General features: G+C 43.1%; 1 protein-coding gene across 1 annotated transcript; it reads left to right on the top strand.

The window, feature by feature from the left end:
* The first annotated feature begins 101,919 nt into the window (after nucleotides 1-101,919).
* On the top strand, nucleotides 101,920-259,959 carry Sh3rf3 (SH3 domain containing ring finger 3). Its single transcript, XM_090336260.1, has 11 exons — nucleotides 101,920-101,970; nucleotides 104,844-104,924; nucleotides 145,655-145,930; nucleotides 165,318-165,413; nucleotides 187,578-187,937; nucleotides 204,402-204,502; nucleotides 216,520-216,690; nucleotides 218,249-218,502; nucleotides 227,678-227,994; nucleotides 254,060-254,394; nucleotides 259,527-259,959. Exons 1-11 carry the CDS (start codon nucleotides 101,920-101,922, stop codon nucleotides 259,693-259,695), a joined length of 2,211 nt encoding a protein of 736 aa, XP_090192386.1. The 3' UTR covers nucleotides 259,696-259,959.
* The last annotated feature ends 28,399 nt before the right edge of the window (nucleotides 259,960-288,358 follow it).

Raw genomic sequence — 288,358 nt, 5'->3', positions numbered from 1 at the left:
AGGGAACAATGGTAGATAAGAGTGGAAAGGCCCTTGTGCCATCTGCGGGACAGGAGAGAGAAAGGACAATAGGGATGCTACTTGAAAGGATGAGATACGGAGTATGTGCTTGCAAAAGAGAATGGAAAGGTCCTTTCTGGAAACCATAAGAAAAGGAGGCCAAGGGATGGAGAAGGAGGTGTGTACGGCACAGCAGGGTAAGCTGAACTCCTGAGGGTGCCAGGCTCCCTGAGTTTCATTGTGTACTTGCTATATACTCGGTCACGTACTGTGGTGACAGTAGGTGCAAGAAAGTAGAGTCAGTTCTAAGTCAATGAATTTAGAGACCAGTTGAACTGTGGAGTTGTATGTCTCCAGTCATTTTCAGCAGCCTGAGAGTGGGGTCAGGGATGAAGAGACTGCCCCTTCCCAGAGTCTAGCCTGGGCTTGGCATGATCTACTACGTTAATGGTTCAAGGGACAGGCATTTCCCACATTATTACATGAAGAAATTTGAATCAGGGAAGTAAGGCCACTTACACACTCCACATAGCCAGGCAACGTGGTAGGGCCGCAGTGGTTCCCATTGCACATCCGGACTGTAAAGGAAAGTTCTTCTCCATACCTTCATCCCTTGGATCACGAGTCATTTAATGAGCTAAGTCCCCAGGCTGGGGCTGAGAATTCCTCTTCTCTGTGGCTATAAGCAGAACGATCCTTTTTCCCCTAATTTTTAGATTATTACAAAGTTAATATTTTGAGGGGTTACCATTATATGTAACGTAAAGTGTACATTTCCCTCCCTCATTTTTGCTCAGTTTTTCCCTCCCATGAAGAATGATTCTTTAGGATTATTCAGACTGGTGTTCTTGAAACTTGCATTATTTACTTTTCAATAGAAGAGTCTCCTGCTTCCCAAAAGGTATCTGCAAGTACTGTTCTGTCTCCTAGACCCAAACTTTTTCCTTCCCCTTTCTCCAATCTCTGCAGTCATTTTGGGGGGGAGGACACAATTTGAAAGACATTGGACTTATTTACCCAGGTTTTCACCTTGTCAATGAGGAAACTGACAGGAAGAAGTCAAAATTGGTTCATTCTGGACTTGGGGTCCTTTAAATCTTCCCAACAGACACTGTCCTGTGTGCTAGACATAGGCTGTAGTCTCTTTGATTCTCCCCTACAGTGGTATCCTGCTACTTCACTTCATCCCGCACTGCTGTTTAAAGGAATCATAGCTTCCTGGAAAATGATTTGAGATGCTTTATACAAAAGGCAAAAAAAAGAACTTTTTTTCTCGTATCATGCATTTTGAAAATAGAGTATTTATAGCATAAGCTACTCATTGGAGACATTAATTTTGTAATTATTAAAAGGAAATGCACTTTCATTACGAGGAATTTGATTTTCCTTAGTATGGTATACATGAGTATTGGGATAGAGTGGAATAAGCCATTTATGCAAAGATTGGGTAATTTTTGTGCCAGTATTCTCCTCAAGTTTTTTTTTTTCAGTTGTGGGGCTTGGACGTGGGCCTGAGCGCTGTTCTTGAGCTTTTCAGGTCAAGGATACCACCCTACCCCTGGACCTGGGTATTGTCCCTGAGCTCTTCAACTTAAGGCTACTGCCCTACTCCATGAGCCACAGCTCCACTTCCAGTTTTTTTTTTTAGGTTTTTTTTTATTGTAATTAGTAAAAGGGTTACATGATATTTGCCAGATAGAAGGTGCATTAATTCACATACATTGATACCCTTTCACATGTCTTGGTACCCATTTCCCTCCCCCCCCACACCCCCTGCACTTCCAGTTTTTTAGTGGCTAATTGGAGATTAGAGTCTCACGTTCTTTAGTGTCCAGGCTGGCTTTGAACCTCGATCCTCATATCTCAGCCTCCTAAGCAGCTAGGATTCCAGGCGTGAGCTACCTCACACGGCCTCAAGTTGTGTTTTTATGCGGAAACAGTATGGAATTATGTATGAGATGAGATGAGTAAGAAGTCGTAAATAAGTATACAAAAGATAATGAAAATACATATTGCCACCACAGAGCAAGACTTTATATGTTGAACTGTTTCTCAAGGACTTATAATTTGAGATCCAGAAACTTATTTCAGTCCCCATGACTCAAGGCTGCCACATGTGGTCATAGAAGTTGACAGGCAGGTTCAGACCTTGAATGTTAGATGCTTTTATTTCACTGAACACTTATCGAGCACCAGCTTATGTGCCTTAAGGATCTATGAATTTATGGACTTTTTCATTTTTGACACTTTTCTGATGGGATGCCTAAATGCTACAGTACTAACAGTAGTTAAATGAAGGGCAATTTATTTTTTAAAATAATATTTTATTTTATTGTAAAAGTGATCTATGAGGGACTACAAATACATAAGTAAAATCGTGAGTACATTTCTTGATGAACAGTGTAAGTTCTCCCTCATTTTTTCCCAGTTGCTCTCCCCCAGTTTCCTAATACCCCCCGACACAAGTTGTGAAGTTCATTTCCAACACAGTGCCTTGTGAGTATTGCTGTTGCATTGGTTCGCCCTTTGTCTTCTGTCTCATCATTTTGTTATTCCCCTTCTATTCCCCAAATCAGATAAACTTGCAAGACTCTGGGGTACCAAAGTCAAAAATCAGTGATAACAGATTAACCAAAGGATAAAAAGAAAGAAAAAAAGAAAGAAAAAATAAATAACTTTACACAGTACGTTCAAAAAGAGGAGAAACCTCTTGTTTTCATATCTTAAAGTTTATTTTGATTAGCATCTTTTTCCATATATTTTTATTGTAATTAATAGAGGGGGTACATTATATTCACCAGATAGAAGGTGCATTATTTCACAAACATTGATACCTTTTTCATGTCATGGTCCCCATGTCTCCCCCCACTCACTCATCTTGATTTCCCCCCTTCCCTATCATATTTCAAATAACCAATTAGGCATATATAAAATATATCAGAAACAAGGAGAAATATTATAACAATATAAGATAACCAAGGGACAGCAAAAGAGATGAGAGATAACATAGTATATTAAGAACAACAATCACCCATTATATTGCTTTTATTTCTATATCCTGGAGGTCCTTTCATTTAGTGTCATCCTATATGGCCTTTTGTATGAAGGTTTTGTTCTATTGTAAATCTCTGCTAGGAGAGCCCAAGGTTTCTACTGATTATGAAAAATGAGGGAAACCATTGAGCCTATGTTCCTTTGAGTCTGGCTTACTTCACTTAATATGATTTTTTCTAAGTTTTTCCATTTCCTTACAAATGGGGCAATGTCGTTCTTTCTGACAGCAGCATAGAATTCCATTGTGTATAAATACCACATCTTGTTGATCCTCTCATCAACTGAGGGACATCTGGGTTGATACCATATCTTTGTTATGGTAAATAGTTGATTAGCATCTTTTTACATGATCATATGTACATAGCTATTAGCTATTGGGATTCTCTGCTAGGAAAATCCTAGAAATGTACCAATTATTACAAATGAGGGAAATCATAGAGCCTGTGTTTCTTTGGATCTGGCTTACTTCACTTAATACGATTTTTTTCAAGCCTTTCCATTTCCTTACAAATGGGGTGTTTCCGATCTTTCTGATGGAAACATAGAATGTATATATACCACATTTTCTTGATCTTTTCATCTATTGAGGGGTATCTGGATTGGTTACATATCTTAACTATGGGTGTGCTGGTAGTTTTAATGTGGCTTTGTTTGTGATCATTTGGGTTGATGCCTAGGAGAGGGATTGCTGGATCATAGGGGAGCTTTATGTTTAGTATTTTGAGGACCTTTCATATTGCTTTCCATAGTGGTTAAAACAGTTTACATTCCCATCAACAGTGTAGTAGCATTCCATGAAGGGCAGTTTCTAAAGAGGAGGGCACTACAATCAATGAGAATCCTGTAGCTAGAAACTACAGTTTGATTACAGTGTAGATATATTGATCCATGTCAATGTACAAAAGGAATTACTTAGCATGACTTTATGGTAAGTAAATAGAGCTTATGGGTTAAAATTTCAGTTAAGAGTTTTTTAACTCTAAATAAATGTATTTGGGAAATGCTAGTTATATATTAGGAGAATTGGAACTGGGGCAAATAATTTGTTCTCTCTAAAGATCAGGTCAGGGTGCAAAAATTAACCATTTTCTTTATCTCTCCAATCTTTGCTTTTATCTTTTTAATTGTTCTGTTGATCTAGAACTCATACACCATGCAATCACCCATTTATGGTGTACAATTCAGTATTTGTTAGTATTTTCATCTTATGCAAGTGTCTATCACTCACCAATAGAAAAACATTTCATCACCCTCAAAAGAAACTTGGTACCCTACCATCCCAGTTCTAGGAATATCTGTGAGTTTTTCTACTATGAACTTTCACATGAATAGGATCCTTGAGTGGGTGCTCTCTCTGGCTGACTTCTTTGACTCACTAATATTTTCAAAGTTTATCCACATTACCATATATGTCATCCATTCCTTTTTAAGGCCGAATAATGTTTCATTGTATGAATGCATGCAATAGATGAAGTTTTGTTCATCTGTGATCAGATGATGAGCATGTAGTCTTCTAACCATTTTTTTCATATATTTGCATTGTAATTAATAGAAGGGTTACATTATATTCACCAGATGGAAGGTGCATTACTTCACAAACATTGACACCCTTTCTCATGTCTTGGTCCCCTTTTTCCTCCCCCCACCGCACCCCTCATCTTGTTTCCCCCCTTCTCTATCATATTTCAAATAACCAAATAAACATATATACAATATATCAGATAACAAGGTAAAATACTGTAACAATATGAGATAACCAAGGGATAGCCAAAGAGATGACAGATAACATAGTATATTAAGGACAACAATCACTCATTATATGGTTTTTGTTTCTATATCCTAGTGGTCCTTTCATTTAGTGTCATCCTATATGGCCTTATGTATCTAGGTTTTGCTCTATTGCAAATCTCTGCTAGGAGATCCCAAGGTTTCTACTGATTATGACAAATGAGGGAAACCATTGAGCCTACGTTCCTTTGAGTCTGGCTTACTTCACTTAATATGATTTTTTCTAAGTCTTTCCATTTCCTTACAAATGGGGCGATTTCATTCTTTCTGACAGCAGCATAGAATTCCATTGTGTACAAATACCACATCTTGTTGATCCACTCATCAACTGAGGGGCATTTGGGTTGGTTCCATATCTTTGCTATGGTAAATAGTCTGTCCTTGTTTCTAGACAATTGGGTAAATGCCTAGTAGTGGAATTGCTGGGTCATAGGGGAGCTCTATGTTTAGCCTTTTGAGGCACTGCCACACTGCTTTCCATAGTGGTTGAACGAGTTTGCACTCCCACCAACAGTGTAGTAGTGATCCCTCCTGGTCACATCCCCTCCAGCACCTGTTGTTAGTAGATTTCTTAATGATGGCCATTCTAAGTGGAGTGAGGTGGAATCTTAGAGTTGTTTTGATTTGCATTTCTTTTATGACCAGAGATGTTGAGCATTTCTTCATGTGTCTGTAGGCCATTTTTGTTTCTTCTTCAGAGAAGACTCTCTTTAAGTCTTTGGCCCATTTTTTAATGGGATGGTTGTTTCTTTGGAGATTAGTTTTGGAGTGATTCAATTTTTTGAGCTGTTGATATATTTTAGATATGAGGCCTTTGTCCATTGTATGGTTAGTGAAGATCTTCTCCCATTCTGCACTCTTTATAGTTAGTTTGCTAGCTATGTCCTTTGCCATACAGAAGCTCTGCAGTTTAATGTAGTCCCACTTATCCAGACTTTCTCTAGTTTGTTGTGTTTCTTGGTCCTTATTAAGAAAGTTTCGACTTGTGCCGAGGGGACCTACTGTATCTCCTATGCCTTCTTGTAAAGTTTTCAGTATATTGGCTTTTACTTCAAGGTCTTTGATCCATTTGGAGTTAATTCTAGTGCAGGGTGACAAAGAAGGATTCAATTTTAGTTTTCTGCAGGTGCTTAACCAGTTCTGCCAGCACCACTGTTGAAGAGGCTTTCTTTTTTTATTTATTATTTTTTAATATATTTTTTATTGTAATTAATAAAAGGGTTACATGATATTTGCCAGGTAGAAGATGCATTAATTCACATACATTGATACCCGTTCACACGTCTTGGTACCCATTAACCTCCCCCTAACCTCCCCCCCACCCCCCCACCCCCGTCTTGGTTTTTCCCCCATATTAGGTTATTTTTTTTTTTGCCAGTCTTGCGCTTGAGCTCAGGGCCTGAGCACTGTCCTTGGACTTTCTCAAGGCTAGAACTCTACCACTTGAGCCTCAGCACCACTTCTGGTTTTTTCTATATATGTGGTACCAAGGAATCGAACCCTGGTCTTCGTGCATGCTAGGCCAAACTCCCGGCCCGAGGCTGTCTTTCTTTTAACCCTTATATTTACTTTATTCCTCTACTTATTTTACGTTGGTATATATAAAATTATACATAGTAAGGGGTTTCATCATGACAGTTTCATATGTGTATATATATAATGCACTTTGATCATATGTACTGTTAGTCTTTCTTGTCCCTACTGTCTCTGTCCACTTTCTTATTATTTCCCCTTTTACATTCATGACCTTGAGTGCTTGATTGCTTTACTCTTAGCTTCCACAAACGGGAGAAAACATGGTACACTGGTCTTTGTGGAGCTGTCTTGTTTCAGGTAACATGATAAGCTCTAGCTCCATCCACTTCCCAGGAGACATAATTTTATTCTTTGTAATGGCTTAACAAAACTCCATTATGAATATATGCCCCATTTAAAAAAGCCATTCATCCATTGATACACACACCTAGGCTGATCACATACTTTCGTTATTGTGATTAGTGACTTGGTAAAAATGAGTACAACAGCATCTCTGTAGTAAGCTGACTTTGAGTCTTTGGGTACATACCCAAAAGTGGATCATATAGGATTTTTATTTTAGTTTTGTGAGGAACCTCCATTGGGATTTTCATAGTTTGAGTAATTACATGCCTATCAGCAATGTATAGAGTTCCTATTACTATTCAGTCCTCACGCACATTTGTTATTATTCGCTTTTTTGATGACAAATTATGACCGTGGTGAGTGGGCCTTTCCTACTAATGCTGCCTAACCCTGGAGTAGAGGCTTCCTCTGCTTACCTCTGTTTTCAGAGTTCCTCAGATTACCTGCCTTGTCTCTTGCCAGTGGACAGCGATGTTTGCTGTAGCCCAAACTATCTATTACAGCCCTCCGTGCTGTAGCCCAAACTATCTTCTGTGAAGTTGCTATGTGGGTCTTTTTGGACTTCCTCTCACCTGAATGATTGATGGCCCAAACTTTTGGTGTTGCCAAGTGGTATGAGAACCCAGCCAAGCAGACAAGGCTGACCCTAATTTCCTCGATTATGGATTTTGAAGGCTCACACATTTTTAGTAGGTGGAAAAAGATGAGAAAGGAAAATGATTTTAAAGAGAGAGCCTCATATTTAATTCTGTGATTGTAAAGAAGAACATTTTACAAATATGTCTGTCTGCCTTAGGCAGATTTTAAAAAGTAATGAAGGCTCAGTGCAGGGGCTTACCTCTGCAATCCTAGTTACTCAGTAGGCTGAGATTTGAGGATTGAGGATTTCTTGCCAGTCTGGGCATGAAAATCTGTGAGATTCTTTCCTGTAATTAATTACCAAAAAACCAGAAGTGGTGGTGAGACTCAAGTGGTAGAGTACCACCCTTTAGTGAAAAAGCTAAGGAGAGTATTGGATCCTGAGTTCAAGGCCTGTTGTGTGTGCTCTCTCTCCCCCCCCCTCTCTCACACACACACATACACACACACACACACACACATGCGTGCGTGCACAACACAGAAACAAAGAAAAATGGAGTTCATTGGAGCTGAGGCAGGTGAATAACAGATGTCATCTTCTGCTCATATCCTTGTCTGTAGGAACAGGTATGTTACAAGAAGGTCTGACAGCTGAGGTGGCATGCCAGGAGGCAGGAGGGAATGACAGGTGCCAGCTAGGGAAAGTGGAGGCTGAAGAGCTGCTGAGAGCTCTGGCTCTGTGGACACCAGTGTTTGATCCTTATTCCTGAATGTCTGGTCATTGGGAAACCCCATCCTTTCTTGGCCTAGCCACTGAAATAGCTGGTAAGTTCATTTTGGAAAGCTGGATTCTTGAGACCTGTTTAATTAGGTTCCTATTTGCACTTAACTCTGGTATATACAGTGGATTTCCCTCTGTGGAGCTGCTTTCACAGTGTTTTCTGGAAAGATGCCTCTTTCCCGGTAGGCAGCTTCTCTGACAGTGTGCCAGATAATTCAACAATTGTATCTTATTTTTCTGAGCACTATCTATTTTGGTGTTTTTGATAATCATTTATCCTGGACTTCTGATAAAATGTTTTAAAATAGCCTTTGGACTTCCTGTGGGCAATTGGCCTTCTAAAATTACCCTTCTTCTTTTAAATAACCTGCTGTTTGTCATCACCTGATTCTGGCTCAGAGAGAGTGTCAGTGCTTGGAGAGTTCCCTAAGTTCCCTCCCTCCTCCTGGCATTAAGTTGCTGTGTTACTGAGCACCTCTTCCTGGAGTGGAAGAAAACAATACTGGATAGACCTTAGGCTCCTCCTCGGGACTAGGAACTCCATAGATAATTAGCATTAATTAGCATTTTCAGATCCACTGGAAACACCTGTCTTTCTATAAGGGCAGGCCACAGAGGGAGGGTCCTGGCAGTGTTCCTCATGGGAGGGGACAGAGCTGGGTTAGCTCTTAAGAGCAGCAGATCTCACTCAGGCCACACAGCCCTGAACTATGGAGTACCTGTGTACCTTCTAGACCTTGTTGGATGGTTTGGGATGCAGCTTGTTACAAAGACTACAGCAGGACACTGCTGAGACAGATGATGTGACAGACCTAACTGTGTGCAGTTCCTGTGTACTCTGGGGCTCCTGCTGCTTACTGTGTCACTCTGATTCCATCTGTGCATCCTCACCTAGTGGCCTCCTGGCTTTTAATTCTTAGTTGCCTGTTTGGCTCAGATTCAACTTCTTTTCCTCACTGTCACTGAGGACCCTGCCATGCTGCCTTGTACCACAGTATAATGCTTGTGGTTCTGTTGCCCATTGGGGAGAGGGACGTGGGCAATTCCGTAGTCTGTTCAGAGCTTGTTCAGGGTCAGCTGCTGAATTAGCACATGTACTGCGAAGGTCCTGGGCTTGTTTGTCTGTCTGTGTAGATGGCAGAGTGGTAGCCTTAGGGCTCCAGGTCCTGCTGTACTGTGATTGCAGGCTTCCTTGGATGATACTGGGGGTCGTGAATGAATTCTGATCAAGGGTGTACTTCTTCTGGGAGGCTTACTCATAGGGCCTCCCTTGACATGCAGCAGTGGGCCCACTCAAAGGTCCTCTGGACACCCTGAGCATAGGTCTGGGAAGAGCAAAGCCATCTGCTGAGGCTCCCTGCACTGGGAACTGGGTATATGCTTCGTATTGGGTCACCTGGCCTTCACTGCAGCCCTACTTTACTCTTTATGCAGATTATCTGCACTAGGCATACAGAAATGGATGAACTGGCATGGGTTCACACACTAATATTTTGGGGGTGGTTTGCTAAGTTTGGGACTTAACAAAGCTAGGCGAACACTCTACCACTAAGGCACATCACCAGCTTCAAAACAACAAGATCACCAATAGCAGTAGGGGTGAAGTTTCAGCTTGTACCACAGTGGAGAAGACGGTAGAAACTGGTTCTTAATAGAATCAGTAGAAGTGGTCTGCAGGGGAGGCGTGGGCCCTTTGGCCTGAAGGAATGTTCCTGGCCTAACTGTAGATAGGGTTACTGTTGTATGGCAAGGAGAGTCCCAAAGGGCAGGATGAATCCAGAGTGGATTTCAGTCTTGCCTCTGTTCATGGGCAAGTTCTTTGTCCTCTGGATGGTGGCTTAATCTCAGATGCTTGTCTTCTTCAGTAAATAGTCCTCCAGCGAAAGTGAATGAGATCTCGTTGTACAGATGGCTCAGAGCCCTGTGCCGCGCACAGAGATGATCCTTGTAGGTTAAAGGGCCAGTGCCTGAGTGAGAGGCCTCGTGAAGGAATGCAGCTCCTCGGATCCCCAGCAGCCCAGTTCTGGGGTTTAGAGCTCTGCATTTACTGTCTTGAACTTCTTAATAATATTTTTTGGAGCAGGGCACCAGTAGCTGGTACCTATATTCCTAGCTGCTCAGGAGATCTGAGGACCACTGTTGGAAGTTAGCCTGGGCAGAAAAGTCTGTGAGACTTTTTTTTTGCCAGTCCTGGGCTGGAGCTCAGGGCCTGAGCACTGTCCTGGCATATTCTCAAGGCTAGAGCTCTACCACTTGAGCCTCAACATCACTTCCAGCTTCTTTTTCTATGTATGTGGTACCAAGGAATTGAACCCAGGTCCTTGTGCATGCGAGGCAAGCACTCTACAACTAGGCTAAACTCTTGGCCCCAAGACTGAGACTCTTATCCTCAATTAACCACTGAACAATTAAAAGTGGAGTGTGGTTCAAATGATAGACCATCAGCTTTGAGCAGAAATATCCGAGTGTGTGAGACTCTTGAGTTCAAGGCCCAGTACTGGCACGCGCACACACACACACACACACACACACACACACACACACACACACACACACCACAAAAGCCTTATTTTTGAGATTTGTGAGCTTTGTGAGCTTTGTTGGGGCCGGAAGAGACAAGTGTCTATGTCCCGAATGGTAATGAAGAACAGTCCTTGCACTTGTACCAGGGCTCTGTACTGCCCTGCATCAGGAGATAAGCAAACGAAAATTCCCCAGCAGGTCTAGGGAGAGAAAGGACAAACGCTCTTTTCCAGTTTTTGCACGAAGACCCCACACTTGGAGTTTTTACCTGTCCCGTGGGTGAAGTGCTTGGCCCTCCAGCACATCGTTTGTTTTGTGGGCCTTCATGGGGTCTGGGAGGTTGGAACAGAAAGAGTTTTATTTATTTGATAATAAGCAAATGCTCTCCTGTGTTGGGGGTTTGAACTCAGGTGCTGGCTGGAATTCTACCAGTTGAACTACAGCTCCATTTCTGGCTTTTTGATGGTTAACCAGAGATAATCTCTGGGTGATAAGTCTGGGTTGGCTTTGAACTGTGATTCTCAGGTCTCGCTTTTTAAGGTCAAGCCTTACAGACTTGAGCTCCTAATGCCCAGTTTTGCTGTGAAAATTTTAGTGGAGCTGGGCCTGAAATGAGTTGGGGAGGGATTTCCAGTGTGACTACTGCCTGGTTCCCTGTCATCCTGCTTAAGGCTGTAACCCCTGGGAGTGTCTGGGCCTTGAGCCCTGTGGGATCCTCAGGGTGTTTGGGAGTGAGGTCTAAGGTTGACATTTGTAATCTCTGGGGCTCCTGTCCAGTGCACTTCAAGGCACTGCCTGATGTCAGAGGCAGCCACATCAGGGACCTTCTGGGATTCTAAATGATATCAGTCATAAATAGATATAAGTGGAGCTGTGAGCTAAACACCGTGAGACTACCAATCCACGTGGCTGCAAGCTTTGTGACTCCAAAGAACAGAGCATCCACAGTATCAGACAGGATTTGCTTAAACATTCATGAAACAGCTCACCTAAAACGAAGACTTAGTGAGGCAGAGGAATGTGTGACGAGGATATGGGCCAGCTGTGGTGAGTTGCCTACTAAATGCTTTCCTACGGCGTGGGGGAGGATCTAGCTAGGATGCTCTAACAAGGTACCACAAAGTGAGTAGCTTAAAAAACATACTCCTATGACATCTTAACTCATCATAACTTTGGAGGCAGTTGGCAGAATCTGTTCCTACTGATGTTATCTAGGGGAATGGATTCATTTTCTCTATCCCTTAGAGAATTAAAAGGCAGGTAAGTTATTTAAGATAATCAGAATAAGTTTATTTGAAAGTGGAAGGAAAACTGAAAGGAAAGTAGCATGTTTCTCTACAAGCCTTAAAAAGATGTCCAATGGAGTCGTCTCAGAGGGTGGTTTTTATGGTATGGGACACCATCCATATCTCCTCCCCTGAACTTTACACTGAATACCTGATGGCTTAAGCATGTGCCATTGGCTCTTTTCATTGATTGAGTGGGCACAAAGGGCCTTATGGGAAGAGGAAGCATTTGAGAACCCACAGCATTATGGGGAAGAGGACACATTTGTGTAGGAGTCCGAAGCACTATGGGAATAGGAAATAACATAAGTAACACATGTTATTTGCCTTGTATTATGTCCATTGCTTGATATCCCTTCCCTTTCTCTCTCTCATCAGCTAGGTGGCTTCCCTCCTGCTGGGCCCTAATAGGATGGAGAAAGAATTATTTTTTTGCCAGTCCTGGGCTTGTGCTCAGGGCCTGAGCACTGTCCTTGGACTTTCTCAAGGCCAGCACTTTACCACTTGAGCCTCAGCACCACTTCCAGCTTTTTTATATGTATGTGGTTCTGAGGAAATGAATCCGGGTCTTCGTACATGCTAGGCAAGCACTCTACCACTAGGCCAAACTGCCGGCCCTTGAGAAAGAATTTTTGTGGTTCTTTTTTGAAGGCAGTGATGCCAATCACAAGTTTATACACTGCTGATCTAATCTCCCAAAGGTCTTCTCTCCCTCCTACTGTTACCATGTTGGAGATCCTAGATTCAGAATAGAAACTTGGAGAGGGCCTACTTGACCTTATACGTAGCCCTGTGGCACTTTTGTTAAAGCTTGGGGACAGTTTTGATGATGATTCTGTAATGTCTGCCGAAAGGAAACTCCATGCAGTTCAGGAGAAGAGGGTTTATTGCGTGAGGAAAGAGCAGACCCCTGCCACCCAAGATGGAGTTGGTCGAGCAAGAAGAGCTTAGGGTGGGAAGTGAGATTATACAGGGGGAGGGGTATAGACAAAGTGGAAGTGGATGTGATCTCAGAGCATGGGGAAATATCTCGGTGGGGACCTCCCACTGCCCCCAGGCATGCCAGTTGCCAGGGTTACAGGGGCTGGGTGGGGATTTCCAGGGTACAGGGGGAGAGAGCCAGGGGAAGAAGTCATTGCTTCCAGTCGGACCTAAGAGACTCTTAGGAGTGCGATGCTTCTGGCATTTGTAGTAGAAATGAGTGATCCTGCTAAATACTCTACAGTATGCAGGTCAGCCCCCACAGAACTACATCACCAGTACTGAAGCTGGGAAAATGATACTTTTTACCTGTATGCACTCTTGTGATGACTGTCAGGATGGATGGTTGCCACTTTATGAGAGAACAGAATAAAGACAAAACCTGCAGAGTACCTTATCAGCAGAGGCACCATTGGAAGGGGGGCCATAGTCCATGAGTGGAGCTAGGGTTTGCAGAAAGGCTCTCATAGAGTCCCGAGACTTGATGGCCTTCCCAGCCATCTCCTTGTCTCCTCATATAACTTTGCCTTGTGTGTCTCATCTCTGGTTCATTCCTTCTTTCTCTCTGTGGCTCCTGTCTCAGGGTGTGGCTCTGAACTCCAGTTCTCATATGTTCCCTATATCCTGTTTGGACCGGAGCTCTGAGCCTCAGGCCTGGTGAATGTATGATCTCTGGGCTCCTGGACTCCTGGAAATGTTGACAGCTTCCCATAGGGAGCATGTTGCAGAGCTTGCTATTCCATCCATCTGTTCTTTCCTCCCCACTCTTGATCCCATGGATCAACTCCATATCTAGGTCCTTCAGGGAAGACAGAGCTCAAAATGAAAGCACAAGGGCTTATCATGTTTAAAGAACAGTCCTTTCTCATGTGGTCTGCTGATCAGCCCAGAAATTTTCTGTTTGCCATTTTATGCCACTGTCTCCTGGGTCCAGGGCACTCCTGAGGAAGGGAAACACGTTGTACAGCATGGATATAATCACAGCTTAGTATAGAGAACAACATGCCTGGCTCCAGTCCTTCCACGCTGGTGCCCAGGCTGCTTTGGGGACAGATGGTGGCCACAGCTGCAACATAGCTTCAGGACTCATGGGATTAGATTTGATAGTAGCTGAGGATCTGTCAGTGCTGGGAGATGTGTGAAATCATATGTTAGTGGAGGTTTTGAGCCCTGAACACCACTCAATTCTTTCCATTTGCTCACTTCAGCTTAGGTTTGTATCAGATGGGGCACCAACTTACCCATCTCCTCACCCATCACCCTCTTTATGGCTGCAAAGATGCATGTCTTATAATGAGGCCTAATCTTGTCCCTCTACACTTACAGATGCACTGTGAAACATGGAAATGAAATTCTGTAGGGTTACCTTTTCACCATGGTATCACAGGTGAACTCAGGCCTTCCTTGGCTGTGTTTTGTGCATCTGGACTTTGGGCCTCTGCCCATCTTGGGAACAGCCCTCTTCCTTGGAGACATCTCTATTACCTTGAATTTTTTTTATTACTGGAGTCTCTTTTCCCCAGTCAAAAATATTTTTGTCCACATTATTATTATTATTATTATTATTATTATTATTTATTAGTGATTGTACTAAGGCTTGAACAGGGCCTTGTGCTTTTGTTTGGTTTGTTTGCTTTGGCTGGTACTTTACCATTTGAGCCATTCCTCTAATCCCAACATTTTGCTGGTTAATTGGAGATGGAGTGAGTAAGGCAAACCCTCTGCTAAGGCTGGCTTTGAACTTTGATCTTGAAAGTGTTAGCTTCCTGAATAGCCAGGATCATAGTGGTCCAGGATGTAGAAGGGTGTGTAGACAGAAAGGGAACCTGTTAGATAGAAGGGAGAGCAAGTAGTGGGCATAATACAAAGAAAGTAACATGTGTCACCTCATGTTATGGAATGAATGTTGGGCCGTTCACAGCATGGCTTCCATACAGCACAAGTGTGATTCCTCCTACTCCTTTCTCTCAGTTCCACCAACCAAGCATTGCATCGGCTGCCTGCCCTTTGCGTGGAGACTCTCAGTGATGAAAGATGTAAATACTGGTGTGAAACAAATCTGGAAACAGTATACAAATGCTGCTGAGCACATCTTTAAATGGGAACATGATGTGCTCCTAAGAGATTCTTGCCCTGAGTTAAGCCAGCCAGTGCCTGCCAAGTCTGCTGGCACATTTGAAATTACCACCAGGATACATGTATCAAAGAAAACAATTGGTTGGAAACCAAATGCTTTAGTGCAAATAACTTGATAATAGCTCCAGAGGGGACAGGGGACACAAGTAATGGATGCCGGCCACATTTGGACAGGCCTTGGGGTGTGGTTGGGTCTTGTTATTTGGTGACCGTGTACAGCATGCGTGCCTCCTGAGAGGAAAGCGTGGGCATCCAGTAGGACACAGGTTGAGTGTCATGCCACTCCTCTACCTCAGCAGATCTATGGACAGAAGAACACGTCCTTGACTTCTTCCCTAGTTCCCAGGTTCTTTTTGTGAACCATGAGGTTCAGTCCCCTGCCAGCTGTCCAGCATCTGCTCAGACTTCCCATTTAGAGCTAAGGAAGATCCTGAATTTCTTTGAAAGGAGAAATGGGTGATAAAATTGTCCGATTGCTTCAGCAGCTCGAGGGGTCTTGTGTTCTGTTTGAGACTTCCTGATAAGAAGACATCATTGGCTGTGTGTAATTGCATTTTTAGTTGTGTGTATCGTTTTTCTCTGACCCTGAGGCTATCCCTTTTCCTCCTATGTTGGGAGAATGGTGAGTATGGCCATTTACTCTCTCTGCCCTTTCCTAGTAGCTAGAGTTGATTATTCTTAGAAAACAGATGGTTTCTGCTTCAGAGCATGGCAGATACAGCATGTGGCGTGGCCCTGTGATCCTGGTTCAGAGAAACAACCATCACCTATCTTCTTGGGGGAGCACTTCTGACACTGAGCCTCAGTTTCCTCTACCTCTAGGGATGCTGATAGCCATTTCCACTCCCAGCAGAGCTCTGGGACTCCTGAGTATACTCTACTCTGCTCTTGCTTCTGGGGAAAGGTCATTGGTCTATGGGTTGCAGAAGCTCCATCCAGCCCAGGGCCCTGTACTAGCCTGTCCTGTACCCTCCTGTTTTAACTGCTAACTCTGTCCCTCGGCAACCATTGTCAACCTGAGGGAAGGATGCTGATGACAAGAGAGAACAGTACAGGGTCAGGACACCTCTTCAGAGATTGAAGGACAGTGTCTAGAAGAAGCTGACTACAGAGGCCACTAGTGGCTCTTTGGGTGGATGCCAAACTTAGTAGTGCAAGTACAGAAATGCTTTCTAGGAGGCCCTGGAAAGGATGTTCTGCGTCCCAGAGAGTGAATGCAAACAGGCAGTCATTGGATCCCTTAAATTCTTTCTGTCTTCAGAAGTCTCTTGGCTCTGGTCACCATGTGTTTGAAGCCCTGAAGAACTATTTCCATGCTGTCTGTCCTGCCTTATAGCATGGCATTTCTTGCAGCCTTTTGACACAATGATCTAATGGTGCTTTATTTTCTGTGTCCCCATATTGTTTCTATTCTTGCAGCTGTAATTCCCCTCAGCTCACTCCAAAAAGACTAGCATCACCCTGCATGGAACTGTCCTCAGCCCTTTTCTCCCATGCTCGTTTGGAGTCCCTGGAGTGTTTTCTTCCTCATGGGATACCTCACTACCCTTTACCATGTCTTATCACTTTTGTGGCCTGTAAGTCTCTGGAAAGATGGTCCTCAGGCCCGTCCTCCCCAGAAAAGGAGCCCACAGTGCTGCAGTGTGTGAGTTTTAAGCGCTTTAGGATGGTATAAAACAATATTCAACATTTGTCTTTACAAAGAACCTGAATTTTTACCTCCTACTAGCTGTTGTTACGAATGCTCAAATACTCTGAAAAGACCAGAACTACAAAAGAAGGAGCTGGGTGCTGGTGGCTTATGTCTGTAACCATAGCTACAAGATTCAGCTACTCGGGAGGCTGTGATCTGAGGATCACAATTGCGATTTGATACCATTCTAGGTGGGTAAATCTGTGAGATTTTTATCTCCAACTAACCACAAAAAAAAGCTGGTAGAGAGTTAGTCTGGAGTGAAAAGCTAAAGGACAGTGCTCAGTCCCCGAGTTCAAGTTACAGAATATATGTGTATGTGCATATATACACACATATATGTATGTATATGTACAGATATATAAATAGGTATATACATATGCATATGTAAAGCTATATGCATATACATGTGTGTACAGGTACATACTCATATATTGGATTCTTTATATATAAAGATCTAGCAACACATGTGTTTTCTTTGATTCTACCATTATTTTCCTCATATTTGCCTTTTCTTCTTTCTGTCTTTCTCTGTCTGTCTTGGGTGAACCAAGAAGCTAATATTGCAGATATTATATTGCTTAATCTCTGGACAATTCAGCCTATGTATCAGAAGAACAAAGAGGCAATTGGTTATAGACTGTTATCCCCAGCAAAGAAGACAACAATTTCCTAATCAGATCTGTGATATTGATGATATCAAATGCTAGTCAGCTTTCAGTTTTCTTATTTCCCACCTAAAAAACCTTTGTGGTCTTGTTAAAACTAAGTTTACTCATTGTTATTTACTATGCCTTTCATTCTAGACATGGTTTTCTCAACAGCAGTAATGTCATTCAAATGTGTACGTAAAGGTACTGATGGTGACTGACTTTTGATGCTTTAACTTAGGAATTTCTACTCAGATTGTGCCAAAGTGACAAGAATTCAATGTGTGTGTGTGTGTGTGTGTGTGTGTGTGTGTGTGTGTGTGTGTGTGTACATGCATACATATGCACACTTGATGGTTCTAGGGCTTGAAGTCAGGGCCTGAGCTCTGTCCTATAGTTTTTTCCACTCAAGATTAATGTTCTAGCAGTTGAGCTACAGCTCCATCTCTCTCTTTTGATGGTTAATTAGAGATATGAATCTCACAGATTTTCCTGCCAAGGCTAGCTTGGAACTATGATTCTCAGACTTCAGTCTCCTGAAGAGCTGTGAGCCACCAGCATCCTGGCTCTTTCATTATAAAGTGGAAGTGGTGGGGAAGAGGGGGGAGAGTCGGGAAGTGTAATTATATCCCAGTTAAGCAAGTTTGAAGCCTGACTTTAGAGCATTGTCATAAGTGATTATTGGTGCTTGTGTACTACATAAACTTGGAGTTGGGCAGGTGTTTCAGATATGTTAGAGCTGGCTGGCCATCAGAGTTTGTGGAGCTGGGCAGGTGCACAGATTTTCATCAAGAAAAACTGCACTCCTACCATTACCTCCAATATGTGGCTTTTTCTAAGTGCTTACCTACAGTGGTCAGAGGGTTTGTATCGATAAAGCACTATGTGCATATGTGTGTGAGAGCTAGCATTAAGCATGAACTTCAAGTTGAAATTTTCTTCTCTCCACTTCCCACTTTTCCATGGAAACCAGCTGTAAGGTTATGAATTATTTGTTGTCATGAAAGAAAATACCAGGTGTGTGTTTCTCTCAGATGTTTGTCCTCAAATTTATCACAGTTACTTTCAAGGGCGAAGAGTTTGGCTAGTGGTATACTGCTTGCCTAGCATGCAGGAAGACCCAGGTTCAATTCCTTGGTACCACATACATAGAAAAAAAAAAGCCAGAAGTGGTGCTGAGGCTCAAGTGCTAGAGCTCTAGCCTTGAGAAAGCCCAAGGACAGTGCTCAGGCCCTGAGTTCAAGCCCAGGTCTGGCAAAAATAAAATAAAATAAAAAAGTCTGAGTTAGTGAGCCACTTGGTGATGGACTTATTCTCTGAGATGGCCCTTTGGGTCTCCATAGGGGCTCTTTGGGTGTTTTATGAACTGTACGTGTATGAGTGGGAAGCTCATGTCTCCCTCCCTCCCTGGAGAGTTTGCTTGGCTGGAATGTTGTTCCCCACACTTGACAGGATATTTTTAACTATACTTAAGAACAACAGGAGTTGTGGTTATAGGGACAAGGAGTTTGCTTAATTTTGTGCATTTTCTGCCCCTACTCCAGCTATCCAAGCTAATAAGATTGCTTCTCAGTGCATCTTCCGCCAATTGTGGACCTTGTGCTTGCATCTAGGGTAGTAACTGTTTTATAACTGATAAAATGGAGTCTGGCACACCTACATGAAGCTGAGCTCTGCATCTGCAGGAGGCCAGGGTGACAAATGAGCCCTCAGGTGCCCGAGGTGGAACTTGTCCTGGCTCATTTGGAAGAAGGGACTGAGAGCCATGTGTAGTGTGGGAGGGGCAGCTGCCACTGAAGGAAGCTTCAGAGCTAATAACCTGGGTGCTGATGAGGCGGGATGGAAGCCTGGGTGTTGTGTTTTGTAATTATGCTGTCATCATGGGTAAACAGAAGTTTGTTTTTTTTTTGTGAACTACAATGATTATTTCTGGGTAATTTTTGGTATCTGCTAAATCATTAGAATAAAGCTGTGTCTGATTAAAGATTTTGTGTCTCATTTATGCCAATTTAAAGATGTTTCCTATGTTCTCTTTGTCTCCGGGGAAGGGAAGCAGGTTGCCATGGAGATGGCATAAGGAAAAGTGACAGGCAAGAAAGCTTAGCAGTTTCGATTTTGGAAATATTTGTGATGTAGGTAATTATGTATGTAATAATGTTAGGCAGCAGAGCCATCTGCTTTTGACTTAGTGTAACATGGAATTTTACTGTAAAATAGTGTTTCCATGAGGAATATAATCTTGGTTCTTTTGTTGTTAGGAAGTGAAATTGTGCATGTATGATGTTGCATGCCACACAGAGAATTTGGACATATATTTTGACTTGAAAACAAAACACCTATATAGGAAGATTTCCTTGAGACTTAATTGAATATTTAATGTAAATATTTAAAACCATCTATACTCTGGGTAGTAGCTGTTTTTGATCGTTTAAATGGCACCATGTTCTCTCCTTTTTTAAAAAAAATTAAAGTATGTCATATTGTTTTGGGACCAAATTCAGCAAACTGACACCTAGCTTCTCCTCTCACGTTAATTTTGCTCTAAATTGTAATTCTTTCTTCTAATTTTATGCAGGTGAGAACCTTTCCTCCCTCCATTTTAGAATTCTGATGAGATATTTTAAAAGAGAAACTTTAGCATAGGATTTATTAGACTCGACAGTTCAGCACGTATTCATGAGATGCCTGACCAAGGAACTGTGCAGACCCACATGCCCCTTTCTCCATGGAGCTTGCCGTCCATTTCAGGCTCTGTTGACATAAATGACTCCTCTAAGAGAGCTGAAATTTTACTCTGTCTCTGTCTCTGTCTCTGTCTCTGTTTCTCTGTCTCTGTCTCTCTCTCTCTCTCTCTCTCTCTCTCTCTCTCTCTCTCTCTCTCTCTCTCTCTCTCTCTCTCTCTCTCTCACACACACACACACACACACACAGAGAGCCCTCATATATGCTAAATAAGCACCCTACCACTCTAAGAAAGCACTCTCTAAGCTAGCCTTGATTTCATATCTTACTGTGGTAGATAGAAAATGGTTGCTAATTTCTGGATGCTCCTGCTATCTAGAGGCTTCTGCTCTTGGACCTGGACTCTGTGACTGCTTTGACCAATAGGACACAGCAGAAGTGACTTTGTCACTTTCTGGGCCTGAGTGTCTGTGGTCCCTGGCTCCTGGAACCCAGCCATCATGTGGGGATGCACATGTAAGACAGGTACCCTGTGGAAAGGCCAAGTGGAGGGAAGCCAGGCTTCCAGGTGCCTGCCTCAGCTAAGCTCCACGCCAGTGAATTTCTGGACGTTGAACCTCCAGCCCTAGTCTAATCATTAGTTCAGCTGTTTTCACTTGGAACAGAGGTGAGCTTCCCTCCAAGCTCTCCTCAAGTTGCATATTTGTACAGTTGGAAATTGTTGCTCAGTGGAAGAGAACTTGTGTGCACAAGGCCCTGAGTTTGATCCTGGGTACTAGGGAAAAAATGTTGCATACTGGTCGGCTGCCCGATAATTGACTCTGAGCCAGTTTGTTATATATTATAATGTAGATAAGCAGCATACTCTGCCTTTTTGTTTTTCAGAATTCAATTCTTCCGTGTTGCTCTGAGATATGCCAGTACTGAGTATCCTTATCAGAGAAAGGGAGGTTGAAGATGTCTGCCCAGGAGAGCCATGTATTAAGTGGATGTCTCAAGGATAAGATGCATCCCCAGAAGACAAACACTGAGTTGTTCTCTCTTATGACCCATTGAAGAAGACTCTTAATGATGCACAATGTGGATAATGCCAGAAAGATTCTGAGATCTGAGCCGCAGACAGAGAGGTGTTTTTAAGAGCAAGGAGTGATTTGGAGATGGAGAAGAATCTGCGCTCCATGGAGGCCCTTGGCAAGTGGCACCCAGGACAGCTAGGGTAGCCCCTAGCTTTCAAGGAACCCATCAAATATTGACTGGCTTTTCCTACATGCTGCAAGTCACAAGAGGTCTTTAGTGGGCATAGTCAGCTATCAGTATGCTTGTTTAGGAATCTGTATTTCTTTCTTCAGCAGTCTTCATGGCCTTCTCAGATCTCATACCTCCATGAGACCGTATCAGAGCCCTGTGTGGTAGCGGCCTGAGCACCCTAGCTGTGGGGCAGGGGTGTGGGCTCATGGACCAGTGCATCCCCACCCTCTTTTTTTTGCCATGTGAAGACTGAGGTCATTGGACCAGAGGTTTCTTCTTGTTCTGTGTGGGTGATTTTGGTGTCTGTGGCCAACTCTGATCAGGCTTTATTAGTATATTAGCAGATGTCTAACTATTGGTTTTCTAGAAAAAAAACTCAAAAATGCTTTGGCTGAGAGCATTTGCCACTTTCTAGAGTGTAAATGCCAAGCCTGGCATGGGTGGCTCATCCCAGTCAATCCTAGCTGCTCAGGAGGGTGAGATCTGTGGGTCGAAAGTTGACGCCAGCCTGAGTTAGAAAGCTCAAGCCTGTGAGATTCTTATCTCCAATTAACCACCAGAAAATTGGAAATGGCGCTGTAGCTCAAAGTGGTAGAGAGCTAGCCTGGAATGAAAAAGCTAAGAGATAGCACCCAGGCCCTGAGTTCAAACTCTGGTAGCAGTACAAGGAAAAAGAAGGTCACCAGTGTGACTGGTCTAATGATGTTCCAAGTGTAGAGATATTGTCTTTCCAAGCTCCTTATTTAGTCTCAGTCTGTTGAGTGTAGAGAGAGACCTGTGCTGTTTGGAAGCTTGTGTGGCTGCATAGTGTGGTAAGAACTGGGGTCTGTGTTTTAGGGAAACAGACTGGGCTGGTATTATTCCCGCTGATGGGTCATCTGAGGCTTTACAGAGTTCAGAGAAAAATATCTGCAGCAGGTGTGACTCCTATTTCTACACAACGAAGTGTCTGGTCTGGGTAGAGTCTGAGGACTTCCAGCAGGAGACTCAGAAGGAAGTTGGGTTTTTCTCTTACCTGCAGTTCAGGTGGAATAAGGCTTTCAATCAGCTACTGCTCCTCAAGAAATTGTATTGTTTTAACAAGAAATTGTATTGTTATAATGGTATTGTTTGAACTTAGAGATTTAGACTTTTGAAATAGATGCTGTATCATTGAGCTCCAAACCCAGCCCCTTTTACTGTAGTTGTTTCTTCAATAGACTCTCAAATTTTCCATCTCCACTTTCTCTTGCAGCCTCTACAAGCCTAGACTGTGGTCCTTTTACCCACAATTTCACCACATAGCTTGGATTACTGGTCTGAGCCACTATAATCAGCTTATTGGTTGAGATGAGGTCTAGTTAACTTCATGCCAGGTTGGTCTTGAATCTTAATCCTTTTGGTCTCTGTTCCCTGAGTAGCCAGGATTACAGAAGTGAGACAATTTTATGTAAGAAACTTTTATTTTAAAGTTGAGGAAGATTAACACAACAACTGAGCTTTTTTCCATATATTTTTATTGTATTTAATAGAAGGGTTACATTATATGCACCAGATAGAAGGTGCATTACTTCACAAACATTGATACCCTTTCTCATATATTGGTCCTCATTTCTCTCTCCCCACCCCCACCCCTCGTCTTATTTTCCCTCCCTTCCCTATCCTATTTCAAATAACCAGATATACAATATACCAGATAACAAGGTGAAATACTGTAACAATATGAGATACCCAAGAGACAGCAACGGAGATGAAAGACAACATAGTAGATTAAGGACAACAATCATTCGTTATATGGCTTTTGTTTCAATATCCTGGAGGTCCTTTCAATTAGCTTCATACTATATGGCCTTATGTATAAAGGTTTAGCTCTATTGCAGATCTCTGCTAGTAGAGCCCAAGGTTTCTACTGATTATGACAAATGAGGGAAACCATTCAGCCTATGTTCCTTTGAGTCTGGCTTACTTCACTTAATATGATTTTTTCTAAGTCTTTCCATTTCCTTATAAATAGGGGGATATTGTTCTTTTTGACAGCAGCATAGAATTCCATTGTGTACAAATACCACATCTTGTTGATCCACTCATCAACTGAGGGGCATCTGTGTTGGTTCCATATCTTTGCTATGGTGAATAATGCTGCAATGAACATTGTTGTGCTAGTGGATTTAGTATGTCCTTGTTTCTGGACGGTTGGGTAAATACCAAGTAGTGGAATTGCTGGGTCATAGGGGAGCTCTATGTTCAGTCTTTTGAGGCACTGCCACACTGCTTTCCATAGTGGTTGAACGAGTTTGCACTCCCACCAACAGTGTAGTAGTGATCCCTCCTGGTCACATCCCCTCCAGTATCTGTTATTAGTAGATTTCTTGATGATGGCCATTCTAAGTAGAGTGAGGTGGAATCTTAGAGTTGTTTCGATTTTCATTTCTTTTATGGCCAGAGATGTCGAGCATTTCTTCATGTGTCCATAGGCCATTCTATTTCTTCTTCAGAGAAGACTTTCTTTAACTCTTTGGCCTATCTTTTAATGGTATGGTTGTTTCTTTGGAGATTAGTTTTGGAGTGATTCAATTTTTTGAGCTGAACAACTGAGCTTTGTACTTGTTAGAATAACTGCTCTCCTTTCATCTCAGGACTTTTCCCTGGGGGTAGAAGTAGATTGAGAGGCAGCCAGGTCAATGGGTTTTGTCCATGCCAGGGTGATTTCTAACAGCTCTTGAATCCATTTGGTTAGCTCTGGCCTTCTGAAAAGATCACATCTCCTTTGTGCAAATACTCTCTGGGGCCTCTGAGGGAAAACATAGCTTGCACAATTAAAGGCTCACCATTAAAGGGGAAATGAGCGTACAACTGATTGGAGGCTGCTCATTGGCTGGAGAGGAGTTGTGAGGAGGCAGCAGGCCAAGGTTACATATCTGGGCTTTGTTTACCATCTGTATTTCATCACAGGTAAGGCTAAGTAGGGAGGTGTTATAAGCCTCCCAGAACCACCTCCTCCCTATAGGGGTTGTATACTAAGAGGAAATGTAAGAGGCAACATAAAAAACCTGGATCGTAAATTAACTAAAAGTGCCCCAACTCTGTATCTGTGCCCTTTGATCTGAGGTAGTCTTTGTCATTGCTCCCTTTGTGATGATCTGTGTGTAGAAGAAAATAGTCAATGATAACTACCTTGGGTGGAAAGCAAGCTTCCTTTCAAACAAGAATGTCTCCTTATTATCTTAAAGAAGACAGCCAAAAACCGAAGAGACCACCTTGTTCCTGTTCTACTCCAGTAATAAAGTGATAATCATTTTCCAGGACTGCTCTTGGGACAAAGATTGAGGTACTTAGTGGTCAACCAGCCTGTATCTGTGTCTTGGGATTGTTTTTATATGCCTTTCTCATTCTTGCCCTCAGTTCTCTCTACTTAAGCTAAAGCTTATGTCTGCACCCCTGAAGATGGCTGACGATGTACTGAAGTGCTATCCTTCTATGGCCTACCATATAATCACAGTCTCTTTCCCCTGTCCTTTACCATGTTTCTTAGCATTTGGGAGTAAGTGACTGAACAGAGCTTGGGACTCTTGGACTTTGAACCTGGATTCTAAAAACCTAGTTTCAGAAATAGCAAGGATTCAAATAAAAGAAATGCAGGGGGCAGCAACTGGTGTAGAAAACCAGCCTGAACAGTTAGTTATCAAGTGTGGCTATCAAGGGAGTGGGGGGGGGCATTTAGGCATAACAGTTCCAAGCTCAGGACTGGTGGAGCCATTGCTTGGCACGTACAATTTTCTACATACCCCTCCCCCCTTCCCCCTTCTCTGCTACCTATTCCTAGAACCCTGAGTGGGAACTTCATGGAATTTAGAACAGTTTTCTGAGCAGCTGCCTTGGTGCAGCTGGGCCAGCTTCCCAGAATAACAGGAGCTTGGAGGGATACTGGGCCGAGTGAGATTGGTGACTATCTGGTTGATATAGCTAGCTCGAGGCTGGCAGAATCACATGCCTGTTTGGGGGGTGGATTTTTTTTTCTGCTTTCTGCTGCCAATTTTTGGTGCCTGATCTGGAACTTTCTTCCTCTTGTTTACTGTCAGCACTCTCCTGTATGCAGTGAGACTGTCCAACAAGATGCAAATATCAGAGATATAGAGATATGGGTGGAGAATGATGTTGGCTTACTGGAAAAAAAGTGGCATTCGATGAAATTTTAATATGTACTGTCGCCTGCAGGGCAAAGAGGCTGTTTTGGATAGTGTTAGGTGATTCCAACAGCATTTTATTTAAAATCCGGACAAGGAAAAATAATACAGCAGACCCTCCACATCCATAGGTGTATATTTTAAGAAGAAATATTTGAGGAAAACCAGGTGTGCTGAGGCTGCATAGAGTTCAGTACTCTTCTGTGGATGCTTGATCCATGGTTTCCATAACACTGCCCAAATCATGCCAAAGAAATCTCAGATTTTCACTTCAGTTGAATACTTTCAGCTTTTTGGATAGCATTTGTCTTTTAGGAGACATTTTTTTTTTCACAAAATTAAGGGCAAGGAGCAGTCAGTTTTTTTTTTAAATGCCAGTACTGGGGCTTGAAACTCCAAGCCTCATTGCTTTCTTTTTACTCAAGACTGATGCTCTACCACTTGAACAACACTGCCACTTGTGACTTTTTACTGGTTAACTAATTAAAAGTTTTATGGACTTTTCTTCCTGGGCTGACTTTGAACTGTGATAAATCTAGCCTCTTGAATAACTAGGATTATAGATATGAGACAGTGATACTCAGCTGAGTTTTTAGAATTACTTTTTACAGGGTTTAGTAAAAAAAATTGTAATAATACAGAACTAGGCCAATGTAAATGACCTTTTCTAGGCAAGAATAATCTTCATAGTTGCGCCTACATAGGTTTCTCTATACCAGAACCTACCACTTTCTACATATTTAAGTGACAAATGAGCCACCAGAATAAAAAACAGAACTCAAGATTGGAATGAAATGGCCTAAACCCTAGAGGAACATCACAGAGATAGGTATTCTTAGATTCTTCGAAGGGAAGAGGCGAGTCATTTATTATCAAATTGACTGGCAAATCAGTTAACAGCTCCTTTTTAGCACTTTTCGACACATGTCATCTGCTATGGTCATCCACATCTCCAGACCATGAAGTTGGAGCCGACATCTATGTGTAATGTGTGATGTGCCTCTTAAGTGCCTCCTCATGGTTCTGGGCTACTAGTGCCGTCCATGAAGCTAGAAGAATATTCGTATTTGGAAGAGAACCCTGCCTGGCATTCAGCTGGCCAGGCAGCTGGTATGATGGCTAGGCTTGAGTGACAATTCGGCTGACAAATATGACTTTTCCTTCTGAGTGCTTGTTACAATTCCAGGTATATGCTCAGAGGACTGAAAGGGCTGTATGATACCTCTTTGTTCCTTCCCTGCTTTCTTCCCTCCCTTTTGCCTTTCTTCCCTTTTTTTTGGTTTGTTCCGTGTTTTGAGATAGGAGTTGCACAGTGTAGCAGAGGCTGGCCTAGAACTCACCAAGTGCTGAAATGACACCACACTAAGTAGATTCCTTTCTTGATGGGAAGAAATGCATCATCAGATCAGGTCCCAGGGCTCCATGTAGGAGCTCATGTCTCGTGAAGAGGTCAGTACTCTACTAATAAATCCCACAGGGAGAGATTCTGATACCTGCATCCTTTGGCAGGCGAGCCATAAGGACCCCCTCGACTTGAGATGCCTTGTAGTGGAGCTACATCACCAAATGTCCCTTTAAAGCCATCCCAAGGATATTCTGGGGGCTTCTTCCTGTGCCCTAAACGATCAAAAGGCCCTAAAATTTCTTATATTGAATTTCTTGTATTTCTTTGTTTGTTTCTTTGTTTGTTTGTTTGTTTCTTTCTTTCTTTCCTTTTTTTTTTGTCGGCTCTGGGGTCTTGGACTCTGGGCCTGAGCACTGTCCCTGAGCTCTTCAGCTCAAAGCTAGTGCTCTCCCACTTGAACCACAGTGCCACTTCCAGTTTTCTGGTGGTTAATTGGAGATAAGTCTTTTGTGCCCAGGCTGGCTTTGAACAGCCATCCTCAGATCTCAGCCTCCTGAGTAGCTGGGATTATAAGCATTAGCTACTGGCACCAGGCTGAACCAAACAGCTTTAACAAGAGGCTCTACTGGCTCAATAGATTTTTAAATACCTTGGTCTGGTACCCAGATGGTGGAAAGCAGCTTTTACAGCCCTATATGGCATCCCAACTTGTCTTTCTTTTCTTGCCTATTTTAAAGAGGGAGAGACACAATTTGTCTTTGCACAGTCTTAGCTCCAGGTCTTCTCAGCTACAACAGTGGATTCTTGGCAGGCTGGTGTCTTCATTCTGGCCCAGCCCTTGTCATCTCATCAAAGCAGAGTTCTCTATGACCCATGTCTGTTAAAAGACTGCCTCGGGCAGAGGGTAGATGTGCTGGGGATTGTACCCCCACCTCTATCCCTTATCCCTTTCCTATGGACTTGCATCCTCTGACCTGTTCTGAGTTTCTCACTCTCTGGTTCAAGTCAGCTGAACTTTGTATCATTTTGCCAGATAAACTGAGTTGAGGTCTACCTTCTTCGACTTCTTCATCTTTGAGCTATTTGGTATCTAATGCTAAAGCTGATTTTTCTTATTTTTTGTGGAATTAGCATTTGAATTTAGGGCCTTGTGTTTGCTAAGCAGGTATCTCACCATTTGCACCATGCCCCAGATCTTTTTGCTTTAGTTATTTCTCGGATAAGCTTTATTTTTTTCCCCCAGGACTGGCCTTGGACTGTGATCTGCTTACTTATGCCTCCCCATAGATGTGAGACAGGTGCACATGACCATGCTAAGCTTTTGGTCCAGATGGGCTCTCTTGAACTTTTTGCCTGGGCTGGGTCTCAAACGGAGATCCTCCTGATCCCTGCCTCTGAGTTACAGGTATAAGCCATGTACTTGGCCTTAAAGTTTTCTTATGAGATGAACAAAAACAAAGGAAATTTCTATGAAAATGGAGACCAGGAGGGATAGGACAGGCCCCAAACTGTTTTCCTCCACTTCTAGCATTTAATGAATGCAGTGAAGGCCAGATGATGCCAGAGAGACCCCTGGCACGGTTCCAGGGGCCTTTCTGGAAGTGCCAATGTTCCCTTGGGATGGGGAACCCTGCATTCACCCTCAGGAATGTCTCTGTGTAGGCCTAGCTTGCAGCGAGTTGGTTTGGTGCTGGAGGCCTTCTGGTACCTTCAGCCAGGAGAGGTGGAGTCCTTTCCTTAGGACTTTAGCTTTACCTGGTTGCCTCCCTCCTCTGGATGCCTAAGCTTCCTGAATTTGCTTGGATGAAACCAGATGCTTCAAAGACATCCACAAGGGTCAGATAGGACTTTGGAAGCTGAATTGTGATCAGAACTGGGGCTTGAATTCAGGGTATTCTAGCCCTTAGCCTTTTCAGTCAAGACTGACACTCTACTAGAGTCACACCTCTATTTCTAGCTTTTCTGTGGTTAATTAAAGGTAAGAGTGTCATGGATTTTTCTACCTAGGCTGGTTTTGAACCTGATCCTCAAATCCCAGCTTCCACAGTAGCTAGGATAATAGGCATGAACCACTAGTACTTAGTTCCGTTCTGCCTCAAGAAAAACGTGCTTCAGCTCTCTGATGCATATGACAAAACCTAGTTTGAATCAGAGGTTAATCCTAGGGCAAAGCACATAAAGGACATTATTAGAAATTTCCTTGACTCTCTAAACTGTGTGTGTGTGTGTGTGTGTATGCCTTTAAAATATGGATTTCTTCTATTTCACCAGAAGTTGTTCTTTTGATTTTAAAATATGGACTTCTAAGTTGCATGGTGAACTGTTCTAGAATCAGTCTTCTAGTGAAAATGTTATGCCTCACAAAAATAAGCTTCAATTTCCACTTCCTTTTTGCTTTTCCAACCTTGTGATGCAGCTGATCAGAAACATAAGAACAGATGAAAGGGTCTGCGTGCCGACGCCTCCTGACCACAAAACCCAACAAGAAGACCTTTTCATCTCTCCACCAGAATGCGACCTCATCACCTCCCCTCATAGCCTAAAAAGCACCACAGAGCTGCAGTGTGGCTCCAGGGGCAGTCCCATGGCCACTGACCAGCTGGGTAGGGTGTGTGCTCATCTTTTCATGTGGCTCCATGTAAAAGTGAAAAATAACTTCTTACAAGGGCTCTGATGACTTTAACTATTCATTCAATGCTCCTCTGCCTGGCTAAAAATAAATTTGAAAGCTAGGCTCCAGTCTTATGACTATAATCCTAGCTACTCCAGAGGATAAGAACTGTGGATCTCAGTTCAAAGCCAGCCTGGACAGAAAAATCTGTGAGACTCTTCTCTCCAATCAGCCAACAAAGAGCTGCAAATAGATGCGTGGTTCATGTGGTAGAGCACCAGCTTTGAGAGGAAAAAGCTAAGGGGGAGGGTATCAGGGCCTAAGTTCAAACCCCAGTGCAGGAGCGCCCTCAAAAATAAATGAAAGTGAAAATAAATTTGAGGTGATTAGTTACAAAAAGAAATAAAACACTCCCTCTCCCACAACAGAAAGCCTCCCATAATCAAGGCAATCAACGGAGAAGGAGATTAGGTCAAAGGGAAACATAAAGCTAACTGGGCTAAACTGAGGCCAAGAGGCCCTAGGTTGGGACAGAACCCATTTAAAGTCAAAGAATAAGGGGATTGAGGAGGGAGTTCCAAGAACATGGGTGTCTGCCATTTCCAGGGAAAGGAAGTCATGAATGAGCATCTGTAGCAAGAGATGTTCTGCATTGGTGCCCTCAAAGTGGGATCCCCAGTAATGCCAAAGGACAGGGATCAGTACTGAGGAAGGCTGAAGGCTGAGCTTAGTACTGGATCTCTTGGTCCTATGACACATGCAGGTAATGTCTTCCGTCTTAAATTTGACATATTTGGGGTTCAGATAGCTAAAACAGCCTGACCACGAGACACAGCTTGAAACAAGAAGTAGAGATTTGACCCCAGAACTGCCCTTAGTCCTGAAGCTGTATCCTCAGAGCCATAGAATTCATTTTTATGACTGTGAGGACCTTCTTTATGCTGTATACATTTGTGTACATACATGTGTTTACATGTGCAGGTATATGGGTATGTGCTTAAAGATGTTTCTGCATTTAAAAGCTGTACAAATATTTGTTCATATGGGTGTTTATATATACACATAAGAGTATATATGTATGCTTATATGTATGTAGTTGTATTGTTATAAGGTGAGAAAACAAGAAAAATCACATTCTGAGAGGTCAAATTTTGGAGTCTTTAGTGGTCTGCAGGCGGCCAATGTGGAGACGCATGGCATGGCTTAATGACGCCTGAGCTGTTCTGGGCTAAATAGGGTCAGATCAGGGTCCAGGGTCACAGGAAACTCCGTCACGGGCACTGGACTGATAGGTTTAGTAACCTATCAGCTAAGTGCCTGCCCCCTGCCTCCAGGGATTTAAGCATGCCCATCTCCTGGAAAGTGGGGGCTTCACCTTCCCCCACTATGTGGACAAGATGCTAGACCCTGCCTCCCACCATGTGGTCAATATGGCACTTGCTAGACCCAGTTGCCCTATTTCAGTATGCTTGTGTCAGTACACATGTCCCCATGTGCACACATGTATGGATATGTACACTTGTGTACATGAGTCTATGCATATGTATTCCCATGTAAAGGCTATGTGACTTGTGGGGTTCCAGAATGATATGGAGCAGCTCAACATGTTCATCTTCTGTGCAAGGGTGAGGGCCTGGGCTGGTCTTCACAACTCCTGTGGAACAGAAGTGGGCTAGGGCCCTGTCCTTGTTACCAATGCCTAGGCTTGGGCAGTGTGTCTTCTTCATCCTACTCTTCTTCAGACTCTGCCCTTTCTGGAAGTGGACCCTTTCTGATTGGGTAGAGTTGTTTTTTTTCTTTTTGCCAGTCCTGGGCTTGAGCTCAGGGCCTGAGCACTGTCCTTGGACTTTCTCAAGGCTAGAGCTCTACCACTGGAGCCCCAGCACCACTTCTGGCTTTTTTCTATATATGTGGTACCGAGGAATCGAACCCGGGTCTTGGTGCATGCTAGGCAAGCACTCTACCACTAGGCCAAACTCCCAGCCCAGGTAGATGTTTTATCTGGGGCTCAGGTCTTCTGTTAACTCAGTTTGATTTGGATGGTTTCCAGCTTGCCCTCATGTAGCATTCCATTTCATTGGCTCTCTCCACACATGGCCTCTAATGGAGGACAGAGGGGCTGCCACCTAGAGAAACCAGGGGTTTTCTCTTGGGAGTTTCCATGGGCTTATCTAGTAGAGTAATTATTGAATTCATGGTCAGCCCACTTTTGGGGGGGGGTCATGGGACTTGAACTCTGGGCTAGAGTTCAAGCCTGGGTGCTGTCCCTGAGCTCTTCAGCTCAAGGCTACCACCCTACACCAAGCCTGAGTGCTGTCCATGAACTACTGCCCTACTCTTGAACCACAGCCCTGTTTCCTAGAGATTAATTGGAGATAAGAGTCTCACCGCTTTGTAGTTCCCGGTCTGGCTTTGAACCTGGATCCTCAAGTGTCAGCTTCCTAAGTAGCTAGGATTATAGGCGTGAGCCACCACTCCCAGCTTAATAGTGAACATTCAAGTGTACACAAAAATAGAGAGGATAACCACTCTGTCCTTCTGGCCTGGTCCTAGGAAAGGTAGCAAGAGAAATTAGTCAAGAAAAAGAAATAAAACTGGATATGCACATGTGAAAGAATTAAGTAAGGTTCTTCCCTGGTGTTATTAACTCAAAATAGATAAAAGATTTAAGTATAAGATCTAAACTTACAAAACTTTTAGAAGAAAACATAGGTAAAAATCTTTATGGCCTTTCACTCTAAACCTAACTGCACAGCTATTTACCATAGCTAAGATGTGGAAGCAACCTAGATGCCTCTCAGTAAATGAATGGAACAAGAAAATGTGGTTTATATATGCAGTGAAATTCTGTGCTTCCATCAGAAAGAATGTCATTGCTCCATTTGTAAGGAAATGAAAAGATTTGGAAAAAATTATATTAAGCAAAGCAAGTCAGACCCAAAGAAACATAGTCTGCATGATTTCCCTCATTTGTAATAACTACTAGAATATGTTCAGGATATTTGCAGCAGAGGATCACAGTAGCTCAATAGCTATGTGTATATCACCATACAATATGATATTTATTGAAATGAACTCCAAGAAATGGAAAGAAGAGTTTTTTTTTTAGTGTACTGTTTCAGTTTTTTCTTTTTTCTTTTTGTTTCCTTTGATTGATTCCCTGTTGTCACTTTTAAAAATTTCTGTATGCTTTGTCTTGTATATAAGTTCATCAGATTCAGGGAAGGGAAGGGGAATCACAGAAACAGTGAGACGAAGTAGGAACCAATGCAACACTACGTTTGAAAAAAACTTTACAGCTTGAGGAGGGGAGTCGGCAGGGGCTTGGGGTGGGAAGAAAGGGGAAGAAAATGAAGATAGAGTAGTTCTGTTCAAAAAGAAATGTACTCATGGGGCCAGGAGTGTGGTATAGTGGTAGAGTGCTTGCCTAGCATGCACGAAGCCTTGGGTTTGATTCCTTGGTACCACATACACAGAAAAAGCCGGAAATGGTGCTGTGGCTCAAGTGGTAGAGCGTGAGCCTTGAGAAAGCTCAAGGACAGTGCTCAGCCCTGAGAAGCCACAGGACTGGCAAAAAAAAGAATAGCATAAAAAGAAATGTACTCATCTTTACTGTAGCCCCTCTGTTCATTACCTTTACAATAAAAATTTTTAAAAAAAATTTATGGCCTTAAATTAGGCAATGAATCTTTTTAGTATAACTGCAAACCCATGACAATAAAATATTGTTAAAAAACTCTTTAGTTGAATCTCATCAAAATAGTAAGCTTTCTATATCAAAGAACATTATCAAGACAATGAAAAGACAACTAACTATACAATAGGAGAAATCATGTTTGATAAAGGATTAATATCCAGAGTATAAAGATATTACAAGATAATAAGAAAAACCAAGCAACTTACCTCAACAATAGCTAAAGGGTTTTGAGTGGACATTTTTCCAAGGAAGATATACAAATGGGCTTTTAAGCACATCGAACAGTGCTCCACACTATTAGTCAGTTGAGAAGTATAAATCAAAACCACAATGCTATGGCTGTGTTCAAACAGTGAAAAATAAGATTTACTAAGAGCACGAAGAAATGAATTCTTAGTGCATAGTTGGGACTACAGAATGGACCAGCTGCTGTGGAAAGCTGTTTGGTAGTTCCTTAAAGCTTTGATCATGGATTTATTATATGATTGAACAACTCCACTCCTATGCATGCTTATACACTAGAACTGGCAACTGAGACTCAAACAGCTACTTCTACATTTGCGTAGCAGCATTTTTCACAATAGCCAAAGGATAGAAGCGACTCAAGTATCTATGGGTGGATGAATACATTTGAAAAAGTGTGCTACGTACCTATAATGAAATACTTTTCACTTTTAAAAAGGAATAAAGGTCAGGCATGGTGGCATACGTTTGTAATTCCAGCTATCTGGGAGGTGGAGATAGGAAGATCTCTTAGACGATCTTAGATAAAAAAGAAGTAAGGGAGATTCTAACTCCATGATAGGTTGGGTATAATGGCTCATACCTGTAACCCCAGCTATTTTGAAGGTGGAGGTAGGAGAATAGTTGTCCAAAGCCAGCCTGTACAAAAGCAGCAATCCCAGACAAGTTGTGACCAAAGGGTCTGATTTACTAAAACAAAATGTGGCTGTTGCTGCTAAGAACTACGCGTGCTTTGCTCTTTTATCTGCCGTCTTACCCACTGTCCTGGCACTCTAGAATGAGTGGCTAGCTGTCAGTAGGATCCCAGAGTCTATGAAGTCTAGTTTATGTTCCATCATGAGTGAATACCCTTATAGAATTGTTTCTCAGAGGTTCTGAAAAACATCTGGAAAGCATGGAACAGCAGAACATACTTCAGAGTTCTGTAGGCACCCCCTTGTGAGGGGATAGGACCCAGCCATGTCAGCAGCTGGATATAAGCTGTCAAAGTCTTTGTGGTCAAGCACCTGGAGTGGAAGTAAATATGAAGGAAGATCCATGCTCAGCTATGGGCTTTTTATAGGCTGGTGAAGTGTCAGGGGACAACCACTTTAGTTCCTTAGGTGCTCTGCTCTACTTTCCACACTCTTCTTCCTGTCCATTGTGACAATGCCTTGTTGGAGAATTGATGTTGTACAGGCAGAGCCCTGCAGCATGTGTTCCAAGCTCTTCAGTGCTCCCTGATCCTGGCACATGTAGGAGGTGCAGTCAAATGTGTCAGTTTGACTTAAAAGTGAATAGGATGGGGGCTGGGAGTTTGGCCTAGTGGTAGAGTGACCTGGGTTCGATTCCTTGGTACCACATACATAGAATAAAGCTGGAAGGGGTGCTCAGGCTCAAGTGATAGAGCTCTAGCCTTGAGAAAGTCCAAGGACAGGGCTCAGACCCTGAGCTCAAGCCCAGAACTGGCCCCCCAAGCAATGAATAGGATGTCAGATTTGGAACAAGCCACAAGGGCCACTTGGCGTAGGCCTTCCATTTTACAGAAGAAACTCTGGCCCAGCCTTTCCATTCTACCTCTGCTTGATAGATCTCATCAAACACTTATGTGCTGGACAGTTTACACTTGCCTGATACAGCTAATTTGAAAATTCCACAATTTGATCTTAGCAACCTGCAATAAGACTTTTTGGATATTGTCGTTAGTGGCACTAAAGTATAGATCAGAACTGGGAAACTATGAACTTTTCACATGTGCTTGTGGAGTTTTGATGGTTGCTGGGTTCAGTCTCGAAGAACTAAATCTGTGTTTTCTTCTAATGTGAAAGGGACCTACGAGCACCTGTTGGAATTCGGGGTGCATCGGCAGTTCCTGGGGTGGTCTGTGTCTGCTCTGTCTAGTACAGCAGCCATGAATGCATAAGGGTGCATGGGACTTAGGAACTAGGTTTTCAAAATTTTTTTAAAAGTTTGATCCAAGTAGGACTGATATTTACCTGGCCCCATGTACTTAGTGGCTACTATAATGGACTAATGGACAGTTAGAAAAATGTAGCATAACCTGGTCTCCCTCGCTCCGCCCCCCATCTTTATTTCCCAGTCCTGGAGCTTGAACTCAGAGACTGGGCACTATTCTAAGCTTCTTTTGCTCAAAGCTAGCCACAGCATCACTTCTGACCCTTTCTGTGTATGTGATTCTGAAGAATGGAACCCAGGGCTTCGTGCACACTAGGCAAACATTCTACTGCTAAGCCATATTCCCAGCCCTCTTTTTTGTTTGTTTGTTTATTTAATTTGAAAGGTGTTGTGTAGTTTTGAAGAAAAACCTGGAGGAAGGAAGTAGCTGAGGTATGATTTTCACACCTAGTATAGAGTTGGTCCTTTCCCATTACCTGCTGTCAGCTAGCTGATCTGGGGACATCTGCAGTTATTTAACTTCTCTGACCTGTTTTTCCATATGTGGAATGAGGCTGTATGTGTTCCTCTGGATAGAGTTCTGTCTTGTTCCAGTCTTAACAACTAGGAGTATGACATGTTTCTTCCTCCTCCTCCTCTTCTACCTCTTCTTCCTCCTTCTCCTCTTCCTCTTCCTCTTCCATCCTCCCACCCCCGCGCGTGTGTGGGGGGTGTGTATGTGTATGTGTGTGTGTGCATGTGTGCACGCTTGGGATAGAACCCAGAGCGTCATACATGCTAGACAAGTACCCTACTCTCAGCTCTCTCTAGCTCTTCCAGTTCTTGTTTAAGTCACCTATAAACAAAGTGTAGGAAACATTTGTGGGCTGGACTGAGCTTTCGAATGGTTGACAAGATCTACAAAAGATTTCATTGTGAGTGTTTGTGCTCAGTTCTATCCCATCACAGGGGAAGGGAATGCACTCTTTTTTTTCTGAGCTCTTTTTATAGTGTTTTCCCCGGTTTCTGTTCATCAGAGGAAATAGTCTGTACCTTCATCCTTTCCCCAGCTGTGACCTTGGGATCCAGAGTCTTATATTTCATTACTGTATTCCTTCTTAAGACCCAATAGTTGAAGCAGAGGTCTACCCTGTCCCTGGTTCAAACACATTTTCTCACTAGAGAGGGCTCACTTGATTAAAATTATTATTATTTTACTGTCAGTACTGGGGTTTGAACTCAGAGTCCCATGCTTGCTAAGCAGATACTCTAACAGTACTCTCAGCTAGAATAAAATTCTTCTAAATTGAGGATATACTTCATTTTATTTTAGTTAGTAATTTACTTCATTCATTCGAGAAGCTTCCTAGTTCTTCCTGTGTAAGTCACTTAAAGATACAGGTCAGAGTGCAGAGTGGGACCAGGAAGGCCTGGGGATCACTAAATGTCCCCCCGCCCCCGCCCCAAAAGTCAGCTGGTAATGGTTTCCCAGATGGGTTTCTTCAAGTCTCTCTCTGGTCATAGGCAGCTGCGCAGCTCAAGTTACCTTCACGCCTTGATTCAGAAAATGAAAAGATGATGACTTTCTTTCCTGTAATTATTGCAAACAGGGACAGAAGCAGGTCTGTGAACTTGTCCTGAACTTGACTTTAAATTTATTTCTATAGCTCATTTCAGGTTTGCTTTTACACAACCTGGCTCTAATGTCTTGATATTGGTGCCAGCCACAGTAAAGCACCACAATATAATTTTAATATTGGAACTGTATTTTGTCATGAAAACAGGCCTCAGCCCAAACTTTTTTTTCCTGCATAACTATAACCTCATCATTTTTGAATCAGGATCATTCACTTTTTATCCTTAGGAGGAGATGTGGAAGGTGGCTATTCATAAAGAGCTGCTGTGATCTGTGTCCCAGCTTCAGAAACCCAACTCCAAGCTCTGTTTGTTGCCATCTGCGGGAGGGCTTAGAGGAGTCCCTTTTGAATTTTTTATTATCATGGCTCATGTAAGAGCATGAACTGTGCAAACAGATTATTCAGCTCCTTGTAAATGTAACCCTGCCAGCTGTCTTGGCATTCAGGTCACGTTTCTTGGTGAAAGTTGGGCATTCAATGGAATCTGTGACCCACAGACGATCCTTATCTCATGGGTAGGATGCTTAGAAGAGGAGGGTCTACTTGCAGGTTTTACACTATGTGGCCCCTACTGTCTTCTTAAAACCGAATTACTTACCATATTTTTTTGTGTGTGCTGTCCTGGGGCTTGAACTCAAGGTTCTGTCCCTGAGATTTTTTTTTTTCCTCAAGGCTAGTGCTGCACTTCTGGCTTTCTAGGGTAGTTAATTGGAAATGAGATTCTCATGGATTTTCCTGCCCAGGCTAGCTTCATACTGAAATTCTCTGATCTTAGCCTCCTGAGTAGCCAGGATTTACCGGCCTGAGCCACTGGCTACTGGTTTAGGGCTGAATTACTTCCTAAGTTTAACATCCAAACTATAGTAGTAGCTTCTTTGCAAATGTCTTAAAGGCTTTCTTCTCCACTCTTTCCCCAGGGGCCTGGTTCATCACTACTTTTTTGAGTGTTTCTCAGTCAGCTGTCTTGGTTTCTTAGTAGGTGATAGGTCTGTTCCACAGCTGCCCAGTTTTCAACCCTTAATCTTGGCAAGATTCACCATGTGGAAGACCTGTGTTGACTCTGGGGGTTAGGCAGGTACCCATGGCACATTTTATGCCATTAAGGAGGCTTGGCCTAGTAAGAGCCTTCTGGTTATAGAAATGAACCAGAATTTCTACGTTGTAAGAAACAGAATATCTTAAGTCAAATCAATCAGCCAAGGTAAATGTAGAAGGAAAAGGATGGAGTGTCTTAGGGACCCGTAGGTTTTGACATTGCTGATGCCTTTTAAGCCATGTTTGGGGCTCAGATGGTGCCATATGGACTTGATTTATTTCTAGCATTGGCCCCATCCAGTGACCTGGACACTTGATGGCCATTTTCATTGTATATGGCGGGTGTCTTGGTCCTATCTCTGAAATCCTTTCTCAGATCTTTTCTGGATCTTTTCTACACAACTTAGTGATTTCCTCTGCTTGCTTGTATGAGCTGATTACTATGACAACAATTTTCCGCATCATTTTAGGCCATCTTTTTCCTCTTGAAATTGAGAGGATTCCAGGCCTCAGGGACAGAAGAGGTGCTTAAGAGGAAATTAGAAGCTGCTGCCAAAAGAATTTGCATGACACACACCTATGCCAGAACTCACTATATTAAGAGACTTTCAGAGTCTTTAGTCAAGTGAAGACAGATGTGCTTGGAGTTCTCTGGAGAAATTAGGAACATCCCATGTTGGTAGGTTTGGGGCGGGGGGTGGGGAGCTGTCTCTGTGTCTTTCTAGTGCCCTGGCCCTCACCCATGATTACCTGAGAAATCTGTCACTCTAAGGTTCATCTGTGCATGGAAGTGTTTCCTGGATATACTGGCTATGCCTTTCGCTCTGTGAGTGTGCCTTCCATACTGGGCACATGGTTCATTTATCTACATGTCACAATACTGTGGCACAAATCATCCCTGTGGGGTCCAACAGTTCCTTCCTGCAATTCCTTTCACCATTGGCCCTTGAGTGGCTCTTTGATCCCCATATGCCTGCAGTCTTACTAGCAGAAGGTTTTTGTGGAGATGGTATGATTTTTATTTTGTTCTTTAGTGCAGAAAATAGAATTTATGTTTTCTCTGGGTGTGAGAGTGAGTGTGGGAGTGAATCTGGTGATCTTTGTAAGAAAGTGATACTCAGAAATAGTGGGCATATCAAATGCTATGCTTTGCTCTTTCCTGATGACACACAGAAAGTCTCTACGGACTAAATTTTCTTGCCACAGATTATGTACTTGCTGTGTTTGGCAAACATCACAACATTTGCTTATAATACTGTCAGAAATTCAATCAGCAGCCTTCATAGTCCCCAAGAATGTGTTTAGTGGCAGGTGTTACACGGCTACAGTCTATCCCTCAAGGGCTTTTATTGTCTCATTAATGAGCAGGTGCAATAAAATGTGTTGTAGATACATTTTTCTTAGTCAAGATGTTCGGGGATATGTGCTCTGTCTTCACAAGTCACCTGGGTGGGAGGAGCAGACGGTTTCCTCGCTATTCACAGTCCACCTGGAATATGTCACGACTGAGACAGATGTGTGGGGATTCCCCCCACATAGCAATTCTCCAATTCCCTGAGGAGCAGCTAAGCAACCTATCATTCAATTCACTTCTGACACTGTCTACCGGAGTGAGTACAGACTCCACAGGTTACAGGGCCTCGGTCTCATAAGACTATTCTATTCCAGACGTGAGTCTCGGGGTACTCACAGCTTCTCTCCAGTGTGGCTATGGATCCGAAGTTCCCATGACCTTCCCCCACTTTGGATTATTTGCTAGAATGCTCAGAAAACTCAAAGAAGTGTGTGCAGACCATCACCAGCTGCTCTATTAATAATAAACGATGTGATAAGTGAAGCAGGAACAGCCAGATGGGGAAGCACGGGGCGGAATTGGAAATGTCTTATCCCTATGGAGTTGGGCTGCACCACCCTCATGGCATATATGTGTGTCTTGCTATGGAGTTCCCTGAGCTCATCTTGTGGTCGCTTCCTCAAAGGGGCTTAATCCCCTCTCCCTTTCCCAGTTGATTGGCTGTAAGTTCCAGACTTCGATTCATCGCTGGTGATTCTCGGGGCTCACTTTTCTAGGATCCCACCAGGAAGCACCTCATTAAAACGAAGAATGCTCCTGTCATCCAAAACTTCCAAGAGATAGGGAGTTCTGTGTCATAAACTAGGAGTCCAAGAGCCAATATTAGAACAGAAGATGAATGCAGCACTTGGTTGCTCAGGAAATCACAGGAGTTTAGTATGCTCTGCATACTGGGGATAGAGATCAAATAGATTTTTTTTTATTAAGTCATACTCCCTGCTACTCTTGGGGAAGGAGAGTGGGTCATACCAAAGTTTGGACTCAAGGACTGTGTCTTGTATTTGCTACATAGGCATTCTACCACTTGAACCACAAGTTTAGCCCTTTTTGCTGTTGATTATTTTTTATGGGTCATGGAGCTTGAACTCAGCTTGGGCACTGTCCCTGAGTTTTTCAACTCAAGGCTACCATCCTACCCTTGAGCCAAGCCCTGCTTCCCATTTTCTAGAGGTTAATCGGAGAAGAGTCTCAGGTCCTTTTGTGCCTGGGCTGGCTTTGAACCTTGATCCTCAGATCTCAGCCTTCTGAGTAACTAGGATTACAGGCATGAGCTACTGCATCCAGCTTAGATTATTATTATTTTTTAATCTTGAGTCTTACTGTTTGCTCAACTAGTTTAGAACTATAATCCCTCTTCCTATGCCTTTCATATAGCTGAGATTACAGACATGAGTCAACTTGTCTGTCTTTTGTTGAAATAAGGCCTCATTGACTTTTACCCAGGCTGGTCTCTAATTGGAATCTTCCCAGACTCAGTCTCCCACATGGCTGGAATTATTGGGATTATAGGTATAAACTTCTTTTTTTTAAAGTTTCATGTGACATAGGAGCTTTATTAATACAGGCTTAAAAGGGAAAACTATGTTCTGCTAAGTTTGATGAAGAAGTAGATAGATGTGGAGAGAAATGACTGGAGAAAAAGGAGTATGATCTAAAGATAATAAACAGGAGAGTTAGCAAGGCCTACTTGTAAACTTCTATGTTTAGCTAGTCATTTCCCTTAGTAATAAACTTTTTGTTTTAGAGTAGATGGCAAAATACTGTACAGAGTTCCCACTGTCTCATTCTCCTTTCATCTTTCATTAACACTTTACATTAGTATAATGCCTTTTGAATGAAATGCCCATAGAGTATGAATGCCCATACTCTATTCAAATATTTTTACTTTGCCCTTAAAGTCCTTTTTTGTTTTTCTTTTTTGCTGTTCAGGACCCATCTAGTAGACTACTACATGTAGGCATGTCTCTGTAAGCTTCTCTGAGCTGTGACTTCACAGACTGGCCTGGGAGACACACAGAGTGACCCAGAGTGTCAGAGCTAGATAAAGATCTGTTAGCTATGGATTCTGGATTGGTTGGTTTGCCCTTGTGAGCTAGTTTTTGGCTATCTCTAGGAACTGGAAGCCCTTGTACAAAGCTCAGGAGTTAAAGCACCAGAATACAGAAGACAGGAGGTTACATCATCTAAGTACCTCATGCGACTGTCCTTATACAATACAGATTCTTTGTCTTAGGTATTCATCCGTGTTGTGTCAGGTATGAGAATGCCCATGTATATATTTTATTAATACACTTCATGTATTTATTTTTAGAGAAGACAAACATCCAGTTCATTTTTAAATCTCTTGGGAACTTCTGCCAACAGGACCCCTTTTTGGGGTGGCAGAGGCAGAAGGGAAAGGAAAAAAGGTCATACTCATTTGTGGTAAGTTGGGTGACCATTGCAGACAAAAGGGCACTCTGCTATGTGGAATTAATGCTCACAGTTCCTGCATGTCAGCATTCAGATTGGCAGCAGAATTGGATTCTGGGATGTAATTATGGTTCCTTGTCCTTGACCAGCAAGAGGCCTTGGGTGGCCCAGCCTGCCTGGGGTCCCTGACCCTACTCTCGCTCTGAGATTCTGGGCAGGACTGCTTTTGTAGTAGTGTCCACAGCTCAGGAGCAGTTACTCATCCAGGACAGTTTCCTGCTCTAATTACTGCTCTGTCTTCCACAGCTGAGAGGAATCGGTAGGCGGGTGTGGGAGAGGCAAGCTAATGCGATGACATTTTGACAAGTGTGTTACAATAAAAAAATAATTCCCACAGGAAAAGGTTAATGCAGTTATCACTGCGTTAGCACTGGCAACTTTAGAATTTTTTTTTGACTGGCTGGGCCAGGATACTTGCCTTCTCCTCCTCCTCCTCCTCCTCCTCGTCTTCCTCCTCCTCCTCCTCCTCTTCTTCTTCTGTTTTTTTTTTTTAATAGACCAAGTTGTACCTATGTTCTAATGGATTTTTCCCCCTAGAATATCTGTGAAGACTGAATGTCATTATTGGTTCATAGATTCCCCCCACCTCGGTTTCTGTTGTCTGTCTCTATTCTATTATAGGTTTCTTCCTCTCACTTACTAGTTAAGTGGGCTGCTTCCCCGTGCTCTCTGCTGACATGTGGCTGAGGACTACATACTAATTTTAACATTAGTCTAAGTAAAAATATAATTAGTATTTTTAGTTTGCTTCCAAATTAAATCTTATGGCACTTTCTAAAGGCAACTACAGAACATTTGGCATTTATTTGTTATGTTAGATCTCCTATTCCTTGTTCCTTCTTACTCAGTTTTGGTGATGTAGATTTTGCTCTAATTAGGTTTAGTGTATGCTGTTTGCGAAACAGCATGATTGATATGGTTTACATAGTATGTCTTCCCTCTTGAAATGTTTCTACCTAATAGTTTTTGGTATATTTCCTGTATATATGCATATATACACACACATGAAATATACTAAAAACTATTAGGTTTTTGTATGCATAAATATACATACATACACACAGCAGATTTTACAACACACATTCATTTTTTGTTGCTGAATCATATTCCATTGCATGCAGAAGCAATGTTTCATGTATATATATGCAATATATACATACACAAGAAATATACCAAAAACTATTAGGTTTTTGTATGTGTATATATGCAGATTATAGGTATATATATGCATAAATATACATACATACACACAGCAGATTTTACAACATACATTCATTTTTTTGCTGCATCATATCCCATTGCATGAAGAAGCAATGTTTTCTTATCCATTCATTATATTTGGGGCACTTGTTTTTCATTTTTTGGCTGCGATGAATAATGCTGCTGTAAGTGTTCATGCATACCTTTTTGTGTTTGCATTTGTCTTGGGTTTATATGTAGGAGCTGAACTCCTGGATTGTGTGGGCACTGAGGGTGACATTTGACACCTATTAGAACCCTAGTTTGCCTGTCTCTATTTATTGTACTTGTTCCTAGAATGCTTGTGAGGACTGACTGAGGGAGATGAGAGGCAATAGGGTCATACATAATGTCCAACAAATGTGAGCCTTTGCTGTTGTATATAAAGCAAGATCATCTACTTATCTACTTTTTGGAATGGGAGGGTTAACAGTTTCTCAAAAGCACACTTCTGGCTGAGCACGGGGGGAAATATAAGAGCTGTCTGAATTTTCTTGTTGATGCCTAAAAGGTCACTTAGCTATAGTTGAGCCTTCAGCTTTCTACCTGGAAACTCAGTTGAATATTGAGGTGTAATGCTCTCTGAAAGCCACATTTTAACTCTATTTTTGTTCCTATAGAGTTATATATGTCAGAATGCCACATAGGTGAATTATGCAGTAAGGGTAGTCTTTGAGTCTATGTACTCTCACTTTATATGGCACATTTATGACTTATAGATGTATTATGTCTATCAATGAGTTGTTTTTTGTTTTGTTTTGTTTTTTCTAATGGCAATTCTAGGGCTTGAACTCAGTGCTTTGCACTCTCATTTGGCTTTTTCACTCAAGGCTGGCACTCTTATCACTTGAGCTAAAATTCTAATCCCAGCTTTTTGCAAGTTAATTGGAGATAAGAGTGTCACAGATTTTTCTGCCTGGCTTGTTCTGAACTGGGACCCTCATATCTCAGTCTCCTGAGTAACTAGGATTGCAGGTGGAAGCCACTGGTCAGGCTTAGCTTTTCCTTTTGTATTGATGGGCAATAAATAGTCTATTGTATGAATGTATTATAGTTTGTATCCCTCTAATACCGAAAGATATTTTGAAGTTTTTCAAGTTTTTTGGCAATTACAATGTTCATAGTCTTTGTAAACATCTACATAAAGGCTTTTGTATGACTATAAGTTTCCATCTCACTTGGATAAATTTGGAAGCATGAGACAGTTGGATAATATGATGAGTATAAGTTTAACTTAGGAAAGAAACTATGTTGTTCTGCAAAATATCAACATTATACCGTGAAATTCATAAATGTTAACTAACAATCAATGACTGGAATCTGAATTGTAGCTTTTATACCAAACCATCCTTATAATATGATTTGGGGACATGAATGGCAAAATAAAGAATCAAAAGAAATTTCCAAAACAGAACATTTAAATTCCTGTATGTGCATTTTGCAGCTCAGTTGTGTTTAAATTGTTATGTGATTTGCTGAGTGTTTGCATTCCCTTAATTTTGTGAAAATGTGTCCCCTCCAAAACAGTGGCGTCTAAAAACAAGGTAAAGTTATTTCCTCAAAGCCAACAAGGGACAGTAATATATTCAATTGAAGTGATAAAGTAAACATTTTAGATTTGTTGAAAGATACTATCATACCTCTATCAGTTGTTGAGCCATGTTGTGGGAAAAATGAAGCACACTTCATGGTTCAGTACTGAATTTTATACTTCCTGAGTATTGTAGTTTTCTTCAGTGGAGGCTTCTTTAGAATGATATGTCAAGGATCTACTGTAATTAGCTGCTAAGAATATGCTCATCTTTGACTAGAGTTGATTCTCAAGCTGCTATTAGATATAGCATGAAGTGCATGTCTTAGATTTTTGCAAGAAAACTTCTGTCTAAACCACAGGAAACTAATTCTTTGCTATAGATTCTTAGTGTTTAAAAATGGTACTTCAGGAGAGAAGAAATAGCATTTTTCTTAATTCTTTTAGACACATGGGCTTCCCCTGAGGAACCAATTCTGGAAGGCCTTGAGTTAGAATGAACCAGTTCTGTTTATGATGAAACCTTTCTGAATTTGTTAGGACCTGAGAGTGATGCAGTAAAGAACCGTCTCATTGACTGCTGTTTGAAAAAGTAAAGATTGCATTTTCATTTATTCATTATATTTCTCTTTGAAGGAAGGAGCTCTGCTTTGCAGGGGTACAGGCTGATTATGGGGAAGGAGATAATGGAAAATAGGAATTTTTTTAAGTCTTCTGCCTAAGTGCAGCCATTGCCAAGCCTACTTAAGTTGATGTGAAAGAATAATTTCTGTGAGCCATTCACATCCTGGAAGGAGAAGAGATGGAAAATGAAATTGTGTGTGTGTGTGTGTGTGTGTGTGTGTGTGTGTGTGTGTGCGTGTGTGTGTGTGTGTGTGTGTGTGTGTGTGTGTGTGTGCTTGGTACTTGGACTTGAACTCAGAGCCCCTTGCTCAGATTTTTCACTCAAGGGCAATGTGCTATCTCTTGAGCCATGCCACCAGTTATGGCTTCTTTCAGATCAACTGGAAATGAGTCTTGTGGGTATTTCTGTTTGGGCTGGCTTTGAACCATAATTACCAAACACTAGCTTCATGAGTAGGTGTGAGCCATCAGTGCTTAGATGGAATATTCTTTTTTTCTGTTGGTTGTGAGACTTCGATTCTGGACCTGGGCACTATCCCTGAGCTCTTCCACTCAAGTCTAGCTCTCTACCACTTTGAGCCACAGAGCCACTTCTGAATGGATGGAATATTTTTGAAAAGCTGTAGGCTCTCCCTTTCTTTCTGACGTTGTCTTTGTGTATCTCTAAATATCTATCTGTCTCTCATTCAGGTGTTGGATGAGTGGCGCCATTCATGGGTTTTCTGTTCCTACACTTTTTCAGATTCTAGGACATGAGTAGTCTCATTCAACAAATATCCTTTGTGTCAGTTCCTCTCACTTCACAGAGGACATTCGTGAGTGATGTAAGAAGGGTTAGCATGTAAAGCAGGCAAACTAAGTGGTTCTGGGAGAAGAAAATTGGCAAAGAATTCTCACTATGAGGTTTACTTCTCCCTAATAATCATCATCCTATTGTCTTCTATAGCTTCTAAAAAGTTCAATATGAGAGTCCCTAACTTTTTCTAAATCCTTGTCACTCAAGTAGAGTGACCTCATGGTGCACAAATAAAGATACTTTTAAGAGCAAAAGCACTATTACCATTTATCCTAGAAAGCCACACTTTGGAAGCAGCACACAGGACCATATTGACATGAGAAAGATGAGAAAAGGAGGAAGCAGGCACTGTCAGAGGGACTGGTAAGAAGTTGGATGTGAGAGATGCCATCATCACAATGAGCCTCAAAGACTTGGTTTTACTTTTGCTATTCTGTGATATCAGAAGAGAGATGGAGGGCTGCTCTTGTCAATCCCTATAAACTTTATGATATACTTCCCTCTGTTAGGACTCTCCTAGACATATACCAGTTATTACAAATGAAGGAAACCATGGAGCCTATGTTTCTTTGAGACTGGCTTACTTTACTTCATATGATTTTTCCAAGCCTTTCCATTTCCTTATGAATGGGGTGATGACATTCTTTCTGATGGAAGCATAGAATTCCATTGTGCATATATTCTTGACCCGTTCCTCTACGAGGGACGTCTGGATTAGTTCCATATCTTAGCTATGGCAAATAATGCTCTACAATGAACACAGTTGTGCTGGTAGATTTAGTATGGCCTTGTTTGTGGTTATTTGGGTGAATGCCCAGGAGTGGGATTGCTGGATCATGGGGAAGCTCTATGTTTAGTCTTTTGAGGAACCTTCATACTGCTTTCCAGAATTGTTGAACCAGTTTCCATCCCCACCAACAGTGTAGTTAAGGTCTCTCTTGGCCATATCCCTGTCAGCATCAGTTATTACTTGTTTTCTTGATAATGGCCATTCTATCTGAAGGGAGGTGGAATCTCAATGTTGTTTTCATTTTCATTTCTTTTATGGCCAGAGGATCACAATAGCTCAATAGCTATGTACAAATGACCCTATAAAATGATGTTAATTGAAACGAAATCCAAGACATGAAAACAAGAGGATTTTTTTTAAATGAAGGTATTCCTTTTTTTCTTTTTTCTTCTTTGGATTACGGTATCACTGTTTTTCCATTTTGGTACTCTGTGTCTATATACCTGAGTATACATATATACCCTGTATACATATATACAGAGGGGAAGGGGAATAACAAAAGAGTGAGACAAAGAACAGAGGGTGAACCAATGCAACAACAATACACATACCACTGTGTTGGAAATGAACTTTACAACTTGGGAGGAGGCTAGTTGAGGGGGAGGGAAAGTAACAGAAAGTGAGGGAGGGGTAATACTGTTCGACAAGAGATATACTCATTACCTTACTTACGGTACTGTAACCCCTCTGTAGATTACCTTTACAATAAAACACATTTTTAAAAGATGCACTATCTTCATTTCTATAGGAAATATGAACCTCGGTGATGACATTTATAACTCTCTCTCTAGTCTTACTTCATTTTCATGCTTGCCTTGTAGCTGGTAGCTCTCCCCACTTCCCTGCCAAATGAAGCCAATAACATTCATAAAACTCCTCACCCAGAAACCTAAATCACACAGAGGAGTGTTCCTGTGTCTAATGCCCACTGTAGGAGGATATGGTGTAGGCTTCTTGTTGACTTCCTATAATAGTCATTAACCTTCTCAGACTTCAATCCTTTCCAAGGTGAACACTTAGTTTCTGGGGGATATTTTTAGAGCTCCCTCTGAGAAGAGCTCTAGAGAATAAAACCATGTCTCATGCTATTGATGTAAACTCACCATTTCCACAATCTCTTCCTCAGAGTGCACAATGCCCAGGTTACTGTGAATCTTCCAGCAGAGAGGTTCTTCTTGGATGAGTACAATTTAGGGAATAAATGCTGTGTTTTGTTATGATATTTCTTTGCTGTTGTTGGTTAAAGATGATAATGAATGGAGGTTCTGTTTTCCTTAGATATGGGAACAAGTGTCTTTCTGCACTTCTCCCAAGAAAGGAACCCTGTTACACTGTTGGTGAGACTATAAGCCTATGAAACCACTGTTTTGAGATCCCTCAAAAACCGAACATGGAAATATTCTGTGATCCAGCGATTACCATTCTTAAGTGTTAAGCCACAAGATTACAAGTCAGGATACAGTAAAGATACTTGGACATTTGTGTTCATTATTGCACTATTCACTAAAACCAAGTTATGAAAATAGGCCAGATGCCCTCAGTGGATGAGTGAGTCAAAAATGTGATATATATATATATAGTGGAATTTTATTCATCCATCAGGAAGAATGATATTATGTCATCTGCAAGGAAGTGGATGAACCTGGAAAAAATTATGTTAAGTGAAGTAAATCAGGCTCAGAGAATCAAAGGACAGGTTTTCTCTCCCATGTGGAAGTTAGATCTAGATGATAAATATGTCTATTAAGGCATATATACACAGACTATTAAATAAAGTATGGTATATGCACGGAGAACTCCAATGGTATAACCCCTTTGAACAACTAACTTACAATTTAACAAAATAAATACAGGAATCTGGAACATGTGTTGGAGGAATGAAAGGGAAGGAAGAGAGGGGAGACAAATGGAGAGAGGCAGGGTGAATGAATGTATAATACTCAACATACGTATGTGAAAATGGAGCCAGGTACATTGGGGGTATGAGTGGGGTTGGGAGAGGTGAGGAGAATGAGAAAAAGGGTGACCTTAATCAAGATGCACTGTACTGATTTCACTTACTCTTCCTACCCATGAGGCTGCTTCCTTATATATAAACAGTTGTCATAATTGACATGGGTCTGACATGGGTTAGACTCAGAAGGTAAAGGGACTCTTCCCTCAGGTCAAAACTGTAGTTATTGTGACCCATCGTGAAACTGTTGTGACCTATGTCTCCAGTTCACGTAACAAACATGCAGAACATAGCTGAGAACTCAGAGAAGTCAGTTCCAGATAAACATGAATGTCCCACAGAATAAATATTAAAAACCCACAGAAAGATAGAGGCAATACCTGGGTCGAGTTAAGGAGCCAAACATAAGCCGAGCACTGGTGGCTCATGCCTATAATCACAGATACTCAGGAGGCTGAGATCTGAGGATCCTGGTTCAAAGCTAGCTTAGACACAAAAGTCTGTAAGAATGTTATCTCCATGTCTTTGCTATGATAAATAGTGCTGCAATGAACATTGTTGTGCTAATGGATTTAGTCTGTCCTTGTTTCTAGACAATTGGGTAATTGCCAAGTAGTGGAATTGCTGGGTCATAGGGGAGCTCTATGTTTATTCTTTTGAGGAACTGCCACACTGCTTTCCATAGTGGTTGAACGAGTTTGCACTCCCACCAACAGTGTAGTAGTGATCCCTCCTGGCCACATCCCCTCCAGCCTCTGTTGTTATTAGTTTTCTTGATCCTGGCCATTCTAACTGGAGTGAGGTGGAATCTTAGAGTTGTTTTGATTTGCATTTCTTTTATGACCAGAGATGTTGAGCATTTCTTCATGTGTCTATAGGCCATCCTTATTTCTTCAGAGAAGACTCTCTTTAAGTCTTTGGCCCATCTTTTATCAGTTGATGAGTGGATCAACAAGATGTGGTATTTGTCCACAATGGAATTCTATGCTGCTGTCAGAAAGAACGACATTGACCCATTTGTAAGGAAATGGAAAGACTTAGAAAAAAATCATATTAAGTGAAGTAAGCCAGACTCAAAGGAACATAGGCTCAATGCTTTCCCTCATTTGTCATAATCAGTAGAAACCTTGAGCTCTACTAGCAGAGATCTATAATAGAACAAAACCTAGATACATAAGGCCATATAGAATGACACTAAATGAAAGGACCTCTAGGATATAGAAACAAAAGCCATATAATGAATGATTGTCCTTAATGCACTGTTATCTCTCATCTCTTTTGCTGTCCTTGCTTATCTCGTATTGTTACAGTATTTCACCTTGTTATCTGATATATTGTATATATGCATATCTGGTTATTTGAAGTCAGATAGGGAAGGGAGAAAAACAAGATGAGGGGCGGGGGTGGGGAGAGGGAAATGGGGACCAAGACATGAGAAAGGGCATCAATGTATGTGAATTAATGCACCTTCTATCTGGTGAATATAATGTAACCCTTCTACTAATTACAATAAAAATTAAATGAAAAAGAGGAAAAAAAAGAATGTTATCTCCAATTAACCACCAGGAGGAAAAAAAGTGGCGCTATGGCTCCAATTGTAGAGCATTTGCCTTGAGCATTAATGTTAGAGCTCAGGGACAGTAGTGGTCCGGCCCAGAGTTCAAGCCCCACTACTAACAAAAAAAAAAAAAAGAAGCCAAATGTAGAAGGAGGAAGGGAAGGAATCTCAGATGAAATCAGTGTTCCTAGCTTGGAAAATTTTCAGTGTTAAAACTAGTTTTTTTTCATATATTTTTATTGTAATTAAAAGAAGGGTTACATTATATTCGCCAGCCAGAAGGTGCACTAATTTACATACATTGATACCCTTTCTCATGTCTTGGTGGACCTCTAGGATATAGAAACAAAAGCCATATAATGAGTGATTGTTGTCCTTAATGTACTATGTTATCTCTCATCTCTTTTGCTGTCCCTTGGTTATCTCATAAAACTAGTTTTAAAATAGACAAAACAATTAAGCAAACGACAAAACATGTGTAAGCGAGAGACATTAACAGGACATGTTTTGAATCTTTTTAATGTTTGTGGTTTGCTAAAACAGCTTTTTAAAACTATTAAATACCTGAGCATGATACAAAAGCATAGAACACAAAAAGAATTAATGTTGGATTAATGAACTGATGTTGCTGTGTGTGTCTGTGAGCGTATGTGTCTATGTGCCACTACTAGGGCTTGAACGCGGGGCCTATGATTTACTACTTGAACTATACCTCTACTTCATGGATTTTGTTGTTAGTGGTGGTAGTTTTATTTTTTTTCTGCTTAGCTGGAGATAAGGGTCTCGTGGATTTTTCTGACATTATACCATGACTCTCAGATCTTAGCCTCATGAGTGGCTAGGATTCCAGGCATGAGCTACTTAAGTGTAGCAAGACTTTCAATCCTAAAACCCTGAAGCATGGAACAGTGTTTTATCTTAGTAATCAGAAAGGTACACATTTGAAAAATAAAATTCTTGAGTGAAATTTTCATTTTAGAATTGTAAAATTGTGAAAAATGGAGAATAACTCAAATATTAATGATTTGGTAGTTGCTAAATTAATTGTTATGTACACAAAGTGTTGAATATTGTGCATCTGAAACAACTTTTTTTTGCCAGTCCTGAGGCTTGAACTCACTCTCCTTGGGCTTTCTCAATGCTAGAGCTCTACCACTTGAGCCACAGCACCACTTTTGGCTTTTTTTATGTGTGTGACACCAAGGAATAGAACGTGGGCCTTCGTGTATGCTAGGCAAGCACTCTACCACTAGGCCAAACTTCCAGTCCCTGAAATTATGCTTTTTTTTTTTTACCTCCACAATACTGAGGATTGAATCCAGGGTCATACCCTTGATAGGAAAGCATTCTGCCTCTGGAGTCAGGCCTCTAGCCCTTTTGTTTGGTTTTGTTTTGGGGATATGTCCTTACTAATTTTGTCCAGATTGACTGGCTTTGACCTTGAAGTCATTCTTCTTCTGCCTTGTAGATGGGTGGTTATAATAGGTGCACATCATCACTCTTGGTGTGGAAGTGGTTTTTATGGTGTCTGTTTCCATAGAAAGGTTTGGCTATTAAAAAGAAGCAAAGTATCATGTGCATTTCAAGTAAGCTTTTATTCCCACACTTTACTATTTACTTCATTGTTTTATATTGTTTTGATAAAGATGAAAATAGATTTGATCTTGAATACTGTCCTTGAAACGTGCTTCCCAAACTTCTGAGAATTCTTGGGTAAACTGAAATTTTTTTCATATATTTTTATTGTAATTAATAGAAGGGTTACATGATATTTGCGAGAGAGATGGTGCATTAATTCCCATACATTGATACCCTTTCGCATGTCTTGGTCACCATTTCCCTCCCCCCAACCCTCACCCCTCATCTTGTTTTCCCCCGTTCCCTATCCAATTTCAAATAACCAAATACAAATATATCCGATATATCAGGTAACAAAGTGAGATACTGTAACAATATGAGATAACCAAGGGACAGCAAAAGAGATGAGAGATAACATAGTACATTAAGGACAACAATCATTCATTATATGGCTTTTGTTTCTATATCCTAGAGGTCCTTTCATTTAGTGTCCTACTATATGGCCTTTTGTATCAAGGTTTTGCTCTATTGCAAATCTCTGCTAGGAGAGCCCAAGGTTTCTACTGATTATGACAAATGAGGGAAACCATTGAGCCTGAGTTCCTTTGAGTCTGGCTTACTTCACTTAATATGATTTTTTCTAAGTCTTTCCATTTCCTAACAAATGGGGAGATGTTGTTCTTTCTGACAGCAGCATAGAATTCCATTGTGGACAAATACCATATCTTGTTGATCCACTCATCAACTGAGGGACATCCAGGTTGATTCCATATCTTTGCTATGGTGAATAATGCTGCAATGAACATTGTTGTGCTAGTGGATTTAGTATGCCCTTGTTTCTGGTTGGTTGGGTAAATGCCAAGTAGTGGAATTGCTGGGTCATAGGGGAGTTCTATTGTTCCCTCAGTTAGGAATGAGAGCTTGGCTGCGTACAGTATTCTTGGCTGGTACTTATTTGACTTCAGGGCATGGTATATATCGTTCCATTCTGTTCTTTCTTGCATGGTCTCTGCTGAGAAATCTGGGGTTATTCTGATTGGTTTGCCTTTATAGGTGATTGTTCTCTTCTCCCTGACTGCTTTTAGGATCCTATCTTTGGCCTCTATTGATCCAGTTTGGAGTATAATGTGGCAGTGGGATGTCCTTTTCTGGTCAGACTTGTTTGGGGTTCTAAAAGCTTCTTGTATCTGGATGGGCCTGCCCTTCTGGATATTTGGGAAGTTCTCTGAGATGATTCCCTGAAGTATATTTCCAATACCATTGACCTCTTTCTCTAGACCCTCCTCAATACCAATTAGCCTTAAATTAGGCTTCATATTTGTATCTTGGACCTCCTGTAGTGTTTTCTTGTATTTCCTAGATTTGAATTAACTCATTTTCTGTCCTTTTTCTATAACAACTAAATTATCTTCAACCCCGGAAATTCTCTCTTCTGCATTGTCTAACCTGCTATCAAAGGTATCTACTTTATTCTTCATCTCCCTTGCTTCTAATTGCTCATTTTTCATGCCTTGCATCTCTTGTTTTAGATCATGCATGGATTTTTTTAGGTCCTTGATTTCCATTTGAGTGGTTAGCTCAGCAGCTTTATTCTCTTTGGACATTTTTTGGAGTTTGGTCACCTTTTTGTTTGTGTATTCTATGAATTCATCCATTTTTCTTTGAAAAACTATTATGGCCTCTTTTATGGCTTCCCCTTTTTCACCTATCACCTTGTTTATGGTTTCCTCTTGTTTAGCTGTGGCTTCCTCCCTTATCTCTTTCTTTATGTTTTCACATTTTTCATTAATGATGTTTATCAATTGCATTTGTATAGCACTTGGAAAGCTCTCCTCTAGATTTGCCACTGACTGCTCCATTGCCTGTTTATGTTGGGTGGGAGATGCTATTCCTTGATTTGACATTTTTCTTGAGTTTCTTGTTCTGTCCATTTGAGGATGGGAGCAAGATTAATACTAAACAAGATTATAATTTTTCAGATATAACCAACCTACACCTTTTTAGTTGGCTGACAATAGATATTAGCTCCTGTAGATTGGTAATAACACTCTTTCTTTTTGTATACTTACATACAAATCTAATATAATCACAGATGACCGATTTATGACCAAAACAATAAGCCCCTCAATCCAATCTCTATTGTATTTAAGTCCCTCTGGACCTAGAGTATAATTGAACACCTATATACACAGCATTGCTCAACAACATCAAATGTAGATCCATGATTATAAGAGTTGAAGGATGAACAGAGGACCAGAGATAGAAAAATAATATGAAAGACGACAAGGGATGTAGAAAAAGAATAATACAGGTGTGTAAGAATATTATAGTAATGAAGAAAGGGTATCGTGTAAGGATAACTGACCTAAGGTGATAGACAGGTAGAGTATTTGTGTAGAAAGTTTACATGAACTTCGATAAAACTTATCAAAATGAGAAGAGTAATAAGAAGAGTATATAGAGAAAAGAGAGAGGTTGATATAGGAGATTTCAATGATACCAATTTAAGAAGGAAAAAAAAAGAAAAAAGAAACAAAACAGCAACAAAATAAAGGAAAACAGAACACCCACCCACCCACCCCCCACACAAAACAAAAACAAAAACAAAAACAAAAAAACATAAACAAAAACAAAAAAACCCAAAGAACAAAGTTCGGGGGAGATTCCTCACTGTTCTGAGTTCTTGCCCAAGAGATACTAGGGTTGAGAACCCGGAGTTTAAAAAGCAGGTGACTATCAATATGGATATCGTTTTTGTTCAAACCGTGCCCAGACCTGTCACTGTGTTTCTAGGAACGACCACAGTGACAGCAGGATTGCTTTCTCTGTTCTGATTCAGAAGAGCCGTTGTCTTCCGGCTGCTCTGCGGCGGAGCTCCACACTCTGTTTTTGCGCTGGTATTCTTCCTTTTTTTCCTTATTTTTCTCTCTGCCTGAGCTCTCTGTGGTCCTACAGCTTACTTAGGATCAATTTCTGTTAGGGGACAGTCTCCTGCACTGCCAGTACATGCATCTTGGCAGGAGCTCAGTACGTCTCACCCTGAACCGCCGCCATCTTCCGCCGAACCTTAAACTGAAATTATTATGGGTTCCTCGGTCCACTGGCTAGGAATTAGTTTACGTTATGGCCATGAAAGATTCTGTCTGCAATTGCCATGTTTCTTTTTCAAGGTAGCCCTCACACATATACTGATGCCTGGAGGATAGGGTGATATACACAAGGATTTAGTGGTAGTTACCTCCAGGACCTGAATGTCTCAGGAGATCTGTGTCCATACATGTGGTGGCTGCTTGAAGGTAGGAAAAAAGTAGAAAACAAAGGAGCTCTCTTGGCATGTGGCTAAGCTGTGGATGAGTCCACCCTCAAGCTTGGGGAGCCCAGTGGTGCAGTGGGGAGTCTGTATAAACTCTAGATAGAACAGTCCCACCCCCTAGAGACTGAAGAATGCTCTGCTTCATGGGAAGCACATCAATAGATTGTGTGGCATCATTATATTGCATATTAGAAAATACAGGGGGAAGCCAGGCTGTGGTGACTCATACCTATAATCCTAGCTACTCAGGAGACTAAATCTGAGGATCCAGGTTCAAAGCCGGCCTCACAGGAAAGACCGTGAGAATCTTATCTCCAATTAACTACCTAAAGCCCCAAGAAGAGTTGTAGCTTATGTGGTAGGTTTCAAGCCTGGAGCAGTGATATCTAAGGAACAGTGACCAAGCCTTTAGTTCAATCCCTAGTACTGCACATACACAAATAAAGAAAGAAACACAAATAAATAAGCATTTTATATATAAATATATTACATACATAGATATATAAATGTATGTATCGTAAATACACATATGTATGGATTTACATATATACATATACATATACACATTCATATATGTATAGACATGCGTATATATATATATATGCTCTCTCTAGAGAAAGTACATTTCCTCTTCTCATTACTGCCACAAAGCTTCAGAGTTTCTTAAACCCCAGGTGTGATTAAAGAGAAAAGAGAGAGCCTGCAGACACCTCACTCCACAGCATGCTGGGAAGGCTCTCGTCCTGTAGCTAGCCTTCTCTTCAGGTGGTCGTTCATCCCCAGTGGCTGTTCAGCTACTCATCAGGGCAGCTCCTGATCAAAGGCTACAGCCCAGCCCTGCAATAGCTCCTCTGCTCTGTCCCAGGAGAGTCAGGAGTGCAGCCCTGTACTAGTGGTGGACAAGAGTCAGTGGATGAAGAGCAAGGCAGAGGGGAGACAGGGAGAGGATTTTTGATTCTATTGTTTTTTATTGTAGAGGGTACAAAGCCAGGATAATGATAATCATAGTCAAAATAAATAACTTCCCCGGGCTTCAATAAGGGTTTGATGTAATATGACTCTGCATGTGTACCCCTATGGAGGGGATTGGGAGGGTGACAGGGAGAGAGGGCAAGAAAGTAGAGAAGGAAGAGGAGAGAGTCGGAGAAAGAGGACACTTCTGAGCATCCCAAGACTCAAGAGTTCTACAAGTGCTGTCAGGTTGGCATCTACAGTCTTTTTGTTCTGTATCCCGTGGGTACTGGCATGGTGCTGGGGTGGTAAATGTAACTGAGCAGAATCATATGTGATGAAATACAACAGCAGCTTGGGTTTCCCAAGTGCCCTAGGTATGCTCAGGGCTCCTGGAAGAGAGGCTGTTGTGTGTTTCTGGTGGCCTAAGTGGATATTTTTGCTCTAAGGTTCAATGGATTGTTTCCAAAATAGTCGTTTCTTTTTCCTTACTCAAAAAGGAGGATACACTTTGCAAGTTTAACTCAGCCTTTTCTTCTCCCATCAAGTAAATATTTTTCAGATCAAACGAATGATGCTGTTTTGAAGAAGTTTGTTTGGCTTTGAAATCTGATGGGGGAATTTGGTTAGTGTGCAAACAACATTTTTTTTTTGCCAACACAAGACTTGTAAGGGGGCCAGGTTTGACCTTTCAGGAAGATAGAGAAGATACAGAGGCAAAGGAAGGTGCTGGTTGCCATTTTTAGTTGGGCACAGTCTTTAAGAGAATTGAGTGCTCTGAGGTCCCGTGCAGTGGATTAAACAGAGCCACGTGTGAGGAGAAGCGGGTAGCCCTGTGTATGTCTCACATCTGCAGATTCCCATGACCACTTGCCTTTCCATACTAGTGATATGCATGCACCTAAGTCACTGTGTCATAGCGTCTTCCAAAATTGCAGGATTTGGATAAAGTGTCCTGCAGGAGAAGAGACACTCAATTAATGGAAGCTGTGCTAATGTGCAGGCTCCAGAAATACTTTCTGGAGCGTCTACCAGGCTGTTCTGGAAGGGACTACTAATAAGAATGAACATTTCATTTGTTCTGCAGAGGCCACTCAGCCCAGGCCAACTCTCATTGTTAGTTGTATTCTGAGTTCTGGGGGTTGGTGCTGCATATGATGAATCACACTGATGTTGTAGCCTTTGTCATTTCTTTGGTGAGTCATGGGCTGCCCAGATAACACCTTTGGGCCTCAGTTCCCTGTACACAAAATCATGCTGTACTAGAGGTTTCAGCTATGGAAATACTCCTTGATCGGGCCCAACAGTGCCTTGACTTAAAGCTAATGGTTTGTTCACTCACTGTAGAGGTTTCCTGGTTTCCAATCTATAGCATCTGTAGTCTTCTTCAGAACCAGTGTGATCATTTCATACAAATCCTAGAGGTCATTGGATCTGAAAGCTTTCATCCTCCTTTCTTCCCTATGTCCTTTGGAGACCATTCCTAATTATTTCTGTTCTCTCAAAATGCTAGAATTGTTAACTTCTCTTGCAAATTTGTGTCCGCTTTCTTGGGCTACTCTCCTTACTAGAGACATGGTCCCCTTCCCTACTTCTATGCCGACTCTTCTTTCTCCCCCTCCTTGTTATAATTCACATCTAAACAAACCACTTCCTTTTCTAGAACTTTAGAGAGTATCAGAAGAAGAATTCCTTAAGGTAAATATTTAAAATAAGCGACCTATAATAAACACTAAAAAGAGAGCTCTTATTGTCTAACAAACAGATCAAAGATATTTAACATGATGTCAGTGATGAAGTTAATACCTTATCAATCATAACAAGAGGATGAGACAAGCAAGTACTTCTGCTAGTTGAAAAGTGAGTTCATCCTAAGAATATTTGTAAAATAATGTATTGATAAAGAAATTAGCCATACTGCTAAACCACTGCAAATGATGGAAGGGTATTAGGGCAATTGGGCATGAAATCAGGGTTATTCATGTGGGAGATTCCTCAATTCCCCAGCTTTCAATGCTGTGTGTGTGTGTGTATATATATATTTTAGAGATACCTTCTTTGTATCATTTCAAATTTCCCATGATGAGCTTCTATACATGTTGTTGTTGTTGGTAGAAAATCAGATTTAAATATCTCCATTTCTTTCTCTCTCTTTCTTTCTCTCTCTCTCTTCCTTTCTTGCCTGCCTGCCTGCCTGCCTGCCTGCCTTCCCTCCTTCCTTCCTTCCTTCCTTCCTTCCTTCCTTCCTTCCTTCCTTCCTTCCTTCCTTCCTTCCTTCCTTTCTTTCTTTCTTTCTTTCTTTCTTTCTTTCTTTCTTTCTTTCTTTCTTTCTTTCGTGGTTCATGTGGCTTGAACTCTGGGCCTGGGTGCTGTCCCTGAGCTCTTTGGCTCAATGCTACTACCATACCCCTGGAGCCATAGCCCCACTTCTATTTTCTAATGATTAATTGGAGGTAAGGGTCTCAAGGCTTTGTAGTGCTGGGGCTGGCTTTGAACTTCGATCTCAGCCTCTGGAGTAGCTAGGATTACAGGTATTGAGCCACAGTACCCAGCTTAAACATCACCATTTCTTTGTATTCCTTGACACCTTGATTCTCAAAGCCCTCAGGTTTGCCTCATTCACTGCATTCCATCAGATGTGCTAGTAAAGGCCTGTGGGCCCTTGTTACTGCATCCTGCTTGCCCCTCACCAGATTCTCTATGTGGCTTTTACCAACATTCTCCCCAGCCCCTGACGTTCTTTCCTGTTTGGCTTTGGAATTCCTCAGTTTTGTTTTTCTCTGTGTATATGTTTCTCATTTCTTTCAGAATCTTTTCATTCTTCATGGACCCGAAGCCCTTTATGCCCAGGAACTGACTTCATAGCTCATTTTTCTGCCTGATCCTTTGAGCAGTCTGCCTCAGACTACAGGAATTTTTCTGGCAGCACTGACCCTTTTTTCTGTGTGCCGGTATTGGGGTTTGAGCTCAAGGCCTCATGTTCTCCCTTGGCTTTTTCCACTCAAGGATGATACTATGCTACTGGAACAACAGCTCTACTTCTAGATTTCTTTTTTTACGAGACAAAAATCTCATAGTTTTGTTTGTTTATGGCTTTGTTTTGCCTGGGCTGGCTTTGAACCATGATCTATAAATCTCAGCCTCCTAAGTAGCTAGAATTATAGGGGTGAGCCACTGGCACTTAGCTGGCACTGAATTTCATATAAAAATATGGCATAAACAGCTCATCACATGGGAGCCTTTCTTTTGTCTCCCTTCCCTTTTCTCTGAAGGAGCCATTTCTTCTTGAATCTGTGCTTCTGTCTCATCTCACATGTCTCCTTCTCCCAGAGTTTTCAACTGTGACAGGAGTCAGTAGGGAGTCCTGACAGCCTCGAGGACTCTGTCTCCTCCACTGACTCTAATGCCATTGCTCTGAAGACTAGGCACAAGACCTCCAAAGGTTCCTGATGTGTCTGCTGGCAGCAGTGCTGAAGACTACTCTTCATATGAGCTGTCATGTTTTATAGATGGTCACTTATGTGGTATATGTCTAGAACTTGACTCTCGGAGGAAAAGATTGTGACTAGGCCATACAGATCCTGGCACTAATGGCTGCTAGAGGACCAGAAGTGAAAGGTATAGGCCATGGATGAAGCCTTGTGTTTTTGCATTGATCACCGTGCCCTGATGCCCTGATTGAAGGAAGAGACTTCCTGTCTTAACTTCTACCCCTTCCACATTTGGGTTGTGCTTAACTTAAGAGATTCAAGCATAGTCGGCTTCAGTGGCCTGCTTAGACAGCTGGGACACCTCTAAGAACATTCAGGCCACTGGAGGTCAGTCAGACCTGTAGAAAGGTATCCAGTCAGCTGAGGGAATTATGGCCTTTTTTTTTACTTTCTGTCATTTCTGTTTACCGCTTTGGAATAAATCTCAGAAGATCTTACAGAGAAGCACTAGGAAATCAGAAATTGTGGCCAAAGGGAATTTTGTCTCTCAGAGAGGCTGAGTGAGACTTTGAAAACTCACATATTTGTAATTCTGGGTACTTGAGACTATTGTAGGCATGATGTCCAGAGTACTGTGGTGTGTGAGGAGGAGGAGATTGCCTGTCCCCACTGCTGTAGGGTGGTAGGCTATTTGATCTCTCAAAGCTAGTGAGATGACACTGAATCACAGACAGTCAAGTTATCTTCATTTACAAGGGCCTCAAGAGTTCTGACAAACATTTTATTGGGGATCTTAGGATGGCATTGTCTGTCTAGTTTAGGACACAGAATGAGAAGTCAACAGACCACCCTCAGAAGATGTCCCCAGTAAATGACAGATCTCTGATCAGTGATGATCCTGAGAGTATATCATATTGTGTGCACCCTGGCTCCAAACCTGTCAAGTATATGTTGCACCTCAGGGCTATCTTTATTCTGGCTCCTATTCATCCACTTACCAGCTACTTATGCTAGCCTGTCAAGTGCCTGTCATTTTCCTTGCATCAAATATGTGATGGAGAATGAGAAAGAAAATGTCTATGTTTTCAAAGAATTTACATTCTAATTGGGGAGACCATCAATTTAATATTTATTGAAGAGAATCAGCCAGGGGAAAAGGGCAGACAGAGAAAGAGTACTCTAGGACAATACAGTGGAAAATGGCATAGTAACTATTTTTACATTGGTGGCTAAATGACAAGGGTAGCTTTTCATAGCTGTGGTGAGTACCTGGAATTAATTAATTAAAAGGAAGGAAGGTATATCTTGGCTCATAGTTCTACCCAAGGTTTCTACCCATGGCTGTTTCGCGTTCTTTGTTGCTTGACTCAGTGGTGAAACAATATGTCATACTGGGAATATGTGCAGTAGCAGCAGGGAAGTAGAGAGAGGAGACACTGGTATCCCAATGTCCCCTTTAAAGACATGCTCCTAATGACCTAACTTCCTCCCACTAGGCTCTACTATTTGAAGGTCCCATTGCCTTCCAGTAGTGCTCAAAGACACAGGCACTTGAGGGACTTTTCAGATCTAAACTACACCAGCAAGGTCATTTAAAAAGGTATAGTGTTTTGGGTGAGATCTGAAGATATGGATGGTGAAAAACAGCCAGTCAGCGAAGTTCAGGAGTTGCATAGTTACTAAGATAGTTGCTGAAGATAGGAAAGCACCAGTGTTCTCAAGGAATGACATGGAAGCCCAGATTTTTCTACAACCTAGGGAAGGTGCTGGGGCTCTGCTTTCAGAGCCCTGTGGCATCACTAGAGGACTTTGATCAGGAAATGTATGCTCTGGTTTGTTTTAGAAAGCTCCTGCTAGCTATGTACATGGAAAAAACAACACCAGAGGTGATGGATGGTAGTATTCTTAGCAAGAAACAATGATGACAGAGTGGCCTAAAATAGCAGAGATGGAACTTAGTAGACAAATTGAAGGCTTGCTAGGTTAACAGGTCGTATTGTCATACAGAGGATAAACTGAGGACAGAGCCTAGAGCTATGACATTAGCAGCTGGATAGATACTAACATTATTTACCAAAGTTTGAAAAATGGGTGAATATTCAAAGGGAATATAAAAGGTTCTAATTGGAGCCTGTGAAGGTTAAGACATTAGAGATGCCCAACAGTCAAGTGGCTGTACAAGCTAGAGACACTGTAGGTTGTTGAAGTCAATGCAGTTATAAAAGATGAGCACATGTTCTTGTTTTTCCAGGACAGTCCTTGAATATATCCATCATCCAGACAATTATTAAAACATCCCTTTCCATTTTTATTTTATTTAATTTTTCCCATACTTAGGGCCTTGTGTTTGCTAGATTGGTGCACTACACATTTGAGCCACATCTTGGCCCTCCTTTTTCTATGCTTAACAATGTACTGATTTGAACTATCTTCAGCTTATACAGAGATGGCACTTGAAGCTATAAGGCTAGAGGAGACGCTAGAGAGAGGTCATGAACACATTCTGCAACAACAACTGTCAACATACAAGTACAGGGAGGGAAACAGTCACTGTAGTAAGGGAAGGCCAGGACGTGATCTAGTCGTGGACACCAAGAGAGGAATACACCTAGACAGGAAAACTGGCAATGAGGTTAAGTGAGATGATGACACATTGGTGACTGTGGCTTATGCCCAGAAGACGGGGGAGGAAGGAGGAAGCCATAGACAGAGTAGAAGAGGGCATGTAAGATGACCTTGTTACACCCTCCCATTCCTCTGCCTTTCAGACTGAAATCTTACTTATCTTCAAGGAGCTAGTGTAAATGCTATCTCTATGGAAACATAGTTTAGTTTCCCACAGTGACCTGGTTAGAGTTTACTGCCCTTCTCTTTTCCCACAGTATAGTGTTGATAACTTTTCATGTGATATTTATTGTATACATATTTATTCTTCACTGGACTCAAACCACTTAAAGCAGGGACAGTTTCTTTCCCATCCTTTTCATACTTCTTAGTCCTAGACTGTCAAAAACCTTTGGACTTATCAGAGACAGGAGAGACATTAATGGAGGGATTAGTGAGTGAAGGAGTGACTGGATGAGTGAATGAATGGCAACTTAACAGATAAGCACATGAATGAACCAATGAGTGAATGAAAATAAAAGAATGAGTGAGTCAAAGGTAATTGAATAAATGATTAAGTGACTGAATGAGTGAGTGAATAGGTGAATGAATGAAAGAACAAGTGAATATCTGACTCAGTGAGTAACTGAATGAATGGAGAAGGAAGTGAATGAGTGAATGGATGAGTAAGTGGCCATGAATGAGTGCATAAATAAGTGGATGAACATGTGAATACATGAGGGAATAAACAAGCTAGCATGAATGAATGACAGTGAGTGAAGGAGTACATGGTTGAGCAGGTCAGAACATTTGTAGAATCGGTTCCAGCAGTCTAGGCTGTGTTCACAAGGAAGAGTTCCTGCTGTTTCTGTTGATTGTTAAACACTTCAGTGGGAAATTATGGGGAGGATATTTTTTCTTCTGTCCTCTTCGCCTGAAATTGTGATAAAAATTGTTTTCCATGAACTGTAGGTTTTCATTGAGCTATTTTTCTGGGTTTTTTTTTTCTTGGACTGTTGGAAGAATGCATACTGTTTATGTTCTGCAAGACAATCGATCCTAATCAGAGCTACACAAAAAATGTAAAGGGAGCATAAAACATTTAAGAAGCACACATTTAAGAAGCAAGACACGATAGGAAAAGCTTTCTCAGGAAAATGTGCACATTTTACATTTAGCAGCAATTTAGCAAAGTGACGCATATGGCTAATTTGTGGCGATATATAAACCTCTGGTACTAATAGAAAAATAAACACACAATTAAGTCTTTTGGCAAAACCACCAGCACTGGTGAATGCATTGGAAATACCCTAAAATAAATGTCAAATATGAGACTGAAATTTAATTTATAGGGTGGTAAGATATGTGGAACTAGGTTTTGAAGATGAGAGCCATTTGCCCTAATAGTTTTTATAGGAATAAATGGATTGAAGTAATATGTGAGCATGCCAGTTGGGAAGAAAGCTTCTTCCCAGAATTGCTGTTAGGTAACAGACAGGAAATTAGAATGGTATCATCACAGCCTCTAGAAACAGGAGTCTCTTGGGCCTAAAAGCAGCCTGAGGCCCAGAGAAGACCCCACTAGCCTTAAGGGGAAACTGTAGAACAACATCTCTTTGCCAAAGCCAGGGATTGTTCCTTACACCTCTTCCACCATCACAAGGGGTCCTATTTTGTGTGATGTGGACACAGAAGCAGTCATGGTCTGCTGGCCTTGTTTGCCCTTCGGTTCCAGTCCTGGAGCAGGTGTGTGTGGAGTTGGATTGGATCCTGTAGTCCTGTGACATTAGCCCTTTTAGCCTTTGGTGCTGATGCCTGCCGTCTGCACAGGGCCCATGCTGCCTCTAGCTCTGGATGTTCAGATCATAGCAGTAGGAGGAAGGGACCGTCTTTCTGGAAGCTCCTCTACCTGCTCTGTGCTCACAGCTGTGCTCGTGAAGTGGGCATAGGAACCCTGTCTTTTTTAGGTCATCCTGTTGGCTCTTTGTGATTTTCACAAAAGAGAGACAAAGCTACCCACTGACATGGTCTGTCCACTGGCAACCTAGGGTTGTGGTCATTTCTTTTGCATCTGCTTCCACTGTCCCTGGGCTTCTCCCTCAGCGCTAGGATGCTTCCTTGTGGTGGTTTCCGTTTGGATACTCAGACACATGCGCATTAGTTCTTCCGATGTGACTTTTGAAATGTTGATCTGTAATCACAAGTAAATTATTATAATAATAGTTGTTACTGTTTTGTGATTGTTATCATTAAGTAGTTGTGCGAAGGAGTTATAATTCCACAATTCAGGTTATGAGTCCAGTGCCTCTTGGTCAGTGTCACCCCTTTCTTTGTTCTTCTCCACTTCCCCCTCCCATTCCTACCCTCATGTTACACAGATCAAGTTTCACATAAATTTATTTTTGTTTTCTTGGACTAATTCCCCTCCTAAACTATAAGAATGTGGGCTCTGAGAAAACAAATTTAAGACTCTATAAAGTGGCCTCAAGATTTTTGCATGTGTACAGATACTTACGTCTTAAACTGAGACCAGATTCATAAGATCTCACTCCAAAGTTCGCCGCCATGAGTATATGAAACAAGACAGAAAACTCCTTGTAAATCTTTTTTTTGTTTTGCTGTAACCGTTTGATCTTCAGATTTTTCTGGCTGAAAGTTGCCTCAAAGAACTGTAGAGTCTTTTATGGAGTTTGTAAAGCCCCTAAGGTTGAGGTCTCTTAGGCTAGGGATCCAGACTACTTAATTCAACCTTTCGCATTATTAACTGGACTCAGGAAACCTTTGAGGGAAGAAAATTATGTCACTCTAATGAAAGTTGCTAAGCCACTTCATTCACAAAACACATAGTATGCCAAAGTGGAAAAGGGCTGGATGTCTGAAACCACAATACCTGTGTTCAAATTTCAGTTTCACCTCTAGGACAGTGATTCTATCCTACAAATTACTGAACTTCCTTGGGCTTCTGTTTATCTTCTTACAACGCATAAAGTTGGGGCTGGGCATATGGCTTAGAGATAGAGTGTTTGTCTAGAGTGCATGAAGCCCTGGGTTCGATTCCTTGGTACCACATACACAGAAAACGCTGTGGTTCAAACAGTAGAGCACTAGCCTTGAGAAAGCTCAAGAACAATGCCCAGGCCCTGAGTTCAATTCCCAGGACTGGTAAAGAGAGAAAGAAAGAAAGAAAAAGAAAGAAAGAAAGAGAAAGAGAGAAAGAGAGAAAGATAGAGGGGCCGGGAGTTTGGCCTAGTGGTTAAAGTGCTTGCCTAGCATGCATGAAGACCTGGGTTCGATTCCTCGGTACCACATACATAGCAAAAAGCCAGAAGTGGTGCTGTGGCTCAAGTGGTAGAGCCCTAGCCTTGAGAAAATCCAGGGATAGTGCTCAGGCCCTGAGCCCAAGCCCAGGACTAGAAAAAAAAAAAAAAGAAAGAGAACAGGATTAGGTTATATCCACACACAGATAGATTATGTTACTTCTTGCTAGTTTCTGATTGCCAATGAAGGAGAACATATTTTGTTTTTTTTCCCCCTCTCTCAGCATGCATTGCATAGCAAAACATTCAGAACTGAGAAGGCCTCCAATAAATTCTAGTTATTTAGCTCACCATGGTGTATATTCTTTTTTTTTCCAGTCCTACACTTAAGCTCAGGGCCTGAGCAATGTTTTTGGATTTTCTCCAGGCTAGAACTCTACCACTTGAGCCTCAGCACCACTTCCGGCTTTTTTCCATGTATGTGGTACCGAGGAATCGAACCAAGGTCTGCGTGCATGCTAGGAGGCACTCTAGCACTAAGCCAAAGTCCTGGCCACACCATTGTGTGTATTCTTTGGGTTGCTGGAATAGAAAGAATGGTTGGGGCCCTTCTCTACATGTTTTTCTGTCCTTTAGGGAATTTGACTTTCCTGTGGTAAACTGAAGGTTCTAAAAGAACCTTCTTTCTTGAGAATTCAAGAATAAGCAAACTCCAAATGTTCAAGCACTCTTGAAGCCTCTGATAGCATAATAATTGTTGACTCTTAGGCCAAAGCCAAGTCCAATGCTAGAGCCAATGTAAAATAAAACTTTCAGAGGCTGAATTCCAGGGTCCATGCATTAACGGGAGTCCATTACTTTGCAGATTACTCCAGTAACCCCTGTCTGTTTTGCTTTTGGATGTTGACTTTTTATGATGATAGAGATTCTTTAATTTTCTGAATATTAATTATTTCATGTTTATATGTGTTAATTTTGGATGGATAGAAGTTAAATGTAATAAAAATCAATTATATCAGTCTTTTCCCTTTCCACACTTTTCATTTTATATATTATTTAAAACCCCCTCCCTCTACTGAATTTATAAAGGTGACATGTGGTCCTGTTTATCCTCAGAGGCTAACATTTCTATTCCTTTTCATCTTCAGCTTCTGTTACCAGTTTCTGATGATTCTTCTTAACAAAGGCCTGTGCTCTAGATTGGCTTTTTTGGCTCAAGGTTAGTACTCTAGCTCTTGAGCCAGTGTTTGGTTAGGTCAGACAAAAAGTCAAGTCTGTTTTGAGGAGTAAATTCAAGTAAATTCAACTCTTAAAAAATTCTTACTTCAATTATTAATGTTTGGAAATATGTACCTTTTCTCTTTATGAAATATTTGCTTTAGATATTTTGTTATAGTAATGCAAAGCTACTAACAAAAGATTTAATCTCAAGAGTTTACAGGGTCTCGTAGTAGCAGACAATTAGATTTCAGGAGTATAAGAATAAATTTTTAAAATATAGAAACTGCCTCCTGAGGTTGTCTGAGTATCCAACCAGGGTGGTGTATCTTTGTACAAGGCTTTGCGGGCTTCATGGATTGGCCAGCTATCTAGTGTTTCTAATTAGAGGGGTTCCCTGAGATAGGGTCTCCCAGTGCTAAGCCTGGGAACTAGCCAGTCACCTATTTTTTTGGTTTTTGTTTTTTTTAATGATCTTTGAAAGAAAAAAATGCATTTGTTTTGGTGTTTGTTTTTTATTTGTTTGACCTTTAAATTTGATGGGGTTGTTTAATTGGTTTGTTTCGAGTGGATGGCAGGAAGGTTCACAGCCAAGAGGCTCCAGGATTGGCTGTGTTCTGGTGACTTCAGGAAGTCAGCATTGCAGGAGAGAACTTTACTTGTCCAATTGCAACATTTCCCAGAAATGTAACTTGTTTCCTCCCTAGCCATAGCAGTATTGCCCAAGCCTAAGTTTTGTGTTAGATTTCAGATGTTAGGTGGTATGTTCTGACTCATTAATTTGAAACTCTCTCAGCTTGAACTTGTGCTCTGGGCAGTGTTTAGAGTTTTGAGAAAAATTGGTTGTATCTGGGCCATTGGAAAAGAATTGGCTGCCTGGAAAACAAAACAAAGTATATGTGATTATTAAACCACTGAGCCCACTAAAGATCATGGCTTGCTTTTTGACTGAGAGATAAGGATTGCTGTCTGGATTGACACATACAGAGTTATAATATATAATTTAAGGAAATAATTACTTAAGGAATAGAAACCACAAATTACATGTGACCATTTTGTCTTAATTGCAGTTTTCTTGATTCCAAATCATCATACCTTTAAATCCTCTCCTGCAGCTCTTAGGATTGCCACATGTGGTTGTACAGTATTACCCACCGAAGAGCTCAGGAGATAGGCACCATTCATGTCACATTGACTCTGTATTTGTCGGGAAAAGGTACATTTTCTGGTTCTCCCAAGCCAGTATGACTGTTGCCCTAACTGTACCAGTAAAGATACTTAGAGGATCAGATAAAGTAAAACATTTCTTCTGCTGGTATTTTATAGCCTCAAAATTCCCACTCCAGAACAGCAGCTATTTGAACTGAAGGAGTGGATCTGCCTTTCTAAAGACTTTAATGCTCAGTAGCAGGGTAGCTTCAAGCTCGTGTCTCAATACCACTGCCATAATTTCTAACTGAGCAAAACAGCAGAAGTTACTTTCCTCTCTTTGCCTAGGTTTCTCTGTCACTATAATGAAAATTTGAGATAACCAGATTATAAAGAGTACAGGTTTATTTTGGGTCACTATTTAGGAGGTTTCAGTCCATGATTAGCTGGCCTTGTCTTTTTTGCTCCTATGGTAAGACATTACAATGTGGTGAGAGCAAAACTTCTCACTTCATGGCCAGAAACAACAACATGAGGAAGACAGGAGACCAGGCCCATATGATCCCCTTTGAGGAAAAGTAGTGTAAGGTGCTCCCACTAGCCTGCCTCTTGCATGATCCACCATATCCCAGTAGCACCATGCTAGGGACCAAATTTCCAGTGTGGAGAACACTTAGCATTCAAACTATAGCATTCCCATCTGTAAAATGAGTTGAGATAGTCTTACACTGGGTTGCTGAGAGAGTTCAATACATCCATGCGTAAGCACATAGAAATGCCTGACTTACTGCTTGCAAGAGTTGAGAGTTGTGTGCCTTTACTTCTGACACTGTGCTAGCACATTCCTAGCTCCCACAGGGAAGAGTTTGGAAAGTGATTAAAATCTGAGGGCACATGACCTTAAGAGGAGATACCGGGTAAATGCTTAGCTTCCTACATGCCCTCTGCTGTCTTACCAGTCCCCTGTGCTTGGTGTATCTGCCTCTTCCCTAGCATTGCCTCTCTTGTGGCAACAGTTTGCATCACTGGACCTGAGAGGCTAGTGTGGATACTCCATGAGGTTCCAGTGGAACAGGCAGCTGGGTACTTGAGATTAGCGGCACAGTTGGTACAGTGCCAGGTCCAGCTCCACAGGTGTCAGGAGCCCTATGGGCAGGATCAGAGCATTACCAGGTACTTTCTGTCCAACCTCTTAAGTTTAGGAAATACTCTAGGATCTTGAGTGCTGTGTTGGGTTGTGGCTCTGGTAAGCTCACTTCCTTTGAAGAGTAGGGATGTCTTTGAGACTGTACAGATCACAGACTGTGTGAAGCTAAAGGATGAGATGGGCCTGGTGTCAGGCATGTGCTACTTCTAGCTCTTGCTTTGTATTGTGGTAATTCTCCATTCTCAAATGGAGGTTACTAGGTGTGAGCCACAAAATGATTCATCTAGTTTGTTTCCCCTCTTTGGGTATATGTGTGGGGTAATACATTATACTAGAGCTCCAGCAGGCCCCACTTAGGTGCTTCTTACAGTGAATGCTAGTGACCATCTGAGAACTCATTTTTTTCATATATTTTTGTTGTAATTAATAGTAGAGTTACATTATATTTGTCAGATAGAAGGTACATTAATTCCTATACATTGATACCCTTTCTCATGTCTTGGTGCTCATTTCCCTCCCCTCACCCCCACCCCACATCTTGTTTTCCCCACCGCCCTATCCAATTTCAAATAACCAAATACAAATATATCCAATATATCAGATAACAAAGTAAGATAGTGTAACAATATGAGATAATCAAGGGATAGCAAAAGAGATGAGAGATAACATAGTACATTAAGGAAAACAATCACTCATTATATGGCTTTTGTTTCTGTATCCTAGAGGTCTTTTCATTTAGCGTCATCCTATATGGCCTTTTGTATCTAGGTTTTGCTCTATTGCAAATCTCTACTAGTAGAGCCCAAGGTTTCTACTGATTATGACAAATGAGGGTAACCACCTAGCCTATGTTCCTTTGAGTCTGGCTTACTTCACTTAATATGATTTTTTCTAAGTCTTTCCATTTCCTAACAAATGGGGCAATGTCATTCTTTCTGACAGCAGCATAGAATTCCATTGTGTACAAATACCATATCTTGTTGATCCACTCATCAACTGAGGGACATCTGGGTTGGTTCTATATCTTTGCTATGGTGAATAGTGCTGCAATGAACATTGTTGTGCTAGTGGATTTAGTATGTCTTTGTTTCTGGACAATTGGGTAAATGGCTAGTAGTGGAATTGCTGGGTCATAGGGGAGCTCTATGTTTAGTCTTTTGAGGAACAGCCATAGTGCTTTCCATAGTGGTTGAACGAGTTTGCACTCCCACCAACAGTGTAGTAGTGATCCCTCCTGGCCACATCCCCTCCAGCATCTGTTGTCATTTGTTTTCCTGATCCTGGCCATTCTAGCTGGAGTGAGGTGGAATCTTAGAGATGTTTTAATTTGCATTTCTTTTATGACCAGAGATGTTGAACATTTCTTCATGTGTCTATAGGCCATTTTTGTTTCTTCTTCAGAGAAGACTCTCTTTAAGTCTTTGGCCCATTTTTTAATGGGATGGTTGTTTCTTGGGAGATTAGTTTTGGGGTGATTTAATTTTTTGAGCTGTTGATATATTTTAGATATGAGGCCTTTATCTGTTGTGTGGTTGGTGAAGATCTTCTCCCATTCTGTAGGCTTCCTAATTAATGTACCAGCTATGTCCTTTGCCATACAAAAGCTCTGCAGTTCAATGCAGTCCCACTTATCCAGCCTTTCTCTGATTTGTTGTGATTCTTGGTCCTTATTAAGAAAGTTTCGACCTGTGCCAAGGAGGCCTAGTGTATCTCCTATTCCTTCTTGTAAAGTTTTCACTGTGTCAGCTTTTACCTCCAGGTCTTTGATCCATTTGGAGTTAATTCTACTGCAAGGTGACAAAGAAGGATCCAACTTTAGTTTTCTGCAGGTACTTAACCAGTTCTGCCAGCACAACTTGTTGAAGAGGCTGTCTTTCTTCCATTCTATTTTTTTTGGCTCCCTTGTCAAAGATTAGGTGGCCATAGATCTGTGGTTTAATATCTGGGTCCTCAGTTCTATTCCATTGGTCTTCAGGACTGTTCTTGTGCCAGTACCAAGCTGTTTTGATGATTATAGCTCTGTAATAGAGTCTAAAGTTTGGAATTGAAATTCCTCCTGTGCTGTTCTTTCTGCTAAGAAGTGTTTTTGTTATACGGGGTCTTTTATTATTCCATATGAAATTTTGGATTGCCTCTTCTATTTCTTTAAAGAATGACATTGGGATATTAATGGGTATTGCGTTGAATTTGTAGATAGCCCTGGGCAAGATTGTCATTTTCACGATGTTGATTCTTCCAATCCAGGAGCATGGGAGGTTTTTCCATTTCCTCAGTTCTGCTTTAATTTCCTTTTTCAAGGTTTTAAAGTTTTCATCAAAAAGGTCCTTTACATTCTTAGTTAAGGTAATTCCTAGGTACTTTATTTTCTCTGAAGCTATTGCAAAAGGATTTGCTTTCCTGATTGTTGCCTCGTTCCTCTCACTGTTGGCATAGAGGAAGATGGTTGATTTTTAAGGGTTAATTTTATACCCTGCTACCCTGCCAAAGTTTTGAATCAGCTCAAGGAGCTTAGGAGTAGAGTCTACAGGATTCTTTAAATACAGAATCATGTCATCTGCAAAGAGGGAAAGTTTTACTTCCTTTTTCCCTATTAGGATCCCTTTATGCTTGCTTCTTGCCTTATTGCACTGGCTAGGAATTCGAATACTACGTTAAAGAGGAGTGGAGAGAGTGGGCATCCTTGTCTCGTTCCTGATTTTAGAGGGAATGGCTTTAGCTTTTCGCCATTAAGTATAATACTAGCTGTGGGTTTGTCATACACAGCCTTTATGTTACATGGATTCCCAGTTTCTCCAGAGCTTTTAACATAAAGGGGTGTTGGATCTTGTCAATTGCCTTTTCTGCATCTATTGAGACAATCATGTGATTTTTGTCCTTGCTCCTGTTGATGTGTTGAATTATATTAATTGATTTGCGTATGTTGAACCAGCTTTGCCTCCCTGTGATGAATCCTGTTTGATCATAGAGTATAATTTTTTTGATGAGTTGTTGTAGACGGTTGGCCAGTATTTTGTTGAGAAGTTTTGCATCAGTGTTCATCAAAGAAATAGGTCTATAGTCTGAGAACTCATTTTAATGATCAGTATAGATGTTTGTGTGTTGGTAGACACTCAGGATTGGATAAGCTTCTGTTGATTAATGCAAGGGATATCTTTAGACATAAAGAGGCAAATACCCTATTCAAATAATCTTGAGAATCACTTCAAATTTCTAGACAGCAAGCCGCAATCTGTCTCTCCATGCTGAGATCGCCCTAAACACTATTGCGATTCCAGTGCTGTCCATCTGGACATGCCTAGAGCTGAAACAGCCCCATGTACAAAAACACATGCCGTTTTGTATGTTCCTTAGTTCATATACCTTGCTGAATTGGATGTGCATGTAAAACTGACATCTTGATCCATTCATCAACTGAGGGACATCTGGGGTTCCATATCTTTGCTATGGTAAATAGTGCTGCAATGAACATCGTTGTGCTAGTGGATTTAGTATGTCCTTGTTTCTGGATGATTGGGTAAATGCCAAGTAGTGGAATTGCTGGGTTATAAGGGAGCTCTATGTTAAGATGTGGTATTTGTACACAATGGAATTCTATGCTGCTGTCAGAAAGAACGACATAGCCCCATTTGTTAGGAAATGGAAAGACTTAGAAAAAATCATATTAAGTGAAGTAAGCCAGACTCAAAGGAACTTAGGCTCAATGGTTTCCCTCATTTGTCATAATCAGTAGAAACCTTGGGCTCTCCTAGCAGAGATTTGCAATAGAGCAAAACCTTGATACATAAGGCCATATAGGATGACACTAAATGAAAGGATCTCTAGGATATAGAAACATAAGCCATATAATGAATGATTGTTGTTCTTAAGGTACTATGTTATCTCTCATCTCTCTTGTTGTCACTTGGTTATCTCATATTGTTACAGTATCTCACTTTGTTACCTGATATATCAGATATATTTGTATTTGGTTATTTGAAATTGGATAGAGAAGGGGGAAAAACAATATGTGGGGTGGGAGTGGGGGGGAGGGAAATGGGGACCAAGACATGTGATGAAAGGGTATCAATGTATGTGAATTAATGCACCTTCTATCTAGCAAATATCATGTAACTCTTCTATTAATTACAATAAAAATATATGAAAAAAATTGACCTCTTGAAGAGTCTTCTCTGAAGAAGAAATAAGAATGGCCTATAGACACATGAAGAAATGCTCAACATCTCTGGTCATAAAAGAAATGCAAATCAAAACAACTCTAAGATTCCACCTCACTCCAGTTAGAATGGCCAGGATCAGGAAAACGAATGACAACAGATGCTGGAGGGGATGTGGCCAGGAGGGATCACTACTACACTGTTGGTGGGAGTGCAAACTCATTCAACCACTATGGAAAGCAGTGTGGCAGTGCCTCAAAAGGCTAAACATAGAACTCCCCTATGACCCAGCAATTCCACTACTTGGCATTTACCCAACCACCCAGAAACAAGGACATACTAAACCCACTAGCACAACAATGTTCATTGCAGCACTATTCACCATAGCAAAGATATGGAACCAACCTAGATGTCCCTCAGTTGATGAGTGGATCAACAAGTTGTGGTATTTGTACACAATGGAATTCTATGCTGCTGTCAGAAAGAATGACATTGCCCCATTTGTTAGGAAATGGAAAGACTTAGAAAAAATCATATTAAGTGAAGTAAGCCAGACTCAAAGGAACATAGGCTCAATGGTTTCCCTCATTCGTCACAATCAGTAGAAACCTTGGGCTCTCCTAGCAGAGATTTGCAATAGAGCAAAGTCTTGATACATAAGGACATATAATGTGAAGCTAATTGAAAGGACCTCCAGGATAGTGAAACAAAAGCATATAATGAAGGATTGTTGTCCTTAATGTACTATGTTGTCTCTCATCTCCTTTGCTGTCCCTTGGTTATCTCATATTGGTATAGTATCTCACTTTGTTATCTGAGAAATTGAATTCATTTGTATTTGGATATTTGAAATTTGATAGGGAAGGGGGGAAAACCAAGACGGGTAGGGGGTGTGGGGTGGAGGGAAACGGGTACCAAGACATGTGAAAGGGTATCAATGTATGTGAATTAATGCACCTTCTATCTGGCAAATATCATGTAACCCTTTTACTAATTACAATAAAAAAATGATGATCATTAAAAAAAAAAGAACAAAATGGAAAAAAAAAGAAAAAAATTGACCTCTTGAGAATCAATAGACATGATTGACCCTCCTAGACTTTTATCATGGATTGGCATAGTATTTCGAACTGGGATAATGTGAAAGTTCAACCATCGTTGTTACAGAAAGACAATTGAGCTTCTCCCTTCTCAGTTATGGGGACTGTTTATTCTCCTACACAAGAGATATTTTAGATGTTTATATATATCCTAGTGCATTAAATGTGACATATATTAGAATTCATCAATGGAAATGGTGTAGTCTACTGTTTTAAATAAGGGGGAAAGGCCACAGGTCTCCAATGCAATAAGGTTCCAACAGAACACAGTGTTGTTACAGCAGCCAGAGGCCAGTGCCTCTGACTCCATCCTCTTATCCTGCTTCTCAACCTCAGGGTAGAAAAGCCTCGAATGCTATTACTAGGATGCCAGGTCTTCCCATTAAGTTTATGACTGCATTTTTCTAGCAAAGTCATCAGTACGACACTGCATTTAGGCTTCTGAGACTGAAGAGCTTGGAGGGAAAGTGCTTGGCTAATTGGTTTTGTAAATAAGAGTAATGAGTAACTCAGGTGACCCTAACTCAAAGGAACCAGAAAGAGGTGCTGTAAGGTAAGGCAGGCTTGCTCTCCAGGTTCTTCATGTGGTAATGGGGCCGCTGGAGTCGCCACCTTCAACCATGATTGACCTGTGGTCTCCCCTGAAGGCTGCGGAAACCCACGGCCTACTGGGCACTAGATCTTACTTTCTATAGCCTAGGAAGTAGTTCAAAGCCTTTCCTTGTGCCTAAGCATTCAGGCTATTCCCTCATTGCCCTTAAAAATTTGTAAGCAGGGCTGGGAGTTTGGCCTAGTGGTAGAGTGCTTGCCTAGCATGCATGAAGATCCGGGTTCGATTCCTCGGTACCACATACACAGAATAAAAGCCGGAAATGGTGCTGAGGCTCAAGTGGTAGAGCTCTAGCCTTGAGAAAATCCAAGGACAGTGCTCAGGCCCTGAGCTCAAGCCCAGGACTGGCAAAAAAATATTTGTAAATATTTTTGTATGGCAAGAAAACAGAGAAGCCACATTTGGAGAGGTCGAATCACATGTCTTTATTAAAAGGCCAGTGATTGCATGGTGGACTCCTGTCTCAAAGACCAGCAGCCCTGCAAATACATTTAACACAGTCAGAAAACTGAGCCATAAGAGCAAGAGAGGAAAGAACAAGCAGAAAACGAATACCAACAAACCAGATCAGCTCTAACCGAGGGCTGAAGTAGGACACTATGGTAACCAGAGAAGAGCCCGAAGACAGGCGACATGATACAAAAACAGAGACATGCGGCATGGTATCATGGCACCTGAGCTGGGCTGGGCCTAAATAATGTCAGATCAGGGGTCAGGGTCACAGGGAGCTTGAGAGATTATTGGCAGGTCCAATGATCTATCATCCAAGTTACTGCTCCTGCCTCTAGGAATTCAGCCATGCCCAGCCCCTGGGAGGCACGACTTCCCATGAAGACAAGATGGTGCCAGTTAAACCCAATACCTTATCATCTACCATATGGCCAAGATGGCACCGGTTAGATTCAACATTCCTACCTCAGAATGAAGTAACTAGAATATACCTCCTTCCCCTCTTCAGATGAACTAGAGTACTGATGCTCAGACAGCTTAATTCTTTTAGTTTCTTTCCAGAAGATCCAGGCAAAGGAGAGGCTTTTCAGGTCGTGAACTTTCATCTCTTGCTTAAAGTATAGATGAAAGTGGTCTGTTCCCCCAGGACCTTTCTTCAGTGAGGAGCAAGTACTGGAAGGGTCATACCTCAATCTCCCAGCCTCTTAGGCCTATCTCATGGAAGTAATCCTGGGCTCTGGATAGAGCTTGGTATTGTCTGAGACATTAGACGTCTATTATAGGGTCTTAGAGTTTATTCTCCAAGGATAACAGATGGAACTGTGCACATCTTTACCTAGGATCTCTTCTTCAGGATATAGTTAGTTGCTTGGTAAATAAACCTGGACAGACAGAAAAAGTCTTTTCAAACAGACTGGACATGGAGAGGAAGAAGTAAATTTCATAATCCATCCCAAACATTACATCCTTTGAGACTAGAAGGAATAAAACAGGGGATACTTCAACAGAAGCCATGAAAGGAAAGATGATCCATGATCTGAGCTAAGATAACTACTGATTCATGGTCTGGTAGTGTGTACTGAGTGAATCTGATGGGTAGAGATGTTTCATATCCTAGGCAAGAAAGAAAGGTGATCCGTAGTTGTCACTGGCCTCTAAGCTGTTTTTCTCCCCTACTTCATGACATGTAGGGAGTATAATATACTTAGGTGTGCAGGTACCAGTGGCTAGAGTATGTTCTTCATCCTAAGAACATAAAACTTGTGTGTATGAATAAGAAAACCAGGTCCACAGTCCCAGTTTCAGCACATAGCAGCATTAGGATCTGTCTGGGTAGAGATGCAAACAAAACAAAATAAAACAAAACTGGCATCGATTTATTCACTTTGATCTTCTCTTTTATGTTACTGGGCAGTTGAACCCAGGGCACTGCACTTGCTAGGCAAGTGCCTTGCCACTGAACTACATCCTCAGTCGCACAGAACAGCATTATGAGATTATTGTGAGGTGCCAAGTAGCCCGTTTTTGACATCGCTGTGTCGGACACTGAGGTCTAAGAAGTTGGCAAGTTACGAAGCATCATTTTCTAGTAGGTTGAGCCTGAGAGTCTAATCCAGAACTTTGTGATTTTAGAGTTATTCTAGGGTAATGAACAGGGTATAATTTTTCTGTGGGAGTCTTTGATGATCATTGTCATGAAAGAAGCACCTATACCCATCTGTGGAAGTCTGCTTTAGAGATCACAAAAATCCCAGCCCCCACCCATGAGCTCTGGCACAGGAGGTCCTCGGCAGTTGCCAGACTCTGTCTCCAGCTTCTCGTCCTACATGAGCCTGCTATGTGGGTGGTAACACAGATGTAAACTGTACTGTTCTGGATCCCTTAAAAGATGGAGCCATCAGGGATGATGTGGTTCTGGGCACTCTTGAATTCCAGCAGTTGTCATGTTGTTTGACAAGAGAGAGGATCTTGAAACATTTTTGGTCAGAAAAAAATAACTAGAAATAGATAAGCTTGAGAGTCAATGCCTTCTCTTTTAGAATACTGAAGAATCTGTAGACAGAAGCCTTGCCTATAGCTATAGCTTGTGGGGTACACAGCAGTGCAGGTGTCATGGCTGGTCCCTTCTACAGGTGGTCAGATTTTAGAAGATCCAGCCTACTGTAACTTTCAGGGCGCCTCCTTCCTGAGCAGCCACAGGAGGCATCAAGCACAAGGAATGTGACAGGCCCCGTTCCCCTTCATCCCTTCCCATTGTCTCATCTCAAGAAAATGAGACATCCTTTAACTATTCAGACTAGAAGAGCCAGGGCCTTGAAGCAAGGACTGAGCAACATCTGTTTCTTCTCAGACTTTAGGAGGCAGCCTCATTGTCATTTCTTTTACAAATTAATATCTACTCAGTTTGCTAAATGTGTAGGTATTTCAGGAGAGACAGAGAGTAAGGAGACATAGCTAACACGTGGCCTCCCTGGATGGGGAAGGATGCAGGGTGAATAGAGTAGACACTCAGGTGCCTAACTCAGGCCTGGTACTCTGGTCATGACTCACAGAGCCCCACTGCTCCCATCTGAGCAATGCTGACATGACATGGCCCTCTTACTGCTTTGCTCTCTGGAGTTCAGATACTTCCAGGTTGGCCAAGCTTCCATGATCAGAGCTGTCATGCCTTTTTACTCCTCAGCACCAACATTATCCATGCAATCATTGCTGACTCTTGGAAGAGCCCATCTTGATGGTGGGCTCACTAGGGCATACCTACTATGGGATCTGGGTTGTGGGAGAAGGGGACATCTGGGTCTTCAGGCCCAGGCCTCTGAGACCATGGTGGTCAGGTCTTGATGGTCTTCACCTTGGGCTTAGTCCCTTAGCCTCTTCACTGTGGGGTCATGAGATGTATTTGATGACCACTGAGGAGTCATGTGTGAACACAGGGGAGGATTCCACAGCATCTGGGTCAGATTGGTGGGCTGGAAGCAGCATTAGGGGCATGCCCAGTCTCCATGCCTTTTGTCTCTCTACTTGGAAGGAAACATTTTGGTTTTTTGGTTTAGTGGGGACTGAATGTTTCCACATGTAGCCAGTCTTACTTTAACACTGGGAGAATGAAGGCTTGCATGCTGTAAAGTCTAAAACGAGGAAGCCTTGTGGCTCTCAATGCCTTATACATGAAAGTGTCCAATAACTAGAGCATGATGGAATTAGTCTCAAAAAACATGTCACGTTTTTTAAAAATATAAGCTTTTGAACATGATTTGGAACCCAAGGTGACTGAGCTGCCAGTTAGAAACCAGGGGTGTGAATTTTATAGCAATGATGGTAAAAGCCGCTCTCATGAGCCCTGTGAGCAGCAGGCACTGTCCTCTGGTTTCCCCTTTCTGCATGTACTTCAGTAATGCTTATCTGAGCCCCACAGATGGACATTCATTTTTGTCTTCAGTTTACAGATGAAGAAACTGAGGCACAAGGAAGCCAAGGACCTGCTGAGTCCGGTATGCTGACTGCAGGGCTGGCCGCCTCTGCCAAGGGCTCTCTGTGGACTTTCTGCAATACTTCTCCTGGGCCATTTTTTCTTTCAGTCATGTCTTTTCTTTAAAAAAAAAAGAAACAAAAACAGTTGTGTCTTTGGGATGTGTACCTCAGGGGCCTTATGCTTTGTTTTTCAAGTACCCTCAGCCTGCTTGCCACATGTAGGATATGTGGCCTGCTGTTGCATTATAAGTGGATGGCTGGCTGAGGCTCTGGGATTTGGGATAATTTCTTTTCTTACTATTGATAAGGGACATTCAAGAAAACCATGCGGTTTCTTTTTTTATATACTTTTTATTGTAATTAATAAGGCCATATAGTATGACACTAAATGTAAGGACCTCTAGGATATAGAAACAAAAGCCATATAATGAGTGATTGTTGCCCTTGATGTACTGTGTTATCTCTCATCTCTTTTGCTGTCCTTGGTTATCTCCTATTGTTACAGTATTCCACCTTGTTAGCTGATATATTTTATATGTGCTTAATTGAGTATTTGAAATAAAAACCCATGCGGTTTCTATGGAAAGGGAGCTGTGAGAACCATGATGCATCGGGGTTAAGGGTCAAAGAGGAAGGTGCCAAGGCCATTGTCAGCCGAGGCTAGTGGGTGTGTGAAAACAGTGGGTAGAGTGGTGTTGAGACAGATGCAGTGTTGTCCATTGACCATTTCTGTTGTCTGTTTCTTCACACCACTACAGTTCTCAAAAATGACGAACGAATACTGAGGATTCTATTTCTTTTTTTTTTGCCAGTCCTGGATCTTGAACTCAGGGCCTAGGCACTGTCCCTGGGCTTTCTCAAGGCTAGCACTCCACCACTTGAACACCACTTCTGGCCTTTTCTGTGTATGTGGTATCAAGGAATCAAACCCAGGGCTTTGTGCATGCTAGGCAGGCACTCTACCACTGGTCCTTGCTCCTGGCCCCGAATACTGAGAATTCTAGAAGTAAGTGCGACACGAGTAGTGAGCTGAGGAGAGTCCAGCTTGACGTGGGGGAAAATGACTCCGGGAGATTTGGGTGATGTAGGGTTTCCCTGGTTCCTAGGAAGCGCGAGTCTCCTCAAAGGCATCAGCAGCGGTCCTTGTCTCTCCTTTCCAGGTATTTCTTCCCTGGTTCTGGTGAGGTAGCATAAGTTCAAAGAGAGGGTGTCTTTGCTTTGGGCTGCATTTATAACCACAGTTCGTCTGACAAAAGTTGGAGGCCCTGATGAGCAGTTGTAGGTTCTGAAGAAAATCCTCGAAGTGCTGGCATCCTCTTAGGTGTGCATATATGTCTTGTGTGTGCATATTTGTTGTGCACACTGTAGAAGTGGTATTTTCATGTATGTGGATGTACAGGCATGCATGATGTATGCATGTAGGTGTTGTGTAAAGGCACATTGGGCGTACATGAGTTGTATTCTGTGGGTGTCATATGCCTATGTGTTGTGTACACATCTATGCCTCAAGTGTCACAGGGATCCATTCAGTGTACCTGATGAGTGCCTCCCGAGCATACTCTGACACAAGAGGAACAAGTTTGAGAGTATGGCAGAGTCACCTAGATTTGGGAATGCTTTCATAGTGACTTTCTTAATCTATTCTTTATTATTCTTTATTGTTCCCCAAGTAGGATGAAGTTTCCACTATTGACAGAAGCAGAGCCCCAGATCAGTACTTAGTGTAGGGCCATCCTTTCATGCTATCCAGGGGAGCCCCAGAGCTCCTGATACGGAGCTTCCGAAATGCAGCTCCTGAAATGAAGCTTCGATCTTTTGGCCACTCAGCAGTGATGTGGCTTTACTTCTTTAACAGCATTACAAGGAGTGTACATGCATGTGCGAGCCAGTGGAAGGGGAAATTCATGCCATGTTATTTAATTGCTCTCTAGGCAGTAGAGCTAAGAAGCAGTGCTGCAGAGTTTCTCTCTGATTTATGTCCAGAGTTGCACAGTATGCTGTATAAGCAGCTGTTCTTAATTTACAAACCAACAATATCCTTACATGACTTAAAAAGGAAGCAGCAGTACCTGTGGATGGACAGGGTAAACACATTGGCCAGTCTTAAAATATATTATCAATTAAAGCACCCTAGCTCCTTGCAGTCCCTCATAGTGCTTTTTAATAATTGCCAGGGAGGTAATTATTTGTGTGGGAGTTGGCTTCCTAACTGGTAAGCTCTCCATGCGTGCTGAGATTCAGTAATAGTTTTCAGTAGTCCTTCCACATAGGAAATATAAACAATAGAAGGAGACAGAACTTCCTGTTAAATGCATAAAGGGTTCAAGGTCCTGCAGGAGGGCAGTTCCAGACACAAGTACAACAAGCTTAAAGAAAACCCAAACAGATCTAATGATAATAGCTGTGTTTTGGGAAATGCTGAGCATGCCCAAGGAAGGAGCAGCAGGAAAAACAGAAGTAATTGCTGAGAACACACATTGCTGCCTGGCTTTTTTGTTAAAAGGATAGGATTGTGGTTCAGGACTCAGATGAAAAGCCCAGCTTTTATGCCTCCTGTTTTGCTGGCTCTATCCTTTTCCAACCCCCTCTCAAGGTAACTTAGAAATGGCTGCCCAAGACTGCCACTTTTAGGTGTTAGAGGACCCAGGGAGAGCATGTAGCCAGGAAGACAGCCACCCCTAAGACCATGGAGAGACAGCTCTTTCCTTAGCACTTGCTTTCATAACCATCTGATAGTGGAGAACATGAAACAGACCACAGACCCTGGTTCTGTTCCAAAGTTTGGGGGGGGGGCGTCCCCTTAGTTAGGCGTGAGAGCAATCTCACTGGGAGAAGACTCAAATGGGGCCATAGGGAAGGGTTTGAGGGGAATTGGAAGGGTGTCAGAATAATATAAGGGTAGAAATGGAATGCACCAACTCTCAGTTATGCCTGCAATAAGTGATTAAACTGGATGTCTCTATAGTAGCACTTTTTGGTTACAATTTCAAAATACTTGAGATCAGATATTTTAGTTTTTTAAGAAGAATATTTATTTTATAGCTTTAGAGGCTGAAAGTCCTGTACGTTGTCTCTGACCAGGGTTCCTGGATACATCATATCATGGCAAGTGGAAGTGTGTGGGACATGGAGGGATCACATGGTGACACAGGAAGCCAGGAAACTATTAGGTCAGGCTTTCTCTTTAAGCTTCTGGCTTTCTCTGGAGATAGCCAGGTTACTACAAGAACTGCTTTAATTACTTCTAAGGGCAATCATCCACTATGAAGCCTCAGCTTTTCAAGGTCCCATCTCAACACTGACACATTAAAGACAAGCTTATGAACCTTTAGGGAAACTCTGTCTACCTGTTGATGGCCATTGGATCTTGCACACAGCCTTCAGAGCCCAGAAAAGAAGATAGGGATGTGTGAGGTGGGGCTGGGAGAAAAGCTTACCTCTGGTGTATGCTTTGGCTGATGATGTTAAAGTGGAGAGAAAGAGTGAAGCAAACTGGATAGATTCATCTTCCCAAGTGATTTTCATGAAATTGACAACCTAAAGCCCTGATTGATGAAGTCATCTATTTGTTTTCCCTTTCTTCACTCTACTTTTGCTTTTGTGGGGACGAATATACAAGGACTTTTCAAGCCATAAATCACACAGTGATGATGAAACTTATGAATAGTTCCAGATCTTTTCTTCTACCACCATGCTGCTTGGTTATGTTCAGGATTTTGAAAGAAGTGGTTCTGGACACCTGCCTTGCAGGGAAGCTCCAGAAGCAGAAGGCACAACAATCTACTGTCCTGGGCAAGGCATTGCAATAGAATCAAATTTCTGTATTCTCATTCACAATTTTTGGACATTGACTAAATCAAGAATGATGGCAGAAGGAAGATCAGATGAGGGTCACCGTGAGGCCTTCCACAAAATATTACTGTTCGTAGAGAATACCCATGTCTCCTCATAGCTTTGCCAAGTGGACCATTCTGGTGCTTTCTTGTCTACTGACTAAGCACTACTATTTCTTCCTCTTTCTACTTTAAGAATTAGCTCCACCTTCCTCTGCCTTCAAATAGCCAGATAGTGCTTAATATAGTCACTGCCAAAATTACTTGGACATTTTCAGATCTGGGACAAAGACCTGAGAAAACTCACATGTTCAGACATGTATTAATTACATCAGTTTGAGTCCCAGTGTCCCATCACAGTAAAGCAAAATGTCACTACTACTAATATGCTGGCTATTCAGAGTTCCTGGCTGCACATAAACAAAAACAAAAATTAGTGGAGCCTTGGGAAAGAAAGGATGAATTCCTGAATAGATTATGGATCAAAGCTATTCAACCAACCAGGTCAGAACCCAACAGACATTTACCAGTGAGTTACTGGCCCCTATGTGGAGGCTGAGAGCTTTGCTTTCTCCCCAAGCCCTGATTCCTCCTCTTGTAGACTCAGCCCTACCCTGACCTCTCCCAGAGGTATTTGGATTTGATATATGGGGAGGAGGAATGTAAGTTAGGCTTGAAAGTTTGAAGAATGTCCTCATTAGTGTGAGTTCACAGTCACCTTGATCGTAGAATACAGCTTCTCAAAGTCCTGGGCACTGCTTCCAAGCATGGAGATGATCACTTTTTAGAAAAGCAACAAACTGGCCAAATGTGGTGGTATATTAATCACAGCGATGAAGGATGTTTGCAGGGAAGAATTTCAGTTCCAGACCAGCTTGGTGAACATTGACTGTGTGCCAGACACTGAGCTGAGTATTCATTAATTCAATTCAAACTCAGTTTTCATTCTATTCCTTCTATGTTAGTTGTTATAACAAAATACTTGAAAGAGGAGGAGGAGGAGGTGGGGGGGCATGTCCAAATGTCCCAACTTCCTTCTTCTAAGTCCCATCTCCTAAAAATTCCATCATACTTTTGGGACCAAGTCTTCAACCTGGGAAAAACATTTGAGATTCAAATTGTAACACCTTCCCACTTCAAATTTTTCCGAACCAGAGACTGTAGAGTGAGCCAGGAAAGAGCAACTGGAAGCATTTGCCTTCCTGGAGTGTTTGCAAATGAACACAACAAGGTTTGCTGGCTTGAAATGGAAAAGCAACAGGAAGCTGAGGATGAATTGCTCCAGAAAACCTTCCCCTAACACCTGGGGCCTACTGCTTGCTTGGTGTGATGTATGTAGACATCTTGGATTTTAGATATTTTCCTCAGAGACATTACATTTAACACTTCTTCAGAGAAACATGCATGGATGGGTGTGCAAAGACAATGGAGAGCTCAAAAACTTCAGAGATAAGAGTTAAAAAATTATCTCAGAGATCAAGGAGTAAATCTTGCTGGAATAATTCTAGTTATTTTATTTTATAAGATGAAGAGGAGTAGGAGTTGGGAGAGGCTAATAAAAAGGTGAAATGAAAAAAGCAAAGTTGTTTTGGTCTGGAATTCTGTGAATGGGAGGTTGGGACACATGAACAAGTAGTGCTTGCACAAACATGCAAGTGTGTACACACACACACACACACACACACACTGCTAAACGTGTCTTCTGTGGAACCAGTATTGATAAATGCCCATCCTAAAAGTACTGTGCAAATCTGAAGCATATTGTTTTTATAACACAGTAATTGGAAGGGGTTAGAATTAGCCAAAAGAAAAGTAACACTAACCACTGGTTTCATTCTTGCTTCCCTGACATACTTCCAGTTCTGGATTCTCTTGTTTGTATTCTGTACTGGAGGAGTCACTGATGATTTTCGATTAAACAGAGTGTGGGTAAATTTCCTTTTGAGGTGGGGGGTGCTGTCCTTGACTGTCTCCTGTGACATGACCAGAACCTTTACTGCTTACCTCCCAGGTACTCTCACATATCTTAGGCCAGTCGTCTGGATTGAGCTTATTCTTCCTTGGCCTGAGTTCTGAACTCTCAGGGTCTTCTACAGCAAGTGTTCTGAGATGTTTTCTTGTGAAACATACTCTTATTTTTCTAGGCCGAATCTCTAGTAACTGAGATGTGCTCATCCTGCCAGCACTTCATGGAGCTGGTGGCTGTGAGTTGTGGAAGGAAAGCTACCCCAGTAGGCCATCCAAGAGAGGGATTCTATAGAGCTCCTCAAAGAACCTGCCTAGGGCTGGCCTGTGCGTGCAGTTAACTCTCATTCCTGGTGTATTCTGGGGCTAGGAGCATGGCCTGTGCCTGCAGAAGCCAGATTTCACTCTCCTCCCACAGGTGTTTGGTGAGAATTTCTTTTCTTTCTTTTTCACTTTTTCTTTGCAGTGCAGAGGATGAAACCCAGAGCATTATATACTCTAGACAAGGGCTCTACCGCCGTACTACCCTCTTAACCCTTGTTTGTTTTTCCTTTACTGGTGCTATCTGCTTGGCCTAAAGGAACTTCCTTTTGTTCCCTTGCAACTCCTGCTCCAAGTGAGTAAAAGGCATATACGTTCACACACAAATTCACTTCCTGACTGTTCTTGGCCATCTGTCTTCAGTAGTCATGGAGACAACTCTCACTGTGCAGTGTGTAGGCTGTGCTGGGCTGACACCCTACTTTGTGACACCCTGGGGTCTCAGTGCGTTAAAGCACTCTCTGGAGCGGATGGTATGTGAAAGGATAATGAGCCACGATGAACGCATCACGGTAAAAGTGACTTCAAGTATAAGGCCCCTGGTGCGGCAATACGCCTGGTGTTTGTGGTTTAGGGGACATGCTTTTTGTTTCCATCAGCAAGTGTTCTTTAGTGTCCTCAGAGCCAGGGCTTTCCAACCTCCTTTCAGAGTATAGTTTCAGTATCAGCTCCAGATGGCTCTCTAACACATTAGTTATGGAGGTCACAAAAGGTCATTTTTCCCTCCATTAAGCTGTTGGAAGACAAAAAGAAAATTGCTACCTTTAATAAAATTGGTTCTTAATTTTACTAATGGGATTAAGACTGTGATTCAAATAAAAATTGTCTACTGAGTATTTAGGGCTGTGGAAATATTGGTTCTTGATGACCATCTGGATGGTTTTGGATGAATTTTGAAGTCTCCAAGTGAGAATTGCAGGAGATGCCCATTAACAAGCAAGCTTGTAAGTCTGTTTGGGGATTATGCATACTGCCTTTATTCCAGGCAAGCTGTCAGGCAGGGGACCGCCTGACCCATGTAGTTTTATAGGGACACGGCACAGGGTCCTGAAAGCAGTCTTTCCAAGGCCTTTCTGTGAGATGTGTCCTTGAGGTCGCAGGATCCATAGAAGGATGAAAGCTCTGAAGTGGATGAGAAAAAAGACAATGGATGGGTCCATGTCTACCAACAAGAGGTGTCTGAGGCTAGACATGGGAAGAGAAAAATGGTAGAGCTGATCTGCCAATAGGGAAAGAGTTCAGTGCAGATTTGTGTGTTGAGTACATATTTAATCAGTGTCTGTAAGGTGCCGGCAGTGTGTGTGGGCTGGGACCTGCATGGTGGGGCAGATGCAACATCCTACTCTGCTGTTGCTTGTGGCTTTCTAGTAATGACAAACATGAATTCTGTGCAGCTACTAAAGGGGACACATAAGATCTGTGACATTGCAAGGAACACTATCACAGTGTGTGACAGGATATGTAGGTGGTAACTGCAATCAAGATATACTTCTTAAGACCAGGCTCAAGATAGTATTAATTGCACATAATTGGGTTATTTTGTATGAAATGAAAAAAATATTCTAACAATTAGAAATTTGAGCACTTGAAATGTTCTGTCGGGTTTGAGACTTCTGGTACATGACTTTCTCCATGGAAAATGGGAACTATCTTTCTACTATCTATCATCCATCTAGAACACCATAGTAATATATAGCAGTGATATGAAAGTTAGCATACTGCTGGGTTTATAGAACCAGTATTAACTCCTATGTCATCATTATTATTGCCACCATTGCTATTATGTTTACCTTTGTTGTCAGGTTAAGGAAAAATGCTTTGTATGTAGTATTTATGGTAACTTGTAGCTCTAGTGATCTGACAGTATGTAGATTTATTAGAAACTTTAAAATTTACCATCCCTGTGAGCAAACATTGTGCAGCTTTGAAATGTCAAGTTTATTACCCTCAACATTATGCACTTGACTATTTTGTATATCAAATACTACTTCTAGCAGTTTCACTCCAGGATATTTGTCCAACGAAATTGAGAACAGGAGCTAAGGTTATGGGTATCACTTGATGGTAGAGTTTTTGCTAATGCAAGAGCTTGCATGTGCAAAACTCTGGGTTCTGTCTCTGCCCCTTGCATGGCAAAAAGGAAACAAAAACACAGGTGGTCAAACAAATGCTTGTAAATGGATGCCCATAGCAGTACTATTTATAGTAATCCAAAGGTGGAAGGAACCCAGGTGTACACTAATTGGTACATGGATACACAGAGGGTGCTATAAACATAGAGTGATCTTTAATTTAGCTGTAAAAAAAAAGAAATGAAGTACTGGCACATGCTACAATTTGTATGGTCTTTGAAAACAGTATCCTAAAAGAAGCCAGTCATGAAAAGTCTCATATTGTATGATTCCATTTATATAAAATATCAAAAATAAGTAAATCCATGGAAACAGAAAGCTGCTGATAGTTGCCAGGAGCTCTGGGGAAGAGAGAATGGAGGAACATTACCGAACTGGGATCGCATTTTACTTGGAATGATAGAATGTTTTGGAACTAGATGAGGTGGTAGTTGTCCAACACTGTGATTGTACTTAGTGCCATTGAATTGTTAACTTTGGTTATATTTATGTAGGTTTTAATTTCAATTTTAAAAACTTATTTCTATGTACTGCATACATTACAGTATTTATAGATTACCATAGCATCTTCTGTAATACATTGGACCTCGACAAATAATGCCAGGTGCTCTCTTTGAACATTTCACTTAGAACCACCTCCATGAATAACACATTCTGTGCTTACCTGCCTTATTACACCAATGCCAGAAGCCTGCATTTAGCTATTCATGAAGCTTTGCTCGGTGTCATGAATCTGGCTTTCATATTTGCTGCAATACACCGAGGTCCACAGAGCCTGCCAAAGCAGATGGATACCAGCCTACCCTTTCTTTTTAAATAATTTTTATTGTAATGCACAGAGGGGTTACAGTTAGTTATATTCGCCAGATAGTAGGTGCATTACTTCTCATTTATTCCCCCTCTCATGTTTTTGTTCCCATTTCCCTCACTCCCCCTCAATCTTCTCAGCCTACCCTGTCTTTTGATCCAAAGTTTAAGAGATGTGGGCTTCCTGGGGAAATCAGGAACCCAATAAGGATTGCCTTATATTTGTATAGTTGTAATGATGTTGGTAAAAGCTGCATAGAGCTGTACTTGGACCTCAGCGAGTAATAGCTCCAAGGGTTTTGATGATGAGGCCTGAGCAGGGCTTATGGTAATTCAGTCACTTACATAGGCATGAGAAGGCCGCTACTGACTGGGACAGCAGGTTTTCATATCTACTTGGGACATTCATTGATTCATTTATTTTAGAATTCCAGTCTATTCCAAATGGCAAGGAAAGGAGCCATTTTAAATTTAAGTGTGTGTATCACTTGGTAAGTGCTCAAATTGTGACTTGCGCTCATCTTTTCCCTCCTTTTGCTTGTGAGATGGTTGCCAATTCCAAGTTCAAGATCACTCAAGGGCACTTGAATCATTTTTAAAGGCTCTTGCTTCATTTCAATGCTAACTCACTTTTCTTTTCTCTCCAACATAACCACAAGCCTGCTTCCTCTGGCTAACGATGGTTTATGGGGTGAGGTGCTGGCTGGAGGGATTTGAAGGTTCGGTGGGGGAGTTGGTAATCAGATCTAGCCTTTTCCCTTCAAGGTCTGTTGGGTTTTTTTAGATCTGCTATAGGTTTATGGAGAGGAAAAATAATTATAATCTAACATTTTTTGCTGTGGCGATAGAATGGATTTATAGTCTACATCCCTGCAGCTAGGTGTGGGAAGACAAAGCATCCTTTACTTGCTCCGAGTGATGGGGCCTAGTGTTTTCACCCCAGGAAGGTTTCATGGCTCAGTTGTCAGAAATGAGTCCAACAGCCATTAATCCAGGAAATGTCTGCTCTTCCTGGTGCGTATTATGTGGATGTTGAAGGTATCCCTCGGTTACGCCTGCAAAGGTTAGAACCAGGAGGTCCTTTCTTCTGCAGGGTTGGAATTTCTATGCTATATGAGCAGATATTTAACAAGGAATCAGAGAAAACTCTAGTGTTCTCTCGTTTCACTCTGTGAACTTTTACAAATGCTCCTGTGGATGGATAGACTGATATTTTCAAAGGGAAAGCCGCTTGCTATGGAAAATGATCACAGTGAGATGTATGTAGGTCTAGGTATATGAGGTCCGAGTGGCCCTTGTGGTGATGCTGTGTCCCTTACTGATGTAGTAGTGATCAATGGTGACCTCTGAGGGAGATTCTCAGTCCATTCCTGTGTGATGCCTATGCATGGTCTCAAGGACCTAGGGAGTGGAGACCTTAATCTGGCATTACCATGTGGTCTTACATACGTAGCACTTGATTTTCTCATCTATTCCATAGTGCAGCAGGATAGGACCTTGTGTTTTCTTTGTCCATTGTGAAACCGAGTGATCTTATTGCTGTTGTAGTATCAAAAGTCGTTTGGGCACAGAACTGAACCAGACTAAATATTCTAAGTCAGATACAGACTGCTTTTGGGGGAAAAAAACCCCAAAAGCTAAAAACCCAAGCCCACAAACCCTCAATAATTCCAGCATTGATGGCGTCTCAGATTTCTCTATGTTTATACCACCCAGAGGAATCAATTTTGATTTATTTGCATGCATCCTGCTGCTATAGGAGTTAGGAAAGCTCCTGGCTGAAAATGGTAGCTTGGATTTTGATAAGTAACCACATCCCAGACTGCTGATGTTAATAGAGAAACTCATGAAAAAGAGCAAAGGTCTTGTTGATTCATAGCTCCTATAGCCTGAGGAAAATGACACCTTGACTCTGACCATTCAAGGCCATGTACTCCCATGCATAATATGTGGAGAGAGTTTATAACACATAACCCAGACTCTGTAAGTTAATGGCATACCTAGTTTTCAAGACTGACCACCTTCATGTTGGTGTTAGGGTCTTGGGGCTCCTGCTAGTGTTTCTTCTTGAGCCTGTCCACTCTCCCACCTGGAGGGTTTAGTTTGGCTTAGAGTTCATGCTATTTTACATTAATCAACCTGTTCTATTTAAGTTTCTTCTGGGTGCATCCTTGAATTCCTCCTCTAATGAAATCCAGAACTTTCTGTCTCTTGGACCTAGTGGTTCATGTGCAATAACATGACTGTTCCTGAAATGATTCAAGGTGACATGTAGAAATGATACTAAGATGGGATTACCTGAATTCACATGAGAAATAAATGGGGTGAGGTGAAGAAGGGAAAGGTGATCAGGTATAGTCTGTTAGAGGGGGCTTGACTCAGGACACTGCGCGGAAGGTGAGTTCAACACATGGCTCAGGTACAGCAGCTTCATTGGTTACCTGGTAACACAGGTATCATGCTAGGTGCTGGAATGAGTCTGAAGGCAGGTCCTCACAGGGTCTTCCTCAGCTCCACATCTAAGTATGCAGTCAACTAATCCTGGAATCAGGGTTATTGAAGTTTGCAGATATTGGTATGATTAGATTTTGAACTGATTATTGTCCTAGTGTCATTTCATTTAAAACTCTTTCTGTGGCCTGGGACTTGGTTATGGAAATCATCTCTGTGTGCTCAATTACTATAGCCATGTAAATTTCATAAAATTTAGTATCATCTGGGAAGAGTCCCACTTTTCTTGTGCTAGTTAGCAGCTACTTGTGGCTCTAAGCAGTCCACAGAATACCAAGTAACAGCTGTTGACTCCATGGGACTTTCCTCCTGGAGATTCACCCTGTACACAGTCATTATTTATTGCCTCATATTTCTTGCAGTGGGGCTCGGAATGAACGCTACATTAAATAGAGTGTGTTTGAGCAAGGCTCGTTCACTCCCATTTAGGTCACTTGCCTTTCACGGGGAACTCTGAAAGTGGTGGCAACAGGATCATTGAACTCAAGTGTGTGGATGGGTGGGATGTGAGGGTGAAATGTTCCCCTTGAGAGTTTCACTCCCTGAGTGACAAACGGCAGCTAGCTTTGTCTAAAACTATTTCAGTAATTCAGTAGTGAGATTTTCTTCTAATCTGGGGCGGACACTTCATTGGGATACCTGCTGCTTTGGCCACCCTAGTGCCTGTGTGCGAGCAGGTTGTTCTGCATGGCAGAGGCTGTCTCCAGGAACACTGGGATCTGCAGTGGAGATGGCGATTTTGACACCTGGGCGTGGAAGTGATGTCTTCCAGCGTGGCATCAGTGTCCTCTGCTTAGCATTCTCTTTGGAGGAAAACCTCGCGACTCATCACAAGTTACAGACGTAGGACCACAGGGAAGGTCCACCACGGGATTCCAGGAGTGCAGACTGGGCATTCTGTCCTGTCCGCCACCCACCCACCCAGTGTTTCAGAGCCCCAAATCTCCTGCTTAGAAAGTTGGCACACGACTGTCTACATCATTGTCCACTCTTAGCTTGAGGCTTCCTGGACATAGGCTTGGCTTGGCTTCCCGCCCAAGTTTAGCTTTCTTAGACCAGGAGTCCCCAAGGCCACATTGCCCCAGGCACACAAACCTATCTGCACACATCTGAAACCCACCTTGAGCCTTCACTTGAATCTCCAAGCTATGCCTGAAGTTTGGGGGCGCAGAATTGGGTGGTAGGGGTATTTGTGGAGTACTGTCCTATCCGAGGAAATTAGTAAATCCTGCCAGAAATAAATCCTGTCTAAAATTTGAGTGTGGGGTTACTTTTCATCTTATGCTCGCTATATTCTTGAATCTGTTTTGGTTTTTTTCTTTTATCTTATTTAGTCCATGTACCAATCTTAGGAAGTTGAGATAACCTTCCCCATTACATGAAAGAACCCATTGAGGCTGAAATAAATAGTCACCTGCTAGTTGAATTATTTACTGTTGTAACATATTACTTTTCTTCTTCATTGAGAAAATGTGTGTATGGGGGACATTTTGGGAGTACATTTTCATTTTTCAAAATGTACTAAAGAGGGTGGGGAGGGAAATGGGGACCAAGACATGAGAAAGGATATCAATGTATGTGAATTAATGCACCTCCTATCTGGGAAATGTAATGTAACCCTCCTATTAATTACAATAAAAATATATGAAAAAAATGTACTAAAGAAAACTCTACAAGTAGAAATTTCCTATTTGTTCTTTTAAGTAGGAGCTTCTGAGAAGGTCTGTTAACCTTCTAAACCTGTAGAATATTGGCCCTGAAGACTTATGAAATCGGTATTTCACATTTTGCCCATATACAAATAAATATTTTTCAGACATTGCAGAAAAACATACTTTGCAATACCAGGAGATGACCAGAAGCTTTAGGCTTTACTTCCTTTTACCAGTCAGTGGTCTGTGCTTCACTTTGAGGTGGCTTTTCTTCCTAACAGTTGAGTTCCAAAGACAGCAATGGTGTGTGAAGGACTGCCATAGCCATTAATTTTATGTCAGATTCATTTTTTCTTGGAAGTCCATCTATGTGGTATTGAGTGGCAGACTAGGAACTGGTCTGGAGTCCAGGGGTATATTATGGAAGGTAGTACACATCTTCTGTACTGATTAACTTGGCTCACTTATGAGAGAGATGGCTTTGCTCCAGGCTTTATCTTGTCTCTGTTGTTTTCCCAAAGCAACACTGAGAAAGAAAAGATATCAGTGGCCTGTGAAAGCCAGTGGAGATGAAGGATATATGAGGGCTGTTAGGCTGGGTCAATTATAAGATGGAGCTTGCTGGAAGCAACCTCCATAGATGTGGTACTCAGTCTGTGGCCTGTGGCCTGCTTTCATCTAAGTAGTCTACACTGTTGGATGCTGCTCAGGTCTCTAAGACATTAATTGGGGAAATTTGCTATTTCTACTCCCAACCTATGGTGGGGCTTCAAGGGCACAGAGTAATCTTTATCTCTTACCAGAAAGATCCCCACCATCCTTTCCTTTGGAATTTCTCACTTTCACAGCTTGGATCAGTTTGCATTGCCTTGGAAAATTGGTGCCATTATAAGCAATGATGCCAAACCACTGTAGGTGGTGACCTTGCCAGCTGCTGAAGAAGGAGATAGGCGAGGCATATGAGAGTTCCGGATGCTGGCAGGGTCTGCCCTGTGGTTGGGGCTAGGGGTTGAATCCTGGGGGCAGCTGAGGAGTAAGACTGTGCTGGGGAGGAGAGGTGGGGAAGGGCACAGAGATAGGAAAGGAGATGAAATCTGAAAGACAGGGAAAGAGGGCATGACATGTCCAAAAGCAGATACTTTATGGCTGTGCTACTTCTGGGTAAGAGCAGTAGAAAATTAGGACCTCAAAATACTAGACAGACTGCCTGCTTATTTTTTCTGTTTTCTCCCAGAGTATAATCCAGTCGCTTTTCTGTCTGCTTTTCAGAGGCTGCTCTTTTCTACTGCAATCCTTGTCAGAATCCTAAAATGCTCACATCTATAATTAACTTTAATGGTATGAACTAGGGGAAGACACATAAAATGCAGGATAACTGGCCAAGGAAAAATCAGTAGTAGAACCCTAAAGTGCTCACACAAGATGTAACCTGGAGACCGCTGCACTTAACCCCTTCAGTTTACACAGAAGAAAACTAAGGCCTAGGTAAGCCCTCCCTCAGCCATTTGGAATAGTGGTTCTGGAGGGCTCTAGATGGTAATGCTCCTTTTGACTTCTGGGAAGGATTGTCAGGGACCCAGACTGCTGGGCATTCAGCAAGGACAAGGGACTGGTCAACCAGATTGGGGAAGTAACGGATCAATGAACCCACAGTCCTAGTAACAAAACCCACACCATATACGTGGAGAAGTTGAGAATGGGCTAAGAGTAACTTAATCATACTGTGAATTTACCTTAGATGAGGACTCTGTTTTCTCCCTTTGTCTATTGAGCATCTGTTCTCTGGTCAGTAGACCAGCTCTGCAGATGTGACCTTTAGCGTGTCACTTCCTTCCAATCTCCCACAGGAGAGACTGGTAAATCAGTGCCATGACAGGCAAGCTGAATGTGGCTCTTGCTGGTTTTGTCTTTGCAACACACATTTCTCATCTGTTTGGCAGCAGCTGACAGTGTATGAAGGAGGGTGGAGCTCTACTGATGGGTTTAGGGATGGGGACCTTTGTAATCAGCTGTAGATCTGCTCATTGGAAAAGTGCTATACTTAATTTGAATGCAGTGTATTTGAATGAGCAGCTGTCACATTTTTCGCAGTTCTCAGACACAGGCTAGATGGAATTGAGTCTTTCTCTGGTTTCCATGGTGGTGGTGGTGGGAGCTGTAGATCCCAATACAAGTTTATACAGAGATTCTGTGCCAAGACGCATACCAGCCATTCTGGGGAGATGCATGACTAACCATGGTAACACACAGAGCATCGGGGTATAGGTATGAGGAGAGAACTGGCCTTTCCTGAGTGGAAGGAGGCAGGATCTAGAGTTACCTGTGGTTGGAGCCATGTGGCTTGCAGGAGCATCACATGCCAAAAGCCTTATGATGAGCTGCGTGGCAGTGCCAAGCCTTTGAAGTAATGCAGGATCCAGGTTCGCTTCTGTTTTTCTCTCTGCCAGAGGAGATATTGAACAGCTCTAAGCTGAGAACTGCATACCTGAGCCCCTGCTTCTGATTGCATCAAAGCCCAGAGAAAGCAAACTCGCTGGCTTGCTTGTTAGGTTGGCCTTATTTTATTTTTCTAACTTTTGCTAAAGAATAATTTCCAATTGGTGATGGGTAGCAGCTACTTTTATTAGATCTGATTGCCATGTGTGGGGTTAAGTCTACATCTTACTAATGCAGACGGAAATTGACTTTGAGAATGTATGGAGGCTGAGTTGCATCATTTAGTCTGACATGGTTGGTAAAAGTTGTTTCTCTTTCCTTTATCAAAAAAAAAATGCATCTAAGGGAGACGGTGAGCTCAGATTTTTTTTTTCTAAGAAGCCAATACACATAGGAATGGAGAAAGTGGAGAGCCTCACGGATCTTCCTACCCTGCTCTTCCTGCCAGGTCATGAGTACATTAGGAAGGCCCAAGGGAAGTCAACCATGTTTACACTGTCCATCAGTGCCTGAGATATCTGTAGGGCTTGAGACAGCCTTGCTGAAAAGAGTGGTGCATTGCATTGTTGGACTCATTCCAACTGTCCTCTTTGTCAAGGCAGAACATCTGTTTTGTGCACTCACTTGTTTAGCTTACTGTCCTAAAAATGGGATCGACTAGTCATTCTCTTTTGCTTTCCAGCTTTGTGATTTTTACTTCATAGTTTAACAGCCAGGAAGGTTATTCTGCAGCAGAAGGTTGCAGAATAGCTGGAGAGATACGTCACGGTTGTTTCTGAGCCCTCCTGAGTCAGTTATGTGCCGAGGTGGGTGGCCCACACTTCCTGGAGAGAAGCCACAGGGGTCCTCACCTTGAAGACAGAAGCACTAGATGGCAAGTCTGATGGGCCCTATGGAATCAGGCCCTGGTGAGGAAGAAAACCCCACTAGTTCTCTGAACTTCTATCTCCTGTGTACAGGAAGGGGCCTCCCTTCATGGTTAGTGGAGGAATGTGTGGAACTGTGTTTAAAAGCAGCTGAGACTTACACCATACTGGATTCATAGGCAGCAGAAGTAAAAACGTATGATCATTTCTGAAACTGCCTAGGGAATAGCCCAGAAATGGTTGTTGCAGTCCATGGAAGGTACATGGGAGGGGGGCCCAACTCAGCTTCCTGTCTTCCATTGACTGACATGACAGCCTTCCATATCAGTGCTTTGGGGGAACAGCCTTTGCTCTAGTCAGATGGTACCTATTTGTGAGCCTTCCTGGATACCTGTTCCCTACCTGCCCAATGTCCTTATCATACCCTCTGCCCGGGCCTCACATGATTGGTCTGATTGGCCTGAGTATTTCTCTCATTCAGCACTGGGCTCAGGCAGAGAGAGAGGGAGGGGAGCCTCGCCATCCAGTAGAAATGCATTCAGCAATGCTAAAGAAATAAAGACCTGTGTTGATGAACTATGATGATACCAGCTGGGTGTCCAGGAGGCAATAGGCAAGAGGTATCAGGGTGGCAACAGGCTACACTTTGGCTTTTTCCTTAATAGCTGAGAAAGGGAGAGGCGTTGCAAGGAAGGCACAGTGATGCTAGCTAAAGAAGTTATTAGCTTCCTTTTGTGGATGAAGAATTGGAAAGTTAAAGCTGTTAAGTGGCTAAGCCATAGAGGTGTGCTTAGAGATAGAGGTAGGATTTTAATTTGGATATTCCTGGATCCAAAACTTGTGTTCCTTTTCTTCCTGACACTGTTCCTCTCTAGGGTCAATTGGCCCCTGGGTTCCAACCACCTAAGTGATAAGCTGGGAAATATCCTGAGGAAAGGACTCTCTCAGGTGTAACCACAGTTGAAACGAACATCAGATAGCTCTCGGCTCCCACCTCAGGGGAACAAGATTTTCTTGGACCCCTTTCTCTCCCTTGAAGACTCTGCTTGGCAATTTAATGCCAGGGGTGCTTGGGAAGGCTGAGCAGAAGTCTGGGGAGGTGACACAGGGGATGGGGGCAGACTTACCAATATTTCCAACTTCCCTGTGTATACTACCAGGAATGTTTCGTTGTCACTGGCTTGTCAGCCTTCTTATGCTCCACTTACAAGACCATGACCCTTAGATTTTAGAGTCCATGGAGGGAAGCTCTTGAAGATATTAAGGGCCTGTGATTTCTAGTGTGTGGGGGGGGCAACCAAGGCTTTTTCTTAAGAGGTCATATCTTTTAGATGTCATTGATTTCCTTCAAGTGTCTTCATTTATTGATAACATGATTATCACTGGAGTTGTTTTCTTTTTCTTTTTAAATTTGGGTCCTGATAATAAATAAAATTAGAAAGTAATTCGTAAGTAACAAAGTAAGTTGAATTTCAAGATTGTTTGGCTTAGCTCCTAATTTAGGACTGTATTCCCCAATGCAGCTAGTCTTTGAGTGGGCTGGAGTTGGGGCAGGGACCCACTGACTATCGTCCTGCTTAGGTAAGCCTGGTACATCTGCTGCAGGTCAGGGAAGCTTGTGTTTGATACCATCGTGAGGAACAGTAGCCAGAAGTCAGTGTTGGCTGGAAAAAGTGGGTGGTCTCTGTTAGGATGTGACAAACCCTTAGCAATTTTATGGGTCAACTATATTTTTGGTGCTATAGTTATCTTTGAGGATTCTTTTATGGGATGGGTGTGGTAGATCTTCAATATTTGTCTCTGAGAGCAAGATCCAAAGCCAGTCTGTGTGTGTGTGTGTGTGTGTGTGTGTGTGTGTGTGTGTGTGTGTATGTGTATGTACGTGTGCAGTGTGTACATGAGAAAGAGGCAACAGAGACACACAAAGAGACAGACACAGAGAGCCAGAACCAAAGGGACAGAGAGGCAGAAAGAATGAAGAGAGCTGTAGTCCTATGTAGGATGCTTCTTTTGAATGTACTAAATTTAAAAACCCACACTCTGGTTATTTGCTTTGCTGATGACAGGGTTTGGGAAACTAATCAGAGACATTTTCTGCCTCTACTATCAAATAGGAAGTGTTTGTGGGAAGCAGCTGCTCTTTGAGTCCTTGTACTATGCAGCAGTCCCCTCTGTGGCTAGACTGCTTCTCCTGTTATTGCTGAGGATTCTAATGCTCTGATTTCACCCCGGAGAGAGTCCTGCAGGCAGAGAGGGGCAAGGTTGAGAGTGTAACTTCCTACAGAAAGCTGCTATGGGCCTGGCTTTCTGCTTTGGGAGAATGTGTGCCTTTGTCCTGTGCTGAGAGCCATTCCATGTTCAGTCAGGGTAAACTTGCCAGCCCACACTTTTCTGCTGGGCTACCTGGGAACCTACAGAAATATCAAGTGTTAATAGCTGGGTTAAGTTGGCTTGTGAATCAATAGCATGACTTCCCAATGCAATCCCACAAAGTGTTTTGTCTTAATTAGACGTAAGGCACACACCACTGATTCTCCTGTGGCTTTTGCTCCACATGCGGTGCCCTTTTATTAGCATATTAACAGTATGTGTAGGGTGGCAGAGTGCCAGGACAACTGAGTGCCAGGGGTGACAGTCCTGGAGGCTGGCATGGCCACACTTCATTCCAGATAGTGCCAAGCCCAGAGTGTGCCTATGTTTGCAACGGGACTCGGAGTGGAGCACAATGGTGTGTATTCCTCAGTCACCTCTGAAGCTTCTGCAGGGTACACTTGTGTTGGGGTTCCTGGAAGCTTGATTTTGCGTCTGCCTGCAGTATCAGGAGGCGATGCTTGTTGACTATAGAGCCTCTGATGTGTGGGTCTGCATGAGCACATCCTGCTTCATGGTCCTTGCCGCTCGCGTGGAGATCAACCTCTGTGCTGGATGAACATGCCTTGGGAATTTTCACTCATTCTCTCAGCTCTTATTTTCCTCTTGGATTTAGCAGCCTAGACCCTCCAAGATAATTCACATCTGATAAGCTGTGGTACATAAACAAGGAGCTCATAGAAACCCAACTCATGCTTTCTAATAGTGAAAGGTGAATGTGTAGCCAACTGTTATTTTGATGTCCAAGTTAGGAAGTGGGTCTGCCCATTGCTAGAATTCCACTCCATCTTCAGTTTTTAAAGTAAGGGGGACACAAGAGGCTGAGTATTTTCTGTGTCCCTCTGAGGGAGGTATGCAAGATGTGAAACACTCTCTGAGGGTGGTGATACTAGATGAGAAACAGTGTTCTTGTGATGAGGAAAGGTGTGGTGCATGGATGTTTCCACCCTCCTAGAAGAAGTAAGGATGCTAGAATGCCTCACTCTTATTCTTATCACAATCTGTACAAGGCTAATGCAGTGTGACAGGAAACCACCAAAACTACAGAGTCAGAGCTTTGCTCTAGGAGGAAGGCTGCTTTGCCTCAAAACAGGCCACTGAATACTACAGCACATTTTGTGACTGTGATGATATTTGAATGAATGCCTTAACATTTCATAATTTAAAATTCCTTAAACTCTACAAATAGGAAGATGTTTCTCCTATGTTTGGCACAAAGTCATTAGACAGAAGTGAACATAAGTTCTCTCTGGCTTGCGAATGGCCCTGTCTTTCCAGAAAGAAGTGCTTAACAGGAGATGACCCAGAGCTCCTGTGAGGACTCTAGCCACTCAGGAGCCCCTGTCTCCCAGAATTTCAATTGGAGTTGTGGGTCTTCATTGGACAAACCGCATCTGTACAGGCCTGTGGTGACACCAGCTTCCACTGGCAGAGCGTAAGAGCCTGCTGTGCCTCTGTCTCCTGGCCCTGTCTGTGGCAGGAGGCTAATCTGTGTGTATTACATCCTTAGACACGTGCTTGCATTGTCTGATAGGAGGCACATGCAAAAGAAGGAACCATGGGGTCAGGATGTTATCTCCCTCCATGGGAGGCATGGTGTTCTCTGGGGCCTCCACACACCTTTGTAGTTCTTTTCCTATAGCTTTTGAGGGGAAGAAAGAGGAACTGTTAGGTAGGTGTACTATTGAAAACACTTTTCAAGAGGACTCCACTGGACTCCTCTTTAGCATCCCTCTCCAAATGGAAAGTCTAGCCACTTTCACTCTCAAATCAACTTAGGTTGCGTGTTTTAAACACCCTTCTCCCTTCAAGTTCTTTCAAAGGCAGAAAAAAACAAATCTGTACTGGTAGAGGGCATTATTCTTGACACTGAAGTGACCTGGAAATTGGATATCAGCTTGCTCTGGGAGTGAGTCCTAAGTTTCTGCTCTCCTCCCTAGGCAGGCTCTTGAGCTCACGTGCAGCTTGCTGTGACCCTTCCTTTTGCACATTCTTCAGATTTCCAGTGGAGTACACCACCTCTGTTCTCCAAGATCTGCCGGTTAAAAATTAGCAAAGCAGAGAAATGCTTCCAGTTCTTATTTGAAAAGTAGAAGAGAGATCCTTTGCCTAAGGCTGTTTTCCTGCTTGCCGTAATTGAGGCTGTGTGTCCTGTGGTGTGGTCATCAGCTTTGATAAAGTCACATCTGCCCCTAAGCTATCTTGTTTTCCCTGAAGGTGAGACTACCAAGAAAATGCCTTGAAATTTTTATTTCTAAGAACTCAGAAACTTTGACATTCTGTACTTGCCAACCATTCAGAGAATGGAGGAAACAATGCAAATCTCTGGGCCTCATAAGAAGAGCAAGTTAAAAATCAGAAAGTCTGTAATTAACTGTAATTGCTTTTGCATAACTTCAATTAAAGTTACCAAAGCCTGGAGGTTGCCCACAGCTCTTGTTGCATTAGGGAACATGAACAGGGAAAGCTATTCTCATCCAGAAACCAGTGAACAAAGGAAGCATTTGAATGTGAAAATGCCAGCTCTTAACATGGGGGAAGCCAGAGTATGCCAGCTCACTGAGACGCCATTAAAGACACTTTTCTTCTCTATATTATTAGACACCCCAAGTGGCCTCCCCAAATAGAACTTTTGCCCTGTAGGATTGAAGTCACCTCTAGTCCCTCTCAAGGGAGGGTTGACCTATTCCTGATAGCATTCCGGGGACTTTTGCAAGGCAAAAGCATTGTCACCAAAGGAGACAGGCTTCATTTCACTCTTTGCTCTCATTTTTTCCTTCTTGTATGATAGGAATCCTTCCAGGAACTCAGGAGATCACTGTCCCCCAATGCTTGCCTTTTGGGACTAGAGTCAAGGTGGATATCACGATTGAGGATTCATGGAATATGATGGCAGATGGTAGGAAGTTTCTGCAGGAGACTCAACTCACTTTCTTATTTATTTTGGAAATCTTTGTTCCCTTATGCCAGTAAAACAGATGGAGACTCCATAAAGAAGGTGGTTCCCAGGTCTGCAGAACCTAAGAGATTACATCTTTGACTCCAAAGCATAGCTATGAATAAATTGACATATTTATTTGTGTGCTTATCAGGGACATAAAAAAATTGTTCTGGCTGGCAAATAGAAATGGCATTGTGCTACTTGATAACATTCATTTGTCAACTATTCTTGAAATAGGTGTTAAATCATAACAGAAGAACAGGAGTTATAAAGCCAAACTGGGATTTTCCAAGCTGTCAAATGAAAAGAAAATTATTACCTATCTCTTTTTCCCCCTACCCCAACCCTGTGACAAGATCTCCTTTCTCTGAGTTCTATATGCATGCATTGTTGTGATGAGTGCCACACTATCACAAACTGGTTGGGTGATTCTAATTTATTCCCAATGGGAACAGGATTTTACATGCTTGGCTTACATATGAGCAGTCTTAAAAATAACCATTTCAAAAATTTACTTGAAAGGAATTTTATACACTGTTCTGTTGTTTGTACATGAATTTGGCTTTTCCATGGTGCTTATTGAGGTTTGACAATTGGCCAGCTGTAGGGTGTGGTGGAAATCTGTGGAAGAAGCTGCATAAGAATGGTCACCCACTGTATTGCTAGGATGGTTTCCCTGGACTCAAACGCTCAGCCTTTGTTTCTGAGTGGAGGAGAGTTTAGGTTTCAACCCTCTTCTGTACTGTCACTGTGCGTGACCTGGATGTTACTGCCCTTCCCAACATGGACTGAATCATGCTAAGGAGGGAACATGCGGTCATGATAAAAAAAAAAATACTTTTTTTGTTTGAGCTAGAAACTGGGAGACAGCGAGGTCTTTTGTTTGTTTACTTACTTTTGTGCTAATACTGAGGCTTGAAATCAGGGCCTTATTCTCATGCTTGGTTTTCTTTGTTCAGTTGGTTCTCTACCACTTGAGTTATATCTCCACTTTTAGCTTTTTGAGAGTTAATTAGAAACAAGAGTCCCATTGATTTTTCTGACCAGAGCTGACTTCAAATTTTTGTGACCCCCAGATTTCAGCCTCCTAAGTAATTAGGGTTATAGGCATGAGCTACTAGTGCCTGGGTGACAGTGGACTATTAAGGAATGGGAAGTGGGGAAAAAGCTGGCTCTTTCAGGTCCTGGTTTCCTCATCCTGTGCATTGTGAATTTGCAGTTCTTAGAGCCTAAGCCTTTGAGACCTCATGACCTAGATCAGTGTTTCTTCCCTCTTCATTCTTCTAATACAGTGAACAAATCACTGGGGGATTTTTTTAAAATCCAGAGTCTGACTATGTGGGTCCAGGGAACTCAGCATTAAGCCAAGAAACTTTCAGATGATCCCAGTGCTGCTGATCCATGGACCATACTTTGAGTATCATGGATGGATGAGATCAAGGCCCCATGGTCATTGGCATGCCAAATTCTCCCTTTCTCCTGCTGGCTCAGGTTAAGGTAATTTCCTTCAGGTGCCGGGATTCATCGTTCACTCTTCTCTCTGGCAATGGAGACAGACAAGAAAGAGGACTGTAAGAAATTCTGTTGAACCTAGTCACACAGTAAACACACATTAAATGAGAGACAAATGCGTTAGTTATTTATACAGAATAAGATATCCTAGAGCTGGGTGCTGGTAGCTCATGCGTGTGATCCCAGATACTTAGGAGGTTGAGATCTGAGGATTTTGGTTTGAAGCGAGCCTGGGTGGGAAAGTGTGAGACTCTTATTTCCAATTAACCATGGGAAAAAAAGCCAGACCCGTGGCTTAAGCTTCAGATTGCTTTCCTAATACAGTGCTCTTGATAGCCTCCAACAACTGCATGAACCATGTTTTCCGCCTTTGACTTGGGATTTAAGTCCGTTCTTCATGTACATATTTCCTGCTTCTTTTGCCAGATGATGAACTCATAGAGTGTGGCTGCGTTTTTGCTGTTGTTTCCTTGGGGCATCTGGTGGAACTGGTGATAGCAGGTGCTGTGCTGGCTGCCAGCGTCATTGTCATCCATCTCATGGCTTAGTTCCTGATGTCACAAGTGATTCATAATTCTTTCCCTGGGGAGCTGCTCCCTGGGCCAGTGAATGGCTCAGAGGGAACCTTAACAGGGCCCTGATTTCCTGAGTATGAGGTGGCTGGGAGGGGACCAGCAGCAGAAATCTTTTGAAAATGCTGTGGAGTTAGCATGGAAAAATGCCAGAAAAGCAACAACAGAAGGCTGTCAGAAGAAACAGAAATTTGGATTTTTATGCATGGTGCAGGAGGGGGAGGGAGGCTGTTTGCTTTTCAGTGTTCTACACGCAGCTGCCTCTGTTGCTTTTGGTTGGCCTGAGCCCATCTGCTGAAGTGAGTAGGGATGGTGCATTTGTATTTCTGTGATTGCCAGGGGCACCCGCCACCTCTAGGGAATCAGATGGAGGGGCTGCAGGCCCCTGCATAAGTTTCTGTTTACGAAGCCTGGTCCAGGTGGCTCTGTGGTGAGGAGTGCTCAAGAAGAGCCACAAAATCCTGTTTACTCCTGGAGACATTCTTGAAACTGTTCCTGTTGTCTTTTGCATTCACACAGAATGAGGTTGTGGTGGGATGCTGCATCACTTCCAGTAGGCATAGGTCTTCCTAGCATCACTGCTTCCTCTTTGCTGCCAGGTCAGGTTTGCCCATCAGTTTCAAAGTGAGGAACTGAGCAGAGAACGTGCCTGTGTGGTAATGTGTATGTCTGAAGTACATTAAGCCCTCTTCAGACTCCCGGAAGAGTTTACTTTTTGGGGGGGAAGTAGGTCCTAGGGCTTGAATTCAGGGCCTGGGGTCTAATCCCTGCGCTGTTTTTGCTCAAGGCTAGCGCAATACTACTTGACCCACAGCTTCACTTTTGGCTTTTTGGTGACTGATTGGAGATAAGAGTCCCACAGACTTAACTGCTGGGCTACCTTTGAATCATAATCCTCACATCTCAGCTTCCCGAATAGCTAGGATTACAGGTGGGACAGGGCTTTGTTTTCCCTTTCTATTTTCATGCCACTTGTTTTAAGTAACTGTTGTATCTCAGATCTGCCAAAAGCTAAGTTATGTTTGATACCTTCTCAGTATATATATCTATATCTATATATTTATATATACATATGTATATTTAAAGGTTTTCTTTTAGTTAAAAAATTTATTCTCTCTCAGAAAATGTTTAATGTTCACATGCATAAAAGTAATATTTTACACGATGCCAGAAGCTCATGCCAGTAAACTTAGCAACTCAGGAGTCTGAGATTTGAGGATTACTGTTTGGAGCCAGCTCAGGATTGGAATATGTTGCTAGATAAAATGAAGAGGAGGATAGGAAGAGGAAGCAAGATATCTATGCTAGGATTGTGGTCAGGGGGCCTGTCTGAGGTCTCATTTCAGAGTTTGCCACTGATGCATTTATTTTTACTGATAGACATTAGTATCTGTAGTGCCAAGGCTGCTGGCCTTTTGGGATGAGACTCATTGCAATTGAAAGGAGGTCTAATAATAAGGGGAAGAGAAGGAAGAGAAATTCTACCATCCAGGAAAACATAGGAAAAGCACCACCAATGAAGAGGCCCTTTTAGCTTGCCTGCACACTGCTCCTCTGAGGGTCAGAAGCAGTGACCTACACGGTCAACTTCCCAGGTGAGTATCACCCCCAGGTCTGATCATCACCCAGGTCTGGGCCCACATATAGACTGGTGCTTCCAGCCATGTCTAGGTCTGATTCCCTCTCATGAGGAGGCTTCCCTTCAGAGGTCTGGGACCCTTTTCAAGACATGGCCTCCCTCCAGGTTGCTGTGTCCTGATGGCGGCTTGTGCCACACTGGCATAGGAGATGGGTGTTGTAGGAAGATGTCAGGTGGGGACATTCTTCATCTCATTCCTTATGGGAGATGTGGAGATATAGGGTGTCAGAAGGCATAAGTCTGTGGAAACAGTTGAATAACACACACCCCTAGACAGATGGAGAAAGAAAAGGAGAGAGGCAGAGAGAAGACAGGAGCATAGTCATGGAGTTTCGTGGGAAGAACAACCAAAACTATATCCTGAGAGCCTAATCATACTGACCCTCCAGGCACTGGCTAGATTTCAGCTAGGGGAACCGAAGAATCACACAGGGTGCAGCTGACATTTCATGTCCTGGGGGTCACACACGTCAGTCCCCTCAGCTTCCCCTCAAACCGTTCTTGATCATTTCCTCCCACCACCAATACCCTAGCCCCAACCGCTGTTATCTCTTCCCCAGATGATACAGCCTCCCTGGCCTTGATTTCTTCTACTATTCCCTGGCATGTGTTTTGACACATCGACCAAAGTCCTCCTGCTGAAATAGGAGCCAGGTTATACCTTCATCGTCAACTCAGAATCCCAGGTGCCTTCTACTATGATCAGAGCCAGTACATGGCCTTTGCAGGTATGTTAGTTTCTACGGCTGCCACAGATTGCCTGAGAAAATAAACTGGAAGGAGGGAGTATTTATTATTCTAGCTCAAAGTTTCAGAGGTTTTAATCCATGATCTGCTGGGTCCATTGCTCTTAGACCCATGGCACGGCCAAGACATCATGGAAGAAAAGGTCATGGGGGAAGAAACTTGCTCACTTCATGGTGGACAGGAAGCAGAAACCAGAAGGTCTAGGAACAAAATGAATCCTTAAGGTCAATCCCTAATTACCTACTTACCCCATCTCCATTGATGAAATGAAGCCATATGAAAAAGCTGTCAACATATGATCCTTCTTTTGTGGGGGAATGGCACTTCATTTATATCTAAATCATGCAAAGAAACTTGAGCCAGTGCCCCCTTGTGAGTTCTTCTATGCTCATTTCTGTCCGAGCATGCCTGGGGCATTCACCTTGTTCTACCACACTGGCTCTTCCCTTTCCAGCATAGCTGCCTAGGCAGGTTTCCATCCATGACATTCATGCCTGATTCTCTCCAAGGCTGTTCACACAATTGCCAGTTTTACCTCCAAGTTCCTTTCCTGGGAGCTTCCCCTGATCTCCCTACTTAGAAGGAAACCCAGGCTTTCCTCCAACCCTTTTTGTGCCCATCTCCAGAGGGCTTCTTAGCAGTTAGCCATCTTTTTTTAGTTATGCATCTTCATGTGACAATTTCTGAGGAATGTATGAACCTACAAGAGCAGAAATACTTTCCAATTTAGGTTGACACTATAACCAGATGCTTGGGAATGGTGCTTGCTACATGAAGATACCCAACACATACTTGAGTACTTGTCTTTAAGGCTATCCCTGGGAAAATCTGCCAATCTCTGTGGCCTGTTAACCTTTTTGGTGCCAGTCCTAAGGCTTGAACTCAGGCTTTGGGAGCCGTCCCTTAGCTTTTGTGCTCAAGGCTAGTGTACTAACTTGAGTCCCAGGTTATTGTCCAGTTCTTTGACTGGCTAACTGGATATAAGATTTTCATGGAATTCCCTGCCCTGGCTAGCTTTGAATCTCATGATCCTTGGATCTCAGTCTCTTGAATAGCTACAGTTACAGGTGTGAGCCACCATTGCCCAGTTCTCTGGGGCCTTTTGTAGCCAGGAAACCTTGTCATGATATACCCCCTGTGGTCCCTTATACTGTGTTCTGGGACAGGAGAGCTGGTCCCCAAAAGGGGAGCTTCTAGAATCACACTGCTAGTGTGGTGCAATTTCCTTTCATTTTCAAAATTTTCCTCATATAAGCTCATGGGAAGCCTTGAATTACAAAGCATTTCTTTTTCCCTGTATTTGAATCTTAATGCTGATTTGTCTGGAATATTCTAAATAATCAGGGGGATTTTTAAAAAGAGAGGGAGGGAGAGAGAAGCCTCCAGCTAGGCCTTTCACTCTCTGCTCTGTTGCCAGCCCCAGATGGAAGACATGGCTGTGGTGTAGGCTAATTTATTTATTGATTAAAATGCTTACAAAACCCAGCATGTACAGCCAGGCTGAACATTCAATTAAAAAGACTGAAATGAAAATTCAGAACTGCTGAATGACAAGTAGGATGTGCAGAGCCAGCTCTAACCAAAGGATAAAATGGAAAGCTTTAAACAGGAAAGGATTTGTTCTATTTATTCATCTCATCCATTCTTCTAAAATTCAGAAACCGGAGAAGTTGTTCCCTGAAGTGCTTGGTTGGGGAGTGAGTGAGAGAAAACCCACACTGGGTTGAGATGGGAGGCTACCCGTGTAGCAGGGATGAAAGAAGTGGATTGTCCATGCACACATAAGGATGGGGTGAGGCGGGGAACAGTGAGTTCAAGGTATATTCAAGAGATGAGAGCCTTAGTTTTGTACCATAGAAACCCATGAGTGAGGAAAAGGCATCAATCTATGCCCCCAAAACGCTAGACACCCTTTACCACAAAGAAGCTCTGTGGCCTTAGGGAACCTGGGAAGAGGTGTGGCTCTGGTGTGCTGGCTGGTGGGCATTGCTTTCCTGTTGCACAGGGATTCCTGGATTGGCTGACTTGCCAAGTGGTTGCAGCTGGCTCAGGAGAGCATGGCCCCTGTGGTCTGTTAATAACTGGAGAGGGGATATCTTCTACTTTTTAAATTTTTTAAATTAAGTAGTTCTACAAAGCAGTTTTAATTCATTGTATCAGTGTGTAAGTATAGTGCAGTTAATCATCCTTCTCCACCATCTCTCTCAACTCTCCTCATCCCCTCAAGTTACCTGATTCCATTTTCTCATGTGTACTCTGAATATTATAATTGTATTCACCCACCCTTCCTCTGTCCATTTTTTCCTCCCCTTGATCTCTCTGATTCCCAATAGTTGATATAAGATGTCACCTACCCCACCTGCTAATATTAATCTTGATTAGCAGGTTAAACTAACCTAGTGGACCTGGATTTTAAGTTAAAATAAAAGGGGATATGCAGGTATGAGAGGGAACATTCTGATGTTTTCCCACAATTAGATTGATCTGCTATTGATCTGATCTTCTGACTTTTCAATCTCACTGCAGCTGAAGATCTTAGGGAGGGCCTCTGGTACTAGAGGTTGACATCAAAACCTGAGTGCTGTCCCTTAACTTTCTCTGCTCAAGGATGCTACTCGATTACTTTAGACACTGCTCCACTTCTGGATTTGGGGTAATCAAGTAGAGATGTAAGTCCTGGCTGGCTTTGAACCATGATCCTCAAATCTTAGCCCCTGAGTAGCTAGGATTATAGGTGTGAGCCACCAGTGTCCAGTGTTCACTAGGCTTTGATGGGAGGGCTTTCTGTGTGAGCTACCAGATGACCTTGAGACAACCATTTGCAGAATGGACCTAGCTCTAGCAGCACTGAAACAGTGAATGAACATGAGGACTGCCTAACCTCATGGCAAAACTTTCATTTAAGGTGATATTTCCATAGCCGCATACTGTCAAACACTAAAAATGACAAAACTTAACTTAAAATAAGAATACCCAAATCTATGATCTGCGAACCAGTGAGTTTTGTGGTCCAGAGGTACTTTATTCCCTTTGAGCCTCAAGAAAAGAAACTCCTTAGTACAACATGAGTGGCAGGATAGCCATGGCTCTTGGGCCAGCTAGGGGCTAGTGAGTAGACAGAGCTGAACCACAGGCTTAAATAAATACTGATCACATTTGCCACATTTGGTTGTGTTTTTAGTTTTTCAGGCTCTCTCTCTCTCTCTCTCTCTCTCTCTCTCTCTCTTTCTCCCTCTCCTTCCTTCCTTCCTTCTTTCCATTCTTCCTTTCTTTTTGCCTGTACTGCTTCTGGCACTTGAAGTTAGGGCTTGAGTGCTGTCTATGAGCTCATTTGCTCAAGGCTAGCACTCTATCACTTGAGCCACAGTCTCATGGACTTTCTAGCCTCGGCTGGTATGAACTGTGATCCTCAGATCTCAGCATCCTGAATAGCTAGGATTATAGACATGAGCCACTTGTGCCTGCTTTGGGGAATGTTTTAAAAATCATTTTATTGACTTGAAATAGACATATAAATTTTGTGTATATTTCATGTGTGAATCTTAATTAGTTTGGGGTAAAATATACCCAGTGAATCATCATCAACACCATGTTGTATAGTTCATTTTCAACATAGTGTCTAGTGAGTATCACTGCTGCATTTGTTTATCCTTTGTCCCATCATTTCTGTGTTTCCCCTTGCCCTCCCCCAAACTGATAAACTTAATATAGGACAAAAGGTAAAGAAATCAAAAACAGTGACAAAGAAGGAAAAAAGCAAACTAACAAAAACCCTCTTGTTTCCATTTCTTGGAGTTCATTTTGATAAACAACCTAAATTATATGATCAATGTATGTAGCTATTGAGCCTTTGTGATCCTCTCCTAAGAAGACCCTCCATTGGTCTCACTGTGTGCATATCTAGAGTCTGTATAATTTATCATGTCTATATGTTTGCTTGTAGATTTATAGGCACATTCTAGTTGCAACAAATGCAGGAAACCATGCAACCTGTTTTTTTGAGTCTGGTTTACTTTGCTTAAAATATTTTTCCAAGTCTTTCCATTTCCTTACAAATGGTACAGTATCATTCTTTCTGACATAAGATAGAATTCCATTGTATATGTATGCCACATTTTATTGATCCATTTGTCTGGGTTGATTCCATATCATGGCTATGGTAAGCAACGAACATGCTTGTGCTGGTAGTTTTAGTGCAGCCTTGTTTGTGGTCTATTAGCTAATGCCTAGGAGTGTAATTGCTGGGTCATAAAACTCTATATTTAGTCCTTTGAGCAACAAGTTTACATTACCACTGACAGTGTAGTAGCGTTCCCTTTTGGCCACATCTGCACCAGCATCTGATACAGTTTTTCTTGATAATGGCCATTCTAACTGGGATGAGGTGGAATCTCAATGTTGCTTTGATTTGTATTTCCTTTATGACCAGAGATGTTGAACATTTCTTCATGTATATTTTGGTCATTCTTACTTCTGAGAAGTCTCTCTTTAAGTCTTTAGCCCACTTATTTAATTGGGTTATTTTTGGGAGGCTTAATTTTTTGAGCTCTAAGTACATTTTAGATATGAAGTTCTGTCTGATGCATAGTTAGTAAAAATCTCTCATTCTGTGGGCTATTTGTCTTGCTAGCTATGTCCTTTGCCAAGCAGAAACTCTTTAGTTTGATGTAATCCTACCAGAATCACAACAAATCAAGTTGGTATTTAATTAAATTGACATAGGATACATTTAATCATTCATTTTCTTTGCCTTACTTAGCCACTTTTAATGTTGCCTAGCTCATGACTGTGGCTTAGGAATTTAGGGTGACTGAGAAAAGGTGTAGGATGCCTCACCTACATTCTCCAGGTATAGCTTTGACATGTCTAGGAAAAGGTGGATGGACATGGACATATGAGCCACTTAAAAAGAAATAAAAAGTTCAGAATGTCACCTTGAGAAGACACAGGTAGCATCTAGACTGGTTTCCTCATGGCTGTAAGATCATAAACAGGAATGTCAAGTGCATTCATTTTCAGATTGTGGAGATATTACATGAATCCTTTCCAGGCTCCGTGTGACACTTTTTTAATGCTTCTGAGCCCATGGAATGAAATGGCCTCCTAAGACACTTGACTGTTCTGATAATATTAGTCTCTTAAGGAGCCCCAGGAGTTCTTAATCCTCTGGATTTGTTTCTAGGGTTGTGATGTTTTCATGTGGATTTTGTTTTGTCCTTCAGCTGCTTGTAATATGTTGACGACTAATTCATCCTTGCAAGTTCAAATTCAGTAATTCATATAAAGTTGCATTCTTTTTGTTTTTTTTATTGTAATGTGTAGAGGGGTTACAGTTATATTCGCCAGATAGTGGGCGCATTACTTTTCATACATTGATACCTCTTCTCATGTTTTTATTTTTAAAACAATTTTTCTTTTTAAGTGACCCACATAGTGATTATACATATTTACAGGATACTGTGTGGCAGCTCAATACATGAAAATACTGAGTGATCATATCAGGGTAATTGGCATATTGGTATGTGTGTATAGAGATAATGTTTTAATGAAAACGTTAAATCCTATTAGTTATGGTCAACCAGAATTACCTTACTGGGGAGCATCAGAAGGTATTCTGAACATCCACGTGTACCCTCTACCCATTGTTGACAAGGTAGGAGCAAACTGTCTGAAGCTCTTCCCAAAGTTACGAGAGGAAGAATGGTCTGCTTTGTTGGCTGCCCAGAGATAGGAGAGTAGACCTCCCTTGTACTTGTCACTTCCCATCGGACTTTTTGCAGGGGACAGTTATATATTCAGAAGGAAAAAGGCTTTCCTTGGGTATGGGCCACAGGAATAGAGATTCCACACTGAAAGCTGTGAAATTCGAGTGTTTCTATCTGACATGCTCAAGATAAGCACTGAGGGAACCACCATCAAGGAGCAGGGAAGCATGTCTGCTGTCTCTGGAGAAACAGCTTTCCTGAGGTACAGATTGGAAATGCAAGTGCAGCTCCTGGCCCAGATGCACCAGCTTCTCAGGGCTATGGGATTTTGAGCTTTGTGGATAGGAGTGGATGAGGTTCTGGGAGTAGAGGAAAGGCTCAAGACCTTTGGGTAGGACCCTGGGAAGTTGTGGTGGAAAGGGGATAGCCAGGAGCTGGGGATCAGATCTGGACCAGGTAAAGGAGTTGTGTGGTGGGGAGAAATGAGGGCTAGAGACCGGGAGGGTGTTCAGACAGATTCCTCCTTGTCCTGTGGGTATTTGCTCTGAGCTTTATTGGTAGAAGCTAAGAAAATGAAAACTTCTAGGTGTTTCTTTACTTTATCATTCTTTTCCCCCCAGAAACATGTTTCCTTATTTATTTTGCTTTTCTTCCTCTCTTTTTATGGGAGTGCAGGGAGTGGAGGATGGCCCTGCAATGTCTCTTCCTGGGTAGAGAGGGACTAAATTGCCATTGTGGTGGTAATGATTGGAGCATGTGAGTGTGGAGGTAATACATAGGCCTAAGACAGGGGACTCTACCATTCTTGTTGTTAACAAGAAAGCACCCCAAATAAAATCACAAGAATGAGTACTTTGCCTTGCTAAGGTTTAAACTAGCAATATAAACAATCACAATGATTTACTTGAAAGAAGGGAAAAAAGAGAAATATGTCTAGGAGAAATTGTTGAGTAGAGTTGGATTTAATTATGACCTAAACGCATCACTTCATGTTCTACTAAGTGAAGAGAAATGTTTGAAAATACTTTATTGTGTTTTGGTTAGAAAATAAATGTTTTATTTCCTTAAAATGTTAAGGTTCAAATACTTCTACACAGCCAAAATCTTTTCCTCATTTTTTTTTCTGGGATGGTTAATCTATTCTCTCTTGTTTTTATTAGCAGATTCTAATTGTACAAAAGGGTTTCATTGTGACAAAATTCATGCTCAAGATAAGCAGCCAGCCTAGAATCCCCTTGGGAAGAGCCCTGGTCAGCTTCCCACTGCAAGGGCTTGCTTTCTTCGAAACAGTGTCAGGGGAGGAGCAGAGGCTTGAAGCTCTGATCCGTGTATGTTTGGTTCTCTTATCCTCCCTTTTTCTGGGCTGATGGTGGAATGGTGGGAAACTGACTGGATACTACGAGGAGAGCAGTGTTCTTGAGAGTGAAAGTGTACCTTAGTCCATGAGATTGAAATTTCAGCCTTCCAAGCAGGGAAGAACCTGTGGTTCACTGCCCACACTTCCTGTGCGATGTGAAGGCTGCGTATTCTAGGCAAGGCTGTTTCTTGGTTACCCCCAACAAAGCTGGGAAACTTGCTGGGTATGATCTCAGTAACTTGGGCTCATTCTGGCCACTGTGGGATGTTAAGATATTGTTTCTGTCCCAACTCATGTTCTGCTTGCTTCATCTAACATCAGCAGGAAGCAGACACCTTATCACCCACCTAGCATTTTTAGAGTAAATGTGCTTGACAATATCCATTCAAATGCTGGAGGGGACCGTTTCAAAATAGATGGGGTGCCAGCACAATACAGCTCCTGGGGGCGTGAGTGATGGGGCTGGGATAAACAGTGTTGGAGGATGCTTCTGCCTGCTGGCTCACATGCAGCCTATTCGTGTTCCTGCCCACAAAGCCTGTACCTGGAAGAGATGTGGCGATCTCCTGTGAGCCTCCCAGGCTTTCTTGTCCAACCCTGCTGCTGCTGTTCTTGAGCACAGGCTGATAACACAGTCGAAAGTATACCTCTACTCTGTGCCATGTGAAGAGAAAAAGCAGGCTTCTCTTTCCTGCCTCTTTGATTTGCCCCCATGGATGTTTCTCCTTTGACTTTAAACAGTAGCTGATGGTTTTTGTTCTCCAAACAGGAAATCACATGCAATGACATTTACCCACAATAATGTAAGTACTTGGAAGGATTCAATGCAGGAAACAGTTGACTCAGGTGCACCCATAGCCTGATATCTGATTTAAAACAAATCCAGCTGGGAACTGGCGACTCACACTATAGTACTATCTACTCAGGAGGCTGAGACTTGAGGATTCCAATTCAAAGCCAGTCTGGGCAGGAAAGTTCGTGAGACTCTTATCTTTACCCAAACCATTGGCTAAAGTGGTAGAGCACTAGCTTTGAGCACAAAAGCTTAATCCTCTCCCCCCAATGAAATCAATCCAGCCTAGAATGGCACACATATTCCTTATGGTTTGGTGATTCCTTTGAGGTGCATCTAGGATGAAATTAAAAAATTATGATACTGTTTGATAAATTGGGTTGATTAGATTCTCCCAGATGGCCACAGTTAGTGTTTGTGTTGGATTAATTACAGGTGAGATGAAGCTTGACTCATTGTATACTTCATACATGTCCTGTATGGATGGTTTTACGATTTGGCTGTGGAGGAGTTCTGTGCTGGGTTGTTTGAATTGGTACATATGACTTAAGTAAGATAATCAAGGGTACATGTGATTATTGTAATACAGTTTCATTTGTAAAAATATGATAGTTTAGTCATGAGAAAGGGTATCAATGTTTGTGAAGTTATGCACCTTCTATCTGGTGACTATAATGTAACCCTTCTATTAATCACACTAAAAAATTATTTATGAAAAAATATTATAGTTTAATGTAGAATTCTTGATTCTCTTTGTAATCAACAGAAAATCTTTATTTTTGTCATTTGTGACTTGAAATAAAAACAAAATATCCATGCCTATTGTGCTGTTCAAGTACTGTTCATATCTAGTTTCCCTGCTGGGAGATGAGTTCAGAAATTGAATAGACACAAGTACTTCTTACCAAATTGAACTTTTATATAGCCAGTTGATTTAGTTCTTAAATCTACATTGTAATATTCAATACTAAGATAATTCTTCTAGTGTCGTAATAGGAGTACTTGGCCAGAAGTTGGAGAAAGGATTCTTTCATGGGTGTGTGTGAGACTATGTCTGAATCTCATGCTGCAGCTGAGGACAGATGCATTTTTATTTCAGTTTAGGCATTTCCTAAAAGACTAGTCCCTGATGACTAAACTGGAGGATGGCTGAACACTTGATCTGATCTCAAGTCCAAGTCTGTAAAAGTACCTTCCGGATTGATGTACCCTAGTGGTTTCCCACCCCCCCCTCCAGTGTGACTGTTTTCAAGTGAGACAGATGAGTCACATCTAGGCTAATCATATGGCACACAATCAGTGAAATTTCCTGAAGTGGCGGCTTATCCTGTTCACTTTCTGTTTTTATTGCTTAATTACAGCTATGAATCTGGTTTTGTTGTTGTTATTTCATTTCAGGTTCCTTCATCCACAGGTCTGTGTCCTGGCAGTGGATTCATGGGCTGGTAAATCCTAGCCAGTGAGGTTGGCTGTTGAGTGCTGCTGTTTCTGAACTGACCAGGGCAGCATGGTGGTAGCCAGGCTGGCACTCTGCCTAGAATAGGGACTTGATATGTGTGTTCTCATGGTTCCTTTTCAGCATTGTCAGTTCAAAAACATGTTGCTGACCCAGAACTGGTGACTCAGACAGGTCAATAAAATCTTATATAATCACATACAATTTTGTAAGCAAAACACAAGGAGGCCCCAGGGACAAAAGTGAGCCAGAGTTCAGGCTTGGAATTCTGATCTCTTTTTCTCTTCATGCCAGCTTGCTCCTCTTCCTAAGAATTTTAAGAGAATTAGCTTTTGTTTTTCACTGTGGTAACATAAGTACTGTAAAATTCACCACTTTAACCATTTTAAAGTGTACAAGTCAGTGCCACCATGACCACTGTATGGTACCAGGATGTTTTCACCTCTCCCAAAGCAGCCATTCTCATCTCCTCTTTTCCCTAGCCTCTGGTGACCAGTCAGCTTCCTGTCTGTATACATTTGCCAACTATATGATGTTTCATATAAATGGAATCATACAACATGTGGCCTTTTCATGTCTAGTATCTTCATGTGCTCAGGGATCATCCAAGTTATGGCATCTGTCAGTATTGCAGTTCCTCTTATGATCAAAGGATATCCTGTTGTAGTGATACAGCATATTTTTTCTATCCCTGCATCTGTTGACAGTCACTTGGATTCTTTCCATCTTTACCCTCTAGTGAAGGAATTATATGGGACATTTGTATATGAGGATTTTTTTGCATCCCAATTCTCAGCTCTTTGAGCACATACCTGAGAATGGAATTGCTGGTTCATATCATCATCCTAGGCTTACCTTATTAAAGAAAGCTCAGACCTGTCGTCAGAGCAGTGCACCAGAAGCCCACCGAGATGATAGGTCCGTTCAAACAGCAAAGGTGTCACTGGCTGCCCCAGCCATCGATCAACTATGTTGAATTCCATTGGCCACCTGTGTATGGCCAGCCCAACCATATGGCTGGGGCCTATAAAAGTAGCCTGTAAGATTAGGCGGGGTCGCTCTCTCACTCCCATCTTAGAGACAGCCCTGAGCGGTCAGTATGATTCTCGATGCTAGGAGCAGAATAAAACTTTAACTTCCAAAAAAAAAAAAGAAAGAAAAGAAAAGAAAGCTCAGACCATTCCTGTTGTATTTTATTCACAATAAAGTATAAGAGTATGAAGTCTGCCACAGTTACAGGGGACCAACCTGAGTAGCATCAGGAAGAAGCAGAAGATGGGAGACCCTATGCTGGCCAGAGGGCTGCGGGGGAAGGGAGTGCTGCTGCTTTGCCTGGCAGGTGGTATTTGTCTTATGCTGATTAGCATGTGTAGAGGAGTTGAGCCCAGAGGGACCAGGAAGAGCATGAAAGAACCTGTACTAAGATCCTTGATCTTAGTGTAGTGTCTGGGTCCATCTTCCCCTTGTCAGTGCCCATGTGCTACTGGGATCTGTTGAACATACAGCTGGAGGACAGGAGCCTGGCCTCTGTGTTCCTGCCACATTGGTAATTTGTACAGCTGATCATGATGCATAACCAGAGGTGAGAAAGGGGTGACGTGTTAGATTGTAAACATGTCCAAACTGAACATGTATAGGTTCACATGGATTATACTCTACCCCCTGGTATGTACTGCAGCAAGAAGCCATTGCTATGAGAGGAGAGTGATCTGGTTCTGCTAGCAAAGGCTCATGGATCTCAAGCTGAGCATCACAGGAGAGATGAGAAAAAGATCCTGAAATTTCTGTTTGTTTTGAGCTGGTCACTAGCACTTGCAGTCAGGACCTGGGCACTATCCCTCAGCTTTCACACTTAAAGTTAGCTCTCTATCACTTCCTCCAGGCCCATTTCAAGCTTTTTGGTGGTTAATTGGAGATAAAAAGGCTCCAGGACTTTCCTGCCCAGGCTGGCTTTGAAACCTAATCCTCAAATCTCAGCCATCTGATTAGATTGGATGTATGTAGGTGCCAAAAATCTCAGCACCTGGTTGAGATAAGGGAATGTAAGTGGAGAATTAGTGATTCTTTGGTCTCATAGAATAGAAGGGTTTCTCTAAGTGATGGCATCTGCCTTCTAATGACTTGAAAGACATTTTAGTTTATTTGTAGAGGTGGGGGTCTGTAACTTCATGCAGCAGTGGCAAGGTGAGCAGGTTAAGGGGCTTGATGAGATTAGGTAGGCTGGGCGAGGCTAGAGCAGCAGAGTTGGAGAAGATTTGGATAGGGTTTCAGACCTTGCCTTAAGGTGAGGCATTTGAACTTAGCTATCTAAGCTGTGAGAAACAGTTGGAGTGTTTGGAGCAGAAAAGGAGCTGATCAGAAGTATCAGAGACCGGGGACACTAAACAGCAAGAGCCAGGAAATAGTGGGTATGGAGGAAGAGAGGGATCCTGAGACCCGAGCCAGTGACAGAAGGAAGCAGTCTTGAGAAGGTTCTTAACCATAGGCTGTGTGACTGAGGTGTCACCCCTGAGATAGGAACCATGTGCTTAGAAATGTCATTGGAAAAAGATGTACTTAAAGCAGTCTGCTCAAGAATGCAAGGGCAGCTCGGTGCCAGAGGCTCAGGGCTATAATCCTTGCTACTTGGAAGGCTGAGATCTGAGGATCAAGGTTCAGAGACAATTAAACAAGTCTGGGAGACTCTCAACTCCAGATAACTTGCAAAAGAGTAGAACTGGAGACGTGGCCCAAGGGACAGGAGTGTCAGTTGTTATGAGGAGAGGAAACCCCTCCCCACAGCAGATCTCAGCCTCCTGAGTAGCTAGGATTACAGGTACTGTGGCTTGGTTTTGTTTATTTAACTTATTTATTGTTATTGGAAAGGGGATGTATAGAAGGGTTATGGTTACGGAAGTCAGATAAAGAGTACATTCCTTTATGAACAGTGAAGAGACTGGATATTTTGAATGGTCAAATCCTGTGGGTCTTGTCAGAGTGACATAAGTTATATTGTGGTCTAGCTAGGGGATCCAGTGTGCAGAGCCAGGTGACAGGACCTAAGAGGGAAAGTAACCGAGCCCAAACTTAACAGCCATACAAGAAAGAATTCCTTCATCATAGAAATGAAACCATTAACGAGCACATTTTTCCATATATTTTTATTGTAATTAATAGAAGGGTTACATTATATTCGCCAGATGGAAGGTGCATTACTTCACATACATTGATACCCTTTCTCATGTCTTGGTCCCCATTTCCCTCTCCCCTCCCCCACCTCATCTTGTTTACCCCCTTTCCTATCCAATTTCAAATAACCAAATACAAATATATCCGATATATCAGGTAACAAAGTGAGATACTGTAACAAAATGAGATAACCAAGGGAAAGCAAAAGAGATGAGAGATAACATAGTACATTAAGGACAACAATCACTCATTATATGGCTTTTGTTTCTATATCCTAGAGGTCCTTTCATGTAGTGTTATCCTATATGGCCTTAAGTATCTAGGTTTTGCTCTATTGCAAATCTCTGCTAGAAGAGTCCAAGGTTTCTACTGATTATGACAAATGAGGGAAAGCATTGAGCCTATGTTCCTTTGAGTCTGGCTTACTTCACTTAATATGATTTTTTCTAAGTCTTTCCATTTCCTTACAAATGGGGAGATATAACGAACACATTTTTTTTTACTAATCCTACTACTTAATAATGTCTCCATCTTAATTTGCATGTATCATTTCCATGGTCTATAAAGATTGTATATATAAATTTGTAAAGTAGTCCTTTACACACATAATACAAATTTCTTTTTTAATGAAAGCTTTGATACATCTTTTTTAAAGTGAATGGTTGTAAATAAAAAGTAGTACATATACACAATGGGATTTTACTCAGTCCATTAGAAGGAAGAAGGTTATATAATTTGCAGGGAAATAAATGAACCTAAACCAAATCATGTTAAGTGAGATAAGCCACTAGATCTAAAATATAACTGCACATGATAACACATACATACACACACACACACACACACACACACACACACACATACACACACACACACACACACACAGACTAAAGGAGGATTTCCTTAGGGGAGGAACAAAAGGGTGTAACTTTTCTAAACACTTAAAATACTATTTACTGGAACAAATTCCAGGAAATGGAAATGTTTTTGTGGGTGGTGTTAGTGGTAGTAGAGTTCATTTTTGCTTTAGGTTTTTTTCTTTTGGGGGACAGGGGAGGAGGGCCACAGAAAGGGAGTAAAGTAGGTTGAACAAATGTAATCTTGCTATTCAGTATATACTATGTGGAAAATGAACTGTGCATGGACAGAGGAGGAAACGGGGAGAAAGTAAAGGAAGGGGTGACATTATCCAGAAAAGAAATGTACTCATTACCTGACTTTTGACATGGTAACCCCTGTGTACAATACCTTAATAATAAAAATTAAAATTATATATATATATATATTTTGCCAGTCCTGGGCTTGAGCTCAGGGCCTGAGCACTGTCCTTGGACTTTCTCAAGGCTAGAGCTCTACCACTTGAGCCTCAGCACCACTTCCGGATTTTTTGTATGTATGTGGTACCAAGGAATCAAACCCGGGTCTTCGTGCATGCTAGGCAAGCACTTTAACCACTAGGCCAAACTCCCGGCCCCTAAAATTATATTTTAAAAAAGTAAGTGGTTCTTTACCGGCTAACTCATTAAATCTGAAGACTCTTTTGCCACTCATCTCAGTTCTGCCTTGACAGGAAGTAGAGCAGAGAGATTGTCAGTGACAGCAGAAACTCACAGAGCCTCCTCTACATGATTGTTATTCTCCATTAATAGTTTTAGTTTAGAACTAGGTGCTAGTGGCTCATTATGAAGCCAAACTCGGTAGGAAAGTCCATACTACTCTTATCTTCAATTAATCACCAAAAAGGTAGAAGCAGAGCTAAGGCTCAAGTGGAAGAGCACTAGCTTAAAAGAAAAACAAAAACAATAGTAACAAAAACTAAGGGATAACACCCAGGCCCTGATTTTCCCAGTACTAGCTCCTAAAGAAGTAGGTTTTAGGGCCCAGGAGTTTGGCCTAGTGGTAGAGTGCTTGCCTAGCATGCATGCAGACCCAGGTTAGATTTCTTGGTACCACATGCATAGAAAAGCCAAAGTGGTGCTGTGGCTCAAATGGTAGAGCTTTAACCTTGAGGGAAAAAACCCAAGGTCAGTGCTTAGGCCCTGAGATCAAGCCCAGTACTGGCAAAAAAGAAGAAGAAGAAAAAGGAGGAGGAGGAAAAGGAGGAGGAGGAGGAGGAGGAGGAGGAGGAGGAGGAGGAGGAGGAGGAGGAGGAGGAGGAGGAGGAGGTGGTGGTGGTGATGGTGGCTTCAGGTTAGAACCTTCAGCATGCATTCTAGAGCTGTTCCTATAAGATGGCCAAGAGCCATATATGGCAAATAGATTCTCCATTGAAAAGTACAAATGTAGCCTATTGCTGTCATCTGACAATACTGCTCCAAAGAATGAAGAAAAAGACAGCAGATTTTGCCAGTAGTGAAGGTTCTATTCTATAATTTGTTCTGAGGCCCTCTTTGACAGCATGAATTCCAGCAGTGTGGAGGGATATCATTTGATCTGCAGGAAGGCAGAAAGAACTGTCCAGTAGTAAATGTCTACCAAACATTATCCAACCCCAGGATGGAGCTTTTGAGAGTCATAGCAACCCAGGTAAATGCCTTTTGTTCTCTGAGTTTTATCTTCTATTAGGGCTGAAGCACAGAGCCCAGTGAACCTCAGTTGCTGTGTCTAGGGAACAGTTTCATGAAGACAGCAGTGTGTGTCAGTGGAATACACTGCTTATTCTAGGAGATAAAAACACAAAGGGCAACATTCAGTGTGGGTTTTAGCAGAGGCAGTGAATACTGTGCCTATCACTGAGAGATCAGAAGCAGTGGGTAACACAGAAGAACACATGTCTGGGGGAGGGTCCATGCACAAACGAGGTTTGCTGCATGGCCTTGTTGAGTAGGAGCTTATTCATCTTCCACACCCAGAGATTTTTACTCTTTTTTCCTTTCCACCTGGTATCTCTTTCAATACTCAGGTGGATGGATGAGTTTGAGGTGAGTTTGGCTTGCTGCTCTTCAAGTACAGCTTTCTGACCCCTTGGAGAGCCTTTCCTTTTTACCCATCAGGTCTTGGTCTATGTACTGGAACCACTAGTTCCTGGAATATTACCCATGACACAGACTAGAACAGGGCCCTCCCTGCTCTGTGTTAGATGTGAAAATATTTAGCCTTTTGAAATGTGTATTTTTGTTCTAATCATGTGAGAATTTTTTTTGCAAGTGTATCAGAGTTTTTCACCCAAAATGAAAAGATTTCTAATATGGAAGTATTGATATGGTGAGGAAAGTATGTTTCAAGTTCTAAAGAAGAAAGAGAACAAAACTTTCAATAAGAGACAGAATCTAGAGAAGTGGGGGTGGCTTGCAAAAAAACCTTGTCATTGGTCTTCATCCCTTGGAGCAGATCTTCATAGCTCCTGCCTAAGCTAGTGTCAGTGGCATGGCTGACCAAAGCTGTGGTATGTGTGGGAAAAATAACAGAAGGAATAGAAGGCTATGGTATTGGGTTGTGCTTCTTATTGACACTGGCTTTGTGTCCACTGTTGGGCGTTTAAGTTTGATGTCACTGTGAAGAGAACTTGTCATTTATCATATAAATTCTTAGGCTTTATTTATTTATTTGCTGTGCTGGAGATTGAACCCAGTGCCTTGCTCCTGCTAGGTAAGTGCTGTACCATAGAGCCCCAGATTTTATAATTTAGATAAATTTTAGGATCTCAGCAAGAATGAGCAGAAGAAATACTCTCTCACAGATACAACCTCCCCCTTTATCCTCCATGGGTGGTTGATACATCTGTGGTAGTTGATACACTCCTGACACCCACAGCTTAGGTCTAGGGTCACACTCAGAGCAGAACAGTTTATATTATACATTGTTTGGACAATGTGTAATAAAAGCCGTGTGCCCAGTGTGCTATCACTGACCTTTCTAACCATCTCCAGAGTTCTGTCTTTTCCAAAATGCTGTGTAGTTAGACTTACATAGTATACAGGCTCTTCACACCGGCTTTTTTCATTAGTAATGTGTATTTGTGATTCCCATGTCTTTTTGTGGTTCCATAGTTCATTTTTATTTGCCACAGATTAATACTCTGAGTAGATGATAGCTTGTTCATCCTCCTCCTGAACAATGTCTTGTTAGCATCCACATTTGGGCAATTGGCGTGTAAGAATGCTGTAAACTTTCCTACTCAGTTTTTTGTGTGTCATAAAAATATTCCTCCTCCATTTTTCTAGGGTTAGGGCTTTAGGAGCCTCTGTTTGCTCACGTTGGATTTCTTGTTCAAAAGCTGATGGTCTTCCATGGTCACCCACATTAACATGTAACAAATACATCTGTTGTTGAAGGGAGGGTCTGGACAGGTAGGCAGATTTCGCCTCCTCCCCTGAGGAGTAAACTTGAGGAGAGGTGGAATAGAGAAGGGATAGCCAGAGATCTGTCTGTTCTCCATTGTTAGAACTCAACAAGTAAACTCCTAGAAACTTGGTTCTAATACTTGGCCTCAGCTGTGGCAGGAACCTAATTCTGACTCTGCTTTACTGGGCTTTGCTGTCTCTGTTTCACTCTTTACTAGCTGAGGTCTAGGGTTGTCAGAGTTTGCTTTGGCTTCTACAAATCATTGTTTCTGAAAAAAAGAGAATGGATTCAATTTAGATGCCTAAATGTTGATTGCTCCTTTTTTTGTTTTTGCCAATCCTGGGGCTTGAACTCAAGGTCTGGGCACTATCCGTGGGCTTTCTCAAGGCTAGCACGCTACCACTTGAGCTACAGTACCGCGTCCAGCATTTTCTGTGTATGTGCTACCCAGGAATTGAACCCAGGGCTTCATGCATGCTAGGTAAGCACTCTACCACTAGGCTACATTCGCGACAAGCCTTTCTTGTTATACCGTAGAATTACAGTGATGTAGTACAGGGCAAGAGAGATGTTTCCGTTTTAGGAAGAAAAATCTTACCAAATGGACTCCTGCTTGTGAGCAATTTCATAGTGTGCTTGTTCCTACTGGGACATCAAAAATTATCCCATCTTTCTCAAACTCATCTTTTCAGGAAGGAGCAGGACCTGCAGAAGAAAGGGTGTGTGGCCAGTAGTGGCTAACTGGCCTGATAAGCAACTGCAGTCTTGGTATAGCTTTGCTGCCTTTTCTGACTGAAAATACAGAGAAGGTGGGGAGCGTGTGTGTCTGCATTTGCTCAAAAATCAGATGTTAAATGGGGGGGGAGGTGAGAGTAGTAGGAATATTTTCTCCCCTATTTCAGCTCATAGCTGAATTTTCTATGCAAAAAAAGTCTAGTGATATTAAGAGAGTTGAAAACAGATTACCAGGAAGCTAGAACATTTGTTGTCAAGTATATTAAGGAGAAGATAAGATCAAGGAAAGGAAGATAAAAAATAGAGAAAGGAAGGGTGGGAGAATGCAGTCATAATATTCAATGTGCACATGTGAAAATGTAACTAGGAAAATTGAGGGAATGGGTGGGGTTGGAAGAGAAGGAGGACGAGGAAAAGAGTGACCTCAATCAAGATGCATTGTGCTCAAAATTTGACATTTGAATTGAAACACTGTTGTACAAGTTCTTAAGGATAACAAAATAAATAAATAATTCAGAAAAGAGAGTTGAAATCCTTGCCTAATTTTGGATTAAGCAAAACATAAGATTTGGCAAATGCCAAGATTTGAAAGTTGTGTAAGCAACAGAATCACTTTGAAATTTGATGCACAGCCCCAGATGTTTGGAGATTTTCCACTTTGCTATTCTTCCTAGCATGACCAGCTGCAACCCTCCTCAACTGGCAGACAACAGCCCTAGTCCCCCTGCTTCGTGACCAGTTTGCTGCACATGCCTAGAGTTGAGAGGAACATCAATGACAAGGAAGCCATTGATTGAGAGGGTTATGATGGGGAGCAAGTACGAATGGGTCTCCAAACCCTTATCAGAGTGAATTACAACATAACTCTTCAAGAATCTGTGGATTGAGGATATCAGAGAGCTGCAGTTTGTTCTTCTGGCCTGTGTTGGTCCAAAAATCATGGCAATATAATGTTGTGATGGCAGATATATATGTATATATATATGTGTGTGTATATATATATATATATATATATATGCTGGTATTAACTCCTTTAGCACAATTGGTAGTCCATGTGGAACTAGAATGGTCCACTGATTTATGTACTTCTTACAAGCTGGGGTCCTGGAGGCCAGCCATCAGGCACTAATGTTACTCTAGGATTGAAAGACAGAGGTTGAAAGATAAGCCTCCGTTATCCTGACCTAAAGTAATCCCTTCTACTGAAAGGCAAACTGGCTTTGAGGTGAAGGAGAAATGAACTTTTGGAAACAAACCCAGTTTGGAATTTCTTTCCTCCCAGGGTTGTGAAGTCTCACTCCTAGACTTACTGAGAATCTCCTTATGCAAAAGTATCTGTCCTAACAGGACAAAGATACCGCCAGTGGAGCATAAATATAGGAGTGTGGAGTCCTTCATTCTTGGGGTGATACTGGAATTGGTGTTGTGTTCTGTGAGAAATAGAAGCTTTCTTTTTTCTTTTTTTTGTTTTTTTTTATTTTTTCCATATATTTTTTATTGTAATTAATAGAAGGGTTACATTACATTCACCAAATGGAAGGTGCATTTTGACCAGCGCCTATCTAGATAGCTGCTGAAAAAATGCTTCTCATCTCTCCAGGATGAGACATGGAGTGGTGCTGTCTCCTGTACTACATCCTCCATTGTTATCCTCTTGGCCATAGGCTGATTTCATAGCTTGGCTATTGTGAATAGGTATGAAGTAAATGTGACTGCAGGTATTCGTATTGCAGGTTGACTTATTATTCCCTTAGACATATGTCCAGAAGTGACATAGGAGGATTAGTAGCATTATTTTGCAAGGCCAAGTGTTAAACTAGCTGCATTCTTTTGAATTGAGAGAGAATTGCTTCCACAGTGTTCTGATAAAAACTCTACCTTTATTTTTTTTCTCTTCCCAAACCAGTGAAGGGTAGTTGATTGGAAAGACAAATGCCCTTGATCATGTCTGCCTGCAGGCTCAGAGGGGTGGAGAGATTGGAGTTTCCCTCTGGGTACTAGGCCCAGAGCCTGAATTTACATTTTGCTTTCTCATTTGTGCTACTTTCACTGAGTGCAGGTCAGGAGAAACTCAAATCGGTAGAAGGCGTAGCAGCTGAGATAAAATCCTAACAACTCATAGCACTTATTCCAGAGCAGCAAGTCCTACTGTTCCCTTCTTTCCTCATCAACCCGACCATGTATAAATATTTACATTATCTTACTCTCCCTTTCTCTTGTGCTGTTTTTTAGGGGGTTTTGCAGGGGGGAGGGGACTTGGCAAAATCCAAAGTTGTGGGCAGGTATGACCTGGATACTTTCCAGCCTATGTTTATGCCACATCCATCTTTATCTAGTCCAATCTGGAACCTTTTTCTAGCCTGATAAAAGCTTCACATTGGAAGAGAGAGCCAGTAACAGTGTCAATCTAGTTGCCTTACACTTAGGATTAGAAATTCCCCTATTGGTTACTCTACTTTTATCCCCACTTCTTCTCAGGAAGCAATACATATGAGGCAGGGCCTTTCTACGTGGGACTGGGATGTGACCCCTTTTCGAGGCCTGGAGCTAACCCCTCTGCAGCGGCGAGTGTACTTTCATACTTTATTGGACTTCGGCTGGCCAGCCACCTTCTAAACACACTGATGGAAGGAAAAGGACGTTTTAGAAACTGAAACACATGGTGAAACTGTGAAACCGTCCTTGAGGCTGGCTACTGCTTAGCTCCTTGATTGTCTCTTTTTAAACTTTCACCATGGTCCTATCTCTATGAAGAATTTGTTGTTTTCTTGCCTTTTGTATGGAATTTTGGTAAAGATACAAAAGCTTTTATAATCCTATGTGGGTACTTAAAATCTTTAGGCATGTGACTTTTCATTCAGCTCAGATTTTATAACTATCACCAGGCTTGACACTAGGCAGGAAGATGTCTGTGATTTCATTTTGGGAAGCATAATTTCCAGGAAGATAAGGGTGGTGATAAGAACTGAGTGGAGAGACATTCTTCCTGTTCTATGACTAGTAGTTTATGATTACCTTGACTGGATCTAAAGGTATGATCCTCTCCTTCCCATGTGAAGTCCAAGGCAAGTGAGCACCAATTGCCTTCCCTGCTAGTGGAATCGCCACATGTCCTCATCTCCAGCATTCATTTAAGCTTCCTTTCTACATGGCCAGATGAAGGGCCTGTTCACTGCCTTTCACGTGAAAGGGAGTGGCTATCCCACTTGTTGAATCCTACCTGGGAACTAGGTAGTGATTAGGTATCTCAACCTAATCAGAATGTCTATACCCTCTTAGTAGATCATAAAATCACTAATAGATTGTACCTCTCTAATATTCAATATGCAACAGGTCCATAGTCATGGTGAGGCAGACAAGACAGGAAAGAAAGTGAAGCTCACTAGGCCCTATTCACAACTTGGTGTATGTGGGCCATAGAGCAGCCTAATGGAATAACACAAATTGTTTAACTTTCGCAACACAAATCCTCCATCTCTAAAGTGACACTAATCTCACTTATCTTGCAAGGTCTATTAATGTAGAATAGAATATAGGTAAAGCACCCATGATTATTCCAGAAGCGCCTTCAAATGGCTGCTACTACTGGTAAGTTACAATATATGTGATAGTGCTACTGATGAGTGTTCATGACAAGCTGGAGAATTCATGGAGGAAAGACGTGAATCCAGGGGCCTGCAGGGCCCATGAGTGTGTCCCTCAAACACATCTTTGTTGTTCTTTGCATATTTTGAGGTATGCAGTTAGTAAGAGGACTCAAATGTTTTATTCTCCGATTCACGTTTAATTAGACTGTTCTAATCAAAATTCCATTCTTTTATTATCTTGCCACTTAATTTAGTAAATTGGTAGAGTAAATGTGGCATGTAAATTGCCTCTTCCTACTCCGGAATATAATCATTCATTGCTGAAGCCAACAACATTGGATTAGGAACATTTGAAGTGGAAATTCTGAGTGTCAGGGCATCTAGTTGTTGAATTTGATAATCTGCTTATAGTATTTTTAAAATTAGATTATGCTTTGTTTCCTTTTAACAAAGAAATATTAATGTGATGGTGTTTTATTCAAATAGAAATTAAAAACACTTTTTGATGAGTTGATGGATTGTAGAAGATAGAAGCAATCAATGAAAGATTAAAATTTTCAAAGGTAATTTAGTAATCTTGTAGGAATAAAACAATCCTGTGTAGCCAGGTGTTGGTGACTCACGTCTGTAGTTCTAGCAACTCAAGAGGAAGAGATATATGAGGATTACAGTTTGAAGCCAGAAATCCTTGAGACTATTATCTCCAGCTAACGACCAAAGCCAGAAGTGGCTCAAGTTGTAGAACACTGGCCTTGAGTGGAAAAAGCTAAGCAACAAAATCCAGGCCCTGAATTCAAGCCCCAGTGCTGACACCAAAAGACAAATAAATAACCTTCTTGTGGCAGAATAGACTTGGTTAAAATACATACTTGGCCAGTGTCAGCCCTGTTGTTCAGCCAGGTATCTCAAGGAAAGACAGATTGCTGGAGGGGGAATATACCTTCAGTTCCATCCTGTCTGCAGGAGGAGGTATGTGAGAAAGGGATTGGCAGGTACATGTTAATGAAAGATAGGCCAAGATTGTTGTCCTTATGTACTATGTTATCTCTCATCTCTTTTTCTGTCTCTTGGTTATCTCATATTGTTACAGTATTTCACCTTGTTATCTGATATATTGTATATATGCGTATTTGGTTATTTGAAATCGGATAGGGAAGGGGAGGAAAAAAAACGAGGAGCAGGGGTAGGGAGAGGGAAATGGGGACCAAGGCATGAGAAAGGGTATCAATGTTTGTGAAGTAATGCACCTTCCATCTGGTGAATATAATGTAACCCTTCTATTATTTACAATAAAAATATATGGAAAAAATCCAATAGAACTGAGGACCGAGATATTAAACCACAGACCTATGGCCACCTAATCTTTGACAAGGGAGCCAAAAAAATAGAATGGAAGAAAGACAGCCTCTTCAACAAGTTATGCTGGCAGAACGGGTTAAGCACCTGCAGAAAACTAAAGTTGGGTCCTTCTTTGTCACCTTGCACTAGAATTAACTCCAAATGGATCAAAGACCTGGAGGTAAAAGCTGACACACTGAAAACTCTACAGGAAGGAATAGGAGCTACACTAGGCCTCCTTGGCACAGGTCGAAACTTTCTTAATAAGGACCAAGAATCACAACAAATCAGAGAAAGGCTGGATAAGTGGGACTGCATTAAACTGCGGAGCTTTTGTATGGCAAAGGACATAGCTAGTAAATTAATTAGGAAGCCTACAGAGTGGGAGAAGATCTTCACCAACCAAACCACGGACAAAGGCCTCATATCTAAAATATATCAACAACTCAAAAAATTGAATCACTCCAAAACTAATCTCCAAAGTAACAACCATCCCATTAAAAAATGGGCCAAAGGCTTAAAATGAGTCTTCTCTGAAGAAGAAACAAAAATGGCCTATAGACACATGAAGAAATGCTCAACATCTCTGGTCATAAAAGAAATGCAAATCAAAACAATTCTAAGATTCCCCCTCACTCCAGTCAGAATGGCCAGGATCAGGAAAACGAATAATAACAGATGCTGGAGGGGATGTGGCCAGGAGGGATCACTACTACACTGTTGGTGGGAGTGCAAACTCGTTCAACCACTATGGAAAGCAGTGTGGCAGTGCCTCAAAAGGCTAAACATAGAACTCCCCTATGACCCAGCAATTCCACTACTTGGCATTTACCCAACCACCCAGAAACAAGGGCATACTAAATCCACTAGCACAACAATGTTCATTGCAGCATTATTCACCATAGCAAAGATATGGAACCAACCTAGATGTCCCTCAGTTGATGAGTGGATCAACAAATTGTGGTATTTGTACACAATGGAATTCTATGCTGCTGTCAGAAAGAACGACATCGCCCCATTTGTTAGGAAATGGAAAGACTTAGAAAAAATCATATTAAGTGAAGTAAGCCAGACTCAAAGGAACTTAGGCTCAATGGTTTCCCTCATTCGTCATAATCAGTAGAAACCTTGGGCTCTACTAGCAGAGATCTGCAATAGAGCAAAATCTTGATACATAAGGCCATATAATGTGAAGCTAATTGAAAGGACCTCCAGGATATTGAAACAAAAGCCATATAACGAATGATTGTTGTCCTTAATGTACTATGTTGTCTCTCATCTCCTTTGCTGTCCCTTGGTTATCTCATATTGTTACAGTATCTCACTTTGTTATCTGATATATTGAATTTATTTGTATTTGGTTATTTGAAATTTGATAGGGAATGGGGGAAAACCAAGACGGGTGGGGGGGTGTGGGGGGGAGGGAAATGGGTACCAAGACATGTGAAAGGGTATCAATGTATGTGAATTAATGCACCTTCTACCTGGCAAATATCATGTAACCCTTTTACTAATTACTATAAAAAATAAAAAAATAAAAAATCCAACATCCTCTCTACTCATTTACATATATACATACACACATATGTATTTCAGATATAAATAAGCATATATGAATATATAAATATATTTATTTTTATTATATTAATTAATGTATTGTAATTATCATATAATATATACTAATGTAATAATATGTGTTAATACCCTAAATATATATATTTTAGACTTCTGAAATCCTTACTATGGCATTTCCTAGCAGATCTCAAGCTCTGAAAATGACTAAACTTGATAATCACCCTGATACTTCTGCAAATGCCACATTTGAGTGAGTAGATAATCCTTTCTTTAAAAAATTCTTCCTGATCAAGAAAAGTAATAACAACAGATGCTGGAGGGGATGTGGCCAGGAGGGATCACTACTACACTGTTGGTGGGAGTGCAAACTCGTTCAACCACTATGGAAAGCAGTATGGCAGTTCCTCAAAAGACTAAACATAGAGCTCCCCTATGACCCAGCAATTCCACTACTTGGCATTTACCCAACCGTCCAGAAACAAGGGCAAACTAAATCCACTATCACAACAATGTTCATTGCAGCACTATTCACCATAGCAAAAATATGGAACCAACACAGATGTCCCTCGGTTGATGAGTGGATCAACAAGATGTAGTATTTGTACACAATGGAATTCTATGCTGCTGTCAGAAAGAATGACATTGCCCCATTTGTTAGGAAATGGAAAGACTTAGAAAAAATCATATTAAGTGAAGTAAGCCAGACTCAAAGGAACTTAGACTCAATGGTTTCCCTCATTTGTCATAATCAGTAGAAACCTTGGGCTCTACTAGCATAGATCTGTAATAGAGCAAAACCTTGATACGTAAGGCCATATAGTATGACATTAAATGTAAGGACCTCCAGGATAAGGAAACAAAAGCCATATAATGAGTGACTGTTGTCCTATGTTATCGCTCATCTCTTTTACCATCCCTTGGTTATCTCATATTGTTACAATTTTTCACCTTGTTATCTGATATATTTTATATGTGCTTAATTAGTTATTTGAAATTGGATAGGGAAGGGATAAATCAAGATAAGCGGGGGGGAGGATAGGAGGGAAATGGGGACCATGTCATGAGAAAGGGCATCAATGTTTGTGAGGTTATGCACCTTCCATCTGGTGAATACAATGTAACCCTTCTATTAATCACAATAAAAATTTTTTAAGAAAAAAAATTCTTCCTGACAACTAAAAGGAAGAGTAACGACAGAGATAGGGTAAAGTAGTGGGGAGGGAAGGAAACAGAACAGAGGAAATGAGGGGGGAAGAGAGGAACTGATTCGCAGATACCTGGCATGGCTTTTATAGTCTGAGATTCCCAAGTGGCACTCCTTCTCCCTTCTTCCTGGACCTCCATGCTTGTTGCTTTTCCAAAAGAAGTCAGGAATATAGACCCTGTTCTGTAAATCCTTTGGGGCTGAGGGCAAGTGGAGGCAAAGCCAGACCTGCTCACGTGTTCCCAAGGGCAGCCTTTTCTGTGGAAGGGGAAGGAGGAAGCCAGGCATACATGCTAAGTGCTACTTTTGCAAGTGCTACTTGCCTTCGTGTTGAGCATGACTCAGTGAATAAAATTGTCAGTCTGGAGGAAGCTTTGGTTTCTAAATAAGTCTATAAATAATTTCACAAATGAGTGCTCTGCTATAGAATAGTGTGCACTGATTTTGAGAGCTACTACAAGAATAAATTTGCTGAATGAATAAATTTTCAGTAGCCTCCAGTCGAATGTGAAAGGCTGGCCCAGGGCAGAAATAACCTTTTAAAAAGAGCTCATTCACCAAGTACAAAGGCCACCACAACACGTAAATGATTCCTAATTCATCAAGCAGTAGATTATTAGCTCATTCTTCTCTTTCCAGAAGATGAGCATTCAAATGAGGACCCTTCTTCAGCTCAGAAATTGGGCTTTTGGTGCCTGCCAATCTCTCTGCATTAGGCCACGAGCAGGCAGTTTTATTGCCATCAATTAAAGTTCCACGCACAATTCTTGTAATGTGAAGATGAGGCCTAGAGGTGGCTTTTCCCCTGTCTGGATTGGAATTTAATGGGAGCAGGACGACATAAAACGCCCTATCTGGGAGGTGCACGGCTGTGGGGCTGTGCTGCAGAGGGATTTTACTGGATCACATCCGTGTCTTTACGCCCCAAGGTGGTTTCAGTAAAATATGATAATCAGAGACAGGAAGGTGCTTGTAGACATCATACCGAGTCTGTTTTATTTGTCGGCCTAGGCTTTGATGGAAGAAGTGAGTGTGGACAGCATGTGCTTCTCAAGTAGAAAGTAAGTCTGGGCCATCGTGAACTGCTGTCACATCAAGCCTGACTAAGGGCCATGAAGTGGGTTGCAAAGGCGGGGTGAGCTTTCTTGCACCACGCTAGTATTCTACCACTTGAGCCACAGCTCCACTTCTGGCTTTTTGGTGTGAATTGGAGATAAATGTCTTATGGAATTCCCTAGCCAGGCTGGCTCTGAACTGTCATGTTTAAATCTCAGCTTCCTGAGTAGCTAGCATTACAGGTGTGAGTCACTAGAGCCTGGCTACTTACTTCTGACTTTTTGTTGGTTATTCTCCCGGACTTTTCTGCCTGGGCTAGCTTGAACCTGGATCCTTTCATATCAGTCACCTGAGCAGCTAGGCTTACGAGCATAAACTACTGACGTTCAGCCTGTATTTTATCTTTTAAAATTGGTTTTTAGTACAGTTACAAAACTGTGACCATATTTACAGCTAATTCTAGAGCATTTTCATCACCATCAAGAGAAACCTGTCACCCAATAGCAGCACTACTCTGGCTACTGTTTCTAGCCACTAAGCTGCTCTCTTTCAGGTGTCACTCTTCTGATCATTCCACGTAAATAGAAAGAGACATCATGTGGCCTTTGTGAATACTCTTGACTCCACATTGTATTTTCCAGGTTCATTCTGATTGTAGCTTTTGTCAGTGTTTCATTCTTTTCTGGCCTCTATTAGTCTATTTTCTGTTGACGTGTGTTGACGTATCTGAGGCTGGTAGCTTAGAAAGAAAATTTAGCTCATAATTTTGAAGGCTGAATGAACGTACATTGTAGCCTTGGCTCTGGCAAGGCGCCCTGGATGTGTTATGTCATGGTAGGAGCATCAGATCTGAAGTCCATCCCAGATGAGCAGGTCACTGGGAAGACAGGGAGCTACAGAAGGGGGTCCCATGAAAACTGTGTCGCCTTCTAGGGTGATGCTCCCCTTGACCTGATGATCTCCCACAGGCCCTGCCTTTAAGTCTGTCTTCATCCCACAACACTTCTACACTGGGATCCGAGCTTCCAGCACCCCGACCTGTGACTGAAACATTCAAACCACTTCAAACCAGAGCATAGCCAGTAGAACCTAATACTCCATTTTTAAAATCTATTCACTTGGTGGATATTTAGGTTGCTGCATTAGATAGTCTGCTCTGAACATACATGCACAAGTATGTTTCCATGAGTTTTCATTAGGATAAAACTGTTGGACCATCTGGTAACTCTCTTTACCCTTATGCTGGGCTGGCAAATGGTTGTTGGAAGTAACTTCACCATTTCTGTCCCTGTCAGCAAAGTTTGAGGGTTACATTTTTTTTCACATCTTTGGCAACACGTGTTATTGTCTTTGTGATTATAGCCATCATAATGAGTGCAAATGGTTTTGACCAAGCCTATAGATTTAAAAATAATTGTGAAAGTTAGTTACCACTTCAGTGGAAGGAAAAATCAGCCTGAGGATCTCTCGAATTATATTTATGAAGACCTTTGAAGATGGTATTTGAAGAAGACAGCATTGATTCTTTATTTTGGAATCCCTCGCAAGGCAGCTGTGAATAACTTCTGGATGGAAAGTGAATGGCATCAGAAGAGCTGTTGCACATCCAGTGTCTTGCAAGAGCAAGCTCACAGCCGAGGATGGAGCCTGGCATACATCTACCTCATACAGGCGTCCTTCCAGGGAGCAGAGTCCTCCTCCATGCTGTACAGTGTCCTTGCAACTCTGCTGTGTGTGCATACATGTGGATATAGTCTTCTGGAAGAGACAGTGAAATATTACTTCCCCACACCTTCTCCTCTTCCCATTTTTAACAGTGATGACTAATGCAGAAAAATGCAGTCACTCAACATTGGCAAGGAAAATGTCTGTTCTGGGACAGGCCTTTGGCCGTGTAAGAGGCAATTTTTGGATATTTGTATGTGGTTGTTATGCTTTGTTTTTTTCCTAGAGGCCAGAAGGAAGGATGCCATGGTGCTTAACAGGCCCTAGAGGTCAGGGTGGGGTTCCTTGGCCACATTTCCACAACCCATTGGTATTTAATTTTCTCTGAAGATCAGTGTCTCACTTCATTCTCTCCAGCTGGAGTGGCTGGAGTCAGGGTGGGTCTGTTTTCTGAGCAAGCCAAGAAATCCTAGAGCCCCAGAGTGAACTGGCTTTCAGGGACTGCAGGCCTCATTCCTTTCTTTGTTTCCTCTTATTCTAACCCTTGGGAATCAACCCTCATATGTCATTCCAAGGCAACCCATTTCATTCTACATTGATTGCTGGAAAATTCTTTTCTGCAAGAATTCTAAGTCGTCCAGTAACATTCACCCAGTGACAGGTCTTTCATCCTGGAGGACACTTAAACACCTATGCCAATTTTTTTACACGGTAACCCTTTAATGAGAGCTATTACATACTTCAGGTTCCTACTGCCCCTTCTTGTTCCCACTGGATGGCATGAACCACATCTGATTGTTTCATTCCAAGTCATATCCAGAATTATTTTGTACCATGGTAAACATGTACATGATATTTATATCAGAAGTAGCTTTTACACTTCATTTTAAGAATTCTTTGTTCAACATTATATACATATATAAGAATAACAACACAACAAACACTAGCCTATGTGCCAGCAGTCTAAGAAATGTGGAGATAAGAGGCCTCTGGTGTATCCTAGCTATCTACCACCCTCTGAGGCATTGTCTGCTATTTCTCACTGTAGTGAAACCATTTGGGGGCATGTATATGTGTCTCCAAATGGTTTCATTTCCATATTGAAGACCCCCACTTACATCTAATTGGTTTTGAATCCTTCCTGGAATATCAACGCCCTGTATGAGCCCCACCCCAAACAATAGGGACTCTTCCCAAATGCTCCGTTACTCCACCAAGAACCTGGTCCTACCTCAGGACTCTGGAGTTGCTCAGTTGCCTTCTAAGTGATGCGGTCTAACCTTTCATTTGTCCCCTTTCATAGTCCCTCCCCCCCCGCCATGATCTCTTAGTACTCACTACCTACCTCTGGCTGGAATGTCAATGGTTGGAAACACTTTTTACTTTATATTTTTATTGGTGAACGTTTGCTGTAGAAAATAAGTAATTATATTTATTGTAATTAATAGAAGGGTTACATTATATTCCCCAGATAGAAGGAGCATTACTTCACAATCATTGCTACCCCTTATGCTTTTGTCCCCATTTCCCTCCCCCACCCCGCCCCTCATCTTGTTTTCCCCCCTTCCCTATCCTACTTCAAGTAATCATGTATACAATATATCAGATAACAAGGTAACAATATGAGGTAACCAAGGGACAACAAAATAAATGAGAAATAACATAGTACATTAAGAACAACAGCCACATTATATGGCTCTTGTTTCTATATCTTGGAGGCCCTTTCATTTTAGCCTCATCCTATACGGCCTTGTGTATCTAGGTTTTGCTCTATTGTAAACCTCTGTTAGCGAAGTCCAAGATTTATTCAGTATGATATTTTCATATATACTCAAAGCATACTTTGAACATATTCACTACCTCTGTTACCTTCCCTTTCCCTTTCTAAATCTCTGATGGTTCCCCTTTTACTTTCATGTCTTTTCCCACTCCCTAAATTTTACATAGGAGAGAAATTACATAATATATAAATTACATAAATTTTACATAAGAGAGACACTGTATTTGCACTTCCATCCATTTTCCTGAAAATGACAGAATTTCATATTTTATAGCTGAATAAAACTCCTTTGTATATATATGTCACATTTTCTTCACTTGTGTATTGGTGGATATGTATACTGATTCTGTAACATGGCTATTATGAATAGTGATGTAATAAACGTAGGTACATGGCTATCTCTCGTGTGCTGACTTGTTACTTTGGGTATGGAAACTTCATACAGATTTTCATAGTAACTGGATTAATTTACATTTCTTACCAAACAGTGTAGTGTATAACTGCCCTATGCCCATGCCCACATCCTTGCTCTTGTTTTTTTGCTCTTTTTTTTTGTTTTTTGTTTTTTGGTGCTAGCTATTCAACAAGATTAAGATGGAATCTGCATGGTTTTGATTTACATTGTCCAGTAGGTAAAGATACTGAATAATTTGTCATGTATGTACTGGCCCTTTGTGGCTCTTCATTTGAAAGGTGTCTTTTCAGTGTATTTGTCCATTTGATGCTTATTTTGCTTTTTAGGTGTTTAATGTTGGGCTTCTTGGGGGGAGACTCTTTGTATATTCTGGATTTTAATCCCATGCCATATGAAAAGCTGGAAATGATTTTCAGCCAGGTAAGAACTTTTGAGTATGCATAAAATGCAGAATTCCCAGTACCAGAACAGGTTAAGAGGCTGGTATAGGATTTTTTGATTTATAGAAATCTTGGGATCCTTAATTTATCAAAGTTTTCAGGCAAGATTCTAAGATCTTTAAGATTTCATTAAGTTCAAACATACTTAGTATTCTAAGAAAGAACATTTTATGAGGGTCAAAAATGGCCCAGAAATTGGTTCACGAAAGTTAGATCGTTTTTCTGTCTAGGGGACCAGTTCAATGCTGGAAAAAGGGTCTTGTTTTCTAGACTGGGTAAAGGAGTGACTGAAGATTCCATTTTAACCTTAATTTTTGAATTAAAATAAGAGATAGGAATGTCTCACAGCAAAGCAAGAAACAGTCAGATTAACTAGAATGCAAGTTATATTTTGAAGTAAAGCCTCCATCAGTAAATTTTCCCCTTACAATGGGTAGAGAAGAATGCATCATCTGCTCATGGCTGCCCACGGGTGCTGCTGGCGGAGGCTCATCCTGTATCCTGCCCAGCCTACCAACTGCTGCTGAATAAGCCAGTCACCCCTCAAGGACCAGTGATGCCAGCTCTGGCACTATTCCCATTGACTCAAAAGAACATTTATTTCTTTCCCCACAGTGAGACTATCTGAATTAATTACTTATTTATGAACTTCACCTTAAGCTTATAAGACTGTGACATCCAATTTTGTGGTTATTTCCATTACAAATGTGGCAATACAGTCTGTAAATTAACATCTGGAGTGAAGAATTAATGGGAAACACCATAGAAACTAAACCCAAGGGACCTTTTCATACTCCAAAAACATACATTGGTACTTGGTGCACAGAAGAATTGTACCTTACTCTCAGACCAGAGAGTACTCTGAATGCCACAGAACCAGACCATCACCCTCCCCTGAAAATTACGGTTAGTGTAAAACATGTAATTGAATGCATGCATGAAGGAAATCCAAACCAAAATAGGTAGAATTTTAATCAGGCTTATCTTTCAACCTTGTAGTTAATCCTAGTGTTCTTTGCCCTTTGAGCATTATGGAAACTTCATTGTTTATGTAGATATTTGCAAATACCTTTGCCTTCCCTAACCCTCTCCTCTCCTCTCCCCTCCCCTCCCCTCTCCCTCCCTTCTCCCCCTCTGTTTATTTCTTGATGCTTACTAGGCTCCACCAGTTGAGGCAAGCTTTCTCCTTGCCTCTGGCTGAGGTTGCCTGTCACAGCTAGGATGACAGGTGCCCACAACTATAACTTGCTTCTAGGGTATTAATATGGAGTTTCACAGACTTTTCTGCCCAGGCTGGCTTATGAACATGAAACTCCAGACCCCTGCCTTCTGAGTAGCTAGAGCAAGTGAACTGGCAGTCCTTTCTAGTTGTTCTTGATTTTGTTGCTTTGCTTGCTTTGAAACCAGAGCTTGCTATGGGGCCCAGACTGGCTTTGAACTCATGACCCTCCTGCCTTAGCTTCTAGTGCTAGTATTGTAGGTGGGCACTATTACACTTAACGTCCCTTAAGTTTCACATTTTTGGTAGTGTGAAAACAGCAACATGACAAAAATATATTTAAATATAAAGTAAATGCTGGTAAGCATAGACTGCCACACTAAGATCTGATCTCCTGAAAGAAGACAGAGGCTTATAAGTCTGCTTCCTTCCTCTGTTTGACCTCCTGAGATGAGTGGAAATCCTAGCCCCTAGTCTCATGATTCTTTAGATCTGTAGCCACTCACAGAGGAGGCTCTGGTAGGCTGTCCGTGAGGACTGAGTGGAGTAGGGATGGGCTGCTGCTGGCTGACCATCAGCTGGATGCAGGTGTTGCACAGTGCTTTGGGTGGTGGAAGTGAGGATGGTGAGCTCACAGGAGGCTGCAGCTACCCGGCAGAGATCCCTTCTCAAGATCAATGAAACCATAAATCAAGCCCTACTAGTCTGATGGAGAAGTAACCTAATTTTACTTTTCTTACCCAAATTACAGTTACCCTAACTCCAGGGGGAGGACTCCTTTTGCTTTCTGGGGGAGCAGGTGCAGTAGTGGGTGAGACTTGAAATCCAGTTCCTTTCACAAGCCCTGTGATCTTGAAGAAGCTTCTTTGAATTTTCTCACTTATGAAATGTCTCAGTTCATGGGGTTCACACTGGGTTACCCGCACGGTCTGGCACAGAGAACCATCTGCACACTCAGTCTATGTAGAGGAGGTGGTATATGTAGCAGGGGAGGCCGCCTGACTTGAACTTAGGGAAGTTCCCGAACTTCAGTGGGCTTCTCTTTCCTGTCTATAAAGTGCAGATTAACTTATTAGCCTGTTAGGCTTCGTGAAGATCCCCTGGGTCAAGGGCTTTGGAGTAGGAAGCATTTTGTGGCACACAGATACTGGGGTTAATGAAGTTCAGAGTGAAAGCATCCCTTGAGAAGCCAGCTGGAATTACCACTTGAGCCCTGGAGTACCCACAAGACCTGTGAGGGTGGGAAAGGTGTTGTGCCCAAGAGAACACTTTACCCTTGCTGATTTTTTTCTGGTTCTATACATTTTGGAGCCATCGTGTACAGATCCTGGGCTGAGGTTCTCCCTTCATCTATCTGATATTCAGTTCAGTGCAAAGCTAGGAGCCATTGTGATATGCTTTCCACAGCTGTCCTCTCTGACCCAATATCCAGGTTCCTGGGACATCTGTTTGCCTCAGCAAACATTCTTATTAGCATTTTTATAATCACCTTCTTCATTAAGAGACAAAACCTCATTACATGTCATCAATTTTATTCTCTTGACATTAGTAGAAAATATGGAAGGACAGATTTGATTCTCTCTTCAGTAGATGAAAAAAATGTGTTCCTAAGAACTATGGTACTTTGTCAAAATATACAGAGTAAGGCTGCCCCCAGTTCCGCATGGCTGACTCAGCACTGATGTGCAGCACTTACAGATGACATAGTTCGTTCACACAGGGGCCTCAGCCTCACCCTAACCTCACCTTCTTCTTAGGCTTTGAAGACCGTTCTGTATGTGACTGAAGAGTAGATGTTTGGGGCTTTGTAGCAGTGAGGTGTCAGTGAGGACAATATGCACAAATGGTTGTGGATGTATCCCAGCAAATCAAAGACAGGAAGCAAGGTGAATCTCACCCCTGGACATGGTTTGCCAACTCTGGAGCTTCATTAGCAATGGACATTGACAGTCCCCTTCTCGGTAACACCAGACAGGCATGTGTTGGGTAAATCATGAGAGTATGTGTATCTATGTACATGCATGAGTGTATGTAGGCGTGCAATCTGTCCCTTCCCATGCAGTGTACACAGTTACCTGCACTTTATTCCGAACTTGAGACCAATTCTTATCAAATGACACAAATTTAAACCTATCAAATCCAGGGTTACCATTTTTCTAGACAACCCTAATTGTCTTCTGTTTATCCAATTCATTTTTCTCTTGTTTCTAATTATTCACGTTTGTCCAGTTTGATTCCCTTTGCAAAGAAGACATGGCAGAACTTGCTTCACATGTTGCTAGGTTTACAAAAGGAACCACAGAAAAATGGGGCAGGACTATGGGAGTCACTTTGCCCAGCTCTAGACCTTCAGGATTCCTAGACACCCTGGTTCCCACAGCATCTCCATCCTTAGCTCCCCTACACACAGTCTGTTTCTTCCCACAGAGGGGATGGCAGAGTGCGTTCTTCAACAGCTATGCTTTCTGCATAGACCCACTTTGTTTTGAATGAAAAAATGCCATTTCCTGCCTTTAGGATTCCCACTGTGTGGTCTGGGCCACCTCTCACATACTTCTGAAAAATGGAGGCTTTGCCTGGGTGAACTTGACCTCTGTTGAAACTCAAAATAGTCTCACAGATAGGAAGAAAGGGAAAGTGGAGATGAGAAAACATTAGCTGTTCTTTCAACATTTGTGGACCCCGAAACACCTTGTTTGTTTGGTATGTGTGTCTGTCCCTCCATGGCCTGTCCATGCTTGTGCTTAGCACACTCCACATGCTTGTTCTCTAACGTACGTGTGTGTGTGTGTGTGTGTGTGTGTGTGTGTGTGTGTGTGTGTGTGTGTGTGTGTTAGATCTGTTATATGCTATGATGGTAAGTCTGGAGATGTCAATGAGAGGCCTCTACACCCACTTATGTCTGACTGTATACCCTTTCTCAGGCCATCCTACCAGATAGAATGTCTGGCCCCACACTAAGCACTCGCTCGTGTTTCCCCCATTTTCCAGGCTCAACCACCATTAGCAATAAGATGATTGGCTCCATGGATTCCACCCTTTACATTATGGGGAGAAATAGTTCAGGTTTTAATGCCAGTGGATTATTTTGCTTGCCCACAGGTTTGGCAACCCAATTATCATGGTGAGATTCTGAAAAATAATAAATGATATTTATTGGGAATAAATAGAGCACTGCACAGCAATATAGATGTATGTAAGGAGATAGAGGATAGGGAAATTTTCAAGGCAAAATAGAGGAAAATTAATCTGAGTGTTTGTGTAAGTGTGTACATATGATGATATTGGGGCTTGAACTCAGGGCCTCCTGTTCTTGCTTCACATTTTCTGCTCAAGGTTAGTGCTCTATCACTTGATCCATGCCTTCACTTACAGCTTTTTGGTGGTTCATTTGAAATAATAGTCTCGCACACTTTTCTGCCTGGGCTAGTTTTAAACTGTGATCTTCACATCTTAGCCTTCTAAGTAGCTAGGAGTACAGGCATAAGCCAATAGCATTCAGCTAACATACAGAATATCCATGGCTAGTAATCAGTAACAAGCGTGATACAAATCCAAGGATGGACACACAGCTGCTGGGCAGACAGAAGGGTGTGTGTGTGTGTGTGTGTGTGTGTGTGTGTGTGTGTGTGTGTTTCTGTGGATAATTCTTGTCATCAGGCATTCATAATTGTCACCGTCAGAACCTCTTGGTTATTTGTCCAATTTATTTATTTTGGTTAAATCATTTCTCAGTGACTCCATTTTGATTAGGACAGTCTTCACATATTCATTCATTCAGTCAATAATTTCTTGAGCCTGTGACCTATGTCAAGCCAAGGGACTGGGGAAATAACAGTGAGAAAAATCAAGCTGTCTGCTGTACTGGGGCTGACAGCCATTAGTGACAGGCAGTAAAACCATGAATAGTAAACAGTAGAATAGTTAAAAGGTGCTGAGTGAGTGAAGCAGACCAAGTAAAATCCTAAAGGTCTAGACCAAGAAAGTTCTTAGCTCACGCACTTTACCCCAGCTTCTAGGGGTCAGCAGACATAGGACCCATCTGGGCATGCCCTCTACTGTGCTGCAGGTGACCTTGAAGCCTGCTCTGGCTCAGGGACTTGCTTGATAGCCCCTGTGGCAGAGAGAGTAATGGAAGTCCATTTGTCAAAGCCTGCTGTGTTTGATTCCATCTAAGCTGTGTGAGCTGTCTTTACAGGTCTAGGACATTAAGCCCAGAGGAAGATTTGTGTGCCTCATCTGAGTAACGAGCCATGAAATAGACATTATAAGTTTTAATTGTTATTAATGCCTTGCAGGGGTGGCTGAGTTAATTGTCCCATGAGCCTCCCAGCTGTATCCCCTACTCCGCCCCCTCCCCCACACACATATTTTTTATTTCAACGTCTTCAGCCCTGTGACAGTGGCTTCATAGTAGCATTGTTTGAACTTACTTTCTCCTAAGGGGAGCACTCCTTGGGGTGAGAGCTTGCTCTAAACAGAAAGGATTTGGGTTCCAAGGAACCCACTTGGTGCCTCTGGCTGGAACGTTGGAAGGAGGGCGTGAACCTTATGGGTCTCTTGATACTACTGAAATCTGTGGATACCTCCTGCCTCTTACAATGTTTTGCTGCCTCTATGCCCTTCTATGTGCTAATTACTTATCCTCATAAAAAATCTTCAAAGAGGAAAGATTGTGGAAGTGCCCATGTTGCCATTTCTGGGCATTTTTTGACACTGAACTGGTTTCTAGTTCTTCTGCCTCTCTGCATTATTTCTTTTTCTTCTTTTCCCCCTTCTTTTATTTCCTTTTCTTTCTTTTTTGTCTCTGTACCGGGACTTGAACACAGGGCCTCATGCTTTTTCACTCTGTCACTTGAAGCATACTACCAGTTCCAGCCTTTTGCTGTCAGTTAGAGATAAGAGTCTTAAAGGTTTTGTTTTCCCAAGCTGATGTCAAACCATGACCTTCATATCTCAGCTTCCTGATTAGCTAGGATTATGGGCATGAGCCACCAGCTCCCAGCTTTCTGAATTATTTCTGACTTTAAAAAGATGTCTGGAGAGGGGAGGGGAATGTGGTCTAGTGCTAGAATGCCTGCCTAGTATGCATGAAGCCCTAGGTTTGATTCCTCACTGTCACACACATATACAGAAAAGCTAGAAGTGATGCTGTGACTCAAATGGTAGAGCACTAGCCTTGAGAAAGCTCAAGGCCAGTGCCCAGGCCCTGAGTTCAAGCCCCAGGATTGGCAAAAAGAAAAAAAGTGCCCAAAGAAATTACTTTTGCATCTTAAATAGTTTTATTGCCCCCTCTTGGTTTTGCTCTGTTAGGTACTCTTGTATATCTGACCTCTCTCCTCTGACACTCCATCTGCCCTCCCCACTTGCTTTTTCTTGCCCACCAGTGAGGGTACACAGGTCACAGCTGTACAGCCATCCCAGAATCCACGTTGTTCAGCATGGAGGTTTCTAGCCACCCATGGAGCTGTAATCAAGGAGTACAGTCCTCTAACTGTACCTGCTGGCTAGCTTCTACCCTGGTTCACATATCTGGGGAACTGCTTCTCCACCTGGGGCAAGAGCTGTGCATTTTGCCTGGATCTCCACAGGGGTACCAGACTTGCCATGCCTGACCTTTTTTGTCTAACTTTCCCCACTCCCCATTCCTATCCAGAAATAACCTGAGTTCCTTTGAAGTAACAGCATAGCTAAGGGATGTCTGTCGGGGTGGGGGGGTAGGAAGGGGGAAGGGGGAATTCTTGGTTCTGGTTGTCAGGATGAACCTAGCACATCTCTGTCCTGGGTACTTGAGAGGGGAAAGGATCTTGATGTGTGAACCTGAAGTTTCCAGAAGCACGCTGTCCTTGGAAGTGGGGCTGCTGCTCAGTGTGGAGAAGTCTTAGCTGTTGTGCAGGGGGGCTTAGACCCATGCAGAAAACATTGAGGACTTGCTGGAAGCTTTGAGCAGCAGTAGGGTAGGTTCAGCTTTATGCTTAGAAGCAGCACCCAGTGAGCTACATTAGTTTGGAGCAGAGGAGGGCCAGCAGTGGAAGAGGGAAAGGCAGAGTATGTCTGTACGAGCTAATAGGACTGGAGAAGGAACATTGAGAACAAGGGAAGAGCAAGTACCGGGATCCTCAGCTTCCTGAGTAGCTAGGATTACAGGCACTAGCCACTGGCACAGGGCTTTTAAAGTAGTAATAAATGAGTTAAAATAGAAGAAAGCTACTCCATCACATATATATATATATGTAATTTTAATACAGCAGCCTGGGCCAGGTTTCTACCCTGTTGACACCTGGGCTAGGTGTCTTCCTTATTGTCTGGTAAGATGTAGGATAGTTGACTGCTTTCTGTGCTTAGGTTCACTAGATGCTAATAATACCCTGCCTTCCAGTTGTTCCAATCAAAAGACACCTTCAGACAAAATTGTTCCTAGGAATCCTTGGGCCAGGGACTGGCCCTGTGGGCAGTGGGATTTTTCTGGTGGCTCATAGCCAGCAGCCTCTTCCAGTCTTTTCTAAGCACAGTGTTTGTATTGCAAATTACCCCTTTGCTCGGCTTTCTAAAATTGGAGCCTATTACAATCTATTGTGCTTATACTACAAAACTATCCAGAATGAGCATTATTGGACAGAGTGATGTTTTTCCCTCTCTGAGTTCTGTAAGGAAAAAACCCTCTGGATCTACTATTTAATTGGTCAGTGGTAGCTATTTGTCAGCCTGCCAGCAGGTCTCTCTTTAACTGCTGTCATTTGACGTGGCTGAGACATAAATGTAGAATGATTGAGTTGCAACATGCTATTAAGTCCTCTACAAAGAGTTTTTGATGTACTGCTGCTTGGGGCTTTTGTCTGCAATTGATTGATTTGAATACTACAGAAACCCTGGGCACAGGCGGCCCTAGTGAGAAGGCAGCTTCTGGTAGGAAAATTGCCAGGTATTGACGTGGGGACAATGGGAAGGCTTTCCTCTGACCCACTGTGGAATTTTGGAACAGTTTACTCAGTTGAGCAGGTGTGGGTCATCTATAATAAAAAAGGAGAAAACTCCATGCACCTAAAGGGTATTTATGAAGTGAGCACAGTTAGGAGAAGTCCAAAAGTGGATAGGAACACCACAGCAACCCCAGATTATATGGCAGACTCCTTAGTGCTGAGGGGCAGACAGTTGCCAAGTATTTTATTTACTTTTTTGGGGGGGCGGGTACTGGGGTTTGAATTCAGTGCCTTGTACTTGCTAGTTGGCTACTCCTTTCTGCCTCCTGAGCCATACTCCAGCTCTTTTGGCTTTCTTAATTTCCAAATGCAGTCTTGCCTTTATGTCCTGATGGACTTTGGACTGCTATCCTCCTGTTATCAATTCTGAGTAGCCAAGATAACAGGCAAGCTGCAGCATACACGATGTTTTTTATTGGCTGAGATGGGGTTTTGAAGAAAGTTTGGCTGGGCTGGCTTTGAACCACCTCTCAATCTTTTCCCTATCCCAAATAGATATGATTATAATAAGCCACAGAACCTAGCCTAGTTGCCAAGAATTCTGTTTGGGTTTCAGAGGTGGTCACCGAAACCAAAGATGGTAGATGATGTTTGGATGGATTGTCTCACCTTTGACAGAATGGCAAGAGTGGCTCCAAAGGATTTTAGGTGGCCCCTATGAACCCCACATTGTGTACAGCAGAGTTGCTTCAAGTTCCTTGGCCAAGTTTCTTTTGCCTGGACCTGGTGGGCATGTGTCAGAGGTTTACTCCATGGAGAAAATGTTTGTATGACAGTATTTGTATGACAGACTGACAAGCAGCCACCACTGACCAATTAAATAGTAGATCCAGAGGGTTTATCCTCACAGAACTCAGAGAAGAAAAAGAAAATAACTCTTATGTCAATAACGCTCATTCTGGATAGTTTTGTAGTGTAATACAATAGACTGGAATAGGCTCCAGTTTTAGAAAACAGAGGAAAAGGGCTGATTTGCAATACAAACACCATCATACAAGTATGATAACTGAAAGGTGGGCTGCTCTGCTCAGTCCAGAGGTCCCTTAAACATGCCCTGAGTTACTGTGAGCCGTCAGTTGAGAGCTTTTCAGATGAGCATCCTTGAGAAACAAATCTCACCGAGTGGAAAACACTCACTCAACACAGCATGGTGGGTAATAACATTTTAGAACTCGGAGGTAGACTTATTCTTTGTGGCAGGTTATACTTTCTCATGTCTCAGTTCCCTTATCTCTAAAAATATGCTGGTATTGAGGCTTGAACTTAGGGCCTGGGCACTGTCCCTTAGCTTTTTTGGTCAAGGCTGGTACTTTACTACTCAAGTCATACCTCCACTTCTGACTTTTTTTTTTTGCCAGAACTAGACTTAAGCTCAGAGCCCGAGCAGTGTCCTTGGGCTTTCTCAAGGCTAGAGCTCTACCACTTGAGCCTCAGCACCACTTCCAGCTTTTTTCTATGTATGTGGTACAGAGGACTCGAACCTGGGTCTTTGTGCATGCTAGGCAAGGACTTTACCACAAGGCTAAACTCCCGGCCCTTACTTCTGACTTTCTGATGGTTATTTGGAGATAAGAATCACTGACATTTCTGTCTGAACTGGTTTTGAACCAGAATCCTCTGATCTTTGCCTCATGAATAGCTAGGATTTACAGGCATGAGCCTGAATCAGCACCCAGCCACTTTCAACTTTTCAACCCAGAGTGAGAGGCATCCAACCTCACCTGGCCTTCATGGGTATTATTGAGAGGGTTCCAGTGAGGACCTTCTTGTCCTACTCGAGTCTGGAAGCTTGCATATTTCTGTGACAGGTTGTTTGTTCCTTTATAATATTTTCCAGTCTCAGGATATTCTCTCTACAACTCCAAGATGCAGAAAGCTCCTTGGAATACCAAGGCTGCTTGGGAAGGGTCTCTTAAGGCATTCCAGGTAACCATGTGCTATTTTCTCCTTTCAGAATCTATCCCAGCTTCCCTATGGCAAAGCCCTCTACAGCTATGAGGGGAAGGAACCCGGTGACCTCAAGTTCAACAAAGGGGACATTATCATCTTGCGGCGCAAAGTGGATGAGAACTGGTACCATGGAGAGCTGCAGGGCACCCATGGCTTTCTCCCAGCCAGCTACATCCAGTGTGTCCGTCCCTTGCCACAGGCCCCACCCCAGGGAAAAGCACTTTATGATTTTGAGATGAAGGACAGAGACCAAGACAAGGACTGTCTAACCTTCACCAAGGTAAGGTGAGCCCCACCATCAACCTCGGTGCCTAACTACAACCCAGGCAAGAATCTAAAGCCTGTGCAGACCTTCCTACCACTTTGGGGGACTGGTTTCTTCCTAGAGCATCTTGGGAAATCACCTAGCTTGCCTTTCTGTGCTTCTGTGAGAAAAGAGGATGTGTCTGCTTCAAGGATTTTTTTTATGGAATTAGGTAAAGGCACATAAACTGACAACATAGCTCTACCCTCATGGTTGGCCTGAGAGCCACGAGATCATATGAGCCTCCAGTTGCATTTATAACTAGGCCTGTTACCTCTAGTCATGGTTCATAGACTTGACTGTTGAACAGGGGAATAAGCCCTGCCAAGACTACCAGAGCCACTGTGGAATGGCTACACAGGTCCCATTCATGTCACAGGAATGTCTGGTCCCAAGCTGTGTCTGACAAGCCTCCTGAAGGATAGCAGAGGAGCCAGGCTAGGCACTGCAAGCCATTTGATGTGCCAGAACAGAGGACTTAGTAAATAATCACACAGTACTTACCTTTGGCACTATCCAGGAGATCCAGTGAAATGCACAGGACCTGATTCTTCGCAGCCCTGAAGTTCCTTTTGACAGATATCTGTACCAAGTATTAGACCAACAGGCTCCAATTCATTTTCTATAATGCTCTGAAGTTCCAAAGGAAGTAATGTTGAGCCTTGATTGATTGGTTTTCTTTCCTCTCTTTCCTCCTTCTGTGTATCTACTCCTCCCTTGCCACCCACATCTTTAGAATAGAAAGCACATGTAAATTTGAGGAAGAATTTTTTTCTCAATCTCTAATTTTGAGGCCCATGTATTTCCTAGTTCCTCTGGTCTCCCATTGCCTCCTCTCCTTGTCCCAGCTCACCCCTCTCCACATCTGCTAACTGAGCTTTGCTGTGGATTGCAGCCCTCCACATTACTACTGGCGTATCCTGCACACCGTTTTTTTAAGCAAAATTGGCATGTCCTGTGCCTGGCTGCTATTTGTGCCTTGTTCTCCTGTTCAGTCTGACAGTGAATAATCTAGTTTTTATTTGGAGATCTAGCCCTTTTCTTCCTTCCTTTCATCAAGGTGTTCAGATGCTAATTCCAGTGTCATTTACCTGGTGTGGCTTCTCTACAAGTCTGCACAGGAACTCTCTCCTCCCTCCTTCCTTCCCTCCCTCTCCTCTCCCTTCCCTCTCTGTCTGAGGCCCAGAGCAGCGACTTCCCAGGATATCTTGCTTGCATCTCTGTGGCTTCTGGAGACCCTCCAGAAGGCCTCCAGGTGCTTTCTGCCGTCATTTGTGACATCAGGGCCTTGCTAAGGAAACAGACACTAGTATGTACCACTCCAGGCTGGCCATGGTGATAAAGACAACCCATGCCCAAGGCCCTCCTTCAGGGCCTCACTGGAAAAGTGGAGCTGAGAGCTTTCAGACAGTTCTAGGTTTTCCCTACAGAACAGCCTATCTTGACAGTCGCTGTGGCCATTTTCTTTCTGAGAGTTTTTGTCTGGGACACTTAATTCCAGATGATGATCAGGCTTCCATGGATGAGAGGATAAAGGGGGATAGGACTATGTATTACACATGTGCATGTGAGCGCATGCACATGCACACGTGTGTGCATGCGCAAACACACACCCCTACATATACAACAACAACTAGGTACCATGAGCAGAGAGGCTCCACTGCCCCCTGGAACTTATAGTCTAGGAGAACACAGTACTCTAGAGAGAGAAGTCTGCAAAACAAATGGTGAGTGAGGTGGTGAGCTGTGTTTGATTAGCCAGAAGGAACAGGAAGCATAAAGGGAGCCTCCAACTGAGTTGATAGTAGAAGTGAATGTTTGATATTTCAAGAGAAACATTATTACATTTGTCCTTAGGAGACAAATTAGAGCCCTGGTCAGTTTGTAGTAAACAGAGCTTAGACTGGCTGTGTTGTCCTCAGTATGTTCTTAAAAGGGATGCAGGATGCATGGCTCCCTGGAAGGTGGTTGGAATTAAGACCCAGAGGCAGAGGCATTTGAGAGAAGGTCCATGTTCTCCTGTTAAGGAGGTAGCTGCTCCCACAGGGGTCTGGATGGAAGTGTTTTATCATAGGATCTTTGTTCAGGGTTTCCTTTCCTTGAATCCTGTGGGCTTCTCTGTAGAATGGAAGGCCCCCAGGTGTGAGTCTCAGAGAACTTTGCACACTGACACCTGCCATACTCCATGTTTCTACGCTATGGTTGTCTTACCTCAATAGAGTAAGGATAAAGCTGTAAGCTCCCCTACATCCTGTCCTACTCTACCTGTATCTCTTACTTCCAAACATCTCCATACTGTAGCTCCAGGGAACATGCCTGGCTGTTCCCCAACGGCTCTGCTTGGCTTCATGGCTGTTTTCCTGGCAAGACTGGGCAATGCCTACAGCATGACTGAGAGGCACACAGCCATCATCCTATGGTCTCCACCTACCTCACAGCCCGGGGGATCCAATGGCACCTGTGCTCCAGTGTCCCGTGCTTGTCTCAGCTGGGTTCACCTCTGGGGACCATGTTTGTTATTTGGGTTTTTCCTCTTGATGCCTGCAAGGTCACAGGAAGGAGTCTGAATAAACCAAGTACAGTGCCATGGTGGCACTGTGGTCTTGACCTGAGGGACTGGCCACTTCACACCCCAGGCAAACCACTCCAAGAGTTGAAGATCATGGTGGCATTGGTGACATTTAAAGAATCATGAGGCAGGTGAATCAAAGCTAGACTTTCAACTCATTTTGATTAGATTTTCAACTCATTGTTGAGTTTGAATGGTCCCCTTAAAACAGCATTTAAAAGTCATTTTAAACCCAGTCTTTGTTTTATTTGAGAGGAGAATGGGTAATTACCTTTTGTAAAATGTCTTTAAAAACGTATTTTATAACTTCTTGGTATTCCCACTCCCCCCCCAAAAAGCTGAGCATGTGCAAATACAAAGACTAAAGGCTAGAAGCAGGCTCTGGTCCTGCAAGAAGGTCTGAGGAGCTCTCACTAGCTCTGCACCTGGGCCTTCTGAGTCCATAGGTAAGCTGGGCTTGATGGGGAGGTGTCTTGTGCAGATAGGGACCTGAGGATTGTCTGTGTGCCTTTAGACACTTCACCTTGCTGGTCCAGAGCAGTTCATCTTCTGATTAGGAACCCAGGGCCCACACTGTGGGTTTGATGACTGCATGATCTAAGTGAAGAGCTGAGCTTAGGGTTTGACATATGACCTCTCAAGGTGAGTTTCAGTATGGAACTGGAAACAAAATGAGGGATAAACTATTAGTCTGATAGTTTATCCTTCATTCTGTTTCCATTCAACGTTGGACCCTAGAAAATGTTTCCTGAGCCCCTATTATTCAATAAGTTTAATCCATGATGATATTGACATCACTGGGCCATTTGCTGTAGAGTGCTTACCCTTGTGAATTCATGCTGCAATGGCCAAGACTCCTCAAAGGCCACAAGCTTTTCTCAAACAGTGTCTGGCTGAGCACAGAATCACCATTGTATAGGGCTTTAGTGGGCCGTGAGGCCTGCCATGTACGCTTGCATCCTCCTTCTTGCCAGGAGGAGGAAGCCCTGCTGTTGTGTTCTAACTCTCACCTCATGTACCCTTTGCCCATTCCCAGCCCACAAGGGCCCTAGGGATGATCTGAGTTAGCAAGAACCCCTTTTAAAACACTATCATGATTTGTTCTGATCCACTCAAACTTTCATTCTGCTGATATATTTGTAAGATCTCTCATGTGACTAGCTTAAGGTCGCATGCTAAAAATGATCATCTCTCAGATGCCGGGAACTCTCTTCTTCATGAATCAACTCGGGATAATCCTAGACAATGCTCTCCTCCCCCAGAGGATAGACATGACTCAGTGAAGATCAAATGCAATTTGAACTCTAAAGTCAGGCAAGGATTCAAATCACCTCTGTTTGGGGGAACACTTATTAGTCTTTGAGACCCTTCTTTACTATAAAAGGAGCTGATTGTTCAGCAAAGGCACGTGAGATGGAGCGCACAGTGGGTATTTCCTGGAATGTGTGCTCTCTGTCCTTAACTTTCTTCCCAGTTCAGAAGAAGTCACAGTTCTGTCAGATGGTATACTTCCTGTAGGTTATCCAAAGTGCTCACAAGCATATGGCATCCTCCCTGTGGTGCTTATTTATGGAGAGCTGAGGATTTTCCAGGCCTATTCCGTTGCCCCTTGACTTCCAGGGAGCCAACTCTTGGAGAGGTTTGCCTGGGGAATGAAGTGGCCAGCCCCCCATGTTAAGAACACAGCCAGCCACCTGCACCATTGTGTCATGCCATCCTCCTATGGAGTAGGAATCTGAGTGTTTTCCCTTGGAGAAACCCAGGAACTTTTGCTGTGGCCCTAATCAGCATGCATCTGAAGGGAGCCAGAGATTCCTAAGCACTCTCCTGAGCACCCTGCCCAGCTGCTTACCTAAATGTGGCTAAGGACACTAAGGAGGTGTAGCTGTCCCTTTTGACTTTCTGGAATGGCAGATTCCTCCCTCCAGGCCTGGCAGTGATGCTGTGGCCTCCTCTGTGTGCTGACACTAGGAATGTCCACAGAAATGACTGCAAGAATTATCTAACCTCTTCTTTTGATATCACCATTGGGCTCAGGGAAGGACATACAGCAATTTTGGAGCTGCAGTAAAAACTTGGGCTACATTTAAAGCTTTTTCAGGAAATCACTATATATATGTACATATATATAGTGATTCGTAAATATACAGTGATTCATATACATGTGTGTGCATATATATATGGATATATATATATATATATATACAGAGAGAGAGAGATGTATATATATGGATGTATGAATGTGAGTTCTTGTACTCTCAGCACACTAGGCTCGCTGGTCCTGCCCTGGCACAGCTCCTTATAGGCAACCAATCTGCTCTACATGGTTGAATGGAAAAATTTCAAAGCCATCCCTCAATGGCTTCCCATCTCCCCTCTAACCAGCGGCAAATCTTATACTGCCACCAAGACCCCAGCAGGCCCAGCATTGTGCCTTCTCAAGCCTTGTTTACTGCTGGTCCCTGGATCACCTCTTGTCTCATGCCCTGGCTTGCCAGTCAGTTTCTCTCCAGGTCACCAGAAGTTTACTGGCTCTCTCTCCCCCTGTATCTCATACCCTATCTTAGCACTTTGTCTCTAATATTCATAGTATGGTCACTTCCTCAGCAGACACTGTAGCAGGGATTCTCAAGGTTTTGGTGATCCTAGCATTTCAGGTTGAATCTTCAAATGTTTGATATAAGCCATGACATTTACCAGGCTGTGTCTAAGTAGTGTGAAAGGGCAGGGTGTTCTGGCTGCCCAGGAAGAGATAAAGAAGCTGAATGTATGCACTCTGACCCTTAGCGGCTGTTCTGAAGAGAGACCTACCTGTATTTTCAGCTTTTCTTTCCCCCATGTGGAAACGCATGCACAGATGTTGAAGGAGGAAAGTAAAAGAATTTAAAATGTGCATTAAAAGCCCTTTAGAGATGATGGGACCAACACATCACCTGAATCCTTTTCACGTGTATTATCTACTAAGCCTTGGGAAGAAAGGCCAGATAATCTTTTAATAACCATTTCATATGTTCATAACTCAAACTTAGAATCATTTAGGGCTACCCAGAGACCACCTGAATGCCAGGGAGAGATGTCGCCATATGGCAATGGCATTTGGTGTATTCTCAAAACTCAGAAATATCAGGAAATAGAGAAAACAACATATGGAAGTCTACTGGCCCAAAGTGAGTAATGCACTTGCCTTAAAACCTGTAAATGAAATGAAGTGTTGTATCTGAAAGGGGAATGATACTGTGACAACAGATTTCATTCATAAAATCTTTGAATGCTGCACTAATGTTAGCCCAGAAATGCGTCTACCTTCTCTGACAGTTGTGATATTTGTGAGATCTGGTTTGATTCAGTTGACTTATCTATAGCAAGGGTTGATAAAGTAGGGTCCACTCAAGAAATCCTGTCTTCTGCTTGCTTTTGTAAATTAAGTTTTGCTGACAAATAACCATGTTCATATTGCAGTACTGAGCTACCATCATGTTTTAACAGAAGCATGGCCAGTAAATTCTGAAATCTTTCCTCTCTTGAAAGCATTAGTACCAACACATGCTTAATAACTTCAAGGAAAAGGAAGAGATGGTCTCTTTCTAAGAAGGTAGGGTAGGTTTTGATGATTATGTAGTGATACTTGACATGCAATATAATGTACAGACAGTGAAATATCACAGTAAAATATCAACGAGGCAAGTGGGGGCCACTCAATAACTTTTTGCCCTTGGTGGTAATTCTACCCCCCTGGGTGGCAGGATAAGCCTGACTCTTAGCGTGTTAATAATGCTGAAGTTAAAAGACATGATAATGGGCCCCATAACACTCTTACCTCAGGCGCAGGACTCCCAACTCCTTCTCTGGTTTTGTGTGACTTGAAAACAGACAGTTGGTATAATTGTGAGCTTCCTCAATACAGTGCCCCTTTGGGAACATGTTAAGACTGCAGATGTTCTGTGGTATTATACTGGGTAGGCTATTATTACCTTTTAAATTTTCTTAGCAAGGAGGAGGGAGAAGCAAATAAACATTTTAATCAAAGTATGTACATCTAAAGTCCACTAGTCATAATTATGTAGTTGGATGGCTGTCATAAAAAGACTATAGCCTTATAATCCCCACCTAGTCAGAAAGTGGCAAGATGCAGTGTGTTGGTATCTTCATCCATCCCTGCCCCTCTCTACCCTTCTCATTTCACATCTGCTAATACCATGGATGAGTCTGTCCTTATTCAGTTCATTTTAAAATATTTTTCAGTAGCCTTAAGGAGTTGTACAAATGGGTTTCCGTTTGACTTGTCAATGTCTTTACTTCTAGTATTTGTGAGTTCCACTGAATGTTGTTATAGGGTGCTATAGTTTGTTCCTTGTTCAGTGGTGCTGTTAGCTGATTTTTAAAAATATACTTGATCTTCCTTTCCTTCCTTCCCTTCCTTCCTTCCTTCCTTCCTTCCTTCCTTCCTTCCTTCCTTCCTTCCTTATTTTCTTTTTCTTTCTTTCTTTCTTTCTTTCTTTCTTTCTTTCTTTCTTTCTTTCTTTCTTTCTTTCTTTCTTTCTTTCTTTCTTTCTTTCTTTCTTTCATTGGCTCGCTGGCTTTGAATCATGATCCTTGCATCTCAACCTCCAGAATATCTAGAATTACATTCATGAGCCACCAGCACCCAGAAGGTTTGACTTTTTTAGAAGTTTAGTTTCATAGAAAAAAATGGAGCAGACAGTACAGAGATTTTCCCTCATGCCCTCTGTCCCTACAAGCATAGCCTCCTTCATTATCAACACCCCATGCCAGCTGGGTGGATTATTCAGCAACCATGAACCTATCTTGACACATCATGACCCAATGACCATTGTTTACATGAGGGTTCATTCTTGGTATTGCACAATTCTTTGGATCTGAGCACATATCCACCACTACAATGTCATACACTACCATAAATATCCTGTGTTTCACCCGTTTATCTCTCCCTTCCCCTAGTCCTTTGCAACTATTGATATCTTAGTGTCTATGTTTTTGTGTTTTCCAGGACATTGAGTAGCAATGTGAATTTGCGTCTGTTGCTTAGATTCATTGTTGAGTGTGCCATAAATTTACTTGCCTCTTACCCTATTGAAAGACATTGTGATGGTTACTATTGTCAATATGATTGGATTGTGAGCTGCCTGTGGGATAAATAAAACCCACACCTCTGAGCCTGTCTATGAGGGCTTTTCCAGAGGGGATTCACTACATGGAGAGGATCCTCTCCCACTGGAAATGATACCAACCCACCAACCCACATGTTGGGGTCTAGATGGAGGAAAGAAAGAAAGAAGAAAGTCTGCTACCAGGTAGACAGTCCCTCTCTTGCAGCCACAGTGCTATGAGCTGCCCTTTTATGTCACACCTTTCCTGCCAGGATGGACTGAAACCTCTAAAATTGTGAGCCAAAATAAACCTTCCTTCCCTTAAGTTGTTTTCTCAAGTATGTAGCACAGCAACATAAAAGCAAAGTAACACAGGAATCTTGGCTGCTTTTTCAGATTGGAAAATGTGAACAGATCTGCTCTAAATATCTTTGTGCAGGGTTTTGTTTGAATATATTTTCAACTCATTGGGGAAAACACTGCCCAGGTACAGGTATAGGAAGAGTATATTTAGCTTTGTAATAAGCAGAAGTACCTTCAAAGTAGTTGTGCCATTTTGCATTCTTATTAACCATGAATGCAGGTACGTGTTATCCCATACCTTTTGTCAGCGTTCTGTGTTGCCAGTGTTGTGTATTTTGGTTAGTATGGACGGTGTGTAGCACTAGCCCATTGTTTTAATTTGCGTTTTGTTGGTGATATATGATATGGAGCATATTTTCATATTTTTGTTATCTGTCGACATTGGGAAGTGTCTTGATGCAATGTTGAGTTTTAAGAGTATTTTATATACTTTGAATAATTCTTTATCATAGTGTATTTTAGAAGCCTTGTCTTCTAGTCTGTGGCCTGTTTTCATATCTTGATAGTGTGTTTTGCAGAGGAGAGAACATTAATTTTGATGACGTCCAGTTTACTAATTTTTTTTCATGGACTGTGCCTTTAGTATTGTAAACTAAAAGTCATTGCCAGCCCAGGGTTATCAAAATTTTCTGCAGCTGCTTCTAAGAGTTATATAGCTTTGCATTTTATATTAGGTCTGTGAGTAAGGTTTTATGAAAAGAGGAGAAAAAAGAAAAGAAAATGATGTTAGCTATGGATATGTTAGTTATGGACTCTTATTTGGAAATAAGAGTCTCATGGACTTTTTCTGCCCAGGCTGGCTTCAAACTTTGATCGTCAGATTTAATCCTTTTAAGTAACAATGATTACAGGCATGAACCACCAGCACGCAGCAGCTAGGAATCTTTACAGATATTATCAAGTTGAGGAAGTTCTCTTCTTTTTCTGGCTTGCTGATATATGTGTGTTGAATTTCATTAAACATTTTATCTGCATTTACTGAGTGTGGCTTTTCTTTTATTAACCTATAAATTTGATGAGTTGATTTTTTTAATATTCAGCTAGTCTTATGTACCTAGAATAAATCAGACTTGTCATAGTGTATAATTCTTTTTGCACTCTGTTGGACTTGATTTCTTACTGTTTTGTTGAGGATTTCTACATCTATGTTTTTAACTATTTAGATTTATTGTTTTCTTTTCTTGTAGTTTTTTTTGGTGGGGGAGGAGGTCTGCTTTTGATATTAGAGTAATATTGGTCCCAATCTGTGTGAATGCCTAGAAAGATATTCTTAGGAGAAGATTATGAAGGCAGAATAGCTATGTGCATCTGATCATATAAAATCATGTTTATCCAGGAAATGGGAACAAGATATTAGTTTTTCTTTTCCTTTTGTTGTGTTTGTTCATTAATTATTGATTCTAGTTCTTTAATAAATATAGGCATAGTTAGATCATCTACTTCTTCTTTTATGCATTTCTAACATATATTTCAAGAATTATTGTTTATCTGAATTATCAAATTTGTGAGTATAGGTTGTTCATTATATTCTTTGATTATACTGTTAATGTCCAGGGCCCTGTAGTGACAACTCCCCCATTCATTTCTGGTGTGTGTGCGTGTGTGTGTGTGTGCGTGTGTGTGTGTGTGTGTGCGCGTGCGTGTACATTGCTAATAGGGCTTGAACTCAGGGCCTCACTTACATACTTAGCTTTTATGCTCAGGGCTGGCTTTCTACCACTTGAGCTACACTTACGCTTCTCGTTTTTTGTTGTTTAATTGGAGACAAGAGTCTCATGAATTTGTCTGCCTGGCCTGGCTTTGAACTATGATCCTTATATCTCAGCCACCTGAGTAGTTGGATTGCAGGTATGAGCTACCAGAAACCACCTGTTTCTGACCTTTGTAATTGGTATCTTGTCTTATTATTCATTATTTTTCCTAACTAGAACTTATGGACTTTATTTGATCATTTCAAATAGCCCACTTTTGGTTTTAGAGATTTTTCTCCATTGATTACTGCCCTAATTTTTAGTACTTCATTTTTTCCACTTACTTTGGATTTAATTTGTTCTTTTTTTGCTATAGGATTCTAAAATGAAATCTGAGCTTATTGATTCGAGAATGTTCTTCTTTTCTCATACATACATTCAATGCTTTAAATTTTCCTATAAGCATTGAGTTCACTATAGCCTACCAATCTAATGTCTTGTGTTTTCACTTTTATTTAGTTCAAAACATTTTAATATATCTCCTGAGACTTTTTTCAATTAAAGTTTTATTTAGAAGTATAATGTTAAATCTTCAGATATTTTGGGATTTTTTCCAACTGTAATTCTGTTACTGATTTTTATTTTAATTGAGTGTGGTATGATAGTAGAAGACATTGTATAATTTCTATTTTTAAGAATATTTTCAGGGTAGATTTTATAGTCCTGAATGTCAATGTTTTGGTAAATGCTCTCTGGGAGCTTGAGAAGAATGTAATCAGCTGTTACTGTATGACATACTTTACAGATGTCAAACAGCTGGTTGATGGTGTTCTTGCTTTTAACTCTGTCCTTACTGTCCTTACTGATTTTCTGCCTGCTGTATATGTTCCTCTCTGATATAGAAATCTCCAACTACATATTACAGTAGATTCATCTATTTCTTCTTGCTTTTGCCTCTTGTATTAACTCTGTTGTTAGGAATGTATGCACTAAGGATTAGTATGCTGGAGAATTGATCCCTTTGCTGTTAGATAATACCTTGCTTTATGCCTGATGACTCTATTTTCTTTGAAGTCAGCTGTTTGAAATTAATACAAGTTTCTCCTGATTGGTATTAGCATCTTTTATTATTCTCCATCCATTTACTTTAAATCTGTTTGTGTCTTTATACTTGAAGAGTGCTTTATGTATCTAGCATACAATTGCATTTTTATTCACTCTGGCAATTAATCATTTAATTTATATCTTTTAATTTTGAATCCTATTGATGTTCAAAGTGATTAATAATAACATTGGATTAAATTATGCTTTAATTTTTGTAGGCTTCTGTTTCCTTCTCATTCATTTTTTATCTTGAGAGTTACAAGTTTTTTGCAATTTTACTTTTTCCTCTTTTTCAATTCTATTTACCTTTTCTCAAGTGAAAATGATTCATAATTTTATTAGTACTCAGTAAAAAGAAAATTACAACAGGTGCATAATAATATGTTCAACAGTATGGATAAAATGGGAAGATAGAGCCCCTAGATTAATAGCAAAGGCAGAATTGCTGTTCTCTTAAGCTGTTCCTAGAACATGAAATATCCCAGAGACATGTTTACCAGTATTTAATAAGCAGGAAGTATGAGTATTCCATGATGTAGCAATACTTATTCTAGGGATATTATTACTAAAAACACATACATGGTTTCTCAAAAGACATTGCAAGGGCATTTCTCACAGGATTGATAATAAAAGCTTATATTTAGAAACTACCCAGATGTTTCTCAGTAGCAGAATGATACTGACATTTCCCTGACCATATACCTTGAGAATTTTCATTGTGGTGCACAATGGCTAATTTTCAGCCATTGACTGTATTCTTTCTCTCGGGGCTGGATTTACTCTACCATAAGCAGAGCAGGCAATAGATGCTAGAGAATGCGTGAGTTCAGAGAGCAGTTTTGAACCAGTTACTGTTGGGGAGTGTGTACATAGATACCTCATTTGTACTCATTATATTCGTTCTACCCCTCAGTATCTCATTCAGCTCCTTAGTATTCTCAGTCTTACTTCTGGATATTTCAGTTTTACTTTTGTTTCTCACTTCAATATTGTCCTGGTGCTGGCGATATACACTTCGAACTAATCTAAGTTCACCTTCAAATAATCCTTTGCTTACTCATAAAATATGGGCAATCTGAATCCCCTCTAATAGCGTCCTGTCCCCCATATCATTGCTGATGCTTACTTCCATCCACATAGCCATAAACATGAATATAGACATACGTAGGTATGAGTAATCAAATACATTGCATCTGTTGTCTTGGTACACACTTATTAGCTCAATTAAGTTATGTAAACCTCCTTTCTCTCTTATTTATTTCTTTTCTGGTATACTTCCTTTCTCTATGTACAGCTGAATTTCTGGCCTATATTATTTTCCTTCTTCCTAGAGGATTTCTTTTGACATCTTTTCAAGAATCATCTACTGGCAATAAATTTCTTCAAATTTTGTTTGCCTGAAACTCCTTCTCTTTCATTTTTGAAGGATAGTCTTGGAGGATGTAGAATTCTAAGTGTATAGGTTTTCTCTCATTAAATTATCTTATTATAATGAAATAATTCTCACTTGTAATATTTTGAAAAGTCAGATGCAATTCTCATTTTTCCCTTTTTCTGGACTTTTTAACCTTTCATTTTTTGTAGTTTGAAAATGATGTGTCTAAATGTAGTTTTTGAGCATTTATTCTCTGAGCTTTGTAAGTGTGTAATTTAGTATCTGACATTAACTTGGAGAATTTCTCAGGTGTTTTTAGTTTGTTTTTTCCCTTTTTTCTTTCCTTCCTTCCTTCCTTCCTTCCTTCCTTCCTTCCTTCTTTCTTTCCTTCCTTCCTTCCTTCCATTCTTTCTCTTTCTTTCTTTATTTGCTATTCTCATTATAAGTATGTGCTTATTTTCAGAGTTTATGGATATACTTTTACTTCTTCTCTTCTCATTTTTCTCTTTGCCTGCCTGCTTGCCTGCCTTCCTGTCTTCCTTCTTTCCTTCCCTCCCTCTCTTCCTTCTCCCTCTCTCTCTCCTTTTTTCCTTCCTTCTCTCTCTCTCTCCATTTTTTTCTCCCTTTCTCTTTCTTTTTCTCTTTCCTTCCTTCTCCCTCCCTCCTTCCCTCCTTCTCTCCTTCCCTCCCTTCTCTTTCTTTCTTCCTCTCTTCCTCCCTTTCTTTCTTTTTTTCTTTCTTTCTTTCTCTTTCTTCCTCCCTCTTTCCCTCCCTCTCTCCTTCCCTCCCCTTCCCTTCCTCTCTCTCTCTCTCTCTCTCTCTCTCTCTCTCTCTCTCTCTCTCTCTCTCTCTCTCTCTCTCTTTCTTTCTTTCTTTTCTTCTTTCTGCCAGACCTGGGGCTTGAACTCAGTGCCTGGATGTTGTCCTTGAGCTCTTTTGCTCAAGGCTAGCACTCTACCACTTTGGCCACACTACCACTTCCCTTTGTTTTGTTTTGTTATATTTTATTGTTTTTGTTTTTGCTGGTCCTGGGCCTTGAACTCAGGGCCTGGACACTGTCCTTAAACTTTCTCAAGACTAGCCCTCTACCACAGTGCTACTTCTGATGGGTTTTTTTTTTCTGTGTATGTGGTTCCTATGAATCAAACCCAAGGCTTCATGCATGTTAGGCAAGCAGTCTACCACGAGGCCAAACTCCTGCCCACCCCCCTTGTTTTTCTTTATAGGGGTTTTCTACTGAGCTGTCTCCAAACTCAGAAATTCTTCCTTGTCTCCTCATAAGCTCATCAGAGACAGATTTCATTTCTGTTATAGTGTTTTTGATTGTTAGCACTTCTTTTATGGTTCTTCCTTAGAATATCCCTCTCTCTGCTTACATTGCCCATCTGTTCTCACATGCTGTCTACTTTATCCATGAAAGCCATAGCTTTCTTAATCACAATTGTTCTGAATCTTCAGTCTGTTGATTCCAACATAAGTTGCCATATCTGAATCTGTGTCAAGCCATGTTTTTGCCCTTTCATATACCTTGTCATTTTCTCCTTCATGTAACACAAGCATGAAAAGAACAACTGTAATAGCTTTAAGGATGTGTCCAATTGTATGTTTAGGGAGAGGGGTGTCTGTGATGACTATGGCTGTGTCTCAGTGAATGTGTGCTTCTCAAACCCCTGACCTTCCCCTTATGTGAGCCAGGTTGGCTGAGAGAGCTCAAATTGAGTGTTTCTTCCTACACGTGAGTCAGGTCCTGATAAACACTCAGAGCTCAGGCTCTAGTTAACTACCTCCTTCAAGGCAGATTCTCAGGAGCAAATGTGCTCTTAATATTTGAAAATGGATTACTTGCTCATTCCTTCTGTGGGAAGCAGGAGAGTTTTCTCTGGTGTTGGTTGTGAGGATTTGATAGACCTGCCTGAGGTAGAGCTCAAAGGTGTGGCCTCAGAGTGGTCCCTCGAGATACATCCCTGTTGAGCCTCCAGTGCTCCCCACTTCCTCAGGGCTTCCATACGGCTCTCTGGAAGTTGTAATTCCATGGGAACTAGAGATCAGGCTATGTTGGATCTCACCGAGTCTGCCTGTGACCTCGACAGATTTAAGAAGCATAGTGGACCCTTCCTTAACTTTGCTTAGCTTTTCTACATGTTGGTATGATGAAGTAGTGACTTTCAGCTTCTCAAGTGCCAGATTGGAAATCGGAAGTAGCCAATTAACTTTTATCTCTGTTTGAAGGCTGAATGCTATGTGTTAAGACATCCTTTACAACTAGATCATATTGTTAATTAGTGTGGAAGTTGTGTTTAAATGAAATCCCCAACAAACCCCAGGAGCTATTTAGTTTTATCTATTTCATCATATACTATTTAATTTTAACATCATTGCATGAATGTACAGTTGCCTGTCAAATGGAATGTTCTTGTTTGTGTCTACTTTTTCTTTTCACAAAACTGAGGCACTATTAAAATCGGATTTCTAGACCTGAGGCTCAAAATCAAGGATTCCCAAGTTTGATCTGGCCAGTTTCCCCCAAATGCCAAATAGAGTAATTGTGAAGGGCAGAGAAAACAAAACAAAACGTTTATTGCATTGTAGCCACGGGAAGGCAACATTTCAGTACGTCTTCAGTACAGCTTTAGGCTGAATAGGAGGAATTGGGACAAAAGATGAGAAGTGTATGCATAATGTTCTGGAGTGGTAAGCTAAAAATCTAGAAAAGCAGGCCTGGGATTGTGTTCTACATTTAATGTGGACATTTCCCTCTTAATTTCATTATTTTTTATTTCATCATTTTGAGTGATTTAAGTTTATTCAGTGGACAATGTCATAATTTATTTAAGCAATTCTGTACTTTAGCACACATTAAAATGAATATCTTCACAGCTAAATCCTGGTATACATGGGGTTTTATTAGGTTTGAGTCCCTAGACATGACCTGTTTAGCTCAGAGAGTATTATGGATATCCAAAGTTTGTTATTTGATAGGAATTACCAAACCGCCTGTCTACATTTACCCCCACCCAAAGTGGGAAGATGCCTGTTTCCTACCCACTGGTCACTCCTGTGGCTTTGCAAAACCATCAGACAAGCATACAAAGAACCTGAATACTGGTTACTCAGGCCTGTAATCCTAGCTACTCAAGAGGCTGAGATCTGAGGATGGTAATTCAAAGCAGGGGGAAAAAACCATGAAACATTCCTCTAACCAACAAAAATCCAGAAGTGAAACTATGGCTTAAGTGGCAGAGTACCAGCCTTGAGTGAAGAAGCCAAATGAGTGCCATAGAACCTAAGTTTAAGCCCCAATACTAGTCAGGTATAATATTTTTAGATGTATTTAATGGCAATTTCCTTTTATTTCTCTTGCAAGGTCCCTGATTTTTTACCCTTTAACCTGCTTGTCTTATAAATTTTTAAGAAAATGAATTTTATTACCAATATAATTTTAAGTCTTCCTACAGTAAGGATGTATAACCTTTATCTCTCTTGTTCTGCAAGTATATGTGTAGTTTATTTTACATTTTGCTTCTTATCTGTTGCTTTTAACATACAGGATTTAGGTTTTATTCAGCTAAATCTTTTGTGTGTGGTGGGGAGGGTCATGGGGCTTGAATTTGGCCTGGGTGCGGTCCCTGAGCTTTTCGATTCTAGACTACTGCCCTACCCTTGAGCCGAGTCCCACTTCTTGTTTTCTAGCAATTAATTGGAGATAAGAGTCTCTTCAGATTTAAACACCTAAAGCTGGCACTCAAAACTTGATCATCTGTACTTTTCAGGCAAAATAAAATTCAATAAAGAAAAGCATTAAAAAAAAAAAAAGAGTCTCCACAGATCTCACCCTCCTGAGTAGCTAGGATTACAGGCGTGAGCCACCTGCTCCTGGCTTCAGCTAAATCTTTGTTAGCATCTTTTGAGATATTTTTCTCAGCTCAAAGTTAAAAGTCTGTTTATATTTCCTTTGTGAAGTCAATTTTTTTGATTGGTGCCAGTCCTAGGCTTGAGCTCAGGGCCTGAGCACTGTCCTTGGACTTTCTCAAGGTTAGAGCTCTACCACTTGAGCCTCAGCACCACTGCCAGCTTTTTTTTTCTTTTTTTCTACGTATGTGGTACTGAGGAATCGAACCTGGGTCTTGTGCATGCTAGGCAAGCACTCTACCACTAGGCCAAACTCCCGGCCCGTGAAGTCAATTTTTAAAATAGCATATCTTTAATGCTTGGAATTGATTTTGGTATATACATTGGACTATTTTAATGACCAGTCAATTTTAATCATTTTTTTCTAACATATTATTGCCTGTACACTGGAAAGTCAATAGGTTTTATGAGTTTATTTAAAAATTGGCAGCCTTCTTCAAATTCTTATTCTTATCTTTGGATGCTACTCTTTTTAGGTAGAAAACTATATATTCATCTTTCCAGTATTTATATTTATTTTCTCTTTTTGGCTCTAAATTTAAGAACAATATTAAGTAGCAGTATGGATATCTTCGCTTGCTTTTTTTTTAATTGTTGGGATAATATAGAGAGTATTGCAGTTACATTCATCATGTTTTTGTCCTTATTTCCCTCCCCCACGGCTTGTTTTTATTTAAAAAAAAACAAATTTAACCTGGTGTTATCTTCTTTTAAATTATTTTCCTTGTTATTAAAAAGATGATATACAGAGAGGTTACTGTTACTTAAGTTAGATAATGAATGCATTTCTTTTTGCACAGTGTCACTTCTTCCCTTATTCTCACCCAGTTTTCCCTTCCAGTTCCCACCTACAAGTTACATTTTCCACATAGTATTGAGAGAGGACCACTGCTGCGTTTGTTCACCCTTTGTCCTTCCATTTCTACGTCCTGCTCCCTCCATCTGCCCAAAGACAGAAAAATGAACAAACAAGGACAAAAAGAAAAAGAAAAACAGCAACAAAGAGAAAAACCTCATTTCCATTTCCTGGAGTTCTTTTGATAAATATTATTTCATATAATGAGATGCACATAGGCACTGTGCCTTTGCATTCCTCTCCTAAGTTAATTCTAAAAAAACAAAAAAGTATCTCAGCCTGCGTGACCTCCAATTTGCGGTGCTCCCACCTCCACCTCCTTAGCACTGAGATTACAGGATGAGATTACTCACCACACCCATCTTGCTTTTCAATTTCACAGAATTCGACTTCTTTTTCTGAGGCATTTTGCGGCAGATCTCTGGTTTGTGGAAAGCCTGAGATGACCCCTACTTCTGTGTGGTCAGGGAAGTCTTAGGCCATTGCTTTGGGCTGCTCTGAGCTGGGCTTCTTCCTGGCCTGGGGCTGCGTATGGGTGAGTGCAGCACAGGGATGTCTGGTGCCTCTTCTCATAACAGGCCTTCACTTTGGTCATCATGGGTAGCAGAAAAGGCTGCAGACCCTCATGTCTGAGCATTTGCTGGAAGAAAGTTGCAAAATGTCATCTTGGATCTGGAAAGCTGAGTGTCCAACCCATAAGAAGTGACTTGATTGCCTGTTCCATTCTTAAACCAAAGTAATGTTACTTTGAAGAAGAGGCACAACAGGAAAACTGCTAAGAAATGTGCAAATATGTCCTTAGATGCGTTCACCCTTGTGAGAAAATCCCCCTCCTCTCCACCCCGCACAGAAAGTACATGGGACTGTTCAAGCCTCGTACTCCTAAGACATCAGAGTAAAAGAAACGAGAGAAAATAATGCTATATAACATGGCAAACTGCGTTAATCTCATCTCCAATACATAGAAAAGAACACACTAAATAACATTACTCAAAGCATAACAGAGTCAACAGAACAAGCAGTAACCTAGCCAGTATTATCAAGTATGACTGACATTTGTACATGATTGGCTATGCTGTGTTTGTCACCAGGTGACACCTGGTATGTCAGTCATACTTGAAGTACGTTCTGGCATAGAACCCCAGCCTGGTTTGTTTCTTTGAGTGTTGTGCAGAAGTACCCAGCTCTGCTTGGGTTGTTCTCTTACCTTCCAAGCATCTCCTTAGTTCCAGTGTAACTGTATCTGAGATAATTTTATAGTATCTGCTGATCAGCCTGAAACATCATAATTGCTGACCGTGGAGGAGTACAAAAAGTTTGTTCCTTGGGAAGCCAAAGTAGCATCTTCAGATCTATGTGGGGGAGAGGGTGTCACTTCATTCGGCTTCCCTTTGCTACCAGCTTTCTGGCACATTAGACTCCCACACGGACCAGTTGGTCTCTTGGCAAATGCCTGAAGACAGGGGACAGAGAGATTTAGATAGAATAAAGATGAATAGGTATGCTTGGGGTGGAGGTTATTGATCAGGACAGGTGGGGACCCCGGAGGAGGACAGGGCATAGCCATAGGCCAATCTGTAGATACTAGTCCTCTTAGGATTTCTGGGTAATCTCCATCCACTGGCACTGGCTGCAGCTGTGTCACCTCTTGTTCTCATGCCATGTGCTTTCCTCCCCCTGTTGGTCTCCATCTCTTCTCAATCTCTCACCCCACCCCCTGCGCCTTGTCTCTGGGGATTCTGTGAGTGTGCCCTGAGTATTTCCTACATCACTAACGGCCTGTTTCCCAGTTGCAGCTTCCCTGAAAGCTCCTCTTCCCTCCTCCTCCCACCTCTTCCTTTCTCATGCCATCTGGTTCCATTTTATGCATTTTTTCTTGGTATTGTCTGATATGCCAAAGAATTTAAGAGGGTTATTCAAAGCTTTATGTGCGCAGTATGCTAAATAAATATGGCTGGATTGGGTTCTTTTCCTTTTTCTTCTCTGATGGAGCCAGAAACTTAAAACATTTTATACATAACTGAATTTATTCTGACTCAAAATATTTTCATTTCATTAGATAAGTAATAGAAGAGTGCATTTCTAAACTAACTATATTGTAAATTCCATTTGAGGAATCTTTGCAGCTATGACCAATAGCATTGGAGAAAAGGAAAAAAAAAAGAGACTGAGAAGGAAGAAGAGAAATTAGAGACACAAATAGAGATAAAAATAGAGACAGGGGAGAGAGAAAGACAGAGGCAGGGAAGGTTGATTTTTTTTTTCACATGACAGTGTCTAAATGAGCACTATACTAGTCCTTTCTCAAAACCTTTTCTTTGCCTTGATACTAATCAGTCTCCTGTTCTCTTTTTGGTGTGCTTGCATGGTGGACTCTGGAAACCTCAGGATGAAGTTTTGACTGTGATCCGGAGAGTGGATGACAACTGGGCCGAAGGCATGCTGGGAGACAAGATTGGGATCTTTCCCCTGCTCTATGTGGAGGTGAGCTCGTGTACTCACTTGCCTCTAGGTCGCCGTTGAGGCTCCAAGGCAGAATGTGACAGGGCCTCCGATCATATAGCTGCTTGCTGGAGGCTTCTTTCCAGTTGCCTTGCTGATGATGCAATGAGTGGGGATTCCCTTGAGCAGTTTTGAGTGGTGTCTTCTAGGCTTAACTACAGTCTTTTCACCCTGGGAACCAGGGGAGGCATCCTTGCAGCCTTCCCCACTCAGACACCAAGCGCGCACTCATTTCTGTGAGACTCCCCCAAATCCTACTTCTCTGCTTTTCTTGTCTCCCAGCCCAGATAAGAGTCACACAGGAGGCACTAACCAGGCTGACCAGCAAAGGTAACTGGAGATTAGTTTTAGATCTTGCCTCTTTGCTGAAACTGGAAAGCACTCAAGTTCTGGTGTACCTTTAGAAGGCTTGCTGAGCTAAACCTGAAAGGCCTATCCACCATGGGTTGTTCAAGTGGGGAGTATTTTTTCAGTTGTGCACACCCAGCGCTGGTCAGGGTGAGGCCATGTGTGTTCTATGAGCTGATCAACTGCCTCCATCCTATGACCACAGAAGGTCATCATAGAAGAATCATTTCTGCCAAACACTTCCCACTACTTCTTACTCTAACGTTCCCAATAGCTCAAGCAATCAGTGTCCCTACTTCTCAGATGAGCAGACACAAGGGGTTCTAGAAGGTTGTCGGGCCCCACAGTGAATTGTGACAGAGATGAGTTAGAAATAGAGATAGGGCACTAGACTTAACCCTTCATTCTCATGTCTCACATGGTCTCCCACCAGTGAACTGGACTCTGTTCAAATTAGTGTGGTAGGGATCACTACGCCTGAGGGCTCACACTCCCCCAGCATGAGGGTTTGAGGGCTGGTACAGGAGCTAGTAGAGTACAATCATTCATGGCATGTAGATGCTAGCAGATGTTTGATTTAAAAAAAAAGACTACTGAATGAACTTCTAATGCTTTGGCATTCAAGGTTCCCTGCAGGGTGGCCCTAATCTACTTCCCAGCCTCATATCTCACCAACTTCTTTCCCTTTCCACAAATATTATGGACCATACATACACACACTGTCTCTCATACACCCGTAAGATTGTCAGTGTCTCTAAACACCTCAGTGAGTTTCCATAAATTTGTGCATTTACTGCAGCTTGAGGATAGTGGGGATTCTTTTTAGCCTGCCGTTTAGGATCAAAGGAGATCATGCATGCATGTACAAGGTAGTATAGAAGTCAAAAATCCAAACTCCCACACAGTTTTCGCCAGAGGAACTTTCTTACCCCAACCACATAGGACTTTCCAAAGTCACCCAAGAAAGTGTTCTTGATTATGTTGGCCCCAAGTCAGAAACAGCTTGTGTTTATCAGCAGTGGAACAGTTCGAGGCAGCACGATATAGTCACACAGTGGGACATCATCCAGTGGAAAGATGAACCAAAACCTGCAGAGAAGCAGGGGTGAGTCAAAGCCTACCTTACTCTGCATGAATAGTTTCAGCAAGTTTGGAAGCAGGCAAAATTCATCAGTGGTGGTAGAAGCCAGAGTAGTGGTCATTTTGGGAATTCTGGCAGTGCTAGAGTGGTTCTGGGGTGCAGAAAGGCCCCACATCTTGGACTTGGCTATGTTATGCAGATGTTGCAGTTATAAAAATACCAATTTTTAACTTTTCTTTTAGACTAGGAAATAATCTTATGGGGATTCTTGCAGTCAATGTAGCAGTTCCTCTATGTTGGACCCCATCACGATCTGTCAAGGCTGCCCAGGACTGGAACTCAGGCCTGAAACCCATTCACTAGAACCCTTCCCCATCTTGCCACTTGTGCCCACCATTTGCAGGCCTTACCTCTGCACCTGGACATGGCCTCTTTCCACTTGCCTGGATTCTCTAGATACAACGCCATGATGGTTCTGGGGCTCAGTGACCAGCTTTCCTTCAAGGAGCTAGGCAGCTATTTGCCTGCAGTATCCTAATCAGGGGCCCTGTGGCTCTCTCTGCTCCTCCCTGGGAAAGTCTGCACTGAGCCAGGCCTAGCACCACCATGCCATCCATCCCTCTTGGGGCTTTGGTTCTGAAATGGGCTATACTAAAGACAAGAATCCCCAAGTGGGTATTTCTTGGGACCTTTTCTATTGGTATACCTATCCCCTCCTGGCATGCTGCGGTGCAGGACAAAATCCTGCTGCCCCCTTACTCTCTTAGTATGTGGATTCTGGTTGATCTGAAAGTCACAGTGTAACCCAGACAGGGGTTTGTCTCTGTCTCTTGGTCTGTGAATCAGATGGGTATATTAGAAATTAGTCTGGGGCCCTATTTTGGGCTGCAACTCTGGCAGGGTCACAGTTGTTTATGTCATAGTGCTTAGGAAGAAAGGGGACCCAGATGCACTGGCCTCACAGCAGAGACACATCTTTAATCCAGCACATACGTTAGCTGAAGCATGGTGCGTGTTAGGTATGTGGACCCGTATGAAGCTGGAGCCTTACCAGCTCACCTAGGGAATCCTGATCTTCCTTTAGTCTGGGTTAAAACCACCATAACCCTCAAATGAATAAGAATATGCACTACAACACAAAAACTTGGTCACTGAGTGTGCAAGAAAGGAAAAAGAGAAAAGTTGCTCAAAGCCTGGAGAAGCCTGCCCTGTGCTATTGCAGCCGCTCCCTGACAACGCAAGGCCTATCTCTAAAATACCTACTATTCCTATAGAAATAATGTTTTGTCATCCTCTCCACAGTTGCCAGGTACCAGGTGCCAGCATATACATACCGGTGACTGAGCCACCGGCTCCCAGCCTGTCTTTGTTTATGCTGTGCTCACCCAAGCCTCTTTCAACAAGCTTCCCAGCTCCTCTGCATGCTGCCCTGTCCTTAGCCCTGCTCTTGGAGCTGTTTCTTCATCTTTCTCTTCTGTGGATCTAGTGAACAGTCACCCCTAGTGACCATCCCCATGCTGAGATCAAGGACACCTGTTGAGAGTTGAGCATCAGGAGCTGGCTGGGGGACTGAGCTGATCTTAGAATGCAGAGAGGAGATGTCTGGGATTTCACACTCAGGAACTCTGTGCCAGTGAACCAACATACTCCACAGGGCATTTCTTCTGTGCCTACAATCTTTGAGAGGCCAGAATGATCTGTCATCATTTTGGCTTTCAGAAAGTACTTTCTGTAATGTTAGTGAGAATGTCTGAGCCTAAGAAATTCCTCTTTTCCCCTGAAATGGCATCGGTGGTGGTTTGAAGGTGTCAGAGGATAGTCTGTGAAGGGGTTTACCTTGTAGTGTTCCCATCTGAGAGCCCAGCCAGCCCAGTCTCTCTCCAGGGATTCCTAGGCAGCATGTTCGGGGCCTCCCCTCGGTTTATCTCTAAGCTAGTCACAACAGCAAGGCTCCCTGCCAATGGTGGTCCAGTAGAGTGACCATGAGCCAGCCATGGAGCATTCATGGAGGCTCAGAGTCCCTGGATGCGTTGGGAACATTGTATTCTGAATAATGGGAGAAATGGAAAGGGTAGGAAGTGGGGTGTTTTCATTCCAAGCATCATAGGAACATGTGGAGGCAGGCAGAGAATTCTGGTGTCTTTATATCTTTGGTGTCAACGTGCTTCAGATTCTTTCATTTAAGTGTTTAGCAAACCCTGTGTGGTATGCAGGCAACTGTTGTTGTTATTTATAGATCCCAGGAAAATTAATGGTGGCAAAACTACAGTCTTAATAGAGCTACCACATAAATATGATGCCTCCTGCAAAGTAGAAGCTACTAATGACAACTAGTCAGCTCCAGAATGGCAATACGCACTGTTACTCAGCTTGCCCGAGCCTCTGTCGGCTGTGTGCCAGACTCAGGTCATCCTGCTGTGCGGCAGGCACTTCATTTTCTATAAAGAGGGAATATTATTTTGAACTTCTGCCTCTAAAGGCAGTTTTGGCACTAACTTACAGACACTACTGACAGTTCCATTGGGAATAACAGTACGCTGCGGGTGTTATTTGTGTTTCATGCTGTTGCAAAGCTGTGGCTGGCTCTTCCAGTGGCTGGATGCCCTATCACACAGAGCCTCCATTGTCTTGCTGATTTCCTGACCGAAACAGGAAGATGATGTTTTCAGGCAAGGAGGTAAGGAAAGAGTTTGAATGAATTACAAGCTAGAATCAATAAGCTACATAAATAAATAGAATGGGGTAGATTCGTGAATAAATAGGATACATAAAACGTATGGAACAGAGCCAGCTGTGGTAGCACAGGCCTATAATCCCAGCACTCTGGAGATTGAGGGTTAATTCCAAGTTGGCGTCTACCTGGGACACATATCAAGAAAAAGAAAGACATATGAAAGGGGTTTTTATTTAAGGGAATTGGGTGGCACAATTATGGAATTAGAGGAGTACCGCAACAAACTGCAAACTAGAGCCCCTGAGACGCTGGTGGTGTGGCTCAGTCTGAATCTAAAGGCCTCAGCGACATGGATGCTGATGGTTCTTAATCTGAAGCAAACTGCCTGAGAGCTAGGAGTAGAGGAGGGAATTTCTGGCATAAAATCTGGAGACCTGGAGTTTCTATGTCCAAGGACTAGAGGAGGAGAGTCCCACCTCTAAGAGAAAGGAAGAAAGAGAGTGAACTAGGGGTAAGAGATGATGAAAAGACAGAGAGAAGAGAATAATTAGTTTACTCTTTTGTTATCTTCAACCTTGGCTTATTGGATAGACTGTCACTGAATGCAGGTGAAAGTTAGTGAAGTGTCCCTCTAAAAGTAGGGAGCTTTCACTTAGATCCTTGACTTTGATTTCAGAATAAGAATTTCTGGACAAATCCAGAAGATAAGAGAACTCGGCAGTGTTTAATTGAGTAAATAAGCAAGCAGGAAAGCAGACAAAGCAAACAAACAAACAAGCAGAAAGGATGGGGCACACTCAGATTGTGGGAGAGACAAAGAGACACATAGCTCTTTGGCTGTTAGAAGTATTTACATGGTAAAGGGAGGGGAGTTTGATTTTAAAGCTATGTAAAGATAGGTGTTTTATCTTTGTTCTAATCACTCCTGATGTTATACTGAGTTTCTGGGTGTTTGGGGGGTATTTCTTTCAGGTATGAAAGGTATGCATCCTAATCCTAGCTACTGTGGAGGCTGAGATCTGAGGAGTATGGTTTGAAGCCGGCCAGGGCAGAAAAGTCCCTGAGACTCTTATCTCCAATAAGCTACTCAGAAAAAGCTGGAAGTGGCACTGTGGCTCAAGTGGTAGAATGCTAGCCTTGAGCACTGAGAGGCTCAGGGACAGTGCCTCGTCCCTGAGGTCAAGGCTCAAGATTGGGGAAAAAATGTATCCTGCCACAAAACAGATGCCTATCCTTGAGATAAGGAAGGAATCCTCTTGTCTGTATGTTGGATAAGAGGTTGCTTAAGTTTTAGGGGAGCATTTCTCTCAGGAAGGCATACATCCTGCCAGACAAATGTTAATTCTTGGTGTGAGAGATGCATCTCACAGGAAGGAATGCACCCTGTTGCCTCACTTTGAAGCAGATAGTGCTTCTGTATTTCTAAATACCATGTTTCTAAGTTGCCTTCACCAGGCCTCATTTTCCTCAATTTATCCTGACTCATTTTCCTTTAAATAACTTTGATCCTTAATCCTAAGGGAAGAAGATGAATGAGGATCTCCTGAATTTAATGTAAGCTTGCCATATGCCATTTTCCCCTAGTCTATCCTGCTTCATTTTCCCCTAAAATGATTTTGTTCCCTTAATCTCAGGGGAAGTAGATGAACTAGCTTTTAAGCTTGAGTTTTTAAAATTCCTGGGAGCCATTTACTGTGCCTCATTTTCCCTAGTCTAATCCTGCCTCATTTTCCCCTAAAATGACTTTGTTCCTTTAATCTTAAGGGAAGTAGATGGATAAATGCCTCCTGTATTTACTTTAAGCTTGAGTTTTTGAATTTCTGGCAGTTGTTTACCATGCTTCACTTTCCCTACTCTTATCCTGCTTCAGTACCTCTCACAATGAGCAGATCTTCCCCCACTCAGTTCTGTAACTTGCTGGCTAATCTTCCCTGGAAACCCCTTCACAGACATACCTGGAACTAAAGATCCAATCTCTCTTCTCCCCATCCCTTCTCTCCCTATACCTTCTCTAAGTTTTCTTCACTGTCTGCTCATCAGTAATGAATTCTATTAAGCTAGAATCCTTTTAACCTGGAAGAAATTTAACTTTGGGGATGCCCCAGTAATATGATGCCTTTTACCACACTTGATTCCTTCAGACTGTAGAAGTTGAGGCAATGTACCAGATCCAGGGGGTCCAGAAGCAGTGGCTCTGAATCATTGATATTAATATCCACTAGGGAGCCATGAAATCTCAGGCCTCTGGTTAGTGGCCCAGCCTGGATACACTTTGTGTGTGTGTGTGTGTGTGTGTGTGTGTGTGTGTGTGTGTGTGTGTGTGTGTGTCTGTCTGTCTGTCTGTCTGTCTGTCTATCTATGCATGTCCGTACTGGGGCTTTAACTGAGAACCTTGGTGTTATCCCTTATATTTTTCACTAAAGGTTGGGGCTATACCACTTTAGTCAAAGATCTATTTCCAGATTTTTGCTGGTTAATTGGAAAGAAGACTTTCATGGATTTTTCTGCCTGGGCTGTCTGAACCATATCCTCAGATCCCAGCCTCCTGAATAGCTAGAGTTACAGGCATGAACTACCACTGCCCAGATCCTGATGCCGTTTTAAAGCCAGCAATGTGTAGACTCACTGTGCTTTTTGTTGCAAAGTGGTGGCGTGGATGTGATGTGTGTACAACTGTTCCCATGGCTGTCATCCTCTGCTCTATGAGGTCTAGCCATGGTGTCCTCCCCAGACTATCACTCTATTTCCTCCATGGACCAAGTGGCCCATAAGCCTACAGTCACTTTCTATGCATGCTGATATGCTGTGTCTACAAACTGTGACGTAGAGATTTTGTTTACAGTGTTTTGGTTGTTACTCCTTCTGGAAAAATGATTGTTATGTGGTTATGATGTCTACTCTTTAAAATAAGAACTATAAAATTGGATCTGACTAAAGTTACCCAGGGATCTTCAATGTGCTGTCTCCTTATTTCTATGCCAGAGAGTAAGTGGTCCTTACTCTCAGCAGAGAGAAACCGGCTAAAGCTTTGCCCATTGTGGGTACTAGTCACGCTAGTGAACCGATGGTATTCGAGGGTTAGTATTTCCTCCATTCCCTCTGATCATCTTGTACCTCTATACTTCCATCTTGACTATATCAGATTTAGGGTGCTATGAAAGAAACAAAAAAGATCCTTTCAAGGATGTCTGTGAGAGGACTCTGAGGGCAGATGTGATTCTATACTGCATTTCATCTTACTTTTCTAGGTACATGCCCTCATCCTTCAGGTTTTACGTCCTATGGTGAGGCCCTCTCATTCTAGGCTTCATTTCTGTCTAGTCATGGACCAAGCTGATGGAATATCTGAAAGTCCTCCTGTGGCATGGCATGGCATCCCAATACCAAAGACATGTGGAAGCCCAGAAACGACAGGGCTAGGCAGGAATTCCAGGTTTCTCCTACTAGTTGTTGATCTGTCTGTACCTCAGGAAAGTCATCCAGGAGGAAGCTGAAACCTGGAGGGATGGGGGGAGGACAACAGTGCATTGTGACAGCAACCACAACCCATTAGTTCTACTGTCCTCCAATGGAATTGATGACATAATGGAATGATAAAGGGGTAAGACCATGATCTCATTCGCTTCATTTAGCTGTGATCTGGGTCTGTCCATTTTCCAGCTAGAATCTGATATTCAGACATGAACCATGAACCTATTGTTTTGAGGTTTTAATCCCCAACCCCAAATTGCTATTGGTATTGGCTAATCTCCCCCACTCTCTCTTTTTTTCTCTCTCTCTCTTTTGCCAGTCCTGGGCTTGGGCTCAGGACCCGAGCACTGTCCTTGGGGTTTCTCAAGGCTAACGCTCCTCTACTTGAGCCATAACACCACATTTGGCTGTTTTTTTCTATGTATGTGGTACCGAAGAATCGAATCCGGATCTTTGCGCATGCTAGGCAAGCACTCTACCACTAGGCCAAACTCCCAGCCCCCCCCCTCTTTTTATTAACTACTTCTTAACTATTGATGAAATAAACATTATATAATATAGAATATCTCATATGTCATTATTGGTGGGCTATTATTTTCAGATGTGATATTTTTGTTTTGTGAGATTTATTCCTCTGAAGCCAGACCTGTAATGCACAATTATTTTATCTTTTTCTTTCATAATCCTGGCAGAGTGATTTGCACATATTGGCAGCATTTGTGCAGTACTGCTGTGTTGTGGGCCTGTGTTTTACAGAGTTAACTCATCAACCATATCTGAACAGGATTTAGCTGGGACACTGGAAATCCACAGTGGAATTGAGTACGCCCTTTGTCCTCACTCGCCAGCCTCTGCCAGAGCTTCTGTGGGCATAGTGAAGCCTCACACAGACACAGACGTACCTTAACTATTAGTAGGCCAAGGGGTAAAAGGAGCTTGGAGCCTGGGCAGACACCACATATTTAAATTCTTTCAGGAAATTTGAGGCTGGTCAGCTAGGTACTAATCTAGTACCCTTAGAGACACTAAAAAACACGCACTGATCCTCTGCAGGTAGCAGGTATCACAGCTTTGGCCAGAGAGAAATGTGTGCCATGAGAGACCAGCATTTCTGGTTTCTGTGTCCTGTGCAAATGAAGGGATTGAGAACCATGTTGGCTAGAAGCGCAGTTGTAAGGCACCATGGTATGGGAAGTATGCCGTTCCTGCTTGCAGCCTGTTAGCTAGTTTGTGATTCTGTGCTTGCTGAGTACAGGGCATGTTTTAGATCTGAGTGAAAATGAGAAAGAGCTATGTGAGCTGCATGTTAAAGAGGCTAGAAGGTGCTGTGAACATTGGCCTAGGGGCAGCTGAGCATGCAGGATGCCTGTGGGAAATCCACATGTGCCTGTATGTGTTTGATTGCCACTACCTCAGGCTCTAGCTCTTTTACTGCCTTACCATGATATGTCACTCACAGGGATAATAACCCAGTAAGCCAAGTAAGTGAATGATGTGATTACTTTTTCACCTGACTGGAGCTCCCTTAACTGACTCCTTCCTGACCTCATTATACCTCTGTCCTCACCCATCATCCATACATTTCCACTCAGCCCCCAGGTTTTCCTGAGCTTGCCTGCCTCACCATCTTCGATGGCTGTGTATATGGTAGCTCAATTCAGCTTCTCTTTGGTCATCCACATTCCTTTGTGATCTTTTCATGTTGACCTTTCCTATCCCGAGGAGTCCAGAATGGTGACACACAGACTCACCCAAGGTCATCTTTGGGACTTTTCTGTGCAGGTCAGGTCCTGTCATATCTGCAGATTCTTGCCATCTACCATCTTATCTCAGAAAAACCTTGGAGGCATGGGACAAGCTCCTGTATTCTCCTCAGCTGTTGACAATTCCTGCCAGAACCTAAGTCAGATACCGGAGCATACCTACTGCCAAGGATCCTGGTGGGATCCAAGTGGCCTGCCACATCTTCAGTCTCATGCTTTAACCACATCTTCTAGGTCTCTACTGACCTCTTCCCAGAGCATTTAGCACATCATGCTTGGAAGTTATGTTTCCCCCACACACACACATTCAGTTAATCATTACCTTATTCTACATGTCTTATATATGACCTGTTTTCTTTCTTGGACTGACTTGGTTCATTCAACATCCTGTCTACTGGGTTTCATCCACGTCGAAGCAAATCTACATTGAAGAGTTTAGGGTAGCGTGCCCAAGGTCCAGGTACTCAAGAAGCTGAAGTAGGAGGATCGCTTGAGCCCAGGAGCTCAGAAGCTGGGAAACATGGGCAAGACTTTGTGCTTGCAAAATAAAATCCATTAACTAAAGATGAAAAAATAAGAAATGAAGAGGGCTTGGTGGTTTGTGTTTAGGTTTGAGGTTTTGTTTTTTTTTCATATTCCATGCAACTCAAAATGTAGGTCTTCCTGTGGAAGTGGGAGCCTAACTGAGGCAACCATGCTCCCCCAGCAGGCCTGAATGTTGGCGACAGTGTTTCAGATGTGTAGATGAGACCATAGGTAGCAGTGGAGAAAGTGGCTGTTAGTGTCTCCAAGATGACAGCGGAGTATGTCTCAGTTGAGGTAAGGAACACTGTTCATGTAGAGGACTGGTGTGTTTGATTTTGTAGCTGAAAACAAGCGCATCTACATCCATTTGAACTTTCGTCGGGATTTGAGGGAGTGGTCCCCAGGCATCTTTGTCCCAGAACAGACCTAGCCTTTCTCAGGAGATGAAACTGGCAGCTCAGAGTTCTTACCTCCCCGATAGTTCTAACACTTGGCAAGAGATTATGACCAAAATGAATACTTGGGATCAGTTAGGGGTAATCTTTCCCAGTCTTTAGGTGTTCCTTTGTTTCCTTTGTTAACATTTTGTGCAAGTTGCTGGTAGTCTGGGTACTTTTTAAAACTTAGCTGAAATATTCAGCCATGTGTATATTTTGGGAGATTTTCTATAGCTCTTTAATTCAACCAGTTATGAGAAAAGCCAGCTAATTCTGTCTTCTTATTTCTGCTCAGCCCACTCAGAGGAACTCAAAACTGCTCTCTGTAGTTTTTTTGTCTTTCAAATCCTTCAAAGTGAGAGCAATTAAAAGCTCTCTTTAGAAGGGACTGGGAACTATCTTTGAATCAGGAAACAAAAGCCACTGTTTGATTTATCACCATGTTTCCACATGTCTTATTTTCAGTGATTTTCTCTTCTTACCTCCTAATCACAGACTCCTCACAGCTCTTTCAGGAAGCCATTGAGGTAACAGTTCATAAACTTCCTAGTTAGCACAGACTCACTCTTTGGCCCCTTATCTGCCTGTGTCTGAGGTCTCAAAGAGAACATTTGTCCTGATTTCTTTTCTGAAACTCAAGAGATGCATGTGCTTTCAACTCTGAGCTAGTCATCAGCTGGGAGGTTGGCTGACTAGGTCTGAGCTAGGTTTCTGTTGGTGTCTTAGACTTTGACTGAAAGAGCAAGTTTTTCCTCTGCAATTGAATATCCTCTAAACTACCTATTTTGTACAATCAGGAAGCCATTCATTCATTCATTCATTCATTCATTCATTCATTCAAGAGTACCTAGTAGGTGCCAGGTCCTAGAAATGGGTAATTGGTGAAGACAGAAGAAAACTGTTTTGAGATCCACATTCTGGTGAAAGGGAATAAACAGTAAAGAGAAATAAATTCTGTTACGGATGTACATCTGTTTCAGTGTAACTGTCGAGACCCTTCACCCGAGAGAGGGCCGCAGCTCTTTGTCCACCTCTTTGTCTAAAGCAGAGCTGGAGAGTTACTGGTCGAGGGCTGGCAGCCTTCCTCAACCACCGCAGAGGGGCCAGGAATGTGGATCCCACCACCTGGGAGCTGGAAACATATGGTCTCTGTGATTGGCTTTGAAACACTGCAGGAAAACTGGCAAGGAGATGGGTGTGTCTTCCTCCTTTCATCTGTTATAACAGCTAAAGTTCTGTGACCAATGGGTGCTAGAGCTTCACCAAACAATTAGGTAACTAGGGAGAATGGGACCAGGACACAGGGCCCATGCTCCGCCCTTGTGTGGCAAATGCAGTCCTAATTGCCCTAAACAAAACTGTTATCAATTGGACTTGCCTTGGGCTGCCTATACCCAATTTTCTACTCTCTGAGCTTCCACTTTCATTCCTGCTTGTTTTTATCTTGGCTAATCCCTTCCTGCCTTCCAGGGTGTGGGACTCTAACACTGGCAGGCCTGACAGTTAGTTTTGGAGACTTCTGACCTAGGGCTCAAAGCCAATAGCTATGGAAGACGAAAGCTTGGCATGGTCAGGCCTGAAATGTCCCACTATAATGAAATAGACTTGCTTCCCATAAACATGGCAGCTTCTGCTTAGTGAAAAATAAAACATGATACTACCAGGACTTCAGAAGTCTGTCCATAAGCCCATAGATAATATGGAGACTCTGCTCTTTTATTTTTAATGACCTTTTCTAATTATAAAAATAACACCTAGCTATTGTTCAAAATAGGGAACTTTCAAGAAGTTTAAAGAACAAAATTAAAATCCCTCATAATCCGGCCAGTAAGTATGAACATCTGTGTAGGAAAAGAATAAAGTAAAATGTTGTTAGCATATTGTTCTATTTCTTTTATTCTTTTCTATGTATAAATTTACATATATTTGGGACAAAGTGGGTTTGTGTGTATCAGCATTTTGATCTTGCCTTTCTCATGAAATTCTGAATATCCCATGTCATTACTACAGTAGCTTTAGAATGCCTCATCCCTACCAGCCTCTTTTCAGTATGTTTTGGGGGATTCTGTCATGACCTTCCCAAAGCTCTGCTTCATAACCCTGACCTCATTTGAGATCATGATACTCTTCTGTCTTCTTCAAATGTTCTAACAGCAATGCTGCCACAGGGCCTTTATGCATCCTATTCCCATTACCTCATACTCTCAATGCTGGTGCCCCTTTGGCTTCCTATTTAATCTAAAACTTTCCCTTTCTGGCACACACTCCCCTCATTCTTTCCTCTCGTTTACTTCCCACTAGCCAATATACATCACAAAGTGAAATTCCCATTTGCTTCTTATCGGACTGGTTTCACTTGGTTTGTTTCCTTCCACTGTTGTAGTTGTGCCCAGCAAAGTCTCTCATGCACAGAAAGTGTTATATATGTGTGTTTTGTAATGAGATCCTGTCCCCTTTCTGAAGCCCCAGTTTCAGATGGTCTATGGGGATTCTCTTTCCACTGGCCAATCTACCCGGATCCTTCATTCCTATCTTATTTCACTGCTGCCACAGGGAATCAGGATTCCTTGAGGATTTCCAAATCTTTCTTCTCCAACCTTTTTTTTATAAATGCATTATTTTTTATTAATTATCTTTAAGTAGTACAAACAAGTTGGCCTTTAACAGAGCAGTGTATGAATGCCATATGTCTTGATTAGTATCACCTCTATCAAAATTCTCATCCACTCCCCACCCCACCCTTCCCTTACTTTTTTGAATTTTGTTAAATATACCTTGAATTCTTTTTTTCCATATTTTATTTTATTTATTTATTTTTTATTTTTTATTGTAATTAATAAAAGGGTTACATGATATTTGCCAGATAGAAGGTGCATTCATTCACATATATTGATACCCTTTCACATGTCTTGGTCCCCATTACCCTCCCCTCAGTTCTATGCTGCTGTCAGAAAAAACGACATCGCCCCATTTCTTAGGAAATGGAAAGACTTAGAAAAAATCCTATTAAGTGAAGTAAGCCAGACTCAAAGGAACTTAGGCTCAATGGTTTCCCTCATTCATCATAATCAGTAGAAACCTTGGGCTCTACTAGCAGAGATTTGCAATAGAGCAAAACCTTGATACATAAGGCCATATAGTATGAAGCTAATTGAAAGGACCTCCAGGATATTGAAACAAAAGCCATATAATGAATGATGGTTGTCCTTAATGTACTATGTTATCTCTCATCTCTTTTGCTGTCCCTTGGTTATCTCATATTGTTACAGTATCTCACTTTGTTATCTGATATATTGGATATATTTGTATTTGGTTATTTGAAATTGGATAGGGAAGGGGGGAAAATCTTCTCCAACTTTCAAGGAACTCTTTAGTCCCTGTACAAGAAGTCAGCAAAGGCTCTATGTCCATCCTAACTTCTCATCAGGCCTCTTGGAACCTGTTGGAATATAAACCCCTTGCACATGTATGTGCACACACACTCATGTGCATCCTATACTGTTCCTGTGGTACATCTGCACTGCCTGGAAATAACTTACTTTTGGTTTCTTTTCATAACTCTTGAAAGAGGTTGTTTTCTCTGTCACCTAGTCTTTCTTGAACTGTCTTTCAGTTTTCCTTAATGAGTTGGTTACATTATGAATATTCTTTCCTTTATGAGTTGTTATTTTTGTTACATCATGAATATCCTTTTTATTTGTGCCAATCTTTGGCTTGAACTCAGGGCCTGGACACTCCCTAAGCTTTTTTTGCTCAGGACTAATGCTCTGTCACTTAAGCCCCAGCTATACTTCTGGCTTTTTTTTCTAATTGATAATAAGAGTCTTATAGGCTTTCCTGCCCTAGTTGGCTTCAAACCCCAATTCTCAGTGCTTGGCCTCCTGAGTAGCTAGGATTGTAGGTGTAAACTGAACCTCATGAATAGTCTTAAGATTCCCACGTAATCATTCCATACATTTTCAGTAAGTCTCTTTCAGTGGAAAGGTTCATTTGTTACCTGTTACCTGACAGTTGGTACTCAGTGAGTAGCTGCTGCATTCATAAAGTGGGAGAGAGTTGCAGTCTCAGGAAAGGTGTAGAAGTACTGAGCGTAGTACTTAGAACCCACTCAACAGCTATTACCACTGCTTTTACTGCAGACACACACAGATGCCAGTTGTCTTCATACGTAGGTATTTATTGAGCACAGATTATGCACCAGCATGAAGTTCTTTAATTATGTATAAAATGAGATGAATGAGAGGGGATGGAGTGGGTTGTAGCTCTTAGAAGTCTAATGCTCATGTCTTTGTCTTATTGACATAGAAGCTGCGCTGAAATGGGGATGGACCTCCAGGCAGATCATTTAAATGAAGAAATGATGAAGAACCTAGTTAGAATGCCAGAACTACCACAGCAGCACAATCCAGCAATGCACTTGTGCCTAGTGATCTGTAAAACAGTCCAAGCAGTCACTGTCCCTTGGCCTCGTAACAACACAGGCCTGAGGTGCTGTCCACAGAGGTTGGGAGTGAGCTTCTTGGCCCAGAGGTGCTGCATCTAGAACACAGGCCACTCCACTGAATAGGAGCAAATGGTCCATCCCCTTCCTAGGTGCTTGATCTTGTGATCACAAAGCATGTCATATGTTCCTCCCTCCATGAGACCTCTCAACCGCCAACTCTGCGGGATAAGGCCCTGATGCTGGCTGCATCTCCGATGCCATACCATGTGCAGATGGAGCAAATGGCTCTCAGCACTCCTCACAACAACCAATGGCTTTAGGTCTTTCCGTATTGTCACTTTCAGTGAAAAGTGCATTTTTTTCTCTTATTCCATTTTATTTTTTAGAACTGCTGGTCAGGACCTAATAAACACATTGTTCTGTGGGTAAGGGAAAAAAATGTCAAAATTTCTTTTCAACTTATTTAAAGAATAGCTTGTTTTAAGGCCTATTTTGTGTATTAAGCATGCATCACATACCACATATGTGTTGTGTATGCATCATCTCTCCATATATTATACTAAATCAAACAAAAATGTGTCACATATCTATAATGTGAACAGTACATTGGTACACTATGTACTGCCTAGAGACATAGGCCCAGGAGTGTTTAATCCCAGGCTGTGCAGCTGGCAGTGAAACTACCATCTGCTGGAATTGTGTAGCAGCTTCAACTCTCCTTGTACTTCCTCAGCTTCCTGTAATTTATAATTTCTAAGGCAGAAGAGGCCGATGACACGGCTTCCTGAGACCACGTGGTTTTAAATGGACAGTACATGCACACAGCTCCCTCATAGTGGAGAGTGCATCACCCAGAATCAGAGCATCCTGGCTTAGCTAACTCCTTGGAAAGACCTGCAATTCCTCCTCCACTGGAGCAGTCTGAGACTCACTGCCCAGCAAGAGACTTTTCTCAGTGTTGTGGGGAGTAAATGAGGGAAAAGTTGTGCCCTTTGCATACTTCTTGCCGAGAAACTTCCATTGCCTCTCTTCTGAAAAGTTCCCATTTAGGTAAGAGTGCCACAGGGTCGTCAAACTAATCTGGAACCTCCCCCAAAGGGTCCCTCTGCTCACAGGTCCACAAGGGTATGAATCAGCCCCTTTTGCTGCTTCTGATACTCAGTTCAGATTTGCACTCCCAGCAAATGAAGGAAATTTCTGATTTCATGGTTTGAGTCCTAGATCCCTCCTTGCCTCGGGCCTTGATCCTGAGCTGAGGGTGGGTACTAGATAGGAAAGAAACATCCCACAGGAAGCAGCAAGAAGCTGAACTCATGGAAGACCAAGCTTCATTCCTCCATTGGAGGAGAAGGCTGCAGGGAGGTCTGAGGCTGAGTAAAGATTTCCTGAACAGCTGAAGGGTACTCCATCAGACCTTTGTGTTCAGGGCTGACAGGAAGGGAGTTCTGTGGGTATCAGTCATTTCCTGGGCTTTCCTGTCTTGGGGGACTTGGCCTAGAGTTTGCAGTGCTCCTTGCACAGCAAGGAGCCACCCTCTTGTTCTCAGGAATGAAGGATAGGGTGTGCTCTAGTCTGTGAAACTCAAGTGTGAGCAGTCCGATTCGACAAAATGTTCCGTAGTGAGGTATGGCTCATCCATCTACCTGGGAGCACCTGTCACCTGGAGATAGGTGAGGCAAGCTCTGTTTCCCCACAGTTCCAGAGAATGGTGAAACAGCACAGTCTGGCACTCGTGGGGCCACCTTCATCCCCCAGGACCAACACTACATCCAGTTTAATAGCTGAAATTTAAAATGAAACCATTCTCCCCCTTTTCAGAGCTTTCAGTCATTTTCTCTCCCCTAAAAACCTTATCTGAGTAGTGCTGTGGCTGAAGTGGTAGAGTGCTTACCTTTGAGCCAGAGAGTTCAGGGACAGTGTCTAGGCCCAGAATTCAAGCCCCCATGATGAACAAAGGGAGAAAAAACATATCTGTAGTCTGCTTTTACACCTGCAGCATGGTAGCCATTCTTGCTATCTAAGTCTATAGCTATATTTGCTTCATTGCTGAATCTGCCTTGTTTTAAACATTGGTCATCTGCACAATCACTTTGGCTTGCCAGCCTACTCTGTCAGTATGACAGTTGCCTGGCCTGTGTACTTCAGCACACCAGGACAGGGAGGTAGCATGGGCAAATGCTGCTGCCTCATGCTCATGGGCCATGGCCAGCCAGATAACCCAAGTTCCTGCCAAACTTGAATGGCGTGATTGCCCCTCAGCTTGTCTTTGTCACACTCTTCACTCATGGTGTAACTTACCACTGTGCAAGTCCTAATCAAGGACAGAGCTTTCTTCCAGGGCAGACCTGCCCTGTGACAGGTGTAGAGGGGTGGCTGGTGTATGAATAAAAGAATGGCCTTGTTCCCAAAATATGGTATCTTGAAGTGTTTCAGAGTTGAGAGATTTTTTTTAATTTTTATTTTTTTCATATATTTTTATTATAATTAATAGAAGGGTTACATTACATTCACCAGATAGAAGGTGCTTTAATTCACATACATTGATGCCCTTTCTCATGTCTTGGTCCCCATTCCCCCCCCCCCATCTTGTTTTCCCCCGTTCCCTATCCAATTTCAAATAACCAAATACAAATAAATCCAATATATCAGGTAACAAAGTGAGATACTGTAACAATATGAGATAGCCAAGGGACAGCAAAAGAGATGAGAGATAACATAGTACCTTGAGGACAACAATCATTCATTATATGGCTTTTGTTTCTATATCCTAGAGGTCCTGTCATTTAGCGTCCTACTATATGGCCTTTTGTATCAACGTTTTGCTCTATTGCAAATCTCTGCTAGGAGAGCCCAAGGTTTCTGCTGATTATGACAAATGAGGGAAACCATTGAGCCTATGTTCCTTTGAGTCTGGCTTACTTCACTTAATAGGATTTTTTCTAAGTCTTTCCATTTCCTAACAAATGGGGCGATGTCGTTCTTTATAAATTTTGATTGTTTACATAGACTTCACTGGCTATGCTTCCCTCATCTGAAAAACTGATATCTGGTGTGCGCCAGTATCCCAGAATTCACATCAAAGTGTAATCAGATAAAATTGCAAGTGCCTAGTGTTCAAACATGTTCAGCCAATAAGTTTGGCATTGTTACCAGGTCTTTGAAATAAAGGGAAGGGAACAAAAATGCCCTCCCATCCATAACTGTAGTTTGTCTTCATAGTATGAAAAATTTTCCAACTTCAGTATTTGTGTTAGTCTCAATAACAACAGGAAAGAATATTTAAGGCCCCACATTTCACTCTCAAAAATGAACCCAAGCTCTCCCAAGTGTTGAGGCCTGAATGTATTCCCATGATTTAGCCAAGTCAAAAAAGCATTCCTGAGTTCTGCAGTAATGAATGGATCTCAGGAGATGTGGCAGTAGTGGTTGTGACACTTGTTTGCAGTATATTTCAAACAAGTCACTTAACTTCTCTGAACCTCAATATACTTACCTGTTCAGTGCCTGCCATGGTTGGTAGAAGAGTCAAATGAGCAGATGTGGGAATGGAGTTGATCTCAAGAATTACCACTTGATTGTGACATGCTCTATCCACATTTAAGACCCCCTATTTTTGTAGCCTTTCCATTTTATGGCTCTAAGTATATCTGTAGATAACCTTTAGGGATAATGAGGCCGAAAGGAGCCAGCATTGGGAGGGGATCTTCACACCTCTACTGGTACCTTAGTCATGGAAAGAATGACATGTTTTACTACAAAGAAACCCGAATCAGAATGCAGCCTGGCCGTCTTTACCTGCCTTTTCAGTGAGGCAAGAAGCGACTGAGATTTCTGCTGATGAAAGTTTCAGGCAGGTAAAAGCCATTCTTCATCACAAGCTCGTGCTAGCAGGAGGCCTCTCAGAACACGCTGCTGCCTTCAGTCCTGTGGGGGCGTGGTGAGGGCAGAAGCAGTCTTGTGGAAGATTGCCATTGAATGAGGGCTGCCAAGGATAGCCTGGATGCTGTCTCCTATCCACCTGTAGAAAACCAGGAATTGGGCCGCATCCCAGAACTACTGAGCCAGAGTTGGCATGTGCAAAAGGATCCCAGGTACTTTGGAGCACAGAAGCACAGGAACTAGCTTGGAGCTGTTGGTTCACTGATGCATCTTAGTGCCTACACCCAGGTGAGGCTAGAAAGGTTCTCATTTAGTGCAACTGCTCCTCTACGTGTGATCGACCTTTGAACATCTCCATGATCTCAGGTCAGTCTCAGTGGTGCCAGGATTAGACTTAGGACCCAACTGCAAATATCCAGGAAAGCAGTTTGGATGAATGTAGTCCTTCCTTCGTCTTGATAGTTATAACTGGTTCTATGCCGCCTATGGTATCCTGTGGATATTAAAATCCTCGGACAAGGTGTTTAAGCCCCTCCTATAAAATGATGTACTATTTACACTCAGCCTAGGTGCATCCTCCTGAATAGTTCCCCACACCCAGGCAGTATAGTGCTGGGAGTTTAACTCAGGGTTTTGCACTTGGCAAGGCAGGTACTCTGTCACTGCAGCCACTCCTCGAATCTTTTTGCGTTCATTATTTTTTTCCGCAGCCCTATCTGGTTTGTAGTCTTCTTGTTTATGCTTCCCACATAGCCAGGATGTGAAGCATGCACCCCTGTGCCCTTTTGATGGGTGACAGTGATGCCTCTCACCAACTTTCTGCCCAGGCTAGCCTCAAACTGTGATTCTCCTGATCTCAGCCTCCCAAGTATCTAGGATTGCAGGTATGTGTAGCCACAACTGGCTAAAACCATCTCCAGTGAAAATGTATTTGCACTCGGTTCTGGAAGCCCCAGATCCTGAATTGTTAAGGCAGGCTGAGGAAGGCATATTGCCCTCAGGCAAAATACCTGTGAGGCAGGTATTTTTGAAGTGACACGTGACACTACCGAAGTGGTATTATTGCCGACCGTAGAGGGCTGTCATTCCATGCTGTCATTCCCATTGGACCCATGTTTCCTGGACTTCATACCCCACCCTGGGATCTGGATCTCTTGGTTTGGAAAAATTGAGTCTCTAATAGCATCTTAACCATAGAGGAGCTAACTGAGATACTCCAGGTGTGTTCCCTGGGGAGGAAGGGAATTACTGCTGTAACCATTTCTCCATAGTGACAGTGGAGAACTCATGGAGATATGTTAGCCATGCCCTGAGATCAGTGAATGGATGGCTTCCTGCTTTACTGTCTTCCTTTGAACCCTGCTGAAAGGGCTGTGGCCCAGAAGGACGTTCCCCACCCAGAAATTCAGAGGACCCACAAAGGCTGCCGGAAGGAACAGACACTGGGTTATTTTTTTGAGTAACACTCTTGAGAAATCACAGAATAAAGCCCCAAACCGAACAAAATAGCCAGGGTAATCCTGGATTAAGATCACATGATTTTTAAACCTAGAGTATGTTTTCATGCCCTTTTGTCTGGCCCATGCAAACACACAAGATGTCCAGAAAGGCTATAGGTATATTCTCCATCCTGCCTACAGACAAGGACCTCGAGGAGACATTGCCTTCTCTTCATGGAGAGGTGCAGCATAGTTTTAACTCATCAAGGTATTGCCAGTTGCAGCCCCTAGCAGGGCCAGCCAGGAGAAACCAGCCCTTTCCTTTATGCCATCTCCTTTACCATGGAGAGATTTCCCGGATGAGGCCCTATGTCAGACTGCTCCCATTGGGAGAAGTACACACGCTATGAGTGGGTCAGGCCCACTTACACACAAGCCATTCAAAGGCTCAGCACAGATGAAGGTGACACATACATAGTGTGCTAGATTTGACCGTGCCCGGCTGGCCTGAGGAAGGCGCTTATCTCCTGCCTAGTTAACTTGCAGGTCCACTACTAGGTCAACATGGCCTCCATTTCCTGTTCAGTCTTTCCTTTGCTGGTGAATTTCTTTGACCTATCTATCACCCTTCCTTCTTTCCTTCCAGATCTCAGGCATCCTTGAGAGTCCTACTGGGTTTCATTAGGCCTCCAGCTGCCCCCTCTCTTCCTGGAAAGCTGTTTGACTAGAATACTTTATATCATTGCTCAGCTGCTTCTTCAGTGTCCTCACTGTGCCTGGAGACTGTGGACTTGTGATGCCCTGGGAGGGATTGTTCAGACACCAAACTTGCTGTCTTGGCTAGAGGTGTGCAAGCCCCACCAGCACTCTAAACATTCTTACTGTTTCTATTTGGTGAGGAGAGAACCCAGAGACGTCGTTGGACAGCTCCTTCACATTTCATGCTGTACTCTTCCAAGGTTGGCTCACCAAAAAAGCCAGCTGGCATTTACTCAGCCTCTTCTGATACTTCTGCAAAGATGAAAGAGAAAGTGTAGATCTTACAGGCATTTACCTAGCCTGGCGGCATTTGCTTAACCTGTCTAGTGGCAATATCCCCAAGCTGATTCTAACATCACGTTTACCTCCTGGCTTCCCTGTACCCAAAATAAATACTTTTCTCTCCTTTATTCTGTTAAATCACTGAAAATTCCCCCTCTAGATATCAGCTTAAATTGAGCCAAATACAGCAAAAGAAGAATGTCTTGAATGAAAGCCTCCTTCAAGTGGAAGAGTTGGGGAAACCTCACTAGAGTCCTAACAGACTTGTTATCCTTAGCTGGTACCTATCAGGGCTGCCTGGCTCACAGACAAGCCTCAAGGCTATGCATGGATACCACGCAGAGAGCTTTCATTCCCAGTTTATTTCAGGTTTATTCATTTGTCTCAATTGACCTTCTAGATATGTGCTACCATGATCAGAATGTTGTCAAGGGAAAATTATGCCTTTTTTTAAAAAAAAAGGTCAGGTGGGAGACACAAGAAAGGGTCATGAGCAGAGTCCTTGCTGAATAATTGGAGCTAACGGATCACTGCTCCTGTCATCTTCCATGGTTCATGCTAACCAGAGCAGACTCCTGCCTACCAAAATGAAATGCATCTGAGTTCTCCCAGTGGTCAGCAGGTGCAGGGTCATGTGCAGGGCAAGTAGGAGCCGGTCCTGGGAAAGGCAGAGCTGGCCGTGTCTAGCTAAAGCTCACTCTGGCCTCTGGTCCCTTGTTCTCTGCATTGCTGCTCCATGTTACGTCTGAAAATGGCAAGCCACTGGGAAAGCTGGGGAGGAGGAGGTGGCTGGTCACAGCAAGCTCCTTCCGTCTCACCAGTCTCTGACAGGGCTCTCAGGAAAACCCAGGTGACACCACTACCCCTGACCTGTTTTCTCCTGTACAACACAGTGCAAGTAGCCGAGAGAAATGATCTGACTGGATTTGAACTTGAACTCATTGTCACGTTGTAAGCAGAAGCAAGGCAGAGTGTCAGAGTGAACATGGCATGGCTTGCGAGTTTTTAAACGAAGCCCCCCTTCTCTCCCCTTTTTTTGTCTAGCTCAACGACTCTGCCAAGCAACTCATTGAGATGGACAAGCCGTGTCTGGCCGCCACAGCTGCATCTGGCTGTGACACTCCCTTGTCCTCTGACTCCGGTGGGGTGGCCAGCATGGCTCCAGGCCATACTCTAGGTAGCTCAGGGGCAGTCAGTGCCTTCCAGCGGCGCGTGGACAGCAAGAAGAATGCCAAGAAACGCCACTCCTTCACCGCGCTCAGTGTGACCCACAAATCCTCACAGGCTTCCAGCCACCGGCATTCCATGGAAATTAGTGCTCCAGTGCTCATCAGCTCCAGCGACCCACGTGCAGCTGCCAGGATTGGGGAGCTGGTTCATCTGTCCTGTACTGTGCCCACTCAGGTAATGTTCTGTAGCTCAGGGCTAGTGCTGTGACGGGGAGGGGTGGGTCTGTGGGGTGCCCAACAGCCTAGGTTGGGGCTTAGAGGTTTTCTCCTAACTGTAGATGTTGCGTACCCTTTGGAGCCTTTTGAATGTGTGTGTGTGTGTGTGGGGGGGGTTATCTGTAACCCCAGGACATGGCATTGGAATAGCAGCCATGTACTTAAGGGAAAGTTCTTCTTGTTTCAATGGCATTTCCTGTGTGTGACTGAGTCCTGGGAAGCTTTGATTTAGCTAAAGTATTTAGAGCTTTCCATGAGTCTCCATGAGAAAAAGGATGGAGCCAAAGTCTCAGTTACTTACATGGTTTAGTAGTTTTATTTCTAATATATTTCCACAGATGACTTCTGTTTCTGGATATGATGTTTACTCTATTTCTAATACTCTTCTAGTAGATTTAAGTAACAAAAGCAAGACTTCAATGTACTATATGAAGTGACTTCTTTTCTCTTTCTCTGTTTCTTTTTCTCCTTATGGTTTATCTCATGTTGTTACTTTATCTAACTTTGATACTTGCTCTATTGTATATAAGTTTATTTGTTTATTTGAAATAGGGAAGGGAGGGGGAAGACAAAATAATTGGGAGTGTTGGGGTGAGGGGAATTGGGAGAAAAATATAGGAAGGGATATCAATGCTCAAGAAATAATTGCATTACCTGACGAATATCACTGTAACCCCTCTATACATCACCCTGACAATAAAATACAATAATTAAAATAAAACAAAACAAATAAAGTAATTATTTAGTAAATCTGCCACAATGCAGACACCAAAGCCAGGAAGGAGAGAGAGATTCTCTCAACGACTGTCAGGGATAGCCCTGCAGCCACATACCTGGATAGTTGTCTTTCTATGCTTGAGACAGAAGAGAAGGTGATGTGGCCTTCTCTTCTCCAACCCAGTCTTATCTAGGTGGCATGTGGGGTCCCCGCTTCTGCCTGCTCTGCACCCTCTCACCTGAGCTTCCCCAGCAGCCTCACTCCCATTTCCCTCCAGGGTCACCTCTGACTGTCTTGGATATGCCTCATAGCCAGGGCACTGGCCTTTTGTCCACTGGGGAAACACGAATAAGCAATGAGCTAGAAAGGGAGCATTTTAGGACATTACCATGAATTCAGATAAATTTAAGTATCTGTTTAAAATTTAAAATAGATAAATTTAAATATCTTGTTTAAAAAATAAAATAGCTACTGGACCAGGTTTTAGTAGATAATTACTTGTGTTTGTCTTTAATCTCTTTTCTCTTGGAAGGACTATGTCCTCCCTCACTGAAATCTGGAATCCCCATCACCTGGAGGATGGGAGAAAGCAGCTGGGAAGGGAGATCTTATTCCTGATCCAATTAAAGATGGACCTAGGGCCATCATAGCAAACCTGCCCTCCTAGTCCTGTAGCTTGTGAGTATTGTTTCCAAGTCTTACCCTCCCCCAGAGCTCCCTGAGAGTTGTGAAAATGGAGCTCAGAAGGGCTATGGACATTAGCATGACCATGCTGTATTCCCAGGAGCAGAACATCTCTGGCATTTTTCCTCATGCCCCAAAACATGGATTTGGTATATATGGGCTCTGTAGCTGGTGTCTTGTCCTTCCCTTTATACTGCCCTGCACCTACCCCTTCCTTTTTTTCCTGGTGTCTCCTCTAGAGAGCCCAAGAGGCAGGAATGAAGTGAATTTGCTTTTCTCAGTTGTGCAACTACCTCATTCCATAAGAATTTGTTTGCTGTTAGTGATCCATTTCCCAGCTGTTCAACTTGAAGTGAGTCATGGCTAGGCTGTAGGCATTTTTGCGTCACTACATCAGGCTTGCAATCAAATAGCCTGTTTTCCTGTCCAAACAGAAAGAACACTGCATGTAAGTGAGCTGAGAGTGAGTCTGCGGGCCACAGGGTGCTGCTGTAGTCTGACTGTGCTCAGAGACCGATCTTCAGAATCTGCCCTTGTTTCTTACTGCCTTCTGATCCTCATTGCTTTGTTGGGCACCTATGTTTTGTCAGGAAGTCCCCACAGAGTGAAGATTGACCCTTGCTCATCAAGGTTAGCCAGATACCGGAACCACTGTGCTGCATGGATTCCCCTCACCACTCCAGAAACATCCTAGGATGGGGAGTTACAGCTCAGAATTCCATTATCAGTGCTCACTGAGCACTGTGCTGCATTCTTTAGGAAGGTCCGCACAGGCTGTCTGTCCTGGAAACTCAGCCAGCTGCAGCAGAAAAGGAGCTACTTGTTGGGCACCGTGCTGAATTCTGGCTTTCAGCCAGGCTTGGTTTCAGCAGAGGCTCATCGGTAAAATGAGCTCTGATGGGGGCCTTGTAGGACATAGTATAGTTAGAGGAAGCTGTGTGTGAAGACAGCCATGAATCAGAAAGGGCTGCCAAAATATGAGCCACTGTGGTGCCATTTAATTGGCTTGATTCTAAAATCCTGTGGTGGGAGATGAAGGAAATGCAAACCAAACCCACGAACAACAGAAAACATCAATGGTGACTGATACCTAGGCTGGGCGGGGGGGGGGGCAGAGATAAGGATGAGGGCTGTCAGCTGGCTTTCCAGTGTAACTGACCTGCTTCCCCCTCTCTTTTGTGTTTCCTTAAAATGGAAAGGAAGAGGGAGAAGGCAGGGTTTCCATACAAAGGACTAAAGCCCAGAAGTTTTCCTTTTTCTCAGACAGTAATGTGAGACTCCTGAAATTTGAAGGCTCAGGATGCAGAGCTGTTGAGCTGCTGATGCCTCTGAGTGGCCAGCCAGAGCCATGTCTGCTCTTCCAGTATGCACACCTCCTCTGTGACCTTACCTCCTCTGTCTCGTTTCTTATCCCTTCTCTCCTTCTTCAGCTGGTTGGCTCGCACGGATGGATATGTAGTGAGGTGATCCATTTAATTCTTTCCATCTGAGAGATGCAGAAGCTGAGAAAGCCAGAACCTCATGGAGTCCTTCTGAGCCTGTCAAGTTTCAGGTTGAGGGCTTGCCTCCAGAAACAAGACAGTCTGCCTCTCAGACCTACAAAGTGCCTGGCTTCCTCTTCTGAAGCCTGGGTTTCTTTATGAGTTAAGTGGAAGAACAATTGTGGCTCCTTCTTGGGACTACTATGCAGGCTCTGTTCAATTCCCTTTCTGGTTAGGTGGACTGGGCCTAGGGGTTCTGAAGGTGTTAGTGAATAAAGGGTAATAGTGTTGAGACCTTCTGCTATCTCTTTTCCACCAGGACGCTGGGCTTGCTCAGCATCCTCTGAGTCTGTCCATCCTGTCTGTCAACTGTACACTGGGTTCTGTCCCCAGAGAGAGTAATCACTTCCATTCCTCTTCTCTCAAACCTATAGCCCCTTCTTTATTCTGGCCGGACTTGTAAGTATAACACCATCGTTTTCAGTTTTCTAAGCCTAGACTCAGACTCCCAGTCTCCCTGCCGGAAGACCAATCAATCATCTTCCATTTTCTCTGAGTATGCCTGTGGCTTTGGAGAAGGAGGCTTCCGACTCAGCCCTGGGTTGTCTGTGTATGTTATAGTCCTGTGTTCCTTTTCCATAGACCAACTGTCCGGGTCCTTCACCTTTTATTACACCCTCAGAAACCAACACCTTCCTATAAACCCTTATCCCTTCTCATTCTGTCCCTTGTATTGGTTCTGCCCACCATGTAACAGATAGGCATGTGCAAAATCCCTGCTCACTCTTAGTGGCCATCTGAAATTATAAGTTCTGCTCTGTGGCTTTCTGTGGCTCCTGTCACCCTTCTACCAGCCAGATTATTTAGTCCACTATCACCATGCCTGCCCAACTTTCTGTCCTGGAATGTGACCTATTACATACAGCTCCCTGGACCTCAGGATCCTCAAAGATGAGACCAGGGTACCATTCACCTTTCAGTTCTGTATCTGACCTATAGGTAGGGCTCACACACATGAGCTTTTTTCTTATTTGAGCCATATGACCTTATGTCAGTGACTGTAAGATAAAGTGTGTTTTGCATATAAAAGTGTGGTGCTGGCAGGGAGTTTGGCCTAGTGATAGAGTGCTTGCCTAGCATGCTTGAAGACCCAGGTTCGATTCCTCGGTACCACCTACATAGAAAAGAGCCGGAAGTGGTGCTGAGGCTCAAGTGGTAGAGCTCTAGCCTTGAGAAAGTCCAAGGACAGTGCCCAGGCCCTGAGCTCAAGCTTGGGTGCCTGAAATGTTTCATAATCTTTCCTGAAAAGATGGCTCCCATCACCCCCAACTCCCCACCAACTGTGAATCAGTGTAATGACTATGCAGAGGTAAAGTAGTGAGGGAGCCAGCCAATGTCCATTCAGCCCCTGGAGGGTTTGTGCTCCCTGTTCTCTGGAGAGGCCCGTGGGCTAGAATAACAGAAGAGTACACACATGTCAATTGTCTATTGAAAAAGAAGGGATGTAAAAAGAAAGGAGAAAAAAAGAGAATCTATTGGGACAACTGCAACATTAAAACTGCAAATGTTCACTGACCAAAGTCATTAGGTCACACTGGGAACTGGCTGCTATTATGCCTTGATTAATGACAAGTATTTCCTAAGAAACACATTGTTGGTGTTTTTTGTCACTGTTTGAACCCCACAGAGTCAGCTCACTTATACCTAGATGTGATAGGCCAGTCCCTTGACATGACTGCTCGCTGCAATCAAGACATTGGTGGCCAGCTACCATGGCCCACACCCATTATCCCAGATACTAAAGAGTTTGAGACAGGGAGAATTTCAGGTTGAGGACAGCTAGGACAAAAATTTAGTGAGCCACCCCACCCCACCCTCCATCTCAACAAACAAGCTAGATATAGTAGTGCACGTCTACATGGGAGGTATAAGAGGACTGAGATCTAAGTCAGTAGCCTCGAGGCTTCTGGGTGGAGGGACATTTGTCACTTCTGTTGATATTTCATTAGCTAAGCCAATTTCATGGCCCTGCCCTACTTGGAGGAATTGGGGATGCTGAGGCTATCTGTGCCTGGAACAAAGCCAGGGTACTGGTAGCCCAGTCTCAGAGCACCATCTCCCCAAGTCTTCTGTCTTATTTGTAAGTCTTTACACTGAATGCAGAGACTGGGAAGCTTCTGAAGGTACTGCTGCCTGCAGAAGATAGCATGAAGGAGGAGCTGACACTTGTAAAACCGAGGCCTGTGTTGACCAGATGACAGTGGTACTCGCGTGTGAGTGCTGATTCTGGAGGACTGAGGCCTCATGTTGGTCAGGCCTTGACAGGTCCCATTCAGCCAGGCTCCATCCACTTCTCTGCTATAGAGAGCCCAAAAGCTTACAAATCAGCCCCAAATACCCCTTGATGAGAAAGATACCCTTTAAAATCAGTGGAAGGAGAAGTGTTTCAAATTCAGCAAGAAAATGTCAAGTGACTATGTCTTGAGTGTCTCCATCTGAGACAGAAATTAGAAGAACTCCACCCAGTAACTCCTGGGCATATTTAAAATGCATTACCACCTGCCAGTTGTCTGCAGGTGCAGTTCCATTGTTGTCTAGGTCTTATCTCTGACACAGGATGGATGTCCTACTCCATGCAGGCAGTTCTGGGCAAGAGCTGAAGATTCTGACAGGTTTGGTTGCCCTAGGCCTGGCATTTCAAGGCTGCTTCACCGTCAGCTGCTTATCAGCTTTACAGCCTCCCGGGTCTACCACTGGAATGAGCTGGCTGCATGGCTGAGTGCTGGAGCTTTATTTTTAGTATTTTTAGAAAGTTATGAATTTAATTATGTGCCTATACAAGCAAGAAGAAACAAAAAGTATGGAGTGAGCCAGAGGGTGAATACAAGCAATGTAGATGTAGATCTGGCCCAAGAACTTCTTTTTGCAAACCTTTAAGTAATGGTGCTTCTCTGACTTAACTGGCTATGATTGAAGATGAGGACAAAGTTCAAGGTGGCTGTCTGTGTCTTGGTGTCCTGGTTTGGTCAAATACTAAGCTTCTAATCCATAGAAGAAAATATTAGTATTTCCTCGGCTGCTCTAAGCCAAGAACCATACTGGCAGTTTTCTGCCTATTCTGTGGGGCTGTTCCCTGACATATAAAGAGGAGACATGTCAGGGGTGTCTTTGGTGTCCCCTTTACAGGAGTGAGCAATTCAGGACTCAGAGTGGGCATACACATTAGGATGCCAAGCAGGCTGCTGGCTACCTCAGTCCTTTGGTGATTCCCATTTGAAATCTCCCATCTTGTGGTGGATACAAAGAGATGCTCCTCATGAATCCCAGTCTCTAGGGACACAGGATTCCCTTAGGCAGAAGCAGGGGCCAAGACACATGAAGTCACTTTGTTGGTCCCTGACCTAGACGATCCTGTCAGGAGCTCAGCTATTTGAGTAGGCAATATCTTCTCTAAACAAATGTAGAGTGCCTGGAAGGAAGAGATAGCCAGTGGGCAGCAGGGCAAGAATTGGCCTCCATCATAAGTGGTAAGCAAACAGTGGAAGTTAAGAGGGCAAAAGGCCCAGACAGCTTCCAGACAGACCTCTTGTTCAGTCAGGTTCCTGGGCCTTTGCCTTCCCCTGGGCTTACAACTGCATAAATGTTTTCCTTTTTTTTTTTAACAAAACTAGACAGAAGAATCAGTCCACAATGTTTTGTTCTAGGTTTCTTTGGGAAGCAAGCTCACAGTGGTCTGGTGTATCTTGTACAAGCTATACTCTGTGCACTGGGGTGGTGGTGAGAGATAAATAAATAATATTATTTTATTACCCCTTGGGTAGTGTGCTCTGGACTCACCTTAAAAATTAAAATGAGGAAGCTGGACACCAGTGGCTCACGCTGGTAATCCTGGTTACTTGGGAGGTAACAATCTGAGAATTGTGGTTCAGAGCTAACCTAGACAGGGAAGTTTGTGAGATTCTTATCTCCAATTCACCACCAAAAACCCAGAAGTAGAGAAGAATTAGAGATATGGTTCAAGTGGTAGAGCACTAGTTGTATGTAAAAAAACTAAGGACAGTGCCTAGGCACTAAATTCAGTCTTAATACACACACACACACACACACACACACACACACACACACACACACACACGAGAAGGTAGTTCTAATGAGAAGGTGTTTCTTTTCAGTCTTCATCTACACCACAGTATCACAGAAAGCAGGTGGGAACCCCATGCTTGCCTGTCATCCACAACCCCCCTTTTCCCTCTTATTAATACAAACAGGAAAATAATATGCTTGTAAACTGCCATAGGGAGCCTCTAGTGTTAGTAGTAACCTGATATTTAAAATTGAGGAAGTCTTGTTTATAACTTCAAGGCTAATGGCAACTTCCAACTGGAGCAGCCTGGGATTTCACAAGCAGGTCACTGTCACTAGTGATGGCTCCGTTTCTGTTGACCAGCAGCTCCATCATCCGTACAAGTCTCATTCCTAGCAAGCGCAAGGAACTGTGGGAGGCAGTGACTTGCCTGGCTTCAAGCATTTCATGGGCTAGGTGAGTTCTGACTCCTGACCCACCAGAGGCTCTTTGGCGCAGGAAGATCCCTGTGTCATGAGTGGGCTCCTTGACACACTTCCCTTTATTGCTGGCACTGTAGCAGTTTCTATCTAATGAGAGCACCCTTGCTGATCCTACGCGTTCCAGGTTCATTTGAGATGCTCGTAGGAAGAATATTTAAATATTAGTCTTCAAGAGATTGCATATTCACTCTCAGAGTGAAGTCACTAGAAAGCTGATATGGCTGGCCAGTGCTCCAGGATGTATGCTTGCCTTCCTGGGAAGAATCCTGATATATATTCCCTATGGGGTCATTAAAAAGAATATGATGGCAGTGACTTATACTTATAACCCTAGCTACTCAGGAGGCTCAGGTCTGAGGTTCATGTTCAAAAACAGGAAAGTTTGTGAGTTTTTTATTTAACCACCAAAAAGCTAGAAAGTACACAGGTAATAGAGTGCTAGCTTTTAGCAGAAAAACTCAAAAACAGAACTTATGCCCTGAATTCAAGCCCAAGACAGACATACAAAACAAAGCAGAGGAAAACACAATATAGACAATATAGATCTACTTTATTATAATCAAAAGTCCTTTGGAGGCCTGGAGTTTGGCCTAGTGGTAGAGTGCTTGCCTAGCATTCACGAAGACCCAGATTCAATTGCTCGGTACCACATACATAGAAAAAAGTCAGAAATGGTGCTTAGACTCAAGTGGTAGAGCTCTAGCCTTGAGAAAGTCGAAGGACAGTGCTCAGGCCCTGAGCTCAAGCCCAGGTCTGGCAAAAAAAAAAGCCTTTTATGAAGGGGTCAGGAACACAGCTCTGTGATAAACAGGCCTGAAGTCAAAGCAATGAATTCTAGCAGGTGATCTTGGAAACAACATAGGACATACCACTGTCCCAGGACTGTGTTCCCTACTTGCTTTTATTATAACAAAATAAGCTTTCTCTTATTTTTTAAATCATTGTTGGACTCACATCCACCAAGTCTTCACTAACCTCTAACGGTACGGAAGCATGTAAATTCAATGGGGCATATTGTATATGTGTTTGTTTATTTGAAATAGGAAAGGAAAGGGGGAAAAGCAAGATGATGAGAAGGGCCATCAATGTGTAAGAAGTAATGCACCTACTATCTGGTGAATATAACTGTAACCCCTTTATACATTACAATAATGTTAAGAAAAAAAAAAGCTTAAATAGCCATGCACCAGTGGCTTCCTTCTGTAATCTAGCTACTCTGGAGTCTGAGATAGAAGGATTACAGTTCAGCACAAGCCAGAGCAGGAAAGTCTGTGAGATTCTCATCTCCAAATAACCAGGAAAAAAATGAGATGTAGAGATGTGGCTCAATACAGCAACAACGCCCAGGCCCTGAGTTCAGGCCCCATGACTAGCACAAAAAATAAAAAAATAAAAATTAGCCAACAAGTTAAAAAGACAGCCTACAGAATGGAAGAAGATTTTTGCCAGTTCTACATCAGTGGCCTAATATCCAGAATATACAGAGAACTTAAATCCAGTTAACACATTTATATACACTTTCATATCGCCCAACATATTTACTTATGAATTTGTAAGCTAAATCTAGCTTCCACATATAAGAGAAAACATGAATAACATAAATCTTTTGTTTCTCAGGGCCTGACTTAACCTATTTTTTCTGTCTTCCCATTTCTTTACAAACAGTACAATATTTTTTCTTTCTAATGGATGAGTAAAATTCTATGGTGTATATATACCACATTTTCTTGATCCATTCATCCACTGAAGGGCATCTGGGCTAATTCCAATCCTTGGCTATAGTGAATAATGCTGCAGTAATCATGGTTGTATTGGTGGCTTTACTGTATCTTGGTTTGTAATTTTTTTCATTAATTTTTTATTATCAAGGTAATGTATAGAAGGTTTACAGTTACATTCATCAGGTAGTTGGTACATTATTTCTCACACATTGATACCCCTTCTTAAGATTTTGTCTCCATTACCCTCCCCCCACCCCCCATCATCTTGTTTTTTCCCTTCCCTTTCCTTTTTCAAACAAACAAATAAATGTATATACAATACACCAGATAACAAAGTATCAGATACAGTAACAATATGAGATTAGCCAAAGGGCAACAAAGAAAAGAAATAACATAATACATTAAGAACAACAATCACTCAAGCTAAAACTCTTGTTTACATATCCTAGACTGGTTTGTAATTTTTTAGTTAATTTCCCAGGAGTAGACTTGCTGAATCATAGGGTAAGTCTATATTTAATTTTTTTGAGGAACTACTATACTGCTTCCCAGAGTGGTTGAACAAGTTTACACTCTCTCTAACAACATATTTGATAGTCTGGAAGAAAGAAAGATAATCTCTTTAACAATGGTACTGGAAAAACTGGGTAGCTAGATGTTTATATATCACCTTGCGCCAGCATCAATTCAAAATGGGTTAAAGATCTGAAACCATGAAATTATTATAAGGAAGAGTAGAGAAACATTGGGGCACTTGGACATTGCTAGAACTTTGTGAATAAAGATGCAAAAACAAACCCCAGCAAATCATAGAAAGACTTGATAAATGGGACTACATCAAACTAAAATGTTTCCTCGTGGCAAAGGACATAGCCTATATAACGTGTTCAACCATTCTGGAAGGAATTTTTTGAGGTTTGTCAAAAAACTAAACGTGGACAATCCAGCAATTCCATTGCTGGGCATTTAACCAAAATATTACAAGCCAAGATACAGTAAAAATCACCAGCATAACCTTGTTTATTGCAGCATTGTTACCATGGCCAAGGTATGAAATCAGCCCAGCTACAATATATATATTATATATATATAATATATATAACTCATCCATTATAAAGATATTGTACCATTCATAAAGAAATAAACACCTGGAGAAAATTACATTAAGTGAAGTAAAATGTGGCTCAGACAGACAAAAGATGTATGTTTTCCCTTATATATGGAAGCTAGATTTAGCTTAAAACTTAAAAGTTAAAGCAAGTGCTATGCAAGTATATACAAATGTATTAACCAAATATGATAGACCCAAAGGAGAGATCTGAGCGTCTTTTTATTTTTTGTTATTTGCCAGTACTATGGCTGAACTCAGGCCTGGGCACTGTCCTTGGGCTTTCTCAAGGCTACCACTCTCCACTTGAGCCACATCACCATTTCTGGCTTTTTCTGTGTATGTAATACCAAGAAATCAAAAGGGCTTTGTGCAAGCTAGGCAAGCACTCTACCACTAGGCTACACTCCTGGCCCCAGCTCTGCAGTTCTTTAAAAAGGCAAAGTCAAAATTCAGTGAAACCAACACCAAGAAGCGGCTACTGGAAAGCAGTCAGGGTGAGGGTCAGTGGGAAAGGGGTAAACCAATAAGGAGGAGAAGAGAGGGAGAATACAGTCAATCCAAAGATACTCTACAAAATTAAGAAGAGTGCGGGAAGGGATGGCTAGGGATGGGCTGACATTAATTGAAATATATTGTATTCATAAACTGCTTTGTGTAATGGCAGTGCCTTCATACAACTACTTTTTTTTAAAGGAAGAACTCATTTGTAACAATTAGTACACATCTAGGACTCTCCTAGTAGAGAATTACAATAGCTCAAAAGCTATGTGCATACATATGGTCATATAGGATGAGACTATGAAAGGAACTCTAGGATATGGAAATAAGAGGATTATTCTTGTGATTGTTCTCAATATACTACGTGCAGTTAATTCTTTTCTCTTTTTTTCCCCTTATGGTTATTCTCATGTGCTTACTGTATCAGACTTTGTAACCTGGGGCATTGTATATATGTTTATTTGAACTAGGAAAGGGAAGGGGGGAAAACAAGATGATTGGAAGGGGGTGGGAGGAGGAAACCAGGAAGTGAGAATGAGAAGTTCAAGAAGTAATGCATTCATTTCCTGATGAATGTAACTGTAACTCCTCTGCACATTACCCCAACAATAAAATTTTTAAAAAGATAAAAAATTAAAAGGAAGAAAATTATCTTAAAAATGATAATAATTAAAACAAAAACAAAAACACTTAAATCAGAGAGGCCACATGCTGTTAGCAGGGAGCCAGATTTGAGAAGGGGGTTCAGGAAGCCCCCTGTAGCACTGTGAGATCTGAACGACAAGGGCATGCCTTGAAGGTTTCACATTAGTTACTAACCCTCTTACTTCTCTACTTAAGAGACACTCATGGCAAACAGCTCAGAAGACTGAATTGTTCGACAGATCAGAGGGCATGATTCTGTATACAGTAGGCTTAAATGAATGATGGTATCTTGGAATCCCATGCAGTTCTCTGTGCTTAGAGGTTTTGAAGGAGTTCTCTAAGGAAAGACACCTCTGGTCCTACAATTCCTGCCAGAGGTTAACAGTGGCAGCTTTCTTGGTAGCCTTTGCCGCTCCTGCCATCTCAGCAGTCATTCTCTGTGCAGAAAGATGGAAGCTCCCCAGCAGGCCCCAGCACTCATCCCTGCCCCTGACAATGTTGCTCCTGCCTGCCATTGCGGCTCTTGAAGATGCAGATGATTCAGAGGAGACAGGACTCTGTGTGCATCCGGAAGCCACTACCAGCCTACCATCATTCTGTCATCCTGTTAGTGGCAATCCCTGAAGGCAGAGTCCACCATGGTGTGTCTGCCACCTTCCAGAGGTCCACAGCACTGCCCACTACACAGCAGGGCCAGGCTGACCTAAGGCAAGATTAGCATCAGCTTGGGAGAGCACCTGACACAGCATGACCTGTTTCTACACTTATGTTTCAGTTTTAAGCAGTGGATGGCCATAAAATCTCACCTTTTAGCTTTGTAAAAAAAAAAAAAATGTATCAGTACTGAGGCTTGTACCCAGGGTCTAGGCACTTTGCTTTAGTTTTTTTTTTTTTAATACTCCATGTTGGCACTTATTAACTTGAGCCACAGCTCCGCCTCCCGTTTTTTCAGTGGTTAATTAGAAATACGAGGCTCAGGGGCTTTTCACCCTGGGCTGGCTTTGACCTGGGATCTCTACTTCATGGGTAGCTAGGGTTAGAGGTGTGAGTCGCAGGTGCCCAGATAGCTTTGTGACTTCTAATGTATCCAGTTCCAGCTGATATCCATGTTTCCCACAAAGCTATCTCTTGAGCTGCATCCCTCTCTTAAGCTGTCTTCAGAAACACTTGGTGACTGGCTAGCAAGTACCGTATCCCATAACTGGGATAACTCCTATAACTCCTACCACTGAGTGCCTTGGTGCCCTGATTAGTCTCCTCCTGAGGCTGCTCATACCATTCCTGTGGGATATTTAACCTTCTGAGAAATTGTGAGCATTCTGTTCACAGAAAAAGCAAGGTGCTGAGCCTTAATGCCGCCACTGCATATGACACATGCTGACAGAGTCCACTGTGCCTTTCTGCCCAGTAGATGGAAAGTCATCATTCCTGTCTGTCCTGTGCCAAACACCTTATTCTTCCTGTTGAATTTTGGCTTGAATGGTCCAAGGCTATTGGAGACATTGGGAGGTAGCTGTCACCAGCCAGGGCAGACTCCACGTGGTTCTGTACACTCCCAGCTTTGCATTAGCTGGTGCTTTGTGTACAGGTGATAGAATTGGCTGCTTGGTTGTCTGGAGAGAGTTTCATTGCACAAGCTGTGACTTAGAGCGAATTTACACACACACATACACACACACACACACACACACACACACACACACACACACACACACACACTGCCTCTGTGTCTGTTGCCAATAACCTTTATGAACTGCTGCAAACAGAGATGCCTAATGGACCACAGGCATTCTAGCCCCCTGCTGAGACTGCTGGGTCACCTCTGTTCCCACCTCTCAGCACCCCTAAAGATGGCACATGTGAAATCAGGGAGGCAAGAAGTAGCCACCAACCACAGCTTGCTTTCAAAGCAGACTTCAAATAATTTAATCCTACAATTACAAAATATTACAAAAAGATTTTACTTAATATGCAAATGATGTAAACTTTGAATATTAATATTAAAGAATGATAAAATTGTCAAGGCACCAATGGCTCATGCTTATAATCCTACCTACTCAGGAAGTTGAGGATCTGAGGATCATGGCTCAAAGCCATCCTGGACAGGAAAGTCTATGAGTCTTTTATCTCTAATTAATCACCAAAAATCTGAAGTGGGTCAAGTGGTAGAGCCCTAGACTTGAGCATAAAAACTCAGGGACAGCACCCAGGCCCTGAGTTTCAAGCCCTAGGACAAGCACAAGTGAAAATGAAGATGAAGATGAAGACAAAGACAATGAAGAAAATTATGCATGATATGTTAATCTCCAGACTCTGCCATGAATATCTTGTTGTTCACAGGAATAAGCTAATCCTCTGTAACAGTCACTGACATTCCTTTCCATTTCATCTATCCCACCCCACCCATGCCAGCAGCACAGATTGGAGCACAGCATGGCTGCAAGTGTTTAAGTTGTCATCACCCATGCAACCTCTACTATGTAACATCTTGGCTGCTCCATTCAGGTTTTTTACACTATAGTGACTATCTCTCTCTGTTTCCTCTTCCTTCTTCCTTCCTTTCCTCTCCCTCTCTGTTTCTCTCCTTTTCCTCCTTCTTCCTCCTCTTCCTCCTCCACCTCCTCTTCTTCTCCCCCCCCCCCCACACACACACCTCTCTCCTCTGTCTTTGCATTGGGAAACAAGATACTGGAGTATAAGCCACAGTGGCCATCCTACAAGAACCATCACTTTCCCCAAGAAGCCCCTTGTCCATGTCAGCACCCCCAAATCTGATGGCTTCTTCTTGTCTTCCATAGCATGTAGCATAACCAGTGGCAAATTTCCCTTTGAAATGTTCTCTCCACTGAACTCTAGGACCTTCTGTTTCTCCAGAGGCCTCTGAGCCATCTGAGCCTCTACTGAGTCCCTGTGTCATTACATAGCATAGTCTGGGGCTCAGGGAGCCTTCCTCCTCCCTCCTCCCTACTCCCTCCTCCCCTTCCCTACTCCCTCCTCCCCTTCCCTACTCCCTCCTCCCTCTTCCCTACTCCCTCCTCACCTGTCCCAGCAAACCGCATCCACCCACCCTGGTTTGAGAGGCCTCCAGTCGCATTCTCTGTTCTTCAAGTTCTCTGGTCTTCACTCCTTGATTTTCAGTGCCTTGGGAACCAGGAAATCAATAAATCATATATCTTGTCTGATCTTTTAGGGGGAGGTAAACCTAGCTCCTCTTATTCATGGCTGGAATCATAAAAATGAGAAGGCACGTTCAGTGAGCTTGTCTAGATCACACACATGCACACAAGGGATTGCTAGCCTCAGAGCCAAGGACTCTCCATGAGCTGCCTGGCTGCATGGCATTGCTGTGTGTTTAATGCTCATATCTGTCTGTCCAGTTCATCCTTTCTATTTTCTTGGTTAATAACCCCAGCCACACCACACTTCAGTGCTCAAATGTCTCCAGTCATGACATGTTTATTATGTCCAGTGCCAAATTCCTTCCCTTCCTAGACGGAAGAGTACCATCTCTTCTACCTTGCCAGATTATAAGGCAGGAACACTGATCATTCCCTCCTCTTGCTCTTCAGGCTTTGAATACACTAGATCAGATCTGTAGTTACAGCTGGCTTTCTTTTCCCACCAGTGTGTCTTTGCTTTCCTTTTCTGTGTCCTAAAAAAAAACCACTGGTCATTGGATTTCAGGCCCATTCTACTCAAAGTAAATCTCTTCTCAGAATCTTTATCTTATATAAGATCTGCCTTGTCCTATCAAATCAAGTCACATTCTCAGGTGTTAAGAGTTGGACTTGGATTTCTCTCTTGAAAAGGACACACATCGGATAATGGTGCCTCCTAATATCTCTAAACATGAGGGATAGGACAGGTTTCACAGGTTTCAGAGAGCAGGAAGAACAAACACTGTGGTAAGAAAGATAATGCTAACCAAGAGCAGTGGCTCACACCTGTAATCCTAGCTCTCAGGAGGCTGAGATCTGAGGATCATGGTTCAAAGCCAGCCCAGGCACTAAAGTCGGTGAGGCTCTTATCTCCAATTAATCACCAGAAAACTGAAAGTGGTGCTGTGGCTCAAGTGGTAGGGTGGTAGCCTTAAGCTGAAGAGCTCAGGGACAGCGCCCAGGCCCAGAGTTCAAGTCCCACAGGAGGAGGGGTGGTGGGAGAATAAAGCTGGCCCTCATGGGCTGTCTAAGAATTCCTCATTCAGGAATTTCCTTGGCAAGTCCATTAAGCCCTCATATGCTCCCTTCCACCCTTTGTCTCAGAACACTTAACATACCTCTGAATGAAGGCACCACCTCAAAGCAAAACCTTCCTGAAGTCCTAAGTCCTTGAAGCCATGAAGAGCCCAGCGGGACCTTGGTGGGAGGTGTTGTGCTCTGTAAACCCTGATTACCTTGCAGCCCTTCACTGTTCACTGATTGTCACTGCCTAAGAAATGCCTCGGAATACTGTGTTTAAGTAAGCTCATGTTTTAAAATGCAAAGACAAAGTCTATATCTTATCATCAGACACTAAGAATAACTTAGTTGCTAAGAATAAAAGTCAGGCCTCCCTACATGGCTTTTTTTTTCATGTTGAGCATATATACTACTCCAAAGAGATCATCTCTCTTTCCTTTAGCCAATAAGTAGGGCTTGAACTCAGGGCCTGACTATCCTTTAGTTTTATCACTCAAGGCTGGCACCCCACCATATGAGCCACAGCTCTACTTCTGACTTTTTTAGTGGCTTATTGGAGATAAGTATAGCTAGGTGAGAGCCACCAGGGTCCAGCTGAACAGATTCCTGGAGCCATCAGGGACAGGAGTCCTGGGTTTTCAAGCTCCCTCCAGATTGAAACAACATATGAACGTCCAAGGCAGCCCTGAGGCTGTGGGAAGGTAGAGGGACAGAGGGCTGAGGGACAGACAGGCTGCTGGTGTCAGCCTAACCCCGTGTTTCTCCTTTCTAGGGACAGAACCAACGTGTCCTTACTCTCATCTCTTCTTATTTGTTTCCAGGACTCCTCCTCAACTGGACTCATTCCCACAGTCATTCCTCGAACTACTGCTGTGGCTGGAGACCAGGTCACATCTCCCAAAGTCCAGCTGCCCCTCAACGTGTAAGCTGCCCCTTGTGTGGTCAGAATCCCATATCTCCTGTGCCATCTGCATGTCAGCACTTGCATGTGTGGTTGTTGTTGTATTTTTTTTTAGTTGACTACTGTCTGGTCAGTGTAGCTAACGTGCATCTGATGATGCTATCCAAAAATTAGTAGAACCAACAGAAGCCTAGCAAGGTCTTTTAGCATCATCATCTCTCAAATGGTTATGGGAAGTGAGGGCAGTTCAAAACTCTTCAACAATGCAGGTACTGGTCCATCAGAAAAGGAGCCGTTGTAGCATGAACTCTGGACTGCCACAGAGGCCCTTGAAGTCTGGGCTTCTTCAAGAAAGGGGCGAAGTGGCTAAGCAATGAGCAGCTTTGTCATAGGGATAGCAACTTGGTTGCTGGTGGCTCAGAACTAGTGAGTATTCACCCATCCTAAGCACTCTCCCAGGGCAGTCCAGCTGCATAACAGCCCCAAATATAACCACATGAATCACTGCTAGGAAGTGAACACTTATCTTGTTTAGGAAAGCTGCTCTGCTAAATTACAGCTCTTAAGAAACGTGCAGTTTAAAAATTTCCCATTTCAATAGCCTTCTGAAGAACGAGTTGGCCTTCTCTTCCATTTGGCTGATGAGTTCAGTTTCTTGAAGGGATGCTTTAAGGTGGAGAGGATACGTTTGGCAAACACAGGATAAGAAAGTTTCATCCTCTAGGGCAGGTCAGAGGAACACCCAGATCCTAAGCACTTGTTGAGCCTGTATTTTTTAAGCAGAAAACAAAACAAAATTTGTGTTTGGAAAAAAAAAACTCACTAAGTTCAAAAGGCTTCCTAGAAGCAGCTCAGCTTCTCACCTAGCTCTTCAGACAAGTTAAAAGAGTTACCACTTCTTTCAGATAGGAAAATTCTGCATACCTCCTTTAACTTGGCCACCCTATTGTGGTTAATCAGCTTAATCAAAGAAATTAGAAAGTTATCTGGGTTTTTTGTTATTGCTGTTGTTGTTGTTGTTGTTGTTGTTGCCAGTCCTGGCCTTGAGCTGAGGGCCTGAGCACTGTCCTTGGACTTTTCTCAAGGCTAGAGCTCTACCACTTGAGCCTCAGCACCACTTCCAGCTTTTTTCTATGCATTTGGTACCAAGGAATTGAACCCAGGTCTTTGTGAATGCTGAGCAAGCACTCTACCACTAGGCCAAACTCCCAGCCCCGAAAGTTATCTGGTTTTTAACAAGCTTTCAGAGGAGAACATAGATTAAGGAGTTAATATGGTAAGGGCTAACAGTGTTCAAGAAGTACTCACTACCTTATGAATGTAACTGTAACCCCTCTATACATCGCTCTGACAATAAAATAAAATTTAAAAGCATAGATAAAAAAGAAAAAAATTACATTCTTAATATCTTTAGGTGAAAATTCAAATGCCAGATAGATGGTATAGTCACCACTGACGGCCACTCTTAGATTCAACCCAGGGATGGAATACATTTGAGAAAAATGCTAGGAATTTCCTAAAGATAAACTTAAATGTGCCATACACCTAGCGCTAGGCCTAATGCACACTTGTGAAGTGATACGCAGACATTGCGTCAGGGATGAGCCGTTGTCTAGCGATGACGTAAGTATACACGAGGAGATACGCTTGTGTGCAGTTACTGTGTCATTCAAACAAGAGACTGCCATCGGTGAACTCTGGTATTTTAGGAGTTTGGGGGCCACTCTCCCCCAATATCTAGTAACAGCAATCCTGTCCTAGATCTGAGTTGATCTTACTCCTGGACTGCTTCTGGATAGGCTGTTTCATCTTTTAAAACAAAAACAAAACTGGATAGAGAACACCATCCTCAAGGGAGGAGACTTTACCCTCATAAGAATGTCCTTGAGGGGGCCGGGAGTTTGGCCTAGTGGTTAAAGTGCCTGCCTAGCATGCATGAAGACCCGGGTTCGATTCCTCGGTACCACATACATAGAAAAAAGCCAGAAGTGGTGCTGAGGCTCAAGTGGTAGAGCTCTAGCCTTGAGAAAGTCCAAGGACAGTGCTCAGGCCCTGAGCTCAAGCCCAGGACTGGCAAAAAAAAAAAAAAAAAAAGAATGTCCTTGAGGGGCCGGGAGTTTGGCCTAGTGGTAGAGTGCTTGCCTAGCTTGCACGAAGACCCAGGTTTGATTCCTCGGTACCACATACATAGAAAAAATCCGGAAATGGTGCTGAGGCCCAAGTGGTAGAGCTCTAGCCTTGAGAAAATCCAAGGACAGTGCTCAGGCCCTGAGCTCAAGCCCAGGACTGGAAAAAAACAAAACAAAAAGAATGTTCTTGATACAGTTCCCCAAATGTGAGGCAAGGTACAGACCAGGGTAATAAGATTATTTGGGGGGTCCTACAACTACCTGAATGTCCACACACAGGCTCTGAACACGTCTTGTCCCCTCCCTGGGTGTGAAGGGCCTCTGCTTTTACTAGTCAGGTCAGCCACCAGAGAAAGCTGCTCAAACACCCAAGAATTCTCTGAATACAAACGTAGACACACAAACAAACATATGCTAAAGGACTTGACTTAGGGAACAAGTGAACCTCTTCCTCCCCAAACTTTCCTGCTATGGGGACAAGATCTCTGGAACCCTCAACACCCCCCTCTTCCCCTCCCTGCTTCATTCTCATTCCCATGGTATGGTGTGTTCTCTCTCGCTCTCCTGCTCTCTCTCTCTGTCTGTCTCTCTGTCTCTGTCTCTCTGTCTCTGTCTCTGTCTCTCTGTCTCTGTCTGTCTCTGTCTCTGTCTCTCTGTCTCTCTCTCTGTGTGTCTCTGTCTCTGTCTCTGTCTCTGTCTCTCTCTCTCTCTCTCTCTCTCTCTCTCTCTCTCTTTCTGTCTCTCTCGCTAGTCCAGGGCTTAGACTCAGGGCCTGATCACTGTCCTTGGGCTTTCTCAAGACTAGAGCTGTGCGACTTGAGTCACAGCACCATCTCTGGCTTTTTCTGTGTATGTAGTATCGAGGAATTGAACCAAACTCCTGGCCCCAGCTGTTTCTTTAGAACTTGAGATTCTAATCATGATTCATCTGTGTGGCAGGGAGGGAGACTTACATATTATGTGATGGTATCTTTCTTATTGACTATGATTTAGGTGGCGTGAGCAGGTGGTACAGTGGTTGGTCTGAACCACAGATAGCTCATTATGGGCACAATGAGTTTAGTGTGCACGTTCTGTGGCTGTCTACTGGCAGCAGACATGCACCTAGAAACACACAAAGCAGCAGTATGCACTTACTGTGTACATTCCATAGCTATATCCCACAGCAGCAGGCACATGCCTGGAAATGAGACCTACTGCAGCACTACACAAGGTCTACTTTGAAAACATGACCATTAAAAAAGTCACATTTAGGGCTGAGAGTATAGCTTAGTGGTAGAGTGTTTGCCTAGCATGCATGAAGCCCTAGGTTCAATTCCCTGATGCCACATACACAGAAGTGGTGCTGTGGCTCAAGTGGCAAAGTGCTAGCCGTGAGCAAAAGAAGCTCACTTTCAACAGTGCTCAGGACCTGAGTTCAAGCTCCAGGATAACAAAAATAAATAAATAAATAAATAAAATTACATTTATATGTGATTCCTAGGGAATAATAAGATTGACCTCCTCAGTTTGTCATGAAGTGAAGTAGCTTGTCCATTCACTGATCCTCGGGTTCCCAGAGCCTAGTATTTGCGCAAATACGGTGGCAGTAGCCTGGTACAAAAGCATGCTTGCTTCTTAGCTAACTTTTCTTCCCAAAACAGTATCTGGGAATCATGCTTAAAACAGAACTTCAGCATAAGATAAACTGTCTTTACAAGGCCAATTCAGCAGCTACAGCAGGCCGTCTTCCAGTGATGCTGTGGGAGGGTCAGTCAAGGACAGTGTAGAGTAATGGAACCACTCCGGAGTCCTCAGTCACAATCTCCATGTGCCTTGAAACTTGAGCCCTGGCAATGACAAAGCCTGGCATCGTTTTTGTTGGTGGCAGACAGTTGCCCTTTACTCTTCTTCTTCTAGTGTACATTGAAGGTTTTCACGGCATATGGGAGGGAACCAAGCTTCTATCTCAGTGCGTAAAGTTACTGCTCCACTGAAGAGACAAAGCACTGCCCCAGACTACCCCTGTGAACTCCTAGTTTGTTAAAAAAAAATCTATGTCTAGCTTGGTTGCCTTTCATGATCCTGGGAATGTGAGTGCAGCCGTGCTTACCTCAGAACTGAGTTGTTCAGAGCACCTTGAGACTCTGGAAACATGGTGAGCAGGGCCATCTAAAGTAGGAGGATCCGATTCTCGCCCCCTCTTCCCCATGGACACCGTAGTGCTCTTGGCCAAGAGTGAAAGACCAAAGAGCAGAGTGGCTGAGCAGCACTATTTTGGGGCAGGGAAGAAAGTGGTACCACCGCCAAGATGTACCCCCACTCAGAACTCCTGGTTGGATGAGCAGTCTCTTTTGATTAATGCTGGTTAACAATACCTGGAGGGGAAAGAATAGCTAGGCCCCAGATCGACAGGGCTGACATGTGACTTGCCTGGGTCCAAGTGTAGTGTATATTGGCCCACTCCAGGACCTGAGAGCAGGCCTGTAACCCCAAACAAGTAAGAGGAAGGAGAAGTTGGTCTGCAGAGCAGAGAAAAGAAACCTTAGGCACTAGCATCCAGCAATGCTGGATTGAGACCAAGTCTCTGGTCACATCTCAAAAGCTAACCCTGTTTTCCTGGCTGTGCTGACATTTGTCTCAAAGCCCACCAAACTACCCTCGAGGAGAACGTGGTCCCTCTTATTCTAGCATGCTGAGGAAGGACTCATGATCAAGTTGTGTCATCAGATATTCTTCATAAGGCCAACTCTAAACTGGGAGTGTCTTTGCTTCAACCACCTGTTCACAAAGGTACCTTTTCTAATTGCCATCTGGCTTTGTGCCTGTTAGAACACAGTGAACAGCCTATTCTCAATGCATTGAAGAGATTGCCTCGAGCACTCTGTTAAGGCCTGTGTTGAGCTTCCAAGGCTTGAAACATGCAGAGAATAGAAACCAGGACAGAAACTAAACCAGCTGTGGAGCACCCAGCTTTCCCCCATGCCAGACCCTGGGTTCATGTGCCCTGTGAGAAACAGTAGGGCATACCGAGCCCCAGGGATGTGAAAGGACACCCACATGTTCAGGCCTGGCAGAGCAAGAATATCGAGGAGTTTCCTGAAGCAGGAGGTGGCCAACATCAGGCACCTGCCACATGAGTCGCTGCCAGAGAAAGGCTAAGCCTACTAGTGTCGGGGGCTGGGAAGAATACTCTTACACACCCGGGGACTGCAGCAGTAAATGGTTAGCACCTCCATTCAACAGCTAGGAATTCACATTCCACATTCAACGAAAAAAAAAAAGTGTGAGCAGATGTGATAAATACTCTGTTATGTGATACACTTGACAGGCTTGTGGTCCTGAAGTAGTCATAAAATAACTGAAGGTTAATTACCTTCTGGGAATGAATTGGCTATCCTTCAGCAGTATTTTAGGATATGTACATCATTTAATTGGGCAGTGACCTCATGCTTACATCTCGGCATAAAAGCAAGTGTTCCATCTTTCCCTGCCAAACTCCTTATATTAGGGCTTCATGTCATTTTAAGACCTTTACACTCAGAAAAAAGATTCTTCCAAAATTACATTTTTTACTTTAAATGAACACAGACATGGTTCCTGGTGCAATATAAAGGCAGAAAAATAGAAACCTAAAAAGCAAATATAAGGACATCAGCTCTGTATCCACTTGCCTTATTTTGGTTGGCCCAGGAGCTGCTAAGAGACACATGGTTTCGAGTTTCAAAAAAGATAGATTTGTATTTTCTGCTACATTAAGCCTCTTCACACAAGACATCAAGCTTCTTAGCCATTGAAAGTCTAGAGGATTTTGTTTGTTAGCTGCTCAGTGATACAGAGAGCCCTCCAGTGCTAGTGTCCCATGGAGGGAGATATATGCTTTCCAGGTGCATAACCCCACTTTCTTAAAGGCTGGTTTCCAGCTGACTGCCTAAGGCCTTATTTATCAGGCTGCAGTACAAAGCCTGATACAGTACTGAGCCAACCACAAAGCCTCAGGTGAGGGAGGAAAAGAGAAACTGATAGTGACACAGTGTCTGCTACAGGACAGACGTAAGGATTCACCTAGGCACTACATGAGTCCTGACATTTCATAGTGAGGGAGACTGCCCAGGGATGTGGTGAGGCTCCACGAAGGGCTGCCAGCCCTGCTAAGTGATGGCCTAAGGTGAGGTAGCAGGGTAGGGGTTCCTTCCCACTCCCTCTGAGTGGGGGCCTGCACGGCCCACTGTGCAGAGAGCTGTCATACCGATTGTACCAAGAATTGTTGGTCTTGGCCTTTCTATTTTTATTTCAAAGTTTCTCTGTCTGATTAACATTCTCTCTCTAGTCTCAGCACTCCATGTTTGCCTACTAGATATACATTGTTGAATGTGATGAAGCCTATTTCCACCTTAAAAAGGTGTTTGTATGCAAAGCTCCTCAATAAAATAATAGCCAACAGAATCCAGAAACAATTATTTAAATTATACACTATGATCAAATAGGCATCATCCCACAGATGCAAGGCTGATTTAACATTTGCAAATCAGTTAATGTAATACATCATATCAATAGAGCTAAGGTTAACAATCATATGATAATTTCTCTGGATACCAAGAAGGCATTTGACAAAACACAGCATCCATTCATGTTGAAAGCACTAGAGAAAATAGGACTATGAGGTGCATTCTTTAAAATAATTAAGGCCATATATGAAAAACCTACAGCCAGCATGATACTAAATGGAGAAAGACTAGAACCATTTACCCTAAAATCAGGAACAAGACAGGGATGTCCACTCTCTCTGCTTCTCTTCAATATAGTGCTGGAATCCTTAGCCAGAGCAATAAGGCAAGAGAAGGACAGCAAAGGGATCCACATAGGGAAAGAAGAAATTTAACTATTCCTATTTGCAGATACATGATCCTAAACCTGAACGAACCAATAACCTCCACTCCCAAACTCCTAGAACTAATAAATCACTGTAGCAAAGTGGCAGGATACAAAAGCAACCTTCAAAAGTCAGTAGCTTTTGTGTACACCAACAATACACAGATAGAAGGAGAAATCAAGAAAATGATCCCATTTGTAATAGCCCCCAAAAGAATAAAATATTTAGGAATTGACCTAACCAAAGATGTAAAGGAATTATTTAATGAAAACAATAAAAGCCGAAAGAAAGAAATGAAAGAGTTTTCCAGGAAACGGAAAGACATCCCATGCTCATGGATAAAGAGAACCAACATACTGAAAATGGCGACACTGCCAGAATTGATGTACAATTTCAGTGCAGTTCCCATCAAAATCCCAAAGACATTCTTTGCTGAAACAGAAGGTGTAATCCAAAGGATCATCTAGAACAACAAAAGACCTAGAATAGCCAAAGCAATTCTAGGCAAAAAGAGTGATGCAGGTGGTATTACAATACCAGACTTCAAACTCTACTATAGAGCCATAACAAAAACAGCATGGTATTGGAACAAAAATGGACCAGAAGGTCAATGGAACAGAATAGAATATCCAGAAATAAAACCACATACCTATAGTCAACTTATATTTGACAAAGGAGCCAGAGATGTACAGTGGAATAAACACTGTGCTGGGAAAACTGGGCAGCCACATGCAGAAAACTAAAAATTAATCCCAGCCTGTCACCCTGCACAAACATTAACTCAAAATGGATCAAAGACCTACATATCAGACCGGAAACCCTGAAACTGCTACATGATAGAGTAGGAGAGACAATGGAATTCATAGGCACAGGCAAAAACTTCCTGAACAAGGTCCTGTGGTCACAACAGACTGGAGAGAGTCTACCAAAAAAATAAGTTTCTGTCGGGCACAGTGGCTCACACCTGTAATCCTAGCTACTCAGGAGGCTGAGATCTGAGGATCAAGGTTTCAAGGCAACCCGGGCACAAAAGGACCTGAGACTCATATCTCCAATTAACCTCTAGAAAATGGGAAGTGGGGCTTGGCTCAAGGGTAGGGCTGAAGAGCTCAGGGACAGTGCCCAGGCCGAGTTCAAGCCCCATGACATGCCCCCCCACACACACACATACACACAAAAGTTTCTGCACAGACAAAGGCATAGCTACTAAATTAGAAAGACAGCCAACCAACTGGAAAAAGATATTTTTAATAATAATACTTAATATCCAATATCTACAGGGAACTCAAGAAATAACCCCCTCCTAAACCCAACAAACCAATCACTAAATGGGCAAGTGAACTAAAGAGAGACATCAAAAGAAGAGGTTAAAATAGCAAAAAAATAAAAAATATCATCCTTGGTCATAAAAGAAATGCAAATAAAAACAACCCTAAGATACCTCAATCCAAATGGCCAATATTCTGAACTCAGACAATGACAAATGATGACAGGGATGTGGAGAAAGAGGAACCCTACTGCACTGCTGGTGGGAATGTAAACTAGTTCAGCCACTCTGGAAGGCAGTTTGGAAGTTTCTCAAAAAACTGAAAATAGACCTTCCCTACGATCCCGCCATACCACGCCTGGGCATCTACCCTGAGCATCATAACCCAGGATATGATAAGGACACCTGCTCAGCCATGCTCATCTCTGCACTACTCACAATAGCCAAGTGAGGGAAACAACCCAGATGCCCCACTACAGATGAATAGATACAACTAATGTGATCACAATGGAGTCTTACATCACCACCAGACACGGTAAAATACTGGCATTCACTGGGAAGTGGACGAAACTAGAGCAAATCAAGTTAAGTGAGATAAGTCAAGACCAAAGGAACAAAAAATACATGGTCTCCTTCATATGTGGATATTAAATCCAAACAGTGCAAGAGCGATGACTCAATGTTCAGGTACCCAAGAATATTGACATGGTCTTGGAGATACAAACAACTGCAGAGACATAAAGATCTATGTTGGTATATATAATCTATAGACATAATATATCATATAGATTGATATGTATCTATGACAAAGTCACAGCTTAATTATGTTCTAAAATTTATGTGCCAGTGATTGCATATAGAGATTCCCTTCTTGAATACTTGTTTGTTAAACATGACATTTGAAATATGATGTAAAAAATCAGTGTCAATGAAACCTCTCTGTATATTGAATATATTTCAATGTATGTATATATATATGTATATACATGGGCAATATATCAGAAAAATAAATGTATCTGTGGCCAGTGCCAGTGGCTCACACTTGTAGTCTTAGCTACTCAGGAGGCTGAGATGAAAAAAAAAATCACAATTCAAAGTCAACTCAGATAGGAAAGCCCATGAAACTATTACTACCAAAAAAGCTGAAAGTAACACACACACACACACACACACACACACAATCACACAATACTGGGGTGCCTATTTTACTTTATTTTTCTTACTGAGAGTCTACCACATGTCTGGACTGAGGAAATAGCATAAACTGTCGGTCAAATTCACCTCCTGGAGCACGCAATGTGTGGAAGAAGGGAAGAGAGGAACAGATAGCTAGATGTTAGCATAGTAGGTACCAGGTAGGAGTCTCTAATATATTCAGGGAATATCTTGGAACACTGCCTCCCTGAGCAAGGCTTGCTGGTCCCTTTTCTCCAAGTCCCATTGAAGCAGAGACCTCTTTTAGAAGGTAGACATGGACACAGGTCAGCAGAGGCCACCTCACGCTGCATACTTGCTAGAAGTCCTCTATCCCAAGAGAACTCAACTACTCAGTCCCTGATCCTCACAGGAGATGAGAGAGGAAAAGGAGAGAACTTAAACTCCCTGACCCTCTTTAGAAGGCTGTCCCACCTTGAGATTTCTATGTGTGGTAGGAATCAATTGGAAATGAGTATAATAAAGTAGTAGTCCAGAAAACCCCACTGAGAGCCCTCGCAGTCACTAGCCTCTCTGCAGGTGGATTTAATGATGTTCATCTACCATATACTTGTTCTGTTATGTGTCCCGTGACCTAAGGCCACACAGTAGCATAGGAACTGGCCTAACAGGATGCCCGCAGGAGGCTGGTCCATGACAACAGATGGTGCTCCGTGAAGGAATGTTTCCCAGCCAGTAGTGGCCAGGGTAATGGGACTTGGCCTAGATGCAACCCCAGCCCCAGCAGATCACAAGCTGTGGGGCCCCAGCTTAGTTTTGCAAAAGAAAGTTGGTCTCTAAGACACGTTTAACAGGCCAAGTATCCCGGGCCTTACTCCCCCAGATGGCTGGTGTGACCCCTGGGCCTTACTCCCCACAGATGGCTGGTGTGACCCCTACACTCACCACAGGGCCGATCCTGGTTTGCTCCATGTCACCAGCGGGAACCCATAGTCATCTATGAGACACACATAAACAGGATTTGTGCTTCTATTACATTTCCTTGAGAGTCAGTTCACAAGGTCATGTGTCATTTTTAAGCAGTTCCCGTGATTCCAGATGTCCCTGCTCTTCCTCTTTCCTCTGCTTTGTCCCCAACAGTGTGGAAGCTACTGTCCTACCTGTGGGCAGCCCCTGCCCAATCACACACAGCACACAGAAGCTTTAGGTGTATAAATGCAGTCCTTGTGTGACTTTCTCTTGCTAGCAATTTCTCTGAGGTCATTCAAGGGAAGAACGGCACCCTGGTTCTCTTATCTGTCACCTGAGCACGCATGGACTGTGCAAATCTATGCGCATGAGATGAGAAGGATCCTTTCTCAAGGGCCCTATTTCCTGGAAACGCAGATTTCTTATCTTCTCAAGGAAGATAACAAAGAAAGAAAACGCAATCCACACTTCATCCTAGCTGGTGTTCCAGGGTAGAGGGCATCGTAGACAAAGGACCCAAGTTCCCACTGTAAAATAGCAGAGTTCCTTATGGATAGAGTATGAGGATATAGGAGAGAGGGTGGCAGATTTTATTTTAAGGCAAAGATAGTTTTATTTGTGAAAGGATTTCTTAATTTCTATGCCTCCTTGAACCGAGTGAGCTGAGTTCCAGAAATTCTTTGGGGAGTTCCTGGGCTCCTCTGCCCCAGAGACCTGCAGACACCTGTAGAAGTCTGTGGTCCCTGGAGAGGTCAACACATCCACAAAGCAGTTGGTCCGAGTGTGAGATCCATTACATGACTCTTGAGAATTCGCCTTCCATTTTTCTCTTAGCCAAAGGGCCCATCCACTTTCATGACTGAATCTTGTGAGAAAACACAGTTATCTGCTGCAGTTATGCCCATTAATTTAGCACAGAACAGGTGTACCTGTTCCAAGTCCAAGTGGGATTGAGGGGTGGTCGTGTCACAAGAGGAACTTGCTGTAGCCAACTTTAAGGCATACCATATAAACCCAGGTTTTTCACCACTGTCTGTTTAGCCTTATTTGTAAGTAAGTCTTAAAAGAAAAGTAAAAGTCAATAATTAATCATAGTGTAAACATTTCTGGGAAATACTCAGCCAAGAATTCCATAACAGGCCATCTTATCTTTGAAAAGTTTCAGAGTACTCTTCCCACCCAGTTTGGCCAGTGACAGCATATGGAAAGCCCAGCCCAGACTAACTTTGCAATGCTAGATTTCCCCCAGGGTTCCTCTTGCTCAGAGCACTAGACTATCGACATCGCGAGGAACAGAAAAAAAAATTGTGAGGACCAAAGATCAAGTACCAGAATCCATTTCTATGGCCTCTTGTCAGGCCTGCCCTCCTCACACCTCAGCCCTGCATAGTTCTTGCCTGCTTTCCCAATGGGCCCAAGGTGGCATTGTAGCCTCTTCAGATCTACAGGTCCTCCTGTCTTCCTTCCTCCCTCCTGCTACTTGGGTTTGCGGTAGAACTGAATCAGGTGAGGGAGCTATGAGTTCTTTTTGAACTAGGGAGCCCTAACGACATTAGCTATTCTGTGTAGGCTGGCTAATCCGATGTTGAGCTGTGTGCCCTCTGCCCACACTGCCATTTCCTAAGAAAGGTGTCTTCTGATCTTTGTCTTCTTCTTCTGCCAATAGGTACCTGGCTCTCTATGCTTACAAACCCCAGAAGAATGATGAGCTGGAGCTGCGCAAGGGTGAGATGTACCGGGTGCTGGAGAAGTGCCAGGATGGCTGGTTCAAGGGGGCATCACTGAGGACCGGGGTCTCAGGGGTCTTCCCAGGGAATTATGTGACTCCGGTCTCAAGGTAAGGATCCAGCAGCGTGGGCTAGGAAGGGATAAAGTCCCCTAATACTGTGGGGACCCTGGAGGCCATGCTGTAGAATGTGTCCCTAGAAACACTCAATCCAGAGGCAGCAGGGCAACTGCTCTCCCCTTGGTGAATGGTTATCCTGATGAGCTTGAGTGTCTTGGCTTCCCTCAGTGGACACTAACCACTCAGGGAGAAGAATAGGAGCAGGGAGCGTGGGATTCAAGGTAGCAACAACTGAGAGGAGTTACCAGAGAGCACGGTCTCCAGTGTGTGTGCCTGTGTGAGGACAGTATGTGGGCACAAGTGTATAGTATATATGTGCTCCAGTGTGAGTGTATGTGTGAGAGGTAAGGATAGCACACATCCACGTGTGTCCTACGTACAATTTATTGCTTCTTCCAGCTCCTGAGGGGTGTGCGTGTGTGTGTGAATACCAGGGACTTGAACTAGGGCTTGGATGAGTTACTTTGCTTGAATATTTACTCTGGGAGTTGGCTCTATGCTTTATACAGTGTTCAGTATCTTAACATTATTGTTTCAGGACTTTGCCTGACCCATTTGACCTTCATCTCTCAGCACCTGTAAAAGAAAACTGCATGGATTAATATGGTTGACACTAGTGCCTCTGCATGCCTGCTCCATAAGGCAGCTGTGGACTGGCCATAAGGTGGTCACTTGCTAGACATTTGAGCTATAGCTCTACTTTTGGCTTTCTTATGGTTAATGGAGATAAGAGTTTCACAGACTTTCCTGCCAGGCTGACTTCAAGCCACAGTCCTCGGATCTCAGCCTCCTAAGTAATTATTACAGGCATGAGCCACCAATGTGAGATCTGAGTAAGATCTTAAAGGTTAAGAAATGGGTTTAACTCAGCTCCTAGATAAATAGAAGATGACATTTAGAGCCTCTAAAAGATAACCCATGAAAGCTTCTTCCGAGCTCATGCCCCTAGAGCCAGGGTATGAGTTGAGGGTGAATACAACTCATGTATTCACACGTGTGTAGAGGAAAAAAGTTAAAGGCCCATTTCCAAAATGACTCCCCTCCTTTTGTGTAAAGTGGTTTCATCTAAGAGCTTTGGCGTAGAAGGACATCTATTTCTGGTATGAAGCTGCAAGTTCCCTGACATCCTCAAAAGAAAATGATATTGCCTATGCCTTTTCTAGTGACCAACAGAGACAAGATGGCACCATGGTCAGAAGGAGTTGGTGTCCTGTCTTCATCTTATACTAGATGTGTCAAAACCTTGTGAGACATGACTAGTTGTGGGTGGAGACACATGATTGTTTGTTAGAAGGAATTGAGGCAGTAACTCTGGTGCACATAGTTGATTGTGATCATGTCTCTATTCCTTCAAGTTCTTTTGCTTGAATATTTACACTGGAAGTTGGCTCTGCTTTATACAGTGCTCAGCATGCTTCACATTGTTTTAGGAACTTCCCTGATCATTTGACCATCTCTCAGCTGTACAAATCAGCTGGTCATTGTAAGTGGTGTGTGACCTGCTTTCATCTGAGCCTTTTCATTGGCTTGATTTTGCTTATTTCCTTAGGGTTCCTGGAGGAGGAGCTGGGTCATCTCGGAATAATGCGCTTGGAGGGTCTCCACTGGCCAAAGGGATGACCACTACCATGCAGCCTGGTGGCGGAAGTTTGAGCAGCCCGGCAACTACCACCAGGCCTGCCCTGCCCCTTACCACACCTCAGGCTCACTCCCAGCACCTGGCAGCTTCTCCACCAATAGGCAGCTGCCTGCGGCATGCAGCCCAGACCACAGCCGGCCAGGCTCGGAGCACCATCCAAGCAGGTACGGATGCAGATTCACCTGGCCAGTAATCAACAAGAGGAGTTTCAGGGGCACCAATCACGGGACATCCTTTATATTTTGGCCCTACTTTCTAGCAGGCCACAGTGGGGAGTAGGATTGACATGCCTGTCATAATCCCCAAGAATTATAATCCCTGACAGACAGCGAAAGTGATGTGGAGCTTATAGACCTTTGCACATTTGGGCATGGCAAGAGAACTGCATGGGTTAATATGGCTGACACTAGTACCCCTGGATGCCGGCTCCAGTAAGGCAGCCGACACTTGCCACTCATGTCTGGGTTTCCCCACTAGGCTGCACCTTGTGAGACAGAGTTGGTAAAGAACACAGGCGAGAGGATCCCCTTCCTAAAGTTCTCTGAGCCTAGAAAGAATGAGAATCCATGACCTTTCTCTTTAATGGAGGCATTAATCTATAAGCTTAAGAAAAAACAGTTTAGCCTGGCCCTGGCAGTTCATGCCTATTATCCTAGCTACTCAGGAGTCATAAAATCTGAGAATCATGATTCAAAAAGCCAGCCGCAGAAGGGAAAAATCCATGAGACTTTTATGTCCAATTACCCACCAAAAAGTCCAAAGTGGAGCTGTGGTTCAAGTGGTAGAGCAGGTAGAGCACCAGTCCTGAGCTAAGGGATTGCATCCAGGCCATGGGTTCAATCCCCAGTACACACACACACACACACACACACACACACACACACACACACACACACACACACACACACACAGTAGAAAAGAAACAAACCAAAGAAAGAGGGAGGGAGGAAGGGGGGAGGAAAGGAATGAGGAAGGAAGGAAGGAGGGAGGAAGGGAGGGAGGGAAGGAGAGAGGGAGGGAGGGAGGGAGGGAGGAAGGAAGGAAGGAAGGAAGGAAGGAAGGAAGGAAGGAAGGAAGGAAGGAAGGAAGGAAGGAGTAGCAATTGGCATGCCTACTAACTAGACACAGCACTGACTCTGATCTCAGGCTGTCCTGACTGAATGATTGACCAATCCTTAGGGAGGGTGACATGATGTCACATCAGCAGAGGACTGAAGGTGCTGGTGGAGGCAGTGTCTGTGTGGGACACCTGGTGATGGAGGCTGGCAAGTGAGTAGGTAGTCGTCCTTAGAAGAGCCATTTCCAGAATGAGCTTCTTCATAACTAATGAATGCTGAGTGGTGAAAGTGTGTGTGTGTGTGTGTGTGTGTGTGTGGTGTGTGTGTGTGTGTGTGTGTGTGTGTGTGTGGTGTGTGTGTGTGTGTGGTGTGTGTGTGTGTGTGTGTGTGTGGTGTGTGTGTGTGTGTGTGTGTGTGGTGTGTGTGTGTGTGTGTGTGTGGTGTGTGTGTGTGTGTGTGTGTGTGGTGTGTGTGTGTGTGTGTGTGTGTGTGTGGTGTGTGTGTGTGGTGTGTGTGTGTGTGTGTGTGTGTGTGTGTGTGTGTGTGTGTGTGGTGTGTTTAAAGCAGGAGAATGGAAGAGTCAGATGAACAGCAGTAGAGGAGAACAGGATTTTCCCTAACTGGCTCCACATACTGTTTTCCTCCCCTGTCCACACATGGCTCTTAGTGGTTCCAGTTGCCTACAGTCAGTGAACAGTGATCATTATACAAGAAGGGAGACAGGGTAGTGAGAAGAGAGCTGAGGAGAGAGGGAACATTTACATAAGTCTTATCATACTATATTATTACAGTTGTGTACTTGATTATTAATTACACTGGCTAATCTTCTTATGCCTAATTTATAAATTAAAATGTAAACTAGATGTGAAGGCAGCTGATGTACGGCAAATGAAGAACCAGATGAGTCCTGTGAGAGTTGTGTTGGCTGCTCTAGGTGATCTGGCATCATTTCATTTTGTGGGGCTTCCACTGCACTTTGGGAATCTCGGTGCTCATTCCCACTCCACGCCCACACGTGGTAGGAGGCAACACTGTATGTCCAACCTGCCTGGTAGGTAAGAAAGAGTCACATGGTCCATCTCAAGCAAACAGATGCCCCTGCATAAGCTTCTGTTTAAAAGAGAAAATCCTGGGTCCTGTGTGAGTGTCATCCAAAGTTAGAAGGAATGGCGTGAACACTGAGCTCTCCCACAAATGAAGGATGGACTACTGGTAAATTACTGGTAAATTTCAGGGCTGTGTCTGAGACCAACAGAGGTAGGACTGGCACCAGTCATCTGGGCACTGTCTTGGCTTTCCAGCCACTTACGATCAACTCTTTGAAGCCAGAGATCCTATAGGTCCCTACTAGTCTTTTATAAATATCTGTTTTGCCTAAGTTAAGCCAAGAATGACGTCTGTGTTTCTGCAACCCTGAAGCCATCCAAGTACAGTTGTCTGTGTCACACAAGTGCTTCTCAGCTATTGTCAGATCCCAGCTTACTTGCCCCAGGAGACTGGCTGCAATTAGACTGGTCAGAAGCACGCCAAGATGCTATTGTTGTTTTTCTGGCCCCACTGGAGCATGAGACCCAAAGGACTTGTGGTGATAAGTCTATCATTCATGAAAGCTTGGGCAGTCCTGCTATTCCTGGTGAGTGAAGTTTCTGGCACAGTACCCTGCAGTTATCTATGCAAAAGAGTCGGTGTAATGGTCTTTCCATGCCAAGCCTTGCTAGCAGCGTTCTCACTTCCAAAAGAAAATGGAGCTCTGCCAGTCATTTCTCCTTTATCCACTAACAAAGCAATACCAAAAGAAATGGGCATGGCGGGGGGCAGTGCAACAGTGTGTCCTAGTCATCCATCACCATAGTAACCATGATGTGTGACTAGCATCCCATCAGTTTAATTTTACATATGGGGAGAGTGGGGTGCGTGATGGTTCAACAGATTCCCTAGCGCTTCCCACCCTCCATGCTTGTCCCCACGCTATTGCTGTCAGCCAGGTTAAAGAATGGCTCCTATCGAGGCCTATCAATAAATTAAGTGCTCCTAGGGTCCCACAGCATTTTCCACTTCATTCTGTATTTAGAGAGAAAAACACTGTCGACAGCACGAGTAATGGATTGTCCGCTGCAGTGATTGCCTGTTTCAGGAGACCCCAGCTCTGTGCTGGGAGGCATTTCAGCAGTCTCCTCATCTCCAGCCAAAGGCAGGCAGTTTGACTAAACTTAAATTGCATTGGCCATAGCATTCAATATGATCTGTTCTACTTGATTAATGGAACTCTCTTGTCCAAGCGAAGAGCACTCCCCCGTAAAGTACTCATATCTTTTATGTATTAGGTCTTAGCAGGAGCAAAAGTTCCATAAAGCCATCTATTCATCAGCAAAAAAAAAATATAGCATCCAAGAAAGAGTTAGATACAGGCACAGTGATCTGCACAGAAATATAAAAAGCAGGCGGGCCTACTTCTGCTCAATTAGAGGAAAGGACAAGAAACAAATTTCTACAATAGAGTTTGGAAAGACTCCTCTACAGGTATAGGCATAGGCAGGGTTTTCAGTAACCTTAAGAGAGCACGAGGAGAGAGAATTCACCAGACCTGAGGGGAGAGGAGGAGAGGGGTGGGGAAAGCTTGTGTAGAGAATTTTCAAGACGAGGTGATAAGGCATGGAACGCTAAAGGGCAAATGGAAGCTAAACCGACAGAGTAGGCAGAGTTGGAAGCAGAGGAAGCGGAGGAAGCAGTGGAAAAGACTCCATTACTGACTGGAAAACTTCAGTTCATTCTGTGTGGCTGGAACAGAGGTGTGGAGAGCAGCCCAGTGTGCAGATGACAGTTTGTCTATGAAGACACATTTTACTCTCAATCTGAGAGTAAGTGGAATTCAGCTTTTAGTGCTGAATGCCAGGTGGAGGGGTTTGGGCTTTTCTAGGCTGAGGGAAGCAAATGAGAAAACCTGTGGCCAACAGAGGCCTCATAGATTTGGAGAGATCAATGTAGAAGGCCATAAAAAGACTGGAAGAATTCACGTATGTAGGGGCTGGTCACGAAGGTTCTTTTACACCATGTCAAGGAGTTTCAAGTTTTTATCCTAAGAGCAGTGGGTCCCACTAAAGGGCTCTAAATTATAGAAAACATCAGATTTCTATAGTTGAAAGATCAGCCAGATTCTTGTTTATGACCAAACTACAGTCCTAAGGGTAGAATTTACCCTCCACTTGAAATAATGATGCAAGCATCAATATATAAAGCGGCAGTTTTGAAACACTAGGCATGCGATAACCAAGAGAAAGGGATAGATTAGGGCACAGCAGAAATCATAGAGTGTGTGGGGCAGAGGAATGGAGAGGAGAGATCTGGCCTGTTTTAAGACTGTCTTTAGCATACTCTTGAGAACTCATCAGCATATGCATGTAAGCAAAAACCCAGAGCCAGGAAAAGAAGGAAAGAAAGGACTAGTGTTAACAGTGCCCAGAATACACACGGGCTAGAAATAGCTCCTGTTCCCACCATTCTAGAAGAAATTCCAAATGTGCAAGGAATTGAAGAATCGGCACAAAAGGACCTAGCTTCAGTGGTTGACTGAGCACAACTCCAGGTCCATCTAAGAGTCTTAAGAGCAAGTCTCAAAAGGCTCAAACTGCTTCCAATTAGTTTATGCCCCAAAACAAAGCTTAGGAATATTTATAGGAATGCAAAAATATCTAGCTCTTATCATGAGAATCACTGTGTTGAACAAATTACTAGATAGACAAAGGAGCAGAAAGATATGGCTCCAAAGAAGATACAGCTCAGTCCATCAAAACTTTGCTCATAATACTGCGATTACATTCCATATATCCACAAAACTAAGTAGGAACTGGAAAATTTTGACAAGACCCAAATCAAACTTCTAGAATAAAAACTGTGGTATGTGACATCAAGATATATTGGCTGGAATTAATGGCCAAGTACAGGAATAGAAACTTTGAAAAATGAAAACAAAGGTTAAAAAAATTAAATGAACAGAGCAACAGTAGAAAGTGGGACAACTTTGATCATCTCAATATTAGCATAATTGGGGAAAAAGAGGTTCTTAAAAATAATTTTAAGAAATAATGACCACAAGTGTTCTGAATTTGATGAAAATCATGTAGCCACAGCTCAAAGGCAGTTGTGAAACCTCGGGCAACAGAAACACAGATCAAACAATAGCAAGGCAAGTCATAACCAAATTGATGAAAATCCATGACTTTTTTTTAAAAAGGAGTGGGAAGCAGTGACAATAGATTTCTTGTCAAAAATACTTTGAGTAAGAAAGTTAAAGAAGTGTTAAAAGGAACATGCTAGTCACTAATGGCTCATATCTATAATGCTAACTACTCAGGAGGCTGAGTTCTGAGAATCACTGTTTGAAGCCAGCCCAGGTAGAAAAGTCTCCAGTTAATCACCAAAAGTGCCACAAGTAGAGGTGTTGCTCAAGCAGTAGAACACTGACCTTGAGCAGCGAAAGTCAAGCAAGAGTTGAGGACCTTAGTTTAAGGCCTACTATTTTCATGGGGGAAAAGGGGGAGAATTTTCCATTCAAGAGTTTTATAGACAACAAAAGTATCTTTTAAAAGATAGCAAAATGAGGACATAATTCAGTTCAATTATTTTTTAATTGTTGGGATAATATATAGAGGGGTTAGAGTTACATTCATCAGGTAGTAGGTGCATTACTTCTCATACATTGATACTCCCTCTCATGTTTTTAATCCCCATATCTCTCCCCCTACCCACTCCCAATCATCTTGTTTTCCCCCTTTCCCTTTCCTGTTTCAAATAAACAGTTCTAATATTTCATCAGCAGTGGACACACTGTACGTGACATATAAAACAGTTCTTTAGGAAGAAGTTGAGAATATGAGCCCAGTTTTGGTGCTTTATGTCTGTAATAGTAGATATTCAGCTGCTGAAATTTGAGGATCACAATTTAAAGCCAGCAGGGCAGGAAAGACCATGATACTCTTATTTCTAATTAACCAGAAAAAAATCTGGAAATGAAGGTGTGGCTCCAGTGGTAGATTGACAGCCTTGAGCTAAAAAACCAGTGGGAATGTGAGAACCTGAGTTCAAGTGTCAGTACTGGCATACCGGTGCACACGCACACGCGCGCACACACACACACACACTCACGCAAACAGACATATGAATCTGAAAAGAACAAAGAGCCCTAGAATGATACATAAATAAACATTAGGGATTTTAATTATTTAAATATTTGTAAAAATAGCAGACTTTTAAACAAAAATTGAAACAATGAAGTTTGGGATTTAAAACTTACATGAAAATAAAATGCATAATAACCAAAGCACAAAGTCCAGGTAAGGAGAAAAGAAAGTACAGCCTTCCATTTTAAGGGTTTTGTTTTTGTTTCTGTTTTGTTTTGCCAGTTCTGGGCTTGGGATCAGACATGAGCACTGTCCTTGGACTTTCTCAAGGCTAGAGCTCTACCACTTGAGCCACGGCACCACTTCTGGGTTTTTTTCTATGCATGTGGTACTGAGGAATCAAACCTGGGTCTTCGTGCACGCTAGGCAAACACTCTACCACTAGGCCAAACTCCCAGCCTCATTTTAGTTTTTATGGTTTATGGTGTATGTGAAGAATTATGGAATTATTGGTAAGAAGGCACTCAGGGTGGCAACAGAGTTACAGCAAAGAAGCTAACAGAAGAGATGAAACCAAGTCATGACATACCCAACTAATCAAAAAGAAAAGATAATAAGGGGGAAGGGAAAGAATATATGGAACACAAACAGAAGGATGATAGGCATAAACCTAATCGTACAAATAATGACATTAAATGTAAATGGTCTAAAAAGCCCTAAATGGAAATTGGTGTTAGAATAACAGATACTAGAAGTAAAACAACTACATATTATCAGCAAGGAAATCCATTTATTTCTTTATATCTACAGACACAACAAGCCTGTACCTATCAGCAGTGGCTACATGCTAGAACATTCTCTGAAACTCTGAACACTGAACCACTTCTGAAGTGTGTGAGGTTACAATGCCATCCTAGTTGATTCTGTTCGCTTTACAAAACAGAAAGTGAGGTTCAGTGTGTTGCATGACTGGCCTGAGTTCCCCCACTCACAGGCAGGACAGCTGTGATGCAGGCTAATCCCTCTGCCACAGATGGCCAGAGCCTCCTCTGCTGCACCCTAGGGACTACCCCACTCGCTCCTGTCATTGCTGTCCTCTCCGGTCACTTCTGTTTTGATCAGCCTCAGCTGGGAGAACTCACGTTAGGAAGCCCAAATCCCCTTTGTCACCACTCTTCACATACCAGAAAATGACCATGAAATCCCTTAAACCGTTGATCTAGGAGTAATAAGTCAGCTATAGGAGAATTTGTAAATGGACTATCAATAATGAGAAATCAAATTTACAATGGTAATATTAATCAAAAGAAAGCTGATATTTTGATATCAGACAGCAGTATTTATAACCAAGAATATTACTAGGGATAAAATAGGCAATTTCAAAGTAGTGAAGGGTCAATTCTTTAAGAGATTATAATAATTCTAAATATTTATGTCCCAAGTAATAGGACTTCAAAGTATAAAAACACTTACAGATGAAACTACAGGGAGAAATAGGTAAATCCACAACTGTAGCCAGAGATTTTAATATTTCTCTTAGTAGCCTTATAAACTATTATAAAAGTTTAGGACCTTGATCATATTAGATTGTACTCTGAGCCATCATATTAAAGTCTCAACACATTTGAAAGGATTCAAATTACACAAACTACATTCCCTGACCATGATAGAGGCTGAGGAACAGGTTTTTCTAGACAATCTCTTTTGATAGTGGCAGATGGGGTCCAAACGTAGTGGAATCCCCAGAGAGTATCTCCTCGCTTCTAGGGGAAAGCATAGACTATGTAAGAAGGGCCAGGATCAGCCAGGAAGCCAGAGTGGCTGAAGGGAGGAGGAGTAGATGAAAGATACATATATAATGTGGTCATGGGCTCAGAACTTTGTGGAACATCTCAGCTTCTGAATTAGGTTTATCTTATCTCAATTCATTTTGTTTCATTTTCTTTTTCTTTCTGTCTCTCTTTCTTTCTTTTTTTGGCCAAGACTAGGGTTTTAACTTAGGACCTCATGTTCCGTTTGGCTTGCTTGCTCACAAGTGGTATTCTACTACTGGAATGATGCCTACAATTGAGATTTCTGCTTGTTAATTAGAGGTGATATTGCTCAGATTGTTCTGACTGTGGATGGCTTTAAACTGTAACTCTCCGCATTTCCACCTCCTGAGTAGCTAGCATTATGAGCATGGTCCACACTGCATCGGGTTTAGTAAGGTGACATAGTGGCCATACTGAAGTTGTGAGGGCAAGCTATGATGTATAGTCCTTTGACAGGAAAAGTCTTAAGTAGACCCAAATACAGAATTTCTGAGGCTGAGTGCAATGGCTCTTGCCTGGCTGGTATCATTTTCATTCTAGGACCAATGGGGCTGGGAAGAAGGAAAGGTCACCCGCAGGGCAGAGGCACATAAATTATCCAAGGAGTTGATGACCCTGTAAGGGATTATGGCGTGATGGAAGGACCCTAGAGGCTTCATTGATCGTCATAATTGCATGACCTGCTCCTCCTATTAAATGTGGCGTCATATGTTGTGAGTGGGTTGAAACACTAGGTCCAAAGCTTCCAGCAATCGCTCTTAAATCATAACACTCATTTAAAAAATTTCACCTGGTAGAGAGGGCCACTTCGCTCTTCCGGACCCACGCTGTGAGAGGAAGGGCAAGTCAGACGAGGACGTGGTGTGCAAGAGCCTCCTGCTGGGTGCACACGGCTAGGATTCACAAGACCATCCTTATTCAAGACATTTAAGGCGGGACATCTAGGGATATCCTTTACTTTGTGTGTATTTGTTTTTGTCCTCAGAAGACAGGAATACCACAAATTTTGGTAGTACATGACAATCATGATTTGACCTGTAATTCCTTTGTCATAAAAATGCAAGAATCACCAGGCAAGGGCCTTTGACATAAGGAACTGTCTCTCTTGGGTCAGCCAGCCCCAGTCTCAGGTCATGCATGGTCTTCCATTGACTGTTGTTCTCAGCTGTATGTAGTTGGGAGCCAGTTCCTCAAAAATCAATCACGAACCCAAATAGGAACAGGATTAATGTCAATATAGTACTCGATTCAAAGGGAACTTTGTCTTCACTGAAAGTAGATCTGGGAGGATGTGGAGCCATGGAGATATAGTATGGTTCACACTAACATTTCGATCCATTGTCTCTCTAGCCACCCACCCCTCAGCCCAGACCCAGGATCGACCAACTGCTACGGTGTCACCGCTGCGTACTCAAAACTCTCCATCCCGCTTGTCTGCTACCAGCCTCAGGCCCCACTCTGTGGTGTCCCCGCAGCACAGCCAGCCACCTCCGATGCAGATGTGTCCCCGGCCGGCTATCCCCCTCACATCCGCAGCATCAGCCATCACACCTCCCAATGTCAGTGCTGCCAACCTCAATGGGGAGGCTGCTGGGGGAGCCGTCAGTCTATCTGCACCCAGCCCCACCAACACGGGGTGCAAGCCCGATGACAGGAAGAATGAAAAGGTAAGAGTTCATCCTAATATAGCTCTAGTCCCTTGGCTGGCTATGCATATGTGTTTGGGGGGGGGGGGGGCGGGGAGTGGGAATTCATTGTAACTCTTTGGCACAGATGCCAAACTAAGACTTAAGTGTGGACACTGAGATATTGTTCTAGGTTAAGCCTAGGTGCACCAGACTTATGACAGAAATGAAAGCCAGCCTCAGGGTTCTTCCAGTGCCAAAACAAGCCCCCTGCATTTCTCATGCCAAGCAGAAAATGGTGTTCCCCTCCTCCACACATCTTGATTCTTTTATTAGAAAATTATCATTAATCATTGAAAATCACTGGGTTAGAATAAGATTCCTATTACCATATACCAGAGTAATATCATAATAACTACCCAAATCTGTACATACATAGTGTAAATAGCACCCATTCTTTATCTGTGTCCTTCTTGAACCATCCACAACCTGTTCAGCCATATGGGTCGGGCCTGTTTCCTAAGAAATAATGAGAAAGATAAGAGGAAGCCAACCTGGCAGTTTATGTGGACAGCATTTTCAGTTTTAATTTTAACTATGAAGAAAAGAAACTGGGCTAATTTCATTAATGAAATCAGAGTCAATGAGCTGGGTGCATTAGCCAACTAACTAGATACTGGATTAGTCAAGATCCTTTTTTCTAAATAAGTGCTACCCAGGGGAAATATAAGCAAAAAAATATAAGTAAATTTTCATGGTACCCATGTATTTTAAAAATGAATTAACAATTAAAAGGTGAGATTTTAATAGTGTATTCTATTAAATGAAATATTCTCAAAGATAATTGTTTTAACATATAATCCATATAAAAACTACTTGTATTCAAGGCTTTGTTCACAGTGTCTTCAAAATTACTGTGAAACTGACAGGTGCCAGTGGCTCACTGCTATAATCCTGGTTACTCCCAAAAGGCTGAGATCTGAGGATCCCTGTTTGAAGCCAGCCTGGGAAGGAAAATCTGTGTGACACTCCTATCTCCAATACGCTACTCAAAAAGGCCAGAAGTAGAGCTGTGGCTCAACTGGTAGAGTGAGCAAAAGATGATTAGCAACAACTCCCCTTGGGTTTAAGCCCTTGGATCAACACACACACACACACACACACACACACACACACACACACACACACACCTGAAATTTAGTAATCTGTTTCCCAGTTATCAATCTGTGTCTACCTCTGGATAGGGAACCTGTCTAATCAGCTGTCATTCTTTCTTGGTTTCTCATATTCTGGGATTCTTCTAAAGCTTTTCCATGTAAAATCAGTTTAGACCTCATGTATTGGCCAAAGTTTTACCAAGCACCTAGCAGAATGTCAAATTCTCTGGCCCTGTAGAAGCCAACCTCTCTGGAAGCCCCAGCTTGGCTCACTCCAATTTTTTTTACCAGGATCCTGGTGTACTAAGCCATGAGCAAGCTTTCTTCACAGATCTTCCAGGTGACACTATGCCCTCAATGCCTCTTGCTCCTTCTGTCCAAACTTCTGGAGAGGAAGAAGGCTTCACAAGGCTGGAAAAGCTGTGCTTTGCTAGTGAAGCTCATGTTTATTGGGGATTAACCCTACCAGATATAAAGTACAGTGACTACTTGGTGTTTTATCTCCACGTCTGTTTGAAAATCACTTTGTCTTGAATGTTTCTCTTTCACTGAGGGGCCTGGGTTCTAAGACAAAATCAAGGATGCTGGGAGGCAGAGAATGACATCGTCTTTTCTTGTCAAAAACATTTCCCAGGCTGGGAGTTTGGCCTAGTGGTTGAGTGATTACCTAGTGTGCACAAAGACTGGGGTTCAATTCCTTAGTACCACATACATAGAAAAAGCCAGAAGTGGTGCTGTGGCTCAAGTGGTAGAGCCCTAGCGTTGAAAAAGCCCAAGTACAATGCTCAGTTCCTGAGTTCAAGCCCCAGGAGTGGCAAAAAATAAAATCTCCCAAGTTTCTGAGATAGATGCAAAGGGCAGTTTGGGAAAGAGAGAAGCCATACCGTTTGTACAGATCTTTCTAGTTCTTTGCCATGTCTCCCTCTGTGGTTCATGAATAGGCATGGCTGGCTTCCGTTGCCTAGTTTGAGTCAGATGCAGAAGAATTTACCTCTGAGTAATAGTGTTCGCTTCATTGCCCTCCAGAGTGGCGTGTCTATTGGCCCTTTTCAGTCATTCTGCTTCTATTTAAGGTTTTCCTTCTGCTAACAACCCTCCTCCACCAGCAAGGAGCAGTAGAATCTAGGGAATGCTCTCTGGGAGGCCCCTTGGCACCCCACCCTATATGAAGCAGTCTTCCCCTCCTCTGACCTTTCCCCAGCTTCCTGTCTGCAGAAATGCCCAGGCCAACAATGTTCCAGAACCAGCAAGCCTGGGCCAGGCACACTGAACCGCCAGGGGGAGCTGGTTACACACGAGGGGACAGCCATGGAGTACCCAAGTAGAAGGTGAACTGGACTATGTGAAGCTAGATGGGCATGTGTCCAGAAGCTAGAAAACTCCAAGACAGAGCACATGGCTCTTCCAAATGTTGTATATGCTTTTTCATTCTCACCTTTCAAACAAACAAACAAGCAAAAATCACACTGGGCTACAAAGCCACCTGTTCATGCTCTTCTCCTTCTGTGCTCCCAGGTGAGTTTTTCCTAATTTGCTGCCAAGTACAAAGCATCCTCAGTTGCCATTTGTTGCAGAAGAACTGAGGCAAAGATGGTTGAATTCCACTCATTAGCATGGAGCAAATGAATCTGTGTGATCTACCAGAAGCAGGTAGGGCTGGGTAGGGGTGAGACTTGGGACCAGTACCTATTGTTGGCCCATGACCCCTAACAGGCAAACTTGATCATACAGCAGCCGTAACTACATCTACTGTTGAGCAGCCCCATGGCAATCCATTTTAAAGTACATGGCACTACTCTCCAGGTTGTTGTTGCTGCTGAGTTTTCTGTAGGAAGCCTCTAGGTCTGCTGTCCATTGAGACTGCACAGCAGCCCCGTGCTCATGAGGTTACATAGTGCTGAGCCCCCAAGAATCGAAATCCAGGGATTGGCAAGCACGTGCAAGAGGAAAGGTTTTGATTGAGGGGACTGTGTACACCAAGGTAAAATAAGGAGCACACCACAGTATCCTTGGGTATGGGATGGGTAAAACGTTCCAAGACCATTCACTCTATGTGGGGTGTGCTTGCAGCTATGATGGAAATCCCTGGAGGCTAGTCCTAGGAGACTCTTCAGTACTTGAACTACGGGGATTGGACCTGTCGGCCTTGACACAGGAGCAGAGGAGGAGAACTTGTCATGTGGGCAGCCCTGCCTGATTTGGCGTGGTGCAGAGGCCTTGGGGGAAATTCAAATGTGCTGACAAGGCAGAAATTCATCCTGCCACCTGGCAAGTGTACTGACAGGGTCAAAATTCTTCCTACCATCTGTCCTGAGACAGAGCTGGCCTTGAGGACTGGTATCATCTGTCAGCCTGTAAAAGAATCTCTCTAGCTTGTTCCCCCCATATTCCCACCTATCTGGTCTCATCTGCTATTCAGTGGCCAGACCTCACTTTCAGCTCTTACTGCTTTCCTGGAGAGCTGCTCACTTCTCCCAGCAGCCAGTAGGTGAATGACAGCCCTCCTGGCCAATAAAAATTAAGCTGGGACATCTGTCTGACATCCCTGACCCCTGATTAGAAGGTCACCAAGAAAATGTCCATCCAGTGCAAGACACCACAGGGGAGAGACCTTCTAATGGAGGAGCAGCCAAAGAATAGGCCAGAGGATGAACCTGACCTCATTTTTGTCATAACTCTTTATATTGCAGCAGCCCTGCTCCTGGATCCCACTTTGCTAGAGCTCTCCTACTGGGCATCTGATATTATTTAGTCTTGCCTTTGGTGTCAGTGTTCTGTGTATGCACTCATACTGTACTGGGACCTCTTCATTGACATTATGGACTTCAAAGTCACCACACCTGTGGATTTCATGCAATATTTTCATTTGTCCTGGGAGCATGGTCAGAATAAGATAGGTTAGAATGGTTCAACATACTGAGCACATGGTAGGTACCAGTATACAGCAGGAATTATGGCTGCCACTGTGGTTATGTGTGCTGAATCTTTAATTTATTGTGGAACAGTCTCATGGCCCCTGGTTGAACATACAGACTAAAAGAGGTGAACAACTTCTGCTCATAAGTTCTCATTCCCAAGACTTCTGGGAAATTCTTTACTTTATGGGCCATGGGAAAGTTTTCTGCTAATGGTTATGGCTATTGCAATTTCACAGAATTGTAGAATACTGAATGTGCAGAGAGCCTCCAGGATCTTTTCATTACACCTCAGGTTTTCTAGGACGCTCTTGAGGTTGAGAAACACTGAGAGACTTGGCCAGAATCACTGGACATCAACATCACCACAGAGACTCTGGCTTCTCGGCTCCTGTGTTATATATGGGCTGTCTTAGCTCCAGTGTTCTGGCTATAGTGGTTCTGGAGTATTCGGATTTACAGAATCAAGGTGTAAGACCTCTGTTCCTCATGAGACTCAACTTGACAAGGATGCACCAGCCATGTCCATGTACCTGGCATGAGCTAATCGCTAAGATATTGGGAAACTGGATTGATTGAAGGGAACAGACTGTTACAGCAGCAGAGAGGCCCAGCCTCCAGCAGGGACCTATAAGCAACAGTTGCAGATGCACCTGCTGTTCATTATCTATACTTCCTCTACTGTTTGGCTTCCTGTAACCCCTACTATGATGTCATATTAATACTACTCAAAATCTATGAGTTTGTTGAATATTACATGAAAAGGGGATAAGAGGAAAAGTCAAAAGATTTTTTTTCCCAGTCGTGGGACTTGAACTCTGGGCCTGGGCGCTGTCCTTGAGCTCTTCGTCTCAAGGCTGCCACCCTGCTCCTGGAGCCACAGCACCATTTCTGGCTTTCTGGTGGTTATTTGGAGATAAGAGTCTCTTGGATTGTTTTAGTGCTTGGGCTGGCTTTGAACCGCAATCCTCAGATCCCAGCCTCCTGAGTAGCTAGTGGTACAGGCGTGAGCTGCAGTACCCAGCTAAGAAATGTACTTATTTTTTTCCCAGTCCTGGGGCTTGAATTCAGGGCCTGAGCACTGTCCTTGGGCTTTCTCAAGTCTAGAGCCCTACCACTTGAACCACAGTACCACTTCTGGCTCTTTCTCTGTATGTGGAACGGAGGAACCGGGTCTTCGTGCATGCTAGGCAAGCACTCTATCACTAGGCCAAACTCCTGGCCCCAAATTTTTAAATTTTTAATGTACACACATATTAATAACAAATGAGGAAAGAAATACTCATGACAACACATCCTTACATAGGAATATACAGCCCCCTTCTATTACTGTCACGTAGTCCCTGCCTCAGGGTGCCTCAGCCAGTCGGGGTCTGTAACCTGTGGGGGTGGAATGACCTGCAGCATCATTCACCATTCTACCTACCTTGGGTTGCTGCAGTTCCCTGCTGATACCATCACAGGGCATCGTAAACCTAAGAGATTGCCTGCTTGCCAGACACACTCTTGCTAGTCTGTGTACCGAGGAATATCTTCCCATTTCCCCTTGGTACTTGGAACCAGTTTTGCCAGCCCATCACAGTCATTCTTCATAGACCTAGTTTCCAAGTGGCCAAAATAGTCCACACCAGCAGTCTAGGGGAGTTGTAGACTTTGGGGGGGGCGGAGAGCGAGAAATTTTCCTCTTGACACTCAAACCTCAAGCAGAGTAGGCCACTGTAGAAACAGGGAGCTAAGGTGCTAGTGAGTTGCCGTTTTGTGCCATCATGCTGGCTGTGGGAGAAATAGTATCATATTCTGAGCATAGGCAATTGTTTGGAGAATCTTGCTTCATCTCTGCAAGGAACAATATCACCCTGTCATTCTTTCAATCTAGCTGCTTCAGAAAGTGGAGACCAATGACTTCAGTGAACTCAAGTCACATGTTTGACTGTGGATTGAGTTCCTTCGACAAAAAACATGCATGTGTGCACCATTGTGCTAGAGAGGACATTAAGAGTCCACGGATGGTAGGTTGGGCAGAAGCATGTTATGTAAATACGTATCCAGAGTAGATGTCTATCCAGTAACAAAATATGGCTTCTCCCATGGCAGAGATGGGGTCCAATGAAGTCTTCTTGCTACCAGGTTATTGGTTGGTCACCCCAGATAATGGCGCCTTAACAGGATCTTGGCATTAAGTTCTGCTGCTGACATGTTGGGTCCTCTGCAGAGGCCACAGCCAGGGCATCCTTGGAAAGTAGAGCCTATGTTGCTCAATCCAGGCACAACCTCCTTCCCTGCCACCAGGGCCTTTGACAGGACTGGATGGGGGAAGTGGCTGCCTGGGTAGAATAGGTGATTCCATCTGCTCCCTTATTAAAGTCCTGGCTGAGCTCATCCTGTGCTGAGAATTTATGTGGGCCACAGTATCTGTCATCCATATATCATAGTCCAAACTTCCTTGTCAACAGTTCCCCATTTGTGTTATTTCCAAGGCTCTGATGATTGACCACAGACCTCTCTGATCATACAGTCTCACGTCTAGCCAGTCCCCCTACCAAGCAGAGCACACAGCCAGAAGCACTATCCAGAATTCTTCCCATCGGGAGGTTTTCCCCGAACCACTGTCCTCAGGAAGCTTCCAGGAAAGGCGCTGCAGCTGCCCACTTCTGAGAGGTGTGTGTAGTGTCTCTATCTGTGGGCCAAGCCTCTCTGTCTTCTCTTCTGCTGATAGTCAGAGGGAACTTCCCCAGATGCCATAGTTGTGGGGGGAGGAGAGGGAAGGTTATGTAGCAGGAGAGGGAACCATAGGCATTACTTCCCATATAGCTTTTTCATGCCCACAGGGCCTGCCTGTGTCTAATCTACAGTACCACAGCTTTTTGATGTTGATCTGTGTTGAGTGAACTTCCGAGCACTTTGTGACTTGTTGATTTAGATAACCCCCAGTTTGTGGCAGGTGATCAGATCATATGATACTGGTGGCCCATGAAACAGGGCCCAGTCAGATGCCAAAATATATGTGTGACGAAGAGAGCGGTATGCAGAATAATATCAGATAATGGCCCAGAATTCTAAAGGTTGTGCTGATTCTTAAAGCACCTCCATCGAGTGGGTCTTACGGCCCCAGTAGCACAGCCGTCATCATGGCAGCCTGGACATGTGGCATAGCTTCATTCTAGGCCCCACTCAAAATGAGTAGGGTTTTGGCTTAATTGGCAAATTGGTCCGAGTAGCACACTCAGGTGAGAAACACATTGTTTCTGAAATCTGAAGAGGTCCATTGGTTGTGTTGTAGGGGAAAGCTGATGTGACAATTTCTCCTCTACCTCAGAATAATCTCTATGCCCACATCATCGGAATCCTAGAAGTTCCCTAAGATGGAAAGCCACTGGTGTGTGGTCAGATGTAATCCCCACCCTTTGACATGTGTCTCTCCGGAGGGTAGAATGCTTCCACTTCACACCTCATGGTATAACTTGTAACAAGCCAGAGTGAACCCGAGAAACATACCAAGACCCTTAAAGGCCCAGCCATGACACAGGGCCAGAGAGTGGAAACGTCCCAGAGCTAGGAGGGAGAAGGAAACTTGCTGGCTTCATTAGCTATCAGTGAACTCCTGGCTGGAGTCTTTACTAATGAAATAAGCCTTTTCCTAGATGATCCCTGCACACTAAGACCAGAGGTGCTGTGCATTCATTTTCTTAAGATGAAACCACATCTGCTACTGCACTTGTGTTTGTTGATCACACCTGGTTAGCATTACAATAATCCTCTGCCATACCCAAATCCACTCATTGTATACACAGGGAAAATAGGCTAATTACGTGAGGGCTGGGATCCAGAATCCTGCATCATTCAAGTCCATGATGACACTGATTGCAACAATCCCTCCAGGAGCTTCTGCTCCTGTGTGTTGCTTTTGGCTTACTGTTTTTCTGGGAGAGACAGTTTTGTTGCTGTCACTTGGCCATTGCTATTGTCACAGCTCTCACCGCACAGGTCAGAGTCCAACCTGGAGATACTTGGACTGCCGAGTACATGTATTTGTATACCAATACTGCATACAAAGCTGGAGAATGAGCTAGGATGGTCTTGGAAGCACTCTGGACTCACAGTGAGGACCTCCATTAAAATTTCTATTGGTCGCTTTATCTCTAGTTACTGCTGAACCACAGAGATGTTTTTGTGTCTCCCGACATCATTGTCAAATCAGAGCCAATGCCCAATAGCCATAGAAAATTCTGACTTTTTCCCCTTTTCCCAATGCATAGTTAATGGTAGAGCAGCTGGAAGGGTTAGCAGTATAAATTTGAGGCATAGTCCTGGGGTCCTTCCTTAAGAGCGCTTGCCTCTCATTCATTTGAAATGTCTGAAATTGACTGAGTCACTGATTTTGTAAATTCAGTTGGAATTCCATTCCTTAGAATTCTGTTTACACAGATCAGGTGGAAATTTAATGGTGTGCCTGTCTCTTTCCCTGTCCCTTCTGAAATGCCATGACTGACTAGCCAATAGCATTAATCTATGTGGGTCATACTGTCCTGACTTGACTCCTGGGTTGACTTGGCTGTCTACAATGGCAACTGTGTCATCTTGTCTTTGGCAATTTAGTGCCACCTCTTCACCCTGACTCATCTTGGAATGCTCACAAACATCAAGTTGTTTGGTGATAGTGGGACTCCCTCACAACTGTGACTCACAGTCATGGTAAAGAGTTGTCACTGGAACTTTTTGGGGTGGGAGGAAACGGAGATCATGTCGAATTTCTGATTATTGTGCAACTTGGCAACTGTAGGTATTTTGGAAGCAATTGGAGAAGAAGCTGTCAGTTTCTCCAGGCCTACAGGAAGAGGTATTCACAGTCATTTCTACTGCAACCAAGCCATCTAAATCATTAGACACAGTAGGGAGCCACTGCTTCAGGTATTTATATTAAGAAAATACTAAGATCATTAAGAAGAACACCCCCAGTGTCAGGGAGGGATGCCAGGAATTGTCCATTTTCCAACATGGATGGCATATTTCTAGCCAGAACTCCAGTGCTTGGCAGGGCTCAGAGGAGTGGAAACTGGCTCATTTCTGGACTCTGAGGGCTTCAGGTAAGATTGATGTGTCAGGCAGTAGACACACGTAGACTTCTTCAAGGAATCTTCAAGAAGCTCCCAGCAAAGATCACCAGGGGAAGATGCAGATACCCTCTGCCATACAGCTCCTGAGGATGGGGCAGATGTCATCTACACAGGAAGACACGCTCGCCCTGTCACCCTACCGAGCCATCCTGCCTACATCACTTCTGTAGGGCATCACGTAAACTCTGCCAAAACACCTTTGGGACAGTCTATTTAAGGAGTCTGTTTTGGAGAGGAACCAAACTGCTGTTAAAAGAATCACCTCATTGACTCAGAATCTAAAGTTCACACCCACGTATATTATGCACATTCACACGCATACACACGCTCATGAATACATGAATATACACATATATATTCAGCTGCAGCATGAATATATGTACATATGTAGGTGCACACTCACGCGTACAGATTCACACGCTCATGAATACATGAATATACACATATATATTCAGCTGCAGCATGAATATATGTACATATGTAGGTGCACACTCACGCGTACAGATTCACACGCTCATGAATACATGAATATACACATATATATTCAGATGCAGCATGAATATATGTACATATGTAGGTGCACACTCATGCGTACAGATTCACACGCTCATGAATACATGAATATACACATATATATTCAGATGCAGCATGAATATATGTACATATGTAGGTGCACACTCACGCGTACAGATTCACACGCTCATGAATACATGAATATACACATATATATTCAGATGCAGCATGAATATATGTACATATGTAGGTGCACACTCATGCGTACAGATTCACATGCTCATGAATACATGAATATACACATATATATTCAGATGCAGCATGAATATATGTACATATGTAGGTGCACACTCACGCGTACAGATTCACACGCTCATGAATACATGAATATACACATATATATTCAGATGCAGCATGGATATATGTACATATGTAGGTGCACACTCACGCGTACAGATTCACACGCTCATGAATACATGAATATACACATATATATTCAGATGCAGATGGATATATGTACATATGTAGGTGCACACTCACGTGTACAGATTCACACGCTCATGAATACATGAATATACACATATATATTCAGATGCAGCATGGATATATGTACATATGTAGGTGCACACTCACGCGTACAGATTCACATTTGTCGATGCACATTCTTCCCAGTTGACCCACTTCTGTCACCTTATGGAGAATTACCGCTTCTAAAAAGAGTTCTGATGGTGGTGGTGCTTTTATAGAGGACCATTCTTTCTTAATATTTAAAAGATTCATATGAGGACTCTCGGCACTATTGATGGAAATATAAAATAGTGCAACTACTTGGGGAAATAGTAGATTTCTGATTCTTTAAATAAACCACCTATGACTGCCATTCTACTCTTTCATAGTTGCCTAGGGATGAAAACACACAGCTAGACAAACACAAACTTGTCAGTGTTTACCATAGCCTACTTTGTGACAACTCCAAGTGGACATAGCCTGTCGGTCCTCAGTTGGATGGATGGAGTAGAGTGCATCCATACTATGGAACACTGCTCAGCAATAAAAAAGAAACAACCTTCTGATCCATTAAAAGATAGAGGGAGGGCCGGGAGTTTGGCCTAGTGGTAGAGTGCTTGCATAGCATGCATGAAGACCCAGGTTCGATTTCTCGGTACCATATACATAGAAAAAGCTGGAAGTGGTGTTGTGGCTCAAGTGGTAGATCTCTAACCTTGAGGAAAGCCCAAGGACAGTGCTCAGGCCTTGAGTTCAAGTCCCGGGACTGGCCCAAAAAAAATAGTTAAATCACAAATTTATTCCAAAAGCCAGACTGAAAAAATACAGTAAATATAAAAGTTTAAAAAATGTAAACTAATTTATAATGGCAGATCACTGGTTCTTGGAAATGCATGGAGAAGTCTTTGGGATATGTAAGCAATATTGGGAATGGTTGAAATCTCTATTGTGATGCTACTGCTTGTGTTATGCCTTTGTTAAAACTTGTCAAGGATGAAAATTAGTTAAGACCTTTCTTCTGTCTCTTTCTTTCCTTCCTTCCTTCCTTCCTTCCTTCCTTCCTTCCTTCCTTCCTTCCTTCCTTCCTTCCTTCCATGCTGGCACTGGTGTGTATACTCAGGACCTCACACTCTCTCTTGATATTTTTACTCAAAGCTAGTGCTCTACCACTTGAACTATCTCCATTTGCTGGTTACCTGGAGATAAGAGTCTCAGACATTTCTTCCTGGGCTAGCTTCAAAGCCTGACGTTTGGATCTCAGCCTCCTGAGTAGCATGAGTCATTGGTGCGCACCTCCATTCCTTTGTTTTGAATAAGAACCAGCTGCTTTGTGATGCTCCCTCGGGCATGCCTTTTCTGTGTACAGACCTGTTGTTCTTCTGCTGGAGGACTTGATGGTGAAGCTAGTTATGTGAAAGCCACAATACTATGTGCCAAGGAATGGTCTTCGGTGGCCTAATTTCATCAATGCATGAAACTTAAGCTGCCTGAAAATAATAGTATGTCCTTTGTGTTTAAACTCCCAGCAGGCTGTCAGGAAGGGGGCCAGAATGGCTCAGTTACAACACAGTGCTAGTTTTCTATGCTTCTTATTAAGGACAAAATCGAAAAACTCCAAGCAACAAGCAAATACACTAAGGATGCTGTTCTCTGTAAGTGCTGAAAAGCCTGATCAGTATGTCTTTGATAGACTACAGGATTCTCATATTTTTAGAAGAAAGACCAGGAAACTGTCATTTTGCCCCTAAAATAAGTCCAGATTCCACCAGCAGTTTATGTATGAAGTTTAGGGCCAGGTGTTGTTAGGATGACTACAGGCCCTCTTGGCTGCACTTTCATGGAGGGTCTACAGTTGGACTGGAAGTATGCTTGAGGCATGTTCCAGGAATGTGCAAGTGGCACAGTGAGCCTGTGGCAGGTGCACAATATCCTGTTATTTAGAAGAACTTGGTAGTGTATAGGAGGCTGAGCTTGTCCCGACTGGGGCAATAGCACAGCTACTTTAGCTACTGAAGCCCATTTGCGTTCTCCACCACAAAAATTTCTCTTTTCTCCTCCTCACCACTCTCTGGTGACAGGGCCATGTTCAACAGTTTGTCCAGAGGGCCCTTACCACCAAAGGACATAACAATAACAGGGCTGGAGGAGATCCCCAAAGCTTGCCACCCTGACAGGTGAACATGAGCATGTGCTCAGTAGATCCCATAGCCCATCTAGAAGATCCACTTTTCCAGGGTTTTTCTAGGTGGAGGCCAATTTCAACAAGCCCCTTCTCACTCTTAATTTTCTCAGAATTCACCTTCTATTATGGAAAACCTGGAGAAGGCACCTCCTATCTTTGTTGTAGAGCCATCTGCTACTTGGCCATTGGTCCCTTTTTAAAAATCATGGATTTAGTAATATTTATGGGGTGCCTACTTAGGATTAGTCCTGGCTCATTGTCCTGGGTCCTGAGCTGGACACGTTTATTTAGGTGGGGACAGGCAACTAACTGAGCTTTGTATAGCAGCCCTGACAGTGTCATGCATGGAATACCATAGAAGCCCTTGGCGATGACATTAGAGGAAGTGTGAAGGAGCTTATAAGTTTACGTGGTGTGGCCTGTGCTAGAGGAGGACCTATGCAAAAGGCACAGAAGTATGGGAGAGATGACCAGCAGTGAGAAGATGAGGAAAGTCCCCCTGTTCTATAGGTGGAAGCACAGAGAATCCCACTGTGGGAAAGTCTCCACTCTAAATGTTCCTCAAAGGACTCCTTGCTGATTGTGAGTGATCACTTCTGTTATCCGAGGAGTCTGTGACAAAAATCCATGATAGGAACAGCCTAGACCAGATCAGTACTGTTGTACTGTGGAGGTGAGGGGACTGACATCTGGATGTTCCAGGACACATCTGGAACTACATTCAGGACTCTTCTTCCTGTCTTTGTCCTCCTCGTCGTCTCAGCCTTTGTGTTTCAGTAGAACATGAACACAGCAGTGTAGTTACAGGAGGGGAGCTCGTAGATAGTCTATGGCTAGCGCAGCCTGCTCTTCTACATGGAGCACTTCTTGCACATCTCCCCATTCACCTTTACCTGGACTGTCTAGCCACATGGATGGCAGTCATTGAGCCACTCTGCAGAAGCGGGACCCATGTGGATGACTCATCCATGTGATTTGTTTTGAACATATTCCACGGTCTGCAGGGCTCTATTGGTAACTCAGAGCCAACCAGGCCAGCTCTGGAACATTTGGACCACACATACCTGGATTCAACATTCCGGCTTCTTTCCAATCCCTATCCTTCCCTAAACAGTTCAGTGTAACCATAATAACCGCAATTGACCTACACTGGGGCGCTTAGAGAAGTATCAGCGCAGTTGCCAAGTGAAGATGGTTCAGGGACAAAGACCAAACCTGAGCAGTTATCCAGATTGCTACTGCCAGGCAGGGATCCATTTTCATACAAGAATGGTAGCAGAACGAAATTGTCCTCGCCTGCACCTGTGAGATGGTCCAGGGCTGGGCACCCGTCCATTTTCTGCCTTGAAAACTACGCAGATAGGGAAAAAAAATCTACCTCATCCTGAAAAGCCACCAGACTACTTGGAAATGCCTAACATGTTGTGAGCCAGCAATAAACACTAATAGAAATAATAGGTTTGATTCACAAGTGCTGCCTCAGAAACCCTGGTTCTGTGCACAGAACTGCTACTACTCAGATATATACGTATTGAACTGAACTGTTTCTGTCCTTTCAGTTACAGGAAGTGATTTCCACCCATCTATTTAGTTATTTTTTTTTGCCAGTCCTGGGCTTGAGCTCAGGGCCTGAGCATTGTCCTTGGACTTTCTCAAGGCTAGAGCTCTACCACTTGAGCCTCAGCACCACTTCCGGGTTTTTTCTATGTATGTGGTACCGAGGAATCAAACCCAGGTCTTCATGCATGCTAGGCAAACACTTTAACCACTAGGCCAAACTCCCGGCCCCTTAGTTATTTTTTTTTAAGACCAGTAAATACACAGGATTGGCACCTGGATACACAGAACCCTGTCTTTCTTATTTCATTCCATAAATCCTTCACGAGGATCCACATTACAGAGATTTTATTGAATGCATCTCATTTATGCTAATAAGCTATGGAAGTGTTGTGTTTGTGCTATAGAGAGCAAATCAGGCTGACTGGAAAGGCAAACACAAAGCAAAGTGGTCCTAGTACTACACACGCATCAGGGAGCCGGCAGACTGTTCAATCTTTGTATCTCTATTCATCCTGTCTGTTGGCCTACTAAACATCTGTGCAGAAACTGTTATGCTATAAGTTCTCATCGGCTAGCGGGACCCTTCCTACCTTAACGACAAGATGATGACATTGGATGGGGGAGGAAAGTACAAGGTCAGGAGTTGTTTCTACTCAGATGCTGAGATCAGAATAATTTGTAGAGAACTGAAGCCCCAGTTTCAATCTTTTAACAGTATTGAACCTAGTGAACACAGAGCTCTGTGGGAGAGTTTTTTCCACAGGAAGGAGAAGTGAAAGGGAAAGAAGGAAATGTCTTCCCTTCTTCTTTGCCTGGGCAGATAAGCACTGTCAGGTCTAGACGGGTCTCTGTATCATCTGGGAAATCTCAGAACTTGAAGCTGACTTGGGGCTTTGCCTAAGCAAGAGCCCAATCAGCACTGTGAGCAGCTGAACAAATGATGAAATGCAGTTGACATCAGAATATGGACCTCACTAAGGTCCCATCAGCTCCTGGCCCTGGGTATGAGCTGTGAGCTCCTCATGGTTCACTGGGCATTAGGAAAAGTAGCAAATACAAATGACAGAACAATCTTTCCAACCACAGCTAAGTTCCAAGACATTTTGTAGTGCTCAAAGCTACACAGAGTACTGAACCATCTTTCTGCTCATTCAGATCTCTGCTAAAGTTTATATATTAGATATAGTAGGTCATTAAGAATAACAAAAAGGAAAAAAACTCTAGCAATAAAATATGAAGTGGAGCACGGGTGGCTCACACCTGTAATCTTAGCTACTCAGGAAGCTGTAATGTAAGGATCATGGTTCAGAGACAGACCAGGAAGAAATATCCATGCAACTCTTTTTTTTTTTTTTTGCCAGTCCTGGGTTTGAGATCAGGGCCTGAGCACTGTCCTTGGACTTTCTCAAGGCTAGAGCTCTACCACTTGAGCCTCAGCACCACTTCCAGCTTTTTTCTATGTATGTGGTACCGAGGAATCGAAACCAGGTCTTCGTGCATGCTAGGCAAGCACGCTACCACTAGGCCAAACTCCCGGCTCCCCATGCAACTCTTATCTCTAATTAATCACACACAAAAAATCCAGAAGTGGAGCTGTGACTCAAGTGGTAGAGCATAAGCCTTGAGCAAAAAAGCTCAGGGACAGTTCCCAGGCCCTGAGTTCAAGCCCCATGACCAAGGACAAAACAAAAAATGTCTGCTGCTAGAGTTTCCATCTCATATTTCCAGACCACAGTTCTTGGTAACTGAAACCGTGGTAAGGGAAACTATGGAGAAAGGATAACGACTGTAAACAGGACCTGAGCCATGTGACCAAGAGCAGTAGAGAAAGAAATTTTTCCTAAATGCTATTCAAGGAATCAAGGGAGATGGTTTCCAAAGAGGCCTAAAAACAGGGCTGAGGAGATGGACTAAGGAAGACCTGCCCCTAGGTAGAGAAAGTAGAGGATACACTATATCATGTAGTAGCCTGAGGGCTAAACTGCCCCAAGGTTAGCTGCTCCACTCAGACAATCTGATTGTCTGTCTGTTATTCATTCTATCATGCCTTTACACCGCTAGTCATCTGTCCTAAGGGGGCAGAAAGTTCAAGTAGACATCATGCTGGTCTCTACAGTGTTGGAGTCCAGTGTAATCAGGCATGGGCTTTGCCTCTGATTGGCCTCATCGACTTCTGTAGCTTCTGGAGTGGGACTGGAGCAGAAGGCAGGCTCCCGGAAGACACAGGTGCCAGGGGAACTCAGCCAGGCCTACAGAAAGACACACACAAGTGCATAATCAGACGCAGCCATCTGTGCTCTCTGAGGAAGTAGATTCAGTTATTCTTAGGGTCAAAGGGAAGTCACGGGTTCTGAGTCTGGGGGTTGATAGTTGGGTTGTATGAAAACCATTTTCTGTGAGCTGTCTGGGCTGTGAGAGCAAGCTAGTCCCGCTAGCTGGGAATTGGAGCATGCTGCTGACAGAAAACATGACATGGGAATCATGAGTAAAATGGAGCCCCCTAAGGGGATATGGTAATGACATGCAAGGCCGAAGAGTGGCCTAAGATTGGGTTGGGAATAATAGCAATGGAATGCATGAACCACAGGCGCTGCGAGGGTCACCCAGCCATCTTCCAAAACCACCCCAGTGTGCTTTTTCCATTCAACTCATTCATGTCAAAGAGCCCTAGAGCATCCTGCCTGCTAAGCAAACTCTCCTCCACGCAGCTGCATCAAGTGGCAGCCAACCTTCTGCTTTCTCCAAGAGCTCTTCAGAACTTAGCACCCACAATATCTCTGATCCTTCAGAATTAGGAGAAATTGGAGGCTGGCATGCAGCTGGGGTAGGGCTGACCCACCAGCCAATTTCTGTTTTTGTAATTTATGCCACAAAATGCTGGAGGAGGAGTGACAGAATAGAGCCTAGCACCTATTACATAGCCAATACTTGTCATTCTTATTGGGGGGGGGGATATTCCTGTCCCCTGTAGGATACTACACAGTGACCTGAATTTCTATCCACTAGATGCCAACTATACATTACTGGACCCCAGTATCAGAGTATCTCCAAACAGTGCCGGATGTCCCAAGGAAGCAAAAAGTCACAGTGAATTGGAGCTGTATGTGTCTCTAAAGCCATGCCTGAGGGTCAAGACCCAGGAGTCTGGTGCCAGATTCTGCTCTACACATGTCTGGTAGTGATTATCTTGGGCAACTCGTTATCCATTCCAGACTTCAGAATCCTGCTGTCATTTTCAGAAGAGTCCAAGGCCTATGAGGAAAAAATGTTCTGGAAAAAATATTTAGCTTATTAGTACTTACATATCTTGCTTAACTGGACTCTCCAACGATTAATAAAAACTTTCTAAAGATCTGTTACACTACATTGTACAGAGAGTCAGGAACACTTCATTTAGCACATAAAATTGATTAGGAGGACCTGGGGTACAGCTCAGTGGTGGTACAAATTTCTTAAAACTCATGAAGCCCTGGATTCCATCTCCAACAACAAACACACATACATACACATTAAAAAAATGGCTCGAGAAAAGATGTACTCAATACCTGACTTATCTAATACTAACCCCTCTGTACATCATCTTTACAATAAAAAAATTGTCAGGAGAGCAGATCTCAGGATAAGTGTTGTTTCCTAAATAAAGAAAACCTCAGCTCATCCGCGTGGTAACGCTATAGAAGGCCCTGAAGAAGAGAAGTGTTCCCTGCCTTCTACATCATTTCTCCTGAGTTGTTCCATTGAGGCTAACCCACCCCAGATTATTAACATCTTGTATGAAGAGGTTATCAGGACGCATAAGGGCCTCATGGACGCAGGTGAAGACCTAATGAAACAACATGTATGTACATCTTTGACGCTGTGCAGAACTGAACAGTGAGGTACTGGGTAACCTAAGAGGAGTTAGTGGATAACCCCAAGGTAAGGTACTAGGTAACCCAACTTGGATTAGGCTTAGTACCTAGATGAGGTACTAAATAACCCAAATTGGAGTACTGAATAAACCTAGGGTAAGGTACTAAGGAACCCTAAGGTCAGGTACTGGGTAGACCAAGGTGAAGTACTATCTAACCCCCAAGTGATGTAGTGGATTACCCCAAAGCAAGGTGAAGTTATGGTGAGATACTGGATAATCCCAAACAGAAGCATTAGGTAACTCTAAGGTGAGGTACTGTGTAACTCCAAGCAAAGGCACTGGTAACCCCAGAGTGAGGTCCTGGACAACCCCAAGATGAAGTGCTGCATAGCCAAGATGAGGTATTGGTCAATGCCACCAGACTTTCCACAAATGTGTAGCAGACCATTGGGACTTTTAGGCCGGCTGCTGTATCAAAGAGTCAGCCTAATACACTTGATGTGCTCTTGACTTCCCAAGATCCTCAGCAGAGAATGTGAAGAGAGCAGCTGTTCACGACCCCGGGAAAACCTGGAAACCTTTGGAGTTCCCCCTTTTCCCCCAGTTATATAACCAGCACATCGGCATTGTTAAGATCTGATCCAGAGAAGTAGTTGCTCCCCACTCTTCCACCAAGGCACAGCCTTCTCACCTAATGGCCTGTCACGGTCTAGCCTACAGGAAATAAACAGCAGGCCACCTAGGCCAGTGGAAACTCACCCATTTCTGGCAGCCCTGAATCTTGAAGGATTCCTTTTCTAATCTCCCCACCCAATCCTGAAGCCCCTGAAAGGAGAGAGGAGCTCCCCCAATTGAAGTGATATACTCATGTGGCCTTCTGGCTGAGCCCTCGCAATATGGCCAGGTTTCTGTGTATGTAAATGGCGTGAATTCTGTTCATGTGGACTCCTGCAGCTTTATGTGATCACCCACTTCCCAGCACCAGCACCCTGAGTAGTGGTTTAAGCCCATGAATTGCAAGGAGACAACAAACCATGGCTGTTGTTCATGCCCTTGTGTGGACAGAGACAGAGGAAACTTCCCCTGTTGTCTGACTCTTTCACATCTGCCTTGTTACCTGCCCCCTGGTGATGAAATATTCTAGAAAGGTCACAAACCTGAGAGCCCTGGGAAAGATGTGCTATTAACTACAGTGAAGAAAAGGCCACCTAGCGCTGCACCAGAGGATAAACTGAGCTGCCTCGCTGGAGGCAGCTTTCCAGACAAATTCTTTAAGTGCCTTTTATAGTTAAATTACATTCTTCTACTGCTGTATTTTTCATTCTTTCTCATTTCCCATAAAACCATCTTACTGTCTCCATGATACATTCAGAATTATATGGCCTGGAATCCCTAGGCTGTATGAAATATGTACGCTTTAGTAAAATTCTTGTACCCAACCCCCAGTTATGTCTTACCATCAAGCCAAAGTCTTCTAATTTCTGACTGTCCCATCAGGGTGAAATGTTGTATGGACTTTTACAACCCCACTATTCGATTTGATTTATCGGATTATCTAGATGTCTTCACTCAGTTTCATTCTTGGTACCTTTGCTTACATAATGCTCATCTTTTTTGATGTCTGTTTGCCTTCAGTTATACATGTTTCAGTATTCTGGAAACATAGGTTTTCGTGTTGCCATGTCCTACCTGTTTATTAACAGTGCCGTGAGGTAGCTAGGGCTGTGGGAGAGGAGAAGCTCATTTGTAAAATCTTTATCTACAAGGTGGGAGGGATCAATAATCTCACCATACAGGTTTGCTGTGATAGCTCATAAGAAGTCAAAGAAAGGGAGTTCGGCCTAGTGATAGAGTGCTCGCCTAGAGTGCTCAAAGACCTGCGTTTAATTCCTTGATATCACATACATACAAAAACCTGGAAGTGATGCTGTGGCTCAAGAGGTAGAGCTCTAACTTTGAGAAAGCACAAGGGCCCTGAGTACAAGCCCCAGGACTGGCAAAAAAAATGTGGAAGAGAAATCAGCTTCAATGACCCTTGCTGTGTAAGAAATTACTCCTTACCCAATGGTTTAAAAGCTAGGTTGCTGTGCTGTACTTCTGGCTTCTGTGAGTTCAGCATTTGGGCAGAGCTGGCTGGAGCCTATATTCCCCTTATCTTTCTGGGACTCAGCTGGGAGGATTGGATGGATGAGGATGGTTTGTGTCTGGGCTGGAGGCACATTCTCATGCTTTTGGCAGCTGATTCTGGCTTTTGGCTAAACCCTCACTGTGCTATGTGCCAGAGCCTGTGGCCTCCCTGTGGAGAAGTTTGGGCTTCCTCATGACACAGCACCTGGGTTCCTGAGGGAGTGTGTGGTGCCAACCCTGGCCTCTCACATGGCTGACTTCCTGCTATGTTATATCCTTCAAATCTGTAGCAGAGGCCTGGCATGCCTGTTGGGGGAATAGGGGAGCCCTGAATCAATCTCTCTCTCTTTTTCTTGTTGGAGGAGGTCATGGGGCTTGAACTCTGGGCCTGGGTGCTGTTCTTGAGCTCTTCAGCTACCCTTGGGCCACAGCCCTGCTTCCCATTTTCTAGTGATTAATTGGAGATAAGAGTCTCATGGCTTTGCAGTGACTGAGCTGGCTTTGAACCAAAATTCTCAGATCTCAGCCTCCTGAGTAGCTAGGGTTACAGGGGTGAGCCACCACACTTAACTAAATCTCTCTCTCTCTCTCTCTCTCTCTCTCTCTCTCTCTCTCTCTCTCTCTCTCTCTCTCTCCTCTCTCTTCTCTCTCTCTTTCTCTCTCTCTCTCTCTCTTCTCTCTCTCTCTCTCCCTCTCTCTCTCTCTCTCTTTCTCTCTTTCTCTCTCTCTCCCCCCCCTCTCTCTCTCTCTTTCAATGGTGGAGAATGGGTGGGAAGGAAGCATTGGGGCTTTTTTCTTTTTTTAGTCTTCTCTTTGCCTTATGATGCCTCTGTTTCCTTGACTGTTTTGTTTTCTATTTAGTCAAACAGTTCCTCTGGTTCAATACCTCTTACTAATGTTCAGGTACCAATCTGACTGCATCTGCTCCCCTTGAGGAGTCTTTGCTTTCCACTCCCACTGACCTCCCACTGACCTCAGAGGCTTGGCAGTGCCAGCACACCGACAAGTAGAGCTGTAGCCAGGGCCTCGAAGCAAGAACCCCCCACCCAGTCACTGCTTCCCACCCCCAGCAGAACCTCTCACTTTTTAAACGAATCAACAGTTTTGTTTATTAATGTTAGAACTATGGTATGAACTGCCCTGAGAACCCACTGTCCCCCATATGTTGACTCCACTCTCAACTTTGTTATCCTTGAGGCCTCCCAGGGTCCTGACCCCACCTTAGGCACTGATGAGCCCTTAGACTGAAGGCTGCTGAGTTTCTTGACATTGAATCACCTGGCAGACTTCTCATGGAATAGGCCACCTAGAGTGCCCACTCCTGCTCCGAGTTCACTGACAGTCCTTATGTGTCTAGCTGTGTACAAATACCATGCCCCCTGAGGACATTTTCCATCACAGCCCGTGACAGCTTGTAACTTCACCTATGGGCTGAGGGAACCACCAGAGTCAGGCTGTTTTCCAATAGAGTCAAAAGCAAAGATGGAGTTGTGGCCATGTGCGTCTCACTCATAGACTTTGCTGGGAAGGAAGCCGTGTATCTGAATCTCCATGCTAGAAACCTGTGTGAGGGGACCATCATTGATCACCATGGTAAAGAGAGACAACTTGGAGCCTCTCTCAGGTGTCCAGTACTTTATATGCATGCGTTCATTTGATCTTATAACAAGTCCCCTAGGTCAGGTCTCACTGGTACAGTTAGGGGAATTGCAACACAGAAATCTAGATCACTTGTTCAAACGCACATAACTTCTCAGAAGTAGAAACCAGCTAAGATATAGTATAAGGAGCTTAGGGGAAAGAGAACAAAGAAGAAGAACCAGAGACCCCAGTGAGGTTCCACTGGCTTCTATGGGTTCCTGTTAGACAAAAAGTGACATGGTCTGGTTGGAGGTTGGAGGACTGGGAACAGAACTTCCCTCCTGGATCTTTAGGAGTCCTGATGTAAAGGCTGCCTCCATGTTTTCCTAAGGCTCATGATCCCTGGGCACCATCTCTTCATGATCTCCTGTGGGAGGTTCACAAGAACCTAGATGCCCTGTGCTATTTGTTAGAAAGAATAGATCTCTTAGACTTTGCTCTAAACCCTGTTTAAGTTCTAAATGTTCTGTGTACTGTAACCCATTTCATGAGGTCAGAGATCCAAGGTCATAGGAGAGTTGGCGTTAGAATCACATTTGCCCCACTTAGAGCAGATCCTAGTGGGGCACCCGACAACTGTCCCTCAGCAGTGCCACTGGAGGTGGAAGTACGGTGAGAGAGGACAGATTGCTGTCCTCTGTGCAGCGCGAGGACATGAAGGTCATGTAGAACATGAGCTTCTGGCTCCTAGCCTGGCCTCCTTCCTCTTTCTGCCTTTGATTCTGAGTGCTAAACACTCACATGGGACAGGGATGAAAGACAGTCTTATATTTTTCTAGCTAAGACCAAGACTCTTTAGGACATATTTCTGGTGGTTTTGTTTGTGTGGTTTTCATCTTTAAAGACTTATCCAGATGATGTTGCAAATAAAAGACCTAAAGCTTACCTGAGAGGCTAAGGGTTGGTCTTATCATAGAAGAGGGACTGAAGAGACACATCTGGGTTGTGGCTTCAGGTAAGGAAACACTAGCAGATGAGCAAAAAGCCAGGTGGAAGCCAGGTGGTCTGAGAAGCATGTTCACCCCAGTGCCAGCAAAGGACATAGCTGATCACAAAGTCTGAAAGCAGCCCTGACAGTGAGGAAACCAGAGAAATAGAGATGACAGGAATGCCCCTATCTTGAAAACAAGAGCTCAGCCTATGGGCATATCCCATTTATCTCTCTAGGACTGTGGCTCCAGGCCCCCCATGGCACCATATTCACTGTGCCTGCTGACAGCTGGAAGATACCCTGTGCCTTTCCCCAGCACCATGATAGCATTCCTGCCCTCATTCATAGAACGGTGTTATTTTATTTTCTAGTTTAGAGCTTCTGAGATAGTCTCTGTAACTGATCCAGATTAGCCTGCTTTTGGGATTCATGAATATTCTCAACACTAGAGGGTTCTAGAAGATTGTAGACAGTAGTTGACCCTTTAGTCCTGTCTACATTGTATTTGTAACTAGACTCGATATGCTGTGGCTGGGGCTGGCGGGATGGTAGCTTACTGCTAGAACGTTTGCCTAGCATGGGAAAGGCTCTGGGTTCCATCCTCAGCAACAGAGAGAGGTCAAATAAATTAATAAAATGAATAGATATGCTGTAGTTATTCTGCTCAGGCTTGTATTAATGGGAAGTGAAGGCTAGGCCAGGTTCCAGATGTGTGGGCAGAGGGTACTGGCATGCATCATTTGCCTCTGGTGGAAAATCTCTATGGGGAAATCCTGGGAATTGCCATGGCTGTCACTCAGTAGCATCCCAGCCACACTAAGAAAGCTGCTTTCAAATCCCCTTAAACAAACCCAGGGGAATGACATGCTCGCCTGTGCCACAAAGTTAGTGAGTAGCGGGCTAACCTGCTGTGTCATTGGCACAGAATCAGCATTCTGTGTAAACACCTCATGTTCATCCATAAATGACTCGGATGAAAATTTGAACAAGCAGGATTCATTTCCTGTTTCTACTTATTGCTGGCTGTGCCTTAAGTGCAGCATCTCCCACAGGCTCAGATACTGAAGTTTGACCCAGTGTGGCTATGCTTAGATGGTGTGACCTTGAAAACTTTGGGCTTAGTGGAAGTTAATTGGGCCATTGGGGCTGCACCTCCAGAATGAATTAGTATGGCTTCCCAAAGACCCCGGCTGGTTCCCACAAAAGTGAATTTTACAAAACCAAGCCTGGTGCCTGGCTCTTTCTGGTTTCCTGTCTTGGCATATGATCTCTCCACTGCCCACAGTGTCCATAAGGCCTTCATCATTTGTGCCTCTGACAACTGATAGGGCCACCTTCTCTTTTGACCTCCAAAACTGAGCTAAATAAATATCTTTTTCTAATATATCTCCTGGGTACTTTTTCATAGCAACAAAAAAAAATGGACTAACATAGTGTCCCCGAGGATTATATGCATTGCCTTATTTATATCCCAGGACATGGCCTCAGATTCATAGTTAAAATTTGAATTCAAATCCATGCTCTTCAACTTTCTAGTCAATTACCCTGTGTCTACTGTTTACCATCTCAGAGCCTCCATTTGTCTTGTAGAGTTCCTTTAGGAATGAAATGGGAAAATGTGTTGGTGAGACTCTGTCAGCACCTGGCTGACAGAGTGTTCCCAAAAAAAGAGATACCAGTATAATTACTGTATTTCAATAATCATGTAGCTTATTTTACATATTGTGGCATCAAGGCTAAGGTTAGATTAGTAAAGTGTTGTTCAAAATCTGCCACCTCCTAAATGACACGGGCACCCAGCTCCATCTGGATCCAAAGCTGTTGCCATAGCCTGTGCTTCTCATAGATCAAACCACACAGCTGCTTATGGTCCTGGATTCCTCAGGAAGATGTCTCTGGGCTTGAGGGGCTTTTTCACACCATGCTACACATGATTGATCATCCAGACACACTGCCAGGCCCAGCTCCCAGGTGGTTTTTTTTTTACCAAAGTGAAGAATAGTGTTCACTTGCTCTTAGCTTTGGTTCTGAGCCCAGCAAACTGTTCAGATGATGATGATGATGCATGTGGCTTTGCCCTGAAGAACCAATGCCTGCTTGTTGTTATGTCCCTTTGGGTTCCTTGTTCAAAGTGTTCCATGCAGAGCCACAGGCTCTGAGTTCACAGAGCAAAAGGCTTTACCCCTCATAAAAGAAAAAAAAATAAAAGATTAAGGGGCATCTTTTCTATCTAAACCAGAGGCCAGAGAAAACGCAGTCTGATTGGTGCCTGCTGCCTGCTGCCTCCTGTTCCCTGCTATTTTGTGAACTCATCCTTTCAATCTTTTTTTCTTTTGTCAGTATTTTTGAAAATATGCTTTAATGTTGAAAATACCCAGTAGCTTAGCACGCAATTTTTTTCTCTTTTAATTGGCTTGTTAACTTCTTTCTCTAGTCACTGTAGATCTTCTATCCTGCCCTCTCTGAAAATCTGCTGCATATTTATATTGTCATAAACTCTTCTCTGCTTTTTCTGTAACTGAATTTTCAAGCAGATCAGAGTTCTGCCCTTTCTCCATGAAAATTTAAGTGGAGCATAGCTTTTAATTACCCTTTCCCCATCCCTGACAGGAAGGTTTCCAAACATAAAATAATAATAAAAAAAGCTTCCAGTTTAACTTGCTGCCTTGGAGCTAGACTCAACAAAGATAAGAACATCATGTTTCCTCTGGTCCTTATTTCTTTCTTTTGAACATCTCACATCTTCTTAAAATCTCAGGCATTGTTTGCCATGCCAGGCACATGTCTGTTAGCTTCTGCCCAGGTTCTTATGCGAGGAGCTGTGGTCTGATAGTTTCTGAATCTGATACTCTAGCAGTGCTTTCTCTTAGGGGAGGGAAGCCACCACCCAGGGGAGAGGTTCAACAGGAAATTTTCCAGTAAAGAATTCAGAGCAAAAGACACTAGCATACAAGATCCCAGCCCTCCCTCAGCTGCTACTAGGAAGAGAAGCAACTCTCACCAAGGTTCTGCCCTGTGCCCGATGCCCTGGGCATAGGCACTTCTGCCTGGCTGGCAGATATAGGAGATTTTTTTTTACCATACACACCCTTATTTCCCCTATGTCATTTTAACTAGAGGAACAGTTAAATAAAATGTTTCTGGGGTTTCCAAACTGTATCCCAAAGGCTCATAGCTCAGGATCAGGAGCTATGTCAAGATACTCAAGGCAGAACAACAAACTGTAGGAATGTGGTAAACCCTGCCTTAGAGTGTTCTCATGCAGGACAAGACACAGACATGCTCCAAAACTCTCCTGTTAATACGCAGGCCCAGCCATGGTCCTAGGTTTACTTGAAGCCACATCAGATATAGTGTCATTATCTACAAGAGCTGTGTGCTCCTCTGTTCAGCTGGTAAAGTTTCCCAGTAGATCAGGCCGCATGACGGGGAGTGCTGGTTGTCTTGTGCACGCATGGTCTGTTTGAGACATAACTTCCAGGTCTTCCATTTTAGATTTGCTTTCTTTCTCTGATCAGCTTTACACAATTCTATTTAAAAGTTCTGAGTAAGACCATACATCTCTTAGAATTATTAACCCACTCTTTCAACTTTTGTGTCTCTTCAGAAAGAGAAGAAGAGCGGGCTGCTAAAACTTCTAGCCGGGGCATCTACCAAGAAGAAGTCACGCTCTCCACCATCCATCTCTCCAACCCATGACCCCCAGGCCGTCATGGATTCTTCACTCCAGGGTGCCATGGGCCCTGAAGTGTCTCCGCTGTCCATCCACAGCAGAGCTGGCTCCTGTCCTATAGAGAGCGAGATGCAGGGGGCGATGGGGCTGGAGCCTCTTCACAGAAAAGCAGGCTCCTTGGATCTAAACTTCTCCTCATCTCCTTCCCGACAACCACCTCTTTGCATGGCTGCCATTCGCCCTGAGCCCAAGCCATTACCCAGAGAGAGGTAAGAGGGAGTGTGTGTGTGTGTGTGTGTGTGTGTGTGTGGTATCATAGTCCTATGGCAGCCAAGGCTCTAGCCCCATTGGGAACACAGGGATAGCAAGGTTTTCCTGAGGTCGTTAACAAACCTCCCTCACCCAGAAACACGTGGTTCCTGAGGGTGGCTGGTACATATCAGGCACAGTGCATTTGGGACCTGGAGCATATATCATAGTGTCCTGAATTAGGGATTGTAAGGAATTCACCCAGAAATTTGTCAGAACCAGCGTGGCTCTGGGCACACACACCAAGAAGTCACAGTGAACACACTGCCCCTTAACTCTGGGAGCCTGCATAGGACCCCGGAGCCCCCTGAAGGCTTTCGTGCATCACCCAAAGAGCAGCGCTTCTTAAGCCTCAGTCCACAGTGATGTCTTCAAATTATAAAATGTTGGCTTGAGAGGGATGGAGGAGAATGATAAAAAGGGGTGATAATGATCAAGATGCATTAGGCTTACAAACTAATTTGCTGTGTAATTAACTTTAATACAAAAATGGTTTTGCAAAATAATTATAAAATGGTTCCCCAAAAATGGCTTCAAAAATATGCAATTTATGAGGTTGAACTATATAAAATTTTCAGTATTCAACCATTTTTAACTAAGTATGAGTTGAGTACAAATGGCTTTTGCCTGTAATTCTAGCTACTCAGGAGGTTGAGATCTGAGGATTGTGGTCCAGAGCTAATCCAGAAAGGAAAGTCTGTGAGGCTCTTGTCTCCACTTAACCACCAAAAAGCTGGAAGTGGAGCTGTGGTACAGGGGTAGAGTACTAGCCTGGAGCAAAAAAGCTCAAGGACAGAGCCCAAGCCCTGAAATCAAGCCCCAATACTGGCACAATACGTTTAAAATAATGATAATAATGATAATAATAATCATGAACAGTCTCCTAGGAAAGCATTAATGGAATGTCTACTAGAGTTCACTCTACCATTCAGCCATGCTGGGACTTGCAGCTGAGTACCTGCTAACCTCTGAGGCTCCCAGGGCCCTGTGGGGAAGGGGGGCAGAAGACTTCACGTTTCCATCTAGATGTCTGTATGGGAGGCTGAGACAGCAACACATGTTTTCTGTCAAAGGCACAATAGTAAATATTGCTATGTTGTGGGACCTCATGAGCTCTGTCTGTGTAGAGGGAAAGCTACCGGGGACCAAATGTACACAAATGATGTGGTATTCCAGAAAGTCCTATGTAGAAACCCTGAAACGTAAGTTTCCTATAACTTCAATATGTTGTGAAATCTTTGGATTTCTTTTTCAACAGTATCAAAGTATAACCATGTAACTAGCTCTCAGACCACACCACCCACAATATAGACATGTCACCTGGGGCAATGTTAGGATGTGGTGACACAAGAACCAGTCTTCTTCAGGACTCTAGAGGAAGAGCAGATACTGACTTCCGATGAACAGCTAAGTTCAGGTCTGTGATCATAGCTATAGTTAAGAGTTGTGAGGGCTCACATATACTACACATATTCACATATTGTCCACACATTCCTTGTTTTCTTCCTGTCCCTCTGCTTTTCTTCCTCTAGCTGGGACCAGTAACCAGCTGCTTATGATTTCTGAACATAGGTCCGGGTCCCTTGAAATCACAGAGTTGATCTTCTTACTCCTGAGAGTGGACAGACTTGTCCTCTGGGATTTTTGCCTTCCCAGAACCCTAGCTTTAAGAACATGATGTCTAATTTCCTCACTAAGAGATTGTGAAATTTCTGTGGTGAACTGAGAGATCACTGCCATTCTCAGAATCGTCATTCTAATCAGGAGGTGATTGTATCCAGAGGCTGCAGTTTCCTTCTTTGTCCTCACGAGCTCATTAAAGAAAAGCACTTGTGAAACACAGCCCGAGACCCAACTACTGATCATTCCCAGAAGCTGCCTTCCCTCAGCCTCCGCAGCTACGGGCCTTTCGGTAACTTGGAAGCCCAGCAGGCTGATGGTAAGGATGTGGCTATGGAAACATTGGCTTCCTGGACCAGGACCATGCCTGTCCAGAAGATGCTTGGGCTCTGAGCCTCCAGCGTGTGAGGAACATTTATTTTACAGCAGTAGGGATACAAAGGTGTGAATATGAGCACAGGACAGTCAGCGCACAGGTGTCCACATGCAGAGTTGAGGAGAAGGGACCGAGTACAGTGTCCTGCCTGCTCCTGTGGGCAGATTCCCAAGGGCTCAGCTTCTTCTCTCCAGTAGGCACGGTGCTCTCCTCCGTGCTCTCAGAGAAAGGAAGTTGCAGTTGTAAGTACTGCAGGGGAGCCTCAGTGGAAGCCACTGCGGAGGGCATACCTGGACAACTCCCCAGACCTGTCTGGCCAGCCCTGCAGTCTCAGTAGTCCTCTTCCTTCAGCTGGCCACCAGTAGGTCTGTCTTCCAGAATGGACTCTCTAAGCCATTTGCTGGTCATTAATTTATCAGTTAATACAGTTGCTGACTTACCTGCTCAACTTAACGATATTGTTACTTCATGATGATCCTGGTTTTCACTTCTGTGCAGTTGCTTTGTAGATTCCTTGACAGTTCAAGTACTGTAATGATAGCCTGCATCTATTGTTAGATGAGTTTTGACCCCATTGTAAGTTGATGGAAGTATTACATTCTCTAGGTTAGATGTATTAAAAATATTTTCAGCTTGCCATGTTTTTTGTCCTTGTCTTGGGGCTTGAACTTAGAGTCTAGGTGCTGTTCCTGAGCCTCTTTTACTCAAGGCTAGTGCTCTACCAGTCGAGCTACATCTCTGGCTTATTTTGGTAGGTTAGTGGAGATAAGAATCACACAGACTTTTCTACCTGGGTTGGCTTCGAACTGCAATCCTCAGATCGCAGTCTCCTGAGTAGCTAGGATTTCAGGCATGATCCACAGTGCCAAGCTTCAGTTTCCCGTGTTTTCATTTTACAATGGAATTATCAGGAGTAATCCTATTGTAAGCTGAGGGGCACCTGTGTGCATGCTGATAGTATAGTTCAGTGTGTTCTGAACAGCATGCTGATGCTCTATCAGATTCACCGCACACCACTCAGGGGCTTACTTCTCCTAAACTACATAGGAGGCAAATGTTCTGTAAAGCCTACTGGGTAGATAGATGGCCCTCTTGTCACAGAGGGGAGCAGATAATATTAGCCGTGGAGGGCAGCCCTATTTATGCCTGGTAAGGTAGATTATCTCACACATTTATGAAGCCGTGATCATGACATGGGAGTTGCTGTGGTCCTCAGCTGCCCGTTGGCACCTTTGTAACAGGGAGAATCATTTATGTTCATAAAACTGAGATGGATAGTGCAGAAGCTAGGAGTGATCTGGACAGAAACATTAAACACTTGTCTCCTATAAATTCAGCTCACATCCATATAAGCTCATTAGATCACTGAATTGCTCAGAAGCACCAAATTATTTCTTTCCAACTTTTTTTTTTTACAAAAGATGCTTGTTTGTTTCACATCTGGCAGTTGAGGCAAAAGCCCAAACTAGAGTTCAGAGCCTGGTATCATCTCACTCTGCCTTGCTTTCCCTGAGGAAGCATGAGAAGGAGCAGGGTATTCAGAGAGGTAGTATCCAATGAGAATGGAACTCTTCATCCATGAGTGTTGGAGCATTTTCAGAAGAACCGGAAAGAGTTGGGGGAAGCAAGCGGAGTTCAGGACAGTAAGACATGGAAATTCTCAGGAAGTGGGACGAGGTTGGTAATTGGAGTGAATTTGGGCCCTGCCCTCAGGTGTAGATACAGCAAACTATACATTCTCCTGGCAACTTTTCACCAGTGGGAACCCAGAGGGGAGCTAGGACTGTTATGGGGAATGCAACCTTGGGCTATCCCAAGCTATGAGGATATTTGTTCAAGACTGCATGGACCAAAGTGAAGCCTAATAGAGAAGAGGGTGTCGGATCAGAACTACTACTGTGAAGTTAAGTGCTTTTAAGGCCTGTCTTGCACAGCACCTGAGGCTCTGGATCCTTGGTAAGGTGCCAGACAGAGAGAGCTACACCCTGGTCTTAGATGCCAGTAGCACCTGCCCCTGTCCACAGGCTCCTTAGCACTGCACCTAGATAATCTAGCCCATAGCAGTCTCCCCAGGTGCCCAGCGAGCACAGGCCACACAAGGAGGCTCGGGTTCCATGTTCTATCATGCTGGTTTGAAAACTAAGGCATGAAGTACATCTACTGCCCAAATCTTAGAGAAATGACATGTGGGAAACCCTGAACCTTGTTAACACTTTTGGTGAGATCTCAGAAAGTTCAGGTGCTGAGTCTCTGCTCGTCTTTGGATTTTTGGAGCCCATTTTGAAAGGATAACCCTTTGACCAAAACAATCTTCAAAGCATCTTTCCCAGACTGCAAAAGCCCCTAAGCACCTGAGAGGTAGTAATGCAGTGAGGGGCCTGATTTTTTCAGTTGCAGAGACTGACTGTCAAGCAAATACATGAACGTCCCAAAGCCAGCTCTGAATCAGTATCTTAGCACGTGTGGGAAGGAGGAGGTGACGTGGAGAAGCTTGCGTAGCCCTAGAGGCTACATAAGAAACTTTCCAGCTATATTTTAGATACAGGAGCATGAGTGGCCATTTTTTTCTTAATTAAAAGAACAAATGAAGCCAGGCGTGGTGGCTCACACCTGTAATCCTAGCTACTCAGGAGGCTGAGATTTGAGGATCAAGGTTCAAAGCCAGCCCGGGCAATACAAAGCTGAGAGACTCTTATCTCCAATTAATCACTAGAAAATGATAAGTGGGACTATGGCTCAAGGGTAGGGTGTTACCCTTGAGCTGAAGAGCTTGGGGACAGCACCAGGCCCAGGGGTAGGGCAGTAGCCTTAAGCTGAAGAGCTCAGAGATAGTGCCCAGGCCAGAGTGCAAGTCCCATGACCAAAAAAAATGAACAAATGAAAAAGTGTTTGGGCAAAGTACAGATACATAAAAACTTGTATAAAGTGAGGGAATAGCCCCAAATTTCAAAACCTTAATGGAGGAAGGTGAGAAAGAGAAAATTTTTGGAGAACCCAGAGCTCAGCCTGGTGGGTAGGACAAGAGAAGTCACAGATGGCAAAGCTAGGGCATTTGGGGCTTGAATTGTGCACCACTGTGACATTTGTCTCCCACAGGTATCGTGTGGTAGTCTCCTACCCACCCCAAAGTGAAGCGGAGATCGAGCTGAAAGAAGGTGACATCGTCTTCGTGCACAAGAAGCGAGAGGATGGTTGGTACAAAGGGACTCTCCAGCGGAACGGCCGCACAGGCCTCTTTCCCGGCAGCTTTGTGGAGAGCTTTTGAAAGCCTGTGCTCTTGCCCTGAACTGCTGGCCTCGTGGAGGGCATCCAGGAAGCTGCCTCCGCTTGTTCCGGCTGTCAGACTTACCCATCACTCCCTCTTGTGGACCACAAAAACACTAAAGTGGAAGTGCACAGAGCTGCCTGGAGCTCTCTGGGACTTGCTCTACCCATCATGCCCTAGGCCCCAGGCCATTTCAGGGGTACCGAGCAGGGACACCTTCATCAGAAATCCCATCTAGGAGCACACAGGGGTGTACTTTAAGGCCAAGCCCTAGTAGGAAGATACCCATAGGGGCACATGTGCTGCTGTGGCCTCTGGCACCCAAGCAGTACTTGCCATCCTACACAAGAAAAGGGGCTGCAGAGGCTGCAGGCCTGGGCCGTGGGCTGGGGCCAAGAGCACCTGGAGGCATCTTTCCTGGCTGCCCTGGGCGTCAGCTCTCTCTATACCTCAGCCACCTGCTGCCTCTCCCCTTCTAGGGCATTCACCAGTCCCCCCAAAGGCCAGCCACGTGGCTCCCGTTGGGTAGCCAAGCCGAATCCTTGTGTCTTTGTCTCCTACCGGGATGATACTCAACACACTTGGTGTTTACTGCTGTCCTTCTACATCGCTTCCTTCTTACCAACATCTTTTTAATGTACAGCTGTCAGACTTTATATATTTCTAATAGGTCAGACATTGCCTATTTTTCATACATCTGGTGCTGCCTTTTTGTAAAACTAGTAATGACTTGGGTGAGCTTGAAAGGGAAAAAAAAAACAACAAGTCTGAGGCAACATCAGAGGGAAGGGTTTTTATATTTACTATTCAGATTTTGAAGCCCACTGAGAAGCCGGTCTTCAGCCTCGGCCCTGGCCAGTGCAGTCTGTGAACTGTGCATGTGTGCTCTGCGGAGGCGACCGGAGGGAATTGGAAGGAGCCAGTTTCTTTAAACCCTTACCCAAACCCCAGGCTCTGTCTAGACAGGGATAATTATTATCCAAGAACTGGAGGAGGTGCTACTCCAGTGTCCTTTTGTGTGGCAGTACCGAGAATGCACAGGCCAATCCCAGCCCGGGAAGGCAGAAGCTTCCATACATTGTTTCAGAAAAAAAAAAATCACTGCCGCTAGTAGTCTCAAAGTCTGATTTTCTTACAGTCAAAATGAACAAGATTTTTGTTGTTGTTGTTTTGTTTTGTTTTACGACAACTCTGATCCCTATCATTGCAAATTTTTTCCTCCTTTTTAAAAAATAATAACTGTTCCCATGATCTGGCCTGTGCTAAGCTTCATGTGCCAGCTAGCTGGAGCACAGTGAGAACAGGAGCTGAAGACTTTTCCAGAGTCAGCTTGAAGGATCTGGGGATACTGAAGAGGGAGACAGGCAGAGAGGGGGACCTCAGTCCTGGGTGATCCCCTCAGTGGGGTTGATAGACTTATGTTCATTAGTACAGCGGCTCTCTTCCCAAGCAAATGGCCCAGAGAAGCCTGTGAGGAGACAATTTTGTTCTTGAAGTGTACACTGGGGGACACAATTTTATCATCTCAAAAGTTTTTTTTTTTTTACAAAAACTACTCCAACTTCTTAAGTTACACTAAGTAATTAGCTTCCCGAAGCAGGGGCTATCACTGGTTTTCAGAGATGCCACACATTTTAGAAATGCAATCTCTTGCCTGGCACAAGGCCTTTGAAATGGGGAGCACTAATTTTCAGAGTTCCTATTTGGGGATGTAACTGCCGCATGAGGCAGTTGCAAACACATACAGTATGTGTTAGGTTTTTCTCCTCCTCCCATCAGATGATAAACTTAACAGACATCAGGAATTAGCCCTGAATCAAAGAGAAATTCTGGTGTAAACACAGGGAATCCTGTGTGCTGAGTTAGTGACAACCAGAACAGATTTATTCACTATCATTGCCAAATTACTTGACCAGCCGTGCACAAAAATCCTGTGCATGTTTAAATTCATGCTGTCACTCAACAGGTGCACAGATTAACACCGAAGGTGAGACTTACTTCTTTTCCAGCAGAACCAGCACTAACTCAAAAGCAACAACACAGACTGTCTCGGGCCTACTTCCCCTGTCCAGCCACTTCCCCACGTGATGCTCATAATGGGAATGCAGGCTAAGCATGGACGGCCAGCCCGGAAGAACCACTCATTCACAGCAGAGGGTGGGGCCACATGGCAAGGTGTCTTTAGAAGTCATTAGCTGGTCCCTCCCCTGGCAGAATCAGAGGTGGAATCATCTTGAGAAGAATAATTGTTACAGGCCCACCTGGCACTAGGGTCTGCTCTCAGGCTGGGTGGTGCTCCAGGATTGGAGACCAGGCAGGCGAAATAACTACCTAACCCATCCCCAGGAATCATCGGAGTGCTGGAGTGCTTTCCATATAGCCAGGCCCTTCTCCCTTCCTGACCTCATAGTCCCCAAGAAAGAGCAACAACAGAAAGCCTTGTGCTTTGGGACATCCTGCCTCCAAGTACACGCGTGATGTGGTTACCGAGATGAAGCCCATACCTCATCCTGGCCCATGATGGGCTCTTCTCAGATGTCAGAGGCATTGGATAGCTAAGGTGTTACCTTCTTGTTTTGTTTTTTTGTTTGAAGAGCACCACGGAATCCTCATCCGTGACTGAGTGAGGTTAACAGACACCAAGGACACTGGGCCCCAGGGAAGCACATGGGATGACAGGTGGCAGGGTATAAATGCCATACTGGACACCCAAAACCAGTCCAGCCAACTCACTGGGAATCCTTTGTACTTTGCACAGTACACACACATATACACGCAATGTTTCTGTTATACACTGATGTCAGTGTGTGATTTTGGAAGAATTGACTGTGGTGACAAATTATGATGCCTGTGTTTCCAAGTCTTTCAATAAAAATGAACGTGGAGAGGCAGTGTGTCTGGGTGGTGGGGACAGTGGAGTTTGACAGAGGCTGCGAGCCTGACTGAAAACAGCCCTGGCCGACTGGCCGGGGACAGATGTGGGAGGGCAGTGCCTGGGTTCCCACAAGGCTTGCACCCACTACCTCATGCCCTTGCATGGGGCTGGGCCAGCAAGAAGACCAGTAAGTTGTGACCAGTGGAAACTGAACTACACCTAGCACACCCTGGCTATCTGCCTGCTCCATAGTAAGAAGCAACAAGATAAGCTCTTCCGGCAGGCTAGAGGATCTCTAGTACCCCTCCACTGGACCATTTGCCTGGAAATGGGTCACAGAGAGCCCATCATCCTTTCTTACTGAAGTCCTTGTCAACAGAAAGTGCCTGGTATAGATCCTGGGTCTTGTCTTTTGACCTTCAGCAATAGGGAAGTGTCCTCTAGAGCACAGGATGAGGGTATAAAAGATGCCTCCAGAAAGGTCGCTGTCCCATATCAGGCAGCCAGACCAGGAGCTGGCAGAAGACTGGACCACCAGACTAAGGCATGTTGAATCTGAACCTTCCTGGATGCTTCTGTTCCCTCTTGGCTGAGACATCACACCCATGTACATGCTCTTTGCTTAGCAAAGAGCCATTTACCTTTCTGTGTAAATGAAGTGAACTTGTACAGCTTAGACTGCGGCAGGAAAGATGTACAGGGAGGAAGCACGCTATGTCTACACAGAAGATGCCTTCATCCCAACTCACTAGATGTGCAAATGAGAGAAGAAAGTGCGGGAACTGACCCAGGTCACATAGCCCACTCACACCTCACACAACCCCAGGTGAATCGCCACCCCCAAACACTGGCTGCTATACGTGCCCCTCTGTAGGAAGGTACATTGTACATGTGTGTCAGTCAAGAGCAGAATGCATAGATGACAACAATCCTGTAGGTTATGTGTGTGTGTGTGTGTGTGTGTGTGTGTGTGTGTGTGTGGAGAGAGAGAGAGAGAGAGAGAGAGAGAGAGAGAGAGAGAGAGAGAGAGAGAGAGAGAGAGAAGGGAGAGGATATATATATATATATATATATATATATATAAACATAGCAACTACAGTGCCAGTCACAGGATAGTCATGCCAATCTGTCCAGGACAAATTCAATGAGTGCAGTCTAATATAGTGTTATCGGGTAATACATGCGTGACTAGGTTATGTAACTGACCTATACTTTTTACTGTTATTTACAGTGTACTCCTACTTACGGGAAAAGTTGACTGTAAAGCATACTCAGTGGCAGCAGTGTTATGCTGACTGTGACTCACATGTATATTTATCCTGTCTCCTTTGTGTGAGGGTGCATGTGTGGTAGTTCTGGGATTTGAACTCAGTGCATTGCATTCGCACATAGCCTTTTTCTTTTTTCGTTTTTTTATTTCTACTCGTGGGACTTGAACTCAGGGCCTGGACACTGAGATTTTTTGTGTGTGTTCAAGGCAAGTGCTCTACCACTTTTAGCCACAGCTCCACTTACAGTTTTCTGGTGGTTTTGAAAGGTGATCCTCAGATCTCAGCTTCCTAAGTAGCTAGTATTATAGGTCTGAGCCACCAGAGCACAGCTCACTTAGCTTTTTTGCTCAAACTAGTGCTCTACCACTTGAGCCACAACTCCATTTCTGGCTTTTTGCTAGTTAATTGAAGATAAGCGTCTCGAGGATTTTTCTGCCCATGATCTGAGATCTTGATTCTCAGACCTCAGCTTCCACGTAGCTAGGATCACAGCATGAGCAATTGGTGCCAGATTTTGTCATGTGTCCTATTGCAACCAAGAGTCTATGTCAAGTGGCTGAGATGTAAACTCAGAGTCAGTGCAAGTGTTCACTACAAGGTTCACAAAATGACAAAACAGACCAACAAACTATCCCAGCATCTTAGAATATATGCCAGCATTAAGTGACCCATGACAGAGACAATAGGGTTAACTAGTCAGGCCATGGTGTCCCTTTATTCAAATCATGTGTTAGGGCAGCTCAGCCAGTCTGTGCTAGAGACATTTCTCGTATTAGTGAATAGGGCGTCCAGTCCTGGCTTATTCTCTGCAGATTTTGTGAACGGGACCAACATCCTGCCTCTGAGTGCTGGGACCTGCAGTGCCTGAACTCGGGCAGGGGGGAGGAGGGGAGAGGGCGCTGGGTCTTTCCCAGGGAGACTCCACAGCCAAGACCTCTCTTTGCAGGTCATCAGGAAGAACCATACTTGGTGCGGTGCCACATGTGAGCAATAAGACACACCAATCCCAAGTAGAGCTGCAAACACCATGCGTAATTGGCCATGGTATAAAGTGGTTAATCTCAGAGATCCCTGAAGAGTTTTGTGAGGGTTCCCCTGAGACCTCCACCACGTGCCTCCAGAGGATTGTGGGTAGGCTATGGTCCTGGGAACTTTTCACACACAGGGAAGAAAGGCTTTGGTCCTCAACTAAAAGAAAATGGTTTGATCTGATGTTTTTCCAGCTTTGTGATAATGTCAAAACAAAATACATCCAATAGAAACTTTTAAATCTGGTTTGCAGGGCTTGAGCTCTAACCTTTTTTGTTTTCAGCAAGCACTTTACCATTTGAGACATGCCTCCAGTCTGGGATTTCATTGATTAATTGAAGAAAGGAATCACACTGACTTTTCAGCTCAGGCTGGTTTCATGAGGCACCTGCCCTTCTAGAAAACATCACCTGACTCTGGCCTGTGACCACCTTGACCCTCTTTCTCCAATGAGATATACCCAACCCCAGCCTTGTTTTACTGCCCTTCTTCCTGTGCATACCATTGACCATGTTGTGCCTGGGGCCAGCTGGAAGAGCAGAGAATGGGCCTCAAAGCTGTGCTGCAGGAATGTGCTCATCGAATTAAAGGACTTGCATGCCCCTTCCATCTCTATGTCTTCCTTCAGCCAAGACCTAACCGATCCTCAGTCTCTGTCTCCTGAATAGCTAGGATTATAGGCATAAGCACTGGCACCTGGCCTCTGTTCTTGTTCTTGTTCTGGGCAATAGCTGCCAGTCCCATGATCACAGAAGAAAGGGACTGATGCTCTACAGTGCTCTAGTGTGGATGCATTAATGGCATCTTCAGTGCAGGACCTTCTCAGCTTACAGTGGGTTTATTGGCTACCATCCTATCATAATGCCTAGCAATTGTCTGGGTTGAACCACATGTTTCAATACCCAGCCTTCCATGTCCCACCATGCCTCCATTTCTCTGAGAGTGGCTAGAAGTGCATGGGTCATCTCCAGTGCGTCCTTCATTCTCTTCTTAAAGCCAGGCCCTTGTTTTCCATCCATGCTAAGTCCATCTTGAATCTCCTTGGTAAGAGTTGACACAGCAGCCCATATGAAACAGGCCAGCCCCAGGAGAAAAGTGAGCAAAAGTGGAAGAGGGAAAAGAAGGCACCCCTCAGACGCCTTGGGTCTCTTCACTCATTCTCCCGGTTCTTCAGAGAACTTCTGTCCTAGGTGCTGTACGGCCTCCCCACAGCTCTGCTCCTGCCTGGGCCTCGTTCTGAGCTGGCGTCTTTCAAGCCCACCTTGAGTCGACTTGGAGGCCCCTGCTGGGCTCACAGCAATACTCTCATGACCTAAAGTTGCTTGGTTGCCCACAGGAGTCCGCACAGCGTCTTTGTCTGCCTAGTGCTGAACATGTGAGGCCTTGATAGAGCCAGTGGACGGAGCCTGCCTTTCCCTGAATTCTGGGACATCCTTCCATTGCTACATCACCCTCACCCCTCTCCTGTGGCTTGGCTTCTAGACTTCCACTCTGGGACCGGTTAGTGACCCTCCTAGAAATCCCCCTGTAAAGCAAGATACAAAGTCTCAACACCCAGATCCCGCCATAGCTGTGCAGCACACACACAATGCACAGAAGACACACAACTGCATATATTCACACACACACACACACACACACACCCCTTTCTTCCCTCTAGTACTCCTGAATGGATAACAGAAAGAGGTCATAAAGGAAGGAGAAAAGGAGAAAAGGTTGGGCGTCCTGGAAACCAGAGGCTGTGTCCCTCCTCACCCCAGAGCCAGCCTGCCGTAGTAGCCCAGGACCCAAGGGACTTGCCATTACTATATGACCAAGGCCTTACCACGGACATATCCTGCGCTCACCCGCCCCTTAGCTCAGTGCCTTCAATATCTGTAGCATACTGAGGCCCCACAGAAACCATGGTCACTCTTGAGACTCAGAGGATTTATTGGCACCGGCAGGCAAATCCTAGGAGAACAAGGGACGCGTCCTCCTGGGCCTGTGTCATTGTTCTCTTCACCTGGAGCTAGGAGGTCAGAGAGCCATATCCCCATGTCCCTCGGGGAGGCAGCAAGCCCAGTTTGTCTCCCCCATTGAATGTTCTCACAGCTCTGAGATTTCTTTGAACCTTAAACCCCAGCCAGATTCTGAGCTTATGTAATTCTCTGGGAATTCCCATGTGTTGAGCTGGCTATTCCTAGAATCATTATGATTCATAACTTGGTTACAACTCAGAGCTGGTGAATATGGAATTTCTACTTTGGATTCAGAAAACCATATTATAAACAAAATAACACAGACCAGAGCTTCTAGAAGGGAATCTTGAGGTGTGTAAGTCCTCACCACTGCTATTCTTATCTTGCCACTATCCCAAATTCTGGTGGATGGCAACTTGAAGACATCTTAAACATCCTTGGATAAGAGACAAATACTTCCTCAGTACTGGGATAGAGGCATGTGCTGCCCCATGCAGCCTACTTCTGTTGATCGTTACGTAATCTGGAAAGAGACTAAAGGCTGTGACGGAAAGAAAGGAGCCAACAGAGCATTCAGTGAGGGATACGGTGTGCGGCAAGGGGCACCATTAACATGTGCTCCCTGAAAGGCTAGCTCAGCACCAAAGCAGGGATGGGGGAAGCACGTCCATGTTGTCAGATCCTGTTCACTGTCCTGGTAAACAGCACACACATTCAGCTATCCTGAAGGGAGGCTGCTTTCCCACCACAAAACTTAGAAAAAGCCATTGATCTCCTCAGGTGAACTTTAGCATCCCAAACTGGCCATAGCTACAAAGATGCTCCTACTCGGATTCCAGATACGTTGCCCTGATCAGTGTTTTGTCCTAATGATGAATGCTTACGCCAAAATATCTGGCTGAATGGAAGAGTTAGGAATTAGGAAATCTTCCCCAGGTTAAAGGATGTGGAAGCATTAGTCTATGTCTTGGAACCCCAGAAACTCCAGAGCGGAGCTGCCAATCCTACATGCCTCTCATTACTCTCCTGCACAGGCGATATCCGGCTAGGCTATATCTGGTCAGCTTTTGTGGCTCCTGTAGATAAGTTTTCTGGGTTATAAGCTTCGAGCTATTTAGTGCAAATCTGTGTTTAAGCCATAGGGAAAGACTATATGCATTGTAGTTTTGCTGCTACATAGCAGTGGAGTGAGAAGTGACCCCTGTCTTTGTCAGCTTTGCATGTGGCCTTTCGCTGTTGTTGATTGAGCACTGAGCTAGGCACCTTTAAATGATTATCTTTTCAGTTCATCAACTTTCAGCACAAAGCCTTGTCGTGGTCATTTTGCAGATGGGAGAACAGAGGTTCAAGGAAGTAAGGTAACTTCTTCCAGGTCTCATGGCGACCATCAACTCCACTCAGGCCCAGCCTCTCCAGCCAGCTCCAAAAAGACACATGGCGTTAGTAGTCTGGTGACTCCAGCCAGGGACGAGGGTCACGAACCATTGCTTTCTTGTTTTTGGTGGCCATCCCATGAATTATATTCGTCAGCAGAATTGTATTGTAAATATGCAGGTGCTGAGTCAAAATTTCCAGGTGAATTTTCAAAATTGCATTTGCCCACCAAGTGGGGTTTTCATGCATAGGTATTACTACACTCTTCACCCCAACTTGTACTTCTAGGATGATTGACTCGTGTTAGTGTCTCCTATTGGGAAAGAGCTGCCTGGGCATAGAGAACAGCTGTGCGCACATACTGCCTTGAGATTGGCCCTGGCTTATCACCAGCGGATCCCATATTGTTCAAGAATTTGCCCTGGTTCCAGCATCACTTGGAAAAGGAAAGTGCTGCATTGTACCCTTTTAAAAGGAGAAGACATTCAAGTGAGTTCAACCAAAATGTGTAAGTATTATCTGGTTCATTACCAGATGCCCAGACTCCAGGTAGGCAGAAAGAACTGAGTTGTTTATCTAGTTATTTTCCACTCTTTGTATGTGGGGTGTGTGTGTGTATGTGTTGGTACTAGGGCTTGAACTCAGGACCTCCAGCTCTCTCGAATGTTTCACTGGAGGCTGGCTATACCACTTGAGCAATGCCTTTACTTCCAGCTTTTTGGTGGTTAATTGGAGATAAGAATCTCATGGACTGTTCTCCTCAGATAGTTTTGAACCATGATCCTCAGATCTTAGCATCCTGAGCCACAAGCAAGAGACACTACCCTTGTTCTTCTTGCTGTTTCATTTACAAAGCATTTGGAAATTACAGTTTTATAGAGAGGGAGAACAGAAGGCTAGAGAAAGATGGAGATAGAGGTGGCTGTGGCAACAAAGGAATGGCCAACAAGACCCTGTGCTGGCATCTGTTTTGTGTCCTAACTGTGGGGATGACCACGGAGATCTATGGATATACCAAGATAGATCACACAGCTCCACTCATATATGCCCATATATGCATGTGTACATGTAAACCATGACATCCAGATAGGCCAATGAGTTGTTCCCGGAAGCCCATACAGTGTGTATATTGTTACCAGTGGGGGAAATTTGGTTAAAAGTGCAAGGGGTCTCTCTGCATTTTCTTCCAATGCATATGAATTCATAATTATCTCAACATGACAAGTTCTTGGAAGGAGTTGAAACTGATGGTGCAAAACATAGGAAAGGTGACTGGAAGATGAGCTTTAGCCAGGCACCAGTGGCTCACGCCTGTAATCCTAACTTCTCAAGAGGCTGAGATCTGAAGATTGTAATTCAAAGCCAACCCCAGGCACAAAGGTCCATGGGATTCTTATCTCCAATTAACCACCAGAAAAATGGAAGTAGTGCTATGGCTCAAGTGGTTAAGCGCTAGCCCTGAGCTGAAGAACTCGGGGACAATGCCCAGGCACAGAGTTCAAACTCCATGACTGACAAAAAAAAAATTGCTGACAAGAACTCTGATTAAGAATCATGCTAGAATAGGTTATAAAAATCAATGTTGATAAATTCTTTAATTAAAAAAAAGAATCGTGTTAGAGATGCCTCTGAGGGGAGGTATCCAAGGAGTTCTCCAAGGCAGAGAACTTTCTTCAAAGACAGAGCCAGATGAGCAAGGCCGATGCTCTCCAAGAGGGCTGGCGGCATGTCCAGGACTGTGCAGCTGCAGTGTCACATTCTGTGAGATTATTCTCTCTGGAAGGTTGGGAACCTGCTCTGAAAATCCAGATTTTCCCCGATCCCCTTCAGCAGCATGGTCCCGCAGGGTATGGCTGCCTTATAGGACACAGGTCCTGGGTAGCTTGTAGGCCAAGGAGAGCCAGGGCTGCCTCATAATGCAAGAGGGCACCATGGAGCCAGTGTCTGATGCCTGTGAAATAACCAGCTTGGGTGAACTCTGTTAATGCTGATCTTTTATTTGAAACTCAAGGTCTTATGTAATCCAAACACAGGCAGCGCTGGCTGGAGGCATCCTTCCCAACAGAAAGGAAGCAGAAGGGGTTCCTTGAATAGACCCAGTCAGCAGCTAGGTCTTTAGGGCCCCTACTTTTGACATGTTAATTATTCGATTTATAATCGAGTTATTATGTAAGTATCTCCTGTGTAATTTGCCTGTTATGGCAGGTGTTAATTGAAGCAGTGTCTCTAGAGTTTACTTCTCTGCAGGGACAAGGGAAGAAAGCATTCACACCTACCATTCTACCTTTGGTCCTCCAGACCCTAGACTGACCTACATTTCTGGTGATAGCTGTCAATCTGTTGACTGCTTAGATGAGACAGACCTCGCTCCTCAGTGACAGCAGTTTACTGTGTGAAAGTATGGATGGGTATGTTCTTCAAAGTTTACTTTTTGAAAAAAATGAAGCTCCTAACTGCCTTCCAGAGTGGCGGAACTAGTCTGCATTCCCACCAGCAGTGCAGTAGGGTTCCTCTCTCCACAACCCCGCCAGCATTTGTCATTGTCTGAGTTCAGAATATTGGTCATTCTTAATGGGGTAAAGTGGTATCTTAGCGTTGTTTTATTTGCATTTCCTTTATGACCATGGATGATGAGCATTTTCTCATATGTTTTTCTGCCATTTTATCCTCTTCTTTTGTTAAGTCTCTCTTTAGTTCCTTTGCCCATTTAGTGATTGGTTTGTTGGGTTTGAGGGGGGATTAGTTTCTTGAGTTCCCTATAAATACTGGATATTAAGCATTTGTCTGATGAATTATTGGTAAATGTCTTTTCCCATTTGATTGGCTGTCTTTCTACGTTAGTAGCTATGCTTCTGTCCGTGCAGAAACCTTTTATTTTTAGGTAGTCCCATTTGTTGAGTCTCTCTCCAATTTGTTGTGACCCTGGGACTCTGTTCATGAAGGTTTTGCCTGTGCCTATGAGTTCCAGTGTCTCTCCTACTCTATCATGTAAGAGTTTCAAGGTTTCAGGTCTGATATTGAGGTCTTTGATCCATTTTGAGTTAATGCGTGTGCATGGCGAAAGGCTAGGAAGTTTAGCAAAGAACTGAAAATAGACCTTCCCTACAATCCCACCATACCACTCTTGGACATCTATCCTGAGCATCATAACCCAGGATATGATAAGGACACCTGCTCAGCCATGTTCATCTCTGCACTGTTCACAATAGCCAAGTGATGGAAACCCCCCAGATGCCCTACTGCAGATGAATGGATACAAAAATGGAATTCTACATAGCCACCAGACAAGATAAAATAATGGCATTTGCTAGGAAGTGGATGAAATTAGAATGACTCATGTTGAGTGAGATAAGTCAAGACCAAAGGAACAAAAGGCACGTGGTATCCTTAATATGTGGTTATTAGATCCAAACAGTCCAATGGTGATTACTCAATATTTGGGTACCCAATGTTATGGACATGGTCTTGGAGATATAAACATAACTACATAGACATAAAAATCTATGATGGGCTTTATACTGTATACACATAATATTTTATTACATAGATTAATATGTACCTATGACATATAAACCCTCAGCTTAATTTTAATTATGTTCTAAAGTCTATGTGCCAGTGATTATATAGAGAGGTTCCCTTATTAAATACTTGTGTGTTAAACATGACATTTGAAATATGATGTAAAAGTCAATGTTAATAAATTCTTTAATAAAAACAGAAGCTCCTGAGTGAGTCAAGGGATGATAGTAAGTGTGGCAAACCTGCCTGCCTGCCCAGAAACTCCACCTGGGAAAGCCATTCGCGATCATAAGCATTGATTAGCGCTGCTCACTTGCTGCTACAGATAGTGTAGAGGGAACATGGCCCCTTTCCAGAAATAGCTGTTCACCTCTGGTTCCCTACTCAGTAGGCCCCCAAGCTCCAGGCTTGCCTGGGAGGACTCCACAAACGTCACACTGGCCGGGACTGGAAGGCACTTGTGCCCTTCCAGGATGGCTTTCCCATGCTATTGCTTGCTGGGAGACAAGAAAGTGCAGCCGACAACCAGCACCCACCGAGGTTCCTGAGGCAGCCCACACTCGAAGCCCCACAAGTGGGAGTCGGGGAAACCACACTCAGACTGTGAGCTCGGAGCAGACCAAGGGTGGATGTTTTAAGATCTGGAGTCTGCAGGGATTCGTAAGTGAAGATTAAGCGATCAAGTCGGAGACTTTAGCTTTGCCTTAAGTCAGCCTGGGTCCAAGGCTCCGCCTCACTGGTGAGAGTCCGGAGCATCTGCTGCACGACAGGGTGGGCCTGTGGCAATGTCTCTCGGGGACCTTCAGGGACACGGCTAGACACCTTGAACTAGAATTCTCTAGCTTTCTGTCTGGCCTCCAGGCTCCTTTTGGGAAATATTCTCAATGTTTTCTTGTTGTTCAAGGTTGTGTTTATTTTCAGAAATGACCAAACTCAGCAGAAGTTAATCCAGGGATCTGAATAAAATTGTTCAAAACCAGGACAGAAATACTAAGTGACGAGCCTGTGTGTATTCTTCACTTTGCAAATTCCCTGAGAAAGTCCCAGGCGTGCTTGGCGTCGTGGCACCTACTGTCTTCCCAGCTACTCGGGAGGAAGAGGCAGGGGGACGGTGAGTTTAAGGCTATCTCAGGCAAAGCGAATCAGCTCATCTGGAAAACAGACTAAAATCAAGTGGACTGGGGCCATCGCTAATGATGTGTAAGGCCCTAGATTCCAAAGGAAGAAAGGAGAGAAGCAAGGACTAGAAAAGTCCCCAGCAAGTTTTGAACCATGGGCTGCAAAATATTTGTACTGTGTTGCTTTATTTGAATCTGTCCTTTCACTTAGAGAAATTCTGATCAATTTCCAAAAATCACAGCATCTGGAGTTCACAAACGGTGTGTATACACAGTGCCAAATTGGCCAGGCAGGTGAAAGTGGGCAGGTGTGTGTGGAAGGCATCTGAGGACGTTGGGGTGCCAGGTCTGTGCTCGTGCCACCCTTGTTGGTAACAGGTGCACTGCCAGCAGTGACAGGGGCCGGGTTATACTCCGCAGCTATTTGTGGATGTCGCCCAGTGGGATGCAATTAGAATAGAGAAGCATGCTCAGAGCCGCAAATAGAAAAGTCTGGTATGAGGAAGTCTCGGCCTGCAGGTGGCTTATGTCCCCAGCCCTGAGGTTGTGGCCACAAAGGAGTGACATAGATGTTTTCTCATCCTTGTAGAAGGCAGGGGCTAGGACAGGTGGATGGGAGTTAAGGAATCATAGCTGAAAGATCAGAGGAAGAGGAAGATGCATAACCACAGAGCAAGACAAATTAACTCAATAGTGAGTATTTTTCTAGCATCAGCCGCAAAGAGACTACTGTACATGACCCAGTCTGTGTTTGAGGGGACAGTGAGTGTTGTACCACCTGGCCTTCCCGTGCTGACCTTAAGCATCATCACAAAGTAAGAAAGTTATTAAATGACATTTGCCCTTTCCAATCTGGACCGTTCTCCTTAAGGCCTTCCCATGACTAAATGGAAAGTCTGCTGTGTTGGGCAGAGGGCTAGAAAATCTGATGGATAAGAATGATGGCCAGAACGCTGATGAAAAAAAAATCCTATCCTGGCCCAAAGTGCATGGAAAAATCACGATCGTATTCTGACCCATCAAAGGCAAAGTCTCCCCACCCAACATGTGGAAAGAGTTAATAACAGATGAACTCAGTTTCCAGGAATAAGTACTCCGTGCTCAAATAACCCAGTCAATGTTGGAGGTCTTGGGACTCTTGAAGTAGCCGCTGCTTGAGTCTGCCCACGTCTGCCCGCATCCCGTTCCCTCCTCCTGCTTAAGTCTCCTCTGTGCCTAGTCTTGAATTCTTTCCTCTACCAAGAACCAAGAACCTTCCGGTCCTGAGCTAAGTCACAGCCTAGCTGGTAGGGTCAAGGGGGTCCCTGTACAGGAACAGGAGACTTCATCCTTCTTTGTTTCCTGTAAGCCATACTTCAATTCTGCCTGTTACTGGCTTATTTTTTTCCTGAGATAAAAATAAAACTGCTACCTGCTGTGGACAGTTAAATGTCATTAAGAGGCTTGCTGATTGAAGAGGCCCATGACAGTATGAGTAAGACAATGGCCTTCCGTGCCCTTAACAAGTCAACCTCTCTAAAGATGGAAGGATATTGCGAAAATCAACTGCCACATCCAGTCCCAGTGGTCTGCCTGCCTGAGGTTTTTTCCAGCTCTGATTTTTGTCTTTTTCCTAGCTTTTAAAATTCTCTCTTAGAGGTTTCAATCTTCCTGATTTGAATCAGCTAGTCCATCTCACACCTACTCTGCTCCGCTGTTTCCATGGAGTTGAGGGAGGAGGTGCTGTGATTATGTTTGCTGTGCAGTAGTTAGGCATTTTCCTGTAGGGAAATGCTAAATTTGTACTGGACATTGAAATGTTTTTGTTGCAATCCCTACATGTACTGTTTGTGAATGCAAGAAGCGATAATTTCTATTCACAGACCATTCGCCCAAGTCTCATATGGAAATGTGGCACCGGCTCAATAAGCTAAAGCTTTGGGAGATTTGGGTCTATGGAGAAATCTCCAGGGCCAAGTTCCTTCTCTGGTAACACGTGCATGATTCAATTGATGAAACGTGAGCCTTCAAGGCGGAGAATTTGGGTCGTCCACGAGACAGGATTTACAAACGAAGGGACATCATCCTGTTCCTTCAAGGTTGTCACTGGTTACAAGCCTTGGAGAAAACCAAGAAGGTTGGGAGTCCCCCAGCAAGGCTGAGGCCAGCATGAAGCAAGAAATACCGAGGAATGCTGAGATAGACTGTTTGCTTTCCTCTTTGACAAGGGAGATCAGACTAAAGCTTCAAGATGCTCATTCTTTGTCTCCTAGGTGGCTCTAGGAAGAATGAATCCCCTTAAGGTAGGCATGTTCCTTCTCCTTTGTCTCTTGCAAGCCATGTACACTCCCCTCTGGGATGCACTCTCTAACACTGGAAACAACTGCCCACAGATTCCCTTGGGGGTGGGGGAGCTCTAATACATTTCTCTTATTTAGCTTATCTGAATACAAACAGCAGGATGGAGAAATCTGGCCTGAAAATGAGTTTATGTTACAGCGCTCCTCTGCAACTTAATCTCCTCTGTAAAGGCAGGGCAGATGGTTTGAGGTGCTGTCTACATAGATCTATAGGACTTTGAGAGACAAATCGGCCTTATGCCATCAATGCTGTCAAAGAAGATGCAGTTTATCTTTCTTGCCTCATTAACTCCTGGCATCAAACCCTCCCACCATGGGTACAGGGCCACCTCATGCCCAGTCACCTAAAGTGGCTCCTTCCCAGACTCCCTCCATGCCCAATCTAGCCTCACCCATTTAATTCTCATCTTGCTCATATGCCAGCTCCAAGCAGTGGTCTTAGCAACCACTAGAAACTATGTTAATGCTGACCGTGCTTCTGCAGAAAGGCTTCTCACCCTCGGATGACACATTTTAGTAGAAGGTGAGGCCTAAACAGTAGGGGAAAGCTCCAGACATTTCCACTGGACTTCCTACCTTTTTAGATTCTGTTCCTAAAAGCAGCCTTCCCAATCTTTAACAACAGAGATCAGAAGAGGAAAGATGCAGGGCATGAGGTGAGAAATGAGGCGAGAAGCTGAATAAAAAGCAAGCTGAATTTCTGGCTGCCCTCCTTGGAGTCATGTTGCTTTCAAATCACTGGGGAAGAATCCTACAGGGACTTCAAGTCAGGGCTTTGTTTGGTTGCTGTCTGGGGGTTCTAGAGAGGAATGCTTTAGAGGACGCCTCCACAGGCAGGCGGTCCCAAATGTGAGCAATAAACAAATAAATAAACAAACAACACAGGAAATCGGATTTTCTCAACTCTAAACAACTGTTGGTCAAATGTGGCAAGCTTCCAGCAGTCCTCTGCAGCCCCTTCCGGCAATATCTACACTAGAGGGCAGAAGCCCTGGGTGTGTCTGGTAAACTTATTCAATCCCTCAAGGACATAAAGGGGCTATCTCTTTTCAGTTTTATGTTCTTATCCTGGATCCTTCTATTAAAAAAAAATAACTGTGCTAGGTGATTGCATATAGAGATTCCCCTCTTGAATACTTGTTTATTAAACACGACATTTGAAATATGATGTAAAAATCAGTGTTAATAAAACCTTTCAATTATATATTAAAAAACTGTGCTGTTATGAGGGTTGAGTATGGGAAGACTTAAATAATTACTCATTACTTTGGGGCTGAGTGATGAGATTTCTTACAGAATGTGGATTGTCTCATTAGCACTGTGGGCGTGTGTGAAGCTCCATGACTGGCAAAGTTTCTGTATAACATAGCCAGATCCAGGACTTAGAACAAATCCTGCTAAGTGAGATAAGCCAAGCTCAGAGACACATATGGCACATGTGTCTTCTATGTGGAAGCTAGGTCTAAAATATAACCAGACATGATAACCTATATAGGATTATAGGCATTCACACACACACACACATACACACACACACACACACACACACACACACACACACACTGAAGGAGGATACCCTTAAGGGAGGAACACAAAGGAGTAAAATCTCTGAACTTTTAAATCCTACTTATCTAAACAAATTCTGGGAAATGGAAATATGTTTTTGTTGTTCTTGAAGGTTGTAGTGTGGTGGTGGTGGTGGAATCTAGAATTTGATTTTTGTCTTGGGTTTTTTTTGGGGGGGAGGGACAGAGGAGAAATACTGAAGGAGATAGGAAGGTTGAACATATGCGATCTTGCTATTCTGTATAGGCTACATGAAAAATGGCTATGCTCCGGACACCAGTGGCTCAGGCTTATAATCCTAGCTACTCAGGAGGCTGAGATCTGAAGATCGCGGCTCAAAGCCAGGCACTAAAGACTAAGACTAAAGGCTCTTATCTCCAATTAACGACCAGAAAACCTGAAGTGGCACTGAGGCTCAGTGATAGAGCACTAGCCTTGAGCTGAAGAGCTCAGAGATACGCCCAGGCCCAGAGTCCAGAGTTCAAGCTCCATGACCGACAAAAAAAAAAAAAAGAAAGAAAAGAAAAAAAATGAACTATGTAATTGTAATTTGGAGGGATAGGGCAGGGAAATTGGGTGGAAGTGAAGGAAAGGGTGACATCGTTCCCCCCAAAAGGAATGCACATTATCTGACTTATGAAATGGGAACCTATCTGTACATCACCTTAATAATAACAAGTATATAATTATCATATATAATTATATCCAATATATTATATAAGTATATATTGGATATATATAAGTATATGTATATATACAATATATATTGGGTACATATACTATATATACAAGTATATATATATACTTACACAAATATAATGTAGTATATAATATATTATATACTATACTATATTATACATATGATATATAATTATTATTTTGCCAGTCCCGGAGTTTGAACTCAGGCCTGGGAACTGCCCTTTGGCTTCCTCAAGCCCTACCACTTGTGCCACAATGCCACTTTCGGCTTTTTCTGTGTATGTGGTACTGAGGAATCAAACCCAGGGCCTTGTGCATGCTAGGCAAGCATTCTACCACTAGAACACACTCAACAATTACATTTTTTAGAAAAGATACCCAGATGTAGGGACACCACAGCCAGTCACCATTTGAGAATCTGATGTGTTGTTGGCCAGCTGGTAAGCTGGGCATTGGGAAGGAGCTACCAAATTAAGCTTTATGATGTCTTTCTTTTTTATTTATTTAAATTTTATTGTAAAGGGCTTACAGTTGAATAAGTCAGGCAATAAGTACATTTTTTTTTCCAGTCCTGGGCTTGAGCTCAGGGCCTGAGCACTGTCCTTGGACTTTCTCAAGGCTAGAGCTCTACCACTTGAGCCTCAGCACCACTTCCGGCTTTTTTCTATGTATGTGGTACCAAGGAATCGAACCCGGGTCTTCATGCATGCTAGGCAAACACTTTAACCACTAGGCCAAACTCCCGGCCCAATAAGTACATTTTTTTGAACAGTGTCACCCCTCCCTCATCTTCTCCCGTTTTCCTCCTCACGACCCTCCTCCCCTCCATGTTGTAAAGTTCATTTACAACATAGTGTCTAGTGTGTCACTGCTAAACTGGTTCACTCTCTCTTTTTAATTTAATTTAATTTTTTATTAAAGAATTTATGAACATTGATTTTTACATCATATTTCAAATGTCATGTTTAAAAAACAAGTATTCAAGAAGGAAATCTGTAAAGAATCACTGGCACATAGATTTCAGAACATAATTAAAATCAAGCTGAGGGTTTGTCCGGGTGATGTATAGAGGGGTTACCGTTACATACGTAAGGTTTGACTTACTCTTTGTTTCAGAGTTTTTGTGACTCTGCTTCCTCTCCCCAAACCAACTAAACACATATACAAGACAAAGGGTATAGAGATAAAAACAGTGACAAAAGGGAGTAAACTGAAGAGGGATGGAGAGAAAGAACTACAATAGCTGTGCGAATATGACTTTATAAAATGATGCTTATGAAAATGAACTCCAGGAAATGGACACAAGACGTTTGTTATTGTGATCTTTCCACGGGTGGATCACCATTGACATACCCTGAGCTCCACACCCGCAGGCCCACCCCCTGCTGGCCGGTGGCCTTGGGCCAAGTCTGTGCTCCCTGGCCACTTTACCTCCTCTTTAGTGAACAGCATCATGTCAACTGGCTGGAGTTGTGAGGGCTGAGAGAAGGCACAGGCTGTGTCTTTCATGAGAGCCTGTGTGGAGGGGCTTCACAGATACAGCTGTAATAACTATTCCTTCTGGCTGTCGTACCCCAAAATGCACCATGTTTGCTGAGGGTGAAGTCCAGTTCACTCTCTTTGCTCTCATGGGATAGTCAGCTTTGGTTAGTCTCTTCCTAGTCACCTCTTCTGTTTCTCCTTTCCTGGATACCCAAAGGCTCCCAGAGCCAATCGGATCTGCCCCAGTTAGCAAGCATAGACATGGCGTGTCTGAGGAAGGTTGGCATTTGCTTGCCACCTTTCTTTCCTCCACAGCAGGAAGGTTTGTATGGCAAAGCAACAGATGTAAGGTCTTCCCTATATCCAAAACATATCAGTAAGACCCAAAGCTAGAGGAAATGGGAGTCTATCCCAGATAGGAGGAGACTAAAGCAGCCTGGTGGTGGCACTGCCACCAGTGAGTGGAATGTCAGCGACATCAGTGGCAGAACTGGAGTAAGTTCTGGAGCTGGGGTCCTGGTATCACATCAATGCTAATTTTATGGCACAAGTAATTAAACTATGAACCTATACACAGGTTGTGGCCTTGGAGTGAGCAGGCAGAAAGGCATATAGAATTCTTTAGTATTTTTTGTACCTTCAAGTAAGTCTACATTTATCTAAAAATGAAAGGTTTTGACACATATTAGATGTGGCTGACAGGTGGCCAATTTGCTTTGCGACTGATTCCCTTGGAAGATCCCAAGCCCTCATCAGAACAAACCAGACAGAATCTACCTTGCAGCTCTGTTAGAAGAGAACCAAGTGGCAGTAACTGATTGACAGATAGGGAAGGCAGTTAATGGAGAGGGCTGAGGACTGAGCCGGAGGCCCTGCAACCTGATCAGGAGGTCCAGTAAGCAGTCCTTCAGCTAAGGTTGGGGGCAGAATCCCAGGGACCTGACATGGCTCTTCTGGGACTTCAGGCATATAAGGGCTATGGGATCTCATACCCCAGCCGCTGAAACATGCCAGTAACTCAGATCTGTAATCAGAGGGGATAGGGATCTGAGGCTAGCTGAGGCAGGTCATGAGACCCCGTCTCAGTGAAGAGCTGCATGGGGTGGTATACACCTTTGGCCTGGCTACACAGAAAGCCTAACAGTGAGTCACATGCTTATCCAGACAAAAAGTGAGATGATGAGAGGCTGATGACTCACCCCCACAATTCCAGCCGTGCAGGGAGGCTGATGCTACAGACCATGATTTGAAGCCAGCCCTGACGGGAAAGTCTATTAGATTCTTATTTCCAAATACAGAAGTGAGCTGTGGCTCAAGTAGTAGAGGTCTTGAGCAAGAAAGCATAAGGATAGCACCTAGACCCTGAGTTTAAATCACAGGACCTGAAACAAACAAACAAACAAACAAAATAAATAAATAAATAAATAACAAGGTGAGCATTAGTGGCTCACACCTGCAATCCTAGCCAATCAGAAGGCTGAGATCTGAGGATTGGGGTTCAAAACCAGCCAGGGCATGCAAATTTGTGAGACTTTTATCTCCAATTAATCACCAGAAAACTGGAAGCAGCACTGTGGCTCAACACGGGAGAGAGCTAGACTTGAGCTGAAGAGCTCAGGGACAGCACCCAGGCACAGAGTTCAAGCCCCACAATTGACAAAAATAAATAATAAAAATAAATGAGTAAGGATATCTCTGGTCATAAAAGAAATGTAAATCAAAACAACTCTAAGATTCCACCTCACTCCAGTTAGAATGGCCAGGATCAAGAAAACTAATAACAGCAGATACTGGAGGGGATGTGGCCAGGAGGGATCACTACTACACTGTTGGTGGGAGTGCAAACTCGTTCAACCACTATGGAAAGCAGTGTGGCAGTGCCTCAAAAGGCTAAACATAGAGCTCCCCTATGACCCAGCAATTCCACTACTTGGTATTTTCCCAATTGTCCAGAAACAAGGGCATACTAAATCCACTAGCACAATGATGTTCATTGCAGCACTATTTACCATGGCAAAGATATGGAACCAACCTAGATGTCCCTCAGTTGATGAATGGATCAACAAGATGTGGTATCTGTACACAATGGAATTCTATGCTGCTGTCAGAAAGAATGACATCGCCCCATTTGTTAAGAAATGGAAAGACTTAGAAAAAATCATATTAAGTGAAGTAAGCCAGACTCAAAGGAACTTAGGCTCAATGGTTTCCCTCATTTGTCATAATCAGTAGAAACCTTGGGCTCTCCTAGCAGAGATTTACAATAGACCAAAATCTAGAGACATTAAGCCAAATAGTAAGACACTAAATGTAAGGACCTCCACGATGAGGAAACAAAAGCCATATAATAAATGACTGTTGTTCTTAATGTACTATGTTATCGCTCATCTCTTTTGCCATCCCTTGGTTATCTCATATTGTTACAATATTTCACCTTGTTATCTGATATATTTTATATGTGCTTAATTATTTATTTGAAATTGGATAGGGAAGGGGGAAATCAAATAAGCGGGGGGAGGGTGGGAGGGAAATGGGGACCAAGACATGAGAAAGGGTATCCATGTCTGTGAAGTAATGCACCTTCTATCTGGTGAATATAATGTAACCCTTCTATTAATCACAATAAAAAAAGCAAACCCTGAAGGAAAAACTAACATGAGCTGACCATGACTTGATCTCTTTATACATTCTCTTTAATGTGCAAATATGTTTAATTTTTATAACATTCAAATAAAGTTATTAAAATGGAGGCATTGTAACTGCTTTTATAAGATGCTTAATAAAGTAACTGTTAAAAAATAAATAAATAAATGAGTAAAAATCAAGGTTGGGGCCGGGAGTTTGGCCTAGGGCTAGAGTGCTTGCCTAGCATGCACGAAGACCTGCGATCGATTCCTCGTACCATATACATGGAAAAAAGCTGGAAGTGGTATTGTGGCTCAAGTGGTAGAGCTCGAGCCTTGAGAAAGCCTAAGGACAGTGCTCAGGACCTAATTTCAAGGCCCAGAACTGGCAAAAAAAAATCAAGGTTGGAAGTTTGACTCAATAGTAAGATTTCCTGTCTAGCAAGTATGAATTAAAGCCCTAGTACTGCTAAAAAATAAAACAATAGCAACAATAGCAGCAAAAATCCAGGTCACCCAGGTCTAGGAACAGAAGGCAGAGAATGCTGAGGCCCAGTGAGCAGACCCACTATACCACAGCTCCCCCCGCCTCGACAGAAGCCATCTGGGGACTCTACTAGAGGGCTGGCCTCGCAGGCTCCACAGTCTCTGAGCAGGGACTCCTGGGAGGTCCAGGTTGGAGCAGAGGATCTGTGGTGGGACAAAAGCTCCTCTTACTCCACAGAACTTCTTCTGCAAGGACAGATTTTTCAGCATCACATCACCAATTACAAATTATTTAAATTGTATGCAGAACATGTGTCCTGTACTTTCTCCATGTCTCTGGCTCTGTTGGGACTCCCTGCCTACCTCTGTACCCCAACCTCAGAGCAGGGGCCAGCAGAGGAGGGACTATGCTCCCTGAGTCAGCACAGGAAACATCCATGTTGAATATCTGCACTTTTTCTGCAGTGATGTGTCCCTGTGGAACACTCCCCACCCTCCTCTCTGTCTCGCTCTGTTCAAAGGCAAAATCTACGTTCTGATGTGGAAACCCCTCACATTGCTGGCCAAGCGTGTTTGATGTCAGCGCTAGCACTGTGGATGCTCTGTGGACTGGAGAGCACCGAAGCCAGCCTCACATTCTGATCACAGTGCTTGATACGAAGTACTTACGAAGGGAAGGGCAAGACGGGCTCGGCAGCACTTTGAGTTACTAAAAGCGTGGCAAACGCAATACTTTACTGTGAACTCAGCTCTTTAACGTGCCTTCCATGGAAGTGTTGTGGCTCCAATCAGTGCCAATCAATCCAGGCATGACTCTTTCTGCTGCTCATGAGAGCATGGCTGCTTTGAATCTTTTTAATTAACTCATCAAAGCAACAAGATTCTTACAGAAGGCTTCTAAAACTTCTATGGAGCCAAGTCAAACTACTGTCAGTCTGAAAGGAAGTCTTCAGTGTCATAGGGCTCTATGCTATGAAATATTTATAATGATTTAGTTAAAAACAGCAATACACAGCAAACACAGGTAGATGTAACAATGACAGGTATCAGTCACCTCAAGGAAAGGGCTTAGTGGACACATATCAGGCTCCACCTGCATAATTATAGAACCTTATTCTGAATGTGGGAACCAGTGAAGTTATTGTATCTGAACGAAAGATTATTTGAAGAGTGTCCAGGGTTCCTCCAGAATGATGACATGATCGTGACAAGGGTAAGGACAAAATTGTTAATATGGGTGAACACAGAGCATCCCACGGCGCCTGTCACTTGGCCAAGAGCCCCAGAGGAAGTCCAGATGAGGGGACGTGGGGATTGTTGGAAGGGCTTCCTGTGTCAGGAGTGACCCAGCGCAGTCCTTGGGACTCAGGGGTTACAAACTGCTTCTGACACTCAGAGAGACACAAGCAGGGCGACGGAGCCGAGTGGTTTCTTTTGTTGTTGGTTTTTTTTTTTTAAATTGTGGGTCATGGGGCTTGAACTTGGCCTGGGCACTGTCCCTGAGCTCTCCAGCTCAAGGCTACCACCCTACCCTTGAGCCAAGCCCCACTCTGGCGATCAGAGTCTCAGGTCCTTATGTGCCCGGGCTGGCTTTGAACCAAGATCCTCAGATCTCAGCCTCCTGAGTAGCTAGAATTACAGGTGTGAGCCACCATGCCTGGCTAAGCTGAACATTCTTTTCAGACATGGAAGGTTTCTTCTCATTTACAGGCTAGATCAAAAAGCTCCAGACTCCAGAATTAACTATTTATAGAAATACTCGTTACTTTTCCAATTGTATTTCCAGTGTCTAGATTTATTATTCAATTTTTTCTGTGCTATTATTAGGGTTTGCATTTAAGGTCTGGGTACCATCCCTTAGCTTTTTCTGCTCAAGGCTGGCATTTCTTTTTAATTGTCGGGGTAATGTATAGAGGGGTTACAGTAGTAGGTGCATTACTTCTCACACATTGATACCCCTTCTTATGTTTTTGTTCTCATTTCTATCCCCTACTCCCTCCCAATCATCTTGCTTTTCCCCCTTCCCTTTTCTATTTCAAATAAATAAATAAATCTATATACAATATACCAGATAACAAAGTCAGATACAGTACCAATATGAGAATAACCAAAGGATAAAAAAGAGAAAAGAGATAACATAGTACATTAAGAACAACAATCACACAAGATAAATCTCTTGTTTCCATATCCTAGAGATCCTTCATTTAGTCTCATCCTATATGGCCTTATGTATCTAGGTTTTGAGCTATTGTAATCCTCTCCCAGGAGAGTCCTAGATGTGTACTAATTATTACAAATGAGGGAAACCATTGAGCCTATGTTCCTTTGGCTCTGGCTTACTTCACTTAATATGATTTTTTCCAAATCTTTCCATTTTCTTAAAATGGGGCGATGTCATTCTCTTTGATGGCAGCATAGAATTCCATTGTGTATAAGCACCACATCTTCTTGATCCAATCATCTACTGAGGGGTATCTGGGTTGGTTCCATATCTTTGCTATGTAAATAGTGCTGCAATGAACATCGTTGTCTAGTGGCTTTATAGTATGTCCTTGTTTATGGACATTTGGGTAAATGTCAAGGCTGGTACTCTACCACCTGAGCCACAGTATCACTTTCTGGTTAATTGGAGATAAGCGTCTCCTGGATTTGTTTTGTACCTAGGCTGGCTTTGAACGGATATCCTCAGATCTGAGCTCCCTGAGTAGCTAGGATTACAGAAAGGAGCCAGCAAGGCTTCCCTCAACTGTTATCATCTGGAAGCCAGATAACATTTTCAAGCCCCCAAAAGACTAGAGTGATGCTTCTTGAAACAAAGGTATGAGCCTAGAATTTTTTTTTGGTAGGTCATGGGGCTTGAACTCTGGGCCTGGGCACTGCCCCCGAGCTCTTCAGCTCTACCACTTGAGCCACTGTGCCACTTCCTCCATTTATAAGGGTGCTTTCTATCTGTGATGAAATGGGAGCATCCCTAAACATCCCAAAGGAAGCACAGCTTGTGTGTATTGGACGCTGTTTCTCCAGGGCAATGCAACACCTCTGTAATTAAATGTTTCTGCAGCAGTTGGTACGTTTGTGTCCCTTGTTACTTAGGTTGGGGTTTGGTGTTCTAATGAACTCCTGGAGGGCCTGAGACAGATGTTTATGCTTACACTCACATGTCAAAGTGAAGTGTAGCTATTCGGTGGATACCCTCAGTCCTTCCTCCTATCCACCTGGCCTGCACTCTCAGCCAGCCTTGGAATGTGATTTGGAGCCATGCCCTCAGGTTTGCCTGCTCATTCTCGCACTCACTAACAGTCTTACCATTGCAAGCCATTCCTGTTACAGCAGGGTCTCTTATTTCCATTTGAACACACGACTAGCAAATAAGGCCACATCGGACACCCACCCTCACTGTGGTGCTCTGCTGTCACTGATCATCCAGTGAGTTAGGATTGGTGAGGACAAATTCCCTTCCTGTCCTCCATTTAAAAGGCTTTAACCAGACAGGTGCTAATGGCCCAGCCCATAGTCCGAGCTACTCAGGAGGCTGAAATAAATAGATTGCAATTAGAAGCCAGCGCAGGCTGGAAAGTCTGTGAAACTCTTGTCTCCAGTTAACTATCAAAAAGCTGGAAGGGTGAATCCAGTAGAGTGCTAGCCTTACTCAGAAAAAGTTCCATCTGTGTGACTTCTACCACTACTGTTCTCTCCTTATCCCATAAAAAGGAAATCTTTGGAGCTGGGAGTTTAGCCTAGTGAGAGAGTGCTCGCCTAGCATGCACAAAGACCTGGGTTTGATTCCTCTGTACCACATATACAGAAAAAGCTGGAAATGGTGCTGTGGCTCAAGTGCTAGCCTTGAAAAAGTCCAAGGACAGTGCTCAGGCTGTGAGCCCTGGGGATGGCAATGAATAAATAAATAAAAACGGAAATCTTAGTGCACCTTGGCTGTACAGATACATTTCCTAGTCTGGCTGCAAAAAGGTGTAGGGTGGCACAAGGAACATGAATGACAGTGACTCTCCAGGCTATGGTTCATTGTTCTGGAAGAGAAATGGTCCTCTGCCACTTCTTCCTCTTATCCCCCAGGCTGGTTCATGGTTGTAGAAGGCCATCTTCAAACTCCACAGCCCGCAGGAAAGTGAGTAGGAAGGCTTAGGGAATTTCACGCGTGTGGACAGCTAGCCCAGACTGTCACATGACAGGGAAAAAGGATTCTAAGTCATCTTTATTTCAGGGTTCTCATTATAGCTTCCTAGTCTATTTCCTCTTATGTCTCTGTTTTTACAATCTCCCCCAGATATCCTAATCTGACGTTCAGCAAGGAGCCATCTCTTTCTGGAACATGGGTAGAGGGGGATAGAACTGAGATATCAAAGCCAGTTCCAGCTTTTGCTTCTGGACATGACAGAAGAAAAGAAACTGAGTTTATCCTCGTCTCTACATAATTAGGAAAGGAGAATTTAGAATCCAGGCATCTAGAAAAGGGAAGGAAATGAGGGTAGGATGCAGCTCAGGCTTTCAGAACCTGTTCACGCAGATTGGATCACTGAAATGGCAGAAGCTCTATTCCCTCTCACTCCTGGAGTTTGGAGACATGTCAAGTTGCCTTGGGTTCCTTCTGCTGAGGCTTCTGTCCTTGGCTCTCAGACAGCACCTTGCAGTGTGTTCTCATGGAGGTCTTCTTCCTGCATGACCCTATGTGTGTCTTCATTTCCAGGTATTCTCTTTTATAATAATTCCAGTCACCACTGGATCAGTTTACCTCAACCACCTTTTAGAAACACTGGTGTCTGTTCGTTTACGTCATCAGGTGTTTCTGTACGTGCAAATGCTCTCCACGGCTCTCACGAATCCCCTCCCCTTCTTCTTTCCCTTCATTGCTCCAGGAGATCTCCTTTAATTTTCCTGAACCTCGTTTTTATTCTCTGATCCTAACTTCCACGAATGAGAGTAGACATGTGATATTTGTTTTGGGGAGAGTATCTTTTTTAATTTATTTTTATTGTGATTAATAGAAGGGTTACATTATATTCACCAGAAAGAAGGTGCATTACTTCACAAACATTGATACCCTTTCTCATGACATGGGGCGAGTATCTTATTTCACTTAACCTGATGAGCTCTGATTCTACCCATTTTTCCAGCAAACAACATACGTTCATTTTTAATGGCTGAGTAAACCTCTATTGTGTATATTACATTTCTTATCCATCCATCTGTTGTCAGGGACCTAGGCCGATTGCACAATTTTATTGTAAAAATGTGGGTGAAGGAGTATCTTATAGGGTCCCAGAACATGACCTAGTGGTAGAGTGCTTGTCTAGCATGCACAAAGCCTGGGTTTGATTCTTTCATACCACGCACAAAGAAAAAGACCACAGTAGTGCTGTGATCTAAGTGGTAGGATGCTAGCTTTCGTCAAGGATAGTGCCCAGGCCCTGAGTTCAGGCCCTAAGACTGGCAAAAAAATATGTCTTATAGTAATCAGAGTTTGGTTCTTTTAGGTAGATACTCAGAAGTTATATGACTGAATCATATGGGTGTTTCATTTTTAATCTTTCTGAGGAACCAACATATTAATTTCTATGGTAGCTTGACTGATTTTTTATTTCTTCCTGCAATAAATCAGAATTCCTTTTCCCTGCAACCTGGCCAATGTTTGTGGGTGTTTTTTTTATTGTTTATTCTTTAGTGGCAGGCATTTTGACTTGAGTAAAATGGAATCATGACATCGAGTTGTGGGTTGTGTGCATGTGTGTGCATGCCTGCGTGTGCACTTGACTCGTGTACATGCCAGTACTAGAGCTTGAACTCGGGGTCTGGGTGCTCTCACTTAGCTTTTATTGCTCAAGGCTGGTGTTCTACCACTTGAGCCACAACACCATTTCTAGCTCTCCGGTGGTTAACTGGAAATAAGAGTCTCACAAACTTTCCTACCCAGGCTGGCTTTGAATTGTGATCCTCAAATCTTAGCCTACTTTAGTAGCTAGGATTGTAGGTGCAAGCTATGAGTACCCAATGCAATGTAGTTTTGATTCTTCCTTGATGGCTAAAGATATTATAAAAACACCTAGGTGTAAACTGAACCATCTTGTGAATGCTTTTCTTTAAGTACTGCTACACTCTGAGATTGTAAGGGTTAGGATTCCAGCATCTGAATTTGAGTCTGTAAAACAAGATGAGCCCAGCGAATGTCTAGATTGCTGCCTCCAAGCTGACAGAGTGAGCACAGGACACAGTCTTGTAGACAGAGTACCAGACAGTGTAAAGAACATAGTCTTATAGAACAGAGTACCAGAATGGAGGGAATGTTTCAGAAAGGAAGCAAGCTC

Source organism: Megascapheus bottae, chromosome 7, assembly GCF_031878675.1.
Source record: "Megascapheus bottae isolate mThoBot1 chromosome 7, mThoBot2.hap1, whole genome shotgun sequence".
NCBI lineage: Eukaryota > Metazoa > Chordata > Mammalia > Rodentia > Geomyidae > Megascapheus > Megascapheus bottae.
The sequence above is the reverse complement of the archived record's forward strand: the minus strand, read 5'-3'. Positions and strand labels throughout refer to the sequence as shown.

Excerpts from the sequence above, each read along its gene's own strand:
- Sh3rf3 (XM_090336260.1), top strand. The coding sequence starts at position 101,920 with ATGGTCATTGGCATGCCAAATTCTCCCTTTCTCCTGCTGGCTCAGGTT. Across the intron at positions 165,414-187,577 it reads TTCCCCTGCTCTATGTGGAG|CTCAACGACTCTGCCAAGCA; the intron begins GTGAGCTCGTGT and ends TTTTTTGTCTAG. Across the intron at positions 227,995-254,059 it reads ATGACAGGAAGAATGAAAAG|AAAGAGAAGAAGAGCGGGCT; the intron begins GTAAGAGTTCAT and ends GTGTCTCTTCAG.